The sequence below is a fragment of the Rhineura floridana genome, chromosome 7 (genome assembly GCF_030035675.1).
Source record: "Rhineura floridana isolate rRhiFlo1 chromosome 7, rRhiFlo1.hap2, whole genome shotgun sequence".
Classification (NCBI taxonomy): domain Eukaryota; kingdom Metazoa; phylum Chordata; class Lepidosauria; order Squamata; family Rhineuridae; genus Rhineura; species Rhineura floridana.
The window spans coordinates 82,027,853-82,316,210 of NC_084486.1; the positions used below are offsets into that span (position 1 = coordinate 82,027,853).

A 288,358-nucleotide genomic window follows, 5' to 3' on the forward strand; every position below is an offset into this window, starting at 1 on the left:
AACATAGATTGGTCAGAAGCTAAGAAACAATGTATTTAAAAAAGAACATAGTACTCATTCCATGATCCCAGTTCCATATCTTTTGCAAACCACTTGTGAAGTATCACTCATTCCTCCCCTTTGACTATCCTACTCCCTCTCTAAAATTTCCAAATTCAGCACAGAAAAAAAACACCAACTTCAATTTACTGTAAAAATTTGAAAGTTATATGTTGAGGAACAAATTCCAGGAGAGCAGTTGTGCTTATATGTTGCAGCAAAACAACAAATTGCCCTGTAACTCTGAGGCCAGCCCTACCATTAGGCCACCTCAAGGAGCTAATTTTGGGAGTCATGAAAGGGTACTGGCTCCCAACCAGAGAAGCAGGCTCAGAACTCACAAGAAGCTTTATTCTAGAAGTCAGTACAGGAACACAGCATCACACATTCTAGGCATGATTCAGGATATAGAACAGGAGTAGACGAGGTATATCTCAGGATACAGAGCAAGGACTGATTAGGCATGTCTTAGGAACAGACTAGGCATGTGGAGGCAATAGCAGATGCTGCACTGACCTTATCGTGTCCAGCCACTCTAAATATAAAAGAGGTGGGCAAGCACTCTACTTGCACTAGTTATTCTGGCACTTTCTAGCTTGTGTTACAAGATGGGATGTCCTTCTAGAAGCAGAAAGAAATCGGTCTTAACAGTAAACATCTTTCATCCAGATGGCATGACCTTGGAGAGGTTGTTGGCTCTCTCTCTGAACTCATCCTCCGGCCTGGCTCCATTTGCTCATTGGCCAGGTCTGGGTTATGTGCCAAGAAGGATTCCTCCTCAGTCACCAGGGACAAGGGGGGTGACTGGCAATATTAACCTCACTAGACATAGAGTGCCAGAGGAAGTGCCTCACCCAGGATTTCCCCAGCCCCTTTCTCTGACATCTGCAACCCAGTCTTCATCCTCCCAATCTTGCCAAAGGTTCTCTTTGGGGCCCATAACAGGTACCAAATTATAACTTTAAAATGTGCTGTTATTGTATCTTTATACCCAAGAAGAGGTCTTGGTCAGACCCTTGGCCTCTCAATTGTGGTGTGCCACAGGGCTCTATCCTCTCTCCCATGCTATTTAATATCTATATGAAGCCGCTGGGGACAATCATCAGGAGATTTGGGCTGCAGTGTCACCAATATGCGGATGACACTCAGCTCTATCTCTCGTTTAAATCTTCACCAGAGTCTGCTGTGGAGACCATGTCCAAGTGCCTGGAATCCGTGAGTGGATGGATGGGAAGGAACAGGCTGAAGTTGAATCCTGATAAGACTGAGGTGCTACTCGGGGGAGACAAGGGAAGGCTGGGAGATGTTGACCTGGTGTTCGACGGGGTGAAATTGCCCCTGAAGGACCAGGTCCGCAGCCTTGGGGTTGTTCTTGATTCCAAGTTGTCCATGGAGGGTCAGATTTCGGCAGTGAGCCGGGCAGCTTGGTATCAATTACACCTCATTCGTAGACTGCAGCCCTACCTTCCTGCTCATCAGCTCCCACTGGTGGTACATCCCTGGTCACCTCTCGGTTGGATTACTGTAATGCGCTCTACGTGGGGTTACCCTTGAAAACGGTCCGGAAATTACAACTTATACAAAATGCTGCGGCTCGACTACTTACAAACTGTTGCCGCCGGGAACACATCACCCCAGTGTTGTTCGACCTACACTGGCTCCCAGTTATTTTCCGGGCCCAATTCAAGGTGTTGGTATTAACCTTTAAATCCCTATACGGTCTCGGCCCAGTTTATCTGATGGAGCGCCTCCAGCGCCACCAACCATGCCGCCCAACAAGATCAGCCACACAGGACCTTCTCTCAATCCCGCCAACTAAAACAGCTAGGTTGGCGGGGACAAGAGAGAGGGCATTTTCAGTGGCGGCCCCCACTCTCTGGAACTCCCTCCCATATGACCTTCGACATGCCCCTTCCCTGAATGTATTCCGCCAAGCTTTGAAGACCTGGCTCTTCAGACAGGCCTTTGGGACTTACGGGGAGGGTTAAATTTTTACGACCAATAGCCTACTACTCTGTACTGGAACTGTTTTATTGTTTTATTGTTATATTGTATTTTATGATGTATTTTGTTATGATGTAATGTATTGTTGTTAAATTGTACGTCGCCTAGAGTGGCCATTGGCCAGATAGGCGACCCACAAATTAAATTATTATTATTATTATTATTATTATTATTGTGGGATTTTCTCTCTCAGGTGCCTGTGAACTATGTAGCTTGACTTGGGTGGGGGCACTATCTGCTGTTTTGCCTCAGAAAGCGTGATGTCCTAGACTGGCCTTACGTGGCCCCATAAGACTAACATATTTATTGTGGTGTGAACATTCATCTTGCCCGCAAAAGCTCATGCCAAGACAAATTTGTGAGCTATCAAGAAGTCACAGGCATTTTATAATCATTTATTTTGATGTTTGAGGGAGTCTAATCACAGAATTGAAGGTATTTACCACAAATACATAAATATTTACCATGTATTCAGCCAATAATCTAAACCACACTTTGCCACATATTCAGAAAATGTCACAAAGATAAAATAAAATAAAATAAACAAAGAAAGAAAATCAGAATTGGGTTCTGGGTCTGGAGCTGAGTTCAAGGGATATAGATATGAGAAAGTGAAAGGTCCTAAAAGCACACACTGCTCATGGTAAGGTTGGCTGTTGGCAGATGACAAAGGCAGATGGAAACTCACTTACCCTGCAGCAGTGAAATAAATTTGAGGCAGATCTCCTGACAAGACAAGAGGTGAAGCTCTTGATCAGATAAGAAACACTGGCACATATTCCCCTTGACAATCCTTGATTTGAATTTTCAGTTTTGTAAAGGGCACTGGATTGACAGCCCTAGAAGTGTGCATCTGCTCCTTTATAAAGAAAGTTGTGTTGAGATGGTATCAGCTTCCCACATGCCCCCAGTCCAGCAGCACACTGTGGCAGCTTCATTTCCCTCTTCATCCTTTATGTCCATTCCCTACCATTTGGCCTTTAATTATAGTCTAATGAATGAGGTACTCAGGTTTTCTGAGCAGGGACGTCTTTGTAGCCATTTTCTGAGATAAACAAATTTCTTTTTTGTTTTTGTTTTTTTAAAGTTACCCAACACTTTCCCCCCCTTAGTAATCCTGGCCTTCTGTATTCTCATGGGGCTATTTTTGTTCCCATTCCCCTCCCCAAAATGTCATCATAAGACTTTCTAGTCTCACAAAACATCACTGCATTGTGTGGGGACGTTGGACTGGCTTTAAAAGTCACCCCCTAATATTTCTCTGTCTGGCTAGCATGGCACCCCAACCTCACACCCCTTTGCAGTATGAGATTAGTCAGTTGCCATTAGGAGTCGTGTAGAAATTTCTTGGATGGCCTCTTATTTGCCTTTGAGACCATCTTTTTTGTCTACCACCATACTGCTCATCTGAAGGGTTGTTTGGGACAATTTAATTGGCTTTTCCATCATAACAAACATGTAGTGCAGCCAGAGAGAGGACTTGGCTTAGCTTTCATGGTGAGCACCGAGGGGCACCAACTTGGTGATGGGATGTTCACATACTCCAGTAATACAGCTGAGAGGCCTTTTGGAGGAGTGGAAGTGGGCATATTGTGGGTGCTGATGGGGCCATCTCTCTGAAAGCTTTACAGTAGGGGGAATGGTTCTTTTGGCATGCCTCCCTCAGCTTGCAATTTTAGTGAGAAGGTTATAAGGGGCACTGATCACTTACTAGACTGGTTAGAGGCTCTGAACCTGGGTGACTTCGCCAGGTGAAGGTGTGGAACGTTCTCCTTCACCAAGGTAGCTGGCCCACACTGTTATCTTGCATGCTTATTTCTAGTGTGGGGGCAATTTGACAGTCTTTGCATTTGGTGCATGTGAGTTACAGAAAAGTCAGCCATTTGGCCCAGGAAAACCATTCTTATAGTGGAATGACTGAGATCTAAACCCCATTCTTCCTAGCTGAGCACTTCCTGCAAGCAGGCTACAGACACGTCACAAGCCACTTTCCTTTTTTGCAGAACATCAGCAAATAGTTTGAACATGACAAAAAATATACAAATTCATCCAACCTTAAAATCTACTCGGAACAATCCAGTTGAAGTAAAGCACTTTTCAGCTTGCTCATACACGCTTCCTCTGAAGTTCAAGAGAATTTTCTTCCTGGTGTACTGGGAACTGCAGCCTTATGGGGTCCACTGACATAGCACATGGCCACCTATCTCAGCTGAAATCAAGAGGGGTTAAAAGTATTTTTCTTTAGCTGGATCATACTAACATTGTATGGGGCAATGACTCAAGTATCCTTGGAAAATATGAGTTCACCAGAAACTGAAGATGACATTCAGTTTTGCTTTTGCTGCTTTCATTAGCAAAAGGGTCAACACATGGAAAAAGAGTGAGAAATGATTCTGCTAAAGTCAGCATATGTCTTTTTATCCTACAATGAGCCACCTGTCTATACATAAGCATGCCAGATAACCTGCTGGTATTAATAAACTTAGATTTGTTGACTTTGATGGCATTGTGCCAGGGTAAACCAGCTACACCTTCAACTGTATCTATGTATTTTTCCAGTCTGTATTGAATAGACTGAACAACTTTCATCATAAAGAAAACAAAATAAACACACATAGATATAACAATAAAATTTTAAGAAATTTTTGGAATGTTAAAAACTTGCACTTCCATAAGCAACCATGTGTAAGGGCATACCCACACAGCTAGATCAGATGCACTTTATCTGAATGCATTTTATCCACCAGTGCAGTATTGAAAAGGTGGATGCTGCAACCTACATTGATCTCCGCTAGTCCATGCAGCAGATAAGTCTTGCCTTGGGCATCCTGATGGATGGCTTCCCACTTTGGCACCATCCATAAGTATGTCACCCTTTTAAAAGCATTACAGGCTCCCTCATCCTGTTACAATTTTTTACTCTAGGACAAATGCTCTCCCCCCAAAATCAACACATGCCACATAAGAACAGACATAAAAAGTTCCCTTAGTTTTTACTGATTCAGACTATTGGTTCATCTACCTCAGTATAGCCTACAGCGACTTGCAGAGACTCTCCAGGGTTTAAGGCAGGGAACTCTCCCAACTCTACCTGGGCAAGCACATCCACCCGCCCTGCACCTGACATCATACATGACATCACACATAACCCAGCTAAGTTTGACTGAGATTTGAAGTGGGTAACAAGTTGTTAAAATGATATCATTGCAGAGTACAGTGGGAGGGAAGATGCCTGCCTTTCCCTGAATACTTTCTAGTTGTTCACTTCTGCCATCTGGACATCTCCTACAATTGACCCATAAATGACAATTCTATTCAGACAAATTCAGGCCTTCTACCTGGATCAGCTCTTATTCAAATCCCAGTCATTTTTAATAGGACTTACACAGCTGAAATTTCTAGTGGATTACACCCATCATTTAGAGTAATTTGATGGGAGCTTTAACAGAATGCAAAGATTACTGCTGGGAGGAAGGGCGGGATATAAATCAAATAATAAATAAATAAAATAAATAAGATCACTTCTAAATGTTTCTGTTTTACCAAACAGGTGATCTGGAAGCGTCCTGAATAGCAACAACAACAACAACAATAAATTTTCAATTATAAAAAGTAACAATGAAATCTAGGGGCAAACAGAAAAGTACAGACCAAACAGTGGCATAAAAATTACAAAAAGCACACAGCTAGATGTGACATCTTCAATGACATTTGTGCAAGAGAAACAAAGAAAATACAGTGTGCTCTTTTGAGCACTAATCTGAGCAGCATACCCCTGCAGTTTACGGATGTAGTGTGTACACTGATTTTATTTTTATATGAAGGTGTATACAGCCATATGCACATGGGGTGGTATTCATTGCTAGTCCTACGTAGAGTAGACCAACTGCTAACCCTAGTTTCATTAATTTCAATGGGGCTACTCTGAGCAGCAGTTAGTTGAATACAACCTATGGATTTTTAAAAAGCTCCAGTAAATATCATTGCCATTTTGTAGTAGGAATGTTTTAAATAGCAAGAGCCATCTTGGAAAATATCTAAATCAAACAGCGAAAGGAAGGGATGGGATATATCTTCACAGTCCAGTTCCCTGTTCAATAGTTTCCCCATTTTTTCCTTAGTGTGGGATGGGACAGAAATTCAGTTCATATTTAACGGTGATCCTACCTAATTTGCACTTTCTGAAACAATACACTGAAATATACCCATCCTTTGAAATTCGCACGTTTCCAAATTTCCCAGTGCAGTTCTCCAGCTAAGTAATGTGTACAAAATGCATATAATTAGGGGAGAGTACTTTAAAATGTATATATTAATGAAAATAACATACAAAATGCATTATATTAGGGGAAATTGCTTTGCAAAAATGTGTATATTAGGCAAAATTCTCAGAAAATGCTGATGAATTTTCATGAGGATGTCTTTAAAAAAATAAACTGATGTGGACATGTGGAGAGCTGAATTTAAGAATGGAAAAATTAGAAACTGCCAAACCTTCCTGCGGATGTGTGGGGGCGGTATTGCTATTGTTTTGTTGTTGTTTATTGTTATGTTTTTACAGTGTGATTTATTTGTTTTGTTTTAACATTGTGTAGGTTGCTTGGGGACCTTCGGATATCAAGTGATTAATAAATCTTATTATATTATAACAACAATAATAATAATCTGACAGATTCATCCATGACTAATCCTTAGGCTGAAAGCAAATAGTAAGGTAATGTCAACCTCTGTCATAGAACTTCAGTATGCCGATGATAATGTAGTCTCCGCACATTCAGAGGAAGATCTTCAAACTATCCTAAACGTCTTTGCAGAAGCATATGGAAAGCTTGGGCTCTCACTTACTATTAAAAAAACCAAAGTGCTTCATCAACAGGTGCAAACTAGTCCCTCTGTAGCACTATCGATCCAGCTTAATGGTGTGACGTTGGAGAACGTTGATCAGTTCCCCTATCTCAGCAGCCATCTCTCTGTAAAAGCTGACATCGATGCTGAAATTCAACATCGTCTGAGCTCGGCAAGTGCCGCATTCTCCCAAATGAAGCGTAGAGAGTTCGAGGATCGGGACTACTGCAACGCACTCTACGTGGGGCTGCCTTTGAAGACAGTTCGGAAGCTTAAATTGGTTCAACATGCAGCAGTAAGAATGCTGACAGGGGCTGACATTTGTGCCCATACAACCCCCCTGTTGCAACAGCTCCACTGGTTGCCAATTTGCTTCCGGACTCAATTCAAGGTGCTGGTGTTGTCCTTTAAAGCCCTTCACGGCTTGGGCCCTGTCTATCTGTCCGATCGGTTGTCTTCTTATGAACCCCCTCGTTCTCTCAGGTCCTCCGATAATTCACTCCTTAGGATACCCTCAACCTCACAAGTTCATCTTTCAGGAACCAGAGATAGGGCGTTCTCTGTTATCGCCCCTAGACTCTGGAATTCCCTGCCAATAGAGGTCCGGTCGGCCTCCTTGCTTCCGGCATTCCGTCGCCAGGTCAAGATGCTCCTTTTCCGTCTTGCATTTAACCTGGACTGAGGAATAGGAAATCTCTTGACCATGAGGGATTATGGAGTAATTATGTGTTTATTGTATTGTATACAGTTTTTACTATTTTAATCTTATCTTATAAGTATCTATGGTGTATGTCTTGCTTTTATAAGGTATTCTCGGTCTATGTTCTTTTATTATAGAGTTGTCCGCCGCTCTGAGCTTTCCAGGAACATAGAGCGGCATAGAAATGTTTTAAATAAATAAATATTCGCAGAAAGACCAAAATGCTTATTTACAAAGCCATTGTACTACTGACCTTACTGTATGGCTGTGAAACATGGGCCATTTATAAACGCCACTCCCAACTTCTTGAAAGATTCCACCAATGCTGCCTCCGGAAAATTCTGCAAATTACTTGGGAAGACAGACGGACTAATGTTAGTGTTTTGGAAGAAGCAAAGACTACCAGTGTTGAAACACTGATCCTTCAAAATCAATTTCGCTGGACCAGCCGTGTTGTTCGAATGCCTAATCACTGTCTTCCAAAGCAGCTACTTTACTCCCAATTTAAGGATGGAAAATGGAACATCAGTGGACATCAAAAGAGGTTTAAAGATGTTCTTAAAGCGAATCTAAAAAAATGTAACATGAATATCAACAACTGGGAAGTCTTGGCCCATGAACGTCCCAAATGGAGGTTGGCTATATCAAAGGTGCTGTGGACTTTGAAGAAGCATGAATACAAGGCGAACAGGACAAACAAGCTAAGCGGAAGGCATGTCAAACAAATCCTCATCACGACCATCTTCCATCTGGAAACCTATGTCCTCACTGTGGGAGGCTGTGTGGATCCAGAATTGGCCTCCACAGTCACTTACGGACCCACTGTTAAAGACCTTATCTTGGAAGACAATCTTACTCAGCCACGAGTGATCGCCAAATGAATGAAAAAATAAATGGTACCCCAGATGTTGCTGGACTTTAACTTCCATCAGCCTGCTCATTGGTCATCATGGTTTATTTTTTCCTAGAGCTGAAGAAATACTGAACCCTTTCCTCATCTGCCCTGTTGCCTCTACAGTTTCACAATCCCATCAGATATGTTTCTCCCAGCCAGACACCAGCCTGAAGAAATGCAGCTGGAGGAGGCAGTACCTCTGTTCTAAGACACAGGACATGTTATGTCTCCACAATATCACCCATAGGGATACTATTTAGAAATTACAAACAGGGAAATCTGAAACCCAATAATTTCAGTGATGTATTAAGATTTGGCAGCCTGAGCTAAATCTAAACATCAGAATTGTGTGCCCAATAGAACAGTGGTTCCCAAACTTTTTTTCCCATGGGCTACATGAAAATTGCTAATGATCGTAACATACCACCTATTTTTCCTGCCTGTTGTAGCAATTATAATGTGCTGTGCTAGATGCTGTATGATTTTGATTGTGTTTTATTGCTTCTTTTATTATTGTCTATTGTATTACAATTTGCATTCCAAAGAATTCAAATTGCAATACAATAAAATGCAATATAAGAAATAAAAGCAATAAAATACCATTAAAGTGGACATGCCATGGACCACCTGAATGAAGCTCGTGGACCACTGGTGGTCCATGCACCACCATTTGGGAACCCCTGCACTACAAGTTTAAGCACTCTGTAATTGCTCTATGGATTCATTTGTATCTTCTTCTCAAGATTTTGCTGTTAAATCCTTCTAGAGATAGGATACTATGAGTTTTCTGGTGCATATTTTGTTTATAGTGAGTACATTGCAACCATTGTAAGGAAATGTTATGAAAAAGAATTTTAAGTATTTTGGAAATAAGACATAAGATACTGAGAATCTAATAAGAATATCTGCTTCAGAAATTAGCTACAATACCACTAACAACTCAGTATCTTTGTCCCTGATATAAGAGCAAAATGCATATATTACTTGATTTCTGTGAAATAAACACTAATAGTTTTCCAAAGTAGCTTTAATATAGAATTCTGTGTTCCACCAAACCAATGATCAATATCTTTGCAAAAGGTTGTTTTTAAAGAAATATTTATCAAGATCTCTCTTGGGACAAGTTCATCTCTGAGGCAAGAGTAAGCATTCCACACCAACCCCATTTTCAAAACGTTTTACTTTAAACCCGTACCTCCCCCCATTCTTCAGCACCTCACACAGTGACATTATCATGTGGCTTGCTAATGAATGATAATTAAATCTCTTTGGGCTGAAAAAGTTTCAGTGTGGGGAGGCATATGCAGCTTAATATGAAAACAATTTTTAAAGGTTCCAAAATGAATTCTTTTTAACAGCAATTAAAATGTAAGGTTGGGTTTATTTAGACTCTACATTTGATACATAAGAAATTAATTAAAGATTGTACATTGGGAGCATGCCTGTCTATAACAAGTACAGTCAAAGACATTACCATCATACTTGGTATCTAGCATAAAAAAGAAATACATTCACCAGTATGGTTTTAATGTTCTCTCACACCTTTCTAATGAGTTTTGGGACTGTATAACACACAACCTTCACTTTCACAAATTAATGTTATTCCATTAAAGAGAAAATTCTCGGCTTTATATTTTCTTAAGCTATTACATTATAGTTATTTTTTCTTTTTTTTTCATACTGAGGAAGAGGTAGATTGAGGCAATATAGCTAATCCTTTACAGCTGATTACAGTTTTAATACCCAATGTTTTTACTTGGAAGCAAGCCACACTGATTTCAGCAGCACTTACTTCCAGTCATGGGTGCTTTGAAATGTAACAAAAGGTGTAAAAATAGAAATATATGCGCCAAAGATATATATAAGATGGGGAGTGAGTGACCTCTTTATGGGCAGCATTCAATTAACTGGGCATAACAAATAGCATTGCCTACTCCAAAATTCTATTTTTTTTATTGAAACAGCAAGTAATCTCAAGGACATATTTTGCTACAAATTATTTTAAAAACAATAATATACTCTAATATATATTCAAAACAACATTTTAGTTCAGCAGGAGATTCCAACGCCTCTTTTCCATTCTAGGTGATGATGTTTAGTGGGGCAAATGTTTTAGGCCACAATTTTGGGAGGTGGATTGCTAAGCGGGAAACCACCTCCAGTGAAGCGTGGAACTCTGGTTCTCTGTCCTTGGTAGTCATGTTCCATGTTGCTCAAGGCTCTCTCCTTTTCCCTTAGGGGTGAGAAAGAAAGAAGGAAAGAAATGTGGCATATTTTTACACCTTTTTCTTGATATCATTTCCAAAAGTTCCAAACGTTTTCATAGCTGCAACTGCTCTATCAAGAGATCATTAAAAACATGTTGATGAAAGCCTGTTTAGCTAAACAGCCACAATTAGATGCTTTTGGCCCTAATTAGGTGACTGCTGATGGTATGCAGAATTTTTAAAAATTAGAACTAAATGAGCTCTCCTAATGTTACCCCTTCAAAATGGCCAGAGTTTCTCATTAGAAACAGAATAAGTGTAAGACTTGTCACTTGGAATTTCTAATCGTAGTACTGCTCTTCCAGATGATAATTTGTTTTCAAATGAAAGACTGAAATCATCAAAGGCAAAAAAGGGAGATTTTTTCCTTTGTTGAATTTTAATGAATAAATCGTTTTCACCATTTCACAGACTTGTAGCGATAATTATCCAGTTTGTTCTTTTTACACAAAACCAACACTGCCTATATCACTTTGTACTGATAGCTGTAGCCTCTAGACTTTATGCCGTAGGAAGAACAATCACAGCTTGAATTTAGCAGCCTTAAGAGAAAATAGCACATTCATTCAGCTATTTAATGAGAAAAAAGGGAGTCCCCGTCAGAGCACTGTGAAAAGCATGTATTCCTGAACTGAGATGTACAACTACATAAATGCAGCAAAATATTCAAATAAATTCATCAGACCACTGTAAAGTGACAGTATTAAAGCACAGTAATGCTACATTTTTACTTTTGGGACTTTTTCTGTTCCAGATCAAAGCTTCAAAATTCCTGCAGCTAATAATCTAATGTTAGTCATACTCAAAGTAGACCCATTGAAATTAATGGACATGACTAATTTAGGTGCATTAATTTCAGTGGGTTTACTTTGAGAAGAACTTAGTTGGACACAAAGATATGGTTCAAATAACTAAATGCTTTCCTAGAGCTGATAGAGATGTTTGTAAATTTGCTCCCTTAGTAATTGTAGTATTTTTAAAAATTAGTCCTGCTCCAGATAAAAGTAACTCAAAGACTGGGGCACCGTGGAAAAGACAGAGGGGCTAGATGGTTACAAGAATGTACCTTGTAACTGTGTACCTGCCTCTCCTTCAAAATAATGACTTATGTGCTGTGATCCAAACATGCACTCAAGAAGAGCAAGTAACAAAAGAGAGGCGATATTGACTCTCTGGAGCAGTTCCCACCAAAGACTGGATCATGCCCCTATTTTATATTGCAGATTTTTTTTCCAAGTTGTAATAAAAAACTGAACTATATATTACCCTGATAAGGTGTAGCTAAATATATGCAGGTCCCCTTGATCACAGAACTATTTTGGAGGAAGAAGAAAGGAGAAGGCTTAATTCTAATTTCTAGGCTTATAAACATAATTCATGATGGATGTTGTATAAAACTGGCAAAAAATTGAAAACTCATAGTATTTTATGTAATGATCATATATATCTATGTGTGACCCCATTATAGACAGCCTGGAATTGGATTTGAAAACAGTTACCTCCTTTACCTCTTGGGAATAATGTTTTGAGACAGTAAACAATCCTGATGACTGAATTAGCAAAATAGTCAGCAATCAAATGAGACCTCTGCTCATCTGCAAATGGCATAATGCTGCCTTGATGTTTAGAATTAGCAACAATTGTTCATAGCTAATGGCCTTCCTGGAGCTTTATGATCAATACACAATATTACCATAATGTCTAGCAATCCATTTCCAACAACTAAGTGTCCTTTTGAAAACAGCTATAATATTTAAAATTTGAACCTATCTATGGACTAGTAGAAAGGTAACAGGGTGATCCATTATTTGAACTGTATGATACCCATCTAATCCATAGATGGGGATGCATGAGTTAAAAAATCTAGACAGGCAGTTGCAGAACAGAATCAAGAAAATAAACATGTTCATACAGCTAAACAGACATGCATGTTATCATTACACACGAAGCTCTAAACAGTATTGCATGGGTTTTCTTTCATGTTAAGTGTTTTCTGCATTGTTTCTGAAAATTGCAATGTTTGAACTGGGCAAACAAGTGGCTGGATTGATATGGTCCTGTTTAACCAAACCACTTGAGATGGTCTTGGAATCTACAATAATATGATACAAAACAGAAGTGATGCTTTTCAACTGGCAGATGTGATCTTGGGAAGGGATAGTCCAGGATCCTGTACACAGAGCTTGGAAAAGTTACTTTTTTGAACTACAACTCCCATCAGCTCAATCCAGTGGCCATGCTGGCTGGGGCTGATGGGAGTTGTAGTTTTCAAAAGTAACTTTTCCAAGCTCTGCCTGTACACATAGGTGAATTGGGAAGAATGACTGTGTACCCTGCTTGGATGTTATAGAAATGGATTATGCTGTGAGGGAACAAAGCTCCCATTGATGAGAAAGAACAAAGCAGTGACAGGATACAATTAACTTTTGCCTGGAAATAGCAAACTGAAAATAAGCAAATGCATGATACAAATGGAAAGCGGGGCAAAGAAGAGGGAAAGGGCAGCTGAAAAAAACCAGGTGGAATTAAAGGATGGAGAAACCTGGGCAGCAACAGAAAAAAAAAGAGATAAAATGCCATGGGGTCTGCAAATTTGTTTGTTGCATTAGACAGGCTTCCTGTTCTCGAGACAGCCAATGGATTCCAAGTGCCCTGATCACCAAAGAACCCGTAGCTGTTTAGCAGAGGCACTTTTGACATAAGCAATTCAGTGTTTCTTTTGTTGATGTAACTCTGATCCAGCCCTCCTCCTATCCTTCCCTGACGGGCTATACAGTAGACTGTGACAACAGTGAGGCCAGTGAAGGCTGCACTAGCCACACAACCCAAAAGATAATCCATCCCTGTCAGGACAATGGCACACATTTACCACCCTTCTCTTTGACAAAAACTCAGAGGCACAGAATACACAATACACAGAAATGTACTGTTTTCACACAATACACTAAAAAGTGCCTATTCTCTTGGCCTATGTGAATTCTGTTGATGCAAGATGGACTGCAGAAGAAAAATTGCATCTACATTCTCATCAACATAGATTTTATATTTACAATGCAGACTAGTTCAAGGGAAATACTATTTCAGTGAATTTCCATACATGAGGCTTAGAGAAAGTACACGATAATAGCCAATTTTATCTGTCTCACCAGGAGAACAAGCAACCTCCACCCCCGCACATGAGACTGCTGTCACAATCAGATATCAGCTGGACAGTAGTTTATTAAATACTGTTGTTATTGGTACAACTCATACTGTCTCTTACTTGTTTTCATGCTCCTTGCGTTTTTGGGTGAGGTATTTCTTCTTTACATTTAGAAGCTCATTGGCAAGTCTTTCAATTTCATATTTGTATTCTTGACTCTGTGATTCATACATGTTCAGTTCAGAAGACAAAACCTTAAACACAACAATTACAAGAAATAAATGACATGGGTGATTTGCTGTCTTCTTGTGCCTATTTGGTTTTTATAAAGATGTTTAAAAATATCCCTGCATCGGGTCACAATAAATCTCTCAGTCTGCACCATCGTTGTTGTTGTTATTATCATCTTCATCATAATCTTCATCTTCATCATCATCTTATATACCACTTAATGCTTCTAAGCAGCTTACAAAACATGAACACCAACTGCACAACACCGATGAAATACAGAATTAAAAATACAACATAATTAAAATACACAATAAAAACACACAACAAAAACCATTAGATCATTGAAATATAAACAACTATGATTAAAATGTGCAATAAAACAATCCCATTAAAACAAGACGGCAATTAAAACAGTAATTAAAACAGAAGATTTGGCTCAAGGGATCAAAGGAATGCCTCTGTAAACAGGTGCGTCTTCAAAAACCAACAGAATGCCAATACAGATGGGCCTCTCATGCTCTTCACACAACTAGTTTTCATCTACACTGCAGATGTACATTATTTTACAGTCAATACATAAGAGTGCTGCTGAATGGCCCATTTGTTCCAATATCCTGTTCTCATAGTAGCCAACCAGATGCCTATGGGAGACAGCAAGCAGGCCCTGAGTGCAAGAGCATTCTCTCCACTTGTGATCCCACAAAGTGGAATTCAGGGGCATACTGCCCTTGACAGTGGAGAAAGAACATAGCCATTGTTGCTAGTAGGCATTGATAGCCTCATCCTCCATGAATCTGTGTAATCTTTTAAAGCCATCCATGTTGGTGGCCATCACTACATCTTCCAGGAGCGAATTCCGTAGTTTAACTATGCACTGCTGCAAGACAGGGAGTTGTATCCGCAACAGTTATTTATTTATTAATTATTTGATTTATATCCCACCCTTCCTCCCAGCAGGAGCCCAGGGCAGCAAACAAAAACATCATAAAAACAGACTTTAAAATACATTAAAACAAAACATCTTTAAAAACTTTTTTTAAAAGCTTTCAAGACATCTTTAAAAAAACAAAGGTTAAAAACATTGTTTTTTTTAAAAAAAGGTTTAAAAACATATTAAAAAGCAATTCCAACACAGAGGCAGGCTGGGATAAGATCTCAAGTTAAAAGGCTTGTTGAAAGAGGAAGGTCAGTTATGGAATTCAAGAGTTTATTTATTTATTGCACTTGTATACCGCCCCATAGCCGAAGCTCTCTGGGCGGTTTACAGCAATCAAAAACATTAAAACAAATATACAATTTAAAACACATTTTAAAAAAATTTAAAACACAGGAATTCAACTCCTAAATATGGCACTAAAGGTGGGGCTCCAGATCAATTCAGCCTGCGCTAACATGTCATGACATAATTCCTAATCAATCCTTGGCTTACTGTCTCTTCCCTTAATTTTGAATTGGACCAATTGGCCAACTTCACTCCATAGCCTCTTTAATAACAAACTGAAGGAGCTTCTTCCCCTTCATACAAACCAGGAGCTCTGACTCATCTGAGGTGGCACCAAGTAACAGCACAGCCAGTATTTTTAGACTAAACTCACATTCATCAGAATATTTTATATATTATTTACATGATAGCAAGCCATAACTGGTAAACAAGATGCACTTATGCAGAGCCAGGTTGCGCTGGTTTGATAACAACTTCCCAAGTCTAAGATTTCAAACACATTTTAAAGGATGAGAGTGTAAACCTTGATAAAGCAGAGGGTCAAGGAAGGGAGATTTGCTTTTTGTTGCACTCCTGAAAAGATTGATTGTATTTTACCTCCCAAAAACCAAATGTGGAATAAGCTCCACAGAAAGGCAGGGTGTCATACCACCATATGGCATTCATTCTTTTCCATAACATTTGAGATTCATTAATATTATGATGCCTACAGCATCTAAAATTCTCTAGAATTTAATAAGACAATATTAATGTTAGCTACCAGTAGACAGCCAGTGTGGTCTAGTGGTTAAGGTGTTGGACTACGACCTGGGAGACCAGGGTTCAAATCCCCACACAGCCATGAAGCTCACTGGGTGACCTTGGGCCAGTCACTGCCTCTCAGCCTCAGAAGAAGGCAATGGTAAACTTCCTCTGAATACCGCTTACCATGAAAACCCTATTCATAGGGTCGCCATAAGTCAGAATTGACTTGAAGGCAGTCCATTTCCATTTTCAATGTTGGCTACAGTAAAATATGGCTCTGAAAAGATAATGTGGAAATGCTAAAGGTGATTCTGTTGAAACTCTGGCCACTCTTTGCAATGAAGACATATTCTGGGTGGTTGATATCCCGAGTGCCCTCTTTTTCTGGACAGCTGGGTGATAAAACAGCAGGGATTACAGCTGGGGCACTGTTGGTGGAAGACTTATTATTTATTCAAAACATTTCTATACTGCTCTTCATTGGTAATACCAGAGCGGTTCACAATAATTCAAACACATTTTTTATAAAAACACATTAAAGTAAAACAAAATACAGAAATGACTGTAAAAACCAGTCAATTTTACCAAAAGTGTGGCATTAATAACCAGCAAATGTCTGGGTGAATAAAAAGGTCTTTAGCAAGCATTAGAAACTTAACAAAGTTTATGTTTGTCTTATTTTGGAAGGGAGATGACTCTACAAACTGGCCACCATGACAGAAAAGGTCATCCCTCTGGTTGTCTCAGCAGAGGCAAGTCTATCTGGGAGAAAGTATTCCCTCAGGTATCTGGGTCCCAATTTGTTTAAGGCTTTATAAAGTTAGTAAGAGAATCTTAAACTTGCCTCAATAGACAATTGGCCACCAGTGCAGTTCTTTCGAAAGTGGTGTTAAATACTCACAGCAGGCAGCCCCAACCAGCACCCTAGCCACTGCATTCTGCACTAGCTGCAGCTTCTGGATCAACCTTAAAGGCAGCCCACATAGAACACATTACAGTAGTCCAATCCTGAGGTTACCAATGCATGGGTCACAAAGGTCGAGTCATTTCAATGAGTTGAAATGAATATGAGTGAACATGGGCTAGAGATCATTTCAGAGTCTACTCTGAGGTGGTAATAGTGGCAAAATTGTCACCATCCCATCTGTACAGAGTTGTCCAATGGAGTTTTCTGAGTGGTCAGAAGTATGTTACATTTTGGTTCTTGTGGTGGAGACAGCCACTTGACATGCTGGCACCAATCTGCGGATACAATTGCTCAGATTCACTCCAACTTAGATGTCAAAGTTACTGTTTGTCCATGGGATGGACCTTTGGTAACATGAAACACTTTAGAGAGAGTTAAGAAAAATCCTGAAGCAGCTTAGAAATCATAATAAGGGTTAGAAAACAATAAATTTAACCTTTTGTACTGGTGTTCTTATCTCCCTGAATTGTATCCAACTGAGTAAATCTACTATTAATTAATGCACACGACTATCTTAGGTCCATTAATTTCAATGGGTCTACTCAGAATATAACTTGGAGTGATACAAACCTCTGATTTTGCATATATTCAGCAATGGTTGGTGGGGCAGTGCTGCTCACCTGGCTTCCCAACATCAAGAGGGCGAGGTGGGAGGTGCAGCTCAGGATGGTATATGTCAGTCAACCACTCCCACTGCTGTACCCTCATCACGCTGAGCTTCCTGCTGCCTTGCACTTCCCTCTCTCCCTCCCACCTGTGCCACCAGTCGCTACTGCTGCTATTCGAGTTTTGTAACCATTAGAGCCATAAACTTTAAAAACACACACAACTAAATGCAGCTCTATTGTGTACTCTTATTGTATTTTCATGCTGTGAAAATGAAGGAAGAGCACCACATTACGTATCAGCCAAGTTGCTACTTAACATGGTGCTTCAAGCAGTTCCAGGAGGCATAGACAAGCTTTTCTCACCAAGGAAATCCTGCCTCGCAATGACAAGGGGTTAAGAGTGATTACACTTGTCAGCCCCCTCATAAGATGCAAGACTAATATACGTCAGTGTACTGTTAGAGAAAGATGAAGGATTTAGCAGTGTTTTCTTAATCTGTTTCTGCTAGCTTGTTAAGGACAGAGGGAAAATATTTTGACTGGAGCATTAGAAAATCTCACTCTTTTAAAAAGGAAATTAAGCCTAATACAATATTCTGGCAATATCTCCAAAGGCCCAAGTGGGATGCACGTTTATAGTAATAGGATGTAAATTAATGCTCTAATTAGATTTTGATTTCTTAATTTTATAAACAAATATTACACCACCAAATGATCTCAACACAGTTAGGAAATTCACACAACAGCTTTCTTGGGTATGTGAAAAGAATTCATGGACATTTCCCTAAAAGTTCCCTAAAAGAAGAGCTCTGCTGGATTATGGGTCATCATATATTTGTATAACAACATTATGACATTGACAGCTTTATTTCCAATCCCTTTCCTAATGATCTCTAACATCAGTTTTGCCTTTTTCACAGTATTATATTATTTATTTATTTATTAGATTTGATTAGACGCCCATCTGGCAGAGGTTAGTCTGCCACTCTGGGCGACATACAGCAAAACACAAATACAGTTCATATAAAAACATAAACAGAGAGCATTAAAAATTAAAGGTTAAAATACCCCCAAAGCTGCACACTGCCAACCTAACCCTCCTCCCACGCCTGGTTAAAGAGCCAGGTCTTCAAGGCCCTGCATTGAGCAAGGGAGGAGCTTGATAGGGAGCTCTTAACCATCAAAGCTCCATCGGTCAAGCTCAGGGGACGTATAACATAATACAAACACACATCTTCATCTAGCTGTCCAATATGACCACAGGTTGCATTCCTGGTCAGTCACCATCAGTTCAGACCCCATCAGCACATATGTGAAATTAGGAATGTCTGCCGTGTTGTGTGTCACTTTATACGGGCTTGTATTGAATTGCATTTGCCATTTCACTGCCCATCATCCAGATTAGAGAGATCCTTTTGGAGCTTCTCACAGTCCCTCTTTTTGTTTTAACTGTCTTGAACAATTTGGTGCCATCAGCAAACTTGGCTACCTCACTGCTCATCCTGAACTCTAGATCATGTAGACAAATTAAAAAGCACAGGTCCCAGTACCGATCCTGGGGGACTCCACTTTCTACATCCCTCTATTGGAAAAACTGTCCATTTATTCCTGTTTGTGTTCTGTTTCATCCACTTACTGATCCATAAGACAACTTCTCCTTTTATTCCATGGGTTCTAAGCTTATTCAGGAGTCTTTGGAGAGGTACTTTATCAAAAGCTTTTTCAAAGTCTAAGGTATATAGAAAAATATACCTCTATCTATATGCATGCTAACACGTTCAAAGAACTCTTTGAAATGAGTGAGACTAGAACAAAAGAATATAAGAAGAGCTCTGTTGGATCAGGCCAAAAGCCCATCTAGTCTAGATCTCTGTTCTCACAGTGGCCAACCAGATGCCCGTGGGAAATTCACAAACAGAACCGGAGTGCAACAGCAGCACTATCCCCACCTGAGATTCCCAGCAACTGGTATTTAGAGTCATACTGCCTCTGACAAAGACTTACCCTTGCAGAAGCCATGCTGGTTCTTCGTCAGCAAGACTTGTTCTTCTATTTACTTTAACAATGCTTTCCATCAATTTTCTCAGAGCAGATGGTAAGCTAACTAGCCAGTAGTTTCCCTTTAAGAATTCTCGGGTTTGAGATGCCATCTGGACCTGGTTATTTGTCAGTTTTTAATTTGTCAATAAGGCCTGGAGCATCATCTCTTGTTGCCCCTATTTGCTTCAGTTCCTCAGACTTCCTTCCAGAGAAAGTTAGTTCAGCCACACGGATCTGCCCTAAATCCTCTGCTGAGTAGACAGATGCAAAGAATTCATTCTGCTTCTCAGCAATCTCCTTTTCCTCCTTTTAACACACTTTTAGCTCCCTTGTCATCCAGAGTTCCAACAGCCTCCATAACTAATCTCCTGCTACTAATCTATTTGAAGAATGTTTTGTTGTTGGTATTTATGTGTATTATTGTTTGCTTGTATTTATTTTGCCAATTCTGTGTTCCGATTTTTTCTCCTCATTTGGACAAGACTTCCATTTGCTGAAGGAAGCCATCTTGCCTCTAATAGGTTCCTTGAATATCCTAGTTAACCATGCTGGCATCCTCTTGGCCTTTGTGGTACCTTTCCTGATCTGCTGTAGATACAGTGCTTTCCAAAAGTAGTCAGACCCCTGACCAATGCTCTCATATTACTGAATTACAAATGGTACATTGTAATTTAGTTCTGTATGATATTTTATTTTGAAACACTGAAACGCAAAATTAATTATTGTAAGGTGACATTAGTTTTATGTTAGGAAATGTTTGTAAAAGACACATAAAAAACTGAAACATGTTGCTTGCTTTCAACCTCCAAACATTAATATTTGGTAGAGCCACCTTTCGCTGCAATAACAGCTGTAGGTCTTTTGGGGTAGGTATGTACCAGTTTTGCACACAGTATTGGAGGGATTTTGGCCCATTCAACTTGGCAGATTCGCTCCAGGTCATTCAGGTTGGTTGGACGTCGCTTGAGGATCGCAATTTTCAAAGAGCGCCACAGATTCTCAATGGGATTGAGCTCAGGACTTTGACTGGGCCACTGTAGGACATTTACCTTTTTATTCTTGAGCCACTCCAGTGTTGCTTTGGCCTTGTGCTTGGGATCATTGTCCTGCTGAAAAGTGAATTACCTCCCAAGCTTCAGTTTTTGAGTGGACTGAAGCAGGTTCTCTTGCAGTATTTCCCTGTATTTTGCTCCATCCATTCTTCCTTCAATTTTAACAAGATGCCCAGGCCCTGCTGATGAGAAGCATCCCCACAGCATGATGCTGCCACCACCATATTCCACGGTAGGGATGGTGTGTCTTGAGGCATGGGTAGTGTTAGGTTTGCACCACACATAGCGCTTTGACTTTTGGCCAAAAAGCTCTATCTTGGTCTCATCTGACCACAAAACCTTTTCCCATATCGCAGCTGGGGCACTCTCATGCTTTGTAGCATACTCCAGACATGCTTTCAGATGGGACTTTTTGAGTAACAGCTTCTTTCTTGCCATCTTCCCATACAGGCCAGTGTTATGCAGAGCTCTTGATATGGTTGACTGGTGCACCACTACTCCACTCCCAGCCACTGAACTCTGTAGCTCCTTCAAAGTAATTGTTGGCCTCTGTGTAGCTTCTCTCACAAGTCTCCTTCTTCTTCGAGCACTGAGTTTTGAGGGACAGTCTTTTCTTGGCAGGGCCTGGGTGGTGTCATGCAGCTTCCACTTCCTGATTATTGATCCAACTGTGCTCACTGGGATATCCAAACACTTGAATATTATTTTGTACCCTTTTCCTAATCTATGCATTTGTATTACATTATCTTTCACTTCTGTAGAATGCTCTTTGGTCTACATTTTCCTTCAGATTCACAGCCTGACCAATGATCCTTCAACAGTGGGGTTTTTATCCTGACAATGTGACAGCAACTTTAATGATTCACAGGTGGAGGCCAATGGTAAGGTAATTGTGTCCTCGACAGGGCAATTTCTTTCATCTGTGTAAACTGGGAGCTTCCACAGCACAGGGGCTGAATACTTATGCAAGCAACATGTTTCAGTTTTTTATGTTTCTTACAGACATTTCCCAACATAAAATCAATGTCACCTTACAATAATTGATTTTGAGTTTCAGTAAATAAAATATCATACAGAACAAAATTACAATGTACCATTTATAATTCAGTAATATGAGAGCATTGGTCAGGAGTCTGACTACTTTTGCAAGGCACTGTATTTTAACTGAACTTCTATTACTGTGGCATTCTGGAGAGATCTGTCCCTGTTCACTTTCCCTTTCAACTTCCTTTTTGCCAGTACCCTTATTTTTGGGAAGTTTCCACTTTTGAAGTCAAATATATTTATGTTGGATTTTCTAGGTCCTGGGTGCCTCTTAAGATTAAGTTCTGGGTCACTGCCCTTTTGTTCAAATGTTCTAGGGCCCAGTCATTCAGGGTATCTAGAAATGTTACTTCTTTATTGTGACTGGAACATGCATGTATCCAGTCTATTTGATGGTATTTAAAGTCACGAATTACTACAGCACTTCCTCTTTTGGATGCCTTCTTATTATTCTCCATCTCAAGATCACCCTTGGCATTTTGGTACATCCCTAGTACTAAATTTCTCTTAGGTCCCGGTATCAACACCCACAATGATTGTTTGGAGGAAGAGTCTGCCCCTTTCAGGATTTTTAGCTTGTTGGCATCTTAAGTCTTCTTTAACAAACAGAGCTGCACCATTTCCAGTACATCCTTCATTGTTCTTCCACTAGTTTATATCCAGATGTAACCATGTCTGCCTTCTCTATATGGGATTGCACTTCCAATGAAGATATGCAGTTTAGGGGTGCTCTTGGAACCATCCTTGTCCAGGGAGGCCCAGGTGGCCTCTGTGGGGAAGAGCACCTATCATCAGCATCACTGGTGCATCAACTGCAGCCTTTCCTGGACAGAGATAATTTGGCCACTGTAGTAGATGCATTGGTAAACTCTGATTTGGACTACTATAATGTGTTCCACAAGGGGTTTCCCCTGCAGTTGGTCTGGAGGCTGTAGCTAGCACAGAATGCCTCAGCATGGGTCGTGAGTGATGCTCCTAATGGACACATGCCATGCCAGAGCATGCTAAAGAATCTGCACTGGCTGTCTATTAGCCACCAAGCCAGTTTTAAAGCTCTGCTATTTATATATAAAGCCCTAAATAACTCTGAACCAGGTTACCTGAAAAACAGTCTTCCCCTCCAAGTAAGGGCATTAATATCAGCAAATACCAGCTAGTTTTGCCATGGCCTAATGATTATTGGCTTGTAATAACACAGAAGTGGGCTTTTCCACTATTGTGGAATGCCCGCTCTGCTGAAATACAAGAGGTTCCATTTGTATTGGCATTTCAATGGCTCTTGAAGACACAACTGTTTAGGCAAGCATTCCCCTGAACTTGAACTTTTTGATTTAATTCTTTTAATTGCTTTTTAACTATTTAATTGTTATGCTTTTTAACTGGCTTATTTTACAATATATTTTAACTATGGAAGTTTTTAATTTTTTGATGGAATTGTTTTAATGTATATTGTAGTTATGTATGGATTTCATAAATGATTTTACACTTATAAACTGCTTAGAAGCCATTTTGGCATGTACGCAAGATATAAAAATATATAATAAAAATAACAGTACTTATCTATGAACACAAGTTTTCATGTGCCTGACAATAATGATTTCCTAATTGTTGGGGCTGGAGGAGCACAATCAATTTATTGCCATATTTATTGTTTGTATAATGAATTATTGAAAATAACTCTTACTTTAAGTTGCTTGGTTTTCTCCCGCAGGGTGTGCCGATATAACTGCAACTGTTCTGCAGCTTCTGGTCCAGGCTGACGAGCTAAGATGTGCTTCAGTTCTACATACAGCTTCTCTTTCTCCTAGGAGGCAAGGTGGGATGAAACCAATTTGTAAGTTACACTTATCCACACCCCATCTTAAAATACAGAGAAAGAAGATAAGGATGTGAGAACAGAAACATTAGAAGGAGCCTGAGCATAAAGAATTGTATTAGCTAACATTTTGCTAAACTGTGGTGCTTTATTTTTTCTCAAACAGAAAATCTTACCTGTTATCTTAGTGTCAGAAATATAAAAATTGTTTATCCTGAACTGATTCCTCAAAAGTGGTTCCACTTGTTCCTTATACTGGACAATCTATTTTGTGTCATAATCAAAATACAAAACATAAGCATCAGTAGCAGTTGGTGTGATGGGACAGTGCTGTGAAGCTACTCTTCCAATAGTGCCATCACTGCAGCTTACCTGGACAGGGTGGAGTGAAGCAGGGCAGTGGCAAGGTTGTAACTATGCAGACATACCGGCCAAGCTAATCTGATGCCCTAGCCTTGCCACTACTCTGTCCCATCCCAGCTCTGTGCAGGTAAGCTGCAGTGACACAAGTGTTAGGAGGATAGCTCCATGGTTCTGTCATACCACATAGCCACTACTGGCAAGCATTAAAAAAAAGTATGTAATGCTTTAATAAAAGTGTTAAGCACACTATAAGACTGTAATGAAGTAATCCTTCTAAAATGTTGTAAGGTTTTATGGGTTGTTGTTTTTTTAAAAAAAGAAAAGTTAGAATTCCTAATGTTCAGAAATGATTATAGTAAGGTTTTATTTTGTTTATTTAAAAGCCTTTGCTCTGCCATTCAGGATCATGTATACACACCAAAAACTAGCATTCCAAAACCCCAAGAAAGCTAATAATGCAATTAGAACAGAGCAACTACGTTTTAACAGTAGCTGGAACATGTACAAAAATACAAACATGTTGGCTTATAATACTGATCAAGGAAATATCAAAGCTTTGTGTTTTTTTGCTGTTACTTTGCATCTCTTTTACTACAGTTGTTACAAACCACTGTATATTTATATCACTAACTATACCACATGCATCTCAAACCATATGATTCTACTTTTCCAAGTATAATAAACCATGTTCACTGAGGTGGCTGATGTAGGACTAAAGATTTGAGTCCTCTAGTTTAACTTGCCCACCAAGGCTGTGTGAATGGGTTTCAAACACATAAGTGTTTAACATATAACACACTATGAATGTAAGCAGCATTTGATTTGATTAAATATTTGTATGTCCCTTTTCCAACAACCAAGCTGAGTTCAAAGCAGTTAACAAGAAAGCATTTACAAATAAAAACATACATTAAAAAGATACATTAAAGATACAATAAGTAAAATAAATCAGCCAAAACAGTAAAGGTAAAATAAATAAATTAAAACAGTATACAACGCAAAACTATAAATCAATCAGACCAGATATGCCAGTGATGACAAATGCAACATTCACTATTGGAGGTTAATTCACAAGATCAAACTCAATCCTTGCCAGTGACATTTTCTTCATGCAGTGTTCATATTGCAGCTTATTTAGGATTTGCATTTCCAACTCTATTCTGAATACACCAGTATTCCATACCCAGTTATAATTGGCTATTTGACAATAATATTCTATTGAAATAATTATGTTTCAAATTTGTAGTGATGTACAAATAGAACTGATTTACACTTCCCAACCAGAAACCTAGTACTGTTTTTTTTAATCATCTTTGTCCTGCCCTTTCTTCAAGGAATTTAGGTCAATCTTATTTAACCTTGGAAGAAAGATTAAGCTAACAGAAAATCAGAACTTGGAAGTAACGCGTTACAAAATACGAGCTACTTGTAATTTATTACTTTTTTGAGTAATGAGTTGGTAACTTCATTACATTTTGCTGGTAATAGAACGAGTAGAATCTTCATTATTTTTGAGCTGTAACTCTAACGTTTCCAAAGTTACTTCTGGGCGTTACTTGGGGGGGGAGCAGGGGAAGTCTTCTGCTCCTCTAATTTGTGGATAAAAATCATGTGCTTCAAATTGAGCTTCTGTGCAGCGTTACTCTTCCCTTGTGCTCTGTGGGTGCTTAGGAGGCAACGAGGGAGGAGGTGGAGAGCAAGACGGGGTGGAAAAAAATTGTTTAAAAATGGACAGGAGTGGAAGGAGAAAAGAGCTGGAGGGCAAGGAGGCAGCAGAAAAATGAACATGAAGAACTGGCTGCGGAGGTGAGAGAAGATGAGGTGTGGGGGGACAAAGCTCAAGGTGGCTTCTGTGTGTGTTAGGGTTTCCAAGTTCCTGGTCTGAGACTGATCCTGTATCTTTAGGAAAAGAGAAAGTCAGCCAAATGCAGGTGTTCTTGCAACCCTGTAATGGGAAAAAACACAAGGTGGAATTCTCCCTTCCCCCTGCACAACTTTTAAAGAATACAGAAGACTTCTTCGTTGTTATGTGCCTTCAAGTTGACAATGACTTATGGCAACCCTATGAATCAGTGATCTCCAATAACATCTGTCATGAACCACTCTATTCAGATCTTGTAAGTTCAGGTCTGTGGCTTCCTTTATGGAATCAATCCATCTCTTGTTTTGCCTTCCTCTTTTTCTACTCCCTTCTGTTTTTCCCAGCATTATTGAATAAAAGTAAAGTAATCGGTTACTTTCAGAGCAATTGTAATTGTAACAGTAATTACTCCTTTTTGGGGCCATGTAACTGTAATTTATTACTTTTTAAAAGTAATCTTCCAAGCTCTGTGCATGACCTCTTTCAAAGTCCCTCATATGTTTTTCAACATCACCTTCCACCCAAGACAACCAGCAATTGTATAGTTAAAAAGGTCTCCCTATAGCTTGTTCTAGACATGGCACCTTTGTACCCTTGGGTTGTTATGCTCAGTAATATAAGTAACAGTTCCAATTCACTATATCAGGGATGAGGAACCTTCAGCCTTTGGGCCAGTCATGGCCCTTCAGGAGTCCCATTTGGTCCCCAAGGCCATTTTCCCCAACTCACGTGCACTTGCTCATCACCTGACATCACTAATGTCAAATGATGGATGGGAGAATAGAGTTTAATCCTGCATAAGCTGTGTGATCCTGTTAACAGGGAACAAGATTGTGCAGCCAAGTGGCAGGATTTAACTTCTGCTCATCAGCTGAGCAGAAATTAAAGCCCTATGCAAAAGTGCCCTTTCAAGCTGCCCACATGTACAGGCTATTTCAAGGAGGCTTTTTGCAAAGGGAGGCAGCTCCTGCACTCCCGTTTGTTCAAATGAGAACATGACAGCTGTCTTAAAGCCTTTTACAAGTTTCCCTGTGCCTTCCTTTTAAGGCCCCAAGATTAGGACCTTAAAGGGGGAGGGGGAGAGACTTGCAAAAGTCTCCAACTTAAAAGTAAAGTGCAGAGACTTGGGAAAGGCTTTAGCAGGTGTTTCCCTTTAAGTCCTCGATATCGGAGTCTTAAATGTGAAGCACAAGGGTTTTTGACAGTTGGGTGGTCCCACCCACCTGTCAATTATCTGATGTCATAATGATGTCATGTGATTGACTGGTGGGCAGCCACACCCACTTGTATAATTTGGCTTGTACGGCAGATCCTGATAAGGATCTGGTCCATGGAGCCAAAAATGTTCCCCATCCCTGTACTATATTTTTTATTCCTCCAACCCCAACAGTCTTCTCCACCCCAATCCCAACCCTAATCTTCTAGTTTTAGAAGCTGACTGAAAAATGTGAAATACACACATTTTTACTCCCACCATGAAAAGCATTTCCACTTTTCTGAGGCAGAAGTTGTTGTAGGGGCCACTGCAAAGTGATGCTATCCCAGACATAAATTCAGAAGTCCACACCCCTGAACCTCATGTTCTGATAGTGACGGTACTCCGTTGTGAGCCACTTTGAAGCCTTGATTGGCTGTAGCTTTGGCATAATTTCTCTCTCTTTAAATAGGCCTTTTTTTCCTAGCCAGAGTGATATCATCACAAAGCCAGCCAAATTTGGATACATGACAATGTTACTAAAGGGAAATAAAATTAATTCAGAATGAGGGCAATTCTTAATAGGAATTAACTATTCTGAATTAACTTTCACCATATTAGGCAGAAACCTAGTTTAAAGCATAAGAATGGTGCTGAGCCAATTGGGGCTTCAAACACAAGCCATCAGGTATATATATATATATCATATATATATATATGATATAAGGCTTACGATTTGACCCTGCTGTTCTTTTCCGTTAGTCTTTTTATTAAATTGGTAGAGATCAATGCCCTTCTACTAATATATGGGTGTTATCCAGTGTTAAGACATACTCCAAGCAGACCAACTAAAACCAATGGGATGTTAACCACCCAGAATCTGTACTTGCAATAGAACACAAATCCTTTCTGTGCATTTGTCCATTAGAAATTATGCCTCCCACTACTAGTTTCTCAATTATAGATGACAAATATTAGGAATCTTTTTATAAGAAAAATTACTCACAAATACAAGAGAAAGGAAGGGCAAAGTTAAAAAGGACATCCTTGACTAATTTTAAGGTTTCACTCAATGTATTTAATTGGTAATGAGTTTTAGACCTGCACTTCTGTAAACCATTTACATCATGATAGTTCAACTAGAAAGAAGGAAAATAGTTTAAATAGAAAGAAATGTAGAAGGAAGATTCCTGAACCCACATGGATATTTTGTTCCATATTTAAGCTGGCTTTGCTGATCATCCTCTTTGCCTGTTTTTTTTGCTAGTATATAGCACCATAACTCTTCCTGTCAGAATTCTGGGTGTGGATAAAAAGAAATGTACAAAAAACATCTAGCTACTGCACCCATACTTATAGTAAATCACTCAATTGCATGGAATGGGGTCAGTGTTTTCAAAATCAATCCATGATCTGGAGGCCTAGAGCCAGAGAGACTGCACTTGTTATGATTAGAACTTACAAACAAGTATAAATTAGACATGCATGAACAAAGAACCCAAATAAATTTGAAATTTTTTGAAGTATCATTTACAGGATACATTTCCTTTCACAATACAACCTCATAATTATCAAAGAGGCCACAGTTTTGTAATTATCTCACAACAAAAAGCCACTGTATATTTCTATTCTGGTTTACTCACAGCTGAAATTTCATTATGGCATTCAAAATGGCTCCCTATTTTGACTTCCTATTCGTTGTAAGTATAGAAGATGGCAACAAATAAAAAAGCTGTTTTCAGAACCAAACATATCCCAGCCTTGAATGTTGTGCATATTTTTTGTTTTGTAAGAGAATGCTGATAATATCAGTAAATATGGAGTACCCGCTCATCTTATTTGCAATTGGTTTCCAATTTATTTCTCCCCTAACCCTGAACAAGGGCCAACCAATCCCTTTGGACATTGTACAATGGGGTGGATAATAACCCCATTTAGAGACAATGTATGCATTTATATTAAAAAGAGAAATCTATCTTAGGCAGCAGAAACTGGTTAACTCTCCAGTATATATTCTAGCAGCAGCAGAACCTAATGTCTTGTATTACATCTACTATCCTTCTCCACTAAACACTGTCTACTTCTTTTAAAAATTGTTAATTTGTCACTGAGTTAAAATCACCATATGTCAGGGGGACATCAAAAGGAAACCCAAGATACTTAATTCTTTCCTCCTTAGCAAAATGTATGTTAACAGCGTGCCATTTACCTACATTGTGGCATTGTAACCCAGTTTGCAAGACTAGGAGCACAGGACTCCTGTATCCCATTTGAAAGAGTTTACTTAAAAGCGAATGCAACCAAAATCAGAGATACTTAAAAGCAAATGCAACCAAAATCAGAGATACTGACAAAGTTGCAGGGGAGGGGTGCTGAAAGGCAAACTTCTTCTTCTCAAAAAAGAGGCACCATTTCAAGTCAGTCCCAGGCCCATTCTAGTTTGGATCTAGCTCCAAAAGTGGTTTGCCATCAAACCCTGGCCCTTGCCTCTTCAAAACCAAATCAACACTTTTTTTAAGTGGCAGGAAGGGCTCATTAAGGGTAGAGACACACTTACTGTTGAGCTAGTTCCAGAGCATCTCTACCTCGTTTCTCAAAATGGGGGCACATGACACTAGTCAAACTTTACCCCATTTTACTCTTCAAACCTCACTGGATCAGCTCCAGTGTTTGTTTGTTTTTTAAATTCAGCTTCAGGGAGGTTTCACAACTGATTGGTAGATCAACCCCTTTGTCTTCCAGGTGTGGCCAATGGAAAAGCTTTGCTGCAGGCTCAGGCAGAGACACTAAGGGCTTATTCAAACGGAGCAGGATAATCCACGGTTTCCATATTCAGTTTGTCATCTGATAGTCCTCACTTTGCCTTTTAGTTCGCTCTTTCCCAATTAAAAAAAACGCTTTTTTGCACCCGCACACGCAGCGGTAAGACCCCTACATCTTTTTGCTTTTTCCAAGCTCCGCCTCTAAAACCTCCCCCTATCAACCAATTGGTCAGCCAAAAAATTACATATGCTCCTCTCCCCCTTTGCAACGAAGCACAATATGGCTGTAAAGGAGGTCTAGCCTGGGAAGGAAAGGCTGCTGGTTGGTTTCACGCCTGCCTTCCCACGGAGAATGAAATTGACAAAGCTTTCTGGAGCAGGCTTGAAACCACCAGAAGCCCTTTTCTTGTTTGCATTTGCGATATTACACTTAAATGAATGTATGATTTTCTGCCTTTATTGATATTTAAGGAGATACACATGCTGGCAATGCACTTATTTCTCCAAAAAGGCAAGAAACGTGTCACCCCCCATTCTCCCTTTCCTTCCCACAGAGAATGAAATTGACAAAGCTTTCCGGAGCAGGATTGAAACCGACCAGAAGCCCTTTTCTCTTGCATTTGCGGTATTACACTTAAACGAATGCATGCTTTTCTGATTTGAAGCAAAAACCCCAGCAAGTACAATGAAATTGACAAGGCTTTCGGAGGCAGGCTGAAACTGACCACCCCCTTTCTCGCTTGCTGTACATTGCAGATCTCACCCAGAGCGGCCGCCCAGTTTGCAGGCTGGCAAAAAATAAAATGCATCTGTGCAGTAGTTACAGACCCCCCCCACCAACACCCCACCATTGCGATGATTGGTTCAATTTTCCCGGGCTTATTCTCACACATGCACAAAAGTGCAGATACGTGATTGGCTGGAATGAGGAGAAGGGGCAAGGGGAAACGCCCAAGAACCGCCCATCAGCTGTAAAGTCCGCGGTATTGCATCCTAACTCCTGAAGGCACAGCGAATCTAAAACAGTGCCTCCAATACCCATCATACCAAGTTGGCTTAGAAGGATACCACGGTCAATGGTATCAAAAGCCACTGAGAGATCAAGTAAAATAACAGGATCGTACTCCCCCATCCTTCTCTCGATAAAGGTCATCCATCAAGGCGACTAAGGCCAATTCAGTCCCATAACCAGGCCGGAACCCAGACTGGAATGGGTCGAGATAATCTGTTTCATCCAATAGTACTTGCAATTGATGCGCCACAACCATCTCAATCACCTTCCCTAAGAAGGGGGTATTTGCAACAGGTCAGTAATTGTCACAGACCAGTGGGTCCAGGGTGGGCTTTTTCAGGCGCAGTCAGATCACCGCCTCTTTCAGGGTGGCTGAAACCACTCCCTCCCAATGATGCATTGACCACACCCTGGATCCACTCGGTCAAACCCCCTCATCAAGCTTTAATAAGCCAAGAAGAGCAAGGGTCAAGAGGACATGTTGCTGACCGCATCATTGGAAGCATCTTGTGTACGTCATCAGGCCGCATCAACTGAAACTGTTCCCAAGAAGTTGCAGCAGACGTTGCACTGGACACCTCACTGGGTAGTACAATAGATGTGGATGAGGCATCAAGACTGCTAAGGAGGCGAGCAACTTTACCCTCAAAGTGCCTTGCAAACAATTCACAGTGGGCCTCTTAAGGGTCTAAAACTCCAATTCCTGGAGTTGATGTCAACAGACCCCTGACAATATGGAAAAGCTCCACTGGACGGCTACTTGAGGATGTGATGGAGGCAGAGAAGTGACTAGTGCTTTTGAAGGGACTAGTGTGCCCACAGCCTAACTCTGTCCTGCATTTGAATTTGAATGTTCAGTTTTCAATATATATGACTCTCCTGCACAGCTAACATGGAGGTGATCTAGTCTCCGACAAATGTACTCATTCACTCCTTTCTGACCCAAAGCCTGGTGATTAATCCACAGCATTCTCTTAGATATTTTCATTATTTAGATCTTATGTGATGCTTTGCTTCTCTAAAACCTGGTTTATTGCTGCTCAATGTATATGACAGAAAATAATTAAAATACCAGTCATCCCTCCCAAAAACTCCTGATTCACATTTAAATAAACAAAACAGGGCCTCTTATCATAAGCTGCTCCTTCCCAAGCCTAATTCTGCTCATCATTAAAATTGGTTGTTTACTAAAGTGACACAAAGCTAACTGATTAGAAACACTGCAGAGCAATGCACACCATATAAACAGTAAATTAAAAGAGAGTAAGTGCTCTCATTTTGGGTCTTCACATAAAACACAATGAAATGCAATACATAGTGCTCAGATTGCTTAACATGTTGATATCTGCCGTACAGATGTGGTGGGTTATATGCCCAATTGAATAAACAGATGATGAAACTGGAGACGATAACAGAAGTGGATCCACATAAAACTCTAGGGAAAAAATTGCAGGTTGTTTTTAACCATAACGACAGAGCAAAGATAAATGAGACTGTACACACAGAAGGGTGTATACCCTGTACCAATCTGTTATTTTCAGCAAGCAAGTAGAGGCCTATAGCAAGATATTAGCCTTATGTTAAGCATAGATTCAGTATGTATTTGCTAGTGAACCTGAAGGCTTGTATGCCCCTTTCAGGCCCCTGCATCAAAACCTAAGCTAGGAAAGGGCATGATGACCTGCTTAGTATAATGCTGGGAATGTACCTTGTTAGTTAGAGAGGCATCAAAGGAGCCCAATTAGGCATATATTCAAGAATATGTTATCAGTAAGGTGTTTCATAGTTGGCTTAAGCCTAGGTTATATTCCAAAGGTAGGTTAATGAGCAGTTGCTTGTTAGGGCAGCCAGGTGGACGAGTCAAAGGACGGTCAAAAGAAAGATAGTTTAGCAACTGCTTGTTAGCAGAGATAGAAAGATATAGTAGGCATATAGTATGTTAAGAATGGGTGCCAGGGTATTTCCATATAGTTTTCTAGCAATTAGTTGGCTTTTGAAGATGTCCTGTGAGAAGGTCAAATAACCAATTATTAGTGTTATGCTGTAATGTTCAATGCGTAAAAAATATCATTTGTGTATGTAACCCTGCCAACATTGTATGTAATCATGCCAATGCCACATGCTAGCTTCAATACTATAAAAGTGTTGTGTGTGCCCAATGGGGTGTTCAGTCTGACACGAGCTACTGCAGAGCTGTGTGGCTGTTTCACTTTTATTGGGCTACTTGGCTGTATGCTTGTAAGTTACTCAATAAATTTTAACTCTTTGTAAGCAAATCTCTTGTCTGCATCTCATCTCTGGTAACCCGAAACAACCTGAAGTGATACAAAGGGTCACAATAAAGACCCTATATTCTTGCCAGACTCCTACTCAATTCCCATCATAAGTATTGCATATAAGTACTGCACATCAAGAGGGAAACTCAAGAGTGAGGATTTGAGGGATTTCTGTGTTTCCTGCCAGTGTGTATTATTTGTATAAATGAAGTTCAGGATTATTTTTAGCAAAATCCTGCCAACTTGTTAGATTTGTTTTTCCAGTGGCGCTCAAAGAAGCCCACGAATCTGCCTCCAGGCTAAACTATGACAACATATTTCTAAATCTGTCACTCCATTTATTTTAATACTTTGTGTTTCCTTCTTCTGAATGTGAACTAGCTACTGTCTTAATCAGATTTTGTTCTGGCTAGTGCCCTGTATAAGACAAATTCAGATATAGAATTTCAGCTACTAGGTTGGGCACAGGTAGGTGTGATGGAGACAAATGTAACCCAGGTCTCTGATCTCTACTGTACAATGTACAACTTGTACAATGCAAGCCCACACAACTTGTGACCCACACAGAGTTGCCAATTCTTGTAGTAAAAAAAATCTAATCCCAGGTATTGTCCAGGGCAGGACCTAATAGTAAAGGGACAGAACTTTCAGGAAAAAACTCTGTATTACAGCATGTGTTTACATGTCCTCCACCACCTAGCCAAACATCCACAGGCCAGCACAGATAACCACCCCCAAAAAACAGTCAACAATTGTATCACAAGTGCAAAAGCAAGAGAGAAAAATACTTTGAAGTGTTACACTAAAAATTATATTTATTTGCTGAGGAACACTGCATTAAGGTGCTGCTCACTTTGGTCATACTTTCCATGTTAAGTTGATTATCAAAGGCCACTATCTCAAGCCTTTTGAATTGCATGCGCTTATATTCCTGTTCTTACATGTAACAGAATGTTGCCCAGGGAAACACCAAAGCAGTAGCTAACAATTCACTAGGGTGTTCACTTAGATGGTATTTTTTTCATGAGTCAGGATGTTGAACTAGTCTAGAAAATGACACAAGTGCTAATTCTGTTATTAGGAAACCTGGTCTGTCATTTTATGTAGAGAAGATCAAAGGTTTCACTCCTAATGAAGATGTACTCACTGTCAAAGTGGACATTACAATCCTAGTCTTCCAGTGATGTTGGCTTGTTTACATATTTCAGATATAACTAGATCCTTATTATATACCATGATCCTTCTCAATGCATCTTGTGTATCCCTGTTACACATTTCTTCTGCGTATCTCTCTGCTTTTCATGCAGAGATGTGTACATAATGCCCTTTACAAAGATAAATCTTCATTTTATCTGTTCTTAGACATCTATTGGTCTAAGCAAATAAAAGTAATGTTTTATGTTTCCCCTTCTCTGTATGGTGGGACATTCAAGAACGCTTTTGCAGAACCTATGGTATCTATGTGAAAATCAATTATTAAGAAATGTACAGGCTGCACAGGTACTACTGGGGATGCTGGCAAACATATTAGATGCTAGTTAACACACATCAGTTCAACATCACTCTCCCCAGAATTCTCATAATCAGTGCAGAGTTCATTAGGAACCAGAACTGCTTCTCTCAGTCTCTCTTAGCAACTACCATCCTACACAAAACTAGACTAGTATTTCTACATGCTCTGCTTGTTGGTAGATACAATTTCTAGAGTAGTTCTCGGTATTCCAATATAAGATATGCAGCTGGCAAACTGAAAAAGCCAGAACTGCTGCTATTCATCAGAGACTGAGAATGGTGTCATAATCAGAGTTCTAGGAAAATCCTAGAGTTATGAGCTGAGTTTTAACAGTTTAAAATATGTTTTAAAATGTGTTGCTTATTGTTCTAAAAGGGGTCCTAAAACATTTAATCCGATGAAAGCTTTAATGTTAATTAGCGGAAGAATTACAAAGCAGTTTGACACAGTACTGATGAGGAAAACAAGTTAGTTAATCTGCTTTGGGGGTTTCATGTTTATTGGCATTATAACCAAAATGTCAATTGTACTGAACTCCAGAACCATTTTTGTTTATGATGTCATGAAGAAGTGGGCTAAGAACCTTTCTGCAAGATGTTGCATAGGAGGTCAATGTAACAATATATAGCCCTGTTCATGTTACTTCCATAAGCACTGCAAGGTTCTTTTTTTAAAAAGTTTTTTGCATAACAAGAACACTTGCAGCTCAGGATGCTTATGATGAAATGTTTTATGAGGCATATGAAAAATTAGCATACAGTAACCTTCACTTTTTTCTTTTCTTTTACAACAAGGAAAAGTTGCCTCAAGCTCTTCAAGATATCTGCAGTATGAATGTTCTCAATAAACTCTTCTCAAAAGATCTTTCTCTTGTGGTAAGTTTCATATTTGCATCAGCAAACACCTCTAAAAGCTGCAGCTTCCTAAAACATTTCATTTCATATAAATCAGCAAGTCCATGTGCCTCACTCATTGCTATGTGCATGCCATATTTGGCTTCATTTTTTAAAACTGTCTCACCTTTATTTATTAGCACTGAAAAGTCATATTATATCAGTACAGAAGAACAAAGATTCCTAGGGTCAGTAAGACTGAAAACTGATAGAACAAGAGATACTATGTTAATCAGGCTGACAGCAAGTAGTTAAGTTCATTTTTAAAGAAGACTCAGCTGCTCAATACCCAGTATTCTCTGGGTATTCTTTCATCAGGTGATAAATTAGCCCACAGAGCCCCATATTCCCCATGTGGGGAAGAGGCCATAGCTTAGTGGTAGAAGATCCCAGGTTCAATCCCTGGCATCTCCAGGTAGGCCTAGAAGAGAGACCCCCTTCTGAAACCCTGGAAAGCTGTTGCCACTCACTGCAGACAGTACTGAGGTAGATGGACCAATGGCAGCTTCCTATGTTCCTATAAATGGATGTCATTGCATGTGACAGAACCAAATGAAGAACATTTGAGAAGTAAGATGGGGTGTCAGTGTTAATCAGAGGAGAGACCCAACCCTGATGAGCAACTTGATAGAAACATTTGCTTGCAGCTGGATGCATGAACTTCACAGTTGATTTCTGGTGAGGGTCACATAGGCAACAAATACTGGTTTTGCAACAAGGGCGGTCTCCTCTGCTTAGTATACAACTTCTTCAAACAGAATTTATCTGTTCACCCAATGAAATCTCAAGGTGCAAGACAATCAGACCTTAGAGCTTCGTCCTTCTTTCCATAAGACATATGTTTCTCTAAGAGCAGATCCATAGGATCTGGTGTCATTTCCATTTTGTTTCAGGCCTGGCCTTGGGACAGAAGCTACTTTGGTTGCCCAAGTAGATAAGAACACTTATTATTGGGGGTGCTAGCAAACATATTAGATGCTAGTTAACACACATCAGTTCAACATCAGTCTCCCTAGAGTCCAGTCCAACATTCTGTTCTTATTGGGGCCAACCAGATGCCTATGGGAAGACCACAAGCAGGGCATGAATGAAATAGCACTCTCCCACTCATGTTTCCCAGTAACTGGTATTGAGAGACATAATGCCTGTGATACTGGAGGTAACATAGCCATCATGACTAGTAGCCATTGGCGTATGATAGAAGATAAATAGGAAAGTGTGATCATTTGGTTTTCCAGACATTTCAGATTCTTTTGAAATTATCAGCTATGGTAAGCTGAGCTAGAAATAGGGACACTACATTGCCATAGTAATAATATATTATAATAATATCTGTGTCATCCTCATGGTGCCAGATAGGCAGCAATATTTATTCAAGCTACTTTAGCTCTTCTATAGAATTAAAAAAATTAAGACTGCTCCTGAATTTGAAAGTGGAGGATTGCTCTTGAAGAAGAAACTTGTGTTCCAAAACACATTAAGCTGTAATAAAGCTTCTTAAATGTTATTGTTGATCATTTTTACATTCTCTTCTCTCTTTAATTTGTAACAACCAAGAGTTATCATATCTTCATTGACAGGGAAATAGGGAAATCCATACCTGAAACCTAGGGGTTAAAGTGCCATATCGTTGCAGGAATGCTAAATAAGAGTTTAGGGAAATCCTAGTTGAAAATCTGCTGCCAAACCGAAAGCAGGTAGGGGTGATATTCTGCCTTCCGATGGAGTTCACTATAGTTTACAGTATATGCTACATACCTGAGGTGCCTCTCTGGCTCTTAAGGTGCTTTTGAGTAGTAAGTTTGTTCCCTGTAGTATGGAACAGATTGTACTAAAATGACTAACATTTTCAAAAACAATGAGAGAAGTAGATACCTTATAGCCTCATACAAGATGTTCACCCTCACCCTGCCTTGAACATATTACATGACATGAGTTGAACATATGATCACTATTCCTAGCATGTTTTCTAAGGAACGAGGTATAAACATTGTCTATAATACAGCATTTTTTTCTGCTCCCCCCTTTTTTGGTTATGGGCAAATAGGAATTTTAAATTTACTAGGGTAACAAACCAATACCTCCAATGTTCTTTTGAGGATACCAAGGACACCATCCTTTACATAATTAAATGGGAGTAAATTCTACTGAATACAAATGAGTCTACTTCCAAGAAAACACGAGTAAGATTGCACTGAAAATCACTAGTAGGATAAAAGCTGAGTAAAAATTATGGAAGACTAAAAAACATAGGCAACAAAACAACAGTAACATGATATTAAGCAAAAGCACCAAATTTCCTCATATCACAAGAAATTAGTAAACAACTCTTCTCCCCTACCTCCCTTTCTGTCCAACTCACCAAGAATGCTGGAAGAGCACAAGCCACTAAGAAATTTGCAGAGCTTGGAAAAGTTACTTTTTTAAACTACAACTCCCATCACCCCAGCCAGCATGGCCACTGGCTGGGGCTGATGGGAGTTGTAGTTCAAAAAAGTAACTTTTCCAAGCTCTGGAAATTTGATACATGGTTCTACTGTGTCCAATAGAATGAAACCTCTATCATATATGTTCCTATTCTGCTGGACAAAGTAGAGCTGTATAACTTCAATTTCTGGAGTGATCTTTGTATAGCCAATGCAGATAAACATTTTTTTAAAAACTAACATTAACAAGGTTTACACACGTTACATGTTACTGGTTACTATGACAAAATATATTTGCTGTCCTTGCCTCTTGCAGCTAATGGTGTAGCCAAATTTTGTAATTCCCTCATTTCAAATATGAACTTCATACACATCTCTTCATCTCTTCCATGACTGTCCCTCCAATTCCAAATCAAACTGCAGGAGTTGTTTTCTCCATCATTACTTATAGCCATCTATTGGTAATTCAAAAGTAGTAAGACTATCAGACACTAACCACAATTATTCCTAGCAGAATACTGGGGCAAATGTGCCTTGCCAAAATCCCTAAATAAATTTTATTTATTTAAAACATTTATATTCCACCTCCTACAAACTCAAGGCAATTCAGAATAAATCACATAAACTAAAATACACATATACTAGAATTCCAACACTAAAAAAAATAAAATCATAATATATTGCAGTCATAATATATTGCAGTCTATTCAGTCAGTCATACTTTACCCTTGGATAATAAAGGAGACTAGTTCCAAGAGTTGGAGGTGTTAATCTGTTGCACATAAAACAATAAGGAACACTGTGGCAACTTACAGTTTCAACGTATTTATTGTGGCATTCATTTTCATAGACAAAAGCCACTTTATATACACACAGACATGCTTGTATAACAATTAATTTTATAACCCCAACTAAATAAAGTAAAAGGCCAGGAAGTAAACTTATACCTAGGGTATAAGAATCAATGGAGACCTACTTCTAAGAAAACATGCTGAGGGCTAGGCAGTCAGAGCTAGATCCACCACTTGCAACTTATTCTCCCAACGCTACACACTGAGAACTGCAGATATGTTAAGGTGCTGGAAATTGTTTATTAAAGCCTTAGGGTTCTTTCCTGAAACCCAAACAGTTAAGAAGGTTTAAACTAATATGCAAAGCAGATATGCTACCACTGAATGGTTGCTTGCTTCAACTATAACTCAGGGCTTGCTGGAAGGGACACTCAAATACTTTAAAGCACACATGATATGCTGGAAGAATTGCTGTCATTACTAACAGTCAATACATTGAAGTAATTCTATAAAAAACAAACTTCACTTACCTATCATTAACTTCCAGGCTAAGTCTGAATAGGAATAAATTGAATTCAGGTAGGCCAAAACAAAAACAATCGGGTTTCAGGCCTGGTTTTGGCACGGAAACAGCCTTGGTCGCCCTGTATGATGACCTTTGTCGGGAGAGAGACAGGTGGAGTGTGACTCTGTTGATTCTCCTTGATCTCTCAGCGGCTTTCAATACCATCAACCATGGTATCCTTCTGGGGAGACTAGCTGAGTTGGGAGTGGGAGGGACTGCATTGCGGTGGTTCTGCTCCTATTTGGCGGGTCATCTCCAGAAGGTGGTGCTTGGGGAACATTGTTCGGCACCCTGGACTCTCCAGTATGGGATTCCGCAGGGGTCAGTTCTGTCCCCCATGCTGTTCAACATCTACATGAAACCATTGGGTGCAGTCATCCGGAGCTTTGGAGTGTGTTGCCATCAGTATGCTGATGACATGCAGCTCTATTTCTCCTTTTCATCTTCTTCAGGTGAGGCTGTCAATGTGCTGAACCAGTGCCTGGCTGCGACAACGGACTGGATGAGGGCTAATAAACTGAGGCTCAATCCAGACAAGACTAGATGCTGCTAGCGGGTGGTTCTTCTGACCAGATGGTGGATGTCCAACCTGTCCTGGATGGGGTTGCACTCCCCCTGAAGGAGCAGGTTCATAGCTTGGGGGTTCTCCTAGAACCATCTCTGTCACTTGAGGCTCAGGTAGCCTCGGTGGCACGGAGTGCCTTCTACCAATTTCGGTTGGTGGCCCAACTATGTCCCTATCTGGACAGGGATAACCTGGCTTCAGTTGTCCATGCTCTGGTAACCTCCAAATTAGATTACTGCAATGCACTCTACGTGGGCTGCCTTTGAAGACGGTTCGGAAACTTCAGCTTGTGCAAAATGCAGCAGCCAGATTGGTAACAGGGACTAGACGGTCTGAACATATAAAAACAATTCTGGCCTGCTTGCATTGGCTGCCTGTATGTTTCCGAGCTCAATTCAAGGTGCTGGTTTTGATCTATAAAGCCTTACACGGCTTGGGACCACAATACCTGATGGAACGCCTCTCCCAATACGAACCCACCCGTACACTACGTTCAAGATCAAAGCCCCTCCTCTGGGTGCCTACTCCAAGGGAAGCTGGGAGGGTGGCAACAAGGGAGAGGGCCTTCTCAGTGGTGGCCCCCAAATTATGGAACGATCTCCCTGACGAGGCGTGTGTGGCGCCAACACTGTTATTTTTTCGGCACCAGGTCAAGTTTCTCCCGGCATTTTAGCATGTGTTTTAAATTGTTTTTATATTGTTTTAAATTTTAAAATTGTGTTTTAAATTGTTTTTATATTGTTTTAAATGTTAAAATTGTGTTTTAAATTGTTTTTAAAATATGTGTTTTAAATTGTTTATTTGTTTTAATGTTTTTGATTGCTGTAAACCACACAGAGAGCTTCGACTATGGGGCAGTATACAAGTGCAATAAATAAATAAATAAATAAAATAAAATGAACACCCATCCCGCCCACCATAGGCCAGTTTCAGGCAATTGCTAGTATTCCATGGAAACAAGATAGTTTTTCTGAAACCTAACCTGGAGTAAATGCAACAATAATATGAAGTGCACCCATTAATCAGATCTTGGTTTATCCTTCTAGTAAGAACTGTGTCAAGTTTAAGGCATTTAGGGTCCATTTTTCACCTGAATAATAATATGCATGCACAGGAAGCACATCTATTAAAATGCAGCGAACAAATGCTTCCCTTGACACCCATCTATCAAGTATAGGTTACATGAAATTAAATAAATCCCATATGATTCAATGGGCTCAATTTTATGACCCAGTAGAATTGCATTTTAGCTCTAAGGAATCTTTTAAATTCCCCAAAACATAAAAAGAGATTAAATATTCATGGAGCTTTCCTAACAATAAACTCAAACTAACTTTTTCTACTTTGTAACTGGCACCCTTAGCATGAAAATATCTCATACTGAGATGCCATCAAAACAGCAAAAAATTGTAAGGATTCCCCAGGGTTGTAATTTTGATCCAATTTTGTCTTAATTGCTCTGTCAAACTTGCATCTTGCTGTTGTCCAAAAGAACATTCTTCACACACACAAAAACCCTCTTCTCTTTTTGTACTCATAAAGAAAATGTGCAAAGATCCAGTAATATCTAACGTCAGGAAGTTTTTAAATCACAGCTACTCTGGGTGCTAAGCGATCTGCTTTATTTTCTCCATCTCTTGATGCTAGATTATCATAATGGGCTTTTATTGGAAAACAATTTTCCTTTTGCTAAATTCAGCTGATTACTTCCAACTAATAATTACCATTCCTGGTTTGTTTTTTCAACCTCCCTCTGAAGATTTTGTTCCCTATAAGGAAGAGCTACTGCAAACATCAGTCAATTTACTTATACTTCTCAATTTATTTATTTTTTAAAAGTGGTTTCTGCCCTTCGCCCAGACCTTGGCAATTTTATTTATTTATTATTTGATTTATACCCCGCCCTTCATTCCAGCAGGAGCTCAGGGCGGCAAACAGAAACATTAAAAACACTTTAAAACATCAATAAAAGACCTTAAAATACAATTAAGACAAAACAACATTAAAAACATTTTAAAAAAAACTTTAAAAACATCTTTTAAAAAGGGTTGAAGATATTAAAAGACATATTAAAAGCAATTCTAACACAGATGCAGACTGGGATAGGTCTCAACTTAAAAGGCTTGTTGGAAGAGGAAAGTCTTCAAAAGGCACCAAAAAGACAACAGAGATGGCGCCTGCCTAATATTTAAGGGGAGGGAATTCCATAGGGTAGGTGTCGCCACACTAAAGGTCCGTTTCCTATATTGTGCAGAATGAACCTCCTGATAAGATGGTATCTGCAGGAGGCCCTCACCTGCAGAGCGCAGTGATCGACTGGGTATATAAGGGGTAAGACGGTCTTTCAGGTATCCTGGTCCCAAGCTGTATAGGGCTTTGTACACCAAAACTAGAACCTTGAACTTGGCCCGGTAGCAAATGGGCAATTAAATGAGTTGGGATTAGGAATGCTAAACCAAACAACTGTGGTGGTGGGTGAGCTTCTAAATTTTAAGCTGAATTCATTTCCATACAGTATTTTAACCAATATACCAATCAAGTTCTATTTATATGTTACCTGTGCAACAAATGCACATTTGAGCCTGACACTGTTTTTACGCTCTTTATATTTATGCTCTTTACTTTTAATTTTTATCTTTTGAGTCCTTTTAGTATCACTCCCCCATATACCTATGCATAGATATACATGTCTGCATATGCATATTGTATATTATGTATTTTAATTGTACTTTATGTATTTTAATTTACTGTAATGTTTTGTGTTTTTATTGTGTATAATTTTATTATGTATGTGTGCAATTTTATTGTAAGCCACCCTGTGTGCCCTATTATAGAGTAGAAGGGCGGGATAGAAATATTTTAAATAAATAAATAAGCACAACAACAAAGTAGAAGCTAAAAAATAATACATTTCAGTTGCATTTTCCACAAATGATTATAAAAGAGCAACAGCAGAGGCAACTGTGTCTTTTAAAACCCTAAAACACACACAAAATCTTACAGAAAATAGGGTTTTAATTCTAGTAATAAGACTTAGCTAAGATGAAAAAGTCTGATGATGGCTCTAACTTTATGATTTATCTGAATAAGGCAAGAGTTGTTAGATGTGGGGCTTGTGGGATCATGGGGGTATGTTTTGTATGACTGAAAGCAACCCCACCAAATAGAAAAATTATGATAGTATCCCAAGCAAATGGTTCCTGATCAAAATACTGCTATTGGACTTTCAATATCCTACCCAGTAGGTTTGGGTGAGGAGACAGCTTACTAATCCATCATTAGTCTGTCTCAAATCTATATCACACTTGTTATTGCTATACATGGTGGAGCCCACCGGTCTCCCTTGTGTCCAAAAAAGAGATGGAGACAAAAACCCAAAAGGAAAGGGAGAGCGAAACTCAGGCAAAACCTTCCAGTCCAATTAAAATTGCATCTCCATCCTAGATCATACCTAAGGACCAAGGAGGCTACCTATTTCCAGGTGACGTTTTGCAAAGGTTTTAGTATACCTTACCAATGGATCAGAGAATATAGGGTATCAAACAGGGTGGGTTTATCTGATTCCAAACCTGCAGGGTTTAGAACACTGTTCTTCAATCTTGCCTTGGACCCCCAATGTTGTCGGACTACAACTTCCATCAACCTCAACCAGCTTAGCCAATGGCCAAGAATGATGGGAGTTCTGGTTCAGCAACATCTGGGGACCCAAGGTTGAAGAACAGTGGTTTAGCAGAAGTCAAAAATGACATAATTGAAAGGGGGATTGTGAAATGTAACAGGTCCACTTCAGGGAAACTGAACATGCTAAGAAGCTCCCTTCAGATCTTCCTGCATCAGAGATGGAGACAGCAGTGACACAGAGATATGGGGTAGGGATGGCATGTACAGTTCCCCTCCCTTCACCACCATTTGCTCAAACTGGAAATTGTTTTGTTTTGCTAGGGACAGAATGTAAGAATTGCACTTGGAGTTTGAGGAAAGTTAAAAACACTTGGGGGGCTGCAAATAGTATGTGTGCATCAACATCAGAAACCATATGGCAGCAAAACCTAAGTAGCTCTTTTTCAGTCACAGCCAATTAGAAGGCTGAGTGGTGGGTCTCCAAGCATTATGGCTTTAGGAAAGCATTTAGGCTTTAGAAGAGAGCACATAAAAAGAAGCATGAGGATCCACAAGGCTAGTAAATAGAACAGACCTGATAGTAACCAGAAAGAAAAAGGTCTGACAAATTAAAAGGAACAGAAATATTGTAGCACACCAAAGCCAACAAAAGCTTTAAAGCCAGAAAGTTGAATGCAACCCCCGCCCCCGGCCATCCTATTTTGGCAGCCAAATTGCCAAATGTAAAGAAAAGAAAATATAAAACATATCATGATGAAGAGAGAGCCTGAGATAGCACTCCTGGAGGTATGTGGAAGGACCTAAACCTATAACTTTATTATTATTATTATTATTATATTTATTAGTTGCCCATCTGGCTGGTTGACCAGCCACTCTGGGCGACGTACAAGATAAAATACATTGAACATTAAAAATTAAAATTTAAGAACCCAACAGTAAAACTTAACCCATTCCAAAGGCCTGCCGGAAAAGCCAAGTCTTCAAAGTCTAGCGGAAGCTCATTATAGAAGGGGCATGGCGGAGATCATTTGGGAGAGAATTCCATAGGGTGGGGGCCACTATTGAAAAGGCCCTCCCCCTGGTCCTCACCAGTCTAGCTGTTTTAACCGGTGGGATCGAGAGAAGGTCTTCTGAGGCTGATCTTGTTGAGCGGCATCCCTGCCGATGCTGGAGGTGCTCCTTCAGATAGACTGGTCCAAAACCGTATAGGGATTTAAAGGTTAAAACCAACACCTTGAATTGGGCTCGGTAAGCAACAGGTATCCAGTGCAACTCCATTAACACTGGAGTGATATGGTCCTGCCGGTGGCTGCCTTTGATCAGACGAGCCACTGCATTCTGTACCAGTTGCAACTTCCGGACCATTTTCAAGGGTAATCCCAAGTACAGCGCATTACAATAGTCTAGGTGAGAGGTGACCAGGGCATGTACTACTGGTGGGAGCAGATGGTTGGGAAGGTAGGGGCGCAGCCTCTGTATCAGATGGAGTTGATACAGCGCTGCCCGGCTCACAGCCGAAACCTGAGCCTCCATGGACAGCTGGGAATCAAGGATGACCCCCAGGCTGCGGACCTGGTCTTTTAGGGGCAAACAAACCCCATTAAGCACCAGGTCTATATCCCCCAACCTTCCCTTGTCTCCCACAAACAGTACCTTGGTTTTGTCTGGATTCAGTTTCAGCTTATTCCTCCCCATCCAGCCACTCACCAACTCCAGGCACTTGGACAGGGTTTCTACAGCCAACCTCGGTGAAGATTTAAATGAGAGATAGAGCTGCGTGTCATCCGCATACTGATGACACTGCAGCCCAAATCTCCTGATGATCGCCCCCAGCGGCTTAATAGAGATGTTAAACAACATCGGAGAGAGGATGGAACCCTGTGGCACCCCGCAAGTGACAGGCCAAGGGTCCGAAACCTCCTCCTCCAATGCTACTCTTTGGTACCTACCGGAGAGGAAGGAGTGGAACCACTGCAAATACAGTGCCTCCCACGCCTAACCTCTCCAGGCGGTCCAAGAGGATAGTGTGGTCAACGGTATCAAAAGCCGCTGAGAGATCGAGGAGGACAAGGAAGGTGCCTTCGCCTCTATCCCATGCCCTTCTCATATCATCTACCAAGGCGACCAATGCTGTTTCAGTCGCATGTCCAGGCCTGAAACCTGATTGAAATGGATCCAGATAATCTGCTTCTTCCAAGTGTGCTTGCAACTGTTTAGCCACCACCCGCTCAATTGCCTTGCCTAAGAATGGCAAGTTTCAAACTGGGCGGAAGTTATTCAAATCTCGAGGGTCCAAGAAGGACTTCTTTAAGCATGGTTTTATTATTGCCTCCTTGAGCGCTGATGGCATTACTCCCTGTTCAAGTGAAGCATTTACCACCAGCTTAATCCCCTCGCCCAGTTTATCTTTACAGCTCATAATGAGCCATGATGGGCAAGGATCAAGTAAGCAGGTGGTTGGCTTTAAGGTTGAAAGCACCTTGTCCACTTCATCAGAAGGAAGAAGCTGGAACCTATCCCACCCCACCAGAGCAGCACTGGTCACCTCTGGCTCACTCACTGTATCCACAGCGTACGAAATAGCACTTTTGATACGATCGATTTTCTCCGTGAAATGCTTTGCAAATTCGTCACAGGTGACCTTATCATGTTCCATCGGTTCCAGAGCAACTGGACCGACCAGGCTCCGGACCGCTTGGAACAGTCTCCTGGGACAGCACTCTGCAGATGCAATAGAGGCAGCATTAAGATCTCTTTTTGCTGCCCTTATTGCCACATGATAGGTTGCCGCCGCAGCTCTAACATGTGTTCAATCGTCATCAGAGCGAGATTTCCGCCACCGTCTCACCTCCCGCCTCAGAATTCACAACCGTGGGGTAAACCACGGTGCCGTCTGAGTTCTATTCAGGGGGAGAGGGCGTTTCGGAGCCACCTGGTCTAATGCTCCGGTGATTGCGGTATTCCAACCTTCCACCAGGGCATCAGCCGAGTGGCTGTGTGCCTGCTCCAAATCCCCAAGCGCGTTCAGGAATCCATCAGGATCCATCAAACGCCTGGGGTGGACCATCTTAATGGGTCCTCCACCCCCACGGAGGGTTTGTGGCATCGAAAAGTCTACCTTCACCAAATAGTGGTCTGACCATGACAAGGGTATGATGGAAGTATTCCCAATTTTCAGATCACTTCCCTCCTCTCCCGAGACAAACACAAGGTCAAGTGCATGACCGGCTACATGGGTGGGACCCATAGAAATAAGGTGCAGCTCCCAGGAAGCCATGGTTTCCAAGAAGTCCCGAGGTGCCCCAGTGAGAGTGGCCTCCGAATGCACATTGAAGTCCCCCAATACCAAAAAGTTTGGGGACTGCGCCCGTACATCCGAGACCACTTCTAGCACCTCGGCCAGGGAGTCCGTCGTGCAGCGGGGTGGACGGTACACGAGCAGAATCCCTAAACTGCTCTTTGGGCCCAACCTCCAGTACATGCAATCTGCCACCCTGGTCTCACAGAGAGGAGGTCTGGTGAAAACCAAAGACTTTCGATAAATAACCGCCACTCCCCCTCCCCGACTACCGACCCTCGGCTGCTATGCATACGAAAACCCAGCCGGGCACATTGCAGTCAAGATAGGAGCAGCTGCATCATCCAGCCAGGTTTCCGTAATACATGCCAGGTCCGCCCCCTCATCCAAAATCATATCATGGATGAGGGATGTTTTTTGGTCTACAGACCTGGCATTACACAGCAGTAATCGAAGGTCAGAGTATGGAGACTGGCCACCCCTAGCTGTCTGTTGGCTCTGGACAGGCCCGGAACGAGGGACAGATATTATGCATCTCTCCCTGGTTCCTCTTCTCTGACATGGCCTGCCCCTAGCTCCCCACCAGCATCTGCCACCCAGCCTCGCTATACATTGGCCTCCCACCCTTCCCCCATCACTCCCTTGACACATGCCCCAATGTGGCTTCCCTCACCCAGGCAAGCACCCACATTAACACAACCCTCCCCAAAGAAGGTGGTAAAGGTGGAGAGGCGATCCAACAGCAACAAAGCAGCCGACTCTTTTTCCTTGGGGGGTGATGTTCTCGTCTCATGCCGGTCTTAAGTCTTCTAGGCCACCTCAGCAAGCTGGCTCATATATCCCTTTGATGTTACTGTGGCTCAGCAAAGTTGTAGACTCTGTCTTGATCGTTACTACGACTCAGCAAAAAGTCTACAGGTGTTATAAAAACTACGCGCAGGTTTACAAAGCGATTCAGAGCCTGTCAATCTATCAGTTCAGATGATGAATAGGCTCTTTCCCATTCTAGACATAAGATATAGATAGATATATTGCACCAGAAATTCTGGTCCAAAGCAGTTTGATATGAATATGAGTGTTCCCTGTAAAGGGATATCTATAATTTTGGGGCTTTTTCATTCTATGATTCATCTCAGTGAACCAAAGTTTGGAAGCCTAAGAGTCACCAAGAGTCCTGGGAAACAGTCCTTCTGAGGAATTGTGAGCTATCTGTAACCACCAGAAGCCAAGGAGCACAGACATCCTGACCACAGGAACAACCCAAAATTTATGAGTTTATGTATCAGTAGAAAACAGATGTTTCTAACAAACAATGGGGCCATCTGGATAAAAGGTCATGATATCGTTTGACCCTTAGGGGATAAACCAGGAATTTACAGTAGCATTCCTCAGGAGACAGGAGTCTTATCAGGGAACACATCTGGTAAATCCAGAACCCTTCCCAACTTACATTCAGTCCAACAGTGGCATCACTAGGGGGGTGCGGACTGCACCAGGTGACACCATCAGAGGGGGGTGACTCTCAGCTTTAATTTTTTTAAAAAAAGTTTCTAGGTGGTCCGGTTCTCGAGATATACATAAAAACATCAGCCGCCCCCAGTGGCGTCACTAGGGGGGTGCGCGGGGTGCGGACCACACCAGGTGACACCATCAGAGGGGGGTGATTCTCAGCTTTAATTTAAAAAAAAGATTAAGTTTCTAGGTGGTCCGGTTCTCAAGATATACATAAAAACGTCAGCCCACCCATTAAATCTTTTTTTAAACTACTGTATAGCACTTCGTAGCTTTAACCCCGCCCATTCAGGATTGCAGTCAATCAGTGAAGTGTTTGGTTGACCTGTGGCAGTGTCTAGTAAACCTCATTGCAAAGCCAGAAAATGGTGGTTTCCCCCCCCCCCGTTTATCTGAAAATCACATAAATTGGGTAAGTATATATATTTCAGTTTTTTCCCCTCTTGTGTGTAGGAGTCAGATCCTGGGCAGTGTTTTCAAAACCTTCCCAATACTTGCTTTTGTGGGGGTAAAAGCATTGCTAATCCCATATCTCCAGAGTAAATCCCATTGAATTCAATAGGATTTACTTTTGAGTAGACATGGTTATGAATGTGCTGAAAATCAATGGGACTTTGGAGTGAATGTAAAAAGAATTGTGTTTGTGTTGTCTTTCTGTCCCCCCCTCCTCCAGTCCTATTTTAAAGCAAGTAGGCAGGGCTTACTTAGGTATTACAGTTTTTATTCTGTAGGAAACGAATACTGATTTTTTAAAAACTAATACTGATTTTTCTGCAATGACCAACTGGTTTGACAATAAACTATTATATGGGCTGTATGTATTTATACATCTGCAGTGTGTGTGTGTAGTCTTTCCAACAACCCTGTGAGGTAGGGTTGGAAACCAAGGCAGCTCACAACAAGAAATAAAGCCATTTAAAATCCAATAACCATAAAGCAAGAATAAACAGTTGAAAAACAGCCTAAAGAGGCATGATTCTGAATTTTGGGTTGGGTGAATGAAGTTTATTTATTTATTATTTGATTTATATCCCGCCCTTCCTCCCAGTAGGAGCCCAGGGTGGCAAACAAAAGCACTAAAAGCACTTTAAAACATCATAAAAACAGACTTTAAAATATATTAAAACATCTTTGAAAATATTTTTTTAAAGCTTTAAAAAAACATTTTTTAAAAAACAAAGAAAAGGCTTAAAAACATATTAAAAAGCAATTCCAACACAGACTCAGACTTGGATAAGGTCTCAACTTAAAAGAACAAGTTGAAAGAACAAGTTCCTTATCACTTGAGGCTGTAGTTCTCTGCACACTTCCCAGTTTGAGTAAGCCCCATTGAATACATTGGGACTTGCTTCTGAGTAAACAAACATCGGATTGCACTATAAATATATTTACAGATTGTGTAATTCATAAACATATTTGAGAGTCATGTTTATATAAATATTTCTTCATACTGTGTCCCAATAAGTATTTGATTTCACACTATGGTTGTAGATGATTTTTTCCTCTACATTTTAAGTGTGCCCTTCTTCCTGGGGGTGGTCATGGTTCTCCATTGTTTTCATCCTGAGGGGAGGATAGGCTGAGAGATGGTGAGTAGCACATTTAAGGTCTCTTTACCTCCCCCCCTTTTTTATTTGTATTTATTTTATATTTCTCCAATATCTTCCCCTGGCTGTTTTTATGTATTTTAAATATTTTTAGATTAAATAAATAGGAAATCATAATTGTGAACCTCCCTAAAAGCAATTTACCTATCCTTATGTTTTGGCAAAGTGATGGTGTGAAGGCATGCTGGTAGAACAAGAGACCATGTTTGAGGCATGTTATAAGGTGTTTGAGGACTTTGTCACACATTACTTTTTGAGACCTGTAGATTCATGTTGGAAAGAACACGTGCACGTATTGAATGGTGGCTTGGGTGCTGTTTTTTCAGTCTACGCTGCATGCATAGGGAAGGTGATATATCATCTGGCAGCTAGCTTCATAACGTGAGAATGAAAAACATTTGGATCACCTTCACTTGTTTACTTTATTGAGACCACTTCATATATTACTTTTTCATACACAGAAATTTAATCTTTGTATAGGAAAAAGTATTTTGTAAAATGTGAAGGACAGTGGCTGCCCAGTCCATATAACCACTGTACAAGATCTACTCAGCCACTGTAATTACCTTTTTGTTTTGAGTGCCCTTTTGTCTGGGTCTTGGTTCAGGTGTGTATCCAACTTTGATGTGCTTATGGAAGGGGTGTGCAAGTAGTGCCCCCCCAAGTGTGGAGGCTTGGACATCATTGTGTTATGGAAAACCAAAGTCTGTGTGAAAGTACATATTTGGGAATGCCATCAGTGTAATCCTAAACACATTTAATAAATAATATCGAACTTGCACGTCACAAAATATATTACGGTCATGTCCATAAGCACCAGGAGGGTAGTCGCCCAGGGGATCTTAGTCCCTCTGCTTTTTTGGGAGCAGGGTCCCTATGTCTCCAAGCATCCTACAGTCAGCATGAAAAGGGAGTGTGTCAGTCACTGAGAAGAGTCTTCTAATAGGCTTCCTTGCCTTTCCTGCTGATTGGAGCCAATCAGAGTGAAAGGAGGTGAGTCAGCCACTGAGAAGACTCTTCTCAGTTGCTAACGCTCTCCACTTACATGCTGATTGGCTCCTAGAGATGTTTGTTGTGAGAGAATGCATTAACAAAGATCTCATTCTTAATCCAGGAGCAAAAAAGGGTGTATGTGGCTGCAACTATCATGAAGGGACTCTGCACTTCTGAATTTTCTACTAAACAACTGATAAATACCTAGGTAACTTTGTGTCTGGAGACTTATTATTAAGAATCACTTTCCATAATTGTAAGGACGTATGTCCACACGCATGCATCCCAGGCACCTAAATGAGGGGTGAGAGCAGCATAGGGACATAAGCAGATGTCTTATACCAGGGTTCCCAAACTTTTCTTCTACATAGACCACTTGAAAATTGCTGAGGGTCTGAAAGTATCTGAAAATTTACTATGGGCATATGCAAGATAATTAACTCCCGTTAGTGATAAGAGCAAGAATTTGGGCTGTGCGTATGATATTGTAATTTAAAGGTGTAATTTTAATTTTGCTAGTTGTTTATGTCACTACTATTGCCATTACATTCAGTGATATATGGGAATTACAATTTACGAGTAACATTAGTACAAAAAACATTACTAAGGATTCTGTATGGTCTGGTACGGGAGGAGGTCCATGGGAGTGACACCATGAGTTACCGCACCGGGTGACACCAACCCTAGTGACGCCACTGCAGTCCAATAGGGATCTAAAGTATATTTAAACGATGCAATTCTGAGAGTCTATAGACCTCTCAGGGGCTCAATTGCTGTCTTACTCTACGCAACGCACCCTAGGAACAACATCGGAGCTGCGTGGAACCATGAGAAGTAAGGAAGGGTGAAATCTTTTGTATCTAGCGGTTACAGTAAGGGTGGAGCTTTGGCTCCCAGGCTACATACAGAAGTTCTTTTCTGACCTTAGAGTCTCGCTGCAATGTTCAGGAAAGGTATATTTACCCTCAACTTTTGAGCTCCTTTCTTTTCTTTTTCTCGCTGTATGATTTAGCGCAACTGTAATGTGCATAGGTTTAGGGTCTCTATCTTATTCCATCTATAGCATTAGGGAATGAATGACTGGGGTAAAAGTTAGACACTGCTCGCCTTTACTGTAACCGTAAAGGCAATATTTTTTCTGTTTCTTCTTCAAATAAACCAACCTTTATTTTATTTTCTGGGTGCTTTATTGGGGTTAAAGGTAAGGTTATACAAACATAAGAGTGATGTGTGGGTTTAATTCCAGCTAAAGGTTCTGCTATACTTTCAGAGGTGGCATTTAAATTTCCAGTGAGTATACACGCATGTGGGGATTCAAATGTACAGCTGTTGCATCACTCTATAGGCTGCTATGGATCAAAACTATAATGTTGTATTAGACATCTGCACTTAGATTTTTCTTTTTCCTCTTGAGATCAGCTCTAGAACCTGACCAGGAAGAGGGGAAATCCTGTTCTAAGAAAGCAGTGTGACCCTAAGCAAACTTTAGATTCTATAGCAAAGCAATTCTGTGAAGGGGTCAGTACACTTGTACAAACTGAGGGCAGGAGTAAGCAAAAAGAATCCACTAAGATCAGATTCACTTGAGTGTATTTAGGGATGCTTAGATTCCATAGGATTGATATCTATGAATATTTATTCTGAATCCAAGTATCTGTAGCACAAATGGAAACCTCAGACCAAAAAACCCCCTGGGTTCCTTCTGGGAGGAAGGCCAGGATATAAATAAATAACATGCATTCTGCTAGAAGGCCATGATATATTTATAACTACTCAGGTGGCAAAATTTGCTCTAGTTGTGGGAAAAGTAAGAGTTAGATGCCAAAAACACCTTGTGGGGTGTGTGCGGTGTGCCCCAGCACTATTATGACTGTAGTATTTATACACTAAGACATGGGGTGGGTCAGGGTATCTTTCACTCAGGAGAGGAACTTTTATTTGAAATGTATTGTTCTTTTACTGTATGTTGTTGAACTGTTTTGCTGAAGTATCACTTGTATTTTAATATATATTTTGTATTTTCCTTTTACATGTGTTTAATTGTGGTAGTCTATGGCTCTGAACAATAAAGATTCATTTCATAAATAAATAAATAAATTCCTTTCCCCTTTTGTAATCCAAGTTTGCAAAAGTGAATAAAGTTCATTTTATTAAATAAGTTAAAATGTTTTGAAAACGAATGTTTTCATAATGTTTGCATATTGTGCAACACCTCTGAAAATATAATATACATAATATGCATTCAAAATTCTCAATTAGATAATGAGGTTTAATCAATGATAATTTATTAAGTCAAGCACAATAACAATTTGGAAGAAGGATGAATTACAAAAGAAAGGAACATATGCACAAGCGATTGTGACTGTTGGAACAGTCTACTGTATATTGTTATGAACTGTTACTTTTTTTGTTCTAATAGGTTTTGCATAGCTACACAAACTCCACAACTCTGAAAAAAGATGCAGGAAAGAATATTAAGTTTGTACCAAAAATTGCAAAAGTATAGCTGGTTACACTGAACAAATGGGAACGAATATAAAATTTGAAACAGATGGGTAAAAATGAAACAATACAAATGGAACATTCCCATGTATATCATACCTCCATTACACTGGTGGAATCAAATGATACCAGGAGCACTGGTCTTGAATTGTATTAATGCGTTCAAGAGTAAGGACTATTTCTCCTCTCTGTTTATCTGTGCCCCTTATTACTTAGAAAGAAAGCCTCAATGTCTTGCTTTTTCAGAGTGGAAAAAAGAAATACATTCACACTTGCTGGGAAAATTGAATTGTGTGCTTGATCTAGGGATGTAGTAGAATTCTGTCCATTCAGATTTTGTACTGAATTTTCAGTTAATTCACTTACACGCTATTGTTGCAGATCAGCTTTTTAAGCAGCAATTTTCCACAGTGATTTTTGAAAATGGATTTTTTTAAAATAAAACACCTGTTGTTGTTAAATGCCTTCAAGTCAATTACAACTTATGGAGAACCTATGAATCACTGACTTCCAATAACATCTGTTATAACCCACCCTGCTCAGATCTTGTAAGTTCGGGTCTGTGGCTTCCTTTATGGAATCAATCCATCTCTTGTTTGGCCTTCCTCTTTTTCTACTCCCTTCTGTTTCCAGGTATGTCCTGACTACCCTGGACCTGCCTCTTGTCTTGCCCTAAGTTGCCCATGGACTGTTTGGATCTTGACCTTGAACTGTTCTGACCTTGCTTCTTGCCTAAGCCCTTTGTTGTTGTGAACTCTATTTGGACTCTGACTTTGGGCTGCCTCTGGATACTTCCTTGGTGTTGCCCTCATTTGTATTATAGCTGGGAAGTCTCTTGCCTCCTCAGGAGCCTGGTGAAAACAGGGCAGTGGGTTTGCTGAACAAAAAAAAAAGGTTTAAGCAGGCATCTAAATTAGTATAGCAAGGTTGCCTGCCAGGCTGTGAGTTCCAGAGCATGGGTGCTGCCACACTACAAGATCAATTCCTCATGGATTCAGAATGAACATCATATGACACTTGTAAAAGTGCAGGCTCCAGAAATCAAAGCAGTTGTGTGAGCATATATGTGGAAAGGCGATCCTTCAAGTAAATTGGTCACAAGCCGCTGAGGGCTTTATTTACTAATAGTAACACCTTAAACTTAGCCAAGTAAGAAATTGGCAACCAGTGCAGATCTATGACCACAGGTGTAGCATGCTGACAGTGTCAGCATCCAAGCTGCAGTTAACTGCAGGTTCTGGACCAACTACAAGGGACACCCCACACAGAGTGCAATTCAGCAATTCATTTTTGAAATTTCCAAGGCCTGGACTACTGTGGCCAAGTGATCCTAGTCCAGGGGTGGCTTCAAATGTCATACCAGCCAAAGTCGGTAAAAGATGCTCCTAGCCACTGAGGTCACCTGAATCTCCCCTAGCAAAGCTGGTTCAAGAAGAATCCCCAGACTGCATACGTCATAGTAAGTGCAACCTTGTCCAGGGCAGGCAATTGGCCAATTTCTCAGACATAGAAACCACTCACCCACAGTGCCTCCATCTTGCTAGGATTCAAGTTCACTTTAGTTTCCCCCATCCATCCCACCACTGCATCCAGGCACTGGTCCAGGGCTTGCACAGCACCTCCTGATTCAGATGTTATGGAGCAATAGAGCTGAGTGTTATCAGCATACTGATAGCATCTTACCCCAAATCACCCTAACCTCTCGCACCAGTATCACATAGCTATTAAATAGCACAGGGGATAGTAAATATTGCCCACAGCACTCCACAGCATAACTGCCAAAGGGCCAAAAAGACACTCTTCCAATGCTATTCTCTGGATTTGTCCCCATAGGATGAACCATATATAGAGTGCCCCTAATTCCCATCCCATGGAGCTGATCCAGGAGGATACCATGAAAAAATGATATGAAAAGCCACAGAGACATCAAGAAGGAGCAAGGTCATACTCCTCTTGTCCCATTCCCGACAGAGCAACCATCAGGCTTGAATCATTCAGTCCCATGGCCAGGCCTGAACCCAAATTGGAATGGTACAGATAATCCATAATAGGCAAGTATGCCCTGCCCCAGCCTTACAGTGCCAGGCACACTGCAGTTCAAAATAATTCAGCTAGTACTCTTGCTTCTAGGAACTGAAACAAGTGCTGGTGTGAGGTTTTCTAAGAGTGAGAAGTATTTTAAGTAATAACACTCTATTGGTCTAATGGGACACATTGCATTTGACACTGGGTGAATTCATTCTACACAGCAGATTCTCAAAAGTTACACACACACTGAGCTGGACCAATCCCAGTTCCCAACAGCACAGCCAATAGGAAATAAAGTGGGGTCAGCATGGACTATTCAAGTCTGCACCCCAAGATTAAATAACAACATAAGATTCTTCATATCTTAACTTTTTTGACACCTCATATTTAGCACAAAAACTGAAATATGAAAAGTAACTTTGCAGATATATGTACACCCTAACTTATGTACAACATAGGTAACAAGACAGATCCCATTTTTCAAAGTACAATTTAAAAGAAGGCAAGAAAAAGATACAAGTAGTCATTTCGCTGAGAGAAATAAGAACAGTAGTTACTTTTCCTATATCCTGAAATATCTGTGGAATTGGCATTTCCCCCCTCTCTTATCAGGAGCTAAAGCAGAAGAAAGTCTCAATTGTACTTAGTTTGGAATCTGTTCCAAAGGAAATATTTTTACCTTTCCTCGTGTTCTATGTACCAGCCTTCTTTTAATAAGAGTATTCCTAGTTAATACTCATCCATCTCATCATCCACCATCATTTTTGCTGAAACGACTGTAGTGTTGCCTATCATAGGTATGTTACAGCTGCATTTGGAGCTTCTGTAACTATGAAATGGATTGGAGGGGGGGGTGAGAAGGCTCTTCCAGAAATATTTCTAGGTTTCTTCCCTGAATTTTCATCTTTCTAAAAAGGATCGAGTATTTTTCTTCACTGAGGAATAAGGAAAAGTATAAAAGCAGTATTAAGGGTGGGATATAAATGTAATAAATAAATAATAACATCATAACAAAAATATAAGAGCCTGCTGGATCACGCTAGTGGCCTATCTAGTCCAGCATGCTGTTCTCACACTGGCCAACCAGATGCCCATGGGAAGCCCGCAAGCAGGACCTGAATGCAAGGGCACTCTCCCCTCCTGCAGCTCCTGGCAACTGGTATTCAAAAGCATACTGCCTCTGACTATTGTGGCAGAGCACAGCCATCATGGCTAATAGCCACTGATAACCTTATCCTCCATGAATTTGTCTAATCTTCTTTTAAAGCTATCCAAGTTGGTGGCCATCACTCCCTCTTGTGGAAGTGAATTCCACAATTTAACTATGCACTGCATGAAGTATTTTCTTTTGTCTGTCCTGAATCTTCCAACATTCAGCTTTATTTAATGTCCACGAGTTCTAGCGTTATGAGGGAGAAAAACATCTCTATCCACCATTTTCTCCATCCATGCATAATTTTATACACTTCTACCTTGTCACCTCTGACTCGCCTTTTCTCTAAACTAAAAAGCCCCAAATGTTGCAACCTTTCCTCATATGGGAATCACTCCATTCCCTTGATCATTCTGGTAACCCTTTTCTGAACTTTTTCCAACTCTACAACATCCTTTTTTAGGTGAGGCAACCAGAACTGTACACAGTATTCCAAATGCAGCCACACTATAGATTTATACAACAGCATTATGGTATCAGCAGTTTTATTTTCAATGCCTTTCCTAATGATCTCTAGCATGGAATTTGCCTTTTTCACAGCTGCCACACACTGAGTCAACATCTTCATCGAGCTATCCACTACAAGCCCAAGGTCTCATTCCTAGTCAGTCACTGCCAGTTCAGACCCCATGAGTGTATATGTGAAATTAAGATTACATACATATTTTTACACTTGTTTACATTGAATTTCATTTCCCATTTTACTGCCCATCCACTCAGTTTAGAGGGGTCCTTTTGGAATTCTTTGCAATCCCTTTTTGTTTTAACAACCCTAAACTATCATCAGCAAACCTGGACACCTCACTGCTCACCCCTAACGCTAGATCATTTATGGACAAGTTAAAAAGCACAGGTCACAATACCGATCCTTGGGGGACTCCATTTTCTACAGCCCTCCATTGGGAGAACTGTCCATTTATTCCTACCCTTTGCTTTCTGCTACTGAATCAATTCCTGATCCACAAGAGGCCTTCTCCTCTTATTCCATGACTGCTACGTTTACTCAGGAGTCTTTGGTGAGGTACCTTGTCGAAAGCTTTTTGAAAGTCTAAGTACACTGTGTCCACTGGATCACCTCTAAGTACCTGTTGACACTTTCAAAGAATTCTAATAGCTTAGTGAGACAGGACTTTCCATTGCAGAAGCCATGCTGGCTCTGCTTTAACAAGGCTTGCCTTCTATATGGTTGGTTAATTTGTCTTTAATAATACTTTCTACTAGTTTTCCCATGACAGACATTAAGCTACCCAGCCTGTAATTTTCAGGATCCCCCCAGATCCCTTTTTAAAGATTAGCTTTACATAGGCCACTTTCCAGTCTCCAGGTATGGAGGCGGATCTGAGGGACAATTTACATATTTTTGTTACAAGATCAGCAATTTCACATTCTTTGAGAACTCTCAGGTGGATGCCATCTGGACTTGGCAATTTACCAGCTTTTATTTTATCTATTAAACCTAGAACTTTGTCTCTCATCACCACTATGTGCCTCAGTTCCTCAGACTCCTTTCTTGCAAATGTTAATTCAGGTTCAGCGATCTGCCTTATATCTTTTACTGTGAAGACAGATGCGAAACTTCATTTAGCTTCTCTGCAATCTCCTTATTCTGCTGTAGTACACCTTTGACTCCCTTATCATCCAAGGGTCCAAATGCCTCTCTAGACGGTTTCCTGTTTTGAATGTATTTAAATAATTTTTTGTTGTTGGTTTTTATATTCTTAGCAATGTGCTCCTCAAATTCTTTTTTAACATCCCATATTGTCTTCCTCCGTGGCACAGAGTGGTAAGCGGTGGTAACGCAGCCGAAGCTCTGCTCACGGCTGGAGTTCGATTCCAACGGAAGGAGGAAGTCGAATCTCCGGTAAAAGGGGTCGAGGTCCACTCAGCCTTCCATCCATCCGTGGTCGGTAAAATGAGTACCCGGCATATGCTGGGGGGTAAAGAAAGGCCGGGGAAGGAACTGGCAAACCCACCCCACATATATGGTCTGCCTAGTAAACGTCACAAGACGTCACCCTAACAGTCGGAAACGACTTGCACTATAAGTGCGGGGACACCTTTACCTTACTATTGTCTTCTTGCATTTCTTTTGCCAGAGTTTGTGTTTCTTTTTATTTTCCTCATTTGGACAAGACGCCTTCTTGTCTCTAATAGCTGTTTTGACGATGCTTGTTAACCATGCTGGCATCTTTTTGCCCCTGGTGGTATCTTTCCTGATACACTCCTGTTGAGCTTCTATTAATGTTTTTTTAAACAACTCGCAAGCATTTTGGAGTGATGTGACCCTCTGGACTTTGCCTTTCAACTTTCTTTTTACCAATCCCCTCATTTTTGGGAAGTTTCCTCTTTTGAAGTCAAAGTGACCGTGCTGGATTTTCTTGGCAATTAGCCATTTACATGTATGTTTCATTAAATATCACTATGGTCACTGTTCCCAACTGGTTCAACAACACTTACATCTCGCACCAGGGGCTGTGTGCCATTTAAGATTAAGTCCAGGGTCGTCATCCCTCTGGTTAGTTCCATGACCAACTGTTCTAGGGCACAGTCATTTAGGGTATCTAGAAATGTTGCTTCTTTGTCATGACTGGAACACATATGTAGCCAGACTATGTCAGGGTAGTTGAAGTCACCCATTCAGGGGTGTAGTTGTCCTAGATCTCAGGGGGTCTTAGACCCTTTACTTTTTTGGGGAGCTAGGTCCCAGCAGGGTCCCTATGTCTCCAGTGTCCTATCAGCCAATCAGCATGAAAGGGGAGTGTGTGAACCACTGAGAAGAGTCTTCTAATTTGCTTCCTTGTTGTTTCCTGCTGATTGGAGCCAATCAGTGAAAGGAGTTCCTATGGGTTCCTGCTTCAAAAGCCAATTTGTGGAGAATAAAAATTCTGTAATTGCAGAAGAGACAGTGAATCCTGATGACAGCATCCCATCTACATCATCAAGCAGTTGGATAGCAGCAGGAGATAAACATGTAGATATTGAATTCAGTAATTCATGCAGTATCTCTGACAGTCAAATAGTGACAGTGATAGAGAAGCAGAAAGTGGCATTCAAACCTGGCCAGATTATTCCATAACCTTGGAAAGGTTGTATGGTTTTAGAAGGGGGCATGGCTGTGACTATCATTAAGGGAGCCTACACTTCTGAATTTGCCACTACGCTACTGCACCCATTACTACAACATTTCCTAGTTTGGATATTTCCTTGATTTCATTTCTCATCTCAAGATGTCCCTGAACATTTTGATCAGGGGGAAAATAGAACACCCCTGGTACTAAGTTACTCTTTGGGGTACATTATCACCACCCACAACGATGCCTCTTTGGGGGTTTCTAGCTTGCTGGATTCAATGCCCTCTTTCACGTATAGAGCAACACCACCTCCAATATATCCTTCCCTGTTCTTCCACTATAGTTTATATTCAAGGATAACCATGTCCCCCCTGGTTTTCTCCATTCCACCAGGTTTAAATTATACTCACTATATATCAATGCTGTCCTCTAAGACCTCTATTCTATCAAATCAGTCAGTAAAAAGAAAGCCTGTTGCTGTCTTCTATTATTATCACCAGTGACTCCAAAGACAGAAGGATGACTGACACAAACCACACTTAGCATTTATTTTTTTAAAATTACTATGGGCTTTGCTCGCCAACCCCATCTACCATTGCTGAAGCTTCCCCCCTTCCTTAGCCTGTGAAGTTATTTCCCCCAACAACACTTGCCTGTAAATCAAATGGTGGCATTGTGTGATGTCAGGTGATGGGCAGGGAACTGGGTTCAATCTTGCTGGGTGCTGCAGGGAAGGCACAGGTGAAACAAATCCTGGCAAAGATCAGGACTGAACCCTCCAATCATTAGCCAGTGATCAGAGACTTCAATCCTGCTTGGTGCTGCTGCTTCACCAGCATGTTCATTGTGGTGAAGCAGATTCCTCCTCCCACTCCGTAGGTCAACATGACACCATCATGACATCACATGACTAATAGATGGGCAACCCTGCACTCCTGTCAGAGTTGGTCCAAAGTTGGTCCAGGGGGTGGGGGGGCGATAAAGATCTGGCCCCATGGGACCAAAAAGGTTCCCCACCCCTGCACTAATGCACTAACCCATCAGATTAATGCAATACAGCACATGACCTATAACCATTTTTTTAGGTTAAGACTCAATCAGATATTAAGGTTAAATATCACCTTTAGGCTGAAATAACTGCTCAGAAATTTTATATTTACATTTTTGAATGGAAATACAATCACAAACGTTTGCTTTGATTATCTGTACAACAGTCCTCTTAAACCAAAGCAACTAAAGGGTTCAGAACTTTGGAATTGGCTATATGGATTTATAAGGCAAATTTTGAATGCAGGTTTGCAGGGTGGTGGCGGTGCTGCTGCTATCAGACCTATTTGAAAACTTTGAATATGTCAAGGATTACACAATCTATCATTGAATATAGACAGTTCTTTTTGCATTTCCTCCCAACTAAAACTCCCCCCCCGCATATGCCTTCTTTGTGTTCATGACAGGTCTTTAGAGAAGATGACTGACAACCAGCAGGTAATATGATGCCATCCCACTGTTATCTGGTCTGAATGTGCAGTTAAGTAAACCAGACTTTTAGTCAGACAGAAAATCAAATTTAGAAAAGGAGTCTGCTTTGAAGGGAGACAGCTACATTTTAAAACAAATAAAGGTGTGCATAATTCACTTTTAATACAACAATTTCCTAAAGCTATGTTAACTATATCCACAAGGCAATTACTATTGCTTTGTTCATTTACTACTTGTTAATTGCTCATTTTTACGGTAACAGTACATGCAGATGAATTCACGACCCAAATGAGCCAACTGCCTGTTTCCAAATCGCTGTATGGCATATTTTGCCCTACTACACATATATTGTATTTGTTTGTTTTTTAAAAAAACCTGCACCCTGACCTTCTAGCAGTAGTAGCCAGTAGGGCTGCATTGCTTTCCCCAAGTGGTATTTCATGCTAGTCCTACTCAGAGTAGGCCCATTGAAGTTAATTGACATGACTAACTTAGGTTCATTAATTTCAGTGGGTGTACTCAGCCTTCTCAATACTGTGCGTTGCTGCTGGCTAATGGGGGCAAAGCAATGGGAAGCTTGTTACAATGCGGGAGAAGCGTCGGAAGCATTTGATTGGCTCTGCTGCTGCTCCTCATTGTCCCAAGCCCCCTGCTGCCTTGCCCCTTTGCCTCTCGGTAACTGGCACTGACGTGCAGTGTTGAGAAGCCAGGAGAGCAATGCAGCTCACCTGGTCAGCCCCACTGACTGCTACTGCTTTCTAATATAAATATCCTCAAGACAGCATGCATACATAACTTTAAAAAAACAATAAAATATAAATAAAAATAAAAATTAGGGCCATATCCAATGCTACCTCCACTGCAGCAAGGGAGTTCTATGTGCACAATGGAACTTCCTCTGCTGTTCTCTCCAGCCCCTCCCCCCATGGCCCTCAAAAACAGCTCATGAGAGTTGCGGAACCCTCTGGAACAGATTTAGGGATGCAGGGGAGAGGAAACAGAATCTCACTGGCGCAGCATTGGATCCAATCTTTTTTTTTTGCAATTAATTTTTATTCCAATTTTCAAAACCAAAACAATACAAAAAGAAAACAACACAAATCAATAACTAGTACAATACAAAAAGAATATATATATATATATATATAAAAAAGAAAGAATATTGACTTCCGATTTGTCATAGTTCAGCTATAAATCTATAATATATATCAAACCTATCTCTTAATAGATTATAAAATCACCTTCCTCCAGCGGTTATCTTAGTTGGTTTCAAATCTCATTAACATCATATCATTTTAATCTTCCACAAAAAGTCAAAGAGAAGTTTCCAATCCTTGAGATATATGTCAATCAATTTTTTTTCTAAATAAACATGCCAGTTAATCCAACTCATCAAATCTACTAAGTCCAGTAATTTCAAATCGCTATAATTCAGCTATAAATCTATAATGTATAACAAACCTATCTCTTAATAGATTATAAAATCACCTTCCTCCAGCGGTTATCTTAGTTAGTTTCAAATCTCATTAACATCCTATCATTTTAATCTTCCACAAAAAGTCAAAGAGAAGTTTCCAATCCTTGAGATATATATCAATCAATTTTTTTTACTAAATAAACATATCAATTAATCCAACTCATCAAATCTACTAAGTCCAGTAATTTTAAATTGCTCTTCTGTCATTATCCATATTGGGTCCATCTTCCATCTTCCATCTTTACGCACCCAAAAATCTTGCTGTCATAGTCATATAATAAAAGTCTGATAGGAATTTCCTCCATCACAGATATTTTCTTGCCATCAAATCCAAACGTATCACTGAAGTATTGTTGCAAAGCCGCATCTCTGTTCCTCTTTTCCACATGATACACTAGTACATCTCTTGAAGATTTTTCCATTGACACAAAACAGGGATTAATTCTGTTAACTTTCTCCATTTCAAGTTCCATCAAATCCTTCCAGTCCAGTAATTTTTTTGAACCGATAATATCTTTATCTCCAATCTCTTCAATTCCTTCAGGGACAGCGCTGAATTCCAAACTGTAATATTTGTCTCCAGGATCCATCACAGCCAGGAAATCCAAATCTTTTTTCATGTCCATAATTAAGCCAATCTCCATAGTTTGAACCTTGCCTTTAATTTCTCTTTCATCCTTTTTTTGTTTTCCAGATCTATCTTTATTCTCCTTTCTCATAGAATCCTGAGTTTCTTTCAGCTCCTGTCTCATTTCGTGAAATTCAATTCTCCACGCTTGTCTATTATTTCTCAGTTCTTGTTTTATTGAGTTAATCCCATTCATTATTTTCTGAAACATGTCTAGAGATAAAGTCCCTTCTTGTACATCCATGATCTTCTTAATTGTCATTCTTAAAGCCAAAGGAACAAAACTCCTTCAATTTTCAATGTCCCAAACAAAGAGCAGCTTATTTCTTTAACCAGTTACTAAGGAGTTAATCTTTCCAACCAACTAACGTCACACGCTAGACAGCCCTTATCTCTTATCTGCCCGGAAGTGTAAGAACGGCTTTAGTTCACAGCGTCCAAATAACTAGTAGCAGAGAGAATGAGCAGATTCGTCAAAAAAAAAAGTAGATCAGGAAAAATAGTCCCAGCCATATATTACACAAAAGTCTTATAAATCAAAAAGATTTCTTATATCTTCCAATCAGAAATCTCCCGTCCGTTGTAATCTTTAAAATGCTATTTTCCATGTCAGCTTTTTGCAATAAAAAAAAAGATAAGCTATTTATATTTTCTTCCCCCTTAGTTCCGTGAATAAAAAAAGGAAAGTCTTACCTCACCTAGGTTATCTCAATTGCTGTTACTTTGACAAATCTCTTTAGCTGTATAGATAAGAAAATGATGAATGTAGACAGGAGGATGTTTGCCTGTTAATCCGTAAAAAAAAACGGGTCACTTATCCAGCTGAGCTAGCATAAAAATCCTCGCTCTGTCTGAGCTGCTGGAAGACAGACAATTCTGACGAATTCCAGACTCCAACAATCAAAACAAAGCTGTGTGGGAAATCTCACGTTTCTTCCTTATCCGGAAGAAATTATTCCCAGTCAGAAAAGAGCCTTCTGACTGAATTTAAACTGGATAAGTTTCATCCAGGACGGAGCTCGTCTCAGAGGCTGCACAGGCGTAGGGATAGCATTGGATCCAATCCTAAGACAATAATAATTAAGTGTGAACAGGATAAAATGCAAATAAAGATCTAATGGTCATTAAAAGCTTGGAAGGACAAGAAGACCTGTACCTGGTATCCAAAAGGTTACAAAGATTGTGCCAGGTAACAAAGTTTAGAGAGGGAAGATCATGACACTCATATCTGGAATAGCTTTTACCAGTTATCCTGAGAGGTGGCTGATATGATCCCTAACACTTGTGATAGATTAAAATCTAACTACCACTGGAAGAATGGGGGGAAAGGGCTGCTTTTCTGTAACTTCCCTTTTTCAAATTGCTCCCAGTGCTATGATTAATATGTAGAGTTCAAAGTAAGGCTTCACAAGAACACAGTGACAAAATTTAATTCAAAACTGTCCTAGGCTGTAAACCCATGAAGACAAGTGTGGGCATATCACATGGGCAGAACCATGTGTTCAGCCAGAGACATCTTTTGACATTTCTACTGGAGTCAGTCACATGTCTGAACAGAGAAGTCACTTTCAAACTGAATGTTCCACAGTTTCATCTGAGGATGAATGTGAAGTTTCCAACTTATCCAAGCCCTCAAAATGCTCACTTTATCTACTGAACTTTCTCCTTAGAACTTCACTATCATTGTAAGTTAGATCACCGGTATTGTTTTGCTCTTGGCTTTGTTGATCTTTTTTAATGTGAAGGGTCAGTGCTTTTCTTCAGTTTCAGGTCTACTTTTCCTGGATCCCAAATCCTTAACTGGAATTACCCAGTTACCTGGCTCCTGCTGAAAGCTATAATTACTTCCAGAGTAGCTATTAATATATTGAGAGTTCCTAGGACAGTTTGAAAACTCCTTTTACCCTGACTTAGCCCCACTGCTCATATTCATTTAGCAGTACAGGAGCCACAGCTCCTTCCAGAACAACTATGTAGTAACATAAGACTCCCTGGATTGCACAGGAGGAAATTGTGTTAATGCTATCATCTGGATGGATTCCTCTCCCATGATTCTCACATTATCCAGGAAGAAATGACCTGCTACAGCTTCTATGCTATTGAAATAATGCAAGAACACAGTTTTAAAATTTGTTTTTGTTGTTGTTATGTGCCTTCAAGTCGATTACGATTTATGGCGACCATATGAATCAGCGACCTCCAAGAGCATCTGTCATGAACCACTCTGTTCAGATATTGTAAGTTCAGGTCTGTGGTTTCCTTTAAGGGCTTTTTCAATTGTGGCCCCCACCCTGTGGAACTCCCTCCCAAATGATCTCCGCCATGCCCCTTCTATGATGAGTTTCCGCCGGGCCTTGAAGACCTGGCTCTTCAGGCAGGCTTTTGGGGTGGGCTAGATTTTATCTTCATTGTTTTTAGATTTTCAATGTCTAGGTATTATATGCCTATGTTGTACGTCGCCCAGAGTGGCTGGACAGCCAGCCAGATGGGCGACTAATAAATTGTATAAATAAATAAATCCATCTCTTGTTTGGTCTTCCTCTTTTTCTTCTCCCTTCTGTTTTTCCCAGCATTATTGTCTTTTCTAGTGAATCACATCTTCTCATTATGTGTCCAAAGTATGATAGCCTCAGTTTCATCATTTTAGCTTCTAGTGACAGTGGTTCAATTTGTTCTAACACCCAATTATTTGTCTTTTTTGTGATCCATGTATCTGCAAAGCTCTCCTCCAACATCACATTTCAAATGAGTTGATTTTTCTCTTATCCACTTTTTTCGCTGTCCAACTTTCACATCCATACATAGAGATCAGGAATATCATGGTCTGAATAATCCTGACTTTAGTGTTCAGTGATACATCTTTGCATTTCAGGACCTTTTCTAGTTCGCTCATAGCTGCCCTCCCCAGTCCTAGCCTTCTTCTGATTTCTTGACTATTGTCTCCATTTTGGTTAATGACTGTGCCAAGGTATTGATAATCCTTGACAAGTTCAATGCCCTCATTGTCAACTTTAAAGTTACATAAATCTTCTGTTGTCATTACTTTAGTCTTCTTGATGTTCAGCTGTAGTCCTGCTTTTGTGATTTCCTCTTTAACTTTCATCAGCATTCGTTTCAAATCGTTACTGGTTTCTGCTAGTAGTATGGTATCGTCTGCATATCTGAAATTATTGGTATTTCTCTCTCCAATTTTCACACCTCCTTCATTTTGGTCCAATCCCGCTTTCCATATGATATATTCTGCGTATAGATTAAACAAATAGGATGATAAAATACACCCCTGTCTCACATCCTTTCCAATCGGTTTCTTCATATTCTGCCCTTACAGTAGCCTCTTGTCCAGACTATAGGTTGCGCATCAGGACAATCAGATGCTTAAACTTTAAAGTTAAGATGTCTTAAACTTACGTACATTGAAATCTTCTGTCATTTATAGCTTCTAATAGAGATGTGATGTGGGTTTACAAGCCAACTCTTTTTTACAGGAAACCAAATTTCTTACTCTCTTCCTAGGAAGTGTCCTGGGAAAGTTGAGCTGAAAGCCAGAGGGGCATCAGACAAGATTTGAATGGAGTTTAGAATGAACCTGTCTGGTGAGTAGGCACCCACAGAGGCAAGAGGTATCAGGTGTCAGTGTGACGTTCCTATATTAATGTATATATGGTAAGTGTTGGTTGTTTAGAAGATACATGGTAAGTAGAGTGAAAGAGGAGGGGGAGTGAATGGGCAGTAGAATGCGAGATGATTGGCTGAGTGTTTAAAATGGCTGAACGTATAAAAGGAAGAGTGAGAGTGGAATCTGGGGGGGAAAAGAGAAAGAGTGGGTTGTTTGGTGGGGTTGAGAGAGTGGTTTGCCAGGAGAGGGAAAGAGAAGGAGGGAGGTGGAGTTCGGATTAGTATTGAGTAAAACCATATGCTTATGTGCCTTAAGAAGAAATCTTGTTAATCTTGTTAGCTTTGTTATCTTTAATAAATACTTAATTTGGTTTACCAAAGGCCTGATCCTTGGCTGGGGTTTCACAGACCAGAAGGGAGGGTAAGGTAATGACCAAGGCTGAAGGGAAACTGTAACAAATGGTGGCAGCGGTGAAGAGAATAACAATACCAGTATTCAGAGTCTCTGGGAATACTAGTATTAGGACGTGACTGGTGGTTGCTTAGCAGGGGGATCTGTTGAGATCTGTGCTAGAGCGGGGAGAGAAACAATAAAAAAGGACAGTCCTGACTGGTGGAGTCCCTGGTGGTGCCTAGAGACAGGCAGTAACCACGAGCAGGTAGGAACCTGACAGGGAGAGCCAGGGAAGGACGCATCACATGTGGTGTCAGTAGCGGTGGGATACGAACAACAGAGAATCCAGATACGAATACTAGAGAATCCAGAACAGTGGTATGGCAAACAGAAATAACAAAACAAGATTTCTTGTGAGAGTGACTGGCAAAGAGTGTGTGGCAAAGAGTGAGTGAACTCAAACACCATGGCTGAATACATAAAAATGAAAAGAGAGGAGCTGGTGGAGAAGTGCATAACATTTAATTTACCTCACAAGGGTAAAGGGGTAGATGAATTGAGGGTAGCACTAATAGGATTTGCAACTGCCCAGCAAAAACAACCTGTCAGAGAAGAGACCCCAGAAGGATACTCAACCAATCCCGCTTATATAGAGTATTTGAGAGAGAAGTTAAGATGGGAGCATGAGTTGGAAACTGAAAGATTGAGGAGGGAGGCTGATGAGAAAGAAAAGCAGCAGGTCTTTGAGGCGGAGGAAAAAGATAAACAGCGAGAGTTGGAAGCTGAGAGATTGAGGATGGAAGGTGCAGAGAAGGAAAAACAGAGGGAGTTGGAAATTGAGAGAATGAGATTGGAGTTTGAGGAGAGGGAGAAGCAACGAGCATTGGATTCTGAATTACAAGTAGAAAAGTTAAAATTTGATAGAGAGAAATTTCACTCTGAGGAGACAAGGAAAGACAGAGATGGAGCAAAAATAAAAATTACTCCAAAGGACTTTGCTGTCTATGAGCCTGGTCAAGATCCTCAAATTTACCTCAGCACCTTTGAAAAAGCAGCTCAGTTGTGGGGGCTACCTGAAGATAAATACATGCAGTATTTATCAAACCTGATTAAAGGGGAATTGGCTGAGGTATACCAATATTTCCCCTCAGACAGGCCCGTCACCTATGCTGAATTCAAAAAAGCAGTGTTTAAAAGATTCAGACTGGGGCCTGATTATTTTAGAAAGTTTTTCAGAAACTGCCAGATACAGACAGGGAGGTCTTTCGTGGAGCTGGGGGCAAAACTGATGGACATATTTGGGAAATGGCTGACAAGTGCAAAAGCTCAGTCTGTGGAGGAGGTGAAAAACCTCATGATATTGGATCAATTATACCATCAGTTACCACCAGAAATAAGGCTCCTGGTCAAAGACCGTTCCCCTACATCGGTGCAGGAGGCCACAGAGATGGCGGATCACTTCGCCTCCAATAGAACTGGCTGGGTGGGGAAAACATCAAGAGAGTTTAAACCCAGACCATATAATGCTGGCAGAAGGGATGTGGTACCACAGAGAGTGAGTCCTCCAGTAAAATCTGAAGGGCACAGGACACCCCAGAGTGGATCTGTGTACCCTAAAAGTGAGGAGAAATTATGCTACAAATGTGGTAGACCGGGGCACCTCCCTTTTTCAATGTGAGGTTGCCAACCCCATTAGTAATCCTGCTCAGACAAGGACAGTGAAAACAGAGCCCAAGGCTTTAGAAACAGCGAAAAAGGTTCAGTTCTGCTAGATAAACTGGACAGAAGTAACAGACCTTGATTCAAGTCTGAGAGAGGAAGTGAGTGTACAAGGGGCAAATTATTGGGCATTGCTTGATACTGGTGCCGCTCTGACATTACTGAGGCCAGATTTAATAAAATCTGAGGTAATATTACCTCAGGAAACTGTGACTATCCAAGGAGTGAGGGGTCAACCAGAAAGTTTGCCTGTGGCCCTGGTGGATATGACTTGGAGAGGCCGAGAGAGCCGATATAAAGTAGGCATTAATGCCCAGCAACAAGAACCAGTAATACGGGGAAGAGATGTAATGGGAGCCCAAGGAAAGATCTATGTAGTGACCAGACAGCAAATTGGCAGAGAAAAAGAAGCCATATTAAGGGGGGCTGAAACAAACAGGGTGGAATCTGTTAACCAGCCTCAGGTCACCATAGCAACCACTAGCAAGCCTGCTGAAGGAGACAAACTGTATCAGGTGGTCTCTGATACGAAAGAAGTAGAGCAATTCAGGGAAGAGCTGCATAACGATATAAGTTTGAAGTAGATAAAGGAACAAGCTCTGACCCAACAGATTCCTTTCACTGACAAACTGAGGAATCAAGTTGTGTGTGAGAATGGGATTTTATATAGACTGTGGATGCCTGCTGAGAGAAAGGATGAATGTGAACCAGTGAAGCAATTGATAGTACCTAGCAAATACAGAAGCAGATTGCTAGAGGTAGCCCACGATGTCCCATGTGCAGGACATCTGGGAATAAAAAAGACCAAGAGGAGATTGGCAGCACACTATTATTGGCCAAACATCTCCAAAGATGTAAAACAACATTGTCTATCTTGTGGAATATGCCAAAAGGTGGGAAAAAGTGGAGTAAAGACTAAGGCACCCTTAAAGCCCCTTCCTATAATTGGACAACCCTTTTATAGAGTGGGAATAGATTTGGTGGGCCCTTTTTCCAAACCCACAAGGCATGGCAAGAAATATCTAGTGGTAGTGGTGGATTTTGCCACCAGGTACCCAGACGCAGAAGCACTAAGATCCGTGGAAGCCCCTGTAGTGGCAGAGGCTTTATTAAAAATCTTTATGAGGCTGGGTTTCCCTCATGAAGTGCTGACAGATCAAGGCAGTGTATTCATGGGAGAAGTGATGCAATGTATGTGGAAATGTTGTGGTCTAAAACATCTAAAGACCACTACTTACCATCCTGCCACTAATGGGTTAACAGAGAGATTCAATGGCGTTTTGAAGGGCATGATCAGAAGCTATGTTCAAGATCACCCACAAGACTGGGATGAACGGTTGGGATGCTTCTTATTTGCATACAGAGAAGTCCCTCAAGAGTCAACAGGCTTCTCACCCTTTGAACTCATGTTCACTAGAAAAGTGAGGGGACCTTTGGAACTATTAAAAAATTCATGGGAAGGAACCCTGGGAGAGTACAAAACAACTGTAGTAGATTTTGTATTGGAATTCCGCAATAAATTAACATCAATGATGGAGGTAGTGGAAAAGAATTTGAGTCAAGCACAGGAGAAGCAACGTTACTGGTATGACAGAACAGCCAGGGAACATGTGTATGATGTGGGAGATATGGTTATGGCGTTCATACCCAGGAAACATGACAAATTACAGGCTAACTGGGAAGGACCATATACCATCAGAGAAAGGTTTGACACAGTGACATATGTAATCACCACAGACCAATTAAACAAAAGCAAAGTGGTTCATGTAAATATGTTGAAGCCTTACCATACCAGGGATGTACAGGTGTTGCAAGTTACCTTATTCCCTGAGGGAAGTGGGCCTGAACTTCCAGATTTGGTACAGGAAAGCAAAGACAAAGGAGGGGTAGATCAAGTGGAATGGTCAGAGGAGGTGAAGGAGGAAGTAAAAGAAGAGATTCTGAGAGTTTTGAAAACCTATAGGAATCTCTTTAGCAACAAACCTGGCCGAACCAGTATAGTTATACATTCCATTGATACTGGAGATCATGCCCCAATCAGATCTGTTCTGTACCGTGTGAATGGGAAAGTTTTGAATGAGATCAAAAAGGAGGTGGAATATATGCTGGAATTAGGAGTGATCAGGGAATCCATCAGTCCCTGGGCCTCAAGTATTGTCCTGGTTCCAAAAAAAGATGGAACGACCAGGTTTTGCATTGATTATCGGCTAATCAATAAAATTACTGTCCCAGATGCGTATCCTATGCCTAGGGTAGACGCAATGTTAGAGTTATTGGGGGCAGCAACCATTATTTCTACACTAGATCTCTGTAAAGGATTTTGGCAAATGGAACTAGACGAGCAATCCAGAGCCAAAACTGCCTTCAGTACACCAGATGGGTTATATGAGTTTGTGACCTTACCCATGGGACTAAGGAACTCACCAAGTTCATTTCAGAGGCTAATCAATACTGTGTTGCGAGGCATGTCAGATTTTGCAGTGGCCTATATCGATGACGTGGCCATTTTTAGCAAGTCGGTGCCTGAGCATGTCCAACACCTGACAACAGTATTGGAGGCCTTAAGAAAAGCAGGCCTCACAATAAAAGCTAAGAAATGCCAGTTTGGACTAAAGGAAGTAATCTATTTAGGACATAAGGTGGGGAGTGGGAAAATCACCCCCTTATGGAGCAAGGTGGAGGCAATACAAGCGTGGCCGATCCCCTTAACCAAAAAACAAGTAAGGGCATTTCTGGGTGTGGCTGGATTTTATAGGAAGTTTGTGAGAAATTTTGGGGAAATAGCAACCCCCTTGCATGAATTAACAAAGAAGAAGTGTTCTGAGTGTGTGGTATGGATGGATGAATGTCAGAAGGCTTTTGATCTACTGAAGCAAGCCTTGTGCCAAGGACCCATATTAATAGCACCAGACTATGAGAAACCATTCATCGTGGCTACAGATGCGTCGGACCTGGCGCTGGGAGTCGTCTTGCTGCAGGAGAGAGAAGGCACCAGACATCCAGTGGCGTACCTGAGTCGCAAGCTGACGCCGAGGGAGAAAAACTATTCGTCGGTCCAGAAGGAGTGCCTAGCGGTCGTGTGGGGACTGAACAAGTTGCACCCATACATGTGGGGACGAAGATTCACAGTGACTACGGATCATCAGGCCTTGTTATGGTTGCAGACTATGAAAAACCATAACACTATGCTGCAGAGGTGGTCCTGGGCCCTACAGGACAATCAAGTGGACTTCCAGTTCATAAAAGGCAACGACAATGTACTGGCCGATGGACTTTCCAGGCAAGTGGCTGGGACTGCAGTGACGTGACCAGACGGAGGGACAAAGAAAGACATTTTCCCCATAGAGACTTGTTTATATTGTTAACGCGACGTATAAATCCTGGAACAGGAATAATACTCTGCCGTTGTTTAAAGGGGGGGGAAATGTGATGTTCCTATATTAATGTATATATGGTAAGTGTTGGTTGTTTAGAAGATACATGGTAAGTAGAGTGAAAGAGGAGGGGGAGTGAATGGGCAGTAGAATGCGAGATGATTGGCTGAGTGTTTAAAATGGCTGAACGTATAAAAGGAAGAGTGAGAGTGGAATCTGGGGGGGAAAAGAGAAAGAGTGGGTTGTTTGGTGGGGTTGAGAGAGTGGTTTGCCAGGAGAGGGAAAGAGAAGGAGGGAGGTGGAGTTCGGATTAGTATTGAGTAAAACCATATGCTTATGTGCCTTAAGAAGAAATCTTGTTAATCTTGTTAGCTTTGTTATCTTTAATAAATACTTAATTTGGTTTACCAAAGCCCTGATCCTTGGCTGGGGTTTCACAGACCAGAAGGGAGGGTAAGGTAATGACCAAGGCTGAAGGGGAACTGTAACAAATGGTGGCAGCGGTGAAGAGAATAACAATACCAGTATTCAGAGTCTCTGGGAATACTAGTATTAGGACGTGACTGGTGGTTGCTTAGCAGGGGGATCTGTTGAGATCTGTGCTAGAGCGGGGAGAGAAACAATAAAAAAGGACAGTCCGGACTGGTGGAGTCCCTGGTGGTGCCTAGAGACAGGCAGTAACCACGAGCAGGTAGGAACCTGACAGGGAGAGCCAGGGAAGGACGCATCACAGTCAGCTCTTCAGAGCTGGTAGTATCTTCCAGTTCAGAATGGGAATGTGTGTACAACTCAAAGTGCTTGCTTTATAACATTTAAGAACACCTTTCTCCTATCAAGGAAGTCCAGCCTGTTGTCATGATGATCCAAGGGTAAGGAAGCAATCATGGACTGCTCTTACTTGTATTTTATTTTCGCCATCCCCCAACTTACTAAACAAGACTGGCTTTAACCCCAGTGGGTTTACTCTGTGCGGAGCAGCGTCGCCTCCCTTTAGTTGGAGGCTTTTTAAAAGAACTTTGCGGTGCTGCTATTCAATCCCGCCACTCTTTGGGAAGTCGGTTTAACGGAGGCAAAGGCTGATATCGGGGCATGTGCTGCTCACAGGGGGGTGGGGGGGAAGGGGTGGGGGGCCAATGTATATCGAGGCTGAGTGGCAGATGCTGGTGGGGAGCTAGGGGCAGGTCATGTCAGGTAAGAGGAACCAGAGAGAGATGCGTAATATCTGTCCCTCGTTCCAGACCTGCACGGAACCAAAAGGTGGCTGGGGGATGCTTGCCTCCATACTCTGACCTTCGAGTGCTGCTGTGTAATGCCAGGTCTGTTGCCCAAAAAACATCCATCATTCATGATATGATATTAGATGAGGGCGCAGACCTGGCATGTATTACGGAAACCTGGCTGGATGCAGCTTCTGCTCCTACTCTGGCTGCCATGTGCCCGGCTGGGTTTTCGTATGCACAGCAGCCGAGGGTCGGGAGTCGGGGAGGGGGAGTGGCGGTTATTTATCAAAGGTCCTTGGTTCTCATCAGACCCCCACTCTATGAGACCAAGGTGGCAGATTGCATGTACTGGAGGTCAGGACCAAAGGGCAGTCTAGGGATTCTATTCGTGTACCATCCACCCCGCTGCACGACGGAATCCCTGGCTGAGGTGCTGGGGGTGGTCTCGGATGTACGGGTGCAGTCCCCAAACCTTCTGGTATTGGGGGACTTCAACGTGCATTCAGAGGCCAGTCTCACTGGAGCACCTCGGGACTTCTTGGAAACCATGGCTTCCTGGGAGCTGCACCTTATTACAATGGGTCCCACCCATGTAGCCGGTCATGCACTCGACCTTGTGTTTGTCTCGGGAGAGGAGGGGAGTGGTCTGAAAATTGGGGATACATCCATCACCCCCTTGTCATGGTCAGATCACTACCTGGTGAGGATGGACATTTCACTGCCGCAAACCCACTGTGGGGTAGGAGGACCCATTAAGATGGTCCGCCCCAGGCGGTTGATGGAACCTGATGGATTCCTGAATGCGCTTGGGGATACATTGGAGCAAGCACACGGCCACTTGGCTGAAGCCCTGGTGGAGGGCTGGAATGCCGCAATCACCGGGGCACTAAACCGAGTGGCTCCAAAACGCCCTCTCCCCCTGAATAGAACTCAGACGGCGCCGTGGTTTACCCCACGGTTACGTATTCTGAGGTGGGAGGTGAGACGGCTAGAGCGCCGGTGGCGGAAGTCTCGCTCTGAGGACGATCGAACACTGGTTAGAGCTGCTGCTGCAGCCTATCATGTGGCAATAAGGGCAACAAAAAAGGATTTTTATGCTGCCTCTATTGCATCTGCAGAGTGCTGTCCCAGGACACTATTCCAAGTGGTCCGGAGCCTGGTCGGTCCAGTTGCTCCGGAACCAATGGAACAAGATAAGGTCTCCTGTGATGAGTTTGCTAAACACTTTGCAGATAAAATCGATCGTATTAAAAGCGAGATTCCGGTCACTGTGGATACAGAGAGTGAGCCAGAGGTGAACAGTGTTGCTTCAGTGGTGTGGGATCAGTTCCAGCTTCTTCCTTCTGATGAAGTGGACAAGGTGCTTTCAACTCTAAGGCCGACCACCTGCTTACTTGATCCTTGCCCTTCGTGGCTCATTATGAGCTGCAAAGATAGACTGGGAGAGAGGATCAAGCTGATGATAAATGCATCGCTTGAAAAGGGAATAATGCCATCAGTGCTCAAGGAAGCATTAATAAAACCAATTTTAAAAAAGTCCTCCTTGAACCCTCAAGATCTGAACAACTTTTGCCCAGTCTCAAATGTGCCATTCTTAGGCAAGGCAGTTGAGCGGGTGGTGGCTAAACAGTTGCAAGCACACTTGGAAGAAGCAGATTATCTGGATCCATTTCAGTCGGGCTTCAGACTGGGACATGGGACTGAAACAACCTTGGTCGCCTTGGTAGATGATATGAGAAGGGCATGGAATAGAGGCGAAGGCACCTTCCTTGTCCTCCTCAATCTCTCAGCGGCTTTTGATACCGTCGACCACGGTATCCTCTTGGATCGCCTGAAGAGGTTAGGTATTGGGGGCACTGTATTGCAGTGGTTCCATTCCTTCCTCTCTGGGAGATACCAAAGAGTAGCATTGGAAGAAGAGGTTTCAGATCCCTGGCCCCCCACTTGTGGGGTGCCACAGGGTTCTATCCTTTCTCCAGTGCTCTTTAACATCTAAGGCTGGGAGATATAGACCTGGTGCTTAACGGGGTACGATTGCCCTTGAAAGACCAGGTCCGTAGCCTGGGGGTCATTCTTGACTCCCAGCTGTCTAAGGAGGCTCAAGTGTCAGCTGTGAGCCAGGCAGCTCTGTATCAACTCCATCTGATATGGAGGCTACACCCCTACCTTCCCAATCATCTGCCCCCACCGGTGGTACATGCCCTGATCACCACTCGCCTAGACTACTGCAATGCGCTCCACGTGGGGTTACCCTTGAAAACGGTTCGGAAATTACAGCTGGTACAGAATGCAGCGGCGCGTCTGATTGCAGGCAGCCGCCGTAGAGATCACATCACTCCTGTGTTGAAGGAGTTGCATTGGTTACCGGTTGTGTACCGAACCCAATTCAAGGTGTTGGTTTTAACCTTTAAAACCCTATACGGTTGTGGCCCAGCCTATCTGAAGGAGCGCCTCCAGCATCGACAGGGATGCCGCTCAACAAGATCGACCTCAGAGGGCCTTCTCTGGATCCCACCAGTCAAAATAGCTAGGCTGGTGAGGACTCGAGAGAGGGCCTTCTCAATAGTGGCCCCCACCCTCTGGAACTCTCTCCCAGGTGATATACGCCATGCCCCGTCTATAATGAGCTTCCGCAGGACCCTGAAGACTTGGCTTTTTAGGCAGGCGTTTGAGATGGGCTAGTTTTTTTACTGTTGTCAAATTTTAATTGTTTTATATACTGTTTTATCTTGTACGTCGCCCAGAGTGGCTGGACATCCAGCCAGATGGGCAACTAACAAATTTAATAATAAATAAATAAATAAATAAATAAGACTAGCTGAAGTACTTAGCACCTGCAAAAGAAAAATGAAAGAAGGGTTTGTTAGATACCGAAAGTTCTTCTGTGCTTCTGCTCTCCATAGTAGTCACAAAGGAATAAAGCAATAAAGAAATAAGGCACCACCCTCTGGCTTGTGCTAAAGCCACAACAAAGCATTTCTCTGAGGGTCAGACAAGGTTCCTTCGATACCCCACACACACCTTAACAACCATGATAGAATGAGAACAACACTGCAGACTGCTTCTCCAAACACTCCAAACACTGCTTCTCCAAACTATTGCAGCCTCAAATTTAGAGAATAAAAGTACCACATGAGCAAGACTATCTCTTACCCAAGCTCCCCAGGCTGTGGAAATCAAACCGACCTGAATGCAATGAAAGACCCATAAAAATTCATCTCCTGTTGGAAGTGGCAAATCTTTCTGTAGCATTTACAGCTGTAGTGTATAGGGACCAATTTATTTCCAGGTTATCACTTTCTACCCTCAGCAACATAAAAGAAAGGCTCAGACACTGACAGGAATCAACAAAAGACCTCATTTCTTCGGGCAATGGCAGAGCAGTTCCTGGGAGAGCAGGGCAATTTGGAACAGTAGCTAAAGGTGGGAAAATGTCAACTGTCTGTGGACACACGGGCCTTTATCCAGATTATTTACAAAAAAACAAGGTAGCCGATTCTGGGCTATGTTGGTATGCACAGTGTCTACTACCTGGGCAACACCAGCATTGATTATACTTCAGTATTTCAGACAATCTTCACCAAAAAAAATCATATCAGAATAAAATAGGAATAAACTTGTTGTGGTAAATGGGGCACTCAGATCTTCTGCTCAGCTCCCTCATTCCTAACTAGAAACTGTTATTAATTTCTAGATCAGGGATGGTGAACCTCTGGTCTCTAGGTCAATCATGGCACACAAGAGGATCCAATTTGGCCCATGAGGCCATTTTCCCTGAACCACTAGTGACATCTGTTGATGGGCAGGTGGACACAGTTTCAACCTGCATTAGTGATGTGATCCTGTTCCCAATAGGGAACAGGGTCATACAGCCAAGGTAGCAGGATTTAATCGTCAATCATCAGGTGAGAGGGAATTAAAGCCTGTGTAAAAGCACCCCTTGAAATAGCTCTCACATGTCAGCTACAAAGAGGCTTTTGGAAAGGCTTTAAGATAGCTCCTGGGCTCCCATTTGCTCAAACAGGAACATGGGAACTGTCTTAAAGACGTTTCCAAATCTCTCCACTCTCCCTTTAAGTCCCTAATCTTGGAGACTTAATGGAAGCACAAAGGATTTTGACAGGTGGGCAGCCCTGCTAACCTGCTAGTCATGTGACATCATAATGGCATCATGTGACTGACAAATGGCCAGCCTCACCCACCTGTCAAATTTGGCCCGCAAAGCAGATCCTGATAAGGATCTGGCCCATGGAGCCAAAAAGGTTCCCTACCCCTGCTTTAGATGAGAGAAATATCTCAGGGTACAATTACTTTTTACTATATTTCTAATTTCATAATTGTAGGAAAGACATTTATTTAAACATACTGCATTTGGGGGCTTGGAAATCTAAGATCTCATCATTTTGAATGTTGGGAGTTATCAAAACCAGGGCTTTTGGTTACTCCCACTGGATGAAAATCTCAATTGAGAGGTAACTTCTCACTTCTGAATCAAAGTAGGGGTGGGGAAAATATAGGGTAATTTCTGTTTCCACAGTTACTGCCAAAATGGTAAACAAGGACATTTAATCTTGTTGGACACTGATATGGTCATAATATTATGGAATACAGTACCTGTTCTGAGTACTGCCATCTTGGGTCAGATGTGAATCTAGGTTGATTAATACAGTATATACACACAGGTGAGATTTGTATGACATGCTAAGCCAGGCCATCGCTTAGCATAAACACATGAGCTCGGAGACTCCCAGAGAGGTGATTGTGGCTGCTTTGCTCCTCCCCACTTGTTCTGCTGCTGCACTGAACTGAGTCATGGCTTGGCTTAATGTTTCATCAGAACCCAAGTTCATTGTTTAGCTCTCTCTAGACTAACTGCAAGCTGTAATCAAAGTTTGTACTATGGTTTACAGGTCATGGTTTGTCCAGGACAGCTAAATCACAAGCCAGGGTTTGGACAACATGCTAAACTAAACCTCAGCTTGGCTTAGCTCAGCATAGCAGCAGATCGACCAGGAAGGAGCAAAATGCTCACAAATATCCTTTCTGGGAGCCTGCACACTCATGCATTTGTGCTAAATTACTTGGCTTAGTGTGATATGCGTACCAGGCCATTCTCTGTGTGCTTCTGCTTAATGAAGGTGTGCTTTACTATGCAAGAACAAGAAAAAGTAATTTTGCTAGTCCCATTTCCTATTCCACTCCCATTTTGGTTACCATCCACCATCCCATTCTGAATATAAGCTTATGAAAAGTCAAATATATAGATGCCAAAAATTTGGGTGTGAAAAGGAGAAAAGTGAAAAAGAAATGAGGGGAGGTAGAGAATGCATGAAATCAAGATACATTCCTGTACTGGCATTAATCTCCAGAAGAAGGGAGTAAACTCAATTTTACACACTAATTGATTAGAAGTGCTGGGTTGGTTTTAAAAAATGAGCTACAGTACAGACAGGGCAAGTCAAATACTTATTCATTTTTTATTTCATACTGGTCCATGCTAAACTAGCAGCAGGGACTGGCTCAAGATGTGTCAAAACAAAATTCTACAGATTATCTACAAGATCATGATAAAAGAAGCAAGAAGTGATTACACCTTATAGTCAGAAATCCAGCTAGTTATTCTGTCACCATACTAACTGCTATATTATACAGCCACAAGAGTGGCTGTACAGTATAGTCAGTATAGATTTTTCGCATTTCACCATGTTAACTTGAAAATACTCCGCACATGCCATTCTGATCTTTCCCATAAGCTCATTTCAAAACAAAATCTTACAAAACTTATAGTCCTGAACTCAGAAACTTACTTAACAACCCTCTAAATTTTCATGGTGATATACAACACAGTCAGGGAGAATCAAGAGTCCAAAGTGTAAAAAAAGAGAGAGAAAAACCAGAACTCTGTTGAACTATTTTCTGTCAGAGATCTCATAATCTATTGAAATTCATTAAAAATCACTCATGTCCACAGAGTACCTGTAATTCTAATACTGACCATGCCCCATACTCTGACCTTCATCTTCTGCTATTTAAACATTTAAAAAAAGCCTGGCTGATTTTTAATTAATTTAAGAAATTTTGGCTTCAACTCAATGATAATGTTGAGCAGTGTTCTAAAAGCCAGACTCACAGCTGCTGGGCTTGCCTAATCAGGAGACCACACTCACACCAGACTTTGATTTCACGTGAGACAGTCATGGCTTTCCCCAGAGAATCCTGGGAAGTGTAGTTTGTGAAGGGTGCAAGAGGAGACTCCTATTCACCTGACACAGCTCCAGTGGCCAGAGTGGTTTAACAGTCAGCCACTCTGACTGAAGGTCTGTAAAGGGAACAGGGCATCTCCAAGCAACTCTCAGCACCATTCACTAACTACACTTCCCAGGATTCTTTGGGAGAAGCCATGACCGTCTAAAGTGAAATAAAAGCCTGGTGTGGATGTGGCCAGGGACAGCTTTGGTTCAAATTTGGTTGGGAGGCTGCATGTGCCTGCTGTAGAATAAAAAGGTGGGGGAAACGCTAAAAAGCAATGATACTGTTCACAATGTTTTCCTTTTGGAAAGGAAAGGGGCTTCCTCCCTGCCCAGTGCCCACCCACCCAATCTCCTCCCCTCCCCCTCCTCCTACCCTCCCTGCCCCTCCCCCAGGTCAGTGTTGGACTACGACCTGGGAGACCAGGGTTCAAGTCTCCACACAGCCATGAAGCTCAGTGGGTGACCTTGGGCCAGTCACTGCCTCTCAGAGGAAGGCAATGGTAAAACCACCTCTGAATACCATTTACCATGAAAACCCTATTCATAGGGTTGCCATAAATCAGGATGGACTTGAAGGCAGTCCATTTCCATTTTCAAACATGATTGCACAGAAATGAATCCCACTGAACTCAAAAAGTATGCAAATGATGAAACCCACCCTCCCTTCTCCCTCCTATCCCCTCTCTCTTGCCTCTTCCCTTCCCCTTCCTTTCCACTCCCTCCTCATCCCCTTCCAATCCCCTCCTTCCCCTTTCCCCTCCTTCCCCTCCTCTTCCTCCTCCCCATGGTTAGTTTTACTTATCTTAAGCATGACTGCACGGGAGTAAATACCATTGAAACCTATAAGCATGCAAATCATCAGACCTGCCTTTCCCCTCCTTCCCCTCTCCTCTCTCTTCTTCCTTCTTCCTCCTCCCCTGCCCACTCCAGCTCTCCCTCCCTCCCCCCATCAGTTTTACCTATCCTAAACTCAGGGACCTATTAGGATGGTCTGCCCCAGACGCCTGATGGAACCATTAGGATTCCTGAATGCACTGGGAGATTTGGAGCTGACTGAAGACCACCCGGTCGAAGCCCTGGTGACAGAGTGGAATAGGGAGATCACCGGGGGCAATAGACCGGGTGGCTCCGAAACGTCCTCTCCCCCTGAATAGAGCTCAAACCGCGCCATGGTACACACCACAGTTGCGGGGTTTGAGGCAGGAGGTGAGACGACTAGAATGCCGGTGGCGGAAATCTCGCTCAGAAGACACGGGTTAGAGCAGCAAGTGCGGCCTACCAAGTGGCAACAAAGGCAGCAAAGAGGGGTTTCTTTGCTGCCTCTATTGCATCTGCAGAATGTTGTCCCAGGAGGTTCTTCCAGGTGGTCCAAAGCCTGGTCGGTCCAGTTGCGCAGGAACCCCTGGAGCACTCTAAAGCCTCCTGTGACGCATTTGCGAAACATTTTGCTGATAACATCGATCGTCTGAAGAGTTTGATTCCATACGCCGTGGACACAGGAAGCAGGCCAGAGACGATCAGTTGCGATCCAGTCCGGTGGGATCGGTTTCAGCCTCTTCCCTCTGAGGAAGTGGACAAGGTGCTCTCTACTGTGAGACCAACCACCTGTTTGTTTGATCCTTGCCCCGCATGGCTCATTGTTAGCTGTAAAGAGAGACTGAGCGAAGGGATCAAGGCGGTGGTAAATGCCTCCTTGGAAGAAGGGGCACTGCCATCTGCCCTCAAGGAGGCGGTAATAAAGCCCATCTTAAAAAAGCCCTCCTTGGATCCTCAAGATTTGAATAACTTCCACCCAGTCTCCAATTTACCATTTTTGGGCAAGGTGATCGAACACGTGGTGGCCAAACAGCTACAGACACACTTGGAGGAAGCAGATTACTTAGATCCGTTCCAGTCGGGCTTCAGGACTGGATATGGAACTGAAACAGCCTTGGTCGCTCTTGTGGATGATTTGAGGAGGGTGTTGGATAGGGGTGAATACTCATTCCTCGTCCTCCTGGATCTCTCTGCGGCTTTTGATACCGTCAACCACGGTACCCTTTTGGATCGCCTGGAGAGAATGAGAATTGGGGGCACTGTGCTAAAGTGGTTCCAATCCTATCTCTCTGACAGGCACCAACGAGTAGCATTGGGGGAGGAGGTTTCAGACCCTTGGCCTCTTAATTGTGGTGTGCCACAGGGTTCTATCCTCTCTCCCATGCTATTTAACATCTATGTAAAGCCGCTGGGGGCCATCATCAGGAGATTTGGGCTGCAGTGCCACCAATATGCGGATGACACTCAGCTCTATCTCTCATTTAAGTCCTCACCGGAGTTGGCTGTGGAGACTATTTCCAAGTGCCTGGAGTCCGTAAGTGAATGGATGGGAGGTAACAAGCTGAAACTGAACCCTGACAAGACCGAGGTACTGCTTGTGGGAGACAAGAGAAGATTAGGAGATATTGACCTGGTGCTGAATGGGGTTAGTTTGCCCCTGAAGGACCAGGTTTGCAGCCTCGGGGTCATTCTTGACTCCCAGCTGTCCATGGAGGCTCAGGTATCAGCAGTGAGCCGGGCAGCTTGGTATCAATTACATCTGATACAGAGGCTGCGACCCTATCTTCCGGTTCATCTGCTCCCGTGGGTAGTGCATGCCCTGGTCCTCTCTCGCTTAGACTACTGTAATGCGCTCTACGTTGGGCTACCCTTGAAGACGGTCCGGAAATTACAGCTGGTACAGAATGCGGCGGCACGGCTGATTAAAAATAGCCGCCGGCGGGATCACATCACCCCAGTGCTTGAAGATCTGCACTAGTTACCAGTTGTTTACCAAGCCCAATTCAAGGTGTTGGTGTTAACCTTTAAAGCCCTACACGGCTTCGGTCCAGTGTATCTAAAGGAGCGCCTCCAGCATCACCAAGTATGCCGCCTGACGAGATCAGCCTCTCAAGACCTTCTCTCGGTCCCACCAGTTAAAACAGCTAGACTGGTGCGGACCAGAGGGAGGGCATTCTCGGTTGTGGCCCCCACCCTCTGGAACTTTCTGCCATATGACCTACGCCATGTCCCCTCCTTGGTAGGTTTCCGCCAAGGACTAAAAACATGGCTGTTTCAGCGGGCATACAGAATCCCTGGTTAATCTTAATTTTATAGTGTACAGATGTGGGTAAATTGAATATGTTATAATTGTATTTATATGTGTATTTTAAATTTTAATTATGTACGCCGCCTAGAGTGGCTGTTCGTTCAGCCAGATAGGCGGCCTAAAAATAAAATTTTATTATTATTATTATTATTATTATTATTATTATTATTATTATTATTAAATGCAAATCATCAAACCTGTCCTTCTCCTCTCCTTCCCCCCTGCCTGTTCCCCTCCCCCACCTCCCCTCTGCCCTTCCTCCCTCCCTCCTCCCCCTCCCCATTCCCTGTGGTCAGTTTCACCTATCCTAAGCAAGATTGCAGGGGAGTATATCCCACCAAACTCAGTAAGCATGCAAATGATCAATCCATTCTCAGCAAACTTGCACAGGATCTCATTTCTTACCTCCCGGATTACTGCTGATTCAGATTCAACTGTTAATGCACCCAAAATAGAAACAGAATATAACCTCCAGGTTGAAACACAAAAGGCTGTCTTCACCATCATATGACATTGACCAATAAAAATACTTTGAAATTAATAAAAAATAAATTTGACACACATTTCTGGGATGAATAATGTGGGAAATAAAATTTTCTAGATTAAATTCTCTGTAGAAACATTAGTAACACAGGAAAGAAGCAAGGTAAGAAGAACACCAACAAACATACAAAAATATAATTCTCCATCTTTGGAGATGGCAGGTGTTGCCACCACTCACCATATGCTAGAGGCACATGTTACCAAATTCTTCCAAGCTACACAGGAACTGGATTGGACTGTGGAAGACCAACCCAAATTGTGTTTGCATTTTGACAAATTTGTAGGGCAGTACAATATCTCAGAGAGGAGGCCAGGTCTCCTGCTCCCCTAGCGCATTCACTACAGCTGCCCAATTTCCCTGCTTTTTAAAGTTTGATAGAAATATCTGTGGGCTATAGATACATTCTTAAACCGCAAGGTTTTTTGCCTATTAATGAATATGCAATGTTTCCTTCAGATTTTAGTGGCATTCCCAAAAGTATCAATACGTGCCACAAAAAATGAACTGCAGCAATAATGTGTGAAAGAGGAAATGTTTAGCATTCACTGCAAGCAAAAACAGTAGCTTGAAGCATGCTGTAGAAAATACAGTGTGACTCTTGTCATGCAAACCCACCGAAATCTTCCACCAAAAGCCATAGCAAGCAAATAGGAAATCCCACAGGCATTATTCTCTACTCAGCTGGTAATTACTGGCATGATTAAAATGATTCAGAAACATCTTGTCTTTAAAGCTGGTGGGTACAATTGTGTTTTGATTTTATTTATATTTGTTGTTGCTATAAGTAGAAGTAGAGGGGTGGACTTTTCCCTGTTTTTTTTATCCAGAAATTGTGAGTTGCTGTAACAAAGTTTACTATATGTGAATAAGTGCTGCCATCTAAAGTTAGTTAACGGACATGCAATGTGTTTAATTCCATGAAAAGAATACCAGAATCTCAACAACATTCAAGGCTTTTGCACACAATCAGTCACATTTTCCTTTTTATGCTATTAGATCTCTCAGAGATCATTTCTAGTCAGATTTTGTTTGTGGGGGGAGGGTAGAATAATTTTGCTGTATAGTCTAGCTGTAGGGCAATCTTTAAAAAGAACAGCATGGCTCTGTACCCCAGAGAATTACATAGCTGGAGGAACGTTGGAAGCCAAGAATAAGCAAAAGATGTCTCAACTAAGACTGTTCCCATCCATCCAGCATATTGCAGCTGAGTGGTCATGCATTGGTACTGTAAAGCAAAATCGTGTTAAGCTAGCAAAATTTTGTGTAAGAATGTGTCAGAAGGCAGCAGGAATCTTGCAAGGAGTGTATTCATTAGAAAAAAGAAATTAGCCAGTCAGAGACAAACAGAGCTCTGTTCCCTGCCACCTTTCACATCACATGTACTGTTCACATCATTCATACATCCATATTCCACACAATCATCGCATCACCACTGACTGCACCAGCAGCATGATATAATTATTTGAATGCTCGGGAAGTACAATATTCCAGCAATAGACACATAGCTGTAGGAGATGATATCTATATCCCTGAAAGTAAATAAATAACATCTGTGTAAAAATGATTCCAACAATCTGGAAATGACCCAAAAGAAACATATATCTGAACAGGATACATCCAACATGCCAACTGTACCTGGAGGAGCAACTCTTTCTCAACCACTTCTTCTGTCTTGCTGATGAGCCGTTTCTGCAATGCATGTATCTTTTGTATCAATTCATAGGTACTTGGGTCGCTGGCCTAAATAACAGAAATATGTATTTTCAGTTGCAAGCTCTGTACCTTTCAATATGCCCAATTGCTTTAAAACTGAAAATATCTTCCTCACTAAACATGTTTACCGTCTTACAAATTAAAGCTTACATTGCAAAGTTGTTATTTGTTCCCCTAACAACATGAACAGATTGAATGGAAAAGGGAAGTTCATACAGGCAGTCTGAGGCAAATTGTGTAGCAATCTCCCTGTGCTCATACTGCCAACCTAGACAGTATCAGGCTCAAATTGCTCCCACACACAGCAGTCATGGAGATCTGCATGTGCTGCTCATTTAGAGTTTGAAGCTGCATCAGTTTCACTGATCAACAGTTCATGTGTAGCCAACAGAATATCTTGAGAACATCAGAACATAGTCACATGATAGTTTCCTTCTGGCCAGTAGTCAATCTTTCGGCAAGTAGCATAATAATCAGGATTGTGCTACATTTTTCATTCTTGGACTTTTAAAAAGCTTTTCATACAATCCCTCACCAAAGACTCCTGAGTGAGCTTAGCAGTCCTCAGATAAGGGGACAGATCATCTTATGGATCAGTAATTGGTTAAAGAACAGGAAGCAGAGAGTAGGAATAAATGGACAGTTCTCACAGTTGAGATGTGTAAGAAGTGGGGTTCCCCAAAGATCTGTAGTGGGACCAGTGCATTTTAACTTGTTTACAAATGATCAGCAATTAGAGGTCAGCAGTGAGATGGCCAGGTTTGTTGGTGACACCAAATTCTTTATGCAAAACAGGATTGCAAGGACATTCAAAAGGATCTCTCCAAACTAGATGAATGGGCATTAAGCAAATTTATTTTAAGTAAGCAAGATGCACAATGGGGCAAAAAAATTTCCTAGCTTCACATATACACTAATGAGATTTGAACTGGCAATGACTAACTAGAAAAAGAGATCTTTGTCTCAATGGATAGCTCAGTGAAAATGTCGTCACAGATGCAACGGCGAAAAAGGCAAATTCCATGTTATGGATCATTTAGGAAGGGATTGAAAATTGCCAATATCATAATACTGTTAAACAAATATATGGTGCAACTGTACATGGAATACTGTGTACAATTCTGGTCACCAAAAAGGCTGTTGTAGAGATGAGAAAGGTGCAGAACAGGGCAACCAAAAATAAGAAGGAACTGGAGCAACTCCCCTATAATGAAAGGTTACAACATCTGGGGCTTTTTAGTTTGGAAAAAACGGTGAGTAAGGGAGGACATGATAGAGCTATATAAAATGCATAAAGTACATAGGGAAATGTTTCTCTCACACACAATGCTATAAATCAGGGTCATCTAATGAATCTGAATATTGGAAGGTTCCGAACAAACAAAGGAAGGTATTTCTTCAAACAGTGCATAGTTAAACTGTGGAATTCACTGCCACAAGATGTAGTGATGGCTACCAACTTGGGTGGCTTAAAAAGGGAGTTAGACAAACTGTTGGAAGATAAGACTACAAATGGCTACTAGTGATGATGGCTACACGCCACCTGTGGTGGTGGTATGCATCTGAGAACCAATTGCTGAGAAACACAAAACGAGGAGAGTGCGTCATGTCTTGCTTATGGGCTTCCAATAGGTATCTGGTTGACCACGGTGAGAATACGATGCTAGATTAGATGGGCCTTTGGTCTAATCAGGGCTCTTACATTCGTATTCTGGTAGTTTTAGAATTCATTGGAGGCAAAAAGTTGCATTACCACAATGCTACAGAGCGACTACTATCATCAATTACTTCCTGAGCTAGTGCTCACATAGAAAATTGTGTTGACATGTACATTGTCCCAGAACAGTTTATCCAGTGATCAACATTAGAGCTTTCTGCCCTGGGGCATCTGCTATTTTGCTGCAGGACACTCTGTTCACACTGTGAAAGTTTAGTTATTGCAACATGCTTCAAGAAAAATATCCTATGACAGCAAGGACTCAGAAGCAAATGGAGTCCTATAACAATGCACGCAATTATACGGTTTTCTAGAACAGGAGGAGGTCAGGTAGAGAGGGGGATATTAGCAAACCATATTTTTCTTATATATGCTTTTGCTACTCCAGTTTTACGTTTGAAAAAAAAATGAAGTTTGGGATTCTAAAGGACTGCAGATACTTTTCTTGGTGTTGCACAAGAATAACTATAAATTGCCCACAATGCATTGGACTTGTTCACTTACCATAGTAAGCCAAATTTTGACTTGCTGGGGCTGCACAAACATGCAGCTCCCAAAGAGGAGCTCACACCAGCTTTACTCCTCCCTTGTCTTTTTAGCACAATGAGGAAGCTAAGCCAAGGTTTTGCTTAGCATGTCATTCAAACCCAGGATCACTGTTAAGGTCTGTCCTCCTTAACTACAATCTGTAACCACAGGACAAACTTTCACACAATCCTGGTAAACCGTAGTTTGGTTTACCATGACATGCAAACTAGGCCACTGATAGAGTTTTCCTAGAATCCTCCCATCTGTTTACACAAACATGTCCAATTATTTAATTCTGTGCTTATCTTTTACACCCATAGTGTTATTGGTGGGAAATGTCCTATTATTTGTTATGGTGCTGAACTGAGACACCATTGCAAATTATTTCACCTGATTCTTGCTAGATCAAGCAATTCCAAAATGACTCTAGAGTCCAAAGGCTAAATTTCCTGTTATCACAATTACAGTACAAGGCTATGCATATCATATTCAGAAATATCTGAAAGATCGTCTTACCCTTTATATACCCGTCAATCACTACACTCTGCAGGTGAGGGCCTCCTGCAGATACCATCTTTTCAGGAGGTCCTTTCCGCACAACATAGGAAGCGGATCTTTAGTGTGGCGGCACCTACCCTTTGGAATTCCCTCACTTTAAATATTAGACAGGCGTCATCTCTGTTATCTTTTCTGTGCCTACTGAAGACGTCCCTCTTTCAACAAGCCTTTTAAGTAAAGACCTTATCCCAGTCTGCTTCTGTGTTGGAATTGCTTTTTAATATGTTTTTAAACCGTTTTTTAAAACAATTTGTTTTTTTAATCTTTTTTAAAAGATGTCTTCAAAGCTTTTTTTAAAAAAATGTTTTTAAAGTTGTTTTGTTTTAATGTAAAGACCTTATCCCAATCTGTGTCTGTGTTGGAATTGCTTTTTAAGATGTTTTCAAAGCTTTTTAAAAAAACTGTTTTGTTTTAGTGTGTTTTTAGAGATGTTTTAATATATTTTAAAGTTTGTTTGTATGATATTTTAGAGATTTTTAGTGTTTTTGTTTGCTGTTCTGGGTTCCTACTGGGAGGAAGGGAGGGATTTAAGTTAAACAAACAAATAATAAAATAATAATAAATAATATCTACTCGGAAGTATGTCCCATCAAGTTCAATGGGACTTAGTTTCAGGTAAGTGTGTGTAAGATTGCAACCTCATTTATACTAACAGGGGGGACTGATGATAATCTCCTAATGCAGGTTGGGGGGGGAAGAAATGTATGCACAGAACCACTCTGTGGCAGGATTGGCAAACCATGGTTCTCCAGATGTTGTTGGACTCCCAACTCCCATCAGTCATAGCCCATATGGTCAGTGGTCAGAAATTACAGTAGTAGTAGTCCATGAACATCTGGAGGGCCATACAATTCTCATCCTTGCCCTATGGGATCTCCAGTAGCATTGCAAATATGGATCTCATAGAAGAGACTAAATCATGTAGCAACCAGTGGTGCAGTCATCCAGGGTCTCAGGGGGTCTTAGACCCCTTAATGTTTGGGAGCAGGGTCCCTATGTCTCCAGCATCCTATGACCTAATCAACATGAAAGGAGAAAGTGTTAGCCACTGAGAAGAGTCTTCTAACATGCTTCCTTGTCCTTTCCTGCTGATTGGAGCCAATCAGAGTGAAAGGAGGAGAGTCAGCTACTGAGAATACCCTTTTCAGTAGCTAACACTCCCCTCTTTCGTGTTTATTGGCTCCTAGGCACATCTGTTGTTGTGGGAGAAGGCATTAACAAGGATCTCATTCTCAACCCAGGAGCAAAAAAAGAGGGAGGGGCATGGCTGTGAGTATCATGAAGGGAGCCTGCACTTCTAAATTTGCCACTATACTACTGGTAGCAACAGAGGTAAGAGCCACAGATTTTGCCCCCACCACAATGGTGGTACTTTTTTTTTCATTCAGAAATGAATGACAGACATTAATTTATATGACAGATCCTAGTGTCCCAAGTATCCCAACAGGACACTACCTGTTAATAGCACAGCCCCAGCTAAAATTCCATTTCACACACTTGGTCACACTTGAGTATGAAAGGAGATGGAATCCAATAATTGTTGTTTATGTATGTGATTTAAATGTATAGCCTATTCTATCCCATAGGCTTATGGCAGGTTAAAACAAATATCTTCCCAGAATAAGCAATTGCTAAGCATTTAAATTAAATAATCCTTTTTTTTTTACCTAGAACAGATTTAGAATATAATTCAACATCCCATATTCTTTCTGCTTCTAAAGGGACAAATCCAGAATACTTTATCAGATAAAATTTAGCATCAAAATCTCAGAATTGGCTGCTGGGCAGTCAGTACAGCCAAAACACTCAGCTGGAGTTCTTCAGAGACTTGAATATTGCCACCAATTTGAGAGATCAGCTGAGCAACCTTTGGCACTACATAAAAGACCCATATGCGTGGAAAACAGAAATCTCAGCTGCTTGAGAAATGTTCAAAGGTACCATTTCTGCTCATGGATTTGGTCTATATTAAAACACATTTTTTATTTTGATTTCAGTTGGAAAGTGCAGGAGTATACATTCTTACAATACACTATACATAATGCTGTATTAACTACTCAGATTATACCTGCTCCTTCTGCTTGACCTGAACTGTTCTCCGCAAACTCCATCCAATGCAACATTTCACATTTGACAATGGAAGAGACATTCCTTCTCTAAGGTAGGGTGGGACTTTATTTGAACTGTTTAATACTCCAGCTCTCTGTTCAAGTTAATGAGCTATTTCTCTTTAAATCCCACATTCAGATCTCCCTATTCTTTTTGGATTTTGATTAGTTCTCTTTTTGCAATCATACATTATGGAAGCAATGCAAAAAATAACCCCTGAATTCTTTGCATATACAAAGCCTGTCTACCACTAACCACCATAGAATATGGTATGGAAATTTTATCCTGTCTGCCCTTTTTAATATCAATTTGCATATCATTAAAACAAAATATGCCTTGTGCCATGCTTCCTATTTGAAAATCTGGGCTTTTGAAATGTAATATTATACCTCTAATTTTCTCCATCTATGAACATTCATGGGATTCTCAAGCTCCTCCTCCAAGGCTCTACAGCGGGTCCGTTCCTTCAGTAACTCCTTCTGCATATGATAAACTTCCTGCCTTCAAAAGGAAAGTCATATAGACATCATCACTTCTGCAAACAAGCCCATGTGACAAAAATTAACTTTCTTATTAAGAAAGACATATTTCAGCCCAATTCTTCTTTGTCATATATTCACTAGTAGTTTCAATTACTCAAGCAAAATATTTCTAGCATTTACTGTAGAGTTTAATGATGTAATGAATGCTGTTTTCAGACATCCCATTTACCTCTTGCCAAAAGAAATGGTAAACCTTCCTTATTTACAGAAGGCAGTTGTTCAGATATCTTTTTAATATGTAGGATATCAGTATAATGATTTGTCTAAAAAAAGTTTTACTTAAGTGATCAAAAATTGGAATTGTGGGTTTTAAAAAGCAAACACAATACTATGTGGTAAAAGTAAATATGGTGCAATCAGCATGCACTATCTAGGATATGAGATAATGAGTGGCTACTGATGTGATAATATTGTTGAGACTGACAAGCTGTCCTATTTATCCCATTATACCTACTCTCAAACGAAGATAAACACAATGTCCCTGAAGCAACCTAACTGATCCTGTTGTTGAGTATTTCCCAAGCAAATCCATCTATGTGACATAAGGAACGCCATGGCAATGGACATTTATTGAAGAGCACAAACTGCAGGCTGTTTCAAAGCAGGCAAACTCTAGAAGTTCATTGTAGTTAAGAAAACATACAATAAATTGTTCTTTTCGGCAGCTTGAGAAGGCCCCAGTTATATTTCTATTCCAAGTATTCCAGCTAAATGATGAAACTGAAAAACTCCCACCCATCCTCATTATCTTTTCACTAGGCTTAAGATGCTTCACACCATTACATAGTACAGATGCATCTATGAAACATTTTAAAGTATGCCTAAAAATGTAGTCTGTGCATATGAGAAATGTGTTATTTTCAGTCATGTGTCTTCTACAAGTGCAGATGCCAGTGAGCTGGGATTGTTTGAGACTTCCTACATGGCTGTAACAAAAAAGACATAATTTAATTACTGCCAGCTCTACCAGTTCTCTAACTCAGCTGTCACCTGGTAGCAGCCATTCAAGCAGGCTGTCTCAACAAGAGATGGGAAGCTGGGGTCATTCTATCGGCACTTCTGAAAAACCAGCTCCATTAAGTGGCTTTTGCCCCAAAACATGGAACTATTTCCATTCCAGCTGGTCATTATAAAGATAACTGGCTCTTGGGTTTGTTTTTCCCCTTCCCTCCCTGTTCCTTGTTCCTTTTATATTGCATCTTTTAAATTGTACAACTGTGGGCAGAGGCTGTTTTGTTTAACTGATTATATGTAAGCCATTCTGGGATTTGTTTTAGCTGAAGACCGATGTATAAATGCTCTAAATGAATAAATACATATTAGAAGCCTCTACTGTTTGATATAATTTTATATTGCATTATATGGCTGCTTTTCAAAGCTTTTTTTGTTCTTAGTTACATCCCTTCCCTTTCATTTCTATTTCTTAGTATAAAAACCTTAATTATTGTTACCATAAACAAGTTACATTAACAAACTTCCATTTGAAACACGTGAAACAATTATTAGATGAATAGGCAAAACAAAGGACTAACAGTAGTACTGTACCAGTTAAAGCTACTTAGCACTGTAAATGATGGAATGACTCTTTTCTGGCAATTCTAGCCATGGTTGGGGAGTTCATTAAAACAGAGTTGCTGATATCATTAGCATAAGCTAATTTTGCCACAGTGCCTTATACTTGCATGTCCATAAGCATCCAGCCCAATGTACTTCAACCACAAATCTAAAGCGTATTCACTAACAGGGGAAAAAAAACCTTGCATTTTAAGAACGTACCTATAGCCCACAGATATTTCTATCAAACCTTAAAAAGCAGGGATATTGGGCAGCTGTAGTGAATACACCAGGGAGCAGGAGACCTGACCTCTCTGAGATATTGTACTGCCCTAAATTTGTCAAAATGCAAACACAATTTGGGTTGGTCTTTCACAGTCCAATCCACTTGCTGTGTAGCTTGGAAGAATTTTGTAACATCTGCCTCTAGCATATGGTGGGTGGTGGCAACACCTGCCATCTCCAAAGATGGAGAATTATATTTTTGTATGTTTGTTGGAGTTCTTACTTTGTTTCTTTCCTGTGTTACTAGAAAATTTTATTTCCCTCATTATTCATCCTAGAAATCTGTGTCAAATTTATTTTTATTAATTTCAAAGTCTATTTATTGGTCAGTGTTATATGATGGTGAAGACAGCCTTTTGTGTTTCAAATTGGAGGTTATGTTCTATTTCTATTTTGGGTGCATTAACAGTTGAATCTGAAACTTCAGTTTGATGTAAAATCAGACTGACTACAATATGTTGCTACTTCAGGAATGACTCTAGCTGATGGAAAAAAGAGGAGGCATGTTTTCAGCCTGCTATGTTTAAACCACTTCATTTAAGGCAAGGGGGGCACAGTCTATTAAAAATATAGAGCACACCTAGAATTTTGCTAGAATGTATTTCACCTACCACTGTTTTATCTTGTGCAAACTGAGACACTCCTCATGCCCTCTGGAGACTATTCTGCAGAATAGTCAATGCCATTATTCCACAATTATTTTTGGAGTTTGTTTACTGTAAATTTTGCAAAGTGTTGCTGTACTTCATATATTCACAGAAACAGAAACAAAAGAATATGATTTCCTATAGGAAACTTCACTAAAATTGCAAACTAAATCAGACATATTTAAAGTGACCATCTGAACTATATCAACTCTCTTAATAATGTTGCTTCCTCCCTGCTAAAACAAGATCAGCACAGCACATGTCTTCTTTCTATTATTTGGGCTGATTGCAGGTGTTGTCACCACCCACCACATGCTCAGAGGCACGTTACCAAATTCTTCCAAGCTACACAGCAAGTGGAATGGACTGTGAAAGACCAACCCAAATTGTATTTGCATTTTGACAAATTTGTAGGGCAGTACAATATCTTAGAGAGGACGTCAGGTCTCCTGCTCCCCTGGTGCATTCACTGGAGCTGCCCAATTTCCCTGCTTTTTAAAGTTTGATAGAAATAGCTGTGGGCTATAGGTACGTTCTTAAACTGCAAGGTTTTTTGCCTATTAGTGAATTTCTCTGCTTTTTAATCCAGGAGGTAAGAAAAGGGATTCTGTGCAAGTTTGCTGAGAATGGATTGATCATTTGCATGCTTATTGAGTTCAGTGGGATTTACTCCCCTGCAATCATGCTTAGGATAGGTGAAATTGACCACATGGGATAGGGAGGGGAGGAGGAAGAGGGGAGGGGAGGAGGAAGTGGAGAGGGGAGGGGAGGAGGAAGAGGAGAGGGGAGGGGAGGAGGAAGAGGAGAGGGGAGGAGGAATGGAGAGGAGAGGGGAAGGAGGGGAAAGGCAGGTCTGATCATTTGCATGCTTATTGAGTTCAATGGGATTTACTCCTATGCAATCATGGTTAGGATAGTTAAAACTGACCATGGGGGAGGATCATGGGGAGAGGAGAGGGAAGGAGGGGGAGGGGGAGGAGCGGATTGGAGGGGGGCAAAGGAAGGGGGAGGGGAGGGCACGTTTGATCATTTGCATGCTTACAGAGTTCAATGGTATTTACTCCCATGCAAACATGCTTAAGATAGGTTAAACTGATCATGGGGAGGAGGAAGGGGAGAGGAAGGAGAAGGAAGGGGAAGGAGGAAATTGGAAGGGGATGGGGATAGGGAGAGGATAGGAGGGAGAAGGGAGGATGGATTTGATCATTTGCATACTTTTTGAGTTCAGTGGGATTTATTTCTGTGCAATTATGTTTGAAAATGGAAATGGACTGACTTCAAGTCAATCCTGACTTATGGTGAGCCTATGAATAGGGCTTTCATGGTAAATGGTATTCAGAGGTGGTTTTACAATTGCCTTCCTCTCAGGCTGAGAAGCAGTGACTGGCCTAAGGTCACCCAGTGAGATTCATGGCTATGTGGGGATTCAAACCATGGTTTCCCAGGTCAAAGTCAAGCACTGACCTGGGGGAGGAGCAAGGGGAGGAGGAGGGGAGGGAAGGAGTTTGGGTGGGTGGGCACTGGGCAGAGGGGAAGCCCCTTTCCTTTCCAAAAGGAAAACATTGTGAACAGTATCATTGCTTTTCAGCATTTCTCCCACCTTTTTATTCTGCAGCAGGCACATGTAGCCTCCCAACCAAATTTTAACCAAAGCTGTCCCTGGCCACATCCACACCAGACCTTTATTTTAGTTTAGACGGTCATGGCTTCTCCCAAAGAATCCTGGAAAGTGCAGTTAGTGAAGGGTGCTGAGAGTTGCTTGGAGATGCCCTGTTCCCCTCACAGACCTTTAACCAGAGTTTCTGACTGTTAAACCAGTCTGGCCACTGCAGCTGTGTCAGGTGAATAGGAGTCTCCTCTCAGCACTCTTCACAAACTACACATCCCAGGATTTTTGGGGGGAAGCCATGACTATCTCAAGTGAAATCAAGGTCTGGTGTGGGTGTGGCCTCCTAATTAGGAAAGCCCAGCAGGTGTGAGTCTGACTTTTAGAACACTGACAGTTGATTCTTACTGAGTGTGCCAGACATTATCATTGAGTTCAAGGCAAAATTTCTTAAATTAATTAAAGATCAGCCAGGCATTTTTTAAACTTTTTAAATAGCAGAAGATGAAGGTCGGAGTATGCGGCAAGGTCAGTAACAAGATTACAGGTACTCTGTGAACATGGCTGATTTTTAATGAATTTCAACAGATTATGAGAACTCTGACAAGAAAAAGTCCAAAAGGGGTCTGGGTTTTTTTCTCTCTTTTTACACTTTGAACTCTCTATTCTTTCTTACTGTTTTTTGTATCACCATGAAAATGTTAAGCAAGCATTTCTGAGTTTAGGACTATAAGTTTTGTAAGGTTTTGTTTTGAAATGAGTTTATGGGAACCACAGAATGGCATGGGGGGTATTTTCAATTTAACATTGTAGAATGTGAAAAATCCACGCTGGCTATAGTATACAGCCACTCTTGTAGCTGTATAATCATTGACCATCTACAGCAAATAAATGCCACATGCTATATCTCCATAGAACCCGTAATATTAGGGCTGGAACATACCTTAAAGTCATCTCACTCAATTTCTGCACTGAGACAAAATTCTCTGTTAGGCAATCTGCCCATTTCCCCACATAGATTAAAGTCAGCAGGGGAAATATTTTCTCCTGCACCCCACAGAAAGTGATCAGTCCACTAAGCCACTCAACAGGAATTCTTAGCTCTCTAGTGTGTTCACAGTGAAGACATCCCATAACCAGTTAGTTGTCTCTCTCTACAGAGGTTTCAAAAGAAAAAAATCCTGTTCACCATAGTCAGCACTGGCACATCAGCTTAAAACCTTTTAAAACTCTCTTGGGCTGCATCTTATGCACACTTACTACAGAGTAAGATCCATGGGATTCAATAAGATTTACTTTTGAGTAAAAATGCTTAGAAGCACAGTGATATTTAATTCCCTAAAAGTTATTTAGCATTTGTAGATAGCTGAGAATTAGTAACTTTTCTATTCAAGGCAGTAAAGAGATCTGTGAAAGTTTGAATACTCTTTCATCCACAAAAATTAGTCCAATAAAAAAATAGCACCTTACCTATTTTATTGTTCTTATTATTTACGACTAGCAGAGTAACTCTCTAGAGCAAACTTTATTAACATCAATGAAGTTAAGCCAACAGCATAAATCTTACTTAACAGAAGACAGAACTAAATCCTCTTTTGCCAAACCAGTAATTCACTGAAAACAGACCGTTGGCCTCACCTGAAAGGTGGTTTTCCCAGGTATCATGCCATCACATAGGTGTCCGAAGGCAAGAATGTACTAAAGTCAAGACCTGGGCTGCTCCTGCCCCTCCCACTCCAGTTCATTTGTGACAAGACTGAAGTAAGATATCTGAGCAACAGTAATAAATAGAACAGGCAAAACAGCAAGGAAAATAAGGCCCATTGGAGTGGATGAGTATGATGATGAGCCCAAGGTACAGTATGAATGGTGGATATGAACATGCCCAGGGTCTTTGCCAGCAACATAGCGTCCACCCCTGAACGACACATCAGGAGTCGTACCGTGTCCCTGATAGTTGCAATCTGCTCTGGTGATAGGAAAACCATGGCCTGAACTATGTCCCACACAGCTCTCAAGTGCTGTAAACGTTGCATAGGGGCTAAGTGACTCTTTTCGATGTTGGCCAAGAATCCATGGTCCATCAGGGTTTCGAGAGTGCAATGAACGTGAATCAAGGCCTGATCCCTGGATTCCACCTGGAGCAGTACGTCACCCAGATACAGATAAATATGGACCCCCTGGAGACAGAGATGAGCAACCAGGATGACCATCACCTGGGTGAACACTCTTAGAGCTGACAAGAGACCAAACAGCATGGCCCAATATTGAAAATGTTGCTGGCCGACCGCAAACCCCAGGAAACAACTGTGGGCAGGGCAGATCAGAACATGGAGATATGCCTCCTTCAGGTCAATGGAAGCCAGGAAGTCCCCCTCCTGCAGAGCTTCTATGATTGAGGCTAAGGACTCTATGTTGAAGCACCGGTATCACAGACCTGTTCAGAAACTTGAGGTCTAGAACACCCCTCCATGAAAGATCTCTCTTGGGAACCACAAATAAGACAGAGTAGACCCCTGCATAACGTTCGGCCAGCAGCATTGGTTCTATGGCCACTATCTCGAGAAGGTGTCATATGGCTTCCTCCATTATCCTTCGCCTCTCTTGAGAATGGGGAAAAGGGTAGGAAAGAAATCTGTTTGGAGGGTAACCAAAACTATCTCATAACTGTGCCATATGAGATCTCAGACCCAAGAGTCCATCAGCAAATGTAGCCACTGTTCTGCATAATGCAGTAATCTATGTCCAACAGGAATGATGTCAGTATTGCCTCTACTGACAAGCTCTCCTTTCAGTTGATGAAGATGAGGGACCTTGTCTTCCCTGGTGCTGAGATTGGCCCTGGAATCGTTGTTTGGGCCAAGTTCCTTTGGAAGACCAAAAATCAGTGAATCAAAAATCATAGCCTCTCCCACCAAGCCATGTTCCTTGGAATGGCTGAAAAGGACGGTATGGAGTGAATCTCCTAAATGACCTCCAGTCCTCCTTTTCGTTTGTGGCTAAGACTGGCTTCTGCTTCTCCTTGGGATCGACCAATACTGCTTTGAGGGCTTCTTCTCCAAAAGCATTGTCCCTGTGTATGGTGCTGTAGAGAGATTGACTCTGGCCATGGTATCTGCATCCCAGTGCCAGAGCCAGAGTGTCCTCCATGCAACTACTTTGGCCACCATAGCCCATGCTGCAAACTGAGTCATGTCCAGGGTGGCAACAGCCATGAAAGCAGCTGACTTGTGAAGCTTCACAAGAACTCTTCTGAGTTTGGTGGGGTCAGGATTGGGTTCGTTGATAAATTTGTCCAACCACATCATGGAGGCTCTGGTAAAAATCGAAGCTGCACAGGAAGCCTGGATGGAATAGGCAGTAGCCTCGTTATTTATTTTTATGAAGTGCAAAGTCGAGTCTCTGTTCAGACGGATCCTTGAGCTGGGAGTCCCCTTCTTTTGGAAGGACAGACCTGGGCACCAAACTTGAAATTGGGTCATCCACTAGCAGAACGTTCAGACGATTCATAAAGTCTGGAGCCAAGGCATAGTGTTTGTTAGACAGGGCTGAAAACCGTCAAGCATGCAAAGGTTGAGCCCAATCCTCCTTAGCCAGCTTATCAATGGGATCTGGAACAGGGGAAAAATGATCCAACAATCTGGGGGTTCTCAGAACCCTGGCCCCCTTCACTGGGGAAGGCGTTGGTTTGGCCTGCAGAGATAGGAGACCCAGAGTTTCCAGCAGTTTTTGAGAAATAGTGAAAAGTAGTCTGTTGAGTCAAACAGGCAGTAAGAGGTATCCTCCTCCACCTCTGATTCACCACTCCAATCATCTCCCTCCGCCTCAAGTGGAATTGAGGGACCCCTAGATCCGTCACCTCACCTCCAGTTCTGCCCCTGGTAATGTCAAAGGGATTTGGTGAGAGTGCTCGAGCTTCATCTGAACAACAGTGATGAGTAGTAGTGCTGGCGCAAAGTTGCTTACAAGCCGATCCCTGAGAGACTGGCACAGACTGGCCCAGAGAGTTCACATGTGGAAGCAACTGTGCTTGTGAGAAAGTGCCCAAAAGGGCATCCTTCAGCTGAGAGACAAATTCCGGAGTCAACTGCAACCCCAGCAGAGGAACATGTGTGCCCATCTGGGGGTCCAGAGTCTCTGGCTGCATCTGTTGAGGAAGATATGAGACAGTTGCATCAGGCTGGTGAGAGACTTGGGCCCTAGCCATTGAATTAGATTGAGTCTGAAGATCCAAGGATGTCTGATTAGGGAAACCTTTAAAATCTTCCTCCGATGACCCTGCAGGTGAGTGACAGAGGGCTGTTAATCTCTCCTGACCAGTCTCCTGGCCTATAACAGTGGCCGAGGTAGAGGGCTCTTCCAGCGAGGTTGGAAATAACACATATCATGCTCGCCTAGCAGCTATCTGGGTAGAAGAGTGTTTAGTTTTGGCCACAGCCTTGGAATGGTGCTTAGAATCCTTGTGTCTTGTAGACTTGTGTTGAGGCTGTGCACTGCTGTTCTGCAACTGGTGCTTGGCCTGCCTCTGGTGCTTGATCTGCCATGTTATACAAGCACATGAGCGAGGGGTGCGGTATCTTTATTCATTCATTCATTCATTTATTATTTGATTTATATCCTGCCCTTCCTCCCAGCAGGAGCCCATGGCAGCAAACAAAAGCACTAAAAACACTTTAAAACATCATAAAAACAGACTTTAAAATACATTAAAAGAAAACAACTTTAAAAACATTTTTTTTAAAAAAGCTTTGAAGACATCTTTAAAAAAAGATTTAAAAACATATTGTTTTAATAAAAGGTTTAAAAACATATTAAAAAGCAATTCCAACATAGAAGCAGACTGGAATAAGGTCTCAACTTAAAAGGCTTGTTGAAAGAGGAAGGTCTTCAATAGGCGCCCAAAAGATAACAGAGATGGTGCCTGTTTAATATTTAAGGGTAGGGAGTTCCACAGGGTAGGTGCTGCCACACTTAAGGTCCATTTCCTATGTTGTGCAGAACGGACCTCCTGATAAGATGGTATCTGCAGGAGACGCTCACCTGCAGAGTGCAGTGATCAGCTGGATATATAAGGGATAAGACAGTCTTTCAGGTCTGGTCCCAAGCTGTATAGGGCTTTGTACACCAAAACTGGAACCTTGAACTTGACCCAGTAGCAACTCTTTAGTCAAACACACGCACTGGAAGAGGGGTGCAGTGTGAATGAGCATGGGTACAAGCCCACGAATGAGGGGAGCAGTACAGCCCCCAGTGCACTTCTAGTGCTGAGGTACAATGAAGTAGGAGCCCAGATGAAATAAGAGCCCAGGTACATGCACACAGTAGGAGGGCGTGGTACAGCTCCAGTGCACTTTCAAATTCTATATACACACACACACACACACCCTTAAACATATAGGTCGCTATATGTGGAGGGCACACTAATGTTTCTTAAAAGAGAATGATTAAAAACACAAAAAGGCTAAAAAATCCTTTTAAGAAAGAGCGGGGGGGAAGGAAAACAAAATGGCAGGCGCAAGTGGTTGAGGAGGACAAGAAGCAAGAAGCCATAAAAATGGCAGGCAAAATGGTGGATGTTAGACAGGAACACCAACTACTCAAAGTCACCACCACCGCAAGCTCCGAAGAAAATTGCAGCCACGAGCTCCAGATGGGTCACAACACAAAGCTATGCTGCCCCAGGAGATGACCAGAACCGCAGCTGCGAGACCAGTATCCACCGCAACCCCAGCAATTGACCGGAGCCACTGCCGCGAGCTCCAGTATGGTCTCCCAGGACTGCAGCCACACCCCGGGGTGTAAAAAGTGAGGGGGGGCACAGGAGTCTTTAAAAAATCCTCCAGGGCCACAGCCATGAGCCCCGCGGGTTAAACAGTAAGGGTTGAAGATGGATTAATACTCCTTAGGGAATGCAATCGCGAGCCCCATAAGGGAAACCACCAGCTCTCCAGGACTGCAGCCACAAGCCCCATGAGGGAAGCAGCTGGCAGTTGGCTCTCCAAAATAAGGGGGGATGCGCGGGGCAGCCGCCTCCAGACCCAGAAGGAGACTAGGGAGAAGAAAAGGTTTTAAAAGTTTTAAAAGTTAAAAGGTTGGATAAAGATGAATTCTGCAAAGGCTAGGTAAGACCCAATGGGAATTAGAAAGCCCTGCACTTTTACACTCCTCACACCCTCCTCCAGCACTCACTCTCCACATAAACAACTCACAACACGTAGATAAGAACTGCCTTGGCCGAAGGCAAGAATGAACTGGAATGGGGGGTCAGGAGCAGCCCAGGTCTTGACTTCAGTACATTCTTGCCTTCGGATGCTAGATGGCGCTATAACCCACATGATGGCATGCTACCTGGGGAAAACATTCATTTTTTTCAGTCTATTTTCTTATAAGCCCACAGTGACTATATAACGTTTTCAAAAAGGACAAAATATGTCTCAAGTACAGCAAGGTCTTTTTTCTTTTTTAAAAAAAAGTGTTAGCACAAAAAAGGGAGAGGTGTACCAAGCCCATAAAAGTTTGCTCTGAAGTAAACACAATCTTCAATGAAAACTTAAGCAAATCTTTCCACTAGATCAAGCCACCTGATAAATCTAGAAGGACAAAAAATTGAGAACATATTAAGGCTTGTTATAAATATGTCAAATGTTCTGTTTCTACTATGAATTATCTAATAAAAAGCAGTTGTGCTAATGTGGGTCCTGGGCCCCGCTAAGTAGTTCACTGAATTGTGAACACCCTTCCTATATTTGTCTATCAAGCTTTATGTTGTAGTAACTTAAACAAGGTAAACTTTGGAAGTGAGATAGTTTGATTACCAGCAACTTTTCTTTAAAATAATACTGCTTTTTCCTGCCTATCGATTGGTTGATTTGTTTGAATTTAAATTTAGCATGTGTATGAAATCAGGTGAAGCAAATCCTTTTTTGAAATAACTTACACGTCAACACAAATCTTTGTCATGCATGAAAATAAACATTCCTCAGTGTCTTAAAAGCAGTGTCATGGCCATAGCCACAAGCAAAATTGATTCTCTGTTTCTACCTGAGTTCTTCCACATTAGCTACGCTCTTGCCAAGTATCGCCTTCTCCCGACGAAGTTTCTTGATCTCTAGCTTGAGGAGACGGATGTCTTCCACTCTTTGCCGGTACTGCATTTCTCCTTTGTTCAGAATTGACTGCTGGATTTTGATCTTCTCATACAGAAGAGCCAATTCATCATTGCGGCGAACCAGCTGGCTCCCTAGAATGTCTCTTTCACTAATAACCTAGAAATGAGGCAGGCCAAGGCAAGATTCTACAGATGGGCTGAAAGTATGAAAACTGTCAGTCATAAAGCATCAGGGGCAGTATCTTCATCAGCAAAAAGCAAAGCACCATAATGTTGCATATCGTCAGTAAATAAGAACATTATTGGTGAGGGTCTGGGACAAGTTGGCATCATTCTGTTTTACAACCCTGTGTTATATTCAGTGGGTTGATGCTTCACTTATGGCACATTTGAGTAAGTCCCACTAAAGGGTACTTTTGTTACCTACCTGATCTAATTCTTTTTTCTGCCTCATCCTCTCTGCATCAGCTTCCGAAATAATTTTCAAGAGTTTTCTTTCTTCTTCCTCTTGCTTTTCAATAAAATGTTTAGTCTCCACAGCTTGTTGTCTCATTTTAAGTAGTTCACTCTGATAGAAACAAACAAAAACAAAAGACCAAAAAAAAGGAAAGAAATTGTGTTTACTAACAACTTTCCACTTCATAAATCTGGGAATTTAGGATTATTAAGATTTAGAAATCTTGCACTCTTGCTTAGTTTCTCATGTTTTGTTGGATTTAGCTTGCTGATTCTCAAGAGCAAATGACAAATACCACACAAATGCACACTGAACTCTTATAAAAAAAGTTGTATAGGTTGTAAGCAACATGGGCACCATCTTTGTACTATATGTCATACCTTAGAGAAATGTCAATGTAGTTTAGGATGAATTTGTATCTCTCAAGTATTTCTTAAACTTTAGAGGGAAAACATGAACAGTGTTAGATACTGGAAGATTCAGTTACTTACAGTAATAACCTACCACTATCTTTACAACTCATCAAACTTGTCTGGAACTGTGAAATTATAAATTTTCTGACATTATTCAAATGTTGAAACTTTATGATCACTTACTTGGAAGTAAGCACTACTGAATTCAATGAAACTTATTGCTGAGTAAATACACATTGGATCTGACTGAAAATCACACAGGATGACTGACAGTGAAATCACCATTATCAGACACTTAACAGCAGTATTCATGCAGTGGACAAGAAATACTCAGCACTCCAGTACCAGGATCTTCACTCAAGCACTCAACATTTTTATAGCATGCTTAGAACATGAAGAACTCTTAACACATAGATCCTAGTATCAAGAGTTGAACATAAATAAAATTATGCAAGGAGTAACAATTGGTTGACAGAGAGTTGAGATGATCCTGTTGAGTGAAAGGAAACAGAGGGGGAAATTCTCACCACAACTTTGCAAATAATAGGGCTCTTGATTGCTTTTGTATTTAGCCAAATTGCAAGTATAACTCTATCTATCCTAGCATACATCTTAGGTGCTGTTTATTGCTGGTAACCCCACAAGATGTGCTATTTTCAAAAAACATATTGTTGTGAGTTTGGGGATTGGAATGGATGATTCCTGTGGGTCCCCTTCCAGCCTCTGATTTGGAATCATGTGCCCTGGGGTGAAGGGCTGGCTCTGATGGAGTTTCTTTTGTTAAGCTAATAGAGTGGCCAGGTTGTTAATGGGCCTATTAGGTGCCCAGCAACTGGTGAATGGGCCAGGAAGATCCTTCTGTCACTGAAACTCTTCGGGAGAGCCTCCCCCCTACCCCGGCGGCTAGCAGAGGTTTGGGCTTTGAGTGTGTTTAGAGAGTTGTCGAGAGAAAGGCTGGGAACTGGAGGTAGGCAGAAAGCTGTCTCTCTGCACCATGGCTTTAGGATGCCTCCTGTAACACCGATGAGAAAACTGGATATTGGACTGCTGATGCATTGAACCCCTCCATCGTAAGCTCAAGTTGGAATGTGTGTAAATAAATAAACCATATTTCATAAAGACACCACAGTCTCCACTGACATTCTTCCCAAAGGAAACCAACCCTGGATGAGCGCAGGGACCCCTGAAATCTCACCGCTCGGAGACTGGGGAGGCGCGCAACAATATTGACTCCATGCCAAGGTAGCAACTAAACATCATGTGATGCTCAAATTACTTTGTTAAAGGGGCTATTGCTTTGTTAAAGTGATAGAAATGGAAAGGCTCTTTCTACTGATTCCAGGAGGGAAATCTCTTTAAAAGCAAGCAACATTTGGGACATATTGTATTCTCAGGACAGAGTGATTTTAAGAGGCAAAGACATTAGACTGTGCTCTGTCACAACAGATTCTGAAAAGGGCGATACCAACAAATGGGAATGCGTGTTTTGTCTCTTGAGAGAAAGCAATGCACAACATTTTAAAAAATATAAGTATGATGAGCAATGCACAACATTAAAAAAAGTATGATGAAGCAAATGTGACTAAAGCAATCATTTAAGTGGACATGTAGAACTGTTCTGCTGTACTAATAAAATACCTTGTTCTGCTGTTGTCTTCTTTAATATAACTTTTATTTTCCCATATGCACAATATTTGCATCTCACTCCATTTTGGACGGTAAACAAACTCCATCAGCAGAACAAAAATGGATGCTGCCTAGTATTAAAATGCAATCAAGAGTGTAAAAGTAGTTGCCTGCAAGTGTAAAACTGCTCATGTGTTCAGCAACACTGAAACATTGTTAATATCAAAATGTAATGCTTTATGTCACAAAAAATGCAACTTGTAAACAAGATGTAGCTTTAGATGTTGGCAGAAGTCATTGAAATAAATAAATACTGTGCATTAAGTGCACAAACCTCTAAAGCTGCATTGCAAAGTAAAAAGCAAACCACTGACAGACAATCCAGAGCCCTACGTTAAGCAGAAATCTGAGAAGTGTCAGAAATCTTGTGCAAAAAATAAACACAACGGTGTGATCTAAAGTCCTTCATATACAGGGTCTTCACATTCCTATGTGATGAGAAACACAATGCATCTGTAAGATTTCCCACTAATCCACTGGATCCTGCCCAAAGTACCAAAGACAAAGGCAGAAGTTGCACACTAGGGCACAATAACATAACATCTCATCCACAGCTTTTATTGTACACATGTCATTTGGACTGGAGTTGGAAAGGAGGCAGAGAAGCAAGGAGGAAGCCCTAACACTCTAGGTGTTTAGCAGAAATTCTATGGGCATCAGAGGAGAATGCCTTCAAGCCAGGATAGGCCACAGATACAAATGCTACTGAATAATTGAACAGATAAAAAGAGCATAGCAATCAAGCTGCTGTCAAAGTGTTGGTGGATGACTCCACAGTGACAAGGCAGCATTAGAGGCTAGTTAAATGAGACAGTTTTGCACAAGTAAGGTTCTGAATATTTTCTCCATAGCTGATATAACAACTCTCAGACAGAACAGGAACCCAAATTCATCACCACTTTACAGAGTTCTATTGACATCCTGTCATAACAGTAACGTGCTGACAATAGCTGAAAACCTACAGACTCACTGGAGCATAGCACAAAATTGTGAAAAAGAAAGCAAAGCAAAAAGTAACAAGGAAGGGGTTTTCCCCTTTAGTTAAAATAAAAATGACCTTCTTTGGATGCTGTTTCTCTTGATCTTAAAGAAGAAAATTGGACTGAACTTGGGAAAGCTACATATGATGCAGCCAGATTCACATCCAGTGTGTTCGAATAAAATATTTTTTTTCCTACATTCTTTTTGATTTAGCACAGATTGATGGTTTTCCATGGCTCTTCAATAGTAAATTTCTACCCAAGCAGCACTTACAGAGGCTTTGTAGCAACTGGTTATTTTGAAATGAAAAACTAAAATTTCTCTGTATGTAAGTATCCTTTCTTCTTCCTTAAGAGAGAAAAAGCTAACTTCACATAGCATTTCAAAGGTTAATTGTAAGTATTCATCAAAAGTCTCCACAGAGACAAGTCTGTTCACATGATCAGCCTCCCAGAGTTAATGATTCCAGACTCATGGATCTCTCCTCTCCAGATAAGGGTTTACCTCCTCAATCCTCTGGGCCTAATCCCCATAATTAACCAGTTCAACTGCCTCTCTTCCGATCCTTGATCCTCTTTTCCCATAAACAAGTCCCTAGATGAGGTCACTGCCCCAAATCAGGTCACAGCCCCACCTTATTCTTAGCTTACAGAGCAATTCAATCCCCCCCAAACATGCCATGCTCTGTGTGTGTGTGTTGGATTAAGCAGAGGTGTCTCTCTGCCCAGCTCTCCTGACACAGATGGCATCTCACCAGCCACCAAACGCTCAAGTAGAAGACACACTTGTGGAATCCTCACTGGCAGGAGCCAATGAAAAGCCCTGAAATGGAGCATTCCAAAGGTGGGGAGTGGTGGAACTGACCCAGTCAAAGATCCACTGGATCCAGAGCCAGTCTTACTGCTGTGGCAGAATAGCATCAAGCCTTATCAGGACAAGACTGTTGCACCAGCTTGAAACTGGCAGAATCATCAGGTCTAAATTGGGCCAAATCATTCTACTCCCTGCTGCCATGAATAGCAGGGTTGCAGAATTAACCCCACCACTCCTCAAAGCCCTGCTGGCAAAGGGTGGATCTTGGATTGCACCCTTAGTCTAATTATCTAATGATGAAGCAGCAAACTCAAGTTATATTGTAAACATTTAACCATAGAGGTTTCTGCCAAAAAATGTCATCTGCAACTATGGTCAATGAGTATATTCACACTTTTAATAATAATGTAATGACAGAACTATCCAGTCACCAATAGTATAGTGGCTTACAAGCAAAGGCGGCTGATGAAACTAGAACTAGTTCCCGTTTAAAACCAACTTTCCAAGCACTGGACAAAGAGAAGGGCAAGAAATAAGTCAATAAATGTCTCCCTTCTTATTATCTGACCTATACTCCATTCACTGTCATATTATACAGCCACGAGAGTGGCTGTATACTATAGACAGCATGGATTTTTCACATTCTGCAATGTTAAATTGAAAATACCCCCATACCGTATTGATCCTTCCCATAAGCTCATTTCAAAACAAAATCTTACAAAACTTATAGTCCTACACTCAGAAACACTTGCTTAACAACCCTCTAAATTTTCATGGTGATACACAAAACAGTCAGAGAGAATCATGAGTTCAAAGTGTAAAAAGAGAGAGAGAAAAAACAGACCCCTTTTGGACTTTTTTCTGAGTTCTCATAATCTGTTGAAATTCATTAAAAATCAGCCATGTTCACAGAGTACCTGAAATTCTGTGACTGACCTTGCCCCATACTCTGACCTTCATCTTCTGCTATTTAAAAGTTTAAAAAAATGCCTGGCTGATTTTTAATTAATTTAAGAAATTTTGCCTTGAACTCAATGATAATGTCTGGCACACTCAGTTAGAATCAACTGTCAGTGTTCTAAAAGCCAAACTCACAGCTGCTGGGCTTGCCTAATCAGGGGACCACACCCACACCAGACTTTGATTTCATTTGAGACAGTCATGGCTTCCCCCAGATAATCCTTGGAAGCGTAGGCTGTGAAGAATGCTGAGAGGACACTCCTATTCTCCTGACAGATCTCCAGTGTCCAGAGTGGTTTAACAGTCAGCTGCTCTGACTGAAGGTCTGTGAGGGGAACAGGGCATCTCCTAGCAACTCTCAGCACCCTTCACTAACTACACTTCCCAGGACTCTTTGAGAGAAGCCGTGACTGCCTAAAGTGAAATAAATGTCTGGTGTGGATGTGGCCAGGGACAGCTTTGGTTTAAATTTGGGTAGGAGGCTGCATGTGTTGCTATAGAATAAAAAGGTGGGGGAAACCCTGAAAAAGAATGATACTGTTCACAATGTTTTCCTTTTGGAAAGGAAAGGGGCTTCTCCTCTGCCTAGTGCCCACCCACTCAATCAATCTCCTCTCCTCCCCCTCCCCTTCCTCCCCTTCCTGCCCTCCCCCTCTCCCTCTCCTCATCCCAAGCCCAGGTCAGTTTCATCGATCCTAAGCATGATTGCACAGGAGTAAACCTCACTGAACTCAAAAAGCATGCAAATGACCAAACCTGCCCTGCCTTCTCCTCCTCCTCCCCTTAGCCCCTCTTCCCCATTCTGTCCCCCTTCCTTCCCTGCTCCCTTTCCCTACCCATCCCCTTCCAATCACCTCCCCCTCCCCCATGGTCTGTTTTACCTATCCTAGAACTATGACCTGGGAGACCAGGGTTCGAAACCCCACACAGCCATGAATCTCACTGGGTGACCTTGGGCCAGTCACTGCCTCTCAGTCTCAGAGGAAGGCAATGGTAAACCTTCTCTGAATACCGCTTACCTTGAAAACCCCATTCATAGGGTCTCCATAAGTCGGAATTGACTTGAAGGTAGTCCATTTCATTTTCAAGCATGATTGCATGGGAGTAAATCCCACTGAACTCAATAAACATGCAAATTATCAAACCTACGCTCCTCCTGCTGCCTGCTGCCCACCCCCTCCTCCCCTCCCCACCCCCCATGGTCAGTTTCACCTAGGCATGATTGCAGGGGAGTAAATGCCACTGAACTCAATAAGCATGCAAATGATCAATCCATTCTCAGCAAACTTGCACAGGATCCCATTTCTTATCTCCCGGACTAAAAAGCAGAGAAATTCACTAATAGGCAAAAAACCTTGAGGTTTAAGAACATACCTATAGCCAACAGATATTTCTTTCAAACTTTGAAAAGAAGCAAGATTGGGCAGCTCTAGTGAATGCAGCAGGGGAACAGGAGACCTGACCTCCTCTCTGAGATATTGTACTGCCCTACAAATTTGTCAAAATGCAAAGACAATTTGGGTTGGTCTTCCACAGTCCAATCCACTTCCTGTGTAGCTTGGAAAAACGTGATAACATGTTACCAAATTCTTCCAAGCTACACAGGAAGTGGATTGGACTTGAAAGACCAACCCAAATTGTCTTTGCATTTTGACAAATTTGTAGGGCAGTACAATATCTCAGAGAGCAGGTCAAGTCTCCTGTTCCCCTGGTGCATTCACTATAGCTGCCCGATTTCCCTGCTTTTTAAAGTTTGATAGAAATATCTGTTGGCTATAAGTACATTCTTAAACTACAAGGTTTTGTGCCTATGAGTGAATCTTCCCTTGTTCATAACACCCTTCCCCCCCTCCCACTCAGTCACAATTGCTGAGACATGGAGTAACAAGCACAAGCCAGTCAAAGGGGAAAAGAACAGTAAGCAGAAATTAATATAATCAGTGAGCCCAACACTACTTAGAGATTTTTATTATATTAAGTGGCATATAAATAAATAAGCAAACATTAATCACAAGCAATCCTGTTCTTAATTGTGGTGCCCAGATAAGAGCTGGTCACAAAACTCATCACTTTCAGTAGCATTTTCATCAAGGATAAAACCTCTCCACATTCCCATTCTAAACATACTATACAGTTCTTAATGACAACCAATGTGAAAAGAGAAAAAAAATTGTACCCTTGCCTCACACCCAAATCAACAAGCCTAACTACTGACAACAACCTCTCACAAACAAAGAGAAAGTAGCCCCCATCAGAAAGTAACCGTAGCACCAAAGCTAGAAGACACCAGATGTTGATATGTATTTGTTTATTAACAACATGTGTAGATCATCCATAACAAAAAGTTCTCTGTGCAAATATATAAAAACAGTTTGAATATAAAATGAAACATAGATTCACAAAATCTAAAGCAGTCTGAAGCTGAAACCTTAGTAGCAGAGATTAAAATCAATATAAAAGAACTCACAGCAGCACTAGAACACAGCAGATTTGAACATTTTAAAAATCTAAAGATTGCTAAAAGATTTTGAGATTAAAAAGGGTTTTTTTAAGCAAAAACACTTGGTAAAATAAAAAAGCTGGATCAGACAGTGCTCTGGGAACCTCCAGTAATTGAACCATATTAATGGATTCTAACCTGGGTTCTGTTAGACTTGGCCTGAGACTTCCTCCACTTGTGATCTAGCTGCCTCCAATCTTGCTTTATTGCCTTCAGTTCTTGTGTACGTAAAGGAGCTGTATGAGCTCTGCTTGGAGGAGACTTTCCCAACCTTTGGTCCCCAGATGTTGTTGGACTACAACTCCCATCAACCCTAGCCAGCATGGCCAATGGTCAAGAATTATAGGAATTGTAGTCCAGCAACATCTGGGGACCCAAGATTGGAAAAGTCTGGCTTAGAGGGTGAGGATGTTTAGATGAAATCACATCAGCCACCCAGGTCATCTTTATATCCCACAGAGCGACTAGGACTCTGACAGGAATACCAGCCATACCAACAGGAAAATCCCCCAGAGCTCTCTGTAAGCCTTCAGGGACAGAATGATTTTCATAGGTACCCCACCCTTGCAGGGGAGAAAGGCTGCTGAAAGCCTAACCTTAGTAGAAAGCAATCCAACTATGACTAGCTGGTAGATGTTGAATTCCACCACCACCCCAACTTTCACCTGCTTGATCAAGTGTCTCCTGCCATGTGTAGAGACAATGACATGTGGGGACAGCCCAATAATAGCCATGGAAGTCATGAAGCCCTGAGACCTCAGCACGGATGTTGAGATCCCCCAGCACAATCAACTTGGGAATCTACAACACCAAGTCAGAGACCACCTTAATCAGCTCAGACAGGGAGACAGACAGCAGCAGAATGAGCAGTACATCAATATATCAAAATGGGCAGGGCTTCTCCTCATTTGGGCAATGGAAGCACAGACTCCCAGCAATCCCTGCTTTCACTGGCAATGACTGCTGGAAACACTGTGACAATGACCAACACCACAACATCTGTGTTAAACTGTAAATGTTCCACAACAGCACTAGTGCAGCACCTCCTGCCCTTGGTCCACTCCGAAGGTCCACTTGAAAGACCAAATACATTTTGATGCTGCTCTTCAGCATCTATTGGCAAAAAAGCAGAAGTCTTTTATATGTTTGCTGAGGAAGATACACATGTATTGTCAGTCAGGAAATTTCTGCCTATTCAACAACTTAACACTGATTCCTTTACCCCTGATGAATCCTGATGCACTTTTTCTAATGAAAGTGCCTTACCTTTAAGGCTTCTTTCTCTTTTTCTATCCGCTGGTGGTCCAGATGCACTTTCACAAGGGCTGCCTCTTTAGCAGAGATCTCTTCTTTCAGCTGATCTACCTGGTGAGTCATAATCTTCAGCTTCTTTCTCATTTCATTGATTTCATCCTAAAAGGAAAGAATTAAGTCTCACTATATATATGTAACAATGGCCCCAAAACAGTTGCAGATATAAAATCCACCCTTTTTTCACAATAGCCATACCCTCCTTCCCACCCCAGAACTAGTCACTGGGAAAGAAAAGAAGATTTTTCAATAGTAGGAGGTGGACTGATCACATGTATCAGCTACTTCAAGACCTAGATGGTGAAAAGTGGTATATGAGTTTTAAGATGAAATAAAATAATAATAAATAATTAAATGAATAGCATTTGTTTTTATGCCCACCAGGAGCTTATAATACTTATTTGAATATTGCAAACTCTTCCAGTGAGTGAGGATTACAATTCGTAAACTCTTCTTTCCCTTGAAAAAATAAATCAGGGCTAAGCATGGGACAAACCTGAGTTCCAAGCTACCTCCCAAAGCCCCATTTAGAAGTGTGACCTCTTTTGATAATTATTATACTCATGGGTCACAAAAAGCTCTCTCCAACTGCATTTTGAACAATGGTGATATGTATGTGTATAAATTTTATTATGGTCATAGACCAGCCAGGAACAATGGCGACAGAAAACAACTCTTTGGGCTGTTAAGCAGGGATTGGTGCTAATCAGGTTCCAGTTGACAACTACATTTGTCTTTACAAGTCTGCCTTTGACACCTGAGATGTGTGCTTTCAGGACCCACCCTGTTCCTTTGATTGCAATTTATTTTAACTGTTTTTAATACTGAATTTAAAATTGTTGTAACCCATCCTGGGACTTGTTGGTGAAGGGCAGGTAAAAAATATAATAGTGCTTTAAATTATAACCAGCTGTACACACATTTTGTAATATTGTATTTTATGGGAAGCAGACATTCATGTGCAGTTCAAGTCCTTTTTTCTATGTGTAAAATCTCCACATCAGCAAATTGCGAAGTGCAGAAACCATTTAACTGAAAGGAAATGTGTCAGGTACAAAATCTACCATACTAACAACAGCACCCTGTAGTTTAAGGTTTGCTGCTTCCAGTGCTAACAAGATTATTAACAGCAACTAACAGAATTGTTAGTATTATGCCTAAGATTATGCTCTGTTCTTAAACTGTTGAAAGTATCAAGAAACGGTGTTACTACCCTTTCTACATTTCTTCCATAGAGAACTGACTGCTCTCAGAAGTAGTATCCTGGGCTAGATGCCCACTGATATTCCCAGGTGTCACTTAAGAATATCAGAACATTGCTTGCTTTAGAGCCTAGGCTGAAGAGAACACAAAATAAGTAGGCCACTCTTTGCCTGAAAATGATATGGAACATTATGGGATGGACAATGTATTCAAAGCAATTACAGAAGCAATATATATTTCAAGCAGGGGCAGCCAGCATAGTGGGGTGATGCTACATCACTGCTCTCCTGACAGCAGCATTGTTGTTGCTTATCGGGACAGTGCAGAGGTGAGGCGGGGCAGTGACAAGCACACCGACAAAGCCAATTTGGCACAGCCACCAGCACACCTGCCCTGCCCTGTCTTCACCACTGTTCTGCCATGCCCCTGCACCGAGCTGGTAAGTGCACGTGATGCTCCTATGGAGAAATGGTGTGGCACTACTCCACCACACTGACCTCTCCCGATTCCAAGCAATAATATATGTAGATACAGTGATGGGAAAAGATTCATTAGCTGAATTTCTGTTTGTCATGTTTAAAGCACAGGCACACTCTCAGAAAAAAAAAGTGGCAATCCTAAATAGTACTCCAGTGATATCATGGTATAATATAACTAATCAGAACTCTGGTTTTTACTTAGGTAAATGCATTGTTTAAAAAAAAAACACCTTTGAAACTAGAGCTTGTCATGTTGATATACATACCATCACTCATGTGAGAAGAACATGAGAAAACTGAGTGTAATTCTTCTATATGGCTTACAAATGCTCAGGAAGAAAGCCAGCTATTTTAAAAGTTGGTATGCACATATGTTCCCAGACTTACAACTTTAATAATGAAAAAAAGAAAGGATCGCATGAATTTTGCAAAGGTGAGGTTACACTCATTTAAATTAACAAGCAACAATTTCCAGGATCAGAACGATCCAAAAATGTGAAACTATCCTAGCAAATACTGAAATTCACCCAAGAACTTCTTTATCAAAAGATTTTACTGTGTCTGAGTTTATGATACCCTGGAGATCAGAAGCAGCGTGTGCAGGGCTGGGCAATGGGGGACTCTTCTTTATTAAATAATCTGAAAATGCCTACCAAGAGCTTTGCTTTCTCACACAAGTTTGTGCCAATTAAGCTTCTATCCCAAGAGAGATGACAATTCTGCATAGTTTTTAAAACAAGACAATCTTTGTTTTCATGGCTGGCTGGCCTGTTACTGATCTATGAATGATGGTTTTATTGCTATACTATAAAAGGAATACTTTAACCACAGATATCTTCTCATACACCTGAATTTTGCAATTAATTCAAATTGAATCATCTTGTTGTCCCACTGTTTTTAATTAAGTTAACACTTTACAGATGCCATGATAATCACTCCATTTGGGGCAGGACTCTCCTCCTAGTCAGGTGCAAACCCATGCAAGAAATCCCATAGTCAAATTTGAATTATGTTGTCCTCACCAGATCACCTTTGTAACTAACTAATTTGAGGGGCTAGCTTTCCCTCAGAAAACATTTTTTGTTTTGCAGAAGTAAGCCATGAATTTTGTCCTACCTGTTTCTATGACAGCTTTTCTCCAGAATATATAGAAAATAATTTGTTGTTTGATATCTGTTTATACATTTAATAATAATAATAATAATAAAATTTTATTTATGAGTCACCTATCTGGCCGAATTAATGGTCACTCTAGGCGACGTACATTTACATAGTAAAATACAATAAAAACCAATGAAAACCAAAACAGTAATTAATTTACCAATATTAAAAGCAACCTACCCCAGACATCCCATAGGCCTGCCTGAACAGCCAGGTCTTCAAGGCCCGGCGGAAACCTATCAGGGAAGGGGCATGGCGAAGATCAAAAGGGAGGGAATTCCAGAGGGTAGGGGCCATAATCGAAAATGCCCTCTCTCTGGTCCATACCAGCCTCGCTATCTTAACTGGTGGGACCGAGAGAAGGTCTTGTGTGGCTGATCTCGTCAGGCGGCATAATTGGTGATGCTGGAGGCGCTCCTTCAGATAAGCTGGGCCGAAACCATATAGGGCTTTAAAGGTCAACACCAACACCTTGAATTGGGCCCGGTAAACAACTGGTAGCCAGTGTAGATCTACTAACACCGGAGTGATATGATCACGGCGACGGCTGTTCTTAATCAAACGTGCCGCCGCATTCTGTATCAGTTGTAATTTCCAGACCGTTTTATTTATTTATTATTTATTTATTTATTTATTATATTTCTATACCGCCCAATAGCCGAAGCTCTCTGGGCGGTTTACAGCATAAAAACATCCAGTATACAATTAAAAACATATATCAACACATTGAAACAATATAACAAAATAACTAAACATAGTTAAACACATGGACAACGACAGACACAATCCTAAAATGTTAAGTATAAAAACGTATTAAATCAGTTAAAATATTAAGCTGTTTAAGATGTTAATGTTAAAATTACTAAAATTAAGATTGTGAGTGATAGATGTAGGTGTTAAAAGTAGATATTAAAATGTTAAAATGCCTGGGAGAACAAGAAGGTTTTTACCTGGCGCCAAAATGATAACAATGTTGGCACCAGGCATACCTCATCAGGGAGAGAATTCCATAATTTGGGGGCCACCACAGAGAAAGCCCGTTTCCTTGTTGTCACCTTCCGGGCTTCTCTCTGGGTGGGTCCCCGAAGGACAGCCTTTGATGTTGAATGTAGTGTACGGGTAGGTTCATATCGGGAGAGGTGCTCCATCAGGTATTGTGGTCCCAAGCCGTGTAAGGCTTTATAAGTGAAAACCAGCACTTTGAATTGAGCCCGGAAACGTATAGGCAGCCAGTGCAAGCAGGCCAGAATCGGTGTTATATGTTCACATCTCCGAGTTCCTGTTAACAATCTGGCTGCCGCGTTTTGCACGAGCTGCAGCTTCCAAACCGTCTTCAAAGGCAGCCCCACGTAGAGAGCATTGCAGTAGTCCAATTTTGAGGTTACCAGTGCATGGACAACTGAAGCAAGGTTTTCCCTGTCCAGATAGGGGCGTAGTTGGGCCACCAACCGAAGTTGATAGAAAGCATTCCGTGCCACCAAGGCAACCTGTGCCTCCAGTGACAGGGATGGTTCTAAAAGAACTCCCAAACTACGAACCTGCTCCTTCAGGGGGAGTGCAACCCCATCCAGGACAGGTTCTCCCGTCTGGTCAGGAGAACCACCCACCAACAGCATCTCAGTCTTATCTGGATTGAGCTTCAATTTATTCGCTCTCATCCAGTCCATTACCGCAGCCAGGCATCGGTTCAGCACCTTGACAGCCTCACCTGAGAAAGATGAACAGGAGAAGTAGAGCTGTGTGTCATCAGCATACTGGTGGCAACGCACTCCAAAACTCCTGATGACCACACCCAGCGGCTTCATGTAGATGTTAAAAAGCATGGTGGATAATACTGACCCCTGTGGGACTCTATATTGGAGGACCCAGGGTGCCGAGCAAAACTCCCCAAGCACTACCTTCTGGAGACGACCCGCCAAATAGGAGCAGAACCACTGCCAAGCAGTACCTCCAACTCCCAGATCAGTGAGTCTCCCCAGAAGGATACCATGGTCGATGGTATCGTAAGCCGCTGAGAGATCAAGGAGAATCAACAGGGTTACACTCCCCCTGTCTTTCTCCCGACAGAGGTCATCATACAGGGCGACCAAGGCTGTCTCCGTGCCAAAACCGGGCCTGAACCCCGATTGAAATGGATCCAGATAATCGGTCTCATCCAAGAGTGCCTGGAGCTGATCCACAACCACTCTTTCTAGGACCTTGCCCAAGAATGGAACATTCGCTACCGGCCTGTAATTGTTAAGAGTTTCTGGGTCCAAGAAAGATTTTTTCAGACGTGGTCTAACCACCGCCTCCTTCAGGCAGCCAGGGACCACTCCCTCTCGCAATGAGGCATTAATCACTTCCATGGCCCAGCCGGCAGTTCCAACCCTGCTAGCTTTTATCAGCCAAGAGGGGCAAGGATCCAATGTAGAAGTGGTTGCAAGCACCTGTCCAAGCATCTTGTCAACGTCCTCGAGCTGCACCAATTGAAACCCATCCAACAAAGCATGACCAGACTGTGCTCCGGATACCTCATTTAGATCCACTGCTATAACACTGGAGTCCAAGTCCTGACGGATGCGAGAAATTTTGTCCTGGAAGTGCCTAGCAAATTCATTACAATGGGCTTCAGATGGATCTATCATGTCCGTAGGGCCAGAATGTAACAGCCCTCGGACAATCTTAAAAAGCTCCGCCAGCCGGCAGATAGAAGATTGAATAGTGGCGGCAAAATATTGTTTCTTTGCCGTCCGCACTCCCACTAAATATAATTTAGTGTAGGCACGTACCAGTGCAAAACTGCATCCATCAGGAGTTCGTCTCCATCTGCCCTCAAGCCGTCTCCTATGCTGTTTCATCGCTCTCAGCTCTGGAGTGTACCATGCAGCTGTATGAGCTCTACTCAGGAGAGGGCGCTCAGGGGCGATCATGTCAACTGCCCGGGTCATTTCGGTGTGCCACAGTTCGACCAGGGTTTTGACAGGAGTGCCAGCCTTATCAGCCGGAAAACTCCCCAGAGTGTCGGAAGGGAGAGCTGGGGTCCCAATCCCGGGGAGCTGGATCCCAGAGAGTTGGGAGAAGAGTATTCGGATGGATGGCAGAGGGAAGGGGGAGGAACTTCCCCCCTTTGGAGCGAAGACGAAACAGAGGAACTGCCAGTGATAAGGTTGCTTAGCAACGGGGAGCCTGAGCCCTCCCTGGACATTCTCACGCCTCCCCCTCTTTCAGGCTCAGAGCAAGAGAGGGAAGAGGGAGGGCTGCTCACAGCCGAAAAGCGGGGAGGCAGTTTACCATCAGCCCCTCCCCTATCCCCCATCCTGGAATCGGAAACTTCAGAAGAGGAGGGGGTGATGCTTCCCCCCTCACCGCGCACACGCAGAGAGCTGAAAAGACAGGAGAGAAGGGGGGGAAGGCGGGCAGTACCTGAGGGGCAGTTAAGGAGGAGTGAAAGATTGCGTGCCCGTTTGGCCCCTTCTTAAAGAACAGGCGGGAAGAAGTCCCTTGCTCTGTCAACTTTCTCCCAATGCCGCAGGACCTGTATCCCTGTATTGATTCATGAGAAAACGCAGTCTTTGTTTGGACATTACTCTAATAAAACACGAATTAACTACAATCGTTGGTCTGGTTCCTGAGTCACATCCTGGGCCTGACAGCTTGACAGAGCCACCTAAATCACCCTCAACGCTCTCTTCACTTGACTGGGACAAGATGTCAAAGGGAGCAGCGGGGGGGACGAACCCCACTCCTGAGACGGAAGAAGTGGAACTCCTGAGGACTAAGGTAGCTGATTTGCAGACGGATGTTCAAGCCCTGCTAGCAGCAGTCAAGGCGCTGAAGACGGATAATCAAACCTTGAAGGCCACGATAGACCAGATGCGAACAGCCCCTCCAGCTGCCGTAGTAAAGGTTCCCATTGGATTGCCCCCAAAATACGCGGGACAAAGTGATCAGTTGGCAACCTTCGTGGCTCAATGTGAGTTATATCTGGATGTCAGGCACACGGAATTTCCAGACGATGGGGCTAAAGTAGCTTTCGTGATTAGCATCCTGGAGGGAGAAGCTGCAAAATGGGTGACTCCGTATCTCGTGAGAACGGATACTGTCTTAGGAAGGTACAGAGGATTTATACAGGAGATGACCGAGATGTTTCAAGACCCGCAAAGGGCTGAACCAGTAGCGCGGCACCTAGGCGCTCTGAAGCAAGCTAAAGGGACTGTTTCCGAGTACACTAACGCTTTTAAAATTCTGTCCCAGGAAACTGGTTACAATGACGCCGCCCTGATGTTTATGTATCGGAGTGGATTAAATGCTGAAATCCTGGATGAGTTGGCCAGGACCTCCCCCCCCCCCCGCTGACCTACCAGGGCTCATCTGGCTATGCCTACAGATAGATCACCGGATGGAAGGAAGGCGCCTGGAAAGGAAGCAGGAGGTCCCGAGATACTCAGCCTCGGCATCCCACAACAAGACCCTTCCCACTACAGGGATGGCAGGTAATGCAACTGAGGGACAGGGAGGAGCTAGGCCAAGACTGTCGGAAGAAGAAAAGGAAAGACGACACCGGGAACGTTTATGCTTTTATTGTTCAAAGCCAGGCCATGTGGCCAGAGACTGTGGACTGAAAGGGGGGAAAGCCGAGCCGTCGGGAAACTAGAACACCCAGTCCACGTGCAGGCCGGTGGACTGGGGGCAGCATTGTATAAAGGCCCCCCAACGATCCAACCTCCCTCAAAGGGGGTGTTGGTCTTGCCTATTCGGATTACAACTTCCAGAGGAGTGGTGTTTAATTCCACTGCCTTAATTGACAGTGGAGCCTCCACAAATTTTATTGATGCAAAGTTAGTCAAGCGTCATGGAATTTCCTGGTGGAAACTGGACACTCCCCTAGCTGTGGAGACCATCGATGGGAGACCCCTGAAGTCAGGAGGGGTGACACAAGCCACGGAGGAAGTGAAACTTCAAATCCCTGGGCACGAAGAGTTCATTTCGCTATACGTGTCAGATCTCTCGAACTTTGAGGTGATTCTGGGAATGCCCTGGCTAGCAAAGCATGAACCCAAAATAAGTTGGAAGGAGGCGGTGGTATGGTTCACCTCACAGTATTGCCAGGAGAACTGTCAACCTGAAGGAATCAAGAACACCTTAGCGGGGGCAGTGCAAGAGATCGAGCAAGTGACCCTGCCGCCAAAGTATGAAGAATTCAAAGATGTGTTTGATGAAAAAGAGGCAGAGACTTTACCCCCCCACCGCCCTTACTACTGTGCGATTGATCTAGTGCCAGGAGCCAGCATCCCATCAGGGAGAATCTACTCTCTCACAGAGAATGAGAGGGAGGCCCTGAAGGAATTCCTGGATAAAAACCTGAGGCGAGGATTCATACGCCCCTCACAATCCCCTGCTGGAGCGCCACTATTGTTTGTGAAAAAGAAGGGGGGGAACTCAGACCCTGTAACGACTATCACGCATTGAACCAGATCACCATCCCCAACAGCTACCCGCTGCCCCTGATCTCAGAGTTGCTGGACCGACTGCGCTCTGCAAAAATCTTCACGAAGTTGGATTTGAGAGGAGCGTACAATCTGATCAGAATGAAGGAGGGAGATGAATGGAAAACAGGATTCTTGACCGCTTACGGACAGTATGAATACCTGGTCATGCCGTTCGGGCTTTGTGGAAGGCCAGGAATTTTTCAAAAATTCATGAACGACGTGTTTAGAGACTTGTTGGACACGTATGTAATCTGTTACTTAGATGATATCCTGGTATTCTCAAAGAACCAGGAAGACCATGACCAGCATGTGAAGACGGTGTTGAAGAGACTGAGAGAAAATCACCTGTATGCTAAATTAGAGAAATGTGGATTTGACCTCAAGTCTCTAGACTTCCTTGGATATCGAATCTCAGCGGAAGGCGTGGAGATGGACCCAGGGAAAGTAAGCTGCATATTGGACTGGGGCCAACCTGTCACCAAAAAGGATGTACAACGGTTTTTGGGGTTTGCCAATTATTACAGAAAGTTCATTCCAGGGTTTTCCAAATTAACAGCTCCTCTGACTGACTGTTTAAGGGGGAAGAAGAAGTTTCAATGGACAGAGAACGCCACCGAGGCCTTTGAGGAGCTGAAGAGAAGGTTTGCTACTGAGCCCATTCTGCGCTTTGCTGATCCGAACCGCCCTTTCGTAGTGGAAGCAGATGCTTCGGATTTTGCCATCGGGGGGGTCCTGCTACAATTAGACCAAGAAGGGAAGGAGCTGCACCCCTGTGCGTACTTCTCTCGGAAGTTAAAGCCTGCAGAGAAGAACTACACAGTTTGGGAGAAGGAGCTGCTGGCCATCAAGGACTCTTTTGAAAACTGGAGACAATACCTAGAGGGGACCTCTCATCGAATTGAAGTGCGCTCTGACCACAAGAATCTTGAAAGCCTCCAAACAGCCAGAAAGCTGAACCAGAGACAGATAAGATGGTCCCAGTTCTTCACTAGATTTAACTTCAAGATTACTTACCATGCCCAAGCCAAAAACCAGAGAGCGGATGCCTTATCCAGACAGCCACAATACAAAGAAAGTGAATCCGAGGACCAGCCTCAGTACGTAATCCCGCCAGAGAAATTAACGTTGGGAGTATGCCAGCCTTCATGGGAAGAGGAACTCAAAAAGGCACAACAAGAAGATGCAGACTTGCTAAAATATCAGCAGGAGACGGGACAAGGTCAAGACTCAGAAGTAACTTTCCACTGGAGAAATGGACTGTTATGGTTCAAAACCACCAGATATGTGCCAGAAGGGGAATTAAGGCTCAGAATCCTACGCCAGTGTCATGATTCCATCACAGTGGGACACTTTGGGATTTACAAGACCATTCAGAACGTGGCCAAGGACTTCTGGTGGCCTAAAATGCGTCGGGATATTGAGAGTTATGTAAAGTCCTGCTCTGTCTGTCTGCGGACAAAAACACAAACAGGGACACCAGCAGGACTGTTACAACCGTTGCCTGTCCCACACGAACCCTGGAAGGACCTCTCCATGGATTTTATAACTGATCTACCCAAGTCCCAAGGAATGACAGCCATCTTAGTAGTGGTGGATCTACTTACCAAAATGGCACACTTTCTTCCTTGTGCAGGGGCCTTAGAGGCTAAAGAAACGGCCAAGTTATTCATAAAAGAAGTCTACCGGCTGCATGGATTGCCAAACAGCGTAGTCTCAGACCGAGGAACTCAGTTCACAGCCAAATTTTGGAGAGCAATGTGGAAACAGTTGCAGATGGAATTAAAACTCTCCTCCGCCCATCACCCCCAGACAGATGGGCAGATGGAACGCTTGAACGCCGTTTTGGAAAGATATTTACGAAGTTATGTGTTCTATCAACAGACTGACTGGGTATCATATTTGCATTTTGCAGAGTTCCCCTACAACAATTCTCTGCACTCCAGCACTCAACAAACCCCGTTCTTCGCTAATTATGGATTCCATCCTAAAGTCTTTCCAAGCAGCTCAGAAGGAATGCTGGTACCGGCAGCTGAGAACTTCCTTAAGGAATTGCAAGCGGCGCAACAGACACTGAAACAGCAGTTAAACGAAGCCAAAACGGAGTACAAGCAAGTTGCTGACCTGCACAGGAAGGAGGGCCCCCCCCTTCAACCGGGAGACCAGGTATGGCTGTCCACCCGCTTCCTCCAGATGCCGGGCAAATGTAGAAAATTACAAGACAAGAGGGTGGGTCCTTTCGAAATAGAAACTCAAATCAATCCCGTGGCGTACCGACTGAAGCTGCCTGACACGTTTAAAATACATCCTGTGTTCCATCAATCCCTCTTAACGAAAACCGCCCCTCCCAGTGAGTTACGGCCGGAGGAACCTCCCGGAGCTCCACTCCTGGTAAATGAGCAGCTTGAGTTTGAAGTTGAGGAGATCTTAGATTCCAGGATCAGACACCACAAGCTGCAGTACTTGATTCACTGGAAAGGCTATGGGGTGGCTGACAGATCATGGGAAGATGCAGCTGATGTGCATGCTCCAGAATTGGTAAAACTTTTCCATCAACGTTTTCCCCACTGTCCCAAGCCAGACAAGGGGAGGGGGGCACAGCCTGGGAGGGGGGATGGTGTCGGAAGGCAGAGCTGGGGTCCCAATCCCGGGGAGCTGGATCCCGGAGAGTTGGGAGAAGAGTATTCGGATGGATGGCAGAGGGAAGGGGGAGGAACTTCCCCCCTTTGGAGCGAAGACGAAACAGAGGAACTGCCAGTGATAAGGTCGCTTAGCAACGGGGAGCCTGAGCCCTCCCTGGACATTCTCATGCCTCCCCCTCTTTCAGGCTCAGAGCAAGAGGGGGAAGAGGGAGGGCTGCTCACAGCCGAAAAGCGGGAAGGCAGTTTACCATCAGCCCCTCCCCTATCCCCCATCCTGGAATCGGAAACTTCAGAAGAGGAGGGGGTGATGCTTCCCCCCTCACCACACACACGCAGACAGCTGAAAAGACAGGAGAGAAGGGGGGGAAGGCGGGCAGTACCTGAGGGGCAGTTAAGGAGGAGCGAAAGATTGCGTGCCCGTTTGGCCCCTTCTTAAAGAACAGGCGGGAAGAAGTCCCTTGCTCTGTCAACTTTCTCCCAATGCCGCAGGACCTGTATCCCTGTATTGATTCATGAGAAAACGCAGTCTTTGTTTGGACATTACCCTAATAAAACACGAATTAACTACAATCGTTGGTCTGGTTCCTGAGTCACATCCTGGGCCTGACACAGAGCCTTTTGAAAACCATCCGGATTCATTAGTCTCCAGGGGCGGACCATCTTAACAGGTCCCCCACTCCTGCAGAGGAGGAAAGTCGCTGTAAGTCTAAACTTCAACAAGCGGTGATCTGTCCATGACAAAGGGGTTGATGTAAGACACCCTACCTTCAGATCACCTTCATCCTGTCCAGTTGCAAAAATCAGGTCCAGAGTATGCCCTGCCACATGCGTTGGGCCAATAGTATATTGGGACAGCCCCATGGTTGTCATGGAAAGCATAAAGTCCTGAGCCACCCCAGATAAGGCGGCCTCGGCATGGATGTTGACATCCCCCAGCACCAGAAGTCTAGGGGATCTCAACAATACATCCGAGACCACCTCCGTCAGCTCAGTTAGGGAGTCTGTTGGGCAGCGGGGTGGGTGGTACACCAACGAAATTCCCAATCTGTCCCGTTGACCCAACACAAGGTGCAAACACTCCAGGCCAGTAGCTAAATGGACAGGGTGCTTGGAGAGAGAGATGGAACTCCTATAGACCACAGCAACCCCCCCCTCCCTGGCCCTCAGTCCTACCTTGATGCTGAACCAAATACCCAGGTGGGCACAGCTGGGAGAGACTAGCTCCACCCTGTTCACCCACCCAGGTCTCGGTTATACAGGCCAGATCAGCCCCCTCATCCACGATTAAATCGTGAATGAGAGAGATCTTGTTATGGACCGATCTGGCATTCAGAAGCAGCATTCGGAGATCTGAGGGCTGGCTGATAGGGCAACCAACAATCCTGTGGATGCACGGAGGACCGGAAAATGGCACAGCCATTAGTTGTCTGGGCCGTGTTCCCCTCACCTGGCGAGTCCTCCGCACAGCGCCATACATCCCTTTACCCGTCACTACCTTAATTGGGGCCTCCAGAAATCCTCCCAATCGATTTTGACTCCTCTCTCCCAGGCACATATTGCAAACTCACACTCACACACACACTCACAACCATACACTCCCCACACAAACCCACACAGCAGTAACCACTATAGAGTCACTCTTCTTCGGTGCAGCTTCGTTGTTAAAAATCAAGCCGCCTTTACAAAAAACGAGCAGCACCACCATCAACTTCCTCCTGCTTCGTAGGAACACTCAGCCGTCGTCCTGAGCAAGGGCTGCTTTGGATAAGAAGGCTGGTCACTGTTTTGGGAGATCTGAGGCTTTTTGTGACTTGCTTATAAATATTCCTTGCAGTCACTCCAATCCACAGCATTGTAGAGAGTGTAGAATAATGCAATACTATGCCAATACAGAGGTATTCAGTTGCATAGCCCCCTCTCCTCAGAGACTGAAAAATGGTCAGGATAGTAGATCGCAAGTGGAACCTCCCAGGCACACCATTAGGCATGATAAACACAGAGGAACACAGTTTTCAGGGGTAACCCCACGTAGAGCGCATTACAGTAGTCTAAGCGGGAGAAGACCAGGGCATGTATCACCCGCGGGAGCAGATGGGCAGGAAGGTAGGGTTGCAGTCTCCTTATCAGATGTAATTGATACCAAGCTGCCCGGCTCACTGCCGAGACCTGAGCCTCCATGGAGTCGAGAATGACCCCGAGGCTGCGGACCTGGTCTTTTAGGGGCAATTTTACACCATTGAACACCAGGTCTATATCCTCCAACCTGCCCGTCTCCCACGAGCAACACCTCGGTCTTGTTGGGATTTAGTTTCAGCCTATTCCTTCCCATCCATTCACTTACGGATTCCAGGCACTTGGAAATGGTGTCCACTGCCAACTCTGGTGAGGACTTAAACGAGAGATAGAGCTGAGTGTCATCCGCATATTGGTGGCACCGCAGCCCAAATCTCCTGATGATGCCCCCCAGCGGCTTTACATAGATGTTGAATAGCATGGGGGAGAGGATAGAACCCTGTGGCACTCCACAATTGAGAGGCCAAGGGTCTGAGACCTCATCCCCCAATGCCACCCATTGGTGCCTGTCTGAGAGATAGGAACGGAGCCACCGTAAAACAGTGCCCCTTATTCCTAATCCCTCCAGGCGATCTAAAAGGATACCGTGGTCAATGGTATCAAAAGCCGAGATCCAGGAGGACGAGGAAGGTGAATTCTCCCCTATCCAACGCCCTCCTCATATCATCCACCAGGGCAACCAAGGCTGTTTCCGTTCCATGTCCAGTCCTGAAACCCAATTGGAATGGATCTAAATAATCTGCTTCATCCAAGTGTGTCTGTAACTGTTTAGCCACCACTTGCTCAATCACCTTGCCCAGAAATGGTAGATTAGAGACTGTGCGAAAGTTATTCAACTCTTGGGGATCCAAGGAGGGCTTTTTCAAGATGGGCTTTAGGACTGCCTCCTTGAAGGCTAATGGCATTGCACCCTCTTCCAAGGATGCATTTACTATTGCCTTGATCCCTTCGCTCAGTCTCTCTTTGCAGCTCATAATGAGCCACAAGGGGCAAGGATCCAATAGACAGGTGGTTGGCTTCACAGTAGAGAGCACCTTGTCCACTTCCTCAGAGGGAAGAGGCTGAAACCGATCCCACCGTACCGGAATGCAACTGGCCGGCTCTGGCTCACTTCCTGTATCCACGGCGCACAGAATCATGCTCTTCAGGCGCTCGATTTTATTGGCAAAGTGTTTAGCAAATGTGTCACAAGAGGCTTTAGAATGCTCCATGGGTTCCTGAACAACTGGACCGACCAGATTTCGGACCACTTGGAACAACCTCCTGGGACAGCACTCTGCGGACACAATAGAGGCAGCAAAGAATTCCTTCTTTGCTGCCCTTGTTGCCACCTGGTAGGCAGCTATTGCTGCTCTAACCAGTGTCCGATCGTCTTCAGAGCAAGATTTCTGCCACCGGCACTCTAGTCGTCTCACCTCCTGTCTCAGACCCCGGAGCCGTGGTGTATACCAGGGTGCTATCTGAGCTCTATTCAGGGGGAGAGGACGTTTCGGAGCCACCCGGTCTACTGCCCTAGTGATCTTCTTATTCCACTCCATCACTAGGGTTTTGACCGGGCGGCCTTCAGCTGGCTCCAAATCTCCCAGCGCATTCAGGAATCCTTTAGGATCCATCAGGCGTCTGGGGCGGACCATCTGAATAGGTCCTTGTCCCCTGCGGAGGGTGTGTGGCATTGAGAGGTCCATATTCACCAGGTAGTGATCTGACCATGACATGGGGTTAGAAGAAACAGCCCCCATTTTCAGAGCACTTCCCTCCCCTCCCGAAACAAACACAAGGTCAAGAGCATGACCGGCTACATGGGTGGGCCCCATATCACTAAGGTGCAGTTCCCAGGAAGTCATGGTTTCCATGAAATCCCGAGGGGCTCCAGTGAGGACGGTCTCGGCGTGCACGTTGAAGTCCCCCAAAACCAATAGGTTGGGGGAGAGCATTCGTATACCCGAGACCACCTCGAGCACCTCAGTCAGGGAGTCTGCTGTGCTGCAGGGTGGGCGGTACACAAGTAGAATCCCTAAACTGCCCTTTGGGCCCAACCTCCAGTACATGCAGTCAACAAACTTGGTCTTATGGAGGGGGTGCCTGGCAAAGACCAAGGACCCTTGATAGATGACTGCCACTCCCCCTCCCCACCTACCAGCCCTCGGCTGCTGAGCGTATTGGAAACCGGCTGGACACATGGCCTCAAGCGTAGGAGCTGAGGCCTCATCCAGCCAGGTCTCCATAATACACACCAGGTCTGCGTTCTCATCCAGGATCATATCATGGATGAGCGTTGTTTTCTGTACCACAGACCTGGCATTACACAACAGCAGTCGAAGGTCGGATGGAGTCCTGCGTTTCCCAGTTGTCTTCTGGTGATGGACAGGCCCGGAACAGGAGATAGATATTATGCATCTATCCCTTGTTCCCCTAGACTGGCGTGGCCTGCCACCCGCACCTTTCCAGGAACTGCCGCCTAGCCTTTTTATATCATGGCTCCCCCCCACGGTACCCCCCTCCGGTCTGCACATGCCCCCCTTATTATCTGCCAATCAGGCAGGCCCCCCTCCCCCAAAACTGCTATCCTCTAGGTAGAAGGCATTTTATTCAAAGAGACCCACTAAAACCAGGGGTCCCGAGTCTGTCTTCTCGGACCGCAGACAGCCCGCTTAGGGGCGCAGGGCAAGCCACGGCACAGTCCCCCACACAGTCAAGCGGCAGCGCCACAAGATCACTTCGAAAAGCCCTCCAACAGAAGGGAGGCGGTGCCGCTCCAGCTTAAAGTAGACCCACTGGCATCAAGCCAGGATCACTGGCGGCGGCTGGTCTGTGCCGAGCTCAAGAGGCTGTACTAAGGGCGACCACAGCGTGGAGCATCCGTCAGCCTCCTCCTCCTCCTTCTCTGGCTTGGAGAGGCCCGGCAGCGGCGGCGAGGGTTCCCCAGACAGCGACGCTTGCGAAGGGGAAAAAGACGCTCAGCCGCCTCGAGGCCACTGGCTGGCTGGGCTGAACGGAGAGGCCAGCGAGCCGTATGGTGGCCGTATGGTGGGCGCTGCAGGCTAGTTGGAGCTCCATGGGACCAAAGGAGGGTGGTAATGGCCGCGTTTCCCGGTCCGGTGAAAGGTAGTGGCCAAAGGAGGAAGCGCAACGCCGCAACTCCTGCCGCCGCTGCCCCAGCCACCGCGCCCCGCTCCCAACTGATGAAGACTCGGCCGCCGCCAACCGTTCTCTGCTCCCTCCAAACGCCGTCTCAGGTCACCCGGGCTCGCTGGCGTTTCTCCGCAGATGAGGCACTGGTAAGTTTTTTCCTCTCAGGTGGGGACCGCTATATTTCCTTCTTTGTACAAGAGTTTCCAATGGAGAAAAGACGTTGTATCCTGGGGTTGCTAGTTCTTTGTTTTATCACCTTCGCATATGTGAACTATTAAAAGACTTCCACTCACTTCCTAGAGCCCCATCTTCATAGTATCCCTCCCATCACTTGGTAGCAGCAAACACAGTTAGAGGAAACCAACAAAGAGTAGTGCAATAGAGGTAAACAGCAAGCCACCTCATGGTTTCACATCTCCCCAGAGATACATAGCCTGGATAGCAGATAGAACATGGAACCTCAACATCAGATAACATCAAGAATATTGAGGAACAAAGGCTAAGATCTGAATCCTATTTCTATTTATATGCCACAAAGCTGGAGACACAAAGGCACTTTCAGTGCTTTTCCTTAATTACTTGAGGGTTGAGCCATCAGTCAGATACAGTCTTGTTTAACTCACCTTTAACCCCCTTAAGCTTTGGATATCCCTCTGCAGACATTTTAAAGACATCTCTTTCCAAGCAATACTAAATTCAGATAACCAGATCATTGAAGAGCATTCATTTGTAATGTTTTTGAGTTAGACTGCCTGAAATAATGGTTTCCCACTCTGCTGGAGCAAATTCCTAGGTAATATTTGGAGGACGTCTGACATGGAATACTATCCTGTAATCCAGAACCACCTGAGACTTGTCACTTTCTTTAACTGCCTTCTGGCATCTCTTCATCTCAAACATATACATATGGGAGTTGTATGGTACATGGTCCTCTGTAACCACGCAGACTCTAGATTCTAGAGAGTTGTCTTTCCCGTAAATATTCAGGTCAATTTGGATGAGGTTTCTAATATAACTCTTTCCACAGGAGGGACAAAGACATGAAAAGCATCATGCCAACTTTGGCTTTATCTTCTAGAAGTTAACCGAGAATGGGTGCTCAACCAAAATGAGGAAACAAAGTCAGGAACAGAACTTCATATTACCTGGGCTTCGATCAGATTTTTACTGTAGAGGTTTCTGTCTGATCTCACAGCTTCGTAGAGATTTTGTTGCTGTTTTAATTTTGTTTCAGACTCTGCTATCTGCTTTTTGTAGTCAAAGATCTGCATTTCCCTCACTTTGATATCTTCCATGTGATGAAGGACCTATCACAGAAAGCATAAAATAAATACAATTAAACCATCTTTCTATGATGACTGGCAATGCTCTATATGCATATAAGAACATAAGAACATAAGAACAGCCTGCTGGATCAGGCCAGTGGCCCATCTAGTCCAGCATCCTGTTCTCACAGTGGCCAACCAGGTGCCTGGGGGAAGCCCGCAAGCAGGACCCGAGTGCAAGAACACTCTCCCCTCCTGAGGCTTCCGGCAACTGGTTTTCAGAAGCATGCTGCCTCTGACTAGGGTGGCACAGCACAGCCATCATGGCTAGTAGCCATTGATAGCCCTGTTCTCCATGAATTTGTCTAATCTTCTTTTAAAGCCATCCAAGCTGGTGGCCATTACTGCATCTTGTGGGAGCAAATTCCATAGTTTAACTATGCGCTGAGTAAAGAAGTACTTCCTTTTGTCTGTCCTGAATCTTCCAACATTCAGCTTCTTTGAATGTCCACGAGTTCTAGTATTATGAGAGAGGGAGAAGAACTTTTCTCTATCCACTTTCTCAATGCCATGCATAATTTTATACACTTCTATCATGTCTCCTCTGACCCGCCTTTTCTCTAAACTAAAAAGCCCCAAATGCTGCAACCTTTCCTCGTAAGGGAGTCGCTCCATCCCCTTGAACATTCTGGTTGCCCTCTTCTGAACCTTTTCCAATTCTATAATATCCTTTTTGAGATGAGGCGACCAGAACTGTACACAGTATTCCAAATGCGGCCGCACCATAGATTTATACAACGGCATGATGATATCGGCTGTTTTATTTTCAATACCTTTCCTAATTATCACTAGCATGGAATTTGCCTTTTTCACAGCTGCCGCACACTGGGTCGACATTTTCATCGTGCTGTCCACTACAACCCCGAGGTCTCTCTCCTGGTCGGTCACCGCCAGTTCAGACCCCATGAGCGTATATGTGAAATTCAGATTTTTTGCTACAAATGTAGCTACAAATAAAATTATTTATGTCCAATTATTTATGAGTGTATTCCAAATCTGTTACGAATTTTTTGCAAAACCCAGAATGCTCCTGCCACTCTCATAGAACTGGCTAACTTAAAAGAGTCTATAAAAGCAGAACAGAGGCACCGAACCCTAATGGAGATGGCCTAGGAAGGAGTATCAAAAGGTTTAGCATTACGTAAAAAATGTTAAAAAGGGGGAACTTTGAAGTTTGAAAAATCTAAAGGTCACAGTATTGCCTATTTGCCTAAATACTGCTTGTATCTGTCTGTTTGCTTAAAAGCTTAAGGCTCGCATTTTGAAATAAACATGGTCAGTGCACTGTAACCCACTGTTTAACATACGCTTGCAAAAGTAAGGATTAACCGTTTGACCTTAGGAAAGAGTAACTATACTATTGATTAAGCAGAGCATAATAAACAGGTGTAAAATTAACCAGCTTGTTTTGTAAAGGGTATAAAAATCCCTGTTTTGGGGGGCTCGGGGCTCTCTCATGCCTCACCCCTTGTGTGAAGTGTACGGTTTGCCTTTACTGCAGTAAATAAATAAGGAGCCTTGAACTCGATTTTACCCGTGTGTGTGTTATTATTCTCCACTTGGGAGAACTTGTAGCATTTTTGCTACAACAGTGTAGATACCAGAATACAATATATGCTTATGTGAACTCTTTAAGATGCATAGAACATACAGAGGATTAAGCATAACTCACTGAAACTTTATCCTTGTATCCTAAAGACAGAGGGCCTTCACAAAATCCATACAGAAAATCAAAGGGACATCTTCTTAGTTGAGGCATGATTAACTGTAAACAACTGCAAACAACACTCTCACCTTCTGTGTAAGATCACTAGCTTCATTGATATAGCGGTCTCTCTCTTTTTCCAGCTGGAAGATAATCTTTCTCTGTTTCTGAGCCTCATCCTTATAATTCTGAATTTCTTCTTCCAGATTCTTCTTCGACTGTTCATGGAGCTTAACAAGGTTCATCTGCTTTTGAGTAACACTTGCAGCCTTGAGTAAGTTCTGCAAACAAATGGCTAAGATGGTTAGGGGACACATTCTATAAGAGTGATTTTACAAAGCCTAATAATGCCTAACACTCATGGCCAAACTTAACATTTCATGGGAAGCATGGGTATGTTTCCTGACTTGTTTTTTTAAAAATGAAAAGCAGCCATATGATGCAACAGTAGAATGAGAATAACAGTAGGGGAATGGGGAGAGAAGATTGCTTAATTCTCTCCCCTTTAGCTGTTTTCCCACTCAAAATCTCCCCAGCTGCTTTTCTATAAGACCCCACACACATCTTCACTCCTCACAGCATTTTCTTTTCATGCAGGAAGAAATGTGAAGAGACAATATAGTGTCTAGTTTGATTCTCATTGTCTAAAAGAGTATACATTATCCCAAGGTGGTACAAGACACGCCATTTAAAGTTTGCATGTTACTACAAACAATAGTTTACAATGAGCAGAAGCAGCTAGCTATCTGCTAAATATTTTTATTTACTTTATTTATTTATTAAATTTATATCCCACCGTTCCTCCTAGAAGGAGCCTAGGGCAACAAACAAAAACACTAAAAGCACTTTAAAACATCTTAAAAACAAAACACTTTAAACCATATTAAAACAAAACATCTTTAAAACATCTTTAAAAAACCACTTTAAAAACATATTAAAAAGCAATTCCAGCACAGACGCAGACTGGGATAAGATCTCTACTTAAAAGGCTTATTGAAAGAGGAAAGCCTTCAATAGGCACCAAAAGGATAACAGAGATGGCACCTGTCTAATACTTAAGGGGAGGGAATTAATGACAAAGGCTGCAATCCTGAGCACAACTGGAGTCTATGGGACTTAACCAGCTCAGCTATTTGCAGGACTGCAGCACTTAGTTACAACCACAACAATTGTTATTTATTAATGTTACTGTACTGTATATCCTGCCCTTCCTTCCAGGAGCCTAGGGTGGTAATTTACACTAAAGAAGAAGCCTTATTTTCAAAAGGGATGGAGACGTTTGTTCGGTCTGCATTATGAAGTGAATTGACCTATTTTGGCAATCCTGGACTTACAGGTGGATCAGAACAATAATTCCAAAACTAGACTGAACAGACCTATGATCAAGTACATGCAAAACTGACATGGAACAGAAATAGGCTGATTCGTCCATTCCTAACTTTTAAAAGATGTGTATCTGTCAGACAGATATTTAGCTTTCCCTGCAAGGTTTGGAAGGTGTACTCCACAGTGGAAGGCACCTTTTTGTTTTAACAAGAATGCCCCTGGGAATGAGAGTAGGTCATGCCATAGTGTCATTTCCACTGGGCTGTTCTTAATGATGAAAGCTACCAGGGTGCTGCTGCCTGTTGCAGCTCTGTGGCCACCTGAACCAATGGCAAAGTTTTTTTCCAATAAAAGAAGATACAATCCTCTGTCCCCTCATTTCTATCATGGTAAGCCGCCACCCCTCAAATAAGACAATTTCTCCCAATCCCTGCCTTTTCTCCAAAAATACCAGCTCTTTCACAGAAGATTAATGGCGCCATGAAAGTAGAAGCCTTTCCCAACACTAGCGTGCATTTCTGCACTTGGCCAAATAACAACAATCACAAGTCGTTTTTTTCTTATCTACAAATGGTTCAGAGATAGGTTTTCTAAAGTCAGATGTACATACTCACCTTGTTCAATATGTCTCTTTCTCTCACAAGCTCTTCTATAGCTTTCTTATCAATTTCTGCCTGCTTTTTTGCACCTTCCAACTCTAAAGCACAAGAAAATTTGATAAACCTTGAGTTCAGAGTGCATAATTTGGACAAATCAAGACATTGTGGAGTTGTTTTTAAAACTCAGTTTACTGACAATGAAAGTCTTCATCATGCCTCTTAAGGAATTTGATTAGTGGAACCTGCAGCAAAACACTGCAGTGTGGAGTGCATTCCAAAGCCACAGAGCATGTTCAACCAAAACCAGATTAAGTTGTATGGGACCCAACAACAAGACCTCCTAAACCGCGTTTATTGTAGCAGCAGGGAGGTCTGATTTTGCCAATATTGCTTGGGGTGAGGAGAAGATAAAAAATCTCCTAGCACAGGAATGAAAGACACCAAACCACACAGCTAGTGGTTTGAAGACAGACCAATTAGTGAATGCACTGAAAGCACTCAAAATCCATGCAAAGCAGACCAGGTGAATCCATGGCAGTAATTCAGTACCCACCAACCCCCACTTTCTTATTTTTATAACTATTTCTGAAATAAATTTTTACTTTAATTCTGTTTCATTTGTTTAATTCTGTCTCATGAGGCATCTACATCACAACAGGCTACAATAACAGGCAAGTAGCAATATGTGCAATACAAGGTTCTGTATAACAATTCTATAGATTTATCTACTTATTTAAGCTTATTGAAAGGAAAACTAAATGGATCATTTAAACAAAAAAGTTACACCATATTACACTGGAGACATTATGAATTAATGTCCTGTGCCATCACTCTAACTTTAAAAATTAGAAATTGCTGTAATATGTTCACTACAAAAAAAAAACCCACAGAGACTTAAAAGCTCCACAGTTAATGCAAAAACAACACTATTTTGTAACCAGCAAGGTCGGTATCATTGCAGAGCATCTGAACATGTCCCAGCAGGAGAAAATTGCTTGAACTCATAAAGTGATTCTTTAGATGGACTTTAGCTCATTTTGGTATGACTTTACCCTTGATTTCCTTGACTCTGAATGTCCCAAACTTATGTTAACAAAATGTATCAGCTAAGCTGTGAGTTTGCAGAGAACTAAATAGATCTCACGAGTGCATTATTTGCTGAACTTGTAAATCTAGGAGTTAAATCACTCACAGCCCTCACCTGCAACAGCAATAGTATAGCATCGCTAGACTGTTACTATTATTTATTATTAAATTTATATTTAATAAATTTGTATCTCACCCTTCCTCCCAAAGGAACTCAGGGGGCAAACCCACAAGTGATAAAAACAATAAAAACATCTAAAAACAATGACTTAAAAACTTCTAAAAATAATTCCAATACAGATGCAGACTGGGAAAGATCTCTGCAACTTAAAAGAATTGCACAGTTGTTGGATGCTACCCTCTCAGCCTGATCTCCCATCCAGCAGTGCACTGGACAGCACTGAACAACACCACAGAATTGTTGTAAACTACTTTCAGCCTCATTTCAATTTCCAATTGGCAACATACAGGTATAATATTATTGGATTATAATGCAGAATTGTTGTAATCCACTCTCAGCATTAACCTGACCCCTCAATGTACTATACTTACAAGCCACTTTCTTACAGGCACTGCAATATGGGGATACTGGACTGCATTTGTATTGGCAGTGTTATTTTTTTAATGGTGAAAAACTCAGACCTGCGAAAAAAAATTCTACTGCTATCATTTGCTGGGGATAAACACATGGATGCCTAATCACAGAAAACTTGGGTTTTATCTTTAAGAGTGTTTTATTTATCAAAAATGTTTTTATAAATTGTCTTGGCTCCCAACCAAGAAGCAGACTCAGGAAACTAGATTTTTCTGCATGAAGCTTTATTCAAGAATTCAGTACAGGAACGCAGCATCACACTCTAAGATGTAAATCAGGATTACAGAAACACACTGGATTTATCTCTAAGCACTGTGGAGGCAGCAAAACTCATTGTCACAACAGTGAAACACAAACATCGCAGGTCTTATAAATTAGAGAAGATGGAGACTGCACACTACAGTTTAATTCTTGGTCATTCTGGCCCTTTTTTCTACCAAGTGAAAGTTCCTTTGAGGAAATGATAGAAACTTCTCAAGTTGAAGCTGCCATCTAGCCTTTCTCCTTGACCTTGGGAGACAGGAGCTGGGAACACTGACTGGCTGCTTTCGTTTATTCCTCAGGTAGAGCTGATGGCCAGGCATCTTTTCTCTCCAGCTCTGCCAAGGGGGAGGGGACTTCTGTTGAGGTTCTGTTAGCAGAGGCCTCTGAAAACATTTCCCCTGAGCCATCCTGAATCCCTTCTGCATAATTAACAATCCCCTCTCTAAGTTCTGAACCCCACTTTTCTTCCTTCCATTCTTGCCACAGGTTCTCCTAGGGCCCATGACACATGCATCAATATCTTTAAATATGTTTTCATTTTACAAGGTTTGAGAAGGCATCGTTGTCTTATTCTCTCTCTTTTTTAAAAAAAATTGTGCTCAAAACACATCTAGCCTCTGTTAATTGCAATTATATTTTCCCTATGTTTTTGAAAGGAAGAAAATTATTCTTAAACATTGATTTAACAGGTGTAGAGCATTGGGAATAGACCAGAAGAGGAAATTATATATATCATTAGTTTGCCCCTCCAAGGATCTGCTGTATAATTGCTTCCTCTCCCCCAACAAGCACAAACGAACAATTTAATCATATGCATTCCCTCACTGTCTAAGGCTAAAATCCTAAAAACACTTAATGGGCTATTATTGAACTATGTGTTGACATTTACTTGTGAATAAACATGCTAAGGACTGCTTTGCACGCGGTTTTTGGTTTGGTGCGTGATTTTGCTTTTGAGGGAGCAGGCCATACAAGAACTGAGAGCTTCTCCAAATGACCTTTGTATTGAGCATTTACCATGATTTGGTTGCACAAAGCTTACACAGAGATTAGACAATGTCTGTCCTTTATTGAGCATTCGGTTCTAATTTGTTTGAAGACAGGTTATACAACAATGAGCATTCAACCTGAACTCATCCTCATTTGCTTGTGGGGTGTTTATATGTCTTCCTATTAATCCAGTCGTGGAGAACTGTATGGGCTCCACAGCCACTAGATCCTTATCAGGATCTGCCCAGTAGTCCAAATTTGACAGGTAGATGGGGCCACCTACCTGTCAATCACCTGATGTCACAAATGATGTCAGGGTTTTTTGTCCTTTGAAATCCTGCAGTTGGGACTTCAAAACACATAGCAGGCAACAAGGCATTGCTATAAAGCAAGGGGAAACACTTGCTTCTAGCAGCACCTTGCTGCCTGCAACATGCTTTGAAAGTGTAGCCAAACTAAGCAGGTTTGGGTACACAAGAGAGTTCCCTGCAGGGAGCTCTCTTGCACACACAGACCCAGCAGGATGGACCTCTCCCTTCACATCAGCCCATGCACAGGGAGGGCATTCCTGCTTTGTGTAGCACTTCAAAGGATCCCAACAACCAGGTTGTTGGGTGCTTTGGAAGCAATGCAAGGGGCTTTGACCAAGTCCCACCTTTACCTGTATTATATCAGTTATAGGGCTTGCCCAAAACATCCTTGCTGGCCAAATGGTGAAGGTTGGTAGGCCATGATTGGTCTGTGGGCTGGAGGTTCCTCAGCCCTGCATTAATCATTTGTTCATCACCCATTTTTCAGTGCATTTTCCCATCACTTTCCAAACTGTAAAACTGTTTAAGAGCATTTGTTGCACTAGGGTAACAAAGCACATTAACGGCATATCCCTCCCTGAGTGTGCCTATGGTTTACTACACTTGTTTCAAAAGGAACTGGGAGGCAGCTATGCAGAGGCTGCTCTCTACACTTGCTCACTATTGCCAGGAGGAAGTAAAAAAGGTATTTGTGAGACAGAATCAACAGTTTATCCTTTTAAATCTGCATAGGCTATGTAGCTGTGCAGCAGGATCCCTACCCAGCAAAGCACCCTCAAAAAATTGCTCCTTACAGAGCTTTTTTGGGGGTGCTCCTACATATTTATTTTCTCCCTCAAGATTTTTTGGAGACCAGCATTCAGAGAACTGAGATCACTGCTAGTATATATAAGCTGTAACTGCAACAAAATACTGCAGTGTAGAGTTCTCCTGGTCAATCAGCAATTATCTATTCCAAGATACACATTCAATTATCTCTCTCACCCAGTTTCTCTCTGTCTCTTTCTTTCTCTCCACCCTCCCCCATACCCAGTCAATAAGAAATTCAGGTTCAACCAACCTGAATGACCTGGAGCGAATCTGCCAAGAAGAATGGGCTGAAATCCCTCCGACACTGTGTGCAAAGCTGGTACACAGCTACCCCAAAAGACTTAAAGCTGTTCCTTCAGCGAAAGATGGCTCTACTAAATATTAATGTGTGTGGGTTGAATACTTATGCAAGCAACATGTTTCAGTTTTTTATGTATCTTACAAACATTTCCCATCATAGAACCAATGTCATCTTACAATATTTGATTTAGAGTTTCAGTGTTTCAAAATAAAATATCATACAGAACAAAATTACAATGTACCATTTGTAATTCAGTAATATGAGAGTGTTGGTCAGGGGTCTAATTACTTTTGCAAGGCACTCTATACTTCTGTTAATGCAACCTAAAATAGCATTTGCCTTTTTTGCAGCCACTTCACCCTGTTGGCTCATATTCAGCTTGTGATCAACAACAATCCCAAGATCCTTCTTGCATGTAGTATTGCTGAGCCAAGTATCCCCCATTTTATAAGTGTGCATTTAGTTTCTTTTTCCTAGGTTTTCCTAAGACTAACTTACGTTGAAAAAACAAAAGGTAGCATCAAAGACAGGACTACCTGCTCTAACCTGGATCTTGCTTAATGTGCAAATTTTGTTTTTTAAATTTTTGAACATTTAAAAAGTGCAAACAGTCTGCATGCAAATTAATGGAACACAAAGCTTTTCTGTGTTATTAACTGTCTGATTTGGCCTGATTTGATCTGAAGGGGCAATATAATTAGCCCTATCTCTGGCCTGAAATATTAACATAGAACTATACTGCATGGTTGTTGTACACTACCGTCTCAGCCCAACATGCACTGTCGGATAAAAGTAATAAGATAACATTTAAAGGTTGTTGGAAGTTTCACTTCAGTCTAACCTGCAATAGGGGTCTAATACTTCTGGACAACACTGCAGGGTCATAACTCAGAACCTGATCTATTTTATTCACTGCAGATCTACCATAACCCACTCCCTCCCAGCAACAGCCCCTTCCAGCCTGCAACTTGGGGACAACGAATAGCATTGCTTTGGAATTTGCATTAGAAAGATTATTTTAAAAATGTTTTACGCTAAATAAGAACAGAAGAAGAAAGAGCAGGAACTCTCTTTGATGTGGACTCATTGGTGCTCAGTCTCAACTACATTAAAATATTGGATTTCTCTGTTGATTTCTATGGGCAGCTCTGATTTCTGTCCCTAGGGAGATTTAAAAATAGATTATCATTGTGTACCACAAAGCGAATCCAAACAATGGTTCTTTCTACCCTTTATGTTTATATATCTATGCAGAAATCTGTGTTAATTTTTGATCCCATAATAGGGGCAGGAATTCAAATTCAGTAATTAATGTTTTCAATCTATTTCTTTAAAAAAATTCATCTGGTTTCTAAGACTGAACAACTGAAGATTCAATTTTGCCATTATATGATGAACTATTTAATATTCCTGTTACCCTCTTTCATCTCAGGGCAAAAGAAATAAACCTTTTGGTGGACTTCTACTGACAAGAGAAGTGGACCATAATTACATATTCAGAGCTGCTCCCACCATTTCTACTGCATTCCCAGTCTGCATCTGTGTTAGAATTGCTTTTTAAGATGTTTTTAAAGCTTTTGTTTTTAAGATGCTTTTTAAAAATATTTTAAAGATGTTTTGTTTTAATATTTTTTAAAGTCTGTTTTAAGATGTTTTATAGTGCTTTTAGTGATTTGTTTGCTGCCCTGGGCAACTTCTGGGAGAAAGGGTGGGATATACATTTAATAAATAAATAAATAAATAATTTTCCAGCCAAATACCAAGCACACGCCCTGCTAACTCAAGATTATTGCTGTTCTGTATTTTCTGCATTGTTTCTGCATCTGCAAGCAACTATTTTCTCAAACACATAAACCACGTCATTTCTGTAAAGGCTGAAGGAATATAAAACATGTGAAAAAAACTTGCAAGGAAACTGCAACTGTCCAAATTTTAGAGTTGCACATTTGCTTTTCCATATTTCTTTCAAACATTACAAACACAGAGTTATCTGACTATGGAAATCCAGAAGCCTTCTTTCCCTATAGCACTTGAAATGTAGCTAAGATATATACTGTATAAAAAAATTAACCCAACCAAGTTTCCACACCATTGCATTAAATTTGACTCCTACCTTTTTCCAGCCCACTTATCTGGTTTTTAAGGGTGTCCCTTTCATATTCTGCATGCGTTTTTTGCTCCTCTACAACGCGTAGTTTTCGCTGCATAACTTCTCTCACTTTGGAAAGTTTTGAAATCTCTTGACGCATCTGAGACACCTCATCTTCTCTTGCCTATAGAAGACAAAGGAAAAGGAATGGAGAGACAACAATCATCACAGAATAAATCAATCCTTGCTACTACTGTCATGTGTCGGGTAAAATAAAACATAATAGCCAGTGTCATTTCCAATAAAAGACAAGGTTCCAAAAATAGCCAAAGGCCTTACAATTTTGCAGAGCATGCCTAATGTTCTTCATCCTCTTTTCTTCTTCCCCATCTATCCATTTTTCTCTCTGAATTCATGAGCTTCTTAGAACCAAGGGAAATATTTGCCACCACAAATAGTCACCACTCGCCTAAGGACAACTGGACAGAAGAACTAAGGTGCCACAGTTTCTCAGCTCCATCAAGATGCCTCAAACAACTCTACTCTCTTCTGCTCTCTCATGCATTCTGCTTTCTACATGAAAGTAACTAGAGAATAAAGGAACCAAGGTATGACAATTAAACCACACCTATCTGTCCAGCAAACAGACGTGCACGTATATTTCTATGGAAATGTACCTTCATAGATGTGTGCACTCTTGTACATGTGAGCCACAGGAGAAAAGAAAGATATGTAGCGTCTTCTTTTTAAAAACTCAGCTACAGAGACTTCAGCAGTTTCCTTTCCATCTCTGAGAGAGGTGGAAAGATACACAGGGATGTTATCAGGACAGGAGAGGAGGTGGCAGCAAAAAAGAGTGAGCAGAAAGTTGCCAGTAATCAGAAGCAGCACACAATGTTCAAGAAAAAGTACCTGTGTTACTGTATAGAAGAAAAAACAACAAGGCTCTGTGGCATCTTAGGGTGTAATCCTTTATACCTAGGAGTAACACCCCAGAATGTAAAACTCATTGGACTTACTTCTAAGTAGACATCATAGGATTGTGCTGGTACTCACTAACAAACTGATTGCAGCACAAGCTATTTTAGACTTGAGTGTACCTATCTGATGAAACTGACACCATTATTAAGTTATTAGCCTTTAAGGTGCCACAAGGCTCTTTGTTCGTATCTCAAGTAAGATCATCTGGTATTATAATAGCTTTTAATAACATATTTTCTATATTTTTAAAAATAGATCAGAAAATAATCTTGATAGCCTGAAGCTCTGAAATGGGATTGTAATACAATCCCAGAACCAGATAAATATTTTCATTCACTTCTAGTAACTTGTTCCTGTTGTCTTAACCAACAGGACCCCTTGAAAGAGAATACTTTATAGCAAGTGGCTTCCTCTATTTAGAAGAATAGGTTGTACTTTACTAAAGCTCAATAAACTATTGGTTTTCTGCCCTCTTCTTTAACAGAAACCATGTTGTGACTGCAGATATGCTATTGATTGGAGATTAGGCACAACAGATGGACAATAGCAATATTTTAGGTATATTTAGTGTTTTTCATCTCAAGGAGAGATTGGCCTGCCTTTGAAAAGCAGGAATCTCTAAGATGCCACAAAAGCTATGTAAAGAGCACAAAAGATCAGGGAACAAATTGGAATAGAAAGTAATTGGAAGAGTAAAGTTTTTGTGGAAGATAATATATATGAGCATATTATGATGTCCTCACAGCTGGGCCATACTGGATATGAACACAATTCACATGTATGTTTTGTTATGTAAATAGCAACCACTGGGGGGTGGGAAGATGCTTCTCTTCCTGCCACAGTCCCAACAAAAATTGCCTCTCCAAAGCTGCTACATTGCACAGGAAGGCTCCATTGGTGCCAATGATCAAACATGCAGACACGTAAGCTGCTAGTCACACACATACAAATCATAGAATCGTAGAGCCAGAAGGGGTTATAAGGCCACTGAGTCCAACCTCCTCCAAAACAGCCATTGTGTACAGATTTCTGAACTGGGATCATGTCTGATTCATCTTGAACTTACTCTCAGCTCCATGGTTTTCTGCTGGTTCTCCTGCATAAGTTGTTCAATTGCTATGCTATGCTGTTCATTCTCTTGCTGGAGTTTGGCATTCCTTGCTGTACACTGTTCAAGTTCTTTCGTGGCTCTTTCATTGAGGATCTGTGGAATGGTGGCACAAAACAATAAATTTATTTATAATTCAGTATCATTCCCACCTTCTCCAAGGACTCCGGGGAGAATACAATTCCTTCGCATTTAATTCTTATTATCAAATGTACTTTACCACTATATTAGTAATTTATCATGTTTGAGAAATGTGATAATTGTTGAGCAGCTGGAAAGGGGAATGGCAACTTCTAATGAATAACACAGTGGGTATAATCTTTTTTCTAGACTCTTTGGAAGCCTCCATCACAGGTGGCATATAAATATTTTAATGTCTTTTTGCTATTTGGCAGACACAGGGTGCAACACTTCCTATAATTGCAAATGAACAGAAGAGTCATTTTTTATCAGCAATAAGGAAAAGGGGCTATGAATCTGAGCAGACAAATCCTACATTAATAAGAGGGAGAAGTAATTGTGAGGTCATAGACTGCATGCTTTTCCACTGCAGAAGGTCCCAGGTTCAATCTCTGGCATATCCAACTAAAGAAACACAAGTGGTACAACAACTGTCACAGGCTTCTACCCAGATCCACTCAGGGACTAGAGAGGAAGACTAAAAATTTGCATGACACAAGCAACTCCTAGAAGAGTTTTGTTCCAGGAAGAACTGCTTTACAATTACCAAAGCTCTTTTGCTGTTTACTAAAACTGCTTCTCGAGGGCTTTACAGCATCAAGAAAAATAGACCAAAAAAAATAAACTAGTATCACAAGACCATTTTAAGGCCTGGCTAGAAAAGTGCTAGGAAATATTTGGTTATTTTAAAAAATTAATATTTTGCACTCCTACAGCAATTTCTGTCTAAAGACTTTTACCAGCATTCTGATAGCTAATCCCACAACTGAAGTGACAGATAGGAAAATATTATTGCCATATTTTCCTATTTATCTGCAGGCTTCAATATTTGCTGTGGGCTTCAGTATTTTAGAGGGATATGAGCAACAGTACTATGCTAAGAAAAATATTGGTAAGAAATGACAGTCTGGTTAGCCATGGCATCAGAACACTGTTTTAGGCAGAAGTGAGAGTCTATTCATATGTTTTATTAGTTTGAGACAACTGCAGATGAAAAAAATCAGCTTATGCTAACTAAAGCTGCATCAGTCCACAAAGAGCCAGTCACAAATATACTCTCATCAGCCAGAATCAGCTTTTAGCCTAACACAAATGTGGCACTGTTAATTATCCATGTGCACAGAACAGCTGCATTCACACAACAAGTCAAGATAAGCTGACTTTTTCCGACAGTTGCCATGGGCTGAAACCACCTCTGTGTGAATATGCCCTGGGACACTGGAATGTTCCAAATTAGTTCTGGAAGGGCTACAGAAAATAAATTCTGGTGAGTTTTCAGATATAATTCATTTATCTCTGAAAAAGAAAGCTCTGGACAAGAAAAGATGTCATATTGCATTTAACCACATCAAATAAAAATGCTCAAACGCACAAAAATATTAAGTAGAAAGGCAGTGGCGCATTTAATATGCCATAAAAGCAGGTACTAGTTGCAATTCTGTTTGGGCTGCTACCTCTTCAATGTAACACTTTTTGAATTACACAAACTTAAAATAAACAATAAGGGAAAGATTTCAATTTCAAGAACTAACAATGGGCTCCTCGTTCCAGGTATTGCTAAGCCCAAACATGTACCGGACTAATGTGCTGCTGGACAATTTTACAAACCAGAGATGAGTTCCATCTTTAGAATCCTTCCTTCTAATGATCCCTGTTCTTGTATTTGTAACTCTAGTTCCCATCATCCCTGACCTCTCTGGCCATGCTGGCTGGGGCCGATGAGAGATGGAGTCCAACAACATCTGGAGGTTCCCATATTGGCTACCCCTGTCTTACAAAATCCCCCAGCAATGTATTGATTTCTCTCATTTCATGTCTTGTAACTTATTCCCTTGTTCCTGTTTTGTCAGTGCCTGGTGCTTTCCATTCTGGGATTGCTGTGATGGCCATCAACACTGCAGCTCACAGGAAGATTTGCCATCTCCTTCACCTGTTTTGCTGCACCCATGTTCCATTCACTGCTGGAAACTTGTTCCCAAGTGCAAGGTAAAGAAAGGGATGGATGTAAAATCTTTATCCACTGTGAATTATTATGGATCACTGTGCATTATAATGGATCCTAATTTGGGTGACTATTCCAAAAGACGCTACAACTTTTAACATATTTTAGCTGAAAGACATTGTATACATCCTTTCAAAATGCTGCAGAGTATGCAAAGAGTGTACAATAAACATTAATCTAAAGGCACACACTCAGCAATACTAACAGAAGCTACTAAGGTGTAATTTTGCACATATGGCATAATAGTCCAATTTTGCCACAAATCTTTAGGGGGCATTCTCAAATTGCTGCAGTGTGAGTGAGGCAGCAGGTGGTGGGCTTTTCTTCAAAATGGATATTGGCTCTCTATTGCCAGGAAAATGCCTAGAAAGTGATTTGATTCCCACAGTGTTTTAATTTTGTCCTGAAAATCTGATCTTGATCTTAAGAGCAGTATAGTGGCAAATTGAGAAGTCCAGGGTCCCTTTGTGAGTCATGCCACGCCTCCACTGCCACCCCTTCTAAGGTTATACCACTGATACTATTGGGGCCTGCATAACTGACTTGGAAAGCTACAGCAATAAAGAAAAAAAACCCATGATGTTGTATGGAAGCTTCACCCTCTCATCTCAGTCCTCATGGATGGATCCCTTCCCATGTGATTCACCAGCACACATAGATTAACCAACCCCCTTGCACACTCCCTTAGTCCAAACATTTTTCCCGCCCCAAAACAACACTCACCAGCCAAGCACTGTGGCCTGCACATACTCACAACCTGCATTTTTGTAGTTTCATATAGACACCAAATAGGAGTTTTGTCAAGTCACCCTGCATGGCTGATAGGCTGTTTTGGTCACAGACTTCATAGGCCGGCCTGCCTTTGTCAGATGAGACTACTACAGGTAACTTTCTTTTTTTGGAGATAACTCTTTCTCAGTATATTAAAAAAAAGAAGTTAAGCAAGTCTAGGAAGATAGATAGGAAGACAGGAAACTGCCTTTTACCATCTTGCTCAGTATTGTCTACACTGACTGGCAGCAGCAATCCAGGGTTTCAGGCAAGAGTCTCTTCCAGCCCTACCTGGAGATGCCAGGAATTTAACCTGGGATCTTCTGCATGGAAAGCAGATGCTCTGCCACTGAGCTATGGCCCTTCCCCATTTAAAGCCCATTTTCATTAAGGAATTTTTTTAAAGCATATTGTGCTTGTAGAAGCTCCTTTGTTTGGTGTTGCTGCCTTCCTAGCTGCGAAAATTGCTTCCCACCGCAGCAGCATCTACAGGGAGCAGATTAAGGAGCAGATTGAGTACATGCCTACTCAAAAGTAAGCTCCACTGAGTTCAATGGAACTTACTCCCAGGTAAGTGTGTGCCGAGGCAAGAGGCAAGAAGTACGCATTTTCCTTCTGCATTTGCAAATTAGAATGATTTGCGTCAGGAATACTTTCAGATGCATAGGGAGGGGAAGGGAATCGGAGGGGGGAGAATGCGGAAAGATCCCACAAACATCTAAAGACTCTTTTTTTAAAGAGAGAGAAAGAGCACAATTCTTCATTCCTTTAGAATGCTTTGCAACTAATGTGCCCCTCCTCCTCTTCTGAAACCTGACCTGATCCATCACCTCTGGGAGGGGGTAAAAAACCCAAGAAGCAAGCACAACATCCAATTCCTTCCGAGGCTGGGTGATTTGAAGTCAAAATAGTCATTCCTGGGGTCACAACTGCTTTCCACTCTCCCCTGTATAAACTCCTTCTCTCACCCTCCATCATCCTCACCTCTCAAGTGCCCTTCACTCGAGTCCCTTCACTAGAGTCCCTTCACACCACCTCACACACACACACACACACTGCACCGCTACAGATCCGGAGCCACCACCCCCGCTACCATGGAGAAGAGGGAGACAGGAGCCCCTCTGGGTACATTCATACAGTGGAGGATGCAGCAATATCCTCCCCAGGAGTGCTAGCCCAGGGAGGAGGAAGAGCCACACTGAGGGGCAAGAGACAGGCTGTAGGCTAGAGTGGGCAAATATCTGCTTAATTCTGACCCCCTCCCACTGGAATTAAGCAGATTTTTCACCTGCGATGTTGCACCTCCTCTACCTTTTCCTGCTCCACCTGCTCGGAGAAGCTCTGCAGAAGCCTCTGCTGTATGGTTTGGCCCCTCCTGCCTCCTCCTTCGCCCTGGTGTGTGTGTGTGTGAGTAGGTGGCAGATTGGAGGGGGCCAGCAGGAACCTGGCTGTGGGAAAAGTAATGGGATGAAGTCCCAATGCCCTCCAAAACACACCTGCTTAAGAGTCTACATGTGTGCATTCTTAAGAAATTTCAACATAAGACTCTACAGTACCTTTTGCTCCTTGAGCTGCTGTTCGATTCTCAGGAGCTCCTCCTTATTCCTATTCATACTTTGCTGCATTGTCTTCATGTCAGCCACCTTGTTGTCTAATTCCATCTGAACCTGTTTTAGTTCCCTCTCCATTTTGTCTTTCCTCCGGGTCTCCCGTGAAGCCTCATTCTGACGTAGTTGGATTTCCTGATGGAGCTGCAGCAGCGAGAGGAAAATGGCGAATTTTCACTTTTCTTTTATTCGGGGACTTACACACTCATAATTTTCTCATACTTTGACAATAGTTTGTATGCTGTAGTGCCCTTGAAGCAATCAACCAAGATCTTAATCAGATTCATTGCTAAATAGTATCAGCAATACTACATCTTTTTTATCTTTTATTTTTATCTTTTAAGTTCTTTTATTCTCACTCTCTTATATGTGTATGCACATATATACATGTATGTATGTTTGTAAGTGTCTGTGTGTATGCATAATGAAATTTATGCATTTTAATTTACTGTAATGTTTGTGTTTTTATTGTGTATTTTACTATATATGCGTGCTATTTTATTGTAGCCGCTCTGAGTGCCCTATTGTAGGGTAGAAGGGCGGGACAGAAATATTTTAAATCATCATCATCATCCTACTTTTTCAATAATTTTCCCTAAAATTTGCTGGGCATTCTACAGTGCAGCGGAATTGACCAGAACACTGGCCAGAGAATTTACAAGCAGTATGGGCAAAGTAGGGTTAAGGAGATGAAGTCAAAGTTCATATGAGGAACAGAGATGAGGGTCAAACGATAGTGGGCTCAGGAATGGTTTTGCTAAATAAATTGGGTTTGAGGGAGAATTAAGGGAAGATTAGGAAGTGGTTGATGAATAGAGAAAGGAATATGGGGGAAAGAAGCAAAGGGGCTAGGGATTGCTGAACACCACTCTACTGTAATGTTACAGCATTTGAATATGTGTGGAATCCAGCAATTTATCCTTTTAATGCCTATCTGAAGCCTTGGGAGTGGGGGGTCTGAGATTGCTTATATGCCATAGTGAAAGTACAGGCTTGTTAGATCTGTGTAAGAACACATAGTGTTACTTCTTGCCCTAAGAAAGGAGTGGGAGGTTACTGGACAGTGCTGGACATTTAGCTGGTCACGTAGACTCGCTGGCTCTTTGATGTGGTTAGCTTTCATGAAGACTGGGAACCCTGGATGAGCTATAGCAGGTGTCTTATCAGTATGTTTTGGCTACAGCAGCAAGATAATGCAAGAGCAGGTAAAAAACCTAAGGAGTATTTGCTGAATGTGGCAGTGCCATCTCTTAGGCCACTTAAGGCACATGACTAGGAATGATTCAGAGAAAATCAGTCATCTTTTTAGTATAAAGCTGATGGAGAAATTTTCCTCCTCCTTGGGGTCTTTTGCTGGGGGTCCTTGAAAAAAATTGAAGACACAGGCTTATTCTTTCCAGCATATGCAGGTCCAGCCTCCCAGGAACATCCAGGAAGGACTGCACCGAGGCACTGTGTGCAAGCTTCTTTTATAGAGTACAATTACATGTGACAGTGATTTCACCAATCCCATGTGTCTTTGCCCACATAATATCGTTAAAACCAATCAGAAAGCATTAGCTAACTCCAGTAGTGATTTCCAAAATTCTGTCCATATCATAAATGTTACCATTGTCTTACTGTCTCTTCAAGACTAATGAATTTTGGTACTAGTTGGAACAGTTACTACTGTGGATATGTTTTCAAGCATAGCCAGTACATTCCATATACCATTGTTGCATTGTTTCTGATTAGTCAGGCTGACCCTGATACATCAGAGAAATTTGGACAAGTTCCCTTGAGTTACGTTTAGGAACTTAACTCAGGGTGTTCGTGAATGTATTGTTGACCATTGAACCACACTGTCACTGAGTGTTTTTCCATCAAGTCTGAAAGTGTGGAAATCTGTAGCTAAGAGAAGTTATGTCTTTGCCCAGTCTGGGAAAGGATAGCCAAGGCTGTTGTCATGGCAGCATCAAGATAGACTGGGAGAGTTCTAGCAGCTATCTGTGTTGAGCTGAGTTTTCTGTGTAATGTCTTTGAACTGAGAACTTTGCTGATAAAAGAGGATTTATGGGACATTATAGATGGACCCCCTCCGGCGGTACTGACCGCGGCCTGGACGCGTAGAGATCAGAAGGCGCAAGCTTTTATGCTTCTGGCTCTATCAGATTCTCAACTTCTACACGTGAGAGATGTTACAAACGCCAAACAGATGTGGGACGTGTTGGAAGGCATTCATGTGCAACAGACTGCGGGATCTAGATTGTGTTTGGCACGGAAGCTTTACCAGATGCGCTTCACGGGTGAGTGCGAAATGAGTGAGCATCTCACGGAATTCAGACGTTTGTTTGCTGAGCTGACGGACCGAGGCGTCGAGCACTCTGAACTTCAGAAGACCTATCTGATCCTGGCTTCGCTGGATGGGACTTGGAATAATATGGTCATGGCTTTCGAAGCCATGCCTGACGGAGGTCTGAACGTTGCATTTATTGAGGAAAAGCTGACCCAGGAATGGCAGTGGAGACAAGAGGCGAAAAGTGCTGAGGAAAAGCAAAGAGCCAAGCTGAAAGAGGAAAGCAGCAGCAGACAGGAAAACAAGCAAGAACAGCAACGGCTGAAATCTTGTTATGCCTGTGGGGCTCGTGGGCATCTTCAAAGAGACTGTGCGGTCAAGCGAAACTCCAGGGACGGCGGCTTGAAGCAGGTTAGTGTGAACTTGTAAACAGAAGTCTCAAGATTTAGCACCTGTTAACTGGATTGTTGACAGCGGGGCAAGCCATATATTAATTAAAGACAGGAGTTTGTTTTACACGTCTACAAATGAGCAGGAGTTTGTTTTACTTGCGGATGAATCGCAGAAGAGCGTGGAAGCCCGAGGACTGGTGAGATTTGATAAACGGAATACTTTCAGAATGTTTGTTTGTTCCAGAATTAGCTCATAACATTTTGTCAGTCAGAAAACTGGTGAGTTGTGATTTTTCTGTATTGTTCCACAAAGACAAATGTTATGTAATGAGGGGAGATCAAGTGTGTTTGCAGGGAAGCCTTAATGATTCACAGTTTGTAATAAAGAGCAGTCAAGCAGGGTGTGCTGTGTTAAATGCTGAGGCACAGGTACATCAGGGCTGCGTCCATGAATGGCATCAAAGGCTGAGGCATGCAAACCTTGACACGATTAAGAAAACCCCAATGCATAGTGAAGACATGCGTTTAAGAGATTGTGGACAGTTAATGGATTGTGATTCTTGTCATAAAGCTAAAATGACTATTGCACCAATTAACCGGGAGGCTGAAAGAACCACAACAGCTCCCTACCAGCTAGTTCATGTTGATTTATCAGGGCCAATAAATGCTTCACGTGGAGGTGCGAAATTCTTCATGGTACTGGTGGATGATTTTTCAAGATTTTGTCATGTTTTTTCTGTTAAAGCATAAAAGTGAAGCTGAGCAAAAGCTGAAACTGTTCATTAAGAGAATCGAAACTCAACATGGCACCACAGTGGGGGCGATACACTCCGACCGGGGGGGGGGAATTCACGAGTAAAGCATTGAGTGACTTCCTTGAGAGTAAGGGAATAAAACAGAATTTTACTGCTCCATACAGCCCGTTTTCCAATGGAACTGCAGAGAGAAAAAACAGGGTGCTGCAGGAAGCAATGAGAGCCATGTTAATGGATTGCAGTTTAGGGAATTCTTTCTGGGCAGAAGCAATTCTTTATGCGAATTATATTCACAACAGGGTATTACACAGTGCACTTGGAATGTCTCCTTATGAGAAAATCACTGGCAGAAAACCAAAAATACAACACATTCAAAAATTCGGGGCAAGATGCTGGATCCACATTCCACAGGGAAAAAGGAGGGGCAAGCTTGCGCCCAGAGCACTGCAAGGTTTTGTTTTGGGATTTCAGAATGCATATTTCAGAGTTTGGTGTCCAGAAACACAGCAATTAATTCTGAGCAGAAGCATTAAAGTCTCAGAAAAGCCTTGGGATCAAAGGGAAACAGTTGTTCTTACAGGGTCAGATGACACACAAGCACAATCATTTAAGCCAAATCTAGACATTAAACTGGAGGGCACACATATTCCACTCAGAGATACGTTAAATGAGCTCATTTGTGGGAAACAAAGATCAAAGAAACGTAAGGCTGAGGAAATGGAATCTCCTGCGCAGGCTGTGCCAAGCACAAGCACAGATGGGGGGGCAGAGAGAGCAGAAGCCCTAGTGCCATTAAGACGTTCTACAAGAGTAAACATAGGGAAACCGCCAGAAAGATATACTGTGGGGGTAATTACCAGTCCTGGAATGCATAAACTGGTGGAAATGGATCCTGACACTTTGTATTTGACATGTGTACAGCCAAAGTTTGATTGAATAAAGTTTTAGCTAAATGTGCAGAGATGTTCTGAACTGTACTGAAATGTAAGCTGTATTGCAAGATGTATTGTAGAAATGTATTATTGTAATTGTTGTAATGATTACAGACATGATGGGAAAAAGGGGAGATTGTTGACCATTGAACCACACCGTCACTGAGTGTTTTTCCATCAAGTCTGAAAGTGTGGAAATCTGTAGCTAAGAGAAGTTATGTCTTTGCCCAGTCTGGGAACGGATAGCCAAGGCCGTTGTCATGGCAGCATCAAGATAGACTGGGAGAGTTCTAGCAGCTATCTGTGTTGAGCTGAGTTTTCTCTGTAATGTCTTTGAACTGAGAACTTCTCTCCTAGAGGGGGGGATCTTAAAGCCTTAAGCCATAATGTCTTAATAAAAGACTCTTAACCTGATCTAATGCATCTGAGAAGTTTCTTGAGCAACTTAACTCCAACGTAACGTATGCTGTTTCACGCAACAACGCACACACGTCAACATGTATGAGCATCCCCAGTTCTATTCCTTTGCCATAGGGGTTCTTGTGTCCTTATACTTTCTCAGAAATCCCCTTTCCTTACTTATAAAATACATAGCTCATGAAAGAGGATTTTATTTAAAACCCATGAGCTACATTGTGAAACCACACAGACTATTAAAAAACTGGATGACTCTGGCTAACTAGTAAGCAGGCAACCCCAAATGCACCCTTTTCTGTCTGAAGACACACTTATAAAGTTATAAATATTGTTTCTAACTATTTTTCTTTTAATTAAAACATTAGGTTATGCTATAAAACTTTTCTCCTTTAGATGGCATTCAAGAATCAAACATTGGCAATTCCTACTAATCACAACTTCCTGAAACGCTCCTTGATTCCGGACAATAGGGTAATTAATCATGCATCAGCCAGGTCTTGGCAAAGAACCAGGGGATCCCTGTGACCTGTTTCCATCGCAACAGGTTTTTGCTGTTAGCCTGAATAAAATGCTGATTCTGTTTTCTCTATAAGCATGAATCTCAGGGCCCCACTAGGCCTGAAATTCAATACTTAATTCTTTATGGTTATAAAAAATGTGCCTTCTTAATATCTATGATTATATATGTGTGGATATATAGAATTCCCCATTAAAGCCTTGTGCAGAATACAGGGCATTCAGACATCAGACCGTGTCCAGGAGGGCCCAGAGTGCATGGTCACTTCAACTCACAGGAAACTGGCACCACTGCTAACAAGTGTCCAAACAGCGATCAAGGGCAGTAAATATCTGCTATTTCTTAACCCTGTCTTTAATAAATATTTTGTTAGACCTTATTTAGCTGATGTTTTTAATTCCTTTGCCGGTATGAAATGGACCATTGGTCTCACCTGAATGGTGATTTTCATAGGAGGACTGCCATCAAGCGGGTAACATAGCTCCACCTATCATCCAAAGGCAAGAATGTCTTGAAGTCAAGACTAGGGGTATCAGGCCCCTCCCATTCTCCAGTTCATTCTTGCCTTCGTCCATGAAAGTTGGAGTATATAGCTTAGCGTCTAGATAAGTTTTTGTGTATTTGTGTGACAGGGTATGGAGGTTTTGTGTCTGTATTCCCGTTATTTCCCTTCCCTCTGTCTTTTACTTTAGAGTCTGTGGGACTGACTGTTCTTTGTTTGTCTTTTTGCCTATTTTTTCCCTCAGTCCCTAGCTATTTCTGGGAGACTGCGGCGGTGGTTCTCCCTTCCTCAGGCAGCGGATGCAGCCTTATTCCGGGAGCTTGCGGCTGCAGCTCCCTGCCTAGCCAAACAGCGATTCTGGGAGACCGCGGCTGCGGTTCTCCCTTCCTCAGGCGGTGGCCGCAGATTTAATCCAGGAGCATCCAGCTGCAGCTCTCTGCTTTGCGCCGCCGCTCTTCCTGTACTTTTTCAACTCGCCGCCTATTTTCGCGGCAGCTCCCTTAAGTTTTTTCCTCTCCAGAGCCTGCGGCTGCGGCTCTTTCTACCTTCAGTGTCCCTTTACTAGTTGGGCTGCCCCGCCTCCCCCGGCTCGTTCCGCAGCATTTTAAACCTTGCCGCGACTGCCTTCAGAGCCTGAGGCTGCGGCTCCTTACCCTTTGCAGTTTCTCTTTGCCGTTGCCCCCCCCTCCTCACTTGCTGAGTCTGTCCCAGCGGCTGTAGGGATTTCACTGGCCGTTTTGCCCTTCGGCAGTTATTAACTGGCTCGCCCTCTAAGCCGTGACTGCGCTTCTTAGCCCCACGGCTGCAGAGCGTGTGTTTTTTTTGAGGCCGTTTTTTGAGCTCGCTGGTGCTCCTCTGTGACTGCCATTGCTTCTTCATTGCCCCTAAGCCTTTCTGATTGGCCAATTTTCCTGCTCTTTTCGCGGGCGCCATTTTGTTCCTCCCCCTTTTTTCCCGCCCTTTCTGTTTGGTCCTTTCAATAGTAAAGGATTCTGTTCAAGGCCTTTTCTATCAGTTTCTGTGTGTATGCTGCAGGGTAGAACATCTATAAGCCTGCTATAGGTTCTCCAACACAAACTGCTGACTGAAGCTGACTATTGAAGCTGTTTCGTGTATCCAGCCTATTTGGAACTATACATTCTGCCCCATTTGCGGCCGTGTACCAAAGCTGTTTGAAATTGTACATTCTGCCCCCTCCGTAGCCGTGTACCAAGCCTGTTTGGAACTGTACATTCTGCCCCATCCGTGGCCAAGTACCGAGGCTGTTTGAAATTGTACATTCTGCATATACTAAGGCTGTCTGGAACTGTACATTCTGCCCCATCCGTGGCCGTGTACCAACGCTGTTTGAACTGTACATTCTGCCCCATCCGTGGCTGTGTCCCAAGGCTGTTGATACTGTACATTCTGCCCCATCCGTGGCCGTGTACCAGCACTGTTGAATCTGTACATTCTGCCCCATCCGTGGCCGTGTACTTAGCCATCTGAGCCGGTGCATTCTGCCCCATCCGTGGCCGTGTACTGTGCCTGTTTGGGTCTGTACATTCTGCCCCATCCGTGGCCGTGTACTGAACCCCCTTGAAAATATATGATGGCGGAACAGCCAGCAACAACTCAGGCAACCAAGCCTAAACAATCTAAGGCGGCCAAGCATAAGCACACCAAAGCGGTTGCCAAAACTAAACATCTACCCAGCCACAGCATAACCAAGCAGCCACGCTACATCTCTGTTCCGGTTTCCGAGGAGGCGGGCCAGGAACAGTTAATGAATCTCTTTCATTCTCCGACTGCATCTTCCGAGGAGGACTTTGCTGGGTTTCCTGACCAGCCAGCAGCCAGCCACCCTCCTCCCATATTACCACCTAGAGCTTATTCATCTTCCCAGCCTGCTGAGCCGTCCATAACGTTGCCTCTACAAGCGCAACCATCTACCACACCGGGGCTGCAGCTGTCTCATGAGTTCATATCACAACTACAAGACATGCTATCGTTCTTCACTCAAACACAGTCACAGTCACAAGTCCCCGCCATTCCTCAGCGGAGTGTGGACCACTATGTACGCAATGAGGCAGATCCATCATGCTCTCCAAATCCTTTTGACATTGCCAGGGGCAGGTTTGTTGATGACGTTTCTTGTGGGGAGGATCCAGCATTTGCTATGCAAGCCGAAGGAGACGAATGGAGTGATCAGTCGGAACAAGAGGACGATACAGCTTATCGCCTGTTTGATGCCTCCGATTATCAGCCCCTTGCTCACAGAGTATTGAACACCCTTGGTCTCCAATCTACACAACCTGCAGCTGCCACTCCCGCTATTAAAGGGGCCAGGGTCCTGAAATCCCCCACACCAGCAGAGCACTACCTTCCTGTGCCAGATCCTATTGCTAAGCTGGCCAAGGACGAATGGTCTCACCCATTACAAACACGCTGTTTTAACGCCCTTGCAGACAAGCTTTACTCTTTGGCTCCAGAATTTACAAGCAGATTGGCCGTCCCCGGCATAGACGAGCCGATTTCCAGTCTAGTCTCTAGATCCCTTTTGCCGAATGAAGGAGATTCACATTTAAAGGACGCCACTGAGCGGAGGCTGGACTTTGCCTTACGCAAAAACCATGAGGCCACCACTTTCTCCATGCGAGCCTCTTCATCAGCTTCCATCTTTTCCAGGGCAGCGATGATGTGGTTGAATCCTAGCCCAGGCATAGCTACCTTGTGGTGTCACACCTACCCAAGTCACAACCCCATCAGGGTTTTGCAAGTACAAGTAAGAAATGGTCACAAAACCCAGGTGAGAATGTCCACTTTCCTTGCCAGACGTCTTCCCTTTGTAAGCAAGAAGGGGAAGTAACCAGCAAAGGAAGGAAGCCTGGTTCCCAGCCTGTTTCACTTCCCTGTACCTAAAGAAAAAGGCTTTCTGTGCCTTCCTTTCCCCCTCTCCTCTGTTGTCTTCCCTATGTCTAATCTAGATTATAAATTAATCAGGATATGGACCTGTCTTCTCAGTATTTGTAAATACTTCTCTCACCAAGCTGCCTGAAAAAGGAAGTAAAGGATCAGGTGGCAGTTAACAGAGATAAACTGGAAAGGTTGGGAAGCCTTCTTGACAAATACAAAAATGACAGCAACTAGGGAGTTACACAGACCTGAGCAATGGTTGAGTCTGCCTCAACTTTTGTCTTTTCTGCCTCTTGCTGTTGATCTGACATATTTGTTACATTTTCACGTAACTTCACAACCTCTGACAAAAGCTGGTCTCGCTCCTTTGTTACTTCCTCCTTGAATTTTAGCAATTCTCGCATGCTGGAAGAAAAAAGATCCCAGTTAGCTTTGTTGCAGCCTACTCTCTGTTCTCAACACAAGGTGCTTTGTGGGAAATGACAGTTTAAAGATAACTGCTTTACATGAAATTCCCCATTAGCCCGCAAAACTTGTCAACTAAATTGTATGTCTCCTCTCCTAACAGTTACTAAAAACACTCTATTATGTCATAGAATACAACTACTTAGCAGCATAAATAATAACCCAGTAGTTTTTATTCTCCTGTTCATTTCATGATTGAAGCTTAGTTCCTCCCAATATAATGATCACTTCTCTAAATAATCATGCTCTACCGCATGTTCATTGAACACCCACACCCCTCCTCCTTTCTTATAGTTTCTTCAGGTGAATCCTTTTGGATTAGAGTGTGTAGTTTAGCTAATCTGATGACACAAACGTATTGCATAATATATAAATATCCAGGATCCAAGGGGTGTACAGACAAGGACACAATCTGCCCATGATCTTCATTTCTTCAGACTCTAACACCCTCTACCATCCAAAGGTCTCCTGCTCCCTCAAAAGACTCTGCCCTTTCTTGGTTGCTTGGAACTACCTCCTAGAATACCTGCATGATGTCCTTTCTCTTACTTCCTTCAAATCCTTCTAAACCCGTGTTTAGGGTTTTGTGGCACAACCCCTAGTTCCTATGCCCTGCTGCAATGATAACTGTACATGCACCTGTAACTGAAACAACCACATATTGCTGTGCTGAATTATTGTAAGCTCCTCAGAACAGGGACCTGTACTCTGTGAAGTGCCAGGCTCACTGACTGCATAATAATAAAATAGTATTAATAACAATAGCAGCAGCAGCAGTAGCAGCAGCAGCAACAACAAAAGCTAGTCCCCCTGGGTTCCAACTGGAAATCCACATGGCAGGCAGTGTAATCTTATGCTCCTAGTACGCTGGTAGCTGCTACACCTCAGTTACACCGGTGCTACAGCAGCATACCATAGTCATGATTTTATGCACTCCCAGCAGCAAAGTAAAAAACACAAGATTAACAGTAGAAATAAGAGCTAATATACCAACAGCCACTTCCAGAACAGTCATGGCAACCACTTTGCCACCCACTGATCACACATTGTTGCACACCAACAATGTCCTAACATTGTTCAGGGATAAACATCAACAGTCAGCACAGAGATAGAAAATGCCTCCATGATATAACCTTCCCCAGAACATACACCCTAGACAGAGGTGGCAAACCCTTTGTAGCTTGGCGGCCACATTCACATTTGGCCAATGTTCCAGCGGCTACATGCCAGTGGTATATGTGGTCAAATGTGAGTGGGGATACAGCCCCCCTTGTGGCTATTACCCCTTCCGCACTCATCAAATTGTCTTTCTGATGGCCAGGTAGAGGCAATTAGCATCCACAGAGTGCTGGACTAAGTGGAGGGGTCTAAATCTCTCTGCCCATCCCAGTGCCATGTCTGTTAATTTTTTTTCTTTTTGTCACTGCCAAAATCAGTAGGATCTTGATGTGGCCAGAAAAACATGATAGGGGAAGCCACATCAGGCCTCTAGGCCAGGGATTAGCACCCCTGCCTAGGCCAATATGGTTTTTAAATAAATAAAACTTATCAAATCATTCTGAAGGTGCAAACAGACAGCTTTTCACACATGAACCTAAAATATACATACTGTACAGATTTTGCAACATTTTCATAATCGTTAACAAATGTAGCCTCATTGGATGACGTTACCCCAATCCTCTCCAGATACAGCTCACCTATGCTCTTGACCCAATGATAATCCAGATCCTTGTTCCACTAATTTAGTCAAGTTCACGATTTCCTCTTTAAGAGACATGATGGTTTCCTTTGCTTTCTGCTCCTTCTCATAAGCTGCATCCACCATTTTCCAAGCCTTTTCGATCTCCTATGAATTGTTGAAGAAAATATTTTAATATATTTAATTAAAAATGAACAATAAACCAATTTGTTTTCCTCCAGGTCAATGAATGTTTTTAGCTTTCTTTCATGCTTTGATGTCTGTGTTCTATTCCAGTAGCCAATTCTGTCTGGCAAATACTCTGAGTTAAGCAATCCATATCTAGGAATCCCAGTTGGCCATTGTCCCACATTTTTCATAAATGGTTTTGCCATGAGTGAATACTTTAATGATTATCAAGAAACAGTGACTTTCAGAGCGACAAAACTGATGTGGAACATTTCTATGTTAAGCAAGCTGTTTACTAACATGGGTGATTTTAAGATTTTTTTTCATGTGATTCTTACCTATTCATTCTCAGTGATTAATGTACCCCTCACATAATAAGATAATAAATCTATCTCATATTTTCATACTTCCCTTAATGTATTCTGCTACCATACACAGGCAACAATAACTATACAAAGATTATTGGGCAGACTATTTACACAGCAAAAGACAAACAAGGAAATCACAAGGTGCCACAATACGAATGCTTAACCAAGAGTGAAAAAGCCTTGGGGATAAAAATTAATATATTTTTCTCTAATATCATGTCATAAGTAATCAAATAATGGACCTATTCTCTCATTTTTATATATAGTAAAATCACCACAGGGTTTATTATTATTATTATTATTAATTGCCCACCCTTCACCAATAGGTCCCAGGGCAGGTTATAAAATCTAAAATATAATATTTAAAAAATCAAAACACATTGTAAAAACACATGGTAAACTTTTCACTGTAAATGTGAGATTTACCATTTCCAGAGAATAACAGAAACCTTGCATTTTCTAAGATATTCCCATCTTAAGCTTTATTAAATCCCATGATTTTTTGTCTGCCCTTTTTACTTTGTTTTCAGTGAAAAGTTCCTTCAGTCAAGCTGAGTGTTTTAGAGCCACAAACAAGGTCAGAACCTCATTTGTACTAAGGATCAAGGTTGTTCAACAAAACAGATGAAGGCAAAAATAATATTTTATAGGAATATTCTTTATCCCATGACACTAAAGCACCACAAAATTTGATAGATATCTGTTATTTCTTAACATTTCAGCTCCAAAGCAAGCCATCAAATAGGCTCCTACAGTTCCATGGTATCACTTTTTTTTTTACAATATGGAAACCCAATGTACCACTTTCCCAGTAGTTTCACTAACATCAGTGTCACCTGCCTAAGTAAAAGACTGTCAAATCAGTTAGTTTGAAACTGTAACTTTCCTTGGATGTGGATTCCTAAAAGCATCCCAGTGGCATCACCGGATAATTTTGTAAACAAAGATTGCTTAGCTCAGCTCCATAATGTTCCTGCTCTCATTCACATAGGCAATAGCATCTGTACATTCAAATGAAGGACATTTTAATACCCAAATGGGATTTTGCTTTTATAATTTATTTTGGCTAGAGCACGACTATGCACAATGTTATTAAAGTACCCTGTTGTTTGTTTCATTTTAGATGGAGGAACACAAGGTTGCTTCTTTCTGAATCAGGTAAAAACAAAAAAGTATTAATAGGGTAACCTTTATTTAAAAACAGCCCACAATGACTCACTGAAGATACAAAGCACACAGAATGCAAAATCTGTAAGATAATTCCAACATAAATTGAGCATTAAAATAGTTACAGTAACCCCTTACTTAAATACCTAAATACATTATATTTTTACCAAATTCACACTATGAAACTGGCATGTTATGAATGTAGGTTGAGTGGCTCTGTGCATCTGACATATGGAATAGTCCCTACACATTATTTTAAACTCACTTTGAGCACTTTTCCTGTTACTCTGTAAATGTGGCTTGAGCTGAGAAACAGATATATGCATAAGGTAAAACAATCTCACAACTGCTTTACCACATGTTGAACTATGCATGAGTTCATTCCACCTACATTCTGAAAATGCCAATTTGATTACAAAGACTGACCTCAATTAGAACATTTCTAGAGAAGAGTTACAGAATTAACTAAAATATTTCAATAGGGATTTGTAGATTCATTTAATTCTTATTCAAATTCATTTATATCCCACCTCACAGACCCAAACCATGACAGTCAAGGAATCTTGAAATTAATTTTTTTCAGATACTGAAAATGAAAATGAATAAGGTTTAAGAACTCTATAGAATGAAACTGTATATGAACAGCATGGACAATAGCAGTACAAATTACATTCTGCAATCCCATGAACCTTGTAGGTGAGCAGGGGCAAACTAAAAGTATAGTAGACATACAGCCTGTTCCACAGCTCAGGGATATACAATGTGAAATCATGGACATTGTATGTGTGTGTTCTCACATGCGTAAACCGGAGTATAAAAAGATGACAGTTGAGTTTTCACTAATTTAATGAAAGGCTGTTTCAACATTCTGTTCTTCTGAAGTCATTTAGCTATTCTTGCAACATATATTTGAAATAGCATTTTTTTTCCAGAGCAACTAGTTAGTGAAATAAAGCAAAATGACTGCCTTTGTCAAATAATTATTTTCCATCTGAAATACAGCACAGGATTTTGAGATGAAGAATCTCTATAGCATCAAGACTTTCCCAAAAGGAATAGCTAAACTGCTCCAAAAACAATGTCATAGTAATACTTACTGGATTTAAAGTTTTAACTGACACCGTGAAACAGGTAGATAAAATGGGAAATCTCTTTATGTAAGAATAGACACTTCCTATCGCACACTGTCTTTACAGTAGACAACAGTCAGACATGTATCTGACATCGCAATCTTAAGCAGGACTCAAGCATGGGAGGAAGGGGGACTTTTCTCAGTCTTGGGAAGTCTGGCTTAGGCTACAAGTCCATTACCATGTGGAAAAGTATTGAGAGTGAATTGTGCTTGATGTTTATGCAGAGTTATTTCCCTCTCACCATCTATATGAGGTGTCCAGATCCTGGAAGGTCTTGTGGGATTTCCAAAAGCCAATCAGAAGGGGCCCTGCTGTATATCCCATCTGAGGTATGGAGTTTAAAACAAAGAGAAGTAAAAGAAGAAGAAAACACCAATCAAACCTCCAATCTTACAAAATAGACAAGGTCTTTCCTGTCAGTTTTTCAAATCAAAGGGATTGCTAGGAGAAAGGAACCATGCTGCACATTGTATTGACAATTTGATTTCAAAATCAGAAAGCAAACAGTTGTGCCACTGCTGAGGATTTAGAGATCTCCAAGCCTCTAGTTAAGCCAAAGAAGCCTTTGGCAAAACAGCCATCATGTGCAGAAGTCACAGTGGATAAGGAGTGGACCTGAGTCACAGGTTCCATCATCAGCATAGAAATGTGTACCCACTGTGGAGGATTCCAGTGTCTTTTACCAGACTGCATATCTTTCAATGGCAAGGACATCAAAAGTGAGGATGTTTCATTTTTCCACCACTCAAATATCTATGTATTATGGCTGGGACAATGTAATTTCCCCACCAACTAGTATTTCAAGCTGTGGAAGAAACAGACACCCACCCACACTTCCAATATGCCTAGAATTTTTAGGACCTAACAGTTTGTACCTTTAATAAATGTTGCTTCCACCAATTACAGTTATTTAACAGATCACTCACTGTTTTTCAAACAATGCATTCTGATTCACAACAACACATACTGGAAGAGGCTCCACTGGTAGGAAAAGGGTGACAACAAAGGAGCTGCAACTGCTTGGATCACAAGGTTAAAAGCACCACTGTTAGGTGCTGATCAGCCTCAAAGGTTTCAAAGTGATGAGCAAATGATGTCACCCTATTGACAAACTTGGAATGCTTTTAAGAATGTACATCTATAAAAACCTTGACAGCAGTAACTTTTTTTTCTACTCCCAACAAATCATGAGCCTGGGTACAAACATAACACTAATCCAGTGTGGCAGTGGCAAGAGCAGGGGAGGAGCAAAGCACCTGCAATTTCAGCACTATGCATCAGCACACTGCAACTTTATCTCTAAACCATACTTTACTTTAACTATGGTTTCAAGTTACATGAGAATGAAGCCATTGTAACTGAATGCTGCCGGGGAAGGAACTGGCAATCCCACCCCATATATACGGTCTGTCTTGTAAACGTCGCAAGACGTCACCCTAAGCGTTGAAAACGACTCACACTGTAAGTGCAGGGACACCTTTACCTTTTTTTAAATGAATGCTAATATTGTTTAAATATGTATTATTAAATATTTAGTATAGGTAGCATGAGTTTTTCTGTTTAATCTTATCTTCACAATGGGGCCTTCCCTGTCCACCAAGGACAATTAACTGAATTACCAGATGAGCTGAGATCAATAGATGATGTCCACTTCCATTACAAACTCACTCTGTTACATCACACCAGATTGCTAGACTAAGTATCAAGAAAATGCTGACATTTTACTCCATTTATTAGAATGTCCTCAGTTATGTATTTGCTTATGAAGTCATGGTTTGCTTCATTTACCCTTTTTAGTGATGCTATTGTTGTCTGATCATCCTGAGAGAGTTTCAAAGCAGTAGCCACTTTAGCTGAATTCACTACAATTTCTGCATTCAGTTCCCTGCATTTTGCCATGAGACGCTTTTCATTCTCGTATGACTTTTTCAGCACTGCATGGAGTTTCTCATATTCCACACGAAATTTCTCCAGGCTTTGATCTCCTGTAAGCTCACTGATGACTTCTTGGAAGTCTTTTTCCAAGGCTTCAAATACATTTTCTTCTATTGCAGGCTTGTCAAATTTTTCCTGGATGAAAGAAAAGGGAGAATCTATCAGACAGTCACCAAAAGCATCTTGATAAAGATAATGACATATAACAAGATTTTGGTATAATAGCTCTAAGGTAACTCCTTTTGATTAAAACATCTGTGATTATGGCAACTCTGTCTGTACCATAACAGCTGGTATAGCACAGTGGGGAGGAGAGCCTGGCTGGGAGTCCAGAGTCTGTGAGTTCAAATCCCCACTCGTGTCTCCTGGGTGTAAACGGCTAGCTAGCTGTGGTGTCCACAGGTGCCACACTGGAAACTCCATCCCTGAGGGAACCCAAGAAGAGTCTAATGAAGACACAGTGGCCACTGAATGCTGACTGACTTGAGAGGAAAAAATGCTGTCAGAGGACAATGGAATTTTTAAGTGCTCCCAGGGACAGAAGTGAGAGCAGCCCAAGACATCAATGGGAAGTCCAAGATTTTAATCTAGCTGGGACGGGGCATAAGTGTGTCTGTCCACTCCACCTCACCAAAAAAAAATATTTGAGGGGGAAACCCCAGAATAGCTCAATAAGCCTGAGCATGCTCAGTGGTCACAAAATGCTGACTGTGCAGGGGAGAGGGAATGTCAGGTGGAGAAATCCACAGTACAATATTTTGTTACAGGGCCCCACTTGTTTCAACTAGTATCTTTATAGATACAGAAGCCAATATATCATTCACTAATAGGCAAAAAAGGACCCTTCGTGGCACAGAGAGGTAAGCGGCGGTAATGCAGCCAAAGCTCTGCTCACGGCCGGAGTTCAATTCCAACGGAAGGAGGAAGTCGAATCTCCGGTAAAAGAGGTCGAGGTCCACTCAGCCTTCCATCCATCCATGGTCGGTAAAATGAGTACACGGCATATGCTGGGGAGTAAAGAAAGGCTGGGGAAGGAACTGGCAATCCCACCCCATATACGGTCTGCCTAGTAAACGTCGCAAGACATCACCTTAAGAGTCGGAAACAACTCGCACTATAAGTGCAAGAACACCTTTACCTTTTTAATAGGCAAAAAAACTTGCGGTTTAAGAACGTACCTATAGCCCACAGATATTTCTATCAAACTTGAAAAAGCAGGGAAATTGGACGGCTAAAGTGAATGTGCCAGGGGAGCAGGAGACCTGAACTCCTCTCTGAGAAATTGTACTGCCCTACCAATTTGTCAAAATGCAAACACAATTTGGGTTGATCTTCCACAGTCCAATCTACTTGCTGTGTAGCTTGGTAGAATTTTATAACATGTGCCTCTGAGCATATGGTAACTGGTGGCAACACCTGCCATCTCCAGAGATGGAGAATTATATTTTTGTATGTTTGTTGGTGTACTTCTTACTTTGTTCTTTGCTTCTTTCCTGTGTTACTAATGTTTTTACAGAGCATCTAACCTAGAAAATTATATTTATCTCATTATTCATCCTAGAAATCTGTGTCAAATTTATTTTTATTACTTTCAAAGTCTTTTTATTGGTCAATGTCATATGATGGTGAAGACAGCCTTTTGTGTTTCAAATTGGAGGCTATGCTCTATTTCTATTTTGGGTGCATTAACAATTTAATTAGAAACTGCAGTTAGATGTAAAATCAGACTGAGTACAATATGCTGCTACTATAGCAATAACTCTAGCTGTTGGAAAAAGGAGGATGCATGTTTTCAGCCTGCTATGTTTAAACCATTTCATTTAAGGCAAGGTGGACACAGTCAATTAAAAACATAGAGCACACCTAGAATTTTGCTAGAATATATTTCATCTCCCATTGTTTTATTTTGTGCAAACTGAGACACTCCTGATGTCCGCTGGTAACTGTTCCGCAGAATTGTTTAGTGTTTAGTGTAAATTTTGCAAAGTTTTGCTGTACTTCACATATTCACAGAAATAGAAACAAAAGAACATGATTTTCTATAGGAAACTTCACTAAAATTGCAAAGTAAATCAGACACATTTAAAGTGACCATCTGAACTATATCAACTGTTTTGTTGCTTCCTCCCTGCTAAAACAAGGTCAGCACAGCACATGTCTTCTTTCTGTTATTTGGGCTGATTGCAGGTGTTGCCACCACTCACCATATGCTCAGAGGGACATGTTACCAAATTCTTCCAAGCTACACAGCAAGTATATTGGACTGTGAAAGACCAACCCAAATTATGTTTGCATGTTGACAAATTTGTAGGGGAATACAACATCTCAAAGAGGAGGTCAGGTCTCCTGCTCCCCTGGTGCATTCACTATAGCTGCCCAATTTCCCTGCTTTTTCAAGTTTGATAGAAATATCTGTGGGCTATAGGTACATTCTTAAACCGCAAGGTTTTTTTTACCTATTAGTGAATTTCTCTCCTTTTTAATCCGGGAGGTAAGAAATGGAATCCTGTGCAAGTTTGCTGAGAATGGATTGATCATTTGCATGCTTATTGAGTTCAGTGGGATTTACTCCCCTGCAATCATGCTTAGGATAGGTGAAACTGACCACAGGGGATGGGGAGGGGAGAAAGGGCAGAGAGGAGAAGGGGGTGGGAGCAGGCAGGAGGGGGAGGGGAGGGGAGGGGGAGGACAGGTTTGATCATTGGCATGTTTATTGAGTTCAGTGGGATTTACTCCCATGCAATCATGCTTAGGATAGGTAAAACTGACAGGGGGAGGGAGGGAGGGCTGGAGTGGGCAGGGGAGGAGGAAGAAGGCGGGGAGGAGGGAGAGGAGAGGGGAAGGAGGGGAAAGGCAGGTCTGATCACTTGCATGCTTGTTGAGTTCAATGGGATTTACTCCTATGCAATCACGGTTAAGATAGGTAAAACTGACCATGGGGGAAGAGGAGGAAGGGGAAGGGGAAGGATCGGATTGGAGGGGGGCAAAGGAAGGGGAAGTGGAAGGCAGGTTTGATCATTTGCATGCTTATAGAGTTCAATGGTATTTACTCTTGTGCAATCATGCTTAAGATAGGTAAAACTGAATGTGGGGAGAAGGAAGGTGAAGGGGGAGGAGGAAGGGGAGAGGCAGGAGGGGAAGGGGGAAGAGGGGATTGGAAGGGGATGGGGATGGGGAGGGAGGAGCAAAGAAAGGGGGAGGGAAGGGGCAAGAGGGAGGGATATGAGGGAGGAGAAGGGAGGGTGGGTTTGATCATTTGTATACTTTCTGAGTTCAATGGGATTTATTTATTATTATTTATTTATTTATTCAATTTGTATCCCGCCCTTCCTCCCAGCAGGAGCCCAGGGTGACAAACAAAGCACTAAAACACTTTAAAACATCATAAAAACAGATCTTAAAATACATTAAAACAAAACAGCATTAAAAAATTTTTAAAAAAAAAACTTTAAAAAAGGGTTAAAAACATTATTAAAAAACATATTAAACAATTCTGACACAGATGCAGACTGTGATAGGTCTCAACTTAAAAGGCTTGTTGAAAGAGGAAAGTCTTCAAAAGGCGCCTTAAAGATAGCAGAGATGGTGCCTGCCTAATATTTAAAGGGAGGAAATTCCACAGGGTAGGTGCAGCCACACTAAAAGTCTGTTTCCTATATTGTGCAGAACGAACCTCCTGATAAGATGATATCTGCAGGAGGCCCTCACCTGCACAGCGCAGTGACCGACTGGGTATATAAGGGGTAAGACAGTATTTCAGGTATCCTGGGCCCGAGCTGTATAGGGCTTTGTATGCCAAAACTAGAACCTTGAACTTAGCCCGGTAGCAAATGGGCACCCAGTGCAATTTTCAGCAGCAGGGTGACATGTTGGTGATACCCTGCTCCAGTGAGCAATCTCGCTGCTGCATTTTGCACCAGCTGCAGCTTCCGAACCAATCTCAAGGGCAGCCCCACATAGAGCGCATTACAGTAATCCAGCCTAGAGGTTACCAGTGTGTGGACAACAGTGGTCAGGCTATCCCGGTCCATAAACGGCTGCAGCTGTCTCACCAGCCGAAGCTGGTAAAAGGCACTCCTAGCCACTGAGGTCACCTGGGCCTCTAGCGACAAAGATGGATCCAGGATTTCTGTGCAATCATGTTTGAAAATGGAAATGGACTGCCTTCAAGTTGATCCCGACTTATGGCGACCCTATGAATAGGGTTTTCATGGTAAATGGTATTCAGAGATGGTTTACCATTGCCTTCCTCTGAGGCTGAGAGGCAGTGATTGGCCCAAGGTCACCCAGTGAGCTTCATGGCTGTGTGGGGATTCAAACCCTGCTCTCCCAGGTCATAGTCCAACACTGACCATGAGGAGGGGCAGGGAGGGGAGGAGGAAGGGAAGAGATTGGGTGGGTGGGTGGGCACTGGGCAGAGGGGAAGCCCCTTTCCTTTCCAAAAGGAAAACATTGTGAAGAGTATCATTGCTTTTCAGCGTTTTCCCCACCTTTTTATTCTACAGCAGGCACATTTTAACCAAAGCTGTCTCTGGCCACATCCACACCAGGCCTTTAGTTCACTCTGGAAAGTCATGGCTTCTCTCAAAGAATCCTGGGAAGTGTAGTTAGTGAATGGTGCTGAGAGTTGCTAGGAGATGTCCTGTTCCCCTCACAGACCTTCAATAAGAATTGCTGACTGTTAAACCAGTCTGGCCATTGGAGCTCTGTCAATGGAATAGGAGTCTCCTCTCAGCAGCCTTCACAAGCTACGCTTCCCAGGTTCCTTTGGGGGAAGGCATGCTGTCTCAAGTGAAATCAAAGTCTAGTGTGGGTGTGGCCTCAATTAGGCAAGCAAAGCAGCTGTGAGTCTGGCTTTTAGAACACTGACAGTTGGTTCTTACTGAGCATGCCCAACACTATGATTCAGTTCAATGCAAAATTTCTTAAATTAATTAAAAATCAGCCAGGCATTTTTTAAACTTTTAAACTGCAAAAGATGAAGGTCAGAGTATGGGGCAAGGTCAGTAATAGGATTACAGATACTCTGTGAACATGGCTGATTTTAATGAATTTCAACAGATTATGAGTAGCCATACACGTGCACCCTGGACTTCAGGAAAGCTGATTTTAATAAACTCAGAACAATTGTAAGTACGGTTCCACGGCAAGCCACCCTAATGAGAAAAGGAATCCAAGATGGGTGGGAGTTTCTAAAAAAGGAAATTCTAAAAGCGCAATGGCAAACAATTCCAACAAGGAAGAAAGGGGGAAACAACAGAAGCCAATGTGGCTTCACACAAAGCTTAGAGATGACCTGAAAACAAAAAAGGACACATACAGGAAGTGGAAAGAAGGCCAGGCCACAAAGGAAGAGTACAGACAGGTATCACGGAATTGCCGGGATGGTGTCAGGAAGGCTAAAGCTGAGAATGAGCTGAGGCTAGTAAGGGATGCTAAAAGCAACAAAAAAGCTTTCTTCAGGTATGTCCATAGTAAAAGACAGAGAAAACAAATGGTGGCACAGCTACTCAATGGGGATGGCAAAATGATAACAGATGACAAAGAAAAGGTAGAAGTGCTCAATTCCTACTTTGGCTCAGTCCTCCCAAAAAAGGGTCTATGACCCTCCTGGGAAACATGAAGTAGAAGGGGCAGGATTGGAGCTTGAGATTGATAGACAAATGGTCAAGGAATACCTAATCACTTTGAATGAGGTCAAATCTCCAGGGCCCGATAAACTGCAACCTAGAGTATTGAAGGAACTGGCTGAAGAACTCTCAGAACCGCTCTCTATTATCTTTGCAAAATCATGGAGGATGGTGAAGTGCCGGATGACTGGAGAAGAGCTAATGTTGTCCCTATCTTCAAAAAGGGCAAAAAGGAGGAACCGGGGAACTACAGACCAGTCAGCCTAACATCAATCCCTGGAGCAGATTATAAAGCAGTCAATCTGTAAGCACCTTGAAAGCAATGCAGTGATTACTAGGAGCCAACATGGATTTATGAAAAATCCTGCCAAACTAATCTCATTTTTTGATCGGGTAACCTCCCTTCTAGACTGTGGGAATACTGTGGACATAATATATCTTGACTTCAGCAAAGCTTTTGACAAAGTGCCCCATGATATTCTGGTTAGCAAGCTAGCTATATGTGGGCTGGATGAAACAACTATCAGATGGATCCACAGTTGGCTCCAGAATCGTACTCAAAGAGTGCTTATCAATGGTTCCTTCTCAAACTGGGCAGAAGTAATGGGTGGGGTACCACAGGGCTCAGTCCTGGGCCCAGTGCTCTTTAACATTTTTATTAACGACTTGGATGAGGAGGTACAAAGCATGCTTATCAAATTTGCAGATGATACAAAATTGGGGGGCATAGCTAATACCGTGGAAGACAGAAACAAAATTCAAAGGGACCTTGATAGGCTGGAGCATTGGGCTGAAAACAACAGAATGAAATTCAAGAGGGATAAATGCAAAGTTCTACACCTAGGAAAAAGAAACCAAATGCACTGTTATAAGATTGGGGATACTTGGCTCAGCAGTACGACATGTGAGAAGGATCTTGGAATTGTTGTTGATCACAAGCTGAATATGAGCCAACAGTGTGATGTGGCTGCAAAAAAGGCAAATGCTATATTAGGCTACATTAACAGAAGTATAGTTTCCAAACTGCGTGAAGTACTAGTTCCCTCTATTCAGCATTGGTTAGGTCTCATCTTGAATACTGCGTCCAGTTCTGGTCTCCGCACTTCAGGATGGATGCAGACAAACTGGAACAGGTTCAGAGGAGCACAACAAAGATGATCAGGGGACTGGAAAAAAAGTCCTATGAGGAGAGACTGAAAGAACTGGGCATGTTTAGCCTGGAGAAGAGAACACTGAGGGGAGATATGATAGCACTCTTCAAGTACTTGAAAGGTTGTCACATAGAGGAGGGCCGGGATCTGTTCTCGATCGTCCCAGAGTGCAGGACACGGAATAATGGGCTCAAGTTGCAGGAAGTCAGATTTCGACTGGACATCAGGAAAAACTTCCTGTTAGAGCCATATGACAATGGAACCAATTACCTAGAGAGGTAATGGGTTCTCCGACACTGGAGGGCTTCAAGAGGCAGCTGGACAGCCATCTGTCGGGAATGCTTTGATTTGGATTCCTGCATTGTGCAGGGGGTTGGACTTGATGGCCTTATAGGCCCCTTCCAACTCTACTATTCTATGATTCTATGAGAACTCTGACAGAAAAAAGTCCAACAGGGCTCTGGGATTCCCCCCCCCTTTTTTTTACACTTTGAACTCTATTCTCTCTGACTGTATCGGCATGACCATTTAGAGGGTTGTTAAGCAAGAGCTTCTGAGTTCAGGACTATAAGTTGGGTAATGTTTTGTTTTGAAGTGAGCTTATGGGAAACATCAGAATGGCAATGGGGGGGTATTTTCAATTTAACACTGCGGAATGTGAAAAACCCACACTGGCTATAGTATACAGCCACTCTTGTGGCTGCATAACTATTGTATCAGCATACCACCATGGAGCTTATAAAAAGGTAAAGGTAAAGGTGTCCCCGCACTTGTAGTGCGAGTAATTTCCGACTCTTAGGGTGACGTCTTGCGACGTTTACTAGGCAGACCATATATATGGGGTGGGATTGCCAGTTCCTTCCCCAGCCTTTCTTTACCCCCCAGCATATGCCAGGTACTCATTTTACCGACCACGGATGGATGGAAGGCTGAGTGGACCTCGACCCCTTTTACTGGAGATTCGACTTCCTCCTTCCGTTGGAATCGAAGTCCAGCCATGAGCAGAGCTTTCGGCTGCGTTGCCGCCGCTTACCACTCTGCGCCACGGAGGGTCTTCATGGAGCTTATAACCCACAGTATTACACCTCACCATAAAACTATTTCCATTCACAATGCTTAAAATGTGCTGGTATTCTCTACTCATGATAAATTACTTGCTGACAGAAAAATATGTGTGAAATCAAATGGAAGTAAAGATGTTTTGTGAGCTAAGGAGAGCAGTGAGGCTGCCTCTGTTTTATTCTCCCTGTCGGAGTTCATGCCAAACTCGTTTATTCAGCCCATAAACCTTGGTTTATTATCCCTAGGTTTGCCCTGAGTATCAAGAAACACAGGCTGAGAACATTTCAATTATTAAAGAACAAAGCTAAGGGGGAAAGCAACAGCTAGATGAAATGATGGAAGGAATGTTAGTGACATGGTGCAAAGGACAACTGAAGTAGAAGACACACAAACAATGAACTCTCCTAAAGAAATTCCTGCAAAAACAAGAGACTGCATACCGGAGACCTGAAAGGCAAGGGGAGACAGGAGAAAAAGAAGAATTTCGAGATGAAAAAGTGGGGGTGTAGAAGAATTAAATAATGGACGTGAGGGGGAGATGTAAGTGGGTTATTTTTTATTTCTAGTTTTTCTAACCCACCCTTCACCTACTGATTCCATGGTGGAAATATAGCAGTACAACAAATCAATAAAACAATAGCCATATATGCATGATAGTGGAACATCATAAAGCATCTTTTAAAACATAAGATGAACCACCCCATCTCAAAGGCCTAGGTCCCAAGGAAAGATATGAGAAGCGGAGGGGAGAAGGCTTAGGGAGTTTATAAGGAAGGGGAGAGAAAACAGGAAGGTCTAGGAGATTACAAACAAGAGACAGAAGACAGATTCCCCCCCCCCAAAAAAAACCTCCAGCAAAAATGGGATTGAGGGATAGCACAGTGATAGATGCTTGTTGGTGGAATGCTTTTCCAGTCTTCAACAAGACACATATATTCTAGTCTTCAACAAGACACATCAATCCACATATTGATTTCTTACTGAACTAGAAATTTATAGGATCAGCAAAGTTTCCAGAGTACAAAAGAGAGACTCTAGTAAGCAGTTGGTGCCTCTGACTTTCCTCTCTCCATTTCCAGTTCATTAGAGCTACAATATCTGTGGGGGTTACTATTGTCTGCTCAAGCCCTTAGTGAGAATGGCTGATGGGAAAGCAATGGGAAAGCTTGAAAGAAGCTTTGCCAATACACAGAAAGAAGGCATTGTGTGAAAGGAAAGAGGAATTGAGATGACAGGTGCTTATTAGAAGGATGGGAGGAAGAATAGAAAAGGGAAAGGAAAGTGATGGCAAAGAGGCAAGAGAGGATGAATGGAATACACATGCGGGAGAACAGAATTAACGAGAGTCTGGGACAGGAAGGGAATGGGGTAAAAAGGATTAGGAAAATTCATGGTCAGGAATTCTAGGATACAACAATAAGTAAGGAAGAACTGGGTAAGAGGTAAGGCATGGAAAAGGCTGGAGGAAGCAGCATTGCTAGGGTCCTGCTTAAATTACAAGTGAAGGTACTTTATTCTGGATCAATTCAACCAGAATAAAGTACCAGTGGGCTCTGTTGCTAACACAGATTATAATCCCTCGTCACCTTTTCCTAATTCTTAAACCATCCTATTTCTGCATATAAACCGAATATCGTTAGGTAGCAGTAACTTTTGAGGGTGCACCCTTGAGTGTTGGGGACTGAATGTGTGGCAAAGACACTCAAGAGGATGAGACGAGGATTCTGCCACCCATGTATTTAGAGAATGTGGGGAGAAAAAATAAAGTTAGCATACATACAAATTTTGATGTAAAGGAAAGGGGGGCTCGAGCTATGACGTTATTGGCGTTTGACAAATTGAAGATATTCTGCCTTTTCTCCAGGGGACGGGGCAGCAGAAGGCAAAACTGGAAATACCTAAGGGGGCGCACATTAATCCTTGTTTTCTTTTGGGGACGCCCTCCCAGGGAGGACAGACCCATCCTAAGATGGGGCAAAAACACCACATATTGTTAAGAAGAGGAAATAGACAAGAGGGAAACCCCTACAGAGATGAGGAAGATGATACAGGGAAAGAAATGGGAGAAGGTTGCATTGTAGGGAGGGGTCTCACCTCAGCCATTTTTACAGCAGGGAGAGGGGCACACAGTCCCCGAGGTATGAGGGGAACGGAGACCCAGCGTAGAGGCAAGGCGGGGCGGGAGAGCCTTTTTTCCTTTCTCGGTCTCTGTGGCTGTGTACGTGGGCCGCGGCTCTCGTCTCCTAGCAACCGTTCCCCCTCCCTCCCCGCATTCTGCCAGGAGATGGCTGAGTGGATGCTTTCGCCGAGGTTGTAGGGAAGGGTGGAGCAACAAACAAGGGGAGGGGTCGCCGGAGGTATGGAGGGGGCCTTTCCGAAAGTTGTGATAGAGGTGGCCAGTTGAGCTCACGGACAGAGGAAGATGCCTTCTACTGAATCAGATACCTGGTGCATCGCATCTAGCTCAATATGGTGTACCATACTGACTGGCAGTGGCTGTCGAGAGGGGTCTTTCTCAGCCATAACAGGAGAAGCCGGGGATCGAACTTGGGACCTTCTGCATACAACATAGCAAGTGCTCTGTTGAGGGATGGCCCCTCCTTGCCTGTACACACCCCTTGGTTTCTCTCTCATCCCTAGTCAATCCTTCGCTATTAAATCCTTAATAATATCTCAAATGCTATTATGCTGCCTTTCAGTTTTAAGCCCTCCCAAGGCAGTTCGCATACGTAATAAAAACTAAAACGCCATAGTGTCATACAGCCAAAACAGCACTCTAAAAACGCATCCAAGCACAACACATTCATATGAAAGCGAATTTAAAACAAGAGGAAAATAGTTTAAAAATCAGTGGCAACATGAAAGATGAAATAAAGCATCAGTATAAAGCATAAAATTCAGCCCAACATGTCAATTAAAAGCAGAAAGGAGAGAGGAAGCATCTTACCACAGATCCTGTGTCCTGTGAAGCTTGAAGTAATGTGAACTTTTGCGATGTTTGGTAAGAGGTAGCGGTTTCACACATGCAGCCATTAGCTTATGACCCCACATTGGTGAACACAGCAAAGTGCATGTAACACAACGAGCAGTTTTATACTGTGGGCATTTCTAGTCTAACTATTTTCCAGTGGGATTCAATCACATATTGGCAAATTCAAGTTGCTCAGTTCAAGTTAACAGGGAGGATTTGTGCAACAAACCCACTTCTCCAAACAATCAGACTTCTTGCAATACGGAAAATAATGGGGAAATGCACTGGAAAGTGTGGCATAATGCTTGTATGACAACTAAGTCACAGCAACTCCACAAAGCGCTTTTGGGCTGGATAGACTAATAATCTGACTCAGCAGAAAGCAGGTTCATTTGGGGAAGGGCTGTAGTTCAGTGGCAGAGCATCTGCCTTGCATGCAGAAGGTCCCAGGTTCCATCCTCAGCATGCCCAGGTCGGGCTGCGAGAGACTTCCTATCTGAAACTTTGGAGAGCCACTGTCAGTCAGTGTAAACAACACTGAGGTAAATGGACCAATGGATTTGACTCAGTATAAGTTAGCTTCCTATGTTCCTATGACACAACATCATCTAACCTCCCTGCAATCAAATCAGAATGAATGTTCAATAAACTAGTTGTTTAGAATCAACCCAAATTAGACTATTAGTCCATCATGGCTAGATTTTAATTCCAACTGGTAGCAATGGGGACATTCTGGCATAGTTGGAATACTCATATTCCCACTATGAGAATCTCTGGCTGGGACACAACTTTCAATTTCATATAGCTAGATGTTCTCTTGCAGTATGCTTTGGTAAGAAACCAAGTGTCTTTTAATATATTGTCAAAAGTTCAAAATTAACCAAGCATGTGAAATGGCAGGCTATAAATACTACAATACCTAAAGTTTGTGTTTATTTACATGCATATGCACAGTAATGTTGTGGCAAATTCAGAAGTGCAGGGTCCCTTCATGATAGTCATGCCACACACCCCTCACAGCCACACACCCTTTTCCACTTTCCCTCGACTCCCTTGCTCTCTCTGTCATCTCACGAGCCAATCAGCATGAAAGGAGAAGGCTGTGTGTCAGCTATTGAGAGGAGTCTTCTGAGTGGCTGGCTCACCTCCTTTCCTTCTAATTTGCTCCAACCAGCATGAAAGAACAAGGACACTTCTCAGTGGCTAACACTCTCCCTTTTCATGCTGATTGGCTTTGGCTCATACATAGGGAACTGGCTGGGACCCTGCTCCCAAAAAAGTAACCAACCTACATCCCCCCCCATGTCCCTGGACAACTGCACCCCTGCATATGCACTAAAGGTAAGATGCATCCACCACTGTAGCCCTATTCAGGCATTAGCTTACCACAACAAATTTAAGGTTCTAAATTTTGTGAGGAGCCTTCATGAGTTCAGAAGTCTCCACACTTCTGAAAAGCATCCTTCAACTCCTGGAGGGTTGTAAAGATGAGTAATGTGACATACTAGAAGGTGCAGGATTTGCCAGCATGCCCTCACTCTCAGGGCAAAGTAAATGCCCAAATGAAGCTCCTGACATTTAATTCCTAGAGAGACTTGGGAGAAAGGGCTGAAAGCTGCAGAAAAACAATTCTAGTCCATGTGTATGGTTGCTAATTTTAAAAAAACCTCCCCTATAACAAAGAAGATCAGTGATTTACCAAGGACAGATAGAGAAAATCAGGATTATCTCTCATAAATAGAACAAAACAGAGTGTATGGATGGATGCAACATGAGCAAAAAAATATGACTAAACTAGTTCACATTAGCAGCAGAGTTCTTGGGGGGAATTCTTAGTGCTTAATTCTGAAAAAAGATGACCCAAGAATCAGCTCTACCTGAAAATTGTGCCCTCTCACCTAAAAAATCTTCTCCATTGTTTGATTACAGTTGTCCTGTTCAGGGCTGGCCCTACCTTTAGGCAGAGTGAGGCAGATAATTTAAGGTGTCGGGGGAAAGGGCCACAAATTCTTATTTATTATCGTTGCGTTTTCTGCTAGGGAGAGAGAGAGGCACTTGCAAGTTTTTCTGCCTCCGGTGCCAAACTAATTCCACTGATCTTAAGTACTATGCACTTTGCCTTTGGTGGGGGGCATCATTTGTTGTTCTGCCTCAGGCAGCAAAATGTCTTAGGCTAGCCTTGGCTCCATGGGCAAGGAAAAATGTATTCTGCATGTCCTCTGAGGCACTGTTTGTTCTTTATTCACATTATTATTATTATTATTATTATTATTATTATTATTATTATTATTATTATTATTATTATTATTATTATTATTGTATTAAGGAAGGGGCTGAAAGTATAACCTGAAGATGATTTTATTTTCCCCCTTTCAAGTTTTACCTCTTTAGTCCCTTTTAATATCACTCCCCTTGAACTGTATTTTATGAATTCTACCTATTTTAATGTTTTATTGTGTTTTATTTACTGTGTACAATTGCATTGTGAGCCACCCTAAGTGCCCACTGTGGAGTAGAAAGGTGGGATAGAAATTGTTGTTATTGTTGTTGTTGTTAACAACAACAGCAACAACAATAATAATAATATTGATGATGATTATGATGATAAATTCTATCCCGCCCTTCCCCCCAGAAGGAGCCCAGGGCAGCAAACAAGGGACAAACACTAAAAAATGTTAAAACATCTTAAAAACAACTTAACATAAAAATAAAACATCTTAAAAACAACTTAAAAATAAAACATCTTAAAAACATTTTTAAAAGAACTTTAAAAACATCTTAAAAAGCAATTCAAACAGACACAGACAGCCATTTGGAACCCTGGTTCAAATTAAGCATTGGAACAAGGGAAGGACTGGACAATCATGAGAACGGTTACTCTGGAGCAGTGAAAAATATTCCAGAAAGGAGAGGCTGAATGTGGGGATGTGAGGAAAGGTACTGGAACAAGCGGGGGGAGGGAGGATTTAATTTGAGTGAGGAAACAGAGAACTTTGCTCTGTGCCAGGGCTCAGTGGTGGAACAAATTTAATTCCGATTGACTCAGTTTAAACACAAGTAGCAGAGCATAAGTAGTTTGCAGATGAGGCTGTAATTAACATTTATTAAATGAACGCATACCCTCTGATTATTGGGGACATATTGGATGCATAACCAGAATCTTAATTTATGTTCATTGTTACATATTTTCAGAATCTCTCACTCTCACTGAACTGTTTGCCTTCATTCCATTTCAGTCCAGTGAAACTGAACCAAGTGAAGTGAATTTCATTAAAATCCATATGGCTCAAGAGATTATTCTGTTAATTAGAGACATTTCTTCATATTGTTCTTTATTTGTACTCTCTTCTTCTATCCACTCCTTCTTTGCAGAAGTTTGCCAAAACCAATTGCCTCAGACAGATTTATTGCATCCTCGAACTTAACTAAACATAAAAAAGCAAGTGAACTAATTAGTTTCTGCAGGGCTCTGCTGATTTGATACAGGTGACATGGCTTGTCTGTGTTGCAATCAGCATCCAAACTAAATTTAAAATATCAGGGAATCAGTGTAGGTACTGCATTATCACACTAAAATTTAAACTGCACCAATCCAAAGACAGTAAGATTCCCTCTTCAGATTAAGGCACCACAATAAGTATGCAGGCAATGCAGAAACATAACTGTTGCCTCCCGTGTGCAGTTTACTAAGAATTACTTTTGTTCATATTATGTTATTGTGCTAGTCATTATTCATGTATAAAATGATATGGCCACTGGGAGAGGTTGTAAAAAATGACAGTGGCTCTAGACCCTTGTATCATCTGCTCGTTCTCAAAAAGTCACAGTCTGCATAGAAGTGTCTGAATGTTTTACTTTCTGCCAACAATGTTTGCAAGCTTAAAGTATTGCAAGCATAAAGTATTCCATGGTACAGCCCAAGTGACATGGCATAAATCAAAAGATCTATGCATGCTGTGGCTTCTTAAGAAACAGCAGATGATGTAAGGTCAATGTGTTATAAACAGTACAAAGTAAAAGTCCAAAATTCTTAGCGACACGTGACAGCACAGATGAGACCAACAAAGTTCGGGCCAGTTATATGTGGTTAACTGATCAATGTACATGGTTTTACCAGTTTTGAAATCACAGCTTTAAAGCAAGAGTTTAATGCCTCAGTTGAACTGCAGTGGCACTGAAGTGCCAAACTGTTCAGAGGCTTCGTGGATCAATTCTAAGACATAAACACTGAAACACCTCACCACAATCTCACCTATAAAGTCTGTTCTGAGACAGGATATTCAGGAAAAGAATTTGCTTATATGTTGTTATAATAAAGAAAAACAGTAGATGGCATTATACAACCATACTATTATGGTGGATAAGCTTGATATGTACAGTATGTATGTATGTACTGCCTTCAAGTCGATTCCAACTTATGGCGACCCTATGAATAGGGTTTTCATGAGGCTGAGAGGCAATGACTGGCCCAAGGTCACCCAGTGAGCTTCATGGCTATGTGGGGATTCTAACCCTGGTCTCCCAGGTCATAGTCCAACACCTTAACCACTACACCACACTGAACATCCCCTAAATTGTCTTTAAAAAACAAAAACAACCCCCCAACTCCAAAATCTTTCTATCTAAGGATTGATCTCCATCTCAGTTTTGTTGATTTTTATGTGCCTTTTCTGTCGCTATGGTATCCTTCTTGAGATTTGATCAACATGAGATGTCATGTTGTCTGCTGAATCTTAAATCATTAATTTCAGGCTACAAGCTATAATTTATAGGTTTATTAACAATGACAGTGTTATCTTCAGCTTCATGAGAGGGCTCTTAATTCAAGTCTGCCCTGGGATTTATCCTAGTCCAAGGAAAGGAAGAGGTGAGGAATCTGAAGGATGGGTTGTATTGAAGGATTATACAATTAATTCACTGGCTAAATATAATGCAATAGCACAGTGCTGAAGTTAAACAAATGTGACACTGTAAGCTGTCTTCATAGGAAAGTGCTTGGGAACTATGAATAAGCTGCTCTGAGATGGGATGTGAGTGACAAACAAATAAACAGTGGCATTAGGAGAAATGTTGCCTCATATAAATTCTGAGGATTTGCAATCCAGTACAGAAATTGCAGGGTAGAGAGCGTCTGCCTTTTTCCACCACTCGCAACGTCTGCCACCTAATCATACTATGCATTTGCACTCAGAGGTAAGTTTCACTAAGTTTAGTGGGACTTACTCCCTCCAGTAACTATGCATAGGCCCGCAGCCCCAGTAATCTTCTGACTCATACCTATGGATTGTGATTCTTTAAAGTCTTGTCTAAATAGGGCAGAAATCAATAAAAACATTCAGCATGCAAAAGACTTTGATGAATGATGGTTTAATTATAGGCTCCAATATTTTATGGTAAAGAAATTAGAGAGAGTAGTGAACTACTTGCAACCCAATCCTGGGCAGAGCTGGATGCACCTAAACCCACTGAATTCATTGGTCGTATGGCATTGTGAATATTCACATGTCATAGAGATACATCCACTGTACAGTGCTATTAACCCCTCTTATTGCCACAAAAGCAGGTTAGTGTGTACCATAATGTGCATGAACGGGGAGCAGTCATTTGGTAACATCTCAATTAGGGATGCTTCAGTAGTAGAGTTCCTGCACAGAAAGGGGTTTGGATTAGATGGCTTTTGAGGCACCTTCCAACTCTATAATTCTGCAACTCCTGGTGGTCAGAAGGCTAACACTGGCCCTGATATCTCCAAGAAATGCATAATGGAAATTTCACACTGTACTGAAACAGCACACTTGAACAAGTTCTTTGAACTGACCAGCGAGGAACAATTTTTAAAAATACATACCACGAACCAGATCAGAAATTTATTCATTGGCGATCACTCATGGCCGAGTAAGATTGTCTTCCAAGATAAGGTCTTTAACAGTGGGTCCGTGAGTGACTGTGGAGGCCAATTCTGGATCCACACAGACTCCCACAGTGAGGACATAGGTTTCCAGATGGAAGATGGTCATGATGAGGATTTGTTGGACGTGCCTTCCGCTTGGCTCGTTTGTCCCTTTAACCCTATATTCATGCTTCTTCGAAGTCCACAGCCCCATTGATAATAGCCAACCTCCATTTGGGACGTTCATAGGCCAACACTTTTCAGTTCTCGATGTTCATATTACATTTTTTTGGATTCACTTTAAGAACATCTTTAAACCTCTTTTGCTGTCCACCAATATTCCATTTTCCATCCTCAAGTTGGGAGTAAAGTAGCTGCTTTGGAAGATGGTGATCAGGCATTCGAACAACATGGCCAGTCCAGCGAAGCTGATGTTGAAGGATCATTGTTTCAACACTGGTAGTCTTTGCTTCTTCCAAAATGCTAACATTGGTCCGTCTCTCTTCCCAAGTAATTTGCAGAATTTTCCGGAGGCAGCATTTGTGGAATTTTTCAAGAAGTTGGGAGTGGCGTTTATAGATGGTCCATGTTTCACAGGCGTACGGTAAGGTCAGTAGTACAATGGCTTTGTAAATAAGCATTTTGGTCTCCTGGCGAATATCCCAATTCTCGAACACTCTACGCTTCATTCGGGAGAATGAGGCACTCACAGAGCTCAGACGATGTTGAATTTCAGCATTGATGTCAGCTTTTATGGAGAGATGGCTGCCAAGATAGGGGAAGTGATCAACGTTCTCCAGCGTCACACCATTAAGCTGGATTTATGGTGTTACAGAGGCACTAGTTCGCACCTGTTGATGAAGCACTTTGGTTTTTTTAATATTAAGTGAGAGCCCAAGCTTTCCATATGCTTCTGCAAAGGCATTTAGGATAGTTTGAATATCTTTCTCTGAATGTGCGGAGACTACTTTATCATCGGCATATTGAAGTTCTGCGACAGAGGTTGACATTACCTTACTTTTTGCTTTCAGCCTACTGAGATTAAAAAGCTTTCCATCTGTTCGATATATGATTTCCACACTAGTAGGAAGTTTCCCCTCAAGAAGGTGTAGAATCATAGCAATGAAGATAGCAAATAAGGTAGGAGCAATGATGCATCCCTGCTTTACGACTCTGAATGGATCACTCTGAAAGCCATTGTTATCCAAAACTGTCGCTGTCATGTTGTCATGAAGGAGTTGCAAGATATTCACAAATTTATCAGGGCATCCAGTTTTCAGAAGGATGGTTTAGAGAGCAGTTCGATTCACAGTATCAAAAGCCTTAGTCAGATCAATAAAAGCCATATATAAAGGTCGATTCTGCTCCTGGCATTTTTCTTGAAGCTGTCGTGCAGTGAAGATCATGTCCACTGTCCCCCTGGAAGGGCGGAAACCATTTTGAGATTCTGGGAGGACATCCTCTGAGATTGGTAAGAGGTGATTTGCGAGGATCCTTGCAAGGATTTTACCTGGAGTAGCAAGAAGAGAGATACCTCAATAGTTCCCACAATCTGTTCTATCACCCTTCTTAAAAAGGGTGATAATTATGGCATCCCTAAAGTCTTCTGGGATCTCCTCCCTCATCCAGATTTTTTCGATGAGTTTATGAAGTTGTTTTGTAAGTTCAGGCCCACCTTCTTTAAAGACTTCAGCAGCAATCCCATCAGGTCCACTAGCTTTGTAGTTCTTCATTTGATTGATGGCTTTACTAACTTCATCCAAATTAGGGGATACTGCAAGCTCGTCTCTAGTTTGTTGTGGAATTTGCGAGAAGACCTCACCAGCCACAATAGTTACAATTAAGGAGGTTATGGTAATGCTCTTTCCAGAGCAGTGCAATAGACTCTTTATCCTTAAGAAGTTTGGCACCATCCATTGAACGTAAGGGATTTGTACCATGATTTGTTGGTCCACAGATGGCCTTTGTGGCATTAAAAAAAGCCCCGTGCATCGTGAGCATCTGCAAAGTGCCGGATTCCTTGAGCCTTCTTTATCCACCAGGTGTTCTTAAGTTCTCTAGTTCTTCTTTGGCCCTCAGCCTTTACACTGGAATATATATTTTTCTTAGCAGCACAGTTAATGTCTTTCTGCCATATCTGGAAGGCTTTCCTTTTCTTGTCAATCTCACTATCATTCTCATCAAACCAATCCTGATGTTTCTTAGTTTGGTATCCAATAGTTTGTTCACATGCTGCAATAATGGATGTCTTCAGTTTAATCCAGTGTTCCTCAACATTTTCAGGGAGTTCCGTTGGTAGATGTTTCTTGAGAGTTGTTTGAAAGCAGGCTCGCTTAAATGGATCTTGAAGGGCATGGATGTTCACTTTACGCCTTGGTTTTCTTCCTTGGAGCCTACATTGAGGAACAATATTAATGGCCATAGTGGATCGAATTAATCAGTGATCTGTCCAGCAGTCATCAGCACTCATCATGGCCCTAGTGAGGAGTACATCACGACGATCTCTGGCACGGACAATTACGTAATCCAGGAGATGCCAGTGTTTTGACTGAGAGTGCTTCCATGATGTTTTAAATTTATTTTTCTGACAAAAGAGTGTGTTTGTAATAATAAGATTATGCTCTGCACATTTAGTCAGAAGTAGAATGCCATTGCCAACTTCTTCTTTCCCAATGGTTTCTGGCCATAAATCGAGATCACACCCAACTCTTGTATTGAAATCACCCAAGAGGATAATTTTATCCTCCTTAGGTATAAGATGGTGTCCAGCTGATAAAAAAATTCCTTGATGTCTTCATCAGCATCTAATGTTAGTGCATAAGCACTTAGCATAGTTGCCTGCTGGTTTTTGGCAAGTTTTAACTGGAGAGTTGAGAGTTGTTCATCAATGTCAGTAGGAACTTCTGACAAGAGCTTCACAATATTATTTTTAATAGCAAAGCCTACTCCATGTATTTGTTGTTCTTGTTCTGGCAGTCTTTTCCAGAAGAAGGTATAACCTCCTTTTTCTTCCTTCAGTTGTCCTTCTGCTCTTCGAGTTTCTTGGAGTGCTGCTATGTCAATATTAGAACGTTTCAACTCCCTCGCAATGATGGCAGTCCTGCGTTCAGGACATTCACTATCTGTATTGTCCAGCAATGTCCATATATTCCATGTTCCAAAATTCAATTGTCTTTTGCGACTGCTAAGTGGTGACCCCACTGAACACGGAAATCCAGTCAGGGAGAGAGATGAGGCAGACCATGTTTAGGGCACCCTTTCTAGCCCCCTCCCCATACGGGGTGAGCAGAGTGGATCCTGAATAGGACTCCTCAGTCGTGGATATAGCTGCCGAACTACTCAACTGCCTCGGTCCTTGAGCCAGGACGACTGAGTCTGTATCCACCACCCATGCGCTGGTCCATGACTAGGGGCTTCCAGATTTCACAGTCCTGCCCGTCACCATTCGCCGATCACCATGGGACTTTTGGTTTGGTTTGGTTTGGTTGGAAGATGCCTGTGTGTGAATTTGTTTTATGTGGGGAGATAGGCGCACAACAATCAACACACAATCTTGAGAGAAAAAGGCTTTGATCCAATGGCATGGATACCATGACGATTGGAATTCTTTTATCTGCTGCAGCCTTCATCTGCCTTCACAGCCGTTGTAACGTACACATTGTTATCCTCCGCCTGTTCTGCCATTGAGAACTTTCTTGGATCGTTCTTTGTCTGGTTCCTCTCCCTTGACCTTACCGCCATGGGTGACCCTGCTGGGAGTACATGACTCCCGACAGCATCGCTCACAGGGTTCACTGGAACATGCAAGCCCACTCACCACTACAAGGTGATGATTCATCAAGGGGATATCAGAAATACACTCACCTGGATATGTTATCATTGCATTAGTGGGAATGGCCAAAGACAGCAGAGGTAAGCAAGAGGCAAGAAAGAGCATGAAGACAGTCTGGCTTGGTTTATGCAAGCTATAAGGTTATTGGAGAAGTGGGTGCCCCAGACTCTGAGTTCTCTCTCTCTTTTTTTAAAGTCTCTAACCCTCTTAGAAAGAAGGTTATGAAGCAAAACATGCAGGTACTCTTCTAAACTATTCCTGTTAAATGAGCATGCCTGGCTGCTCCTGCCTGTCATTATTGTTAGCCAATGAGTGAAGTCAGAGCCGTGATTGACAAGTGAGTTGTTTGGACACCAGGCAATAGAAATCTTTGTAGTCCCAAAAAGCTCCTGTTTTTCCCTCCCTTTAGTGAATACTTCCTGCTTCTATCTTATTTTCTAGTAGTACGGAGTGGAATCTCCGTAGTTGGCCCTTCCTTTTTTCATAGCAACCAGGATGTGTCATTCCTGTGATGGGTGTATCTGAGATTACTCCCTAGAAGTTATTTTCTGCAAATGCTACTACACAATAAGTGTGAGTGGTTAATAAAGAATCCCCTCCCCAAATGGCAAATGCAAAATGTGAAAAGTTTGCAAAGAGGCTTAGGTATGTATCTTGCTATGCAGGAGTTGATGTCCAGGCACTCATTGAAAATTCACTGTATAGTTAACTTACAGTACAATGGTATACAGAAGTAAGCCTCTTTGTGTTTAATGGCATTTACTCCCAGGTAAGTGCATATAGGATGGCAGCCTATGCTTTGGCACTGGAGAAAGCAGGGTTCTTATGCCTTTAACAACTGTATATCCACAGTCAGGGCCAGCAAGACATATCTGACTTTCCATAGTTAAAATGATGTTTTCAAGGAGCGGAGGGTAGAAAATCAGCAATGATTGTACTCCCTGTACTTTTGCGTTATGCCATCCCCATGTGGCCATTTTGTGACTGGCACTCTCAGCATTGGAAGTGTTAGGGTACAACACAACTTGCACTGAAGACTGATGTGTCTGCATGGGAAAGAGTAGACAAACAAAGGAAACTTCATGCTTCCTAGACTGTCCTCTCCCTTCTAACCTGTGTTGATCTACCTTCCAGTGCTAGACTACTACTCTTAGGGTTGCAGACCTCGCTTCCTACTTCCTCTCTCACTTTTTCCATTCCTCCCTTGGAGAGGAGACCTTTTTTGGAACTCTCTTCTCTTGAAATGCAAGAACAACCATGCCTTGTTGCATTTCCACCTTACTTAGCCAGAGCTAGGGATCTTTCCTGTCAGCATGTATTTCCTTTAATAAATGCCAATTTATTGTTTCCTTAAAGCCAGAGTCTCAGGCTGTGAACACACTAGTCGCCTGCAGCAAAGCAAAGCCATTGGCCACATCTGGAGGAGAACGGGTTGATCTGCCAATCAGTTGCGAAATCTCTTTGAAGCGATTAAAAAAAACTCACTCAAGCTGATCCCAGGTTTTACAGTAAAAAGTAGTGGGGTTTGACTAGCGTCGTGGGCCACCATTTTCAGAAAAGAGAGGTGGAGATGCACTGGAACTGGCAGAACAGTAAGTATGTCTCTACCATCAGTGTGATTGTATCCAGGGTAAAGTGTGCTCCTTCAACAGGGATTCTGCTACTGTTCAGGTCCTGCTAGTATTCAACTCCAAAACTAACACTTGGCACCCTTTCAAAATTTGAAACATGCCCCCTCGTCCCAATAGATTGGTAATGTCTGATGTAGGAATATGATGCAAGGGGATGTCTGCAGGTACAGAGCAGAGTGGGGCCAATTATGGACCCTTGATTTGAATTCTGAAGTGATTGCACATGACACAGGAAAACCATTGGTTCATCAAGCCCAGTATTCTCAACACTGTCTACCAGTGGCTCTCCAGAGCTTCAGACAGGGGTCTCTATTTGGGATTTGTCTTGGGACCTTCCCCATGCAAAGCATGTGCTCTACCACTGAGCTATGTTGCTTCCCTTAAGCTATCAAGCTATAACCTTATCCACTAAGCACTGGATCAGTTGAATCAGCAAAAAGATGTGTAAAGGACAGCTGGGGGCTTTAAGGGAAAAACTAAATAAACTGCCAGTTTCTGCCACTGTAGTTTTGGGTGCAATAGGGATTTATGAAGTCATGAATGGTGTAGGAAAGTTTTCAAATGGTGATATAGAATTTCAGTTCTGGAATGAAAATGTCAAATTTTGAGATCAAATTTCAAGATCAGAATCCCAATTCTGACATTTGAAAATATGAGGGATTTCAAAATGTTATATGAATTTTAATTTCAGCTAAAGCTACAATATCTGGTTGGTTAATCAATTTAAAATCTTTTGATCAATATTTGGCCAATGCGTATAAATGACCACAATAAATGTAAATTAATGCACTTTCAAATATAAATACTTATTAAAAATTGCAGATTATGAATTTCTTCACGAACACAGGCGGGAACACTCTTCTAAGACGGTACCTAATGAAATATCTTCATGCATGAACTTTAAAAAATGATACTTTTTTATCTCTTCAAGGGATTCATGTGCAATTTTTGAGATTTGGTAAGTTAATTTATAAATTAAAATGTGTACACTTAATCACCAAATATTACGGGTGATATTCAATGCAAGTCCTACTCAGAGCAGACCCATTGAAGTTGTTGTTGTTATGTGCTTTCAAGTCGATTACGACTTATGGCAATCTACACATTGAAATTAATAGATAAGAATAATGCAGGTTCATTGTTTTCAGTGGATCTACTCTGAGTAGGTTTCAGTTGACTACAATCCTAAAGTGACAGTTGTACCTTAAGCATATTTGGAATGCAGCTTAACCCAACAGGGGTACGGTGCCTACCAAGGCTGCCATATTAGCCAGATCTATGGCTAGTCACAAGGAGAATGGGATGTTTACTATGGGCTTACAGTACTGGCTTAGAATTTTGGTAGTTGCTCCAATCAATGATTGCTTATGCCATGATAAATATTCCCATTGTTAAGGTGCCAGAAGACTAGAATTAGGGAATTTGAGACTTTGGACTTAGTGACCTTATGGTCGTTTAGATGGTATGGTCCTTTAGATGGTAATGTGTATTACTTCACTTCAAAATGTGGGAATTGAGCCCTGCTGCATTTGAGTGCTCTCCACATTCTGCTGAGCGGGACCCTGGACTTCTGCCTCAAAGTCCTGACCTGACACCATCACTGTTCGTTGTCTGTGCATAAGATTGTAGCCTAACTGCCTGATCCTAAGAAGAGTAGAGCACATGTAACCCCTTTGAGTCCAATAGCCTTAGGCAAGCCTAATTACTCAATATAAGATCAGGCTGTTAATATGCAAAGTGTAGCTGTTCTCTGTTTCATCAATTATTATTTCAGCTGGCATCCTCACTGTTGACTTTCAGGCATTTCTTAAAAGATTTTTTTCTGCTGTTGTTTTTTTAAAATTTGAGTAGCTGGTCATTTTAATGCTTGTTCTGTACTGCTTTTAAAGTTTTCTTTTTATGTTGCTGTGCACCACCTTGATGTTTTGTGAGATGGCAGTATATACTTTTATAAATAAATAAAACTAAGAAATTTCTATTTCACAGATGGAACAAGCAAGGCTGAGATATGATTACTTGCCCACAGGGGGGCCAGGTTGTAAGTTTATGGCACAGGTGAGGCTTGAATCCAGGTCTCCTGCACCATCAACCAAATTTGCACTGCCTTATATTATCATTTATCATTTGTTTTAAAAGGTTTAAAGATGTTTTATTATTTGTATCTTGACTTTCCTCCAAGGAGCTCGTAGTATTTGAAGCTCACAACAACCTGGTAGGGGTGGGAAGGCTGAGCAGTAGTAATTTGCCTAAAGCAAGTCTCATGGGGATTTGAACCTGGATTTCTAACATCCAGATTAATTGAGTATAGATATCACCAAGCTGATTATACAAAAAAAAAGTGTTCCTGACTTTTTAATTGGGTTTAAAAAATGCCAGTATTAAGAAACAATGGTCTTAGAAGTTGCGTCGGCTCTCTCTCTGTATTTCAGAGGACTATATGCAGTAGTGTAGTGGCAAATTCAGAAGGGCAGGGTCTCTTCATGTTAGTCACAACCATGCCCCCCCTTGCTGGTGGATTAAGAATGAGATCTTTTTAAATCTTCTCCCACAAAAGATATCCCTAAGAGCCAATCATCATGAAAGGGGGGTGTTAGCTGATGAGAAGAGTCTTCTCAGTGACTGATTCACCTCCTTTCATTCTGATTGGCTCTAATCAGCAGAAAAGGACAAGGAAGCATGTTAGAAAACAAACAACGACTAACACACTCCCCTTTAATGCTGATTGTCTTACAGGATGCTAGAAGCATAGGGACCCTATTCAGACCATGCTCCAAAAAAAAGTAAGGGGTCTAAGACCACCACCCCAAGACCCTGGACAACTACACCCCTGACTATACGACAACCCACGAGGAGCAAACTCCGGAAAGTTGTTGCTTTACCCTTTCCTCGCGTGTTGTACAACAAGCAGTATTTAAGGGCGTCCACTATTTTGTTTCCTTTCCAGCGAGGTCTTGCTGTGCTCTCAGAAGGCTGAGAGAGAGCTGCTTAAAAAAAACAAAAAACTTCCCCTTTGCCTTCCACCTTAAGAGTGTCCTGGGACTCGAGAAAAAGTTGAGCGCGGTTTTTTGGGGAGGGGGCTGGTTCTCACTGGGAGAAAAACACCGTTCACCAGGAAACGAGTAAGCTAGACAGTGATCGTCGTAGTAACGCTAGTTTCGTAGCTAAACAGGAACAGGCGTGTAGGATGCTAAGAAGAAAAGGGGAAGGACCTCAGGCTGAGCCCTTTGTCCGCCTGACATTATCCAGCATGAAAAAAGCGTGAAAAATCCGGCGTGGGGAAAAAAAGGACACGGGCTTAATCGTTTCGGGTCGAACAAGAAGCCGGTCGCAGGACGCAGTAAGTACAAAGTGTACCACATTCTGTCGCAAAAAGATTGTCGTTCAATATATTGCTCTGAAGTGTGTGTGTGTGTCTATGTGGTTTGTCCTAAAACTTAGTCCCGTGAGTCTGTGTTGGTTGATCCTGAGCGTGCAACATCTCCATCTTCGGCGACGAGGGTACGAAGTGAGTCATTCACCCTTTTTCTTCGCCCCTCTGCCCTCCCCTTCCGCTGCACGTAGTCCCTGGAAATCGCTTACTGGTGGGGGAGATCGAGCAAGCAAGACCCCTTGAAAGGGGATGCGAGGGAGGGGTTAACGAGGTTATCTTCCGTAGAGCGGGAAGAATTGTTCGCTGTCGGGGGAGAGGAAGTTGGGCTTGCATGCTGTTTAGAGTCGCCTCGTTTCCTCACTTTCCGAAAACAGAATGGCAACAGTTTTTTGAGCTAGTTGAGATATGGGAGCGGAAGAAGAGGCGCATCAGTCCATTGCAGGGGAGAAAAGCGCCATTTAAAGCCGTTCTTGTTCCCAAGCCCTGCACTTACCCACTAAAAAAAAATAAAACTTTAACACTTCTTGTTGTATATTGATGCATTTTTGTACACACACACAAACACACTTTCGGAAGTTTTCACATCTGCTTTGCTTAAATGTTTTATTTTTTGCTACGTCATGAGAAGTTGAGCAGTTTGTTTTGTTTTTATGCGTTTGTACATTGCAATTCAGTCAACAATTCCCAGCGTGGTTCATAATAAGATACAAATAATAATCACTTAAGTAAAATCAGTTTTTTAAAAATTCATGGTGAAAGGCAACAGTTAAAAACAGCAGATAAAAGCTCAGAAGTTCAGAACTTTAAAAAAAAAAAGCCTGAGAGAGGAAGAGATCTTCAGGCGCTGACAAGATAGCAAAGTGGGTGCCAGGCAAGCCTGTAACTCAGTGGTAGAGTCTGCTTTGCATGCAGAAGGTCCCAAATTCAATCCCCTGCATCTCCAGGCAAACCCTGCCTGAAACAGGGGAGAGCTGCTGTCAGGCAGTGTGTAGACAATACTGAGTTGGATGGGCCGGTAGTCTGACTCAGGAAGTATAAGGCAACTTCCTATGCCCCTCTCTGTGGAGGGAGTTTCTTAACTTGGCTCAAGACACTCTCCCTGGTTTGCCACCCACCTCACCTGAGATGTCGGGCTCTTTGAGAAAGGCCTCCGTTGAAGGTCTTGACATAGGTGGGTTGTACTAAACACATTTGTTGAGAAGTATGCCAGATTGACTTCTCCTTAATTTAATTTTAAATAGACGTGCTTAGGATCAGGGCCTTAAACATTTCACTGACTTGTTAGTTTCTTGGCTCCTCGCAGTGTGATCTTAAGTAAGGGCACATTTCAGCGGCAAAAAGTAAAACAGTATAATAAGATGTATCACATCACTAAAAGTGCACAGCAGATCTAAAATTCAGAGGATTAAGAGTGCACAGATCTAAAAAGCTGGGAGAATTAAAAGGTTTTCACCTGGTGCCAAAAATAATATAAAAAAGTTGCCGGGGAATGACCCTGGGGAGGACATTTCATTACTTGGAACCTCCCTGGGGAGGGCATTATATTACTTAGAAGACTTAGGCAGCAATCCTATGTAATTTTATCTGAAGTGAGCATCATTGAAATCAGTAGGCTTTATGATTTAATAGTGCTTATTTCTGAGTCAATATGCATAGAGATGAACTATTAGACTCATTTAATTTTACTGTTTTGTAGATAATCTATTGCTACTTTTGGATGGTTGCAAATGGGGATTGGACTAGTCGTCATGGTCTCCAGAATCAGAGGCAGCATTCCACTGAATGCTAATTGCCGGTGCCCAACAAAGGGAAAGTGATGTTGCTGTCATGCTATGCTTGTGGGACTGTGAACTAGGTGGTGCTTTTGATCTGATCCAGCAGGGCTCGGGTGGGGGGGATGGATTGTTCTGTTACTTATGTGTTTTGTGTAAAGCAGGTGTAGGGACTCTTTAGCCGTCCAGATGTTGCTAAACTACAACTCCCATCAGCCCCAGCAAGCATGGCCAACAGCCAGGCATGATGGGAATTGTAGTTAAGCAACATCTAGAGGGCCATAGTTTCCTCACACTTGCAGTACATATAAGAACACATACGTAACAGTACAATCCAAATCCACTTTGTGCCAGGCTGGACAGTTGGATCAGGCAGAGGGGCAGTGAAATGACACTACCAGCACAGAGCTTCCTCATCTGCCCACCAAATGAGTGAGTGGAAGTGCCACTGGCAGGATCCCAACCACCAACAGCCAGCAGAAAGTCCTACAACAGGGATTCTGAGGCCATGGATGGGCCATTAGATCCTGAGCTGACCTCACTGCTACCATGTGATGGCAGCGGGCCCAATCTGGGCTCAAGTGCTGCACCAGACAGCGATTTGCCTGCCCCCCAACCTTCTACCGTGGCTGCTTTGTGCAGCAGGGGTGCAGTTGTGGGGGTGGCCGTGCCACTCTGTAAAGCCTCACCAGGCAGTTGAGGGGTGGGTGGGAATTTAGGTTGCTCCCTAATGCTGCAAGTACTAAAGTAGTACTGAGAATATTTCAAATATTTCTTTAGACTTTTCTTAAGACTGGTATCAAGGTGCTTGTTTAACAATGCAAAGATCTTCTTGCTTATGCTTGGTTTCTGAAACTTTAGTCTCATTGTAACCATCTGTTAGACTCTAGAGGCTTCCTGTGTTACTCTTGAAAGCTAACAACAGATTCCTCTTTTTATTTTAATCTTATTATTTTGACTTCACAAACCGCTTGACATAATGCTTGCTTATCTAAAGATACTGATCCAGCAGAGGCTTGTAGCTAAGCTTTCTATTTTCATCTCGGAACTTTGACCAAATTTCACAGAATCTTAGAATAATGTATATTAAGCATAAGCTCTCTTGCAATGATTTGTGGGTATCTTGGAAAATGAGGCTACTCTAGAGTGGGAGCTACACAGTCACATTATACAAAAATCTTTGTAACAAATATTACAGGTAAAAGATACCGCTTTTATTAGGAGAAAAATCAGCTGAGGAGGTGCTTAACTGTTTCCCCCACTCTTCTGCTGTAAGTCCCTGCCCTCTAGTAGCTTTTTTTTTTTTTTACTACAGAGTTCCAGGCATGGCTTAGTGAAACTGTTCAAAATGCAATTATTTGAAAGTCAGTCCCATTTAATTTCATAGGAATCGACTTCCAAATGCACAATTTGAAGATTATAACTTTGGGTCTTTGCTGATCATTGTAGGCTGGGCAGAAATTGGATAAGCAGTTCTTTCCACTCTCTGGGGAAGCCCCCTGTCTTTCTTTCTGAATAGAGAACCATAGCATGAAGCCTTCCCAAGCTGTCTGATAGAAGCAGGTCTTCTTGTGCAGGCAGAAAAGTCTGTGTATAAAAGCTTCATCACAGAAATTCAACAGCAGACGTTTTCTACAGGATAAAAGGTGCCTTTGTTTTCTCCAGGAGGGCAAAGGAGGAAGGGAACAATTTAGATTGGGGAAAATGGGGTAAGTGATGGGGGGGGGATCATCCTCCTAGCACAGCTACTCTGAACAAAGTGGATCTCCCACATCCTGGCTAGGTTTACCCCTTATATGCATGGGATTACAAATTTTGACTGGCCAAGCCAAAGCCTGTTAGATGCCAGTCCTCACTCTCCCATCAAGCCTCCCCCATTAACCTTTCCCTAGAGCAGCAGGGAGCACGTTAGCATGGGTACCACTGCATGAAGGTGCCCTGAACACTTTTGTGCAGCACGACTTCCTGCCAGACTTCCCCTTGAAAGAGGGGGAGGGGCATGCTGGCTTGGTGCCTAAGCAAACTCTCCTACTTCTGCTTGTCTTTCCTGCTCTTGGCACCTTGGCCACGCTGCCTCCAACAACTTCCAACCTTCCTTTCAGCATTTGGAACTGGTGAGAGGCTGGGATCGCTGTGCAACTGCCAAGGAAAACCTGCCTACCTCTGCAGCTTCAAAGAAGAAAGGAAGACTGGTTGTCACTCATGCCATCACTCTCGTCATGGGCAGCATGGTGACTGAAATATATGAAGTCTGCTCATACGGCATTTCTTCCATTGCCTAGCATGTCAATGCAGGAAAAGAGGAGGTACTTCTTAATATGGAGGTTTGAAGCAATGGCTCCTGGCATGTACTACTCATGTAGATCCTACTACTTCATTTGGCTTAGCAATGATAAGAACATGCATTATAAGAAGAACCCTGCTGGAACAGGCCAGTGGCCCATCTAGTCCAGCATCTGGTTCTCATAGTGGCCAGCCAGATGCAAGCCAGACATTTTCATAAGAGCACTTTCCCCACTTGCAATTCCCAGCAACTGGCTTTCAGAAGCATACTGCCTCCGCTACAGGAAGTAATACATAGCTATCATGGCTAATAGCCATTGATAGCCGCCTTCTCCAAAAATTTGTCTAATCCTCTTTTAAAGCCATCCAAGCAGGTGGCCATCACTACAGCAAATTCCATAGTTTAACTGTCATTATCAGCATAATCTCTCACTGGCTAGTGGCATAACAACTAGCACTTGCAAAAGCACTACAGTTGTTGGTGGAAAGGATCCTAACAGCACCCTAACAGAAGCATTAGCAGCGTAAGTTAGAGGAAGCTAACTGCTTTGATATCCAAAGAAGGGATTCAAGAAATATGGCATTGTGCTTTGCATATTTATTTTGACCACTCACTTCTTACTGAATTGAAATCTATACCAGATGTAGCTCAGAGAAGGTGGATGCATGTGTGAATATGTGTGAGTAGCCCTTTCTGTTTATAATTATACGCACAACAAAATGCTTGTCCATTACAATGTGCATGTGTGCCTGTCTTTTAAGCGTAAAGTTGCAAAATTTCTATCCAGCTGCATATTTTCCAGTTTAGGGTTTTTAATAGCTGAGTCCTTCTCAAAGGTAGACATTCCAGTTTTAGGAGCTCTAGGTTGGGAGGTGGCACAGTTTGGGTGTGGTGTGGGCAGGGATGCAGCTGCGTATGAGGATGTCTGGCCTGCCAGAAGCAGTAGGTTCCAGCTCAGCTGTATAAGCAAAACTCCTGCCCCCCACTTTTTTTCGCAGAGAAGCAGGATGTGAAGTAAATGGGCAAGAATGGAGCAATGTGCAAAGAATACAACAGAGGTACATTGCGGAAAGTGACATATTTTGAGAACTGGGCACGACATTAACTTAGTGGAATTGATGTTAGCTTTGAATATTGTGCATACTAAACTGTGCCACGTTTTGACACCTGTCTGACTCCTTTCTGAGGTAAATCCTGCAGTCCAGATGGCCGCAGTCCAGTGCCTTTCAAAGCAACTTGTTCAGCACTGAGAGCAGTTTTGGAAAATATATTTTGAGATGTGCATTGCTACTGTTTTCAAAGTTTGTGTAAAAACTGGCATGCGTATAGAGAATAACAGCCTGGCTGATATAGACTCATTCAAATCCTGTTTTATTTGTTTTATTTTATTTACTTCATGGCTCATGGGCAGACTTTACCCTGCATGATTATTTTCTTTTCAGAAACCTGCTTCTGGTAGGATAAAAAATGTCAAGTCCTATCTTGCATCCCACCCAGCTGAGGTACTATAGGCCATTCAAAAGTGATGTAAGAGTGCCTCAAATATTTTCTAAACTTATTTAAAATGTGTATGTGTGCTCTAGAATCAAGGTAAAAGCAAATGTAAAATACATACAGGACCGTAATGAAACATATAACAGCAGCATTAAACATGAAAATGGACTGCCTTCAAGTCGATTCTGACTTATGGCAACCCTATGAATAGGGTTTTCATGGTAAGCGGTATTCAGAGGGGGTTTCCCATTGCCTCCCTCTGAGGCTAGTCCTCCCGAGCTGGCTAGGCCCTGCTCAGCTTGCCACAGCTGCACAAGCCAGCCCCTTCCTTGTCTGCAACTGCCAGCTGGGGGGCAACTGGGCTCCTTGGGACTATGCAGCTTGCCCACGGCTGCACAGGTGGCAGGACACGTAACCCCTGAGCCACTCACTGTGGGGGTGATCTTTAGCTGGCCCTTGACACCCAGGAGACACGAGCGGGGATTTGAACTCACAGACTCTGGACTCCTAGCCAGGCTCTCCTCCCCACTGTGCTATACCAGCTGTTGCAGCATTAAACATAGCCCAGATAAAATTAATGTAAAGTAGGAACAGGTTTAGAGGCTTGGTAAAACAGAAGGTCTTTGCCTAGTGCCAAAATGACATGAAGGTAGGCACTGAGTGAGTTTCTCTGAGGAGGGCATTTCATAGCCAGGGCACAGCTGCTGCAAAGGCCCTTTCCCCAGTAGGCATCCATGGCACCTCACCAAATGGGAGTGCCCAGAGAAATGCCTTAGAAGAAGATCTTAAGTTCTGGGCAGATGCATATGACAAAATATCATGTGGCGGTCTTTGGGTGGTACTCAGTGCTAATCCTACTGAGACCTGACCTTTTTAGATTAGCTGACATGACTAAGGCTGCGGTCCAGTACACACTTACCTGGGAGTAAGTCTGATTGAACACAATGGAGCTTACTTCTGAGTAGGCGTGTATTGGATTGCAGCCTAACAGAGGTTCATTAATTTCAAAGGGTCTCTTCTGAGTAGGACCAGCATTGAATACAACCCTTCATATTTATTTTTAAAACACAGTGCTATGTGTTCTTAAATTTGTTCTTGACATAAGTGCTAAGGGGAAAAATGATTTCCAACTGGAAAAACATAAGATCATCACAAACATAGAAACTTAAATAGAAAAGAAAGATTTAGTAAGGAGAAAATGAACAGTGTTCTGTTCATTTTAAAAACTGAGACATGAGCTAGATTTTTCCTTTAACTTTTTTGGATGTTTGGAGGGCACAACTTGCTCTCCTCTTAAAAAAAAAAAAAAAAAAAAAATTCAACAGAGAGCAACGAGCAGTTCTAGATTTGTAATAATTTAAATAAAATTACTATAATGTAAAGGAACAATATATGCACACACAGATCAAACTAGAAATGGCCATGTCCATCCTGGAATTTTATTGGCTAGAGTATCCATGTCATATCTATTAGAAGTACTTTCTTCTCTCATTCATCCCCCTTTTGGCTGGAAAAAATATTTTCATGCCATGAAAGAACTTTGCATAGGATTTCCTGGCAACTGCTTTTCCCTTCATGTTCAAAACTGGAAGAACTCAATCACTTGTAGTTTGTCTTGATACATCTACCTTCTCTATCTTCCTTTGGTCTTCTCTGGCATTAGTATTACTCTCAAATTCTGCCTTGTTGAACTAGTTCCCTATTTCTGTTGGGGCAGCTTTACATAGTTCAACTTAACTAAAGGTATAAATACAGCCATAGCCTTGCAATGCCATACATGTGGCTTGAAGAATCTATACCTCAGTGGAAATTACTGTACGATAAAGATATGCAGCCTAAACTTCAGTTTTTGCAGAAATTGTGCTGTTTGGATTAACCTCCCAAATCCTTATAATCAGGGCTTTTTTTGTGGTGGAACTGAGTTCCAGCACCTCCTTTTTTTGCTGCTGCGTTGCTACTCAGGCAGGGGAGGGAAAGGAACAGCATGGACACAAATTACATCAAGGTAGAATGTATTCAGTTTCCATACTTTAAAAGAACTGCCCAAACTATTCCAATCATAGGCCTGGATTAAGTCTAGCTAGACCAATCATAAGTCTAGACTGAGCTGGACAATCTAGAAACCCTCTGAAAAAGCTTCTTTGGTTGGTAACCATGTGATTCTGCAGACAATACAAAATCCTCTGGCACAGGGAACTGAGCAGACCGTCCTGCTGATTGCAGAGTACACACTGAACACAACTGCCATTCTGACTCTGGCTGTGCTTTGATTCCACTGGATTCCACTGAAGAAGCAACTTCTGCAAAAACTCACATAAGGCCAAATATCAGTAGATTTCTCTCATTCAAAAGTATTTTTCAGACAATCAATAGACCAACAGATATTTCAGTAGATCTATTGAGATTTTAGCAGGCTTGGCAATATAGGAATAGATTCAGGTCACAAACTTACATCTCACTGTACTTCAGTTTGTCTGGAAGCGTCGTGTGCTGTCCCGGCCTACCTAGTTCAGTCTGTTGGGCCTCAACACTCTCTCTGAGTTTGTGCTACTGCAGCTGCTATAAACTGAGAGAAGAAGGGTTTGAGAAGGAAGAGTGAGAAACCTGCAGGCCCTGAAGAAAGAGTTGGGGCCTGTCCTGTGATATTTTTTCTAAACTAAGAGAACTAACAGTGAATCATCGCTGTAAGAACTGCAGAACCAGGACTGAGTTCTGGTGAAGGGCTGAGGAAGAAGACCTTCAAGGGCAGAGGAGAACTGTAACTGTAGCTGCTGGAAGCAGTTTTTTTTTTTTAATTTTTTACTGGCTAGGACAAGCACAAGCCAAGGTTTGTGTCTGACTCTGTACAGAGATATTTTTACTCAAGAACGGAGTGGGGGGAGTGGTTATCTTGGTTTCTTGTGGGTTTTTTACCCATATGTTTGCCCCTCACCCCAGAACCCGCAAATACCCAAATAATAATACCTTATGGTGTCAGGAATTGTCGTCTTTCTTTTGTGAACTAACAGCAGTTAGTACTGAAAGTATTCATTGCAGGCCCTGTTGAGTGCAGTGTAAAATGGACCAGTTTTAAACCACCACTGAGTGATGCTTATCAGGTAATCTTGGTGAAACAGGAGAAGCCCAGGGGTTGAGAGGTATCAGTTTTGGCAGCACAAGTTTAATGAGGCAACAGGAGTAGTCGGACAACTTTCAGGATGATCCATTAGTCCTTTCACTGGTGTGTCACTGAGTTGGGCTTTACGTTGCCGCAAGAGCCACTGGATTGGCTTGTTGGTTAGTGAGCTAAGGCAGATTCATATATTTATTTATTTATTTAATTTCATTTATAAACCGCCCATAGCCAATGGCTCCCTGGGCGGTGTACAACATACAATAATATAATAAATGAACAAAATCACAGATAAAAATACAAATTCATAATAACACTAAATGATATTAGCATAGCTAAAACATTAAAACAGTAAAATACATAGAAATATATTAAAATGCCTGGGAGAATAGGAAGGTTTTAGCCTGGCGCCGAAAGGATAGCAGCGTAGGCGCCAGACGTACCTCCTCGGGGAGACTGTTCCACAATTCGGGGGCCACCACCGAAAAGGCCCTAGATCTTGTCATTACCCTCCGAGCCTCTCGGTGAGACAGTACTCGGAGGAGGGCCTTAGATGTCGAACGAAGTGTACGGGTAGGTTCATAGCGGGAGAGGCGTTCCATCAGATATTGCGGGCCCACACCGTGTAAGGCTTTATAGGTCAATACCAGCACCTTGAATCTGGCCCGGAAACAAATCGGCAAACAGTGCAAACGGGCCAGAACAGGTGTAATATGTGAGGACCGCTTGGTCCTCGTCAGTAGTCTGGCTGCTGCGTTTTGCACTAGCTGCAGCTTCATTGCTAGACAGTAGGTAAGAACTACTGACTCCTATGAAGAAACTGCCACTGATACTGGGAATAAGCAAGGAGCAAAGCATGCTGTGTGTTCATTTGGCACTTTTTTATAGTGTGGGGTGACCAGCTGGAAGTTTGTGCTGTTGGAAAATCTGCTTTTAAAAATCTGTGTTGTTCATAGCATAAGGAACAAGTAGCAAATATCAGTTACCTGATTGCTGTCTCTTGGCTTATCATAGAATCATAAAGTTGGAAAGGGCCTATAAGGCCATTGAGGCAGGAATCCAACGTAAAGCATACCCAACAGGTGACTGTCCAGCTACCTCCTGAAGGTCTGCAGTGTTGGAGAGCCCACCACCTCCCTAGGTAATATAGTAGGGCCCTATGCTCATACGGTGGGTTCCATTCCGAACCCCTGTTGTAAAGCGGAAATCGCTGTAAAGCGAAACCCATTGAGATAATGGGATGCATCGCGTGAAAATGACGTCAAAATGCCACGCGATGGAAAAAACTGCTGTAAAAACGGAACAAGCACCTTAATGCGGGGACTTTCCCTAATTGAAAGCTGCCGCATTAGCGAATCGCTGTAAAGGGAAGCGCTGTAAAGCAGGGCCCTACTGTAAGTTCCATTGTCATACGCTCTAACAGTTAGGAAGTTTTTCCTGATGTTCAGTCGAAATCTGGCTTCCTGCAACTTGAGCCCATTATTCTGTGTCCTGCACTCTGGGACGATCGAGAAGAGATCCCTGCTCTCCCCTGTGTGACAACCTTTCAAATACTTGAAGAGTGCTATCATATCTGCCCTCAGTCTTCTCCAGGCTAAATGTACCCAGTTCTTTCAGTCTCTCCTCATAGGGCTTTGTTTCCAGTCCCCTGATCATCCTTGTTGCCCTCCTCTGAACCCTGTCCAGTTTGTCTGCATCCTTCTTAAAGTGTAGTGTCCAGAACTAGACACAGTACTCAAGATGAGGCCTAACCTCAGTGCCAAATAAAGGGGAACCAATACTTCATGCGATTTGGAAACTATACTTTTGTTAATGCAGCCTAAAATAGCATTTGCTTTTTCGCAGCTACATCACACTGTTGGCTCATGTTCAGCTTGTGATCAACAACAATCCCAAGATCCTTCTTGCATGTAGTATTGCTGAGCCAAGTATCCCCCATCTTATAACTGTGGGTTAGGTTTCTTTTTCCTAGGTGTAGAACTTTGCACTTATCCCTGTTAAATTTTATTTTGCTGTTTTCAGTCCAATGCTCCAGTCTGTCAAGATCACTTTGAATTTTGTTTCTGTCTTCCAAAGTATTAGCTATCCCTCCCAATTTTGTATCTGCAAATTTGATAAGCATTCCCTACACCTCCTCATCCAAGTCATTAATAAAAATGTTGAAGAGCACTGGGCCCAGGACCGAGCCCTGCGGTACCCCGTTTGTTTCTTCCCCCACAGTTTGAGAAGGAGACAATTCATTTGTCTTTGAGTACAATTCTGTAGCCAACTGTGGATCTACCTGATAGTTCCATCCTGCCTACATTTAGCTAGCTTGCTAATCAGAATATCTTGGGGCACTTTGTCAAAAGCTTTGCTGAAGTTGAGATATATTATGGCCACAATATTCCAACAGTCTACCGGGGCGGTTACCAGATCAAAAAACGAGATCAGATTAGTCTGGCAGGATTTGTTCTTGATAAATCCATGTTGGCTTTTAGTAATCACTGCATTGTTTTTAAGGTGCTTACAGATTGACTGCTTTATAATCTACTCCATAATTCCCAGGGATTGATGTCAGGCTCACTGGTCTGTAGTTTTCAGGTTCCTCCTTTTTGCCCTTTTTGAAGGTTGGGACACCATTAGCCCTCCTCCAATTGTCCAGCACTTCACCCATCCTCCACAATATCACAAAGATAATAGACAGTGGTTCTGAGAGTTCTTCCTTCAATACCCTAGGATGCAGTTCATCGGGCCCTGGAGATCTGAACTCGTTCAAAGTGATTAGGTATTCCTTGACTATTTGTCTTTCAGTCTGAAGCTGCAATCCTGCCCCTTCAACTTCATGTTTTCCAGGAGGGTCATAGACCCTCTTTTGGGAGAAGACTGAGCCAAAGTAGGAATTGAGCACTTCTGCCTTTTCTTTGTAATCTGCTATCATTTTGCCATCCTCACTGTGTAGCTGTACCATCATTTCTTTTCTCTGTCTTTTACTACGGATGTACCTGAAGAAAGCTTTTTTTGCTTTTGGCATCTGTTGCTAATCTTAGCTCATTCATTCTCAGCTTTAGCCTTCCTTATGCCATCCCTGCAATTCTGTGCTACCTGTCTGTGCTCTTCCTTTGTGGCCTGGCCTTTTCCTTCCACTTCCTGTATGTGTCTTTTTTTTTGTTTTCAGGTCATCTCTAAGCTTTCTGTGAAGCCACATTGGCTTCTTCTGATGTCTTCCCCCTTTTTTCCTGATGGAATTGTTTACCATTGTGCCCTTAGAATTTCCTCTTTTAGAAACTCCCACCCATCTTGGATCCTTTTCTCATTAGGTTCGCTTGCCACAGAACCTTGCTTACCGTTGTTCTGAGTTTATTAAAATCGGCTTTCCTGAAGTCCAGGGTATGCTTATTGCTACCCTCAGCTTTTGGTTCCTTTAAAATCAAGAACTCTAGTATAGCTTGGTCACTTTCCCCCAGAGTTCCTGTAACTGCCAGTTCATCCACCAAGTCATCTCTGTTGTTTAGAATCAAGTCAAGGATAGCCAATCCTCTAGTTGCTTCTTCTACTTTCTGTAGGAGAAAGTTATCTCCAACACAAGCCAGGAATTTCTTGGAGGGGCCATGTTTGGCAGAATTTGTCTCGCAACAGATATCACAGTAATTGAAGTCCTCCATTACAGTACATCATGCCTCCTCAAAGCATTGGCGATTTTACCACTGGTCTCCCAAGTCCTAGGCCACTTAATATCCCTCTACCTTATTCCACATTGTGGGGGGGAAATGTAAAAGTGAATAAGCTGGGGGAGGGGAATCATCTTTTTTCCCATAGGTCTGGAAATTTATGGGGTCCATTGTTAACAGTCCCGTGTGACACCTTTAAGACTAGCCAATTCAGGCTGCAATCCTGTACACACTTATCAGAAGCATTCCACCTGGACTTCAGTTGGGCTCACTTCTGAGTTATTTACAGTTATTGTGGCATGAACTTACACTAGGAATTGTGACAAGGTAATTGGGTCTTAAATATTAAAAAATGCAGTGTTTAAGTGGCCACTATTTCTTTGCAGAGGAAGTAGAGAACTAGAATGGGAGTGGGGGGGGGCACACCTTTTCTCCCAGTAGAGAAGCAACTGTGACAGCAGGGACACCTTCTAAACACATTTCAGTTTACTTAGTAAGACACTTTTCAGTTTACTTAGGTGCTCAGTATTTGTACAAGTGCAGTGCTTAAGTGTCCATGGTATCTTTGCAAGTGAGAAAGAGGGGAGAAAATGAAGACAGCTGACTACGCCCCTTTGACCTCTTTGCCCATAGAAACCCCACCCCATCCAATGACAATCAGCCAACACGGAAGGGGGTGCAAAAAGCAGGGAGGGATGGTAGAGGCATCGGATTATCAGGATATGAGTTCTGGCACCTCATTTTTTTTTTTTTACAAGAAAGCACTGGTTATAACACAATTGACGGAATATGCACCTTGCTAGTCCAAACAAGCACAATGTTTCCATCTCTGGTGGGTAGGGCAGGTGAAAGCCCATGCAAAAGGCAGAAAATGGTTGCAGACAAGTATAATTTGAGACTTCCATTATATTAGTTCCAACACTCCTGCTGCTTACTTACAGCAGCCTTTGCCAGCCTGGTGCCCTCCAGATATTTTGGATAACAATCCTCACCAGCCCTAGCCAAAATGTGCTGGCTAGGGTTGATGGGAACAGTAGTCCAGAACATCTGGAGGGCACCAGGTTGACAATGACTGTTTTATGGCATACTAGATGCTCTGCACTAGGCCCCATGAAGCATTCTGTTACCAAGGTGTCTGCCCAAAGGAGTAAGGCTAAATTAAGTGAAGTTACCTGATCAAAGACATCTTTCTTGATTGGGTCTTTTAATTAATTAATTTTATTAATTGCTAATTATATTTATTTATTTATTTATTTATTTTTATACTTTTATACCGCCCCATAGCCGAAGCTCCCTGGGCGGTTTACAGTAACTAAAAACATATACAATTTAAAAATACATCTTTTAAAAAATAACTCAAAACACAATTTAAAATTTTAAAACAATATAAAACACATGCTAAAATGCCTGGGAGAAGTCTTGACCTGGCGCCGAAAAGATAACAGTGTTGGTGCCAGGCGCACCTCGTCAGGGAGATCATTCCATAATTTGGGGGCCACCACTGAGAAGGCCCTCTCCCTTGTTGCCACCCTCTGAGCTTCCCTTGGAGTAGGCACCCGGAGGAGGGCCTTTGATGTTGAACGTAGTGTACGGGTGGGTTCGTATCGGGAGAGGCGTTCCATCAGGTATTGAGGTACCAAGCCGTGTAAGGCTTTATAGGTCAAAACCAGCACCTTGAATCGAGCTCGGAAACATACAGGCATCCAGTGCAAGCGGGCCAGAATCTGCATTAAATCTGCATAAATTTGCACATGACTAAAACAATAGTCTTGAGGAAAGAACGTGTTTTTAGATGATGCATGCACGTGTTGCGGCAGACACCATTTTAGAAGAGTGTGTGGGAGTGAAAGGGGAAAGCCAGCCCTCTGCAGATTTTATAAACACTTTTATGAAAAACCATAAACACTGCTGTTTTTTTAACATGTTGCCAAATTAATTAGGGATGCCCCTCCATCAGTTCATCCAGCTGATTAATAACCGAAAGGTTGCAGCTCTGCTTCTGGGATGGTGTAATGTTCTCTGTTTAATGAAGAGCAGGTCAGAGGAATTGAACATGAAGTAGTTTCAGCACAGAACTATGTACAACAGGTCTTTCCTTCAGTTACTTTCTTGGTCTGGCTTCTAGCCCACTCTCTTGCTTGGACTTGACTTCCTAAACTGGATATGGGAGGTGCCCTCAAGGATATAGTCACACATACTGCAGATGGGCTCTCCTTCTGCCCTTGTTCTTTGATTCAGACTCTTAACTGGAAAACTGCTGGACTCAGCTTTTCTTCTTGGAATGATATTGTTGCTTCTTAACAGAACATATAGACGTGGAGAGAGTCTGCTTCTCTGTGTGAGGCTTTGGAGTCATGATGCATCATTCCCATGGTGCTGCAAATTAGCCTGTTAATGGCAGAGGGAGCCTGTCATTTGGCTATTGTACAAAGCCAGCTTTTGTTGCCCTCATGGTTACTAACCAAGCAAGTATTTGTGCTTACCACAGACATGTCTCAAATGAGTATCATGTGGGCTAATTGCCTTGTATGTGATGCATCTGCCATGGAAACGCATGTCATGGCTCTTCTGTCTCGCAAATAATTTGTGCTTTTTCTGGAAGGAAGAGGGTGAGTGATCTTTAACTCAATATTGGGGCACCCAAGGTACACCTCTGCACAGTACCTCTTTGGTGATGAACATAAATTGCACGTTTTGCCCAAACTCCCATAATGTTTTATCGGCATTTGGAATTTAGTGATGAAAGTGGGTCAAACGTTTTGGTGAGTTTCTCTACCTGTCTATTCCTGCTCCCTTTATTCCCTGTCTCTGTTTAAATGTCTGAGGCAGAAACATTGAGGGGTATCCAACTGACTTGTTCCATCCGCTCAAGGACTTACACTTGCTCAACAGAACTTCCTCTGCCCCCATGGTCCCGCTAAATCTGTTCCAGGGGTTGGAGGGTCTACATGAGGGGAGGGGAGGGGGGGAAGTTCCATTGGACATGCATAAATCCTTTCACTGATGAAATGAGATAATTAAATAGAGCCCCTGGCTCTCCTTTTGGTAACTGCATGCAATGTTTTGACCCAAACAAACCATGAGCTGCAGATTTGTTCTTGGTGTATTGCTCATGGTTTGTCTGAGGTAGCACAAATCCAGGTTCACATGTAACACCACACCAAACCATGGCTTAGCTCCAGGTAGTGCTACAGGAACAGGATCAGAAGAGGGGCAAAGCAGCCACAATTTTTGCTGTAGGTGCCCACATTTTCATACTTAAGTCATAGTTTGTCTTAGTGTCGCATGTGGACTGGGCTATTCTTATGAATGAACTTATGAAACAGAACGTTTTACATAGAAAAATAAAGCATTGGGAAATTGTCCATGTTGGAAAATGTTCTGCCATGCATAACTTCCTGGAACTACCCCCCCACCCCCCGGACACCTGCATGATGTCACTTTTTCTTCAAATCCCTCCTTGACACCCACATTTTCCATGAACCCTATGGAACAATTTAGTACCTATGCCGTACTGTAACTAATCCTGACTACAAGTAATTTAAATTGATGCATATTGTTCCCCTTTACCCCTGCCTCCATCCCCATTCTGTGTTGTCTCTTCTGTGTCAAAATTTATCTTATAAGCTCCTCTTGGCAGGAGCCTGCTGTCTTGCAGTTTGTAAAGCACCTTGGGCGCTGATGGCACTATAGAAATAATCATAGTCTCTGGTCCAGTAGCACCATGTCCAGTTCTTGCACAAGGGATGGGATTTAGATTTCCCTCAGCGAGGAAGAGCTAGGTCGCTGTTACAAAGTGCATTAGAGCTGTTTGGAAGTATATATTTGGGAAATACAATGTTGGAATAGAATATCCACAGAGATTTTTAAAGAAAATATCTATACTATGCTTCTCTTTCTTTTTTAAAAAAATAAAAGCCCAAAACATGGTAGATAACTAATTGTGACATAGTTTTCCATATTTTTGTGCCAGATGCACTCCTGTTGAGGCAAATGTTATGGCCTTAGACTCTTCAGTTCATGTGGACTAGTTCCCAAACTCTTCCCCATCACTGCAGTCACTTATGCGTCTGTTATGATTCTCTCTCTCTCTCTCTCTCTCTCTCTCTCTCTCTCTCTCTGATTTATCAATACCTTCAGTGTCTATGACAAGAACTTCAAATTATTTTTCTGCCTGCATATAGATTAAACAAATTACAGAAGGAATACCTTTTAAATGTTTAAATTCTGAAAGCTGTAACTTCTGGCATAGTCTAGAAGACATTGGTTTCCTGACTTTCAGTATAGTGACCAAATAAAATAAAACTGGAATTAACACAGTTGGGACAAATTCAGCTGTAAATGGTTGGAAACATGAGGTTATTAAGGTATGATTACTTGTCATGTGCTATGTTAGTCTCTTTACACTTTAGAAAAATATTAGACTTGGTGGCTTTATAGTTTCTTATGGGCACTGTTTATCATCATTTTTTCATTAGCCATTCAATTCTTGGTGTTAAATATCTTTTTCATCTTCTAACAGAGTATGTGAAAGACATTGTTGACAGAGATCTGTAGCAATTATGTTGTTGGCTCTGTAGTTGCTGTTTGAATGGAGATAGATGCCTGAGTGCTCAGCCCTTTTTTTCTGTGATTTTAATTGTAAGCGGCTGTGAATACCTATTGTCTGAGCATGCAGGCTATAAATGTCTAAATATTTTTTTCTCCAGCAACCCTTGTTTGCCTTGCTGAGTCAACATTTTAATTTGTGTCCTTTTCTTTGTTGGTGCAAATTAAATGATCGGCCTTGTATTAGTTGCAAGGAGATGGTGTGATTGCTAATGTGGTGGCTGCACTGCCAGTGATTGGGAGCTGGATTGTTGGTGCTGAATTGTTTTATCCTACAATCATACTGGAACATACTTAAGTACAAGGCAAATGCAGTTCTTGCATCCTTTCCAGAGGCTTCTGGTTGACCACTGTGAGAACAGGATGCTGGACTAGATGGGCCACTGGCCTGATCCAGCAGGCTCTTCTTATATTCTGTCAATTCCATATGTAACTAAATGTAAATGTACTGCCTTCAAGTCGATTCCGACTTAGGGCAGCCCTATAAATAGGGTTTTCATGAGGCTGAGAAGCAGTGACTGGCCCAAGGTCAACCCGTGAGCTTCATGGCTGTGTGGGGATTTGAACACTGGTCTCCCAGGTCGTAGTCCAACACCTTAACCACTACACCACACTAGCTCTCTAAGCAGGCACAATTCCTCCTGATTCCTGCCACATTGGAGCTGCATCTCTCAAGTAGCGCAAACAACTTAAAGACTTTGTGAAGTTGTCTGGGAAGGATGAGGAAATCTATGAGTTCTTGTTTACTTTTATACTTAGCTCTAATTTTCTCCTTATTTATTTATTTTAGTAATTGGTGAATGTCCAAGTGGGGAAGCCTTTAGTCCAGGAATGCATTTTGTCACCTGGCTTTCTGACATGTTTTTTCTTCCTCCTGTTCCTGTTTTGACAACTTCCGGTTCCAAGGCATGATCCAAGGGTACATGATGCAGCAAAGCAGATCTGGATCTGGTCAATGCCCTAATGGTAGACTGCCTAGGAACCTCATGTATGCCACCTTGAATTCCATGATGAAAGAAAGTTGGGATATACATGCATAAATACATGCTGGTAAGGAGAAAATGGAATGGCAAGTGGTTATATAAAGTTACTCCTGGAAACAGGACATCCAGGCACACAGAGATATTGCTTCATCCCTGTATTTGTTTCAGTCCATAAAATGATTTGGGCAGAATCTCTTGCCTGCTGCCCAAAACAACAAAAATGGCAAGAATGACTCATGTGACAAATTGGTAATTGAACAAATGTTTCACCAGAGTGACTGGGTTGGTTCCAGGAGCAACTGATTTGGTTAGAGTGAAAATATTTTTGCCTTATTGAACAAGAGAAAATCAATTAAAGCCTGGCAGTGATTCTGCAATGTAGCCTAATGCATTGTTTGTGTGCAGAAGGTATCCAACCCATTTTTAGTCCTATTGAAATGCTACAAAAAATTCTGTATGAGAATTTTGTGGGATCTGCTGGTCCTGAGTCTTACAAATGGTCCCATTGCACATCTGGCTGGCAGAAGGAAGGCATGGCAAAAATTGTGTGTGAGGCTCACTTTGACCAGGATTGTTAATGCATAAGATATTTTTTCATAGGCATTATTCTTTTAAAGAGTACCTAAAAGTCATAGTCATGAGACAATGTGATAAAATCAGGGGGGCCCTTTTTAAGCTTCTGAATGAAATCAGAGTGATATTCAGAACACAATAGTAGCGCAAGCACAATAAACAAATTTTTAAAAGCAGTATGTTATTTTAATGCTTGTATTTGATGCGTATAAAATCTCATGAGTGAGGAGATTTCCAATTTAGATTTGGCTGTGCACTAAGATCCTCTTCAGCACAGCATCCTTTTAAATATTAATTTAGAATAAGATGTTAGATTTTAGATTAAACTGATAGAATGTATGCAGTTTTGACCAGGTGTTTTTTTAAGGAGAAAACATGGATTAATCAAGCATACAAGATTGCTTCTGTTTGCCTTGTACAGGAAATGTCCTTGAACTGTTCAACACTATGTAGGTCCTATTGTTTTCTGAAAGAACAAATGCTTGACCCTGTCTCCATTTGGATTGCCAGGCATTTATGCTCTGGTAGAGGTGGAGCCACTTTGAACTGCACACAGGAAAGACGTCAGGATTTCCATGAAAATTATTTACTTCTAGTGGTTGAAAGAGAGATCCTTTCCAAATGTTCTCAGTATGCATGCTGGAAAAGGTAGCCAATGTCAGGCATGTGACTGACCCCTCTAACACTGAGCTAACAAAAGCAGAATACCCTTTCCTAGTATTTATGACCGGAGACAGCATTTTGAGATATATGGCAAAACTACTGTTTTCTCTTTTGAATTTCCACAAAGTTATGCCAGGTTAGCCCATCATATTTGCCCTGATCCTGTTCCTCATTGGTAGCCTTAACAACCATATCCCTAATTCCATCTCCTCATTATTGCAATTTGTGGCAATAGGTTCTAATCAGGACCTATCACAAGGAGGTTTCATAGTGGGGGTAAGGAACGTGGGGGTCCCATTTTTCTTCTGCCCTATCCCCATGTCTATAACCAATCTGACACCAATTAAGCAGGTACAGGGGATACCAATGTACCATGGCCAACAGATGCCCCAGACTCTGAGGTTTTTTTTAAGCGTCTTGCCCTCCTAGAAAAGGACGTTACAAAGAAAAAGTGCAGATACCCTTGTAAGCCATTTCTGTGAAATGAGCCAGCCTGGCTGCTCCCACGTATCAGTATTTTTAGCCAGTGAGTGAAGTCAGGGCTGTGACTGATGAGCTGTTTGGACACCAGGTGATAGAAATCCATCCCCCCCCCTCCCTTTTAGTGTACTTTTCCTGCTTCTGCCTCATTTTTTAGTCCTTGGAATCTCCATAGTTTGCTCTTCCTTTTTTCCTAGCATGCAGAATGTGCCTTCCTGTGGTGGATGTGTCTGAGATAAGATGCTTCATAGAAGTTAATTTCTGCAAATAGCACTACACAATAAGTGTGGGTAGATATTAAAGAACCCCACCTTGCACCCGCTTTGCAAAGAGGCTTAGGCATGTCTCCTGGTATGCAGGAACTAAAGATCAAGCACTCATTAAGAATACACTGCTTAGTTAACTTACAGTACAGTGGTATATGTGTCTACTCAGAAGTAAGTCTTTTTGTGTTTAGTGGGACTGACTCCAAGGTACATGGTTATAGGATTGTAGTTATGGCTTTGGTTTAGGGTTGGCATTGAGTATAAGCAGGGTTCTTGTGCCTTTTAACAGCTGTGTGGCAGGCAGAAACTCAACAGCATAAGCCTTGTTTAGCATGGAGATCCAGTTATGGAAAAAGCTTCACCTGTTCATGTGCTGTCTGTCAGATATTTTATGGTGTGTGTGGCCACTGATTTATTTTTGGGCCCTCCACTCCACTTGCAAAAGACACACATTGGCACATAATGCAAAGGATATGCAAATTTGCAAACCTATGTTCTCTTTTGCGAAGGGGACAGAGGGTCCAATCCACATACAGTGCACTGTGCCTGAAAAAAGCTGTTTTATTTATTAATTTTATTTATTATTTGATTTATATCCCACCCTTCCTCCAAGCAGGAGCCCAGGGTGGCAAACAGAAACGCTAAAGACACTTTAAAACATCATAAAAAGACCTTAAAATACATTAAAACAATATAACGTTAAAAACATTTTTTAAAAGCTTTAAAAACATCTTTAAAAACAAAAAGGGGGTTAAAATGTATTATTAAAGAAAACATATTGAAAGCAATTCTAGCACAGACGCAGACTGGGATAGGTCTCAACTTAAGGCTTGTTGAAAGAGGAAAATCTTCAAAAGGCGCCAAAAAGATAGCAGTTGGCACTCCTGCTGACATTAGAAATGAAAATGGCAAAGCTGTTCCTGGCATAGATAGAAAACGATATGAAAAGCCTCCCCTCCCCTCACTTCTGGTCAGCAGGCTACTCTTAAAGGCACAGGAGCAGGAGGCAGTGGGGAGGGGCAACCCTTGACATGCAAACAAAGTTCCTTTTATTCCCCTGGCTGTACAGATAGCCTAAAACCTAGAAAAAGTGGCCAGAGAAAATAAGATGATGTAAGAAACATACAAGGGAATACTGAGGCAGTATTTACTAACTTAAAAAGATATGTCCCTATATGATGCCCCTAGCTTTTAAAATGTAAGGGCCTCTTCTTCCTCCGCATCTCCACTTCAGCAGTAGAACAGGTGCATCTTAAGAGGAATCCTTTTACCATATATATTTAGTTCCCAGATTTTGGCAATCAAGAGAAAGATCTTTGCATACTACCCTATTTTGGCTAATGGCCCCTAAAGAAATAATGCCCCCAAATTTAAATATATTCATTTTTTCTCTCCAACCCCATATGTCTTGCTATGTGTCTTGTATTTAAACGATTTCCATCATTACACAGTAGAACACAGTAGATATTAAGGACATAAGAAGAGCCTGCTGGATCAGACCAGTGACCTCTCTAGTTCAGCATCCTGTTGTCACAGTGGCCAATCAGATGCCTGTGGGAAGCCTGCAAGCAGGACCTGGGCACAAACAGAACTCTCCCCTCCTCTCCTGTGGTTTCTAGCAACTGGTATTCTGAAGCATGCTGCCTCAAACTGTGGAGGTAGAGCATAACCATTGTGGCTAATAGCAATTGATAGCCTTATCCTCCATGAATTTGTCGAATTCTCTTTTAAAGACATCAAAGTTGGTGGCCATCACTGCCTCCTTTGGGAGCGAATTCCATAGATGATATGCTGTGTGAAGAAGTACTTCCTTTTGTCTGTCCTGAATCTTCCAACTTTCAGCTTCATTGGATGTCCATGACTTGTAGTTAGGGTTGCCAGGTTCAGGGCCTGAGACTGATCCTGTATCTTTAGGAGAAGAGAAAGTCAGCCAAGTGCAGGTGTTCTTGCAACACTGTAATGGGAAAAACCACAAGGTGGAATTCTTGGTTGCCAGGCCTGGCCTCCAAGAGGTCTTCTGTATCTTTAAAAGTTGTGCATGGGGAAGCGGCGGTAACGCAGACGAAGCTCTGCTCAAGGCCGGAGTTCGATTCCAACAGAAGGAGGAAGTCGAATCTCCGGTAAAAGGGGGTCGAGGTCCACTCAGCCTTCCATCCATCCATAGTCGGTAAAATGAGTACCCGGCATATGCTGGGGAGTAAAGAAAGGCCGGGGATGAAACTGGCAATCCCACCCCATATATACAGTCTGCCTAGTAAACGTCACAAGACGTCACCCTAAGAGTTGGAAATGACTCGCACTACAAGTGCGGGGACACCTTTACCTTTAAAGATACAGGATCAGTCTCAGGCCCTGAACCTGGCAACCTTACTTGTAGTGCTATGAAAGGGAAAGAAAAACTTTTCTCTATCCATATGCCGTACATGATTTTATACATTTCTGTCATGTCCTCCCTTACTAGGATTGTCATATTACAGTTCCACAAATCTGGGCAGGCTAATTTTCAAATTATGGAAATTAAGTTTTGGTATCCCTCATTGGCTAGGAACAATGGAAGGCGGAAGTAGGCTGATTTCTCACAAAATGGGCAGAAAACTGCCTGCACATTTTGCCTTGTATCTCTGGATCCACCAGAGCTAGACATTTGCTTTAAAAAAAAATGCTGAGAATCGGGGCCATCTAATGGGCTACGCAGGCTCTGGGGAGCATGGCTAGAATCCGGGTAAAACCCTGCTAACTGGGCAGTATGGCAACCCTATCCCTTACATCTTTTCTCTAAATTAAAGAGCCTCTACTGCTGCAACCTTTCCTCATAGGGGAGTTGTTCCATCCTTTTAATCATTTGGGTTACCCCTTTCTGAACCTATTGGGTCTCTTTCAGCCCTGACATGATTTAGCTTTATCATTAAAATGCACTTAACACTTGTATATGTTTACTCAAAAATAAGACCCATGGAGTTCAATGGGACCTACTTCCAGGTACATGAGTATAGGATTGCAGTTGTATGCCCCACCACATTAATCTTCCCTACCACTGTCTACTTTCATCTGTCTATCCCCAGCTAACAATTAATATGGGGATGCAATCTTAAAATGAATCCCTCTTTTTGGCAAAAGCAACTAAACAGTTAACTTTCTGCAGTATGCACAGGCAATTTACTTAGATTTTAAAGTAAAAACTACTATTTTACCTCATGGCAATAATTCAATAATTTTAACCCAGCATCTTACCACCACCAAGAGTGAAAACCATTGTTGTAGGTGTCCTTAGAGGTAAATGCTATGTTAAAATGAGTAGAAATTCTAAGTATAAATGTAAATTTTGAAAATATAAATGATTTTTTGTTTGCTGTAGTTTCTGTACCCTTTACTCTTTCATGTGTAATAATCTTTCTTGCTGAGCCTCTTTCTAAGATGGCGTAATCTTTTAAAACTTTCATCATATTGCATAATCCCTATCATTATAGCAGGGATCACTAGAAGAATTCCTAGATGATCAGCTTTTATAGCAAGAGCTTTGAAAACACAGCAGGTGTCATTGAAACAGCTGCCTATATAGAAAGCTTTACTGTCCATAATTGCCATATGAACTTTGTGTAGCTATGTTTAAATGAGGTTTTGAAATGTATATGCTCTAAAGTTTGTTGAAACGGATTGGCCTGCTTAATTTGTAACACTAAACCATAATTTGACATTATACGCATAAGACCTGGGTTTGTGTGCTTCTCTCTGCCCTCTCCCCTACTGTGGCCACAGATCAGAAGCTTTTCCTTCCATTTCAACTAAACAGCAGTTCTTTGGAAACTGGTTAGCATTTCAATAAGCCATTAGTTTAAAAGTCAGGATAATTAACCTCAGTTTGAAGTTGGCATGTTTCAGAGACAGCCAATGTGTTATCCTCCAGATTGTTAGACTCCAACTCTCATCAGTCCCAGCCAGCATGGCCAATGGTAAAGGATAATGGGAGTTGTAGTGCACAAAATCTGGTGGGCACCATGTTGGCTTTTCCTGCAATGAGCCATAGTTAACACTAACCACAGACAATTTGTCTGGGTTCAGGCATATTGGGCAGTATCCAGCTAAACAGTTCTGCTAGCACAAGGAGTTTTAGCTGCACAATAGAACGTCCCTGTTCTCTCCTCTCCCCACTTGCCCCCTAAATCTGTTCCAGAGGTTCCCCCAACCCCCCTGGGGCACATTTATAAGGCTTGCAGGTGGCGTGTGGGGAGAGGAGAGGGCAGGGAAGTTCCATCGTGCAGCTAAAACTCCTTGCGCTAGCAGAACTGTTTAGTTTGATACCACCCATTGGCTGAGTTTGCTAAACCATTATTTAGTGTGGCTTTCTGCTTCAGTTTTAGATTAACTGCAGTTTAGCATGTTGTCTGAATCTTAAACGTATGGTTTGAAGTTAGCATGCCTCCCCTAACTGCAATCTGTTTAACCACAGTTTGTCCAGGTTCAGAAGACATGGCAACCTGAAGTTGATCAAAAAAAGAAGCAAACACTTCCAAACTCCCTACAGCCATACTGAAGGAGAGGTGGGGGGAAGCATACAAGGCTCATTCTTGTATTGCTAATGGTTTAGCATTATGGCCGAAGTTGAACCAGCCCAATGAAAAACTCCAGGGAAAGCTTCTGATATCCTTCCTGCAACCCCTCTAGAGTAAAGGAAGCATATGAGTCTGAGGCTTGTGTACATAATGCTAAACTATAGTTTAGAGTACCATGCAAATGCTGCCATCAAGGTAGAGCTCCGTGCCACAAACCAGAAAGCACTAATGAGTCATGTTTGCCAATGGGTGTATTAAGAGCAAAGTCAGGGTACCACATCACATGTTTCATGGTGGCAAATATATTACACATACATATTTTAATAATTTTAATAATGTTAAAATTATGTAGCTGCTATGAGCAAGCAAGGTAGAAAGGTGGAATATAAATATTTAAAATAAATCAAATATGATTTGATCAAATATATGTATATAATAGGCTGTTGTCCGGACTGCCATTCTACCCCTATGTGGGATTTTAAATGCAGTTTTTTAAAAAGATTAGCTTTTGCGAAGCAGATGGCCAGCTTTAGCTACAGCAGCCTTAAGTTATACTGTCGTGAGAAGAGGTTTGCGGCAGAGAACTGTTATAACAATTTCTGTTCTAGCCCTTGTGCCATCATCCCTCCTCCATAATCTTAATCAGTTTAAAATTTGTTGTTGTTATGTGCCTTCAAGTTGATTATGACTTATGGTGTCCCTATGAATCGGCAACCTCCAATAGCATCTGTTGTAAACCACCCTCTTCAGATCTTGCAAGTTCAGGTCTGTGGCTTCCTTTATGGAACCAATCCATCTCTTGTTTGGTCTTCCTCTTTTCCAACTCCCTTCTGGTTTTCCCAGCATTGTCTTTTCTAATGAATTATGTCTTCCCATTATGTGTCCAAAATATGATAACCTCATTTTCATCATTTTAGCTTGTAATGATAGCTCTGGTTTAATTTGTTGTAACACCCAATTATTTGTCTTTTTTGTGGTCCATGGTATCTGCAAAGCTCACTTCCAACACCTCATTTCAAATGAGTTGATTTTTCTCTTACCAGCTTTTTTCACTTTCACATCCATACATAGCGATCGGGAGTACCATGGTCTGAATGATCCTGACTTTAGTGTTCAGTGATACATCTTTGCATTTGAGGACCTTTTCTAGCTCTCTCATAGCTGCCCTCCCCAGCCCTAGCCTTCTTCTGGTTTCTTAATTATTGTCTCCATTTTGGTTAACGACTGTGCCAAGGTATTGATAATCCTTGATGAGTTCAATGTCCTCATTATCAACTTTAAAGTTACATAAATCTTCTGTTATTACTTTAGTCTTCTTGACGTTCAGCTGTAGTCCTGCTTGTGTGCTTTCCTCTGTAACTTTCAACAGCTTTCATTCCAGATCGTTACTGGTTTCTGCTAGTAGTATGGTATTGTCCGCATGTCTTAAATTATTGATATTTCTCCCTTCAGTTTTCACATCTTCATCTTGGTCCAATCCCACTTTCCGTATGATATGTTCTGCGTATAGATTAAAGGTGATAAAATACACTCCTGTCTCACTCCCTGTCTGATTTAAAGCCATCTTTGTTATTTTAAAGTGCACAGCTGCCTATGCAAGTGCCCAGTTTTGTGCTGAGAGGCCTTTCTCAAGTTTTTTGCACTCTCCTCTTCTCCTTCAGATCTTATACATCCCTGCACAGTTCATAGATTGAAAAAAGTAAAAATATTCAGTCTGTTTACAATCCTAGCTGGGGCCTCATTCCTAAAAGAATCTACCACATTGAAATGTCATGGGAGAAATACAATTTTTGGTGTGAGAAGGAAGATTGTACTGTATGCTTTGAGGAGAACCTCTTTTGATGAGCTTATCCCAGGTCCACCACCTATGCTTGAGGTTCCTGCAAAGGTTGCCCCTCCCAAAGTAAGTTGAAACCTTGAGTTTGTTGCTAACTTTGTGGGTGTAACAAAAAGCTGTGAGAAAGGAAGTGAAGGAAACTTGATCCTCATGGCCCCCAACATCTCTTGGAGGCATTTTCCTCTTTCATAATTGGTAATGCAATGAAAGCAAAGCAGTTTAATCACTAAATAACAGAAGCCAGGTAAACACCCCCTGAAGGGCCTGTGTTCAAAGTTGCTCTCCTCTTTTTCTTCACACACACCACCCAATGAATTAGTTAAGCAAAACATGAGGTGTTGGTGATGCTTTGTTCCATCTGATGCTCTTAACCAGCTGGCATGCACAGGCAGGTTGGGAAAGTATTTATAAATATTAATAAAAGCTTTTTGTGTTTGTCAGCACTGGGATTATGGGTGTTCTGCATCTAATCTCATATATGCAAGAACATCAGCCACGCCTTTCACCTCCTGGGTGAATGCTGACAGAACACTAACATACCAACATCACTTCTCATCAAAATGGCAGGTCTCTTAAGAAGAAACTTACAAGCAGGTGGATCTCACTATGTTCTCAGCATGTGGCTTCTCCTGAATGCATGGGAGTCGAGCTTTGGTTCTGCAGGATGCTTCCAGACAGTGTGCTGCTTCTGCTCATGCCGTAAGGCATAACCCAGCAAAGCTTCAAGGATTGTAAATCCATTTGATTTCAGTGGGAGAGAATAAAATAATTCTTCACTGGAGTTAAAAGTGCTAAGCAGAGCAATTCAACAATCCACCGTGCTGGAGGATAAGGTGGAGGTGTCCCTTCACCCAACTCTGCCAAGATCTGCCAGCCTCCGCTAGCAGACAAGCTCCACTGCTGGTGGGGCAACTCCAGTAGTGGGCAGGCAGAAGCTGCAGCCAGCAGAAACCCCCAAAATGGGGAGGGGTAGGACAGGGTTAGAACAGGATCTGCCGGATCCTGAGCCAGCCCTGCTGCTATCACATGATGGCAATGGGCCTGACCCAGGTCTCTTTACTACACCAGCCTGGGAGCTTTTCTTGCCTATCCACCACCACCACTTTATGCCCTGGCCAGTGTGAGTGGTAGGGATGTAGGTGCAGTGGTGGCTATGCCACTCCATTAAGCCCTATTGCTGCTAACCAGGGGGTTGAATTGACCCCTAACTGGAACGTGTCACTAGTCAGGACTTTTGCACATTAAGTACACACTGTTACAAAGAAAAACACAGCATTCTATAGAATTTGGCAAGGAAAGCCTTGGAACTGAGCAGCCAGAATCTGGTTAAAAGAAAAAATTGGGCCCTACAACAAAATGTTGCAGGGTGGAATGCTCCTGAGCCAACTACGCCTATTTTCAGGATACTCCATTTCATTCCCCCTCCCCTATGATTTTCCATCCCCCACCCTAAAAAAATGGCATATCTTTTCAGCATGCTCAATCCTCACTGAGCTATTCAGGTACAGTGTTTTCTTAAGTCCCTCCTCCCGTTTTTTGTATTTCTGCAAATCTTGGGTTTTCCTTGAGTATGGTGATTAACATTCCTGTGTGTGTGTGTGTGTGTGCGCACGCATATATAATGCTGTCTGACCTGCATAAGGGTCAGTAATTCAGGAATAAGTTTGCTATTAGTATATGTATAGGGCTACATTTCGTACATTTAGTTTTCCAATTGTATTCCAATTTTATAAGAATATTTTGTGGGGTTTTGTTTATTTGCATCGACTAGGAAAGAGAATGTGCAAGCAAAAGATATGGTAAAGGTAGGGGACCACAGCTCTTATGAAAACTAAGTGGGTTTGACAGACTGCCAGAACAATTATGAAATATTGGGAGCCTCAGGTTCTCTTGAATTTCATCAGGCCCCAGATTAGCTGTCAATGTTAACCTGTCTCCTGTTGAAATCATGCACTACAGATGCCAATCTGTCCTCCATTAGTTTTGGCTGATCTCAGTGGGAAACAGCAAGGACTGAGGAACCAGGTACGGAACTGAGGCTTCACATTCTTGGAGTTTTCAGCCTTCTCTGTTCCAAATCACTACTTTTCAGCCTAGCACATGTATTGTTAGTTACTGGCATATATCTTTAAAACAGGGGTAGAGATTTTGTTTTCCGACATTCCTTTCTGGGCAATCTTCTGGGAGCCACATGCCAATTGTGAGCAGGGCCAAAGGCAAAAAAGTGGGCAGAGCAATGACTGTAAATATTACTTTTGTGCAGTAGGCTAGTTTGTGTGTACACACATGCTTGCCTCTCTATCCTGCATTCAGGTGAGCAAGAGGGAGTATCAGAATTCAAGGACACATTCCAGTCAGGCACAAACACTCCCTGACAGTGCAAAGCAGAGCCACTGAGAGGTGTCGCCTGGGGAGGGGGTGTACATGGAACATAGGAACCTGCCTTATACCGAGTCAGACCGTTGTGCCATCTAGGTTAGTATTATCTGCACTGACTGGCAGCTGCAATCTAAGGTATCAGACAAGGATCTGTCCCAGCCCTACCTAGAGATAACAGGGAATGAACCTAGGATGCACAGTAGATCCTCTGCCACTGAACTATGTGTAGCCTGGGGAGAGTCCCAAAGGCCACATACAGAAGCCTCGAGGGCTACGTTCAGCACTGGGGCCCGAAGTTCCCCATCCCTGCTTTAAAAGGCATGCATTGTTTATTATGCAGATCTCCATTTTATTTATGATCTGTGGCTTCCAATTGACAGTAGAAGAAATCTCATCCATTTGATCAGGGAAGGGACTGGCATGCACCTAATGAGTGAAGCCTGTTCTGTTGTTGCTGTCAAGTGTCTCCTCTGTTCCTTCCATGTCAGAGGCGCCTGTACTTAGTGCTTCAAGACCAAAACCCAGTCATTGGCACCTCGCCATGCTATATTTGAATCTCAAAATATACACGTTGTTCCATAAAAATACAGATCCAAGAAAAGGAACTCTGTGGCACTTCCTGAAAATCTCTTGGAAACGGATGAAGGCACTGACCTGCAGGATGGCTTCTGGCTTTTTTTTAAAAAATGACATCAGTGGGATTTGGGTTTGGAAGAATAACTATTTCCGCTCTTCTTTTTTTGAGTTAAATGTGATGTTTAATTTACTCTGGATGCTTTCTATTTGAAGTATTACCTAAGATAATAAACAGGGGGTTTTTTTCTAGGCCATTCATAATCTTCTCCTTGTTTGTCTCTCTGAGCAAAGGACACCCAATTCTCTTGACTATTCCTTGTGTGAAAAATGCTTTTTGCAGAACTGGCTCTGCTGTGCAGCAGGGTGAAGCAATCTGCTTCAGGTGGTATCCTGAAGAGGAAAGATATGAAGGCAGGCATTTGGTGTCTGAATGGCGCAACAAGGTTCAAACAGAGGTAGCCAAGCCGATGTACTCCAGATATTTTGGACTACATCTCCCATCATCCCTGGCCATTAGCCTTCCTGGTGGGGGCAGATTAGCATTGTAGTCCAAAACATCTGGAGGGTACCACCTTGGCTAACAAAGTAGGATTTGTTTCTGGCTTCAGGCAACCAAATGTCTTGGGCCAGCATTGGTTCCTTTTGCCTAATAATAATTTGCCTCTTTCATCATACAGTCCTTGCAACACCCCTACTCAGATCCCAACAATGGCTTCCTATCCCCTCCTGCATTTCACACCAACTTCTTGTCCTTGTTTTCATAGCCCTCTGCTAGCTTACCCCACAGCATCTTTCTGCCCTTGGCTCTCAATAAGCCCTTTTCTATGACTGCTACTCCTCCCAACTCTGCCACCCTCAGCCATTCAACAATCTCCTGCTTTTTCAAATCATCTTTGCAGCATACTCCTTCCCAGAACGTCTACACCTTGCTTTTCCTTCAGATCTCTCCTCAAAACCCACCACTTCCATGAAAACTTTAGCAAGCCCCATTAATTTCTTCCTCGCCACCACCATAATAAAGCCTAAATATCTGTAACTGCATCAGCTCATACCAGTTTCTTGTTACCTTTGCTGTGCACTCCCAACACTTTTCTCCATTACTGTCAAAATATGGGTTGTAAGATCCTCGGAACAGAGTCCTGATTATTTCTTGCTTGAAATACTCTGTTGGGCATCATGTTGTACACTAGACCTTTGCACTTGACAATTCTCCAAGCAGAATTCAGCCCATCAGTCAGCAAGAACCATATCTAGGACTGCAGAAACAGGTTTATCTACCCCTTCCCCTGTCCCGCGGGCCATTGCACCTTATGGAAGGTGGGCTGAATTCCATTTGGTGGGCTGAATTCCATTTGGTGGGCTTCAGGTTGTGCAGGCTGTTGTGCACAAGTGACACCAACAACTGACACTCTAGGTGAACCATGCAATTGGTGCTCCCACCTCCAAGGGCTATCTCTTTTAGATCCAGTTTTCCAGCTGTTTCATGTCCAAAATGTCTCTCTTGCACCATTGTTGAATGCAAATATGTATTGTCAATTTTCAGAAGCTACATTCTCCACTGGCTACCTGTAGAGCTCTTAGAAACGTTCAGAAAACTGAGTTTATTTTCACAAATAAACTTCCTTACTTCTTTAGTATAAACCAGCCATCCCTCAAAAGCATACATTTTCAGAGGGAGGGACTTGCTCATAATGTAGGTGGATAGTTGAATTCCATATATGCCTTTAAAACAGTTCAAAGCAATAACTACTATGTATGGGGTGGTCTCTACCCTTTTGGGCTCATGGACACATTTGGGATTTTGAGAGTGCACCACGGACCCTGCCACAAAAGGGTCACCACGGACAGGGTGGGGCCAGTCAAAAGGCTGTCATGAGGGGTGTGAACAACCCAAATATTTGCCACTGCAAGCAAACCATTCCTTTTTTGAAAGGCCTAAAGACAAGCAGCTTGCCCAAGAGGTGGGGTGTATGAGCCCCCAAACATGAAAGCCACTCCTTGGAGCCCACCCCAGTCCTTTGCTCCAACATCATGACATCCATTCCGCAGAAGGGTAAGTCATTCCCCCAAATCCCCTCTAAATGAAACACATCACTGCCCACATGCCCACCCTCTATCTCCCACACAGGCTCTGTGCCCTCCACTTTTTGTCTCCCTCCCCCAAATAACTACCTTTCCTTCTTCCACTGAAGTATGAATACAGGGGCTCCGTGGCTATCTGCTCCATTCCTCTCGGGATCCCCATGCTCTTCTGCTGAGAACTGTCCTCTCTTTTCTCCCTGCTGGCAGGACTGTGGAGTCGGTACGCCAGACCTTCGACTCCGACTCCTCTATTTTTCTACTGTCCGACTCTGACTCCTTCATAACTGGCAAATGTATATTAACTAGTAATAACACATTAACTGTAGTAAAATGGTAGCACAAGACATTTCATCACCACCACGTGAATCCAGAATCACAAGCCCCAATCTCTGGGGCTGATGGGAGTTGTAGTTTAAAAAAGTAACTTTCCCAAGCTCTGGATTCACGTGGTGGTGATGAAATGCCTTATGCTACCATTTTACTACAGTAAATTTATTATTACTAGTTAATATACATTTGCTATTTATGAAGGAGTCGGAGTCGGAACATTTCTACCGACTCTGACTCCACCCAAAATTGCTCACGACTCCGACTCCATAGCCCTGCCTGCTGGTCCCATCCAATCAGAACCATTCTCTCAGTTCTAATCAGTGCTCTCATTGGAGGAGAGGGAACAGTCTTAAACTGGTTCTGTGGCCAGTTATAATGGCAGAGAGCTCAAGAAAATTGTGCCAGTGAGAATCGAGAAGAGAAACTGGTTGCCATTATCATTGACAATTGTACCGTGGAGGGAGCAGAGGCCCTGGAGTCCTCTATCCTGGTGCCTTCAGCATGCTCTGCATGAGGGACCCTGGCTCCGTAGGGCATGTGGTGGGGTGCAGTGTTTAGAGTGTTGGGCTGGGGTAACTCCAGTTTGCATCCCCATTCGACCATGATGCTCACTGGGTGACTTTGGGTCAGTCACTGATTGACTCTCAGTCTAACCTAACTCACAGGGTTGTTGTGATGATAAAATGGAAGATCATGTAAGCTGCCTTGGGTTCCTTGGAGGGAAAAAAGTGAGATAAAATAAAATAAAAAAAACCTGACTATGGTTGGGCTGGGTTGCTATTAGCCCTGCTTGTGTGGCTGCCACCGTCTTGCTCACATTGTCATGATGACAAAAGGACACAACCACCAATAGAGTTTATGTGATTTTTTCCCCCCATGAGGTTTATGGTGGTGTTCAAGTTAATGGGATTCTGAAAGAAGAGTTGGCAATGATGCAGCAATGCCAGCTTTCATGTGGCTCCCTCCGTGTGAGAGGCCTGGGGCAATTGCCGTCTGTGCCCCCCCCCAAGCCCTGGTTAACAGTGTTACTTTTCTTTTATGGACAACCTTATTATTATAATTCATATTCCCTCTGTACACACGCAGGAATTGAAATAATGAGATTCAATTAACCATCCCACTAGCAGGAACCATTGCAAGAATTCCTGCTAGTGGAATATGGCTTCCCCCTCATCCCCTTGTGCCCCCCAATTGGCCCCACAGTGCACGGGGGGAAGTAGAGGGGAGATGGCTCCGTCAGGCAAGCAGCAATGCTTGCACTGAGACACATTGATCTCATCAGTACTACATAGAATTGACATCTTTATTTTGTTTTTGTTTTTTCCCCCTTGAATTTGGTGCCCTCCCCTTAACTTGGCACCCTAGGCAACCACCTAGTTCACCGACATGGACAGGCTGCCCCTGTATACCACTTAACATTCCTTCTCCACTACAATTCTATGCTGTGGAAAGTGTACCAGTGTTGACGTGTGTGCGTTGTTGTGTGAAACAGCATACATTACGTTGAAGTTAAGTTGAGCAAGAAACTTCTTCAGAGCATTAGAGCATGTTAAGAGTCTTTATTAAGACATTATGGCCAAAGGCTTAAGAGTAAATACATGTAGAGTTTCTTCAGTCACCCCCCTTCTGGTGCCTCTCTCTCCAAAGGTATACACAGAAGACAACCTCTCAGTTCAGAGGCAATACACAGAAGACTCAGCTTAACACAGATAGCTGCTAGAACTTTTCCCAGTTTATCGCGATGGCTACCATAGCAACGGCCTTGGCAGTCCGTTCCCAGACTGGGCAAAGACATAACTCCCCCTAGTTACAGTTTTTCAGACTTGATGGAAAACAAACTCAGTGACAGTGCGGTTCAATGGTCAACAATCCCCCCTTTTTCCCCATCATGTCTGTAACTCATTACAACAATAACAACAATACATTTCTCCAATACATCTTGCAATACAGTTCCAAATTACATCTCAGTACATTACAGTACATTTCAGAACATCTCTGTACATTTAGCTAGAACTTTATTCAATCAAACTTTGGCTCATTCCAAGCCTTGTCACCAGTTTGCCAAATTTCTCCTCACACAAAGGCTTGGTCATTATGTCAGCCACCATGTTTTGTTTCTTGCTGCTCCAGTCAATGCATGACCCGTGCCACATCACAACTATGCCAGAGGTTGACTTACGACTGCTCAGTTCCCCTGCATGATCTGCATCCACAAAACATTCAAGACCTCCTGTCTTTGCTCCTGACAAATCCAGACTCTTTGTCTTCGTGCCTTTCAGATTTACGTCAAGATCTCGTTTAAATGTTTGCGCTTGTGTTTCTGGACACCAAACTCTGAAATATGCATTCTCTTGTGCTCTAGGTGCACGTTTGCCACGTCTCTTACCCTGTGGCTTGTAAATTTGGCTGCGATGCACTCTTTCAGGCATCAGCCTGACTGCATTACATGAATACTGTGGCTGTGTGCTTTTAACAGCTGTCTTCTTACAGCTCTGACCGTCATTCTCTTTCCACCCCATTAAACTCAAGGCATCAGCACACTTCACACCCACGGTCATTCTAAACTGCCCCTGTGTCATGAATCCCTGACAGACAACTTTGCCTCTTCTCTGCATAAAACATTTTCCTCTATCAAATGTTACACAATACCCAGAATTCACCAGTTTTTGAACAGATAAAATATTATGAGCCAATTCTGGAACAAACAAACATTCTGACATTATCCCAAGTTTATTAAATCTCACCAGTCCTCGGGCTTCCACCCGTTTCTGTGATCCATCCGCAAGTTGCACAAAATCCTGCACTTCTTCTGAAGCATAAAACAAACTTCTGTCTTTGATTAATATATGGCTTGCCCCGCTGTCAACAAGCCAGTCAATAGGTGCTAAAGTTTGTGGCTTCTGTTTACAAACAAAGTTCACACTTCCCTGCTTCAAGCCTCCGTCCCTGGAGTTTTGCTTGACTGCACAGTCTTTGTGGAGATGCCCACGAGCCCCACAGGCATAACAAGCCTTCAGCCTTTGATGCTCTTGCTTGTTTTCCTGTCTGCTGCTGCTTTCTTCTTTCAGCTTGGCTCTTTGCTTTTCCTCAGCACTTTTCGCCTCTTGTCTCCGCTGCCATTCCTGGGTCAGCTTTTCCTCAATAAACGCAACGTTCAGACCTCCGTCAGGCATGGCTTCGAAAGCCATGACCATATTATTCCAAGTCCCATCGAGCGAAGCCAGGATCAGATAGGTCTTCTGAAGTTCAGAGTGTTCGACGCCTCGGTCCGTCAGCTCAGCAAACAGGCGTCTGAATTCCGTGAGATGCTCACACATTTCACACTCACCCGTGAAGCGCATTTGATAAAGCTTCCGTGCCAAACACAATCTAGATCCCGCAGTCTGTTGCACATGAAGAGCCTCCAACACGTCCCACATCTGTTTGGCGTTTGTAACATCTCTCATGTGTAGCAGTTGAGAGTCAGATAGAGCCAGAAGTATAAAAGCCTGCGCTTTCTGATCTCTACGCGTCCAGGCCGCGGTCAATACCGCCGGGGGTGGTCCATCTATAATGTCCCATAAATCCTCTGTTATCAGCAAAGCCCGCATCCTCGGCTTCCAGCTGCCATAATTCTTTTCCGTCAATCTTTCCATTGGCAAGCCTCCCCCAGACAGGTTTACAGCCATGTTGCTCACCTCTGTCTGGTACAATCAATCAAGCTGCCCTCTAGAACTCCGTCTGCTGTTCAGACCAGCAACTTACTCCCGTGTAAGGCGCTGTGGATCTGGGCCCATAACCCTGTTGACATGTGTGCGTTGTTGCGTGAAACAGCATACATTACGTTGAAGTTAAGTTGAGCAAGAAACGTCTTCAGAGCATTAGAGCATGTTAAGAGTCTTTATTAAGACATTATGGCCAAAGGCTTAAGAGTAAATACATGTAGAGTTTCTTCAGTCACCCCCCTTCTGGTACATCTCTCTCCAAAGGTATACACAGAAGACAACCTCTCAGTTCAGAGGCAATACACAGAAGACACAGCTTAACACAGATAGCTGCTAGAACTTTTCCCAGTCTATCGCGATGGTTACCATAGCAACGGCCTTGGCAGTCCGTTCCCAGACTGGGCAAAGACATAACTCCCCCTAGTTACAGTTTTTCAGACTTGATGGAAAACAAACTCAGTGACAGTGCGGTTCAATGGTCAACAACCAGTTGATTAGCTCCTTAGATAAAGTCCTGAAGACATGTTCAACTGCCAGAATATCAGATGCCAATAGCCCTAATCAAACTGAATTCAGAATTACCTTACTAACTTCATCTCACAATCTGGAACTTCTTTTTGAGTAGTGACAAGGATGTAGAGGCTGCTCTTCACTGGTTGGGTGGCATCTTTTAAAAAATGGGTTGCTTATTTAAACACACAGTTTTTTAGCTTTTGAGGTGCAAAGCACACATACACGGGAGGACAAGTTGATTGAGATGAATGGGATTTATTGGCAAGTAAGAGCTGATTCACACACGTAGTGTTAGTCACTTGGTGAGTGTTAATGATATTTAACAAAGCGCATTCACTAGCACCAATCCTTTGGGCTGTAAACAAAACTTTTCCTCCCTCTCTGCTCCCTGCACACCTCCTAAATCTGTTCTGGGGTTCCCCCAATCCTCTGGAGCAAATTGGAAGGGGTGCAAGCAGAGGAAGGGGAATTCCCGTTGTGCAAGTGGAAATCCTTGCACTAGCAGAAGCACTTTGTTGGATATCACCCTTTAGCATCAATTTTTAACTTGCATGTCTGAAAAGTGCAACATTAATCACCACAAATAGAACCTTCATTTTATGGTTCCGATAAGCCAGTTCACACACATTCCACTGTTAGCAATTAAGTTATGTATACATTAGTAGCACAGAACATTTCCACGTGGAGAAAAATATGACTCATTGTTTATAATAATTATAATAAAATATAATATTGACAATTTATTAAAAAAAAGTAAAAGTGACTTGGAAGAAGGGATTTTAAAAGGACATGCTTGTAGTCACTATCTTTTTTTAAAAAAAAGCTGTGTATTGTATTTGGTGTCATAGATAACTCTCTAATGACAACTTTGAACGCATTCCTTGATCCTCTTTCACTTTCCATCACATCATTCAGAAATGGTGTGTTCTTGCATCCACGCCAGCATTCTTCATTATTTTTGCATCTGTCTCCACCAGCTGCAAAGCCCTTGTCTCGCTCTCATTTTGGGATGTGCAGAAGCTATTAAATATGACACCTAGATGAGAGATCAACCTGCAAGGGGAAAAAAAGACTACTATAGCCAAGGGACATCCAAAAGAAAGGTTAAGGCTGCAAGCCTAACCCCATTTAGCTGAGAGTACGCAATATTGAATTCAGTAGGATTTACTTCTAAGTAGACATGATTAGGCTTGTACTGTTAGTAAAGCTGATGTCCTCTGAAACTACATAGGGGCATATCTTTGTATCACATTAGATTACAGGCTAGAAGTGAATTCCAGGCTCCTGGCAGCTGTGGGAACAGGATGGAGACGCATCAGTACTGTGGAAAGGTTAAACTGAGGGCTGTGAGAATTGCCATCTGGTTCCTCCCACTAGTCATAACATGCAGTATTTATGATTGGGGTGGGCTACATGTGCCATCCCCCCATTACATATGGCTCATTCTATTGCTGGGCTAATAGCTGTACCTGCCCAGGAATTGGGTCTTCAGATCCCCTCCCCTCCCAATTGGGCTGTGTGCTCTTACCGTACAGTGATGACATGGTATATGCTTCACTATGGGCAGAATCATTTGTCAAATAAAATTCTTCAACAGTAGCTAGGGCCCTTTCTGGGATCCCAGTAGGCACTGCAGCATAATGATGCGTGCTGTAGGGGGAGCTTGTCATGGTGTCTAGAATTCAAGGAACAGAGCATCCATGTGGACCACAGCACTCTGCGTCACGATCAACAGGCCATGTGCATAAGGGAACACTAAACTTGTTCTGTAGATTATTCAAAGCAGGACTATAATGCAGGTCTCAGTACAGAAATAGATGTGTTACCTGTTCCACACCCATCCTTTACTAATAAGGAATCAGTTACATTTCTCTTTGTACTCCCTACCCATCTGAAAACATGGCTCTGCAATATACTGACCCTTAACAATGCCTTCTTGGGGAAAAATAATTGCTTTCTATATCTGGAAGGTTGCAGATATTTCTAGAAGTAGAGAGGATTCATGTGTTTCTTCTCTCATCAGCCCAAGACTTACGCTGATTTCCTTGCGTCTATGCACAGATATAAACAAAGCTGACTGTTTGTCTCTTTCCCACAGGAGAGTTTCTGCCATGCCAGCAGGAATCTTCCGGGTGTGCCTGGTGGTGATCACGGCCATAGTCAACCATCCACTCCTCTTCCCAAAGGAGAATGTCACCGTCCTTGAAGACACTCAGGAAGTCCTCCAGAAGATGAAAGAGCGGGAGGAGAACCTGAGGCTGGAGGAGTATAAACTGGAGCAGGAGATTGCAATGCAGGAGGCTTTAACAAAGTCTTCAGAAAAGGCCATAGGGACAGAAGAGCAATACAACCAGGATCCCCTCTCTTGGAATTTCTGGACTGCTTTGTCCATGGTGGTTTTCCTTCTGATAGAGTTTTGGCGGCAGGACTACCAGGAAGGGAACTGGCAAGACTATGCCAATGAGGAAGATGAAATTAGTGTTCTGGGGAAAGCATTCAAGGGAGTCATCCTACCAGACAAGGCCACATTGGCCAATTTCTATGAAAGATGCCTCCAGACTGTGACCGGTGATATTGCCAGGAACCGAGAGCTTGTGGAAGGTTTTGCAGATGACTTATTAGAAGCCCTGAGAAGTGTGTGTAACCGGGATGCAGACATGGAAGTGGAGGAATCCATAGGAATTGGGAGCATGTATGAGAACTGGAGAGCTCACAAGCCCTTAGCTTGTGACTTCATTGTCCCTTTTACTCCTCCAGAGCCATATTGTTTCCAGTTAGAAAGCTGGTGTTCAGGAGAAACTGTCCCACCAGACAAACAAGGATACGGGATGATACAGATCTGCCGGGTGGATGAGAACTCAGTAGGCTGTATCTGTGACAAGACTAAGCTGGGGGAAGACTTGTTGTGCCTCCTTCATAGCAAAATGAGCCAACCTAGTCAGAACCACCATGTGGAGGACCTCCTTTGCTACAAAGACACTCGATACCTTGATTCTGACCAGGTTATGACATGGTTCCAGGTTGCACTTACTAAGGCATGGAACAAGATTTCACACAAGTATGAATTCAACCTCACTTTCAATCTCCTGGATGCTCCCGGGGCGCTAAAAATCAAGTTTAGATCTGGAAAGACCATTGCCTTCAATCTCACTCCTGTAGTACAGTATGCTGATTCTGATGTATATTTCATCTCCCATTTCCCATGCAGTAGCCCGGCAGAAGGCCACACTTCCACCATTCATTGGTTTCTCACATTTGCAGTGTATGAGAAGAGATACATCCAGTTTATTTCCAAAACCCTACCTGCCAACTCCTGCCACCTCAGTTGCCTGCAGATTCTGTCCTTCCTTCATGGAAAGCAGTGCAACCTAACAGGCGCAAGTAGCCTTACAAACTATCACTTAAAAACGGCGATGCTGCATTTGCTACAGACCCATCCATGTTCAGACTGGGCCTCTGCACAGTTAGAAGCCAGGCTGCAAGATATGCTCAAGTTTTTGGAGAAAAGCTTGCAAGAAAAGAGGCTTTACCACTTTTTCATTGGAAACAGGAACCTGCCAGAGGAACTGGGCATCCCTGTAGAGTTCCAAAAGGCAGAACCTCTGAACCTTTTCCGTCCCTTTGTATTGCAACGAAGTGCCTACAGAAAGACTTTGGATATGTTTCATGAGATGCTAAAGAACACATCCACTTTAATAAATGAGTATACTATGCATGTTCCCAATGGACAGGTAACCTCATTAAATAAGGAACCCCTGTAGCCAAATCTCAAAGAACCACAATATGAGCAGGTGTCCCCCCTGGGGGAAACTGCTATATGCTCTGGGCTTTACAAATGGCTCCAAAGATTGGTAGAATGGAGATGTTTTTCTCGTTTTCTTCCCAATGTTGTTGGCTGATATTTATGCAGCTTTTAATGTTTCTAACTTGTATATAAAGTTTGCTGTAAATAGTGTAAGCAAAACAGAGGCATCTAATTTATTCCTATATCTACATTACAGTCCTCAGGAGTTTGGTAGAATCTGTGTGATTTTTTGTGTGTGTGTTAAGATGGAAATCATGACAGCTCTGCAAAAGGGCACCTTATTTTCCAAGGGCCAACAGCTTGACAAACTGATCAAAAATCCACTATGAGGGGAATCCTTTAATTTTGTTCCAAACTATTAAAGTATGTTTTTTTCCCTATACCAGTTCAGTAGAGCTTCCTGCAATAGTCTTAATAGCACCTACATATTTTCATGTTCACAACCCCAAAGATGATCAGAATTTCTGTCCATCTCCAGTAAAATATATTCATAGCTATGAATCCATTGAAACACTTCCAAAAGCCATCCCATGTTGCAAAGCATCATGCTGGGTTTTCATGCCTTTTCTACATCTTCAAGATTTGACACAATATGAAAATACCTTTTCAGGTGTCTTTCCAATAGCTTTAGCCTATTATGATTCTTTTAAGAATCCTAGCAAGGGCATAAACTTAATGCTTGACACCAGACCAAACTAGCAGAATATTTCCCAAATTTGTTATATTAACTCCTGGCCCAAACTGATCATTACCTTGGTGCCAGACAGCTGAGTTTACAATGTATTGCACACACAAGCTTATTTTTGCATGTTAAGTGCTACAGGCAGACCACAGCAGTAAACTGATGTTCAGAGCTGAAGAAGAACTGTACGTTTCAGATTTCCTGAAATTCGTGATGTTGGAAGTACTGGGCTCTAAAATCTGGATTAGTGGCGAAATGTCCATACATGTGGTGTACTATGGGAAAAGGGAGGGACAAAAATAGAACAGTGGAGGGTTTCTGAAGGGTGCTTTTCAATTAAGGCAAAGCTGCTACTCTACTTTGAAGGGCCAGTGTATATTTTATCTGCTGTGATTCTCAACACAGGCAAGGGTTTATCTGGAAAAGGGCTTTCAAAATGTCAGTTATCACTTGGGAAGTAAAACTTGCTAACCTTTTATTTAACTCTGTAGTGCCCAGAGTGCATTGCTTTATTGCTATTAGACAGGGCACTTTCTTTTGCCTCTCTTGTGTTCTAATAGGAATTGCTAATTGCTGGCAGGGGAGGGGGGTTTGGTTTGTTTGAACATGCCTTAAGGAATGGTCTGTTGAATTCAGAACTTGATTGCTGGATAAACAGAAGCACAACCACCACAGAGGATCATAAAAGAACCAGGCACAATTGTAGGCAGAATCTTTGATCTGCATAATAATGCACTCTGCTTAAGTTACCTCTGTCCCATCTAACAGCATAGGACCACTCAAACTGTACACAAAGCATGGTTCCTACCACCACGAAGCCCTTTCATCAATGACTCAGAGGAAGAATGCTGGGATCAAATTGAGCCCCCGCTCCCCCCTCAAAAAAAAACACCATGTATTATTGGTGCTATTACTGAAGTCCAGCTATGCCTCTGCACACACATCTCTGCACTGAAGGAACCATATATGCATGCATGCAGCACCAGTGGGTACAGGCAGTTCTGCACATGTATTGCTCTATCTTGATGTTGGAAATAGATTTTCCTAGAGTGTATTTTCATTCATTCATTTCTGCCAATGAAAACACCTCCCTAACCACAAATATACTATAAAGCAGGGGTTGGGAATGTGACCCTCCAGCCCTTTCTATCTGGCCCTCGGGTCTTTGCCTAGGCCACACCTTTCACAGACCCTGCTCCACCCCCTTCTCAAGTGTTTTTGCCTGACTGGCATGTGTGGTTGCACTGTGATAATACTTCTTGGTTGCCTGGATGGATGGTCACACAGAAACCTCTGACTAAGTGTAACCTACTGTACAAGGGAAGAGTCTTGTCTATTGCTCCACTCAGTTATGTCTCTGGTTCCCCACCCACCACTGGCCTGCAGCCCCTGGAAAGTTGTCTGGTTCTTCAGCCAAAAAGGGTCCTTCACATCTACTAGGGTATGGGTCTAGGCAAGACTTAGTAAAACTGTTCAAAGGGGCTAAACAATTCAGAACACAAATGCCTGTGTAAAAATCAAGAACATATTTCATAAAACGAGAATAAATTATATAATAGGTAAAGAAAAAGTATGTGTGAGAATTCCAAACCTGTTCAGTAGATTGGCTAGTTCACAGATCCTCCTAGAAAGAGCTTAGTCACATGTAAGTAAGCCCTCTAAATAGTTCTTCTTTCACTATCTCAGGGTACGTATACAATATACATTTAAAGCACATGGCTTCTCCCAAAGAATTATGGGAAATGTAGTTTTTTCCTCAGAGCTACAATTCTCAGCACCCTTAATAAACTACAGTTCCCAAGATTCTTTGGGAAAGTCATGTATTTATTATTGGACCAACTTTAGGTAGAGTGAAAGCTGAGCAAGTCCAGTCTTCAGCAAAAAGTAGTGCTGAAATATCAAATCAAATGTAACGTACTCCTGTTAGCCCACTCTAAGGATGTAAATCTATGACTGAAGAAAAGTTTCAATAATGTAAAAACCTTAAGGGAAGATGGAGGAAACAGTTAAAACCTCTCTGCGCCTTTTTTTTGAAGAGCAGGGATTTGGAAAATGGGTTTTGCAAAATGACAATGTCTGAAGAAGCCATAAAAAGATGTGCCAGACTCCTCACTGCAATACCTTTTTCCTTGTAGCATTCTTTTTGTAGATGAATTCTGCACTTAAAATTTTAATGTTTCTTCCATTCTTGTCCGTATGCTATATAATTGACTCCTTGTGAAATACTGGCTCCAGTTAATAGACCTATTAAACAACCCATTGCAACTTCTGTTATTTTAAGTAATTACATGGTTGAAGTGGAAAAATCTCTTCTTTCCCAGTCAGCGTTACTTCCCGTTTTGTCACAGTCTTGAAACAACTCTGAGGACAAACAAATCCAAATGTTTATGGTATAAAACTTTTTGGAGTTGCGATTTCAAACAGCATTTTCCCCAAGAGTTGCTTTCCCTACTTAGGGCATTATTCAAGCACCTATGAGAGATTTTATTAAATTGAGGCTTTAGTATTAAATAAGATTTTTAAAGCGCCTTCAAGATTTAAATTTAGTCAGCACACAGCAAAACATTAAAAATGTGCTACTCAGCAAACAAAACCAGACTGGTGAAAACAATTTCAAGTACCCTTCTGTGCAAGAAGAAAAATATTTTGGGGATGAGTATCACTAACGTTTCAGTCATACATACTTACATGATGAGCACCCTGGACCAAAGTAGGGCTTTTCTGAGCAAACAGTCATAGGAGTATACTGCATAAATCTGTTAATGTGTCTGTGCTTCTGGATGTTTAATCTGAATACTCTGGAACATGTCTAAGTGGCAGTTGACTGGTAGGTAGGATGGCTGATTCCAAACCCAGGGCCTTCTGCATCTTTCTTTCCCCTCTGAAGTTGCATAGAAGGAAAACGGCTTAAGCCTCTCCTGCCCCTTCAGCAGATCTGAAACACTGCATCTGAGGTTAATCAGTGGCATAGTGCCTCAGACACTGAACATAGTATATGGCCAGCACTGATAGCTTTATCCTTCATTAATCTGTCTAATCCTCTTTTAAAGCCATCCAAGTTGGTGGCCATCATTACAGCCTGTGGGAGCAAACTCCACAGTTCAACAATACACTGTGTGAAGAAATACTTTGGCCTGAATCTTCCAACATTCAGGTTCACTGGATGTCCAGAAATCATATTACAAACATATGTTGGATAATGAATGAATGAATGGTTATTTTTACCCCGCCCTTTTTCCAAAACTGGAACTCAGGGAGGCTTACAAATAAAAACTACTCATAGGTAAAAAACATACAAAAATATACAATTAAAATAGAATTAAACTATTCGTAACATTAAAATCATGAAACATACACTTAAGATACTAACACAATTTATTAAGAATAGGACCATAGAACAATAAACAGACCTTATGAGGCCCTATCTTAAACATCTTCTAGTCCAAAAGCCTGTCAGAATAAAAAAGTCTTTGCCTGCCGACGGAAGGATAGCAAGGAAGGGGCCATTCGTGCTTCCCTAGGAAGAGAGTTCCAGAACCTGGGGGCAGCCACCGAGAAGGCCCTATCTCATGTCCCCACCAATCGCGCTTGCGAAGGTGTTGGGACTGAGAGAAGGGCCTCTCCTGAAGATCTCAGGGCCCGGGCAGGCTCATATGGGGAGATACGGTCTGACAAATAGCCTGGACCTAGGCTGTATAGAGCTTTATAGGTCAAAACCAGCACTTTGAATTGTGACCGGAAACAAACTGGCAGCCAGTGGAGCTGTCGTAACAAGGGGGTTGTATGGTCCCTGTAACCAGCCCCAGTTAGCACTCTGGCTGCAGCTCTTTGTACCAGTTTAAGTTTCCGAACAGTCTTCAAAGGCAGCCCCACGTAGAGCACGTTACAGTAATCTAAACGGGATGTAACTAAGGCATGCATCACTGTAGTCAAATCAGGCATCTCCAGGAACGGGTGCAGCTGGCACACCAGTCTTAGCTGGGCAAAAGCACTCCAGGCCACTGCAGAGATCTGGGCCTCCAAGTTCAAAGCTGAGTCCAGGAGCACACCCAAACTGCGAACCTGTGTCTTCAGGGGGAGTGTAACCCCATCCAGCACAGGCTGAATGCCTATTCCGATTTGCCTTTCGACTAACCAGGAGCACCTCTGTCTTGTCTGGATTTAATTTCAATTTGTTCGCCCTCATCCAGTCCATCACTGATGCCAGGCACTGGTTCAGGACCAGGACAGCTTCCTTGGCTTTAGGTGGAAAGGAAAAATAGAGTTGGGTGTCATCCACATACTGATGACACCGAACCCAAAACCCCCGGACAACCTCACCCAGCGGTTTCATGTAGATGTTAAATAACATGGGGGACAAAACTGAACCCTGAGGGACCCCGTATGTCAATGGCCAAGGAGTTGAACAGGAATCCCCCAGCACCACCTTCTGGGTTCGTCCCTCCAGGAAGGAGCCGAGCCACCGCAACCCAGTGCCCCCAAGTCCCATCCCGGCAAGGCGGCCTAGAAGGATACCATGGTCGATGGTATCGAAAGCCGCTGAGAGGTCCAGTAGAACCAACAGGGACACACTCCCCCTGTCCAGGTCATCCACCAAGGCGACCAAAGCCGTCTCTGTCCCGTAGCCGGGCCTGAAACGGGTCAAGATAATCTGTTTCATCCAAGAATCTCTGGAGCTGGGCAGCCACCACAAGCTCTATTACCTTACCCAGAAATGGAATGTTGGAGACTGGAACTGGATAATGGAATGGAACAAGGAATTTCAGTAGAAAAACACCCTGTGCTGTATAGATTACAGCAAAGCCCTTGATTGTGTAGATCATGAAAAACTATGGAATGCTTTAAAAGAAATGGGGGTGCCACAGCATCTGATTGTCCTGATGTGCAACCTATTCTCTGGACAAGAGGCTACTGTAAGGACAGAATATGGCGAAACCAATTGGTTCCCAATTGGAAAGAGTGTGTGACAAGTGTATTTTATCACCCTATTTGTTTAATCGATATGCAGAATATATCATACAGAAGGCGGGATTGGACCAAGATGAAGGAGGTGTGAAAACTGGAGGAAGTAATATCAATAATTTAAGATATGCAGACAATACCATACTACTAGCAGAAACCAGTAATGATTTGAAACGAATGCTGTTGAAAGTTAAAGAGGAAAGCACAAAAGCAGGACTACAACTGAACGTCAAGAAGACTAAAGTAATGACAACAGAAGATTTATGTAACTTTACAGTTGACAATGAGCATATTGAACTTGTCAAGGATTATCAATACCTTGGCCCAGTCATTAACCAAAATGGAGATAATAGTCCAGAAATCAGAAGAAGGATAGGTCTGGGGAGGGCAGCTATGAGAGAACTAGAAAAGGTCCTCAAATGCAAAGATGTATCACTGAACACTAAAGTCAGGATCATTCAGACCATGGTATTCCCGATCTCTATGTATGGATGTGCAAGTTGGACAGTGAAAAAAGTGGGTAAGAGAAAAATCAACTCATTTGAAATGTGGTGTTGGAGGAGAGCTTTTCAGATACCATGGACCACGAAAAAGACAAATAATTAGGTGTTAGAACAAATAAACCAGAACTATCATTAGGAGCTAAAATGGTGACACTGCGGTTATCATACTCTGGGCACTTAATGAGAAGACATGATTCACTAGAAAAGACAATAATACTGGGAAAAACAGATGGGAATAGATAAAGAGGAAGGCCAAACAAGAGATGGATTGATTCCATACAGGAAGTCACAGACCTGAACTTACAAGATCTGAACAGGGTGGTTTATAACAGATGCTATTGAGGGTCGCTGATTCATAGGGTCGCCATAAGTTGTAATCAACTTGAAGGCACAACAAGGATGTCCACAAGGGAGAAACACCTTCCTCTATCTGCTTTCTCCACACCATGCCTTTTCCATCCCTTTTTCTCTAAACAAAAAAAAACCCAAATGTTGTAACCTTTCCCCACAAAGGAGTTACTTCATCTCCTTGATCATTTTGGTTGCCTTTTCTGAACCTTTTACCTTTTACAGCTCTACAATACCATTTTTCCAAGATGGAGTGACAAGAACTGAACAAAATATTCAGTGTTGTCGCACCATAGATTTGCATAGGGCCATTATATTGGCAGTTTTATTTTCAATCCATTTCCAAATGATCCCTAACATGGAATTCACCTTTTTTCACAGCTGCTGCACACTCGGCAACATTTTCATCAAGCTATCCACGATGAACCCCAAGATCTCTTTCTTAGTGAAGTCGCTGCCAGTTCAGACTCCATTAGTGTATATGGGAAGTTATGGTTTCTGGCCCCAAATGTGCATCACTGTACACTTGCTTACACTGAATCATTTGTCAGATTTCAACTGTCAGTGGGGACTCTTGTCTTAAGAACTAATGAAATTCTGCTTTCTGTACACATGGTTACAAATGGCCTCCTAGCACCAAGTCTTGGCAATCTTGCCTCCTAGGAATTTTTCTAAAGTACAAGCTGAAGCAGGAGAACGTGCCTGGGCATTTACAAGGCAGCTGGTTCCAAGGGGGGGTTCTCCTTGAGGTGGCTTCAATGGACTGATTTTGATAACATGCTCTAGACTTCCTTTAAACATACTCGCGCATGCCTGGTTGGTGCCCCTTACATGGCGATCCCACACCAAAGCATGAGCTTCTCATGTTACTTCATACTGATGAAGGAAGGAAGCGAGGGGACTGGTAGGAGTAAGGGGTCAAGCCCGTTCTTTTTTCAATAATATTAAATATTAGAACTGGATCCCAGAGTTATACCCAATGTTCATGGATAAGCCCGTTTCACTGAATATTCTTCAGAGGAGGAATGAAGTTCTCCCTACAGTTCAAGAGAAGCTCAAGTAAGAAAAGTTGTCAGAAAAATTCAGGTCAGCTCTAAAACATGCACTTAGAAAGCTACCATATGATGGACTGAGCATATGTGCAGAGTTTTATACAATATAGAATATTTAATCCGGTGATCCTCATCTCCTACCTGAAGTGGTAAAATCCAGAAAAAGCTCTACCGCTTGAAACTGCTTATTCCTTGGCCATTAACCAGCTCTGCTGCTTATGCAATCTAACCTTGCCTATTGGCCAAGCAGGGCTGATTGGAGCGGCAAGGCCACCCCCACATCCACAGCCTTGTCACACGCAGCAACGAAGTTGGAAAATGAAATAGGTAGCTCACTGATCATTTAGAGCTGGTGCAGTGATTGATGGGCATGGGGCTGGCTCAGGACTGAACAGATCCCAGGCTGGCTCAGCCCATCCCCATCCCAGAACACTCTGCTTCAGAGCTTTGCACTGGCTACTGCGAGAGAGGATTATGCTGAAGGCACTCCCACTTACTTAGATGTTTGGCGTGCAGAAGTGGGAGGCCCATACCAGCAGAGTGACACTTGTGTCACTTCAATGGCAGCAGCAGACAGGAGGCCATCTTAGCCAGTAGAACCGCCCACCAGGGCGGGAGGGATTGAATTGCTCTGTATTTTGCAAGTCAAACTGGGGAAGAGCACAGAAAAGGAAATTAAGCATGCAGCCTTCAAAATGGAATAGGGGACTGCATTTTGTGATTTCTACGGAAAAAGTTCTTTGAAGTGCAGTTTACTAATGTCAGACAGCCTGCTGAAACAAATAGCTAAGATCTACCTCCTTTAGGTGTTTCACATGCATCATCTCTTCAAACAGCCATAATAGTTCAATGACACATGGCAGCTTTCAATCTGCTGTGAAAGTAAAGAGACTGGGACAATCATAGCACTCTGCAGTTTTTCAGCACAGATAGTCCAGAAGCTACAGCTAGTGCAGAATGCAGCGGTGAAACTGCTCACTGGGGCAGGGTATCACCAACATGTCACCCCATTGCTGAAAGAATTGCACTGGCTACCCATTAGTTACTGGGGTAAATTCAAGGTTGTAGTTTTGGTGTATAAACCCCTTTACAGCTTGGGACCAGGATACATGAAAGACCGTCTTACCCCTTATATACCTAGTCGATCACTGCGCTCTGCAGGTGAGGGCCTCCTGCAGATACCACCTATCAGGAGGTCCGTTCCCCACAACATAGGAAACAAACCTTTAGTGTAGTGGCACCTAACCTGTGGAATTCCCTACCCTTAAGTATTAGAAAGGCGTCATCTCTGTTATCTTTTCGGCACCTACTGAAGACCTTCCTCTTTCAATAAGCCTTTTCAGGAGAGACCTTATCCCAATCTGCATCTGTGTTGGAATTGCTTTTTAATATATTTTTAAACCTTTTTTAGATTAAAAAATGTTTTTAAAGCATTTAAAATGTTTTTAAAGATTGTTTTTAATACGTTTTTAATGGTTTTTTGTTTTAAAGTCTGTTTTTACGATGTTTTAAAGCGCTTTTGTGCTTTTGTTGTTGCTCTGAGCTCCAACTGGGAGAAAGGGCAAGATATAAATCTAATAAATAAATAAACAGTGAAATTCCTCAGAAACGCTACCTTGCTGATCATCCAATCCCAGGCGCAAGACCACAGATATCTTCCAAATAAGCCAGAGGTCATGGGACAAGGCTGACCAGGTACCTGCAAAATTTCTGATCTTGCCCTAGTTCCCCCAACATCAAGCCAAATGCTATCTGCATGGAATACTTTTGCAAGAAGAATGGGCCACTACACAAGGAAGTGACCCTTCCTCAATGGCCCATGCCCTAAGCATGGTGCTTGGCCAAAGTACATGGCTAGAACAAGTGGTACCAACACTGATCACCCAGCTGGAACACCAGCTCTTGGGCTAATTTTCAGAGCCATTGTTCACCCAAGTTGAATGTCTCAATAACTTGCAAATTATTGTTTGGAAAGTTGACTCTTGAAATAGAATGCTAAACCAGAGTTGAGGCTGGTGAAGGAAGAATTCATAGCTCAGATGGCCCTGATTTGCATACTATCCTTTGCAGGAAGCCAGTATTATGTCTGCACTGGGTTTTGAGAATAAATGCACAGGACAGCTGCCGCCTGGAAAGACTAGTTTGAGGTCATTTCAAATGGCAGCTGTCAACCTGAGAGAAAGGTGCTGGGGGGGGTGTGCCTCAAGAAGAGTTAAGTGACATTTCCATTCCATCATCACAAAACAAAATACAAACAAGCAGCCTCCGCTGGATGGCTGTATACTGTATGCACTCATCTTCTAGATCAGTGTTTCCCAAACTTTTTTATTTTTTTGTTGCTGGACTACAGTTCCCATAATTCCTGACCATTGGCCATGCTGGCTGGGGCTGATGGGAGTTGTAGTCCAGCAACAACAACAACAACAAAAGTTTGGGAAACACTGCTCTAGATGATCTAAGCAAGATGTATGCTTGATTTTATTATTAATGGAAATTCACTAGTGGCAGAAGTATTGTGTAAACAAAGAAGAAGAAAGAATTACTCATTCTCTTGCTTTCCATCCTTTTGACTATAGCACGGGAACTTCCCAAGATAAGAGAACATACAGCATTCAGTAAGAAACCCTGCAAGAGTGCATGTTTCACATAGGTTCTAATGCAGGAAGAGTCCAGACAACACAATCATTCAAAAACTTTCAGTTTCACCTTCTCCTATAGCCATTCCATACCTGTCGTAATGGAAGCAGGATACAGTTAGTGTGACACTAACTGGTAAATAACATAGTAGTGTATGCGACTTGTTTCTGTTTGTTGCTTACTGAAGAGCTGCCAAATTGTTTTAGGAAGACAATGGCACCTGCCTGTAAGTGACATTTGTCCATGAAGACATGACATTGGGGATAATAAAAATGAGTAGCCTTATCAGTATAAGAGTGGGCTATACATAATAAAACAAACACACTTTTTCCTATGCAGCACCTACTACTATTTCCCCGCTAACAGCCTTCAGAAATAAGTGAGCTGCCCTTCAAAGAGAAAAGCACTTTAATTGGGTACTTGCAGCTAAAAACCAGCCAATGGAATTCAGCTGCAATGTGCAGCCTAAGGTCTAAATCTAACCAAGTCACTGCACTTGCGAAACAACTTCTGCACTGCTCCAGAGGATTGGGGGAAACCCCAGAGCAGATTTGGGGTGGACATGGGGGGAGGAGAGGGAGGGGATGTTCTATGGCACAAGATGCAGTTGTTCTGCTCATCCAATTACTTACCTGGATACAATCCCAAGGACATTGATTATACATGCAAATAGTAGAGCACAGTCTCGACATACAACCGTCAGATGTACAACAGCTCTTACAAATAGCCAAGACTTGTATCTCTGCCAGACAGAAAAGCAATAAGGAACAATGTTTTAATAATATTCCTACGTGGTGATAAAACTCCTCATACAAGATTTCCCCTTTTCTATTTAAGTTAACAAATACCACTTTTGCTTTAGGTTGCCAGCTTGCCCAAATTTTACACTTCTGACGACTTATCTGAATAGTAAAGGGGAAAGGCTGTCGCTCAGTGGTAGAGCAGATGCATTGCATGCCAAAGGGCCCAGGTTCAATCCCTGACATCTTGAAGTGGGGCTGGGAAAGGCCCATCTCAAACCTTGAAGAGTCACTGCCAGTTTCTAAAGTGGGGAAGAACGTATGGTCAGAATTTTTAAAATTTCGTAATCCTTAAAAACAAAAATACCATCTTTCCAAGATGGCATTCTGCACATCTCAAAGGCACTGAATTTAACCCAGCAAAGCTTAGCCTAGGACAGTCTTAATGTTACTTGCACACCTACATTTCCAGCTACGTAAGCTTCCTTGCTGCTGCAGAAGATGCTAACAAGAGATGCCTGTATTTAAAAGTGTGTTTATTTCAAACAGCAGCAGAGCCAGCACAAATGCTTGCCTTAAGCTGATGAGGAAAAGAGACAACATTACAACTTTGGTGGGCAAACAACAATAGGCAAATCCTAAACATTTTCTTCTTGCCCCACTCTTCTGCATTTTCCTTTTGAAAGGGAACGTCTTCTTATGCAGCCAGCCGGCTACTTCTCCACAGCCGTCTTCCTACTGTACATGAACCAGAGAACCATACTAAAACAGGACAATGCACCGTCAGTACCAAATATGCATACGACAGCACCCATTGAAAAGGCCTCCGCCAACTTTCAGAGGCCATAGTCACAGCACTCGTGGCTGTTCTTTAGATACAGCTCAAGGTAGCCTTTGTATGTCTGAGAGTCCGTCACTGTTGCCTGGACAGCTGGATCCAGCTTCATGGCTTCAACCCAGCGTTTTAGTTCTGGTGTGTGGTCCAGGCAGCTGCAGAGGAAATGAAAAAGCTTTGGAGTTAACTGTGAAAGCCACATTGGTTTGTCTGTAGAAGAATGGTTGTAAGCTTAGTGGCAGAGCACATGCTTTGCATGCAGAAGGTCCCGAGTGCCTGGCATCTCCAGGTACGGCTGGGAGAGACCCGTCTGAAACCCTAGAGAGCCACTGCCAGGCAGTGTAGACCAGCCTTTCCCAACCTTTGGGTCCCCAGATGTTGCTGGACTACAACATCTATCAGTCCCAGCTAACATGGCCAATGGTCAGGAATCATGGGAACTGTAGTCCAGCAACTTCTGTGGACCCAAAAGTTGGGAAAGGCTGGTGCAGCCAATATTGAGCTAGATGGACCAATGGTCTGTCTCAGTATGACACAGCTTCCTATGTTGCTATGACACAACGTAATCTAACATCCCTGCAACCAAATCAGGAGAGTAATCAATAAACTGGAAGCAACCAAATCAGACCATTAGTCTGTAATGGCTAGATTCCAATTCCTACTGGTAGCAATGGGTACATTCTAACATAGTTGAAACCAGGGCTGTGGAGTCGGTATGCCAAGCCTTCGTCTCCAACTCCAACTCCTCTATTTTTCTACTGTCCGACTCTGACTCCGACTCCACCCAAAATTGCTTCCAACTCCACAGCCCTGGAAAGGGCTGTAAATGTCTTTTTAAATTGGAAGCTCTCATAGGAGCATTTTTATTGCTGCCTGAATATGCACTGATCTTGGCATCACAGCATTTGACTTCATCTGGGTCCTTTGTCATACACTGACACACAAAATGTTTTCCATCTTGAGTTATGGTGAAATGCTCAACTACAGTTGACTTCATGGGAAGCTTCTTTGACATTTTGAATTTATATTTTAAAAAATTTGTCAATCAAAATTTATTTTGAAGCCGGAGTCGGAGTAGGTACATTTCTACCGACTCCAACTCCACCCAAAATTGCTTCCGACTCCACGACTCCGACTCCACAGCCCTGATTGAAACACCCATATTCTCACTCTGAGAATCACTGGTTGGGACAGCAACCTTCAATTTCAAATAGCTGAATGTTCTCCTGCAGTATGATCTGGTAAGAAACCAAGGCTGTGAACACACTAGTCGCCAGATCAAAGCATTTCCATTAGCCACACCTGGAGGAGGAACGGGTTGATCTGCCAATCAGTTGTGAAATCTCTGTGAAGCGGAATTAAAAAAACACCACTCAAGCTACTTCCACCAGGTCTTACAGTAAAAAGGGGCCAGGTTTGACTAGCATTGCATGCCCCCGTTTTCAGAAGAGAGGTGGAGGTGCACGGAACTGGCAAAATAGTGAGTGTGTTTGTACCCAAAGTGACTTGTGGTATGTTGTCAACAGTTAGCATAGAGTACAATACTGAGATCAATGGTCTGACTCTGTATAAGGCAGCTTCCAAACTCTTAGGTCTGCATTTAGCTCTGTTGGAAGGAGGGAGGGACATTTGTAATATGCTTGGCTTCCTTAAAGAGGTGAGATGCCTCAAGGTAGACAGGAGCACTTCCAGACAGTTCCAGTTTAGGTAATCAAATGTGTCATTTTGGCACTTCCAATTACAACAGTTTGGAGAGTTTTTCCACCCTACATGGCTGAGAGATCAGCCAATGGGCTGTGCAATCTGAAATGACCAACTTTCCATGGCAAGGTAGCATAAAAACTATTTTGCTGGGCCAGACCAAAGACCATCTAGCCTTAGCTTTCTATTGACACCTGCCAGCCACAGCACTGTAGAAATTCACAAGCAGGATATGAAGGAAAGAGTTATAACCTGCTTATCCACAGAATCTGGAGGCTTATCTATCCTCTAGAGTGGCTCAGAAAAGACACTTCTTCCTAGCTGTGTGCTACAGAGCCAAACTGGTATAAGATGTATCGAGCAACTATACTCAGCCTAGAAATGCCTGCTACTTGGAAGATGCTCAGTGACACAGCACATGCTTTGCATGCATATGGTCTCAAGTTCAATCCCCAGTAACTCCAAGTAGGGCTGGGACAAACCCCATATGAAATTGTGGGAAACCACTGCCAGTCAGTGAAGACAATACTAAAATAGATGGAACAATGGCTTCACTCAGTACAAGGCAGCTTCCCACATTCCTATCCTGCCCCTAATCAAGTCATTACTCCTTTTTTTTAAAAAAAGGAGAAGCAAGCAAAGCTCTTCTATAGGATGATGATCCTGTATTGGCACGTGAGATGGATTTGAAGTCAGGTCTAAACCTGACATTATTCCAAAAACAGAAAGTAAAACCTGAACTCCTACTATCTGATTTATTGTGGTGTTAACACCTTTATAAAATTAACTTCTCCAAAATCCCAGATTGTGGCATAAGCTTCTGTGGACTAGAGACCACTTCTTTGGTTAAATTAAACATGCAGATATTACAGACACACAGATGGGATGCAGAGGAGTATAAACAGAGGGACCAAAAACAAAAAGGCATGAAATGCAAGTAGCAGCAGTAGCTCTGCCAATCTCTATGTCAACCTCAAAGGTATCAATACATTACGACAGCAGCTACTGTAACAATACTATCTTTCTAGCAGCGCTATGTTAGACTTAACAGAGAGTTCAGACAATCACATCTCAGCTTAACAAGCCAAGATATGAACAAGCCTTTTAGCCACACATGCAACCTCTCCGTTCCTCCCTTTGCAGCAAAAGCAAATGGATCAGGAAGTCCTCCATTAACAGCAGTTTCCCAGTCTGGACTTAATGGTTAACAGCATTAGAACAAGCTAAGATTTTAAACCAGGGTTTGATGTTGATTTTAATATCCCAGCTTGTTCTGAAGTTGTTAACCATAGCTTTCCAGTTCAGACAAAACAGGAAACTATAATAGTCAACAGAAGACTTTGCTTGCACGGATGAGGGAACAAAGGGGCTGTTTAATCAGCCAAAAGGCTTGTTCATATCTTGGCTTATTAAGCAATGATCATCCAAATGTGGCCTTTATTTAGTGTGAGAAAGACATCCACTGTGTTGAACAGTCCAAATTGAACAGAACCAAGTCTCCCAATAAATACTAGTATAGATGACGAGAGATAAATCCTCCTTTTGTATTTCCTGTCAACCTCCTGATTACTCCTTTGCCTCGTGTGTGTACATGTGTAAATATGAGACAGACAGACAGACACACACACACACACACACAGTCAAGTGAGAGGAAAGTGAATTATTCCCCTCCTGTCCCATGCATGATTCATTCCCTCCAGGCACCCCTCTGCCTTGCAGGTTACCAATCAAATAGGACAAATAGAACGACACTCAAGTGTGAGATGTATAAAAATTCAAAGGACTTACTCATGTAACTGGAAGGACTCCATACGCTCAAACCAAGGCCAAGCCAGATAGTCAATCATGGAAACAGAGTTTCCACCAAAAAACTTAGTCTTGTGGTTTATTAGAATCTAAAAACAAAAGAGATGTGTGAGGTTTCTATGTAAATGCACAGCACATCAAGAAAACTTGCAGACACTGAAATCTAGAGGGTGGAAGGGAAAAGAGACTGCCCACATAGCAGAGATCATCTTGTTACACAGAGCCAAGTACTGTTTCAGGCCTTCTAACCCCTTGTTGCAGACCTGTGTGGTGCTTTAGCCTGCACTGGTCATTAGTGGGCCACATAACACATCAGGGGCCAGTGTGGGCTGTGCTGCTCAATTTTAAGAATTGCTTGGTTAAAATTCCAAGTACAGCAGAAAGTAAAACTGCAATTAAACCTTTTAAAATGTTTTTAATCTTAGATTTTTAAAAGCTTCTTTTAAGTAATGTTTTTGAAGATGTTTTGTTTTAATGTGTTTTAAAGTTTGTTTTTATTATGTTTTAATGTTTTTGGTGCTTTTGTTTGCCGCCCTGGGCTCCTGCTGGGAGGAAGGGCAGGATATAAATCTGTTATTGTTCAATATTAATATTAATACTAATAATAACAATAATATTAATATTAATAACAATAATATTAACAACAACAACAATCATCATCATCCGGAAAGCCTTAGATGCTCCCTGTCTAAAAACATCTCTAGTGTGGAAACACCCTTGCGTTTTCGTTTACTGAAATCTCAAATGTCTGACAGAAACAAATCCATCACTACAAGTGTAAGCATGGTTCCCTCTAGTGGGCAGCAGCAAGCAGCCTTCAGTATCTGTCAGCTGAAGTTGCTCGGAGTAATCCAATACTTGTTCTGTAGAAGAACCAACCATTTCAATGTGCCCCTACGTAAGATGCTAAGAATCAAAATCTTAGGCTTGCATGAAGTACAGCCATGAAAATAAGACACTGAGTACAAAGCAATGTGGTCCTTATCACAGATTCAACCAATCTCTCTGGCCCAGGAACAGAGAAGAAGGGTTACCTAAGGAAAGTATATCTAAATTTAGTTACGAAACAGAAGGGATCTTTTGTGTGGAAAGGAAATGAGCAACCTCTCTCCCTCACCATAAAATTATTTTATAGCTTTCCTTGCAGCGATTAGGGTCACCAGCTCTCACCTCTTCAAGTTTGAGAAGCTTTTCACAGTACTCATTCTTCAGGGCCTGCGCATCCTCTCCACTCTTGGTGGCCTGAAGGTACTTGTAACTCAAAGGAATTAGCTAAGCAAAAGCAAAGACTGCAATGTTACCAAGGTGCATCTTAATTCAAATAACAAACACATGATAGCACTCTTCAAGTACTTGAAAGGTTGCCACACAAAGGAGGGCCAGGATCTCTTCTCAATCACCCCAGAGTGCAGGACACAGATAATGGACTCAAGTTACAGGAAGCCAGATTTTGGTTGAACTTCAGGAAAAACTTCCTGTTAGAGCAATATGACAATGGAACCAATTACCTAGGGAGGTGGTGGGCCCTCCCAACAGTAGAAGCATTCAAGAGGCAGCTGGACAGCCACCTGTCGGGTATGCTTTAACTTGGATTCCTGCATTGAGCAGAGGGTTGGATTTGACGGCCTTATAGGCCCCTTCCAACTCTATGATTCTACGATTCTTCATGCTAAGACATTAAAGAAGAGATAATCCCAACATCACCAAAATTACAGAGGTAGGCAGCTTGCCTTCATAAAGCCCTGTGAATAACAGGGCATATAACATGGCTTGCACTAGCCAACTGTTCTGAACTGTAGAGTCATTTTACCTTGGTAGAACTTCTCCCCTTCACTTTTGCATTATTTTAAAGCAGGAATGAGGGACCTGTGGCCTTCCGATTGTTGCTGGATTCCAGCTCCTACCAGCCACAGCAAGTGTGGTCAACGGTAAAGGATGATGGGAGTTAAGAGTCCAACATCATCTGTAGGGCCACGGGTTCCCAACCCGTTATAAAGGTATCAGCAGTGACTCCAAGTTACCAGTTGAGATTGAAACCCTTTTTCTTTTGTACATTTAACAGTATATTACAAAAAGAAAGAAAATGTCAATTTTAGTTAACAAAAGGTAACTTTCCAATGTGTGATCTCAAGCATGTTTAAATGTGTTCTTCAAACTTTTTTTAAAAAATTAATCTAATGAGTTTTGTTGTCATAAAAGTGTACAGTATAGAACACCATAGAAGCAAAAGGCATTGGGATGGAGAGAAGGAAACACAAAATGAGGGGATCAACGCACAGAAAGCATCTCAACTCCAGAGAAAGTGGAACAAGCCAGAAGACTGTACCAGATTCCCCCCCCTTCCATTCAGCAACCACACTGACCCTGGTTTGACGCAGAACTCAAACTGGGCTCAAAAGGAAAAACAAAGCTAGACAGTGTGACAACACACTGTCTTTTTGCTATCTCACTTGAATTCCTATATTGGGACTGTCACTTTACCCTATTTGCATGTCTCACGTTGTCCCTAGTCCTCAAAATTCCAGACATTTTCCCAGTTCTGCACCATATATTCATCAGAATGCCTAATCTATCCAGCCTGGTATCACGTCAGACTAACAACTGCGTAAGATGCCTTAAGGGACATGTGATAGGATGCTACAACTCAAGAACTCTTTGCAACACCCAGTTCCTGGTAATTTAAAGCTCAAAGCGACACCCAGCATCAGGTCACATTGTTCAGGCACCTTAAGACCACGGCCTTTCTTCCATGAATGTAGAACTCCAGGCACATGTAATATTTAAGTAGGTCAGTGGTGTTGGCCAAGGGATTATTTGACTGTAATCATACAATCCCTTATCACTGGGGTTTTAAGTTTTGCATACTGAAATGGGTCTCCTGTTGTCTGTCAATACGCACCTTGGAGAAATGTTCCAAGAGCATCTTCTGATAAGCTTTCTCATAAGGATCTGTAGGATACAGCTTCTTCTCTGGATAGGCTTCATCCAAATACTCACAAGTAATTGGAGACTCATAGATTAACTGACCCTTGCTTGTTTCCAGTACAGGTACCAGTCCAAATGGGTTTTTTTCAAAAAACCAATCTGGCTTGTTTTTCAAGTTGATATTGACAATTTCATGGCTAAAAAATATGACATGGAAAAACAGAGCAAAGTTATTTTTGCCAACCGTCTGTTACTACTAGAGTCAATAATAAAGTTACCCAAGTTTCTGAGATGCATCCAATGGGCTCTGGCCATATGCAGTTTTCAAAAGGCTACATGGTTACAGAACTCCAAATCCAACCCCTTAACCTTCAGGAACTAGAACAAAAGGGTCTAGGTCAGGAATGAGGAACCACCAGTCTCTGGGCTAGATCTGGCCTAGGGAACCTTTCAATTTTGTCAAGTTTCCCACATTCCAGCGCTCAAAGGGTTATTTCAGCAGCTCCATTGCCTCCTCTTGTTGGGGCCAAAGGGCAAATGATATAACAGGCTTCTCACCTGTCATCCCCACATTGCACTGTCTCATGCTATGGCATACCCTTCTAGGGAGGTGTGTGTGTGTACACAAACACAGCCTGTGTCAGTTAGAAAACACTTTCCACATAAAGCTTGATATGCAGTGACCACCTGCAACTTTCAACCAAAAAGGTGTTTTTAAAGAGGACTGTAGTGCTGGCCAATAAAATTAGGCCTCAGTGAAATCTGAGAGAAATCTGATCTTACTTGATTCCTTTGGCTTTCAGGACCAGCCGTGTTCTCTGTGCAAAAGGACAGTAGCGCATACTGTAAAGACGGATCACTCCCTCCGGCACAGGCCCTGGAGCAGGACTGCCTGGAAGACAAGATTTGCATGGGTCATTCTAGTCAGAACTGGCAAAATTATAGCATTTCCCTGAACGCAAATGGTAAGCAGGCCATGATCAGGGGAGGGAGGAAAATGAAGAAGGGGGGAGAGGGAGAGAGGGAGAAAAGGGAAACTTCTGGTATTTTATTTGCTAATTTTCACAACCCTGCAGTCATTTCAAAAAGCTTGTTTCACACTGATAATTTGCATCTTAATTTGAATTAGCAAAAGGGAAAAAAAGAGTGACAGGAATGTGAAAATGCCAAGCTATTTATTTCAGAGTAAAGCCAAACTGTTAAGCCAAACTGCTGCAAAGTAAGCACTTTGTGCATCACAATGCTGTGCACATATTGAGACTTAAGGCTGCAATCCTACTCCCGCTTACCCAAGAATCAGCCCCACTGAACTCAATGGGATTTATCACTGAATAAGCATGTACAGGATTGCCCTACTTTAAAAAAAACTAACAGGCAGAATAAGTTTAGTGTTACTGCACTCATTTTCCTATTTGGCATGGAATTATGGGCCCATTCACCTCTGTACGCAAGGCCACAGAGAGGCAAAATGAAACTCCCAAAGTATTGTAACACATCCACATCTGCCTGGGTTCCTAGCAAACACATGTGGAACCTCCTTGCTAGACTGGGACACGTGCACACACAAAGTCACAAGCCAGAAAGGGAGTGTGGGAGCGATATAAAGTTTATGCTTCTCCCCAAACCAACAGTATACTTCCATGGACTTAGGCCAGGGAAAAGAGACAAAGGCTGCGTACACACCATACCATTAAAGCACATTCAAAGCACGCTGCCCATCACCCCTCAGCAAAGAATCCTGGTAACTGTAATTTGTTAAGGCTGCTGAAAGACTGTAGCTCTGTGAGGAGAAACTACCATTTAAATGTATGGTGTGCGCGCAGCCCAACAGCCCCTTCAGGTGCCCTTTTTTATTGTGCATTCACAATTATTTATGCTCAACATATCAGAATGATTATAGGTGATCCCACTTACAATACTGTCTGTACTTGCTAACGTTACAGGATGGACACGCGCTTCATTTCCAATTGGTGGAGGTCCCATAGCTTCCTGCTGAAATCTTGTACATTTTTATACCAGAAATGTTCCGGGTCAGGGATGTCTGGCTTTTGTTGCTCTATAGCACAGGAATGCTTCTCCAGACATCAATAATATAATAAGATTAGGGAAGCATCACTGAAAAACTAATAAAGTGGAATTATGTATGGATGGTTCCACATAAATCTGCTACGAATGCATCATTATTATGCCAATAACATGTTGCAGAACATGCCAGCAAAACAAAACAAAACAATAGTCTGAAGGGATCCTGAGAAGAGGAAAAAGAAAACAGGGACATCCTAGAGATATGAAGGCCTAGGAAAAAATTGGGGTGGGAAGGACGGAGGGAGGGAGGAAAGGACGGTGGGGGGGAACTACTTTTTCAGGCCTTCAGATTTCTAGGAATACATGCTCTCTCACAGCTTAAGCCTTGAAGAAGCATGGCAGGAGCTATACACAAGCCTACAAGGAACAGCAAGTTGTGTGAAAGACACACCTGCTCCTAGAAGCTATGCCTGCAACAGTTTCTTCATTAGCAGAGGACCTACCTAGCTGTAACATTTTCAAGCCTCATGAGCTCTTCCAACCCCATCCGATGATTTCAACAGGCTGCTCTTTGCAGGAGATGGCAACAGGTCTACCAGTCATCCAAACTAAAGGAAGGACTTCAGCAACATGGGATTTGTCCCACAGATGCATTTCTTCCAAGCATAAACCACAAACCCATAAAAGGCAGGTACATGGCTTATCAGGAGGGGAAAAGTGTGGTACGATTATAGGCCTAGTCCCCCCACAAGTACAACACCGCCTTCACCAACATCATCAGCATTTTTGTTTGAAAAGTTTCCTCCGAATAAACTGGCGTCTGAAGTGGGGACGCAACACAGAAGTACACAACACTCTCTTCCGAGTCTAGAAAAACACGATTCTGAAGAACTTTCTTATTAGAGAAGCAGCTACAGCTAACACAAGTAGGACACTACCATGAGCCCTTTCTTTGGCACGGGGTTTAGGAGGCTATCTATAGCAACACCCAACCCAGCCCTTAAAAAGGCATGCAAATGAAATAGCAGTGATGTTATCAACACAACTATTTTGTGCAAACTGTCCAGAGTGCTAGTGGAGACCTGCCTTTTATAGACGGTAACGCAGCCGAAGCTCTGCTCACGGCCAGAGATCGATTCCAAAGGAAGGAGGAAGTCGAATCTCCGACAAAAGGGGTAGAGGTCCACTCAGCCTTCCATCCATCCGTGGTCGGTAAAATGAGTACCCGGCATATGCTCGGGGGTAAAGAAAGGCCGGGGACGGAACTGGCAATCCCACCCCATATATACGGTCTGCCTAGTAAACATCACAAGACGTCACCCTAAGAGTCAGAAATGACTCGCACTACAAGTGCGGGGACACCTTTACCTTTATCCTATCCTATCCTATCCTTTCCTTCATACACACAGATGCCAACACGAGAGTGGCGGCCCTCAACTCGTTTCTATTTAGGAGGAAGCTGGAATTGTGACTACAATACAAACACGCTGCCATGCAAATTGTCTTAAGAAGCAGCTATGTTTTCAATATACATTGCTTTTACTGATGTTCATTGTCAGCCGTTTCAGAGATCTGCTTCCACAGATCTCAAAGAGAGATTCCATTTTAAAAAGTAATAAATAAAACTAGTCCTGGGAACTCAGCTCCGCCCTTTTTTTCATACACGTCCTCCAAATACATGCGTCGGGGCATAATTACACATAAATACACGCATCTTTGCATCTAACATGCAGATTAAAAAAACCAATCTTTCATAAACTGATGCGGAACGATAATTAGTGGGCTACAGCAAGCGTGGAGGAAGGGATGTAACCCTTTCTTTCCTTGTAATATTGAGGCAAATCCCTTTGAAGTTCGTTGTGGGGGAGAGAATCCCCCACCGACGTCAAGGAAAAGAGGCGCAGTCGCTCTTCTGAAGTAGGCAATCCGAGGACGGCACAATTCTACCTAAATAACAGGCACAGACGGGAAGCGAACCCGCAAACAAATGCTGTGAACCAGAGACAACCCTTTGTTACACCCTCTCACCTTTTCCCAAGCTTCTAGCGAATTCCCCAGACATTGTCTCTGGCAACGACACAAAAAACCCTCGCCGGAGTCGGCCGACTGCCTCTGCCTTTTCTTCTTGATCCCAAGATACAGTAGTTTGACTCCTCCCCCTTCATTATTATGCAACAATTCAGTTAAAACGGCCGACTGAAAGGCTGCAACTCCGCGATGATAAAAGTCCAAGGATCGCTAGTCATGCTCTTGAGTAAATACGCATAGGAGTGAGTTATAACGTTTCACACACACTTAAATTGCAATCCCATAGCCACTTATCCAGAGACAAAGCCACACTGAAATCTATAGTCCTGTGATGCTTTAAATACAACTTGTTTGTTTTTACATATGCAATCCTAAATTTGTGAAGCCTTTAGGCTTCCTATTTGTGAAGCCTTTAAGCCTTCCATTAAGGTTCCTTTAACCCTGCAATCCTACATGCACTTACCTGCGAGAAAGCCCCACTGAACACAGCAGGACTTACTTCTGAGTAAACATGCAGAGGATAGCGCTGTTGATAGTAAATTCCATCAAACTTGACAGATACAAGTTTGCATTCTCAATTCTAGCACAGAGGACCAGATTCGCTCTCCAAGAGCAACTCTACCCTGAGAGTACAAGTACATACACACGCGTACGCACGCGCGCACACACCCCGCCCCCAGGATCCAATCTGGGAGCAATGTTTTGTGCCTCTGGGTGTCAGGGCTGTTCCTGCCACACAGTTCTTCCTACAGAATGCTCTCTATGTGGTTTGTGGTTATTGTTGTTGGGTTTTTTTACTCCTTGCAAGTAGAAAACTAGCACAGCAGAAGCAGGCATGACTTGCAGGGAGGTTTTAATAAAACAAAAGGGTGTGTGTGACTGAAAAACAAAATCGCTCATCTGCATTATAAAGTGGTATTGTTGCATGGGTAGACTATGGGAACTGGCTAGATGTTGCATGTACCTGGCCAGTAGCGTAACTAGCTTTTCATGTGCCCTGTGCAAGGTTTTATTTTTGGGCCCCTTAATTTTTTTTTTTGGAAAAATAATAATAAAACAAATACAACATAATTGTTTATAAATAATTTTCATTTCAGCAAAAATAATAATAAAACAAATACGATATAACAATTGTTTATAAATAATTTTCATTTCAGCAAATCCATTTCAGGGCCCCCTTCATCCTGGGCCCTGGGCCTGTGCACCTGTTGCACCTGCCTAGTTACGGCACTGCACCTGGCAATGCTTAGAAGTCTTCACATTCAAGTGGTATATAAATAAATAAACTCTTTGAAACTGGATTGTTAGCTGCTACACCTGCAGCACTAGCAAATCAGTGCATGCATAGGAAAGGCAAACCGTGATTAGTGCACACTAGAGCACACCATGTTATTGTGTTACCTCAAACTTGCCCATAGGGTTGCCACCAGCTGTGACCAAATGCAGAGGAAGACAGGCCTCTTGCATCATATACCAGTTGGAATTTCAGCCTCTGTAGATTGTAAGGCAGAGGTGAAAAAGTTATGCCTAAAAATATCAATAACTATAAATACATTAATAAAACCCATAAAAACAGCACAGTTGAAGGGATTTCTAAAAGCCAGTGAATTTATAAAAGCACTACGAGTGTACTCTCAGGAGGGTGATTGCCATGTTTCATAAGCTTCTCCATGTTGCAACAGTGTAGTTGAATTTTCAGTAGCAATAGTGATTCAGCATTTTGATGCATACTCAGACTAGTTGCTGTTTTTGCTTTTACAGCACCCTTATCTTCAAAGATTCCATGTAGCTTTCAACAGTTTTCAAATTGTGTTTCTCTTGTTTTAATGTGTGAATTTGCAAGATAAATCTATCCTGGCTAGTTCTAAAAGTTTTAGAAACTACAGTTTTCATTTGAACTGTAGGTCTTTCACAGGACTGTTGCACATTTAAAATGTTACTAAACTGGATTTCAACATGCATTTATGGTTGCCACTAGCTGTGTTGCCCTCCCCCACCCCTCATCTAAGGTTCTGGTTCCTCTTTCAAATGCTAGAGATCAATCCTGTTCTTTGTTGTTGTTGTTATGTGCCTCCAAGTCGACTACAACTTATGGCAACCCTATGAATCAGTGACCTCCAAGAGCAACTGTTATAAACCACCCTGTTCAGATCTTGCAAGTTCAGGTCTGTGGCTTCCTTTATGGAATCAGTCCATCTCTTGTTTGGTCTTCCTCTTTTTCTACTTCCTTCTGGTTTTCCCAGCATTGTTGTCTTTTCTAGTGAATTATGTCTTCTCATTATGTGTCCAAAGTATGATAACCTCAGTTTCATCATTTTAGCTTCTAGAGATAGTTCTGGTTTAATTTGTTCTAACACCCAATTATTCATCTTTTTCGCAGTCCATGGTATGCGCAAAGCTCTCCTCCAACACCACCTTTCAAATGAGTTGATTTTTCTCTTACCCACTTTTTTCACTGTCCTACTTGCACATCCATTAATAGAGATCAGAAATACCATGGTCTGAATGATCCTGACTTTATTGTTCAGTGATACATCTTTGCATTTGAGGACCTTTTCTAGTTCTCTCATAGCTGCCCTCCCCAGTCCCAACCTTCTTCTGATTTCTTGACTATTGTCTCCATTTTGGTTAATGACTGGGCCAAGGTATTGATAATCCTTGACAAGTTCAATGTCCTCATTGTCAACTTTAAAATCACATAAATCTTCTGTTGTCATTACTTAAGTCTTCTTGACGTTCAACTGTAGTCCTGCTTTTGCGCTTTCCTCTTTAACTTTCATCAGCATTCGTTTCAAATCATTAGTGGTTTCTGCTAGTAGTATGGTATCATCTGCACATCTTAAATTATTGATATTTCTCCCTCCAGTTTTCACATCTCCTTCATCTTGGTCCAATCCCACTTTCACAAGAAAACCTAAATGTTACATGGATGTCTGTTGTACCACCAGAGATGACTAGAATGCGTGTGTGTGTTACTTAGTCCTTAGACCTCAGTAGTGAAAAGGTTCGGGGTAGAAACACACTCACTGTTCTGCCAGTTCCAGTTGGTCTCCACCTCTCTCTTCTGAAAATGTGGGCACATGATGCTAGTCAAACCCTGCCCCTTTTTACTATAAAACAAAACTGGTCAGAGCAGCCAGGGCTGGCACCAGGCATGATTGGGCCCTTGGGCACCAGCCTACCCTGGGCCTGCGATGCCCGCTCGCATGCCCCACCTACCTCTCCCGTCGCTTCACATGAATGCCGTGTGCGCTGAGCACTCATGCGTGCCATCAATCAATATGGCGGTGGGGGCTTCCCTAAGGAGCTGATGCCCCTGCCACCATCTTGGTTGATGGCTTGCATGCATGCTATGCACGCACATGCTTGCCATCAACCAAGATGGTGGTAGGGGCATTGGCCCTTTAAGGAAGCCTCTGCCGTCATCTTGGTTGATGGCAGGCATGCACACACAGCACTCACAGCAACGGGAGAGGTAGGTGGGGTGTGCGTGAGGGCTTATTGAAGCCTGCACGATCTATATGGGGGAGGGGGTCTGGGAGCTCCCTCTCTACAATCTGTGGCAGGGTCGGGAGTCAGCACTGTTGCGGATTGTGGAACAGGAGCGCTACCCTCCCACCCTAAGGAGGGGCCCTTCCACAGAGGCCCTCGGCCAGGGCCCAACCTGGCTGCCCTCTGTCGCCAGTCCTGGGAGCAGGTTGAATGTATGTGTGTGTGTTTTAATTTAGCTTCAAAGAGATTTCACAATTGATTGGCAGATCAATCCGTTCCCCCTCCAGGTGTGGCTAACAGCGGCGTCACTAGCAGGAGTGCGGGGGAGTGCGGACCTCCGGCGCGCGCCCTCCCAGGGGCATGGACGAGGTGGCTGGGCCTGTGTGTGTGTGTGCGCGCGCTCGAGGCCAGCCACCCCTGTCCATGCCCCTGGGAGGGCGCGCGCCGGAGGGGCACCCAGCCGGAGAAGACCTAGGAATGCCGGCGCGCCTCCCTCGCCCCGCTGACGCTGCTCCCGATCTCGCCCGCCTGCTTCTGAGGAGGGCGCAGCCTTGCCGGGCAACGGCGGGGGGTGGGGCAGCTCTGGGTGTCACCCCCCCTCAGGGTGTCACCCGGGTGCGGTCCACACCCTCCGTACCCCAGTTGTGACACCCCTGGTGGCTAATGTTCACAGCCTGAGACTTACCCTGAGCACAGAAGGCTGAATTATATCTTATTACACACATTCTTCGTGACCTGGACAGTTGGTTAAAATGCATGTCAGAGTTTTATCATTTGCTTCTCATGCTTAGAAGCTCTGTAGTACCTGAACCAGGGGTGGAGGACCTTGAGACCTCCAGATGTTGGTGGATTCAGATTCCCATCAGGCCCAGCCAACACGGCCAATGGTCAGGGGTGAGTTGTAATCCAACAAGGGGTACAGCATCTGCTTTAAATGCAGAAGGTCCCAAGTTCAGTCCCCAACATCTCCAGGTAGTGCTGGGAAAGGCCCCCAGTCTGAAATCCTCTAAAGCTGCTGCTAGTCAGTGTAGGTAATATTGAGCTAGATGGACCAATGGTCTAACTCAGTATAAGACAGCTTCCTATGTTCCTAACTTCTGCAAGGCCACAGCTTCCACACCCCGATCTCAAGCATGCTGCTCCACAATCTCATCATTGTCAATGTATTACGTATCTGAGCTCTTTATAGTGCAAACACCTTTATCTCCTGTCACAACAGCACATTAAAAGGAGGGTAAATGGAGAGATTTATGCGCTTACCTAACAAGTCAAAAGGCATTCCAGCTCCTCCCAGTAACACATGCCTTTGCATGCCTGGCACTCTGCCATCTGTCTGTATATTGCAGATATCTAGTTTCACAAGGAAAAAAATGTTAAGAGTGTATAAATAAGAAGGGTTAAAATAGGTGGGTTACAAAGTATGTTCTGCCTTCTCTCAAATAAGAAAGCATTTTGTCTTATAGGGTATTTATTTAGATTTGCCCTAGCCTGTCACAAGGACATAGGGTGAATTAAAACACACACATATAAACACACAAACTTCACCTTTAGTGAAAATTTCAGTTCTTACAAATTCACTCATGTTCCAAAAGACAAAGCAAGTACACCACTTTGTAGACTCAAACATTAATGTGCACTCAGACTCACCTGCTGCAATGTGGACTGGACTAACCCATCAAATTTTCACAAATGTCCCATTGCAAAATCACACACACATAAGAACAGCCCTGCTGGATCAGATTAGAGGCTCATCTAGTCCAGCATCCTGCTCTCACAGTGGCCAGCCAGGGTCTGTGGAAAGCCTGACAGCAGGACATGAGCGCAACAGCACTCTCCCACTTGTGAACCCCAGCAACTGGCATACAGAGGCAAACTACCTCTGATACTGAAAGCAGTACAAAGCCTTAATGGCTAGTAGCCATTGGTATCTTCCATTTATTTGTCTAATCATAAAGATAGCAAAGATGGTGGCCTTCACTGCCTCTTATGGTAGAAAATCCCATAGTTTAACTATGCACAGTGTGAACAAGTACTTCCTTTTGTCTGTCCTGAATCTTCAAACTGTCAGTTTCATTGGACGACCGTGAGTTCTAGTATTATGAGCAGAGCTTGGAAAAGTTACTTTTTTGGAACTACAACTCCCATCAGCCCCAGCCAGCATGGCCACTGGATTGGGCTGATGGGAGTTGTAGTTCAAAAAAAGTAACTTTTCCAAGCTCTGATTATGAGAGATAAAAAGTTATTTCTATTCACTTACACTGCACCATACATAATTTTAGACAGGGTATCTCAAAAATGGTGTTGAAGAGTCAAAATACTGTGTGCTGCGGGATTCCACAGGACAGCATTTTGTCCCCAATGTTATTTAACATCTCTATGAAACTGTTGGGAGTGGCCGTTAGAAGTTTTGGAGCATGGTGCCATCAGTATGCTGATGACACACAGATCTATTTCTCCACAACATTTGCATTGGGAGAGGCTGTGCAAAGCCTTGGACCAGGGCTTGGATGAGGTGACTTCTAGGCTGGGAGTGTCTTTTACTGTTTTCGTCTGGTATGCCATCTACAGCCATATCTGGATTGGGATAGCTTGGCCACTGTAATGCATGCATTGGTAACCTCAAGACATAGAGCAATGTGCTCTATTTGGGGCTGCCCTAAGGCTTGGTGCAGAAGCTCCAGCTAGTGCAGAATGCAGTGGCTAGACTGCAAAGCATGTAAATCTTTGCTAAAACATCTCCATTGGCTGCCCATATGTTACCGGGCTAGGTTGAAGGCTCTTGTTTTGATATACAAAACTCTGAACAACTTGGGTATACCTTAAGTATACCTTAAGAACTTCCTGAACCCTTATATCCCAGCTCAATCACTGAGATCATCTGGAGGAGTGCTGTTAGTTGTCCTCCGGGCCTCAACTAGAAGTCAGGCATTTGGTGTCACCAGCCCCATGCTATGGAATATTCTTTCAGCAGAGATTCAACAGGCACCCTTGCTTTTGATTTCAGGCATCTCTGAAAGGCCTACAAAGCTGTTTAAAACATTTTTGATTAACCAGTTATTTTAATAATTATTTTGTACTTTTAAAAGGTGTTTTATTGTCTACATTTTGTTGTATGTACAATGTACTGATATTTTACGAGATGGTGGTATATAAATACTTTTATAAAGAAATAAAACAATACAATGCAGTCAACCCAAATAAAATATGGAAACTACTTTAATCATATCAGAGCTTGGAAGTAACTAGTTACAAGTAACGAATTACTTGTAATTTATTACTTTTTTGAGTAACGAGTGGGTAACTTCATTACATTTTGTTGGTAATAGAAGAAGTAGTAACTTCATTACTTTTGAGGAGTAATTGTAATGTTTCCAGCATTACTTTTGCGCATTACTTGGGGGAGAGCAGGGGAAGTCTTCAGCTCCACTGATTTGTGAATAAAAATCATGTCCTTCAAATTGGGTTTCTGTGCAGCATTGTTCTTCCTTCATGCTCTATGGGTGCTTAGGAGGCAACGAGGGAGGAGGTGGAGAGCGAGACGGGGTGGAGAAAACAATTGTTTAAAAATTGACAGGAGTGGAAGGAGAAAAGAGCTGGAGGCAATATATATATACAAAAAATACGTGTGTTGGGGTATCATCATTGCTGGGGGTGGGGTGAGGGGATGTGAGATTCTGTTAATCTTATGGATAAGAAAAAAATCTACTACCCTCTGTGTGCATGTGCTTATTTTTAATGTTGTTTTAGGCTACTTAAATGTGCAGCAGCCAAGGCCAGCACCTTGTAGGCATTTTTTTTAAAGTAACTGTAATTGTAGCAATTACTTTTGAGTAAAAGTAAAGTAATCAGTTACTTTCAGAGCAATTGCAATTGTAACAGTAATTACTATTTTTGGGGGGCCATGTAACTAACTGTAATTTATTACTTTTTAAAAGTAATCTTCCAAGCTCTGGTCTGAGCCCCTTTCAGAGCCTTCCATAAGGCCAGGAGAGCCTGGCTCACATGCCTATGGAAAAAAGGCATCAGTTGCAGGGAGATAACAGGTTAATTGCACTGACAAGGAATCTGTGGCCCTGCAGATGTTGCTGGACTCCATCAGCCCACCCCTAGGTGAGGGAAGTTTGGAGTTGTAGTTCAACAACATCTGGAGAGCAACAGGTTCCCCATCCTTGCTTGTTCAGATTCATATTAGCCTCGATGCCTGAACAAAACCTCCATATCCCAAGGTGGTATATCTGATGCTGGGGACTATCAACAGGGAAGCAAGCCATCATCTTTCATGCCTTCATCACAGGCTTGCTGGAGGCTTCTGATTGGTCCATTGTGGGAAGCAGATTGTTGAAATTAGAGGCAAACCCCCTTGGCTCTTCTTATGCAAGAATAGCCAAACTGAACCTCCACTCATCAAGGCAGTATACTTCAGTGGACCAAATGCAGTAAAGGGGGGGTGGACAATGAGGGCCTTGCCTTCTCATGGGTTTCCTTAGATGTTTCTGGCCAGCTGCCATCGGAAACAGAATACTGGGCCAGTTGGATTTTTGGAGCCTCCACAATCAGAGGCAGTCTATCTCCGAGTGCTAGAATCTGGGGACAATCAGCTGGATGGTGGCTTCTGTTTGTCTGCTGCGCCTGCGAGTCGCTTGTAAGATGTCAACATTCCATTATACACAGAATCTCCTAGTTATTTTTTGACACAATTTTCTCCCCCGAGCTGCCTGAAGGATAAAACTGACCACTGTTTATAGGAACCAGTACAGGAACTAAAAAGCCCGCAACCCTCTGGGGACTTACCTCTGTGCTGGGAAAGCAGCAGAGGAAAGGTGAAGGAGTCTCTGCTCCGAAGAGCCACCAGTTGCAAAAAAAGGAGATGCAAAAAGAAAAAATAAGCAGGCAGCTGCTTGCAAAAATATATAAAATGGCAAGCTGGGGAAATCCCACCCGGCGCCCTGCCCCTCCTGGACAGGCTCGGCCAATCAGCAGGGCAACATAGAGATAAAAAACAGTAGAGGTGCCCCATCTTATCAACTGGTTGTGGGGTGTGTGTGTGTTTCCGGTTCACCCCAGGGAAGCTGTTCATCAATTCCCTTAATGGCCTTAGCAGCGCTATACTGTACATTTAAAACATTATCATGCCCCTTTAAAAAGTCCCAGCTTCTCCCAAAGACTCCTGGGAAGTATAGTTCGTTCAGGGTGCTGAGAGTTGCGAGGAGAGCCCCCTATTCACCTCACAGAACTACAAAGTTTGTTCAGGGTTCCCTGGGAAGAGGGATGGATTGTTAAACCACTCTAAGAATGGTACCTTTGTAAGGGGGAATAGTGGTCCCTAATTTGCACCATCCAAAGAGGCCCTTTCCCATCCATAAGATCATTGGGTTGTAGCCAACCAAGTCCTACTCAGAGTAGACCCATTGAAATGAATGAACCTAAGTTAGCCATGCCCATTAACCTGAATGGGTCTGCTCTGACTTGGGCTGGCATTGGCTATAGCTACCTAACTGAACCACTCATCTTGGTCTTAAAACATTCAGGGCATTGTTTAAAATTAATAGCAGGGCTGGAAAAAGCGAGAGAGTCGGTATGGTAGCTTCTGCAGTGGAATGATTTGCCCCGATTCCTGGCTCCCAAGATTTAAGAAAATGGGCTCCCCTCCCACGCATTACCACTGCATTTTGCTCACTCCTCCCCATCCACTCTTGTGCCTAACTTTGCCTATGTTCAGAGACACTCTTCTCTGATTCCTGACAGCTGTTGAAGTCAATCCCAATCTCAAACAAAGCCCCCAAGGGTCACTGAGGTCTGCCACGTCCAAAGCATTTGAAGATTAACTAGTTCTTATAAGAGAATTTAATTACCCCATTATACAACATTAACTGCGCACTGAAATATATATATAAAGAGAGTTTGGAACAATTTAAAAATTACATCAACTCTATCCATCCCTCTATTAAGTTTACATTTAATAGTACAAATGACAATCCGCACATCCCTTTTCTGGATGTCCTTCTTACCATTGAAAACAACAAAATAGCCACTGATCTCTACAGCAAACCCACTGATGCCCACACCTATTTAAACTGGAAATCCTGCCATCCTAGGCATATAAAGAAGAACACTGTGTATAGCTTAGCTCTGAGAATCAAACTTATTTGCAACACTGATATCCTTCAAAGTGGATATTCTCCACATATTATGTATTGCAACATCCACTGAGCCTCCATTCTGTCCAGAGAAAACCTCCTCCATCATACTGAGGTGTAAAGAGCAGAGAGCAACGGATTCCATTTGTGGTAGATTTCCATCCAGCATCTCCTATCTATCACCGAGCAATCAGGGAGAGCTACCCATTGCTGGCAAACTCTGAACATCTTGCTAGAGCCATCAGCAGGCCTCCTGTTGCAGCATTTCGCCAACCTCCTAATTTGCGCAGACTGTTGGTGAGCGCTGTGCTTAAGCCACCTATCCAGGGTCTCATCCTTGTCACTGCAAACGCTGTATCACCTGTGTGTACCTCAGCGAGACAGCCACTTTTACAAGCACTAGGACAGGCAGGACATATTACATCAAACAGAACATCACCTGCAGGTCCTGCAATATAGTCTACATCATCGATTGCAAAAGACCAGGATGTCATATCCAATATGTAGGAAATTATTATTATTATTATTATTATTATTATTATTATTATTATTATTATTATTATTTATACCCCGCCATTTTTCCAAAACTGGAACTCATGGCGGCTTCCAGATAAAAAATACATATAATTAAAAACATACAAAGTCTACATTAAAATAAGATTAAACTATTTCCAATATTAAAACCATACACACATATAGCTAAAAAAGTTCAAACTAGTTTAAAAATGATATAATAGACATTAGCAATGCAGCACCCTTCACGCCCTATCCTTAGCCTTCAATTCCAAAGGCTTGTTGGAATAGGAAGGTCTTTGCTTGTCGGCGGAAGGACTGCAAAGAGGGGGTCATTCTTACCTCCCTAGGAAGGGAATTCCAAAGCCTAGGGGCAGCCACCGAGAAGGCCCTCTCACACGTCCCCACTAGTCGTACTTGAGAAGATGTGGGTATTGAGAGAAGGGCCTCTCCTGAGGATCTCAGGGCCCGGGCAGGCTCATACAGGGAGATACGGTCTGATAAATAGCCTGGACCTAAGCTGTATAGGGCTTTATAGGTCAACACCAGCACTTTGAATTGTGTCCGGAAACAGACTGGCAACCAGTGGAGCTTTTTTAACAGGGGGGTAGTACGGTCCCTGTAACCATCCCCAGTTAGCATTCTGGCTGCAGCACGTTGTACCAACTGAAGTTTCCGAACAGTCTTCAGAGGCAGCCCCACGTAGAGCACATTACAGTAATCTAAACGGGATGTAACTAAGGCATGTGTCACCGTGGCCAGATCAGACAGCTCAAGGAATGGGCGCAGTTGGCGCACTAATCTTAATTGTGCAAAAGCGCTCCTGGCCACTGCAGAAAGACCACAACTGACCTACACACGTGCTTCAGAACCACAAGTCGGCAATTTTGACAAAAAAAGTGGAGCAACCAGTTGCAAAGCATTTTAACATCGAGGGTCACAGCCTGTCGGACTTTTCCATTACAGCGATAGAGATGCCAGCAGATCCAGCAGCACTGACCAAAAGGGAGAACTTTTGGATTTACTCTCTGGACACATTGACATCACATGGCCTGAACCTGGAGGACAGTACCACCACTACTTAGCTTCTGCAAATGAAGCCCCTCTGAGCATTCCATCCTCAAAGCTCTATAATTGCCACCTTGGTAACAGCATTTGTATGTTGGCAGCTGATGAAGGCGGAAGCTGAAACGTTTTGTTAATATAATAAAAACCTCTGCTTGGTTAATCACAATTACGTTCATATATTAATAAAGGGAAAATGAACGATCATCAATTAAAATTAATTACATTTTCTTCCACTTAATTAAATTATTCTTTAAATAGGGATGTGTACGAGATTGCAGCCATAAAGAGATGCAGCGTGTGTGTGTCAGGGACAAACAGCTTAGGCTGCAATCCAATATGTGTCTACTCAGAAGTAAGCTCCACTAGGTTCAATGGGACTTACTCCCAGGTAAGCATGTATTGGGTTGCAGCCTTTGTGAGCTGCAAGATGGAGCAGGAGGCAGGGCGGTTTCCATCTTGGATAGCAGGCCAGTTGTTGATAAAGTGAAAATGGGAGGAGTGGTGGTCCAGTGGCTGTGCATCATGTTCCTCACATCCAGGATCTGTCATGCCTAGCCCTGACCTGATACCAGACATGGAGTCCTCAGAGGATGAACCAGACACTCCACAGATTGAGGACCTTGGGCAGCAGGCAGCCCCACCCTGAATCCAACGCTGATGGCCCCCTTGAGGGCCCCTTTGGGTTGATACCTGATGATGAACCCATGGAACTGTCAGAGGAGGGGTGGGTGGCTACGCTCTGCCTCCATGGCCAGAGGCGGTATGCTTCCAAATACCAGTTGCTGGAAACTACAGGAGGGGGAAAGTGCTCTTGCGCTCAGGTCCTGCTTGCAGGCTTCCCATTGCGGCATCTGGTTGGCCACTGTGAGAACATGAGGCTGGACTAGATGGGTCCTTTTGGCCTGATCCGGCAGGCTCTTCTTACATTCTTATGGAATTGCCTCCCGCATCCTCTAGAGCAGCCTTTCCCAATCTTTGGGTCCCCAGATGTTGCTGAACTACAGTTCCCATAATTCCTGACCATTGGCCATGCTGGATGGGGCTGATGGGAGTTGTAGTCCAGCAACATCTGGGGGCCCAAAGGTTGGGAAAGGCTGCTCTAGAGTGATGGTGCAAGAACCTTCGGGTCCAGGCTGAAGAGTGATGGCAAGGTATGTGTCCATGAAACCTGACTCATTGGTCTACTCATGAGTAAGGAGTAAGTAAAAATTGATACTCCTCCACTATCTGCAGCTGTGGTTAGGGTGTGGTTTAGAATGCCAGAGAATATAAGGCCTCCCCTTTGAACATTCCACTTTTTGGAAGCAACACAGGTTTCTGGTCTCTAGCTTGTGATTAGTCTTCCTGTCTTGTTGAATTGTGTCTTGCTTGAATGTCCTGTGACATTGACCTTGCAGTGTTGCCTGGCTTTGTCTCTGGATCACATTTGGACCTAAACTGTTTCTCTGGGCTATGCTTTGTTGGTGTGTGCGTATAGAGATCATACAAAGAAGAAATTCTAGGGACGCATAGATCAGTAAATGAGCCAGGCCAGGCAAGTTTCTTGTAAGAGTCTTTACTGACAAAAAACTAAAGCACAGTTCTCTCTCTCCAAAACTACTTTCCCCCCACACCAGAGCTTCTGCAAGTTCCTGCTTATCTACTTGCCCACCAGCTGCTGACCTTGGCAAACCTGGCACTCTGTTCTGCTCTGCTTAACCCGTTTATTGCAGGTTTCCTTCTCTCACTAACAATCCCTGTCTGTGAGTCTCATAACTTGCTTTACTGAACAACAGCCCCCACCTGAGACTCACAGATTACAAAACTACATGTCATTGTAACTTTTATACATTCTTAACTTGTCATTTCAATACACTTCAGTACATGTTTCCTTACAGTATCTATTTACATTTACATTTCAGTTTTTGTTCTTTATTCATACAGGTTTTACAGAGTTTTGTTCATTTTTATTTGATAACACTCATTTATATTTCATTCTTCAATACAGTATTTCCACATGAGATCCATTGTTTCTTTGTCTATTGGCCCTTCTTTTTCCCATTCTACAGGATATTCATCTGTCTCATCATTCTTTTGTGTAACGTTAAATGTGAATCTATGAGGTGGTTTTCCTTTCGTTTTTCTTTCTGACCGTCTAACAGTATCTATTTCCATTTCTTCCTCACTCTCAATTTTACTTGGTCCTGCACCTGTGTCTGCACTTGTTCCTGCACTAGTACCTGGCACCTCTTTATCTTGCATTGCCATGTCTTCACTCCTCAGTCTTTTCACAGTACGTTTGCCACTTTGAATTAAGTCAGTCAATGCGGTTCTTAATGGTATTTGATGCCCAAAAGGAACATCTGCTGCTTCCTGCTTGCTTGCACCATCAAGTATTACTGTTTGACTGTCTCTCCAAGGTTTATCTATCACCTTTATGCTTCTACTCAACACTACTTGTTGTTTCTCAGGTAACCAAATTCTATAATATGAATTCTGAAATCCCAAAATACGACCTGCCTGAGCTCTTGAAGCTAATTTACCATGTCTTTTCTGCTTTGACACATGCACCCAGCATTTTGCTCCAAAACGCTCTATGTGTTTTACCCTGGGTTTTCTTCCAGTCAGTTTCTCATATGGAGACATGCCTATTACTCTGTGCACAAGGCGGTTCTGAATGTAAACAGTGTACAGAATACATTCACCCCAATAGGTGTTATTCATATCTGCATCAGCCAGCATGGCTCTCATTGAATCCTGCAGTGATCGGTTCCTCCTCTCTGCAGTTCCGTTGGAGGATGGGCTGAAGGAAGCAGTGAGACTCTGTATTATTCCCTTCTTTTCCAAATATGTTTTAAATGAATTACTGGTAAATTCCCCACCTTGATCTGATTTGATATTTTTGATAACAACCCCATATTGTGTCTCTGTCCTCTGTATAAATGCCTTTAATTTGTCTTCTGCTTCACTCTTCTTTTTCAATAAGAATACATGTGTAAATCTGGAGAAATCATCTACAATCACTAAATAGAATCTTGCCCCACCTTTTGAGCACTGGAAAGGTCCAGCCAAATCCACATGTATGAGCTGATAGGGTTTAGTGGTAGTACTTTCACAGCTCTTATTTACAGGAGTCACAGTCATTTTTGTTTTATAGCATACCTCACATTCATCCACATGCTCACAATGTGTTAGTTCCAAATCTTGACTATGCTTTGGAGTATTTTTCACTTTCTCAAAATGTGCGTGCCTTAATTTTCTGTGCCATTCATGTATGCAGTTTTCGTGTTTGTTTTTATTTACTCCTATCCAGGCACACGTGGGTTTATCAAGCTTGCTCTCTACCATAAACATTTGGTTCTGTAATTTCCCTTGCATACAGATTTCACCATCTTTTCTCACAAAACATCTATCCCCTTCAAATGTAACTTTACAACCTATTTGAGCTAGTTTTCGTACCGATAGAATGTTATATTTTAAACCAGAAACTAATAACACATCTGTCAATATAGTTCCCAAATTACTTAACTTGAGCGTGCCTCTTGCAATTGCGTCCTGAGTCGATCCGTCAGCCAGATAAATCTTCTCCTGCACTGGCTTTGATGTGTAAAATAAACTAGAGTCTGTGATCAGGCAATTAGACGCTCCGCTGTCTAACAGCCATTTAGAGTTAATCAGTTTATTGTCCTCCTTGGTAATAAAGTTCACGCTTGTTCTCTGACGTCCAAAGTCCCTGTTATTTCTCTTCTTACTTAAACAATGTCTCTGTATATGTCCTCGGGACCCACAAAAATAACATATTTTATTCTCTTGCCTGTTTCTTTGATATTGATGTTGTTGTACAGCCTCAGTCTCTTTTATTTCAGTCTTCTTACTCTCTTGTCTCCTATTCCATTCTTGTTGAAGTTTTTGTTCTACAAAGTCCAAATTTAAAGATCCGTCTGGTAAAGTTTCTAAGCTCGAGACCATTACATCCCATTTTCGATCAAATGAAGATAACAATATATAGACCATCTGAATGTCACTATGATGCACTCCTCTTTCTTGAAGTTCAGCAAATAATCTACGAAATTCAGCCAGGTGCTCTGTCATAGTCACTTCATCTGTAAAACGCATCTGATAAAGTTTCCGTGCTAAACACAGCCGGCTCCCTGCGGTTTGCTGCACATGAGCGGCCCTTAGCTTCTCCCACATTTGATTAGCTGTCGGCTCATTACTCACCAGCAACAGTTGAGAATCAGACAGCCCCAGAGTAATAAAAGCCTTCGCTTTCTCATCTTTCTTCGTCCACGCTGCTGAAGGAGCTGCCAGAGGGGGGGTTTCTACGACATCATTCAAATCTTCTTTAATCAGAACTGCTCTCATTCTCCATTTCCAGCTGGAGTAGTTTACAGCATTCAGTCTCTCCATCGGCATCCCGGATGACAGGTTTACAACCATGTTGTCCACTCTTACTTGCCTCTTACTTGCACTTTCTTTTCTCTGCAGCAACGTCACGTAAACGACTCTTGAACCCCTTACTTTGTATGATAAGCTGGGCCCATAACCCCTGTCGGTGTGTGCGTATAGAGATCATACAAAGAAGAAATTCTAGGGACGCATAGATCAGTAAATGAGCCAGGCCAGGCAAGTTTCTTGTAAGAGTCTTTACTGACAAAAAACTAAAGCACAGTTCTCTCTCTCCAAAACTACTTTCCCCCCACACCAGAGCTTCTGCAATTTCCTGCTTATCTACTTGCCCACCAGCTGCTGACCTTGGCAAACCTGGCGCTCTGTTCTGCTCTGCTTAACCCATTTATTGCAGGTTTCCTTCTCTCACTAACAATCCCTGTCTGTGAGTCTCATAACTTGCTTTACTGAACAACATGCTTGACCTTGGCTTGTTTGGCCTATGCTACATCTGCAACCCTGCTCTCCTTGGGTGAGTACTTTGGTGAAACTTTATATCTTCTGTAAAAGGGACTTCAACTCCTGAAGGCATCCCTTTGAGTTTTACTGACAACCCAAAGGTCACTGCTGAAAGAATGTTTTTTGGTGTTTTTTTAGGAACAGTGTTTTAGAATCTTTTTTAACTGTAATGGCATTTTAGAATGTTTTTAGTGTGCTTTTATTTTTTCTGATGAATTGTTTTCTTCATGTTTGCAGACCTGGGCTCCTTCAGGCAGAAGGCTGGGATATAAATTATATTATGATGATTATAATAAACATAGAAAGCTGTTTTCTACAGAGCCAGGCCATTACTCCATCTAGTTTCCTCTTGCCTATGTCAGGGGTAGTGGGGGACCCTTCGGGTGTTGTTTGATTCCAGTGTCCCTCGGCCCCAGCAGCTAGCAATGGCCAGCAGGTAGGGGTGATGATGATGGAGGACTGACAGTTTCCAATAAGGATCAATCAACATAGGTGTCCAGAATCCTAGAAGCTCAGAACAGGGTAGGTTAGAATCATAGAGTTGGAAGAGGCCTTGTAGGCCATTGAGTCCAACCCCCTGCTCACAGCAGGAAATCCACAGCTAGAGCATCTCCCGCAGATAGCTGTCCAGCCTCTGCTTGAAGACATCCAGCGAAGGTTGCTTTTCTGAAGTGTGTGACTCAGCTTTTACCTGACGAAACCTGTATCAGCTGGAGAACAGACTCTTAATTCTGCTGTGGTTGTCTGTGTTCAACCTGGTCTTCACTGGTTGCCCTGTATCATCTTCTGACTAATGCCCGTTCTTCCCAGACCAAAGCTGCCTTATTCGTTCAACTCTAAGGCTCTGTTCACACGTTACAGTCAACGAGTGTACAGTCTGTGTACCTGGGTACAGAACTAGTCGGGCTGCACACTCGTACAGTTATTCACATGTAATAGTCAACGAGTGTACAGTCTGTGTACCTGGGTACACAAGTAGCTGGGCTGTACACTCGTACAGTTATTCACATGTAACATTCAACAAGTGTACAGTCTATTATATACACATTTGCTGCCAGGGAAAGAAAATGGCTTCAATGACACTTATTAAATGCACCATTGAAGCAATTCCCTTTTACTGGCAACAAGGCAAGGCATGCTGGGTTTGTTATACTTCCTGAAACTGTTTCCTGTCAAGGGGTGCATTCAATAGAAAGAGTGTTGGCAGAAACAGGAATGTAGTTTTACTCTTTTCATTTTTCCTGCAGATTCTTAAGTTTTTACAATCAAAACACCAACTTTTAAAAAGAAAATACTAACCTGTAATTATCATAATTCTAGTTATTAAAATATTGCATTTTTCATTGCCTGTTATTAGAGTATGTATGGGTTTTGATGTAGGCTTTCATGGAACAATCCTATACATGTCTATACAGTCCTATAAAGATCAATAGCACTTAGATAAATGTGTGAAAGTGCAGACCTAAATATGTTGAATATTTATATATGAAAATATTTTGAGGGGGCTGCAACAAAAACAAGCTGCTTAAAAGATTGTGAACTGAAACTATTCTTCCAACATGGTACACCTGATTCTTTCTTGAGGATATCATGTGTTTTAATACACAAAACTACACTCAAAATATAAATGTGGGGAAAATTATTTCTCAGTTGGGCTTTCCAGCCTACTGCTCCCACTGTAACATACTCTGTCCTCTGAAAAGCCTTTCCTGGTATTTGGGAAACAGGAAAGCTCTGGGCTGTGGTTTTTCAGTAGAAACGTTTGTAGCTCAGTATCAAAAAGGGATCATCAGTATCTCTTTTTATGATCTATGTCAGTGGTTCCCAACCTTTATGAATACGGGACCCCCTTTATAAGCTCAAACTTTTTTGTGACCTCCTCCCTCCAGGAAGGCAGCTTGGCTGCCAGGAAGGAAGGGGGAAAGCGGCCTTTCCTTGCAGCCTTGCTTCTTTGTGCTTCACAAAAAGCTCTCTTGTTCTGAGTAAGGACGTCATCAGTAGTGGTAGTGTGAGGAGACGGCAGTCAGTGGTAGTAATTCCCTCTTCTTTCTGGTAGCTCCATCTCAGCCTCCTTTGGTGTCTGCCATGTATTTTAGAGGCAGATGCCTGCCTTTGGTGCGCCTGAAAGATGCTCTAGCACTTCAGCAAAACTCCTCCCTTCTCATTTGGAGCAAGGAGGAGGTGTCATCTGCAGCGGCAGTGGGGAGCAGACAGTGCCCGGGGAGTGAAGACTTTTTAAAAATAATAATTAATTTATTTACTGTTCGCAGCCCCTTCCGGATTACTTCACACACCCCAGGTTGGGAACCACTGATTATGTCATAATATTTAGCTTTTGGATAGCACTTTAAATGCAGGGTGGGCAGAACATAGATCACAATGTATTGGTGTATCTCAGGATGACTCACAGAAGATCAGTGAGGATTTCAGACTCCTGTTTCACAATGAAAACAAGAAAATGACCACCCCACCATTATACTGCTGAAATGAAGGAAGTGGGGGGTAATCTGAGTGGATTTTTGTGTGGAAATACTGTGAGCTCAGTTCAATTTTGGAACTCCAAACAAATTCCTAGGCTAAGAATTATTTAACTCTTAAGTGCATATATTTTGTGGCTTGTTCTGGTTGGTGGATCTTGGGTTTTTGTAATAATAATAATAACAAAATCAATACCAAAAACCTGAAGTCTAACCATCCTGATCTAGAGTATTAGATCCTGATCTAGTCTAACCATGAAGTCTAACCATCCAAACCATAGATTATTTGCCACCCTGGGCTCCTGCTGGAAGGGCAGGATATAAATCAAATAATAAATAATCAGAACATTACAAGCCTACAAGGCAGGTTTGTGTTACCATAAAACCATGTGATGCAGATACTTCTGACAGCAGCTTCTAATGGAGGCAGCCATTAACATGTGTTTGACCATCAGGTGTGTCTAAGTTTGATGCACGACACTTGACATAGAAAAGAGCTGCAGAGAGATGAGCAAATCCACAATTTTTTTCTTCTCAATTTCTGGATACACAGTAGAAAGGTGATATTGCTTTTTTGAGAATGCCTTCTTTGGCAATGTTTTGAAAAGTCTTACCTCTGCTATTGTAGTTTCATTCTTGCAAGCACTCCTTTGAACCATGCTACAACAACCCTGCAAGGTAGGTCTGTGCCCATACAAATGATTTAGTGCAGGGATGGCCAGAAGATACTGTAATCTATTGGTAGATCCCTGGGAGATTTGTAGTTAATTGGCAAGCGCTTATGGCTGCCAGTTGTTTAACAATACCAACAAAAGGACACAAATCCGTTTGGAAATTTGACAACTGAAATTAAGAATACTTGTGGAAAGTAGGAATACATCTATGTGTGGAAAGACTGTGAGCTCATCTCAGTTCTGATAACCCTGTGCTCAGCAGCTTCTCAGACACCATGTTCTTTTATACTAGACGTATGTCTTTTGCAGCCGGCTGCAGTTGGTGGTTCTTGAGGTTCTAGTAAAATGCAGGGTGGATCCCTGACTCTGCAATAGCAGTGCTCTCTCAGTAATGGCAACATTGCCACTCACTGAATGAGACAAGGTGCCTGCAAGTTCAGGGCTGGTGGCACCACCATCCTGCAGCACGTGGGCACACACCTGCAAGGTTGTGCTGCATTCCACCAAAGTATCCCCAACCTTGCCATCTCTGTGCCACTGCCATTCTCCCCCCTCCAACATGTATCACTGCTGATCTATGTCATCAAATTATTGGAAGTGTCTTGGCTACATTTCTCTTTCTTGACCTTTAGGAGGAAATAGAAAGCACACAACAGAATTTACCTAACCATTGATTTCAATAGGTTTTAAAAGACCAAGGAAGAGAAGTATAGTGGGTAATTTATATTGGATTTATAGATGTACTGTAGTGTACAAGTTCTGCAAAAGCCAGTGTGGTGTAGTGATAAGAGTACTGGGCTAGGGCCTGGGAGACCTGGATTCAAACCCTCATTCAGCCATGAAACTCACTGGGTGACTTCTGGGCTAATCACCTTCTCAGCCTAAACTACCTCATAGGGCTATTCTGAGGATATATTTGAGAGGTGCAGGGCTACGTATTCCACACTGAGCTCTTTGCAAGAAAGTTGAGACGTAAAGGAAATAAGGCATTAAATAAGATTAAGGCTACAATCCTTTGCACAATTACTTGAGAAATTATATATATAATTTCTGAGCAATGTGTTACCTAGCCATTAAGTTATTTTATTATTGCAGTTGTGATAGCAGCTATTATTCATTACCTGAACAGGGGAGTTGGAGCAAGTTTTGGAATCTATTGGTGGCACTATCCTGAAAAGTAGGTGTACTAGTAACAAGCAACAATAAGAGTCACATAATGACACATTGAACATTTAACAGACATTATAAAGTTTCTAATATTTATTGATAAATCACCTAGTATTTAAAGGAAAGGATTGAATTTAGAAGTTAAAGGCTGTAATTCTATATTCACATTCACTTCAGGAGTAAGCCCCATTAAACAGTGGAACTTACTTCTGAGTAAACATAGCTGGACTGTGAGCAGACACAGAGGCAAACTCCCCTCCCTTTCTCTGCCCCTCCCCCCCAACTGTTTCTTTTAAGGGGCTGGAATGCTAATGCTGTTTACCTGGGAGTAAGCCCCACCAAACTGAATGGAATTTTTTTCAGGGTACCTGTACATGTGGTGATTTTTGAAATTACCACGTGTAGACACTTTCTCAAGAGCATCTGTACCCACGTACAGGAGGCTTCTACCTGGGTACAGAGTAACGTGTGAATGCCCCCAAGACGTCTTCTGCTCACATGGTGATTCTCCCTGCACGCTGTCCACGAGGAGCTGATCGTGAGCAATTAGTTTTTCTCCCCGGGGACAGCCTGAGCCTTCCTTCTAGCAGCAGCAGCAGCAGCCAATCAGAAATGGGCTCAAGAAAACGTCAGTTGCTGGAGCCACAGAGCGGGAAAGAAGAATGAAGCTAAAATGGAGGCAAGGGAAGGGAGACCAGCCTGAAGCAACGACTGAGCCTGAGGCAAAAAACGGGGGGGGGCAGGGCGGAGGGGAGGCAGAAAGAGCTTTGAAGGACTCTGCAATTTTTAAAAGGTCTACTCAGAAGTAAGTCCCATTGAGTGCAGTGCTTCTGTGTGCTGGCAATGAGTGAGTTTGAGGAAAGGACAGGAAAAAATGGAAAGGAGAGCTTTGCAGGATTCACATTTGAATTTTAAAAATGTCTACTCAGAAGTAAATCCCACTGAGTTCAGTGGGGCTTACTCCCAGGTAAACAGCATTAGCATTCCAGCCACTTAAAAGAAACAGTTGGGGGGGGAGGGGCAGAGAAAGGGAGGGGAGTTTGCCTCTGTGTCTGCTCACAGTCCAGTCCAGTCCTAGCCATGTTTACTCAGAAGTAAGTTCCACTGAGTTTAATGGGGCTTACTCCTGAAGTGAATGTGAATATAGAATTACAGCCTTTAACTTCTAAATTCAATCCTTTCCTTTAAATACTAGGTGATTTATCAATAAATATTATAAACGTTATAATGTCTGTTAAATGTTCAATGTGTCATTATGTGACTTTTATTGTTGCTTGTTACTAGTACACCTACTTTTCAGGATAGTGCCACCAATAGATTCCAAAACTTGCTCCAACTCCCCTGTTCAGGTAATGAATAATAGCTGCTATCACAACTGCAATAATAAAATAACTTAATGGCTAGGTAACACATTGCTCAGAAATTATATATATAATTTCTCAAGTAATTGTGCAAAGGATTGTAGCCTTAATCTTATTTAATGCCTTATTTCCTTTACGTCTCAACTTTCTTGCAAAGAGCTCAGTGTGGAATACGTAGCTCTGCACCTCTCAAATATATCCTCAGAATAGCCCTATGAGGTAGTTTAGGCTGAGAAGGTGATTAGCCCAGAAGTCACCCAGTGAGTTTCATGGCTGAATGAGGGTTTGAATCCAGGTCTCCCAGGCCCTAGCCCAGTACTCTTATCACTATACCAAACTGGCTTTTGCAGAACTTGTACACTACAATACATCTATAAATCCAATATAAATTACCCACTATACTTCTCTTCCTTGGTCTTTTAAAACCTATTGAAATCAATGGTTAGGTAAATTCTGTTGTGTGCTTTCTATTTCCTCCTAAAGGTCAAGAAAGAGAAATGTGGCCAAGACTCTTCCAATAATTTGATGACATAGATCAGCAGTGATACATGGGGGGGGGAGAATGGCAGTGGCACAGAGATGGCAAGGTTGGGGGTACTTTGGTGGAATGCAGCACAACCTTGCAGGTGTGTGCCCACGTGCTGCAGGATGGTGGTGCCACCAGCCCTGAACTTGCAGGCACCTTGTCTCATTCAGTGAGTGGCAATGTTGCCATTACTGAGAGACCACTGCTATTGCAGAGTCAGGGATCCACCCTGCATTTTACTAGAACCTCAAGAACCACCAACTGCAGCCGGCTGCAAAAGACATACGTCTAGTATGAAAGAACATGGTGTCTGAGAAGCTGCTGAGCACAGGGTTATCAGAACTGAGATGAGCTCACAGTCTTTCCACACATAGATGTATTCCTACTTTCCACAAGTATTCTTAATTTCAGTTGTCAAATTTCCAAACGGATTTGTGTCCTTTTGTTGGTATTGTTAAACAACTGGCAGCCATAAGCGCTTGCCAATTAACTACAAATCTCCCAGGGATCTACCAATAGATTACAGTATCTTCTGGCCATCCCTGCACTAAATCATTTGTATGGGCACAGACCTACCTTGCAGGGTTGTTGTAGCATGGTTCAAAAGAGTGCTTGCAAGAATGAAACTACAATAGCAGAGGTAAGACTTTTCAAAACATTGCCAAAGAAGGCGTTCTCAAAAAAGCAATATCACCTTTCTACTGTGTATCCAGAAATTGAGAAGAAAAAAATTGTGGATTTGCTCATCTCTCTGCAGCTCTTTTCCATGTCAAGTGTCATGCATCAAACTTAGACACACCTGATGGTCAAACACATGTTAATGGCTGCCTCCATTAGAAGCTGCTGTCAGAAGTATCTGCATCACATGGTTTTATGGTAACACAAACCTGCCTTGTAGGCTTGTAATGTTCTGATTATTTATTATTTGATTTATATCCTGCCCTTCCAGCAGGAGCCCAGGGTGGCAAATAATCTATGGTTTGGATGGTTCGTTCTGACTTGGACGCTATTGTTGATACAGTGTCAGGGGATATAGCTCTGGTTTCTGCTTGCCCAATAAAAATGGATTATTTTCAATCTGTACAGCCCGAGGATGGGGACAGGATCCTTGGAGGGGTGAGAGCCACCACATGTCTGCTAGACCCTTGCCCCGGCTCATTAAAAGTGCCATATTCTGCATATTCAGGATTAAATGCACAGACTAGGCTTGCGTTAGGCAGAGTAAATCCAGAGGCAGTTACATGGCGGGAATTAAGGGAAGGAATAACACAAGTCAGCAGCTTATTTAGGGAGATGGCAGCCTTGCATAAAAGTGCCCCCACTACTAAGAAAGCTCAACTGGAACCTATTCAGACTGTAACATACACCAATCAAGGAGCACCTTCTTCCATGGTACCTACTGCTAATCAGGGAGTACCCAGCAGAAGAAATTACTGGCCATTTGGGAATAGTGGTCCCAACTGGGATAATTTCACACCAATGGGAAATGCCAGAGGAGCACCTGGCAACTTTGGGAATAGAAGTGGAAGAACTGGTGCCCCACAGGCTGCTTTTAATCAAGTATGTGTTTTATAATGTTTTAAATTTTAAATTGTATTTTAAATTGTTTTTAAAATATGTGTTTGAATTGTATCTGTTTTAATGTTTTTAGTTACAGTAAACTGCCCAGAGAGCTTCGGCTATGGGGCAGTATACAAGTATAATAAATAAATAAATAAATACAGCTAATCCTAGGGAGGACAGAATACATTTTAGGGACCCAGTAAGGATTCAGATTTGGCAAGCACTTAGAAGTGGTTCTGGTTTTTGTTACTGCATATTGAGCCAGAATTGCAGAATAGGAAACAATAGAATTACTTTGGAACTACTCTACCCATTTACCTGTATATAAAGGGAGGCAATTGTAAGTGCCAACAAAATTTGTATGTAGTACCTTGTGGGTAGAGATGTTTTCCTCCCCCCCACACACACTTTTTGATAGAGAAAAGATACCCATGAATTAGCATAGAAAGGTTGTAAGTAAAATGAAGGACTGAAAAGTTGTAGGAAAGAAAAGGTAGGAATGCAATATGAAGGATTCTAGGAAATAAGTTATTTTGATGGTAGAGAAGGATGGTAGAGAAAGGAAATATTGATTGATGGTAATAAGAAAGGGAAAAAACTGACAGCAAAGAACAAAATAGTGTGTGTGGTTCCTTTTTTCATTGTTGCCAGATTGTGGATTATAACCTATACCTGTTTAAACTTTTGAACTTGGGTAAGAGAGGGAAAAATATTTGGAAGTCAACAACAAAACTTCTTGAAGGTTCTTTCATAAGGAAAATAGAATCTCTTCTTAAGGTGCTCGATCCCAGGTAATTGTTTTAAATTTGTCTGTGAAATGTAGGCCACCTTGCTGTTTAAACCTAATGTGATGCCCTTTTGTGACGAGGTAAAGTCATTACAGATAAGACTGTACCCTGTAAAGAAAAGAGCTGGCAGGATTTTAAAATTTATATTATTGAGTTTGAAAGCTTGATTTAATTGTTTTCTTTAAATCCATCAAGGTGTAGTTTAATGAATATTTCCCCCCCAAGAAAGTTTTTTTTGCCTACAAACCATTTTTTTTACCAAAAAGAGGACCAAGATGCAGAGCTTCCAGCCACAGCAATTGTCTACCTCATATTAGAATTCACATTGGGAATTAATGTTACTTTGCTTCCCAAACAAAAACTCATCCCCAGATGCTCTTTGAATGAAAACGAACCAGGACTTTCAACAGAGAAATGCTTTCCTCATTGTCATATCTTGTGCATATAAATCACACTATTACTAATGAACTTTTTCCTTTTAAAATGCTGTTCATAATTCTAACACATGTTAGTGCATTTATTCCTTGACAGGCACTTAGAGCAACTGCTCTACATATAGGATGAGCACCATTGGACCTCCCTGCTGATTTGGGACAGAACTTAATCTATTTGTGCCACTAACATTTCTTTATTTTGCATTCATAGCAAGAGGTATAAATCCTTTTTCTCCAAGCACAGCACTAACAAAAGTCTTTGTTAAGACAGGAGAGCCCAATGGTTATAGGCATTGGACCAGTGGTAAAGACTCAGAAAACATGCATTCATAGAGTGCACAGAGAAAAGGAAAAGGCTAAGACAACCTTTCCCTTTTGAAATTTGTTGTCTCAGGAAGATTCAGGAACAACAAATCAGTGCTCTTAGGATAGCATAGTGAACTTTAGCCCTGGAAAACAAAGGGAAAAGCTTCAAAGGTCTCTGTGGTTTGATTTAAGAGCACATATGCCCCCCACCTGAAAGCAATCCAACCAAATTGCAAGTATGTTGCAATTGGGCAGGTTTCTTTTTGTGATAGGTTGATGGGTCATCTTATTATGAAGGGGGGGTGCCCATAATGTAAGACACCCTGCTTTGCTTCCTCAAGATGGGTTGGAAGTCTGATGAGGTTTGGAGGGAAACAATGCCTGAACAGGTTAATTCAACTAATAAAAGGTTGAAGTTCAATGGTGGTGTAAAAGTGCAAAAGCAGCACAGGGCTATTTTTCTTTTCAAATGAAAATGAAGCAAATGAGGATGCTGGGATTCTGGTGTCTCAGCATTAAATTGCCCAACTGTTAGGAAGTCAGAGTGGATTCAGATGCCTGGTGGCAGTTCTAAACTGGGGGCTTTTTTTGGAGGCATTTGTAAGACTACATGTGGCCAGCAACGAAGAAGTAGAAAGTTTTCCAACTCCTAAATTGCCATCCAAACCAAAGAAATCAAACTACTGTGTTCTTGGATCAACAGAACAACCTGCATTTTTGTAACGTTCCTGTCTACTTGGTACCATGATCTCCTGTGCTCCTGATTCAACTTCCTGCTTGATGTGTTCAACAGCTTTAAATATGAGGCAAGATGAAGCTTGCAGTGCTTCAGTGTCACATGGGGGTTGATTTTGTTGTTGTTGTTGCATTTCCAACATTCTCAACTACTAAACAACCTACAGACTTAAATCAATGTTCACCTAACAGAAGCATTCAACTTTCTGAGGATGAACTTTGTGTTAAAAGGCAACTTCATTCCAAGCTTGAAAGGAATGCTCTTGTCATAATCAATGTATAATGTAAACATTGAAGAAAGCAGATTTGTATAAGTTGTGTGGGGTCTTATAATGTTTAATGTTCTGACTATTCAACCTTTACTTTCCTATTAATTGTGAATGCTATGATGAAGGGTAATTTACTGTTTATCTCTACTGCTTTCTCTAAAATATCAAAGAATGGTTTGCTCTGGTCTGTGTAGGGAAAGAACGTTTGTGTGTGAGACAACCGGTTGTCCAGTTAATGTGTGTCAAGCCAGGGGAAACAGAATAGCTCTTTTAAAACTAGGTGTTGTGCATTTCTAAGCCTTTGGGACAGAATAGCTCCTCTCAAACTGGGAGGTGTTATGCATTTCTAAGCCTTTGGAGGAGACAGGATTGCAGTCGTTATCTGGGAATCCCTCAGGGAATGGTTTCTGGAAAAACAACACATTCCCTGACAGAATTATCCTAAATTCTTTCATTGTTCTTATTTATCACATCCACATCCTCCTGGGGACATTTACATTGGGTTTACTTTGGGGTCAGTTCAGTTAGGAAAAGGTATAAAACATGAGGAGTGAGAAGGGGAGGGCAGCTCCTCTTCTGGAGGGCAGTTCCTCTTCTGGGGGGGCTCCAACAACTGCTTTTCTTATCAACGCACACTAGCATCTTTGGGACAATTTCAGAACTATGGATTTGGGTGAGAACTGTCAAATCTGGCGCTGGTTACAAAGGGCGGAGCTTTTGCTCATTGGGCTAGATACGAAAGTCTCTCTCAGCCTTAGTCTTGCAGCAACTCTCCTGGAAAGGTATATGCAACTATCTGGGCCTTTTTCTTTCCTTTTTTTCTTTCTGTATGGGTGAGCTTAATGTGAAGGTGTTCATAGGGTTAGTCTCTTTGCTTTAGTCTATCCAGTGTTGCTGAATGAATGAATCATAGTTAGAAACTGCAATTGTAAATTGCAATATTTTTTCTTGTTTCTTCTCTTAATAAAACCACTCTTTATTTTACTTTCAGTGTATGTTATTGGGTTAAGGGTAAAATTATACATGCTCTGGCGGTGACGTGCAGCTAACTCCAGCAAAAGATCCTGCTGCTCTTTTTAGGGGACTTGGATTTCTAGTGAGCTATGCTCATGAGGAAGTTCAAGGTCCTGTCGTAACACTATCATGAGGGGACCCTGCATTTCTGGATTTGCCACTATACTATGTTGTTGATGTTGATGTTCATGATGTTAATGTTGTTGTTGTTGATGCAGGCATGTAGATCTTCTTGGAGAAGCTGCACCCGCCGCCCTGCTGGATGAGGGCGAGCCTGCAAAGGTGAGTTGATGTTATTTTTATTATTGTTATAGTTTATTTATCTTGACGATATTGATGCTAATGTTGTTCTTGATTATGATGATTATGTCAATGTTGATGATGATGCTATTATTATTATTATTATAGTTTATAGCCCACCTTGATTTTAATGGTGTTGCTGGTGATGCTGCTGCTGCTGTTGATGATATTATAATTGTTATAGTTTATTGATCTTGATGTTGATGATGGTGATGCCTTGTTTTTGTTGTTGATGATGTTTTTGTTGAGGGCATTGTTTCAGATGTAGATGTTGATGTTGCCGATGACGTGTTATTGTTATGTTGATGTTGATGGCAATATTGATGACTACGATGATGATGATGATAATGATGCTGACGCTGATGTGTTGATGTTGATGATGTTGTTGATACTCTTGCTGATACTCATGTTGATGTCGATGACAATGATGTGTTGTTGTTGTTGCCCTGCCTTGATGTTGTTGATGTTGATGCCTACGTTGATGTTGATGACGGTGATGCATTGTTGTTGATGTTGTTGATGATGATGTTTTTGTTGAGGATGTTATCGCTTCAGATGTTGACGTTGACATTGAAGATGATGAAGATGTGTTTTTGTTGTTGTTTATGTTGATGATGTCAGTGCTGATGTTCATGTTACTGTTGTTTTTGATGCTGTTATTGACAATGACGATCTTCTCGGAGAAGCTGCACCCGCCTCCCTGCTGCATGAAGATGAGCCTGCAAAGGTGAGTTGATGTTATTTTTATTATCGTTATAGTTTATCTTGACAATATTGATGCTAATGTTATTGTTCTTGATTATGATGATGTCGATGATGATGTCAATGATGTTGATGATGATGCTATTATTATTATTATAGTTTATTGATACCCCGCCTTGATGTTGTTGGTGATGCTGCTGCTGTTGATGTTATTATTGTTATAGTTTATTTATCTTGATGATGTTCATGCTCATGTTGATGTCGATGTTGATGACAATGACGGTGATGCATTATTGTTGATAATGTTTTTGTTCAGGACGTTATTGTTTCAGATGTTGATGTTGATGGCAATATTGATGATGATGACAATGATGTGTTGATGTTGATGGCAATATTGATGACGATGACAATGACGACGATGACGTGTTGTTGTTGATATCGCTTTTTTAATGCTCATGTTGATGTTGTTGATGCTGTTATTGACGATGATGACCTTCTCGGAGAAGCTGCACTCACCGCCCTGCTGGATGAGGGCAAGTCTGCAAAGGTGAGTTGATGTTATTTTCATTATTGTTATAGTTTATTTATCTTGACAATATCGATGCTAATGTTGTTGTTGATGATGATTATGATGTCAATGCTGGATGACGGCGGGCCTGCAAAGGTGAGTTGATGATATTTTTATTATTGTTAGTTTATTTAGCTTGATGATATTGATGCTAATGTTGTTCTTGATGATGATGATGATGTCAATGTCGATGTGGATTATGTTGATGATGATGCTATTATTATTATTATTATTATTATTATAGTTTATACCCTACCTTGGTGTTAATGGTGTTATTGGTCATGCTACTGCTGCTGTTGATGATATTATTGTTATAGTTTATTTATCTTGATGTTGATGTCGATGTTGATGTCGATGACGGTGATGCATTGTTTTTGTTATTGTTGATGATGTTTTTGTTGAGGATGTTGTTGTTTCAGATGTAGATGTTGATGTTCAGGTTGCCGATGACGTGTTATTGTTCTGTTGATGTTGATGATGTTGTTGATGCTTACATTGATGTCGATGATGGTGACGTGTTTTTGTTGATGTTGTTGTTGATGATGATTTTGTTGCGGATGTTGGTTCAGATGTTGACGATGACGATGATGTGTTGTTGATGATGATGTCAATGTTCATGTTAATGTTGTTGTTGATGCTGTTATTGACAATGATGATCTTCTCGGAGAAGCTGCACCCGCCTCCCTGCAGCATGAAGATGAGCCTGCAAAGGTGAGTTGATGATGTTATTTTTATTATTGTTACAGTTTATCTTGGCGATATTGATGCTAATCTTATTGTTCTTGATTATGATGATGATGTTGATGATGTTATTATTATCATTATAGTTTATTGATACCCTGCCTTGATGTTGATAGTGTTGTTGGTGATGTTGCTGCTGCTATTGATGATGTTATTATTGTTATAGTTTATTTATCTTGATGATGTTGATGCTCATGTTGATGCCGATGTTGATGACGATGACGCGTTGTTGTTCTTGATAATGTTTTTGTTGAGAACATTGTTTCAGATGTTTATGTTGATGTTGATGATGACAATACCGTGTTGTTGATGTTGATGGCAATATTGATGACGATGACAATGATGTGTTGTTGATGATGATGTTTTTGTTGAGGCTCATGTTGATGTCGATGATGATGATGTTGTCCCACCTTGATATTGTTGATGAGAATGCTTACATTGATGCCAATGTTCATGACAATGATGATGCGTTGTTGTTGGTTTTGTTGTTGTTGATGATGTTTTTGTTGAGGACATTGTTATTGTTTCAGATGTTGATGTTGGCGTTGACGATGACGTGTTGTTGATGTTAATGATGATGTCAATGTTGATGCTCATGTTGATGTTCTTGTTGATGCTGTTATTGATTATGACAATCTTCTTGGAGAAACTGCACCCACTGCCCTGCTGGATGAGGGTGAGCCTGCAAAGATGAGTTGATGTTATTTTTATTATTCTTATAGTTTATCTTGATGATATTGATTCTGTTGTTGATGATGATGATGTTGATTTCGATGATGATGATTATGGTAATGTCAATCTTGATGATGTTCATGATGATGCTATTACTACTATTATTATAGTTTATTGATACCCCACCTTGATGTTAATGGTGTTGTTGGTGATGCCGCTGCTGCTGTTGATGATATTATTATTGTCATAGTTTATTTATCTTGATGATGTTGATCCTCATGTTGATCTTGATGTTGATGACGGTGATACATTGTTGTTGTTTTTGTTCTTGTCATTGATAATGTTCTTGTTGAGGACATTATTGCTTCAGATGTTGATGCTAATGTTGACGTTCATGATGGACCAGAAGCGGGGTCCTTTATGGGCCAGAAGTGGGGTCCTTCATGGAGCACAGCTTACAAATTTTATTGTGAGGATGAGCAGAACAGGATATTGTTGGTGGTTAACTGCCCTACAATTGTTTAGCTTGCATCTACTTGGTTCTGGAGTGCAACCTGGTTCTTTCATGGGCCAGTAGCCGCGTCCTTTAGGGGCCAGTAGCCGGGTCCTTTAGGGGCCAGTAGCTGGGTCCTTCAGGGGCCAGTAGCCGGGTCCTTCAGGGGCCAGTAGCCGGGTCCTTTAGGGGCCAGTAGCCGGGTCCTTTAGGGGCCAGTAGCCGGGTCCTTTAGGGGCCAGTAGCCGGGTCCTTTAGGGGCCAGTAGCCGGGTCCTTTAGGGGCCAGTAGCCGGGTCCTTTAGGGGCCAGGAGCCGGGTCCTTTAGGGGCCAGGAGCCGGGTCCTTTAGGGGCCAGAATGGGGTCCTTCATGGGCCAGAAGCAGGGTCCTTCATGGGCCACAGCTTACATCTTTTATTGTCAGGGTGAGGCAAAGAGGATGTTGTTGGTGGCTAACTCCCCCACAATGGTTTAGTTTGCATCATACTTGGTGCTGGGGGATAAACTTGGTTCTTTCATGGGCCAGAAGCGGGGTCCTTCATGGGCCAGAAGTGGAGTCCTTCATGGGCCACAGCTTAAACCTTTTATTGTCACGGTGAGGCAAAGCAGACGTTGTGGGTGGTTAACTGCCCCACAGTGGTTTAGCTTGCATCATACTTCATGCTGGGGCAAAGACCTGGTCCCTTTATGGGCCAGAAGCGGGGTGCTTTATCGGCCAGAATGGGGTCCTTCATGAGCCACAGCTTACATCTTTTATGAGTGTGAGGCAAAGCAGACATTGTGGGTAGTCAACTTCCCCACAATGATTTAGCTTGCATCATACTTGGTGCTGGGGAAAGACCTGGTTCCGTCATAGGCCAGAAGCGGGGTCCTCTATGTGCCAGAAGCAAGCTCCTTTGTCGGCCACAGATTACATATCTTCTTGTCTGGGAGAGGCAAAGAGGACGTTGTGGGTGGTTAACTACCCCACAATGTTTATCTGGCATCATACTTGGTGCTGGCGCAAAGACCGGGTTCCTTTATGGGCCACAAGCGGGGCCCTTTATGTGCCAGAAACAGGATCTTTTATGGGCCAAAAGTGGCATCCTTTATGGGCCAAAAGCGGCATCCTTTATGGGCCAAAAGCGGCATCCTTTATGGGCCAAAAGCGGCATCCTTTATGGGCCAAAAGCGGCGTCCTTTATGGGCCAAAAGCGGCGTCCTTTATGGGCCAAGAGCGGCGTCCTTTATGGGCCAAGAGCGGCGTCCTTTATGGGCCAAAAGCGGCGTCCTTTATGGGCCAAAAGCGGCGTCCTTTATGGGCCAGAAGCGGCGTCCTTTATGGGCCAGAAGCGGGGTCTTTCATGGGCCACAGCTTACATCTTTTATTGTCAGGGTGAGGCGAAGAGATGTTGTTGGTGGCTAACTCCCCCACAGTGGTTTAGCTTGCATCATACTTGGTGCTGGGGCATAAACTTGGTTCTTTCATGGACTAGAACTGGGGTCCCTTATGGGCCAGAAGCAAGGTGCTTTATGGGCCAGAATGAGGTCCTTAGTGGGCCAGAAGTGGAGTCCTTCATGGGCCACAGCTTACAACTTTTATTGTCAGGGTGAGGCAAAGCGGACGTTGTGGGTAGTCAACTGCCCCACAATGGTTTAGCTTGCATCATACTTGGTGCTGGGGCAAAGACCTGGTTCCTTCATAGGCCAGAAGAGGGGTCCTCCATGTGCCAGAAGCGGGGTCCTTTATGAGCCAGTAGTCAGGTCCTTTATGGGCCAGAAGCAGGGTCTTTCATTGGCAATAGCTAACATCTTTTATTGTCAGGGTGAGGCAAAGAGGATGTTGTGGGTGGTTAACTGCCCCACAATGGTTTAGCTTGCATCGTACTTGGTGCTGGGGCATAAACCTGGTTCTTTCATGGGCTAGAAATGGGGTCCTTTGTGGGCCAGAAGCAGGGTCCTTCATTGGCAATAGCTTACCTCTTTTATTGTCACTATGAGACAAAGAGGATGTTGTTGGCTGACTGCCCCACAATGGTTTAGCTTGCATCGTACTTGGTGCTGGGGCATAAACCTGGTTCTTTCATGGGCTAGAAATGGGGTCCTTTGTGGGCCGGAAGCGGGGTGCTTTATGGGCCAGTAGCCGGGTCCTTTATGGGCCAGAATGGGGGTCCTTAATGGGCCAGACGCAGTGTCCTTCATGGGCCACAGCTTACAACTTTTATTGTCTGGGAGAGGAAAAGAGGACGTTGTTAGTCGCTAACTGCCCCACAATGCTTTAGTTTGCCATCATACTTGGTGCCGGGATGAAAACCTGGTTCTTTCATGGGCCAGAAGTGGGGTCCTTTATGGGCCTGAAGCGGAGGATTTATGGGGCAGTATCCAGGTCCTTTATGGGCCAGTATCCGGGTCCTTTATGGGCCAGAAGCGGGGTCTTTCATGGGCCACAGCTTACATCTTTTATTGTCAGGGTGAGGCGAAGAGGATGTTGTTGGTGGCTAACTCCCCCACAGTGGTCTAGCTTGCATCATACTTGGTGCTGGGGCATAAACCTGGCTCTTTCATGGACTAGAACTGGGGTCCCTTATGGACCAGAAGCAAGGTGCTTTATGGGCCAGAAGTGGGGTCCTTCATGGGCCACAGCTTACATCTTTTATTGTCAGGGTGAGGCAAAGCGGACGTTGTGGGTAGTCAACTGCCCCACAATGATTTAGCTTGCATCATACTTGGTGCTGGGGCAAAGACCTGGTTCCTTCATAGGCCAGAAGTGGGGTCCTCTATGTGCCAGAAGCGGTGTCCTTTATGGGCCAGAAGCGGGGTCCTTTATGAGCCAGTAGCCAGGTCCTTTATGGGCCAGAAGCAGGGTCTTTCATTGGCAATAGCTTACATCTTTTATTGTCAGGGTGAGGCAAAGAGGACGTTGTTGTTGGCTAACTGCCCCACAATGCTTTAGCTTGCATCATACTTGGTGCTGGAGCATAACCCTAGTTCCTTCATAGGCCAGAAGTGGGGTCCTTTATGGGCCAGAAGCAGGGTCCTTTATGGGCCAGTAGTGGGGTCCTTCATGGACCAGATGCAGGGTCCTTCATGGGCCACATCTTACATATTTTTTTGTCTGGGGAAGGAGAAGATTACGTTGTTAGTCGCTAACTGCCCCACAATGCTTGTTGCTGGGATGAAAACCTGGTTCTTTCATGCGCCACGAGCGGGGTCCTTTATGGGCCACGAGCGGGGTCCTTTATGGGCCACGAGCGGGGTCCTTTATGGGCCACGAGCGGGGTCCTTTATGGGCCACGAGCGGGGTCATTTATGGGCCACGAGCGGGGTCCTTTATGGGCCACGAGCGGGGTCCTTTATGGGCCACGAGCGGGGTCCTTTATGGGCCACGAGCGGGGTCCTTTATGGGCCACGAGCGGGGTCCTTTATGGGCCACGAGCGGGGTCCTTTATGGGCCACGAGCGGGGTCCTTTATGGGCCACGAGCGGGGTCCTTTATGGGCCACGAGCGGGGTCCTTCATGCGCCACGGGCGGGGTCCTTCATGGGGAACAGATTACATCTTTTATTGTCAGGAAGAGGTAAAGAGGACGTTGTGGGTGGTTAACAGCCCCACAATGGTTTAGCTTGCATCATACTTGCTGCTGGGGCAATAATATGGTTCTTTCATGGGCCAGAAGCTGGTTACTTCATGGGCCAGAAGCTGTTTCCTTCATGAGCCAAAGCGTACATAGTTACTTGGGAGGGTGAGGAAAAGAGGATGTTGTTGGTGGCTAACTGCCCCACAATAGTTTAGCTTGCATCATACTTGGTGCTGGAGCGAAAACCTGGTTCCTTCATGGGCTGGAAGTGGGGTCCTTTATTGGCCAGAAACAGGGTTCTTCATGGGGCACAGCTTACATCTTTTATCGTCAGGATGAGGAGAACAGGACATTGTTGGCGGTTAACTGCCTTACAATTGTTTAGCTTACATCTATTTGGTGCTGGAGTGCAAACTGGTTCTTTCATGGGCCAGAAGTGGGGTGCTTTCTGGGCCAGAATAGGGTCCTTCATGGGCCACAGCTTACATCTTTTATAGTCAGGGTGAGGCGAAGAGGACATTGTTGGTGGCTAACTCCCCCACAATGGTTTAGCTTGCATCGTACTTGGTGCTGGGGCATAAACCTGGTTCTTTCATGGGCTAGAAATGGGGTCCTTTGTGGGCCGGAAGCGGGGTGTTTCATGGGCCAGTAGCTGGGTCCTTTATGGGCCATAATGGAGTCCTCTATGGGCCAGTAGGGGGGTCCTTAATGGGCCAGATGCAGTGTCCTTCATGGGCCACAGCTTACATCTTTTATTGTCCGGGAGAGGAAAAGAGGACGTTGTTAGTCGCTAACTGCCGCACAATGCTTTAGTTTGCATCATACTTGGTGCCGGGATGAAAACCTGGTTCTTTCATGGGCCAGTATCCGGGTCCTTTATGGGCCAGTATCCGGGTCCTTTATGGGCCAGAAGCACGGTCATTTATGGGCCAGAAGCAGGGTCCTTCATGGGCCATAGCTTACATCTTTTATTGTCAGGGTGAGGCAAAGCGGATGTTGTGGGTGGTTAACTGCCCCAAAATGGTTTAGCTTTCATCATACCTGGTGCTGGGGCAAAAACCAGGTTCCTTCATGGGCCAGCAGCAGGGTTCTTCATGGGGCACCGCTTACATCTTTTATTGTCAGGGTGAGGCAGAGAGGATACTGTTGGTGGCTAAGTGCCCTACAATGCTTTAGCTTGCATTATACTTGGTTCTGGGGGTGCTGATCTGGTTCCTTCATTGGCCAGAAGCTGGTTCCTTCATTGGCCAGAAGCTGGTTACTTCATGGGCCAGAAGCTGTTTCCTTCATGGACCAAAGCGTACATAGTTTCTTGGCGGCTAACTGCCCCACAATGCTTTAGCTTGCATCATAGTTGGTGCTGGAGCGTAAACCTGGTTCCTTCATAGGCCAGGAGTGGGGTCCTTTATGGGCCACAGCTTACATCTTTTCTTGTCGGGGCGAGGCAAAGAGGACGTTGTTGGTGGCTAACTGCCCCACAATAGTTTAGCTTGCATCATAGTTGGTGCTGCGGCAAAAACCTGGTTCCTTTATGGTCCAGAAGCGGGGTCCTTCATGGGCCACAGCTTGCATATTTTATAGTCAGGGTGAGGCAAAGAGGATGTTGTGGGTGGATAACTGCCCCACAATGGTTTAGCTTGCATCATAGTTGTTGTTGGGGCAAAAACCTGCTTCCTTCATAGTCCAGAAGCAGGGTTCTTTATGGGCCAGAAGTGGGGTTCTTTATGGGGCACAGCTTACATCTTTTATTGTGAGGATGAGGAGAACAGGACATTTTTGGTGGTTAACTGCCCTACGATTGTTTAGCTTGCATCTACTTGGTTCTGGAGTGCAACCTGGTTCTTTCATGGGCCAGAAGTTGGGTCCTTTATGGGCCAGAAGTGGGGTGCTTTATGGGCCAGTTGCCATGTCCTTTATGGGCCAGTAGTGGGGTTCTTCATGGGCCACAAGCAGGGTCCTTCATGGGCCAGAATTGGGGTCCTTCATGGGCCAGAAGTGGGATCCTTTATGGGTCGGAATTGGGTCCTTCATGGGCCAGAAGTGGGGTTCTTCATGGGGCACCGCTTACATCTTTTATTGTCAGGGTGAGGCAAAAAGGATAGTGTTGGTGGTTAACTGCCCCAGAATTGTTTAGCTTGCATCTACTTGGTGCTGGAGTGCAACCTGGTTCTTTCATGGGCCAGAAGCGGGGTCCTTCATGGAGAACAGATTACATCTTTTATTGTCAGGGTGAGGCAAAGGGGACATTGTGGGTGGTTAACTGCCCCACAATGGTTTAGATTGCATCATACCTGGTGCTGGAGCGAAAACCTGGTTCCTTCATAGGCCAGAAGCGGGGTCCTCTATGTGCCCGAAGTGACGTCCTTTATGGACCAAAAGCGGGGTCCTTCATGGCCCACAGCTTACATCTTTTATTGTCAGGGTGAGGAGAACAGGACATTATTGATGCTTAACTGCCCCACAATGGTTTAGCTTGCATCATACTTGGTGCTGGGGCAAAGACCTGGTTCCTTCTTGGGCCAGAAGTGGAGTCCTTCATGGGGCACACCTTACATATTTTATTGTCACGGTGAGGCAAAGAGGATTTTGTGGGTGGATAACTGCCCCACAATGGTTTAGCTTGCATCATACTTGGTGCTGGGGCAAAACCTGCTTCCTTCATAGGCCATAAGCGGGGTTGCTTTATGGGCTATAAGCGCGGTTCCTTTATGGGCCATAAGCGGGGTTGCTTTATGGGCCATAAGCGGGGTTGCTTTATGGGCCAGGAGCGGGGTCCTTTATGGGCCAGGAGCAGGGTCCTTTATGGGCCAGGAGCGGGGTCCCTTATGGGCCAGGAGCGGGGTCCCTTATGGGCCAGGAGCGGGGTCCCTCATGGGCCAGGAGCGGGGTCCCTCATGGGCCAGGAGCGGGGTCCCTCATGGGCCAGGAGCGGGGTCCCTCATGGGCCAGGAGCGGGGTCCTTCATGGGGCACAGCTTACATTTTTTATTGTCAGATTGAGACAAAGAGGATATTGTTGGTATTAACTGCCCCACAATTGTTTAGCTTGCATAGACTTGGTGCTGGAGTGCAACCTGGTTCTTTCATGGGCCAGAAATGGGGTCCTTTGTGGGCCAGAAGCGGGGTCCTTTGTGGGCCAGAAGCGGGGTCCTTTGTGGGCCAGAAGCGGGGTCCTTCATGGGGAACAGATTACATCTTTTATTGTCACTATGAGGCAAAGAGGAAGTTGTGGGTGGTTAACTTCCCCACAATGATTTAGCTTGCATCATACTTGGTGCTGGGGCAAAAACCTGGTTCCTTCATAGGCCAGAAGTGGCTCCCCTATGTGCCAGAAGCAAGGTCGTTTATGGGCCAGAAGCAGGGTTCTTCATGGGCCACAGCTTACATCTTTTATTGTCAGGATGAGGAGAACAGGACATTGTTGATGGTTAACTGCCCCACAGTGGTTTAGCTTGCATCATTCTTGGTGCTGGATCGAAATCATGTTTCCTTCATAGGCCAGAAGAGGGGTCCTTTATTGACCAGAAACAGGTTCCTTTATGGGCCAGAATGAGGTCCTTCATGGGCCACAGCTTACATCTTTTATTTTCAGGGTGAGGCAAAGAGGACGTTGTTGGTGGCTAACACCCCCAAAATGTTTTAGCTTGCATTATTCTTGGTGCTGGGGCATAAACCTGGTTCTTTCATGGGCTAGAAGTGGGGTCCTTTATGGGCCAGAAGCGGGATCCTTCATGTGACACACCTTACATCTCTCCTTGTCAGGGTGAGGCAAAGAGGACGTTGTGGGTGGTTAAATGCCTCACAATGGTTTACCTTGCATCATACTGGTGCTGGGGCAAAGACCTGGTTGCTTCATAGGCCAGAAGCGGGGTCCTTTATGGGCCAGAAGCGGGGTCCTTCATGGGTCACAGCTTACATCTCTCCTTGTCAGGGTGAGGCAAAGAGGACGTTGTGGGTGGTTAAATGCCCCACAATGGTTTACCTTGCATCATACTGGTGCTGGGGCAAAGACCTGGTTCCTTCATGGGCCAGAAGCGGGGTCCTTCATGGGTCACAGCTTAAATCTTTTATTGTCATGGTGAGGCGAAGAGGATGTTGTTGGTGGCTAACTGCCCCACAATGCTTTAGCTTGCATCATACTTGGTGCTGGAGTGTAATCCTGGGTCCTTTATGTGCCAGAAGCGGGTCCGTCATGGGCCAGATGCGGCGTCCTTTATGTGCCAGTAGCGGGGTCTTTTATGGGCCAGAAGTGAGGTTCTTCATGGGCCAGAAGTGGGGTCCTTCATGGGTCACAGCTTACATCTTTTATTGTCAGGGTGATTCAAAGAGGACATTGTTTGTGGCTAACTGCCCCACAATGGTTTACCTTGCATCATAATTCGTTCTGGGGTGGCTAACTGGGCTAACTGGGTGAGGAAAAGAGGACGTTGTCGGTGGATAATTACCCCACAATGCTTTAGCTGGCATCATACTTGGTGCTGGAGCGTAAACCTGGTTCCTTCATAGGCCAGAAGCGGGGTCCTTTATGGGCCAGAAGCAGGGTCCTTCATGGGCCACAGCTTACATCTTTTCTTGTCAGGGCAAGGCAAAGAGGACGTTGTTGGTTGCTAACTGCCCCACAGTGGTTTAGCTTTCATCATACTTGGTGCTGCTGGAAAAAACTGGTTCCGTTATGGGCCAGAAGCGGGGTCCTTTATGGGTCAGAAGTGGCATCCTTCATGGGGCAAAAGCGGGGTCCTTCATTGGGCACAGCTTACATATTTTATTGTCAGGGTGAGGCAAATATGATGTTGTGGGTGGATAACTGTGTCCCACAATGGTTTAGCTTGCATCATACTTGGTGCTGGGGCAAAAACCTGCTTCCTTCATAGGGCAGAAGCGTTGTCCTTTATGGGCCAGAAGTGGGGTCCTTCATGGGGCACAGCTTACATCTTTTATTGTGAGGATGAGGAGAACAGGACATTGTTGGTGGTTAACTGCCCTACTATTGTTTAGCTTGCATCTACTTGGTTCTGGAGTGCAACCTAGTTCTTTCATGGGCCAGAAGTTGGGTCCATTATGGGCCAGGAGCGGGGTCCTTTATGGGCCAGTAGCGGGGTCCTTTATGGGCCAGTAGCGGGGTCCTTTATGGGCCAGTAGCGGGGTCCTTTATGGGCCAGAACCTCGGTCCTTCATAGGCCAGAAGTGGAGTCCTTCATGGGGTACAGCTTACATCTTTTATCGTCATAGTGAGGCAAAGAGGATATTGTTGGTGTTAGCTGCCCGACAATTGTTTAGCTTGCATCTGCTTGGTGCTGGAGTGCAACCTGGTTCTTTCATGAGCCAGAAGCGGGGTCCTTTATGGGCCAGAAGCGGGGTCCTTTATGGGCCAGAAGCAGGGTCCTCTATGTGCCAGAAGCGAGGTCCTTTATGGGCAGAAGCAGGGTCCTTCATGGGCCACAGCTTACATCTTTTCTTGTCAGGGCAAGGCAAAGAGGACGTTGTTGGTTGCTAACTACCCCACAGTGGTTTAGCTTTCATCATACTTGGTGCTATCGGAAAAACCTGGTTCCGTTATGGGCCAGAAGCAGGGTCCTCTATGGGCCAGAAGTGGCATCCTTCATGGGGCAAAAGCGGGGTCCTTCATTGGGCACAGCTTACATATTTTATTG

The 288,358-nt window shown here is 42.6% G+C and overlaps 3 protein-coding genes across 7 annotated transcripts; 1 reads left to right on the forward strand and 2 right to left on the reverse strand.

Annotated features, from left to right (window-relative positions):
• Positions 1–9,867: 9,867 nt before the first annotated feature.
• On the reverse strand, positions 9,868–170,838 carry CFAP58 (cilia and flagella associated protein 58). The gene is made up of 18 exons (XM_061634391.1): positions 170,762–170,838; positions 160,678–160,959; positions 156,052–156,200; positions 154,138–154,294; positions 145,154–145,348; positions 140,603–140,740; positions 138,580–138,739; positions 132,125–132,207; positions 130,274–130,465; positions 128,300–128,461; positions 110,952–111,098; positions 102,303–102,443; positions 101,809–102,032; positions 90,523–90,634; positions 85,144–85,248; positions 23,485–23,604; positions 14,013–14,146; positions 9,868–10,716 (listed from the first exon to the last, which is right to left on the reverse strand). The coding sequence occupies exons 1-18, from the start codon at positions 170,768–170,770 to the stop codon at positions 10,596–10,598; spliced, it is 2,631 nt and encodes an 876-aa protein (XP_061490375.1). The 5' UTR covers positions 170,771–170,838; the 3' UTR covers positions 9,868–10,595.
• Positions 170,839–185,708: 14,870 nt separating this feature from the next.
• Positions 185,709–226,404, forward strand: ITPRIP (inositol 1,4,5-trisphosphate receptor interacting protein). Of its 4 annotated transcripts, XM_061636067.1 has the most exons (3): positions 185,709–186,328; positions 190,236–190,439; positions 224,316–226,404. In XM_061636067.1, exons 2-3 carry the CDS (start codon positions 190,378–190,380, stop codon positions 225,976–225,978), a joined length of 1,725 nt encoding a protein of 574 aa, XP_061492051.1. In that variant the 5' UTR covers positions 185,709–186,328; positions 190,236–190,377; the 3' UTR covers positions 225,979–226,404. The 4 variants fall into 4 exon arrangements, with proteins under 4 accessions (XP_061492051.1, XP_061492052.1, XP_061492054.1 ...); XM_061636068.1 differs by lacking the exon at positions 190,236–190,439 and having other exon boundaries at positions 185,710–186,328; XM_061636070.1 differs by lacking the exons at positions 185,709–186,328; positions 190,236–190,439 and adding an exon at positions 187,509–187,532.
• An 11,063-nt stretch (positions 226,405–237,467) lies between these two features.
• Positions 237,468–248,874, reverse strand: GSTO1 (glutathione S-transferase omega 1). 2 transcript variants are annotated; one of them, XM_061636073.1, is made up of 6 exons: positions 248,730–248,874; positions 244,997–245,105; positions 244,188–244,410; positions 242,459–242,560; positions 241,271–241,377; positions 237,468–237,936 (listed from the first exon to the last, which is right to left on the reverse strand). In XM_061636073.1, exons 2-6 carry the CDS (start codon positions 245,053–245,055, stop codon positions 237,783–237,785), a joined length of 645 nt encoding a protein of 214 aa, XP_061492057.1. In that variant the 5' UTR covers positions 245,056–245,105; positions 248,730–248,874; the 3' UTR covers positions 237,468–237,782. The 2 variants fall into 2 exon arrangements, with proteins under 2 accessions (XP_061492057.1, XP_061492056.1); XM_061636072.1 differs by lacking the exon at positions 248,730–248,874 and adding an exon at positions 248,267–248,399.
• Positions 248,875–288,358: the final 39,484 nt, after the last annotated feature.

What these genes read in the sequence shown, in the direction of transcription:
- CFAP58 (XM_061634391.1), bottom strand. An exon ending in ATAGATGGAGAAAATTAGAG is followed by an intron (nt 85,249 to 90,522) that starts GTATAATATTAC and finishes TCTGTTATTTAG; the next exon opens with GCCAGCGACCCAAGTACCTA. An exon ending in AGAAAGAGTTGCTCCTCCAG is followed by an intron (nt 23,605 to 85,143) that starts GTACAGTTGGCA and finishes CTTGCCTCCTAG; the next exon opens with GAGAAAGAGAAGCTGTATGT.
- ITPRIP (XM_061636067.1), top strand. Translation starts at nt 190,378, where the DNA reads ATGAAGTCTGCTCATACGGCATTTCTTCCATTGCCTAGCATGTCAATG. An exon ending in TCAATGCAGGAAAAGAGGAG is followed by an intron (nt 190,440 to 224,315) that starts GTACTTCTTAAT and finishes TCTTTCCCACAG; the next exon opens with GAGAGTTTCTGCCATGCCAG.
- GSTO1 (XM_061636072.1), bottom strand. Translation starts at nt 248,300, where the DNA reads ATGTCTGGGGAATTCGCTAGAAGCTTGGGAAAAG. An exon ending in CTGAAAGCCAAAGGAATCAA is followed by an intron (nt 244,411 to 244,996) that starts GTAAGATCAGAT and finishes CATATTTTTTAG; the next exon opens with CCATGAAATTGTCAATATCA. An exon ending in AGCTTCTCAAACTTGAAGAG is followed by an intron (nt 241,378 to 242,458) that starts GTGAGAGCTGGT and finishes TTTTGTTTTTAG; the next exon opens with ATTCTAATAAACCACAAGAC.